General features: G+C 43.1%; 2 protein-coding genes and 1 non-coding gene across 6 annotated transcripts; 1 reads left to right on the forward strand and 2 right to left on the reverse strand.

Moving 5' to 3' along the window:
• Positions 1 to 8,282: 8,282 nt before the first annotated feature.
• RFTN1 (raftlin, lipid raft linker 1) lies at positions 8,283 to 152,623 on the reverse strand. The gene is made up of 9 exons (XM_060248729.1): positions 152,471 to 152,623; positions 120,179 to 120,365; positions 99,474 to 99,582; positions 63,307 to 63,637; positions 51,765 to 51,968; positions 38,687 to 38,802; positions 13,415 to 13,518; positions 12,543 to 12,624; positions 8,283 to 10,060 (listed from the first exon to the last, which is right to left on the reverse strand). The coding sequence occupies exons 1-9, from the start codon at positions 152,613 to 152,615 to the stop codon at positions 9,602 to 9,604; spliced, it is 1,737 nt and encodes a 578-aa protein (XP_060104712.1). The 5' UTR covers positions 152,616 to 152,623; the 3' UTR covers positions 8,283 to 9,601.
• Positions 152,624 to 190,432: 37,809 nt separating this feature from the next.
• DAZL (deleted in azoospermia like) lies at positions 190,433 to 228,530 on the reverse strand. Of its 4 annotated transcripts, none has more exons than XM_060248742.1 (11): positions 228,271 to 228,503; positions 226,816 to 226,956; positions 225,623 to 225,714; positions 223,207 to 223,258; positions 222,353 to 222,419; positions 221,966 to 222,096; positions 218,107 to 218,184; positions 216,988 to 217,038; positions 196,584 to 196,688; positions 194,021 to 194,119; positions 190,433 to 191,591 (listed from the first exon to the last, which is right to left on the reverse strand). In XM_060248742.1, the coding sequence occupies exons 1-11, from the start codon at positions 228,271 to 228,273 to the stop codon at positions 191,538 to 191,540; spliced, it is 873 nt and encodes a 290-aa protein (XP_060104725.1). In that variant the 5' UTR covers positions 228,274 to 228,503; the 3' UTR covers positions 190,433 to 191,537. The 4 variants fall into 4 exon arrangements, with proteins under 4 accessions (XP_060104725.1, XP_060104724.1, XP_060104727.1 ...); XM_060248741.1 differs by lacking the exon at positions 228,271 to 228,503 and adding an exon at positions 227,852 to 227,958; XM_060248744.1 differs by lacking the exon at positions 194,021 to 194,119 and having other exon boundaries at positions 228,271 to 228,530.
• On the forward strand, positions 197,280 to 197,350 carry TRNAI-GAU (transfer RNA isoleucine (anticodon GAU)). Its single transcript has one exon. It is a non-coding gene; the product is annotated as a tRNA-Ile (tRNA).
• Positions 228,531 to 288,358: the final 59,828 nt, after the last annotated feature.

Consider the following 288,358-nt stretch of genomic DNA (forward strand, 5'->3'; position numbering starts at 1 on the left):
GTCTGTTGTGGGAAGAGGAAGGGAAGGCGTTTGTAAGCCACTTTGAGACTCCTTTGAGTAGTGAAAGACAGAGTATAAAAACCAATTCTTGTTTTTTTTTTTTTTTTTTTTTTTAAAAGGTAGTCTCCTGTGCAAGCACCAGTCATTTCTGACTGGGGTAACGTCGCATCATGACGCTTTCATGGCAGACTTTTTATGGGGTGGTTTGTCATTGCGTTTCCCAGTCATCTACACTTTACCCCCAGCAAGCTGGGTACTCATTTTACCGACCTTGGAAGAATGGAAGGCTGAGCCAACCCTGAGCCAGCTACCTGAACCCAGCTTCCGTCGGGATCAAACTCAGGTCAGGAGCCACAGGGCTCATCTTCTTGTTACTCTGCTTTTAAACAAAGATATTTTCCACTAGGAATCAGTTTGTGTGGTTTCCTCATTGTTGTTGCAGCTGCCAATTCAGCACAGAAGCAATGGGGCTTCTACATAGTAGGTTTCCCACTTTTTCTGTGCTGCAGCCCTCCCCAACAGCAGTCTTTTTCCTACCTGCCACCTGTTTTTAAAATGGCAATTGACTGTGTTGTTGTTTGACTCTTTGTGACTCCATGGACCAAGTCACGCCAGGCCCTCCTGTCTTCCACCATCCTCCGAAGGCCGCTCAAATTCATGTTAGTTGCATCAGTAATGCTGTCCAGCCATCTCATCTTTTCCCCTCCCCTTCTTCTTTTGCCTTCTTTTCCCAGCATCAGGGTCTTCTCCAGTGAGTGCTCCCTTCTCATTTTGTGGCCAAAATATTTGAGCTTCAGCTTCAGCATCTGACCTTCCAGGGAACAGTCAGGGTTGATTTCCCTTAGGACTGACTGATTTGATCTTCTTGCAGTCCAAGGGACTCTCAGGAGTCTTCTCCAGCACCACAACTAGAAAGCATCTATTCTTCTGCACTCAGCCTTCCTTATGGTCCAACTCTCACAGCTATACATTACTACTGGGAATACCATCGCTTTGACTATATAGACTTTTGTTGGCAGGGTGATGACTCTGCTTTTTATTATATTGCCTAGGTTTGCCATAGCTGTCCTCCCAAGGAGAAAACGTCTTTTAATTTCATCTGCAGTGATCTTGGATCCCAGGAATGTGAAGTCTGTCACTATTTCCATGTCTTCCTCTTGCCAAGGAGTTATGGGACCGAATGTCATTATCTTAGTTTTTTTGATGTTGAGTTTCAAGCCTACTTTTACGCTCTCCTCTCCTCTTTCACCCTCAACAAGAGGTATGAGAGAGACACCCACACACTTTCTCTCTCTCTCTCCCTCCCCCCCCCCCCTATATATGTATATGAATGATAGGTCATTGCCATTTATGTGCATGTCAGTCTCTAGTGCCTTTCATTCTGAAGATGGAAGGGGAAACATCCCCACAATGAAAGGCTTTTGAGATTTATTTTTCAACCAAAAACTGGGAATTCAGAGAATAGGATCAACTGATCATTATACCATCATAATAAAGCAATTGCTGTTTTTTAAGAAAAAAGTATTCAGAGGGCAGGCAGGGAAATGGCTGTTGCAGGGTTTTAGTTGAGAAAATGGTGCAGTTCTGGACAGGTCCAGTAAGATCCAGGCTTTCCAAACCATGTGTGTGCCAACCTGAGTGTTTCTTGTGATCTTTCCCGAAACATTGTAGCAAAGCAGTTTTGGGAGGGTTTACAAAAAAGATGGGATGAACCCTGAAGATTTATAGAAGCAACCACAATACTGTGAGAAAGCAGGAAAAAACCTGTATCAAAGCCAGAGTAAACAGCCCCTGTGTAAGTGGCCAAAGAAATGAAGGCAACTGTGGTCTTGTTGAAGTTTTGTTGGAAAGGAAGATGGGAACACTTATAATAGGGAGATAAATCTGTTCACGGCAGTCCGATGCTTCAATTAACTTTTTAAAATGTATCTGGTGGTAAAATGTTACTGATTTTTTCCCTCTGGACCTGGCCTCTGTTAAGTTAGCTTAATACAAGGCAGCTAAAGGGCTTGCCACTGTATCAGATTGGAAGCTGTGTTCCTTGAGTGCTTCCCTTCCTGTGGTGGGCAGCAAGGTAGGAACAACAGCAAGCCTACCTTTCCCTGCCAATGGTGATAGTTGCCTGGGACAGATAAAATAGCTGGACTGGAGGCAGTGCCGAGACACTCTGATGGGTGAAAGCAGTTTATACAGTTTGGGTAACCTGGGTATGTAGTAGATACTTCTTCAAGAAAGGAGCAAACTGTTGAGACATCTGCTGGAGAAGTTTTGTACAGCATCTGTTTCATGCAAGAGAAATTTGTACATGTGCCTCACTACTCCCTTTTGCCCCAAATAAATAAGTTCATGTTTGCAAGGATACAGCGGTTGCAGACAGAGTATTGATTGTTCAAGGAGAAGAGTCCTGTTATGTAAAAAAAAAATTCAGTTGGCCTGACAACGTAGCAGGTATCTGACAGAATGGCACAACTGTATTGGGCCAAATTCCTATGGAAATGCTAGTGGGAAAAGGGAAACAAAGACTCTAGTGTGGTTATTCTAGTCACTCCAGGTCCATGCCCCACAGACTTATTAATGGATTTCTAATTAAACAGTTTTCTGATGGCTAAACAGGTGGAATTTGGTACGCCATAATTCAAGCATTAACATTTTATCAAACCCATCTATCAACCAAGTGCATATTTTTATCCTACCCTTCCTCCAAGGGCCTCTGGTAACCTTTGATGGTTCTTCCTTCCCATTTTGTCCTCATAATAACCCTGCAGGTTAAATAAGAACATGCTGGCCCAAGCTCACCCAGTGCAGTTCATGTTAGAATGAGGATCTGAAGGCAGATCTCCCAGATCCTTGTCTTGCACAACACCACACTGGCTGTCAAGTGCAACGTGGTCATAGTACCTAATACCAAGTGGCATGCCTCTGGTAGGCTGTACCTCACTTGGAGTTAAAAATAACAGCACAAAATGCATTCTATACAGCTAAAAGAATTTTGAAAGAACTCTTCATCCTCTGTTGCTGCTTGATCAACATGCTTCAGAGTCAAGTGTTTCTCATGGAGGCAGTGAAAGAGACGCACCCTTGCCTAAGAGAGAATGCTCAGATATTCCCAGGTATATATGAAAATGCTTTTTACAGTGGGAGTAAGCTTCCCTTCCCTACAGTGACCATTTTCATTGTTGAAGATAGCGGAGAATCATGAAACCAAAGACAAGCCCTGCCCTGGATAGCCCAGGAAAGCCTGATCTTGTTAGATCTTGGGAGCTAAGCAGGGTCGACTCTGACAAGTACTTGGATGGGAAACCTCCCTGAAATATCAGTAGTCAGGAGGCACCTCTTCGAATATCCTCCAGACCCCCAGTAGGGGTCAGTCACCGGAAGTTGCCATGACTTCCAGGTACACAAACACACACAAATGTACCAAAGAAAGAAACCAACGCAAAACTCTTATGTGTATGTTTGAACTCCTAAAATGTCCTTATCTTCTCCACTCCCTTCCTTCCCATGAATCCTCACAGAAACCCACCTTAATATTTCTCAGCTCATTTTTAACTCCCCTTAGTCACTGGCAGACTTGCATAGCAGTGTATGTTTTCAGCTCCTGAGATCTGCAAGGAGAATTTATTAGGAGAGCATTAATTCCCCTTGATTTCAGATGTGCCATGTCATTATTCTCATGGGTGGAAGGCAGGGGGGGGAGAGACTGGGTTGGTTCACTGCAGAGCACCCAGGGAGTGCAGCTGTTGTCAACTTGTATAAATACTGAGGATGCCTTTTCCTTTGAAATGCCAATTCTGAGCTTTTTAAATTCTCTGAGCCACCGGGAATTAATCTTCCTGAAAAGGGAGATTATATATGACAGTAGCTGTGTCAGGCCTAAAGTGGGACTATAAACCAGTGTTCTATAGCAGGCATTTAAAATAAAAATTCTTTCCTTTAAAAATCACAGGTATGCAATTGAAGAGGAGGTAGAATATGACGGATGGTACTTCTGGAGATGCAGCAGCATAAGCATGAATCAGTGTTTTATATGGCCCTGCTTCCTCGTGAAATGTTAACTATGCCAGGGTCTCAGTCATTTCCTGCTAGCTTGTCTCCCTCCCTCCCCCTCCCCTTTTCTCTATTCTTCTGTCATTGCCTTATACTGACTGATTACTGCAAGGACATGCCTCTCTAATTGCAGGCTGTCACACACACCTAGACATTTCAGCAAGGTGGTTGTCCTCCTGCAAGCCTTATTGTTACAGCAAGACTATCTTACCTACAGAAAAGGCTTTGTGATCTTGCTTCCACAGGGAATGGGGTTGCTGGTTAACCCAGTATGTTGATTAACAAAGCTTTTACCTAATGATAAGCAGGCAGTAGTATCGAGTGGGCTGTGGCCATGCCTTGGACGACCTTGAGACTGCCTCTCCATCATCTGCTTGGCACTGTTGCCCTCTCACCGGCACATAAGAGTGACTAGAGTGGATTCCACTTGAGTCACTTGGCTGGAATGCTGGGGAATCATTTCTGTAGTGCCCGCTCAGTTACCTTGGCTGGGCATGCACCCAAGTGTCTTACCTGCCGCCACCCTGGTAGAAGGCAACAGTGCCAGGCAGGCTTGGGAGAACCACTGGGTATACCAGTTAACCCAGGTGTAGCTTAATGAAGCTTTTACTGTACAGTATAGCAAATAGAACTTTTCTTTACTAACACAAAGACTTCAAAGATGGTGTGACAATCATTAAGTAGTCATTTTGCATGGATGCTTTATTTACAAGTCATCTGGGATTTCTCATGCATCTTAATGGTCTAATAGTGATACAGCAGCATTTTTTAAAAAATAACTACCTAGTAATTTAGAATTCCTTTGATGTGGAGCCTCCATAATTGAAGAGGGTACAAGATTATTCATGCAGACTAGTGTTGTGACAGCTCATTTATCCTACAGGAGAAACCTATGCAAGTTGCAGCAGAACTGCTTAGAGAAGATGACCATTGTCCTACGGTTGTTGGAAGTGGCTTTCTAAACCAAAGTTTCATTAACATAAAAGGAAAATAGGACAGTTCAAAAACTTCAGTATGTTCATAGAATCAAAGAGTTTGAAGGGACTTCCAGGGTCATCTAGTCTGACCCACTGCACAATGCAGGGCATTCACAAGTACCTCCCCCTGTCCTCCATCTCATGACCTGCCTAAGAATCAGCATTGCTGTCAGATGGCCACCTAGCCTCTATTTAAAAATCTCCAAAGAAGGAGAGCCCATGATCTCCCAAGGAAACCTGTTCCAGAAAGTTCTTCCTAACCAAACTTTAAAGTTAAAATAAAGTTTATGCTGTTGGGGAAAAAAAACCCCTCTTGATTTAATTTCATCCTGTTGGTTCTGGTCCAACCTTCTGGGGCAACAGAAAACAATACCACACCATCCTCTGTTTGTCAGCCCTTCAAGTACCTGAAGATGATTATCATATCATGTTCATTTTGCTTGTAAACAATAGTGGGAGGAATGGTGGGACTTTTTTCCCCTTAGGCACTCCCACTGTACCTTAAGCTTCTTTACATCTGAAAATATGGCTTGGGAGGTTAGTGTTAAAGGGCAGAAGGTGATGTAGACTCGAGTGTGGGTGTGTGAGAGAGATTGGTGAAATTTCATCCTTGCTTTTTGCAGTGGTCAATTTAATGAGGTATTTGTTCAAAAGGCAACTGTGTGATAGGACTGGTGGTGGATCTGTGGGTGCTTTCACACAGCAACTGTTTGCAAGTGGATTTTGCCATGTTTACACAGTAAAAATCCAGTTGCAGAGCACGTTATTTAGTTTGTGTGGACACATCCACTTTCTGCCTTGGAAAGACTGCTTTGTGTACCTTCCAGTCCTTTTTAGTGTGGGATGAAAAATCTGCATGCATTATTCTGGCTGAGCACCTAAGAGGTCCAAGATTGAAACTCAAGTTAATAGCTTAATCTTTGCCCGAGCCTCTGAAATGCTATTGCTGATCAGCTTACATAGGAGGCAATTCTAAGGCAGCTCTGTATATGTGGGTAGGGTATGTGTCTGCTTCGTCACCTTACCCAGGTTTCAATACAAATTTCAAGCAATGTCTATAAAATATGTAGACATCAACAGTCAACATGGATTCTGCTAAAAACAAAGGCTAATTTCAGTTACAGTTTCCACCATGCAAAGACCATCATAGCTACCCACCTGAGTCTAAGCCAAAATTAAATCACTGCAGACACAGCAATACCAGATATCAAGAGCTTAAGTCAAGTTGAAACCTTTGATTTCATCTGCAGTGTTCTCTTTGGTTGAAGTTTCAGTTCTGTGTCTTGACATCTTTGTACAGTTGGGACCACAGGAGGGAAATGTAGGCAGGGACTTTGCTGTGGTGCTGCCAAATCTTGTAGAAGTACCATTTGTATGAACTGTTGCTTTTATCTGCCATGCAGTTTAAATTTGGAGCCCTGAAAAGAGGTTGATGGAAATCACACCTATCATATTTTTATCGTTCCCTTCCTCTAAAGAGTTCAAGTTGGCATGTATGTATCCCCCTTCCATTTTAGTCTCATAATGGCTATGTGAGATAGTTTGCTGCAGGTACAGCCTTCTCAACTAGTGTCCATTCACACAAACGAGTCCTCTGTGCAGTGGCAGTGGGGTTATGAAACTGCCATCAGCACCCTGTTACTTCAAGGGGAAATGACATGGCTATAGGAGTCTGGCTGAGGCAAGTACTTCCTACATAACAGGGACAACAGTCATATAAATATTACTGATTTTGATGCTCCAACACAGGCTGCCTCACATCTAAATTAAGATGGTGGTAGTACAACAGAGAGTAAACTGCCTTTTTACCTCGCTCTGCTTGTTTTTTACTGCTCAGTTCTTTAATACATCAAAGCATTCTATTTGATTAATCGGGTTCATAAATTCAGGATCATGTCTGCACCTTCTGTACAATCTTTCCAAACTAGCAGTAAATTTATATGAGATATTACTACAATCCTTTTACATGAGGAAAGGTTGCCACTATGTCATTTGTAATGCATCGACCATTATTCCTTCTAGAAGATAGAGCTCTTTACAGCTGGTCACCCTACATTGCCCATTCTACAGATGTTTATTCCTGTTATCCTACATTGAGAATATAACTGCTGGAAGCATTTATTTTTTTTTGCCATGCTATCCCCCTAATTCCTAGCTAGAGTAGTAAAGTGGACTTTGCCCTAATAAATTGCACAACTAAATTGGTTTCTGAAAGTCTCATTGAGGTAGCTGTGACTCCCAGATAAAATATCCTGGCATAATTTATATGTGGGATGTTCAGCTGGGGTTCAGGAGCATGTGCATCTCTGATTGACAGCTACTGCCAATCATCTTTAAAGTGGAATCATTATTTTGATCTGACAGAGTTGTTACATCTGGGGGAAACTGATTTAAAACAATTCAGGGTAAATTTGGCCAAACTGAACCTTGGGGATTATGTGTAACACACCTGAAAAATTCAAACAATTTCTATCTTCCTATTGCCCTTTTTGACAATCACATGAGGGACCCCAGAAGTTTAGGAACCAAGTGACACTTATAATGCTACAAGATGGGGATTGCTTGGAAACTGGAACCCAGGTTGGTAAGGGAGAAGTAAGATTCCTGGAGGTTTGATAGGGAAGGAAGAGGAGCCTAAATTAATAGCAGGCAGGATGAGAAGTTGTAATGAATGTTACAGTGGAAGGCACCTATTGGAAATGAAGGAATTGCCTAGAGGAGAAACCTGGCATTGGACATAGCAGGAGCATTGTGCTCAGCGGCTTGGCTCAGCAACTCTATTGGACTGAATTCTGCAGAAATGGAAAGGTTCCCTGCATTTAATGATGCCTAAAGTTGGCTGTAGCATTTGTTGTATTTTTACTGAGTATCACCCTGATCATTTTAAAACACAGACTAAGATTGTTACTTGTATTCAAGTTGCAATTAAATAAAAGGTTATGGCATCGGCTTTACATAGTTGCTTGAGGGTGGACAGCTGCCTTCGTTGATTTCCACAAGTAATTAAAACTATTTACAATGCAATTTTCCTAATATTCAGTCGAGTTGCTGAAGCCAAAGTAAGCATTCTTCAATCACTGAAAAAAATATTTTAAATGGTTTTGTGTATTGTGTGAGATGAAGTGATTTAAACTATCCTTCTATTATCTTTTATGCGGCCATTTGAAGCAGTACAGTTTTGTTTTAAAACGTTCTGCAAATTGCAGTCTCTTGTAGATGAAGCTGACAGTTTAAAAAACAACTTAAGCATGCATGATGTGCACCTAGAGACCACATTTTATTGAGTCAAAATACTTTACAGAAAAACTAATGGGAACTATCAGACATACATCAGCCAGTAGGGAAAAGAAACTATATTGTTTATAGGCTCCAACTTCCAATTTGTGTAAGGACAAAAGGCATTTTCAAAACACTTTACAGATTCTACACATTGCCCAAATGCAGCTCTAAGTGGGATTGCCTAGTAATGAGAAAAACAACTATAGAAGTTAGTTATTAAGAATTCAAAGATGTTCCAGAGCTTTACACAAGTTTTATTGTAAAGATTAATATACTTTTAACTGAAGAACAATTACTTATTTGTACATCATGTACTGGTCAGCTAAAAGGGTGTGTGTCTGTGAATTTGCTTATTAATTGGTGTATTTTAGGACCGTAGTGAGAGGGAAGGTGGCATGGTATACCCAGTCTCTTTAGTTCTCAGAAGCAAAGCAGGGTCAGTACTTGGAAGGAAAACCACCAAGGAAGTCTGTACAAGAAGGCAATGGCAAACACCCTCTGCTTAATCACTTACCTAGAAAATCCTAAGGGATCACCATAAGTCGGCTGCAACTTAACAGGACTTTACACACACAGACCATAGTGCTTCCACTCACCTATTAAATGCTAACATTTTTCTTGTAGAAAATTTTCAGTAAGAACGCACATACTGGCAATCTGAGCTGGTGTCAAATATCCCAGTGTCTAACCATTCAGGAAATATATACAAACTAAAGAGTTATGCTTTATGCACACTTTGTACGACAGTCTCCCTTTGACCTCCAGAAAATATTGTGGCAAGTTGACTGGTAGTTTCAACATCCAGAACATAATCTTGATCAAATGATATCTATATGAAGAAAGTTCCTCAGCAAATAGACAATCATTGCCCTCTGCTACTCGTGGTTTCCCAGAAAAAGCACGTCATTATTGCTTTAAATATGTGTAAGAGCTAAGTAATTCCAAAGGCAATACAAATAGAAATATTTATGAGAAATACAACTATAGCCACTTCGTTAAAGCTTCTTACATCCTGAATTCCATTAGACAAAACAAAAATAAAAATATGACAAACACATCAATAATACTTTGATTTTAAAATGTGAACATAATTCAGAACATAATTTTGTTTGGCTTAAAAAGCAACCAATTTTCAATATTGATGGGCTTTCTTGAATAACAAAGACTGCATGTTTGCATGCAATTCAAAGTTCAAATGTGATACTATTTGTTTACGCCGTGTACTTATAAAAACCCAACAATACATTAATTTTCAAACAGTGATAATCAAAATGGTTTGCTTTGGCAAATAACTACCCTCAGATATCTGTACTGTCAAAACCAGCATCAAAACAACTTTCGGCTGAACAGTCCCAACCACTGTCATCTAGAGCACAGTGCTCTTGGAATGTTGGGTTCTCATAGTTATCACGTTTACCATTCTGATCCAAACACAAGTCTCCTATGTGTTGATCAGCTTTGTGACATGCATTTGATTGTTCTTCAGACATGACATTCTCATAGCTGGGCACATCTTTGTGCCCAGGAGCTTCAGTTCTTCCATCTTCAACACCATCAAGCTGTTGATCTGAGATTACTGGGAACTGCAAAATACCTTCAGTGGTAGAAAACCGCGACTCTGAATTCCTTGTGTTTTCTGTGAGCTCCAAGTCTTGCTTTTCTTCTGCTGTCTGCTGTTCTTTGGCACTTAGTTTTGCCTTCAGAGATTTCTTGGCTTGCTTGTGGTATCGTTCTTCTTTGGAGAATCTCCAATGAAACTACAAATAGACATAGTTGTAAAGAGTATGTTAGAGAAATACTGAGTAGGAAGGTGTTTAAAGTCATTGCTAAATATTAATTTAATCAAGTATGAGAGCTATTTTTTAAGAGTGGGACTTTTAGAGAAAGGTGCTAGCTTACATAGCTCTGCTGTCACTGTAAACTAAGCTTCTCAAAGAAAATGTAATCTTCCTAAGACTGCAGCTTTTGATCTGCTCAGGTTTTAAAATGTATGAGCTATGATTCACTAACTGCAATGTATGCACAGAGCTCAGTGTGCTGGTGTTCTTCCATTATGTTCTGTGAGCCAGAGAAAGTTTAGTGCACTAAAAACTGGATATGTACATGGACATATAGGTGAAAATTGGGAGTTCTTACATACACAGGTCTTTAGATCATGCCAAAAAAACAGGCAGATTCAGCATGGAACTTTTCTTTCCTGCATGCTACCTTTCTATAAACTCCAGTTTCAAATCCTGAGGCAATAATTCAGCATATCTTGATATCAGTTTCAAACTATGGTGTGTACAATAGGAGGAGGAAAAGATGAGAGTGGAAGATGATGTCCTATGGTACATATTTTCAGGAAGTCTGCCTACTAATGGATACACAGCCTACTTCATTAAGCTAATATTGCTTCCTGGAAAGATATTATGATGGAAGGAGTTCTTGCCAGTTATGCAGACAAGTACATGGAATAGAAGAATGTGTACAATTCCAAAACTAACAGGTGGGCACACCACACAGATTGTATGATGGAACTCCCCCAAATAATTCCTGGCTTTTGTTCTGTGTTTTAGAAGCATTCCAGATCATGAGACTTTAGCTGGTTTATAAAGGCTTAGTTAATCACATTTGCAATTGTTTGCTAAGAGAAGAAGAAGAATTGCAGATTTATACCTCACCCTTCTCTCTGAATCAGAGACTCAGAGCAGCTTACAATCTCTTATAATTTCTCCACCCACAACAGACATCCTGTGAGGTGACTGGGGTTGAGAGGGCCCTCCCAGCAGCTGCCTTTTCAAGGACAACTCCTGCGAGGGCTATGGCTGACCCAAAGCCATTCCAGCAGCTGTAAGTGGAGGAGTGGGGAATCAACTCCGGTTCTCCCAGATAAGAGTCCGCGCACTTAACCACTACACCAAACTGGCTCTCATTTAGAAGCTTTTCAAATTCATCTGGCCTTTTCCATCACTGATAATACAAGGATGTTTACAAATGAGATGCACTTCAGATAGGACATGTTGCAACATCAGCTCTTCAGTGTTGTGCACAGGCCCATAGCATGGGGAGCGGGCCTGGGGGACACGGCCCCCCACCCAACCCCTCCCTTGGACCTTTATAGCCCCTCTGTTCCCCGATCCTCCGCTCTCTCCATGCCGTTTTGGTGGCCCCCACCCCACTCTGTGAGCACCTGCCTCTCCCTCCCTCCCAACTCACCAATGCTGCAAAACAGGGAAGACCGGGCTTCAGGGGCTCTTTTAAGATGCCTCCCTACCCCTGCCGGTCATGTGACCAGCGGGAAAAGTCGCTCTGAGGCTGGCAGGTCTTATGCCCCAGCTGGCTGAATGTCAGCCCCCCCCAACCCTGCCGGTCATGTGACCAGCAGGAAAAGTCGCTCTGAGGCCAGCAGGTCTTATGCCCCAGCGCTGAATGTCCTGAGCACGCTGGAAAGCCGGCCTCGGAACCACCAGCCTCGGAGCGGCTTTTCTCGCCGGTCACGTCACCGGCGGGGGGTGGGTCTTGAAAGAACCCCTGAAGCCCACTCTTCCCTGTTTTGCCACGTTGGTGAGTTGGGAGGGAGGAGGTGGAGCCACCAGAGCGGGCGTGGAGATCGGGGCCAGAGCGGGGGCCCTCCATCCAAATTTTTTTCCCGCGGGCCCCCCCATCTGGAATTTTCTGGCTATGGGCCTGGTTGTGCACACTTTCAGAAAAATAGGTTTCATACTTTAGTTCGACCATGCTCATTTAATAAACGGAAACAAAGTTGTTTCATGCAAATTATTACATGACATATTTGATGTGGCTACATGTTACATTAACGTATGCATTTTTTATTTCTTTGTGCAGGCAGATAAGTGCAACAAATAACAAAACCTCTTATGAACAATGTAGATCAACTAGACAAGGCAGAGGGTGAGTGACAGCAATTGAAGTACCCTGAAGTTACACATAGAATCCAAAGGTGAATCCAGACCCTGTCCACTGCCAAGTCATGGTGTTATAGGTGTGTATTTGGAGAGAGGGGACATATAATATGGCACACAGAATGCCTCTTTCCACTGAAACTGGGAGAAGTTCTTTCCTGGGCATTTTACTATTTTGCTTTATATTAACAGCTCAAGTCATAGTTCAGAAGTGTTCGGCAAATCTTCTAAATCACAGCAATGTTAAACAAGCTGCTCCTACTGATGTGGAAAATCAATTAGAATATGAAAGCTTCGCCAAGACAAACACATAGAGCAATTCAAGGCCATATACCTTAGATTGTTTCTTCTTGATTTTCTGGGGCAGGAAGGGTCTCTGAAGAAAGACAATCTGCTTAGTGGCTAAGTTCCCATCCCTACAAGAAACCACAATCCTGAGAATAAAGTTCCATTCACCAGCACTAGACATTCAGATACATGGTACATTTTGCAATAATAGATCATTTAAATCAATTTCAGAGGGTCCTAAGTGTGTGGTGTCCTTCACCAGACTCAAGCATGGCAAGTTGAGAGTGAGTGGAAACATTCTGATCTCTTTTGCGCTCATGCCTGCTCTGATACAACTGAGGCAGCAGTACCAATCATCTGTCAAAATATTTTGGAACAGAAATATAAGCTCTGAAAAACATTACCAGAAAAGCCAACAAGAATGGCGCTTTTCCACAGTCACCCAAGTCCCGCAAATGTGAGATCCCACAATGCAAATTATTAGCTTAAAAGGAGGGTGGACAGGTTATATGCTAATAAATATTTTAAATAATAGTCTCTGCAGTGGGTAACAATCTAGTTAAGAGATGGAAACTGTATGGAGTTTTTCTGTGAGAAGAAAATGCCTGCTTTGTAGCTGAAAGGCATCTGAGAAGAGAAACGGGACATCTCTGCTTTGTCTACCACCTTCAAAAGAATAGGAGAGCTAAAGGATCAGTAATATAAAGGATCTGAGGCAGGATTTGTAACTTTAGCCTCGATATGCTACGTTGCCTGCCACAGGTCTCCATTTACTTTGTTGGCAAGACCAAAAAATGATAAAAGTTCAATATTACTGCTGCAAGTTAGACAAAAAGAGGAACCCAATGTGGTAAGCAAGGATGGCTCTCTGACTGACTTCTGTACTTGGGGGTGGGAAAGGCCATCTCTTCACAGTACCTGTTTGTCTTTACAACCGGTGTGGGAAGCACACATGTCAGCTGCCAGCCATATATGGCAAGAGAATTCAACAGGGGAATGTAATCTGCCTGCACACGAGCCCCCTGGGGAAGAGAAATTAAACCATTAGAGTTAACATGAAAAGTGAAACCATTTTGTAAAATGTTGTTTATTAATGGGTTAGATCATTTCTGCAATCTCAGCAAAACAGGAAAAGAAATTAATATTGTAAAACAAAAGGAATGAAGGGTCATTTTTCAGTTCTTGCTGAAGGGTTAAATAATTTTGTCTAAACAGTAGAACACATTTCTTTCCAGGCTCCAAAACCTTCCATGTGGCAGCTGATGAATCAGATCAACAGGGCTAATTCATTTTGTTTTGCGGGAGATCCCCTGGATGAATGGCCTTCTGGAATATTAGCTGAAAGAGAACAATTACCTCCTTCCAGACAAAAGGGTATTCAAGCAGTACAAAATGCAGCTATGCTAACATTGGCCCAATTCTGCTCTTGACTTTACAAGGAGGAGCTGCTGGGTAATTCTGTTAAAATGAGGCTTGCAGCTCAGTTTACACCAGTTCAGCCCAGAGAAAAATTGCTCCTCTGATTTCCAAAGTAGCTCATGGTGTGTTAAACAACATTATGTCGGTAATGAGCCCATGTTATTTGCATCTAGCAACAATGCTAAGGAAATACGAACACAAGCCATTTTATTCTTTGTGTTAGCCACAGGCATGAGAGCGGCTTGTTTGTTATTCTTCATCAGCCAATATGTGGTTAAGACCAAAATGGTACCTTTAAGAATCTGGCTCAGTAAATGTACAAGCTTGCCAATTCTCTGTTGCTCTACAAAACCAAATGATGCTCACAGAAGAGTAAATTGTGGTTGTGACAGATTGTCAGGCAGCACTAAGTTTTTCTGGAAAATACATACCAAATATATTTATTTATCTTTTACACTGTACCTATTTACTAGTACTGCTGTGGCTGCCTTTTAACTTTTTGATAAATCCTTTAAAGGCTCAGTAGTGAAGCCTTGCAACAACCTTGTGAGGTTCGCTGCTGGTTCTCACATTTCACGGATGGGAAATTATGAATTAGTAGCTTGTCTTGGGCCACATGAGTCTTCTGTAATTGTTTTGGTTGTTTGTTAATTTATATTTAATATTAAATAAATTCTACATTGCTACAATCATTTCTAAATTAAGTTCAGCATACTACACACAAATCCTTCCAGAATTCCCTCCTCTATACTTTCTGCTTCCCAGAAACTCCTTTTGCCTGTTATTGCCCTTGTTGTTCCCTCTGATACCACTGGAATTAGAATGACCTGTTGAAGAAGCCTTGTTGTCCAAAGACAAGACAATCCTGGAACTACTCCAAACCATTTTTTCCTGTGGTGATTTAATACAAAAGCACAAAACACTTACCAGAAACAAGGCAGGAATTTCCACAATCACCATGTAAAGAAAGATATGTGATGAGGGACTTGTCAAGAAATGACCAGTATCAACACAGCTATGAACCATTTCCTCTACTGCACAGAATATCTCTTGACAGATGTTATAGGGGAACCCTGCTTCATACAGCAAGAGACCCTATTACCAACTTGTTGTCAGATATATTTCTTTCCCCTTCCTCGTTCTTCCAATGGCCCAGAGCCGGAACATTCTTGTTACCGGAGAGCACCACTCACTTCTATCACAGCAGGCAACCAGATGTCAAAGCCAGAGAATAATTTGTTCTGGCAACTGTGGAAGGCACAGGAACCATCGGCTTCTGCAGAAGCCAAATAATTTTTCTGCTGTACTGTCATAGCTGGTTTTCTCTTCAGGTTTTCATTGCACTGCTTCTGATAATACAGCAAAAATTATGGGGAAGGGCTGGGGCTCAGTAATAAGAGTATCTGTGCCTCATACAGAAGGTCCCAGAACCTCATCATCTCCAGTTAAAACAATCAGGTGGTAGTAGGTGATGTGAAAGACCACCACCAAGACCTTGGAGAGTAACTGTCGGTCTGAATAGACACTACTGATCTTGATAGACCAATGGTTTGATTTAGTATAGAGCCGCTTCATTGTATTCATTAGAGCCAGATATACTACTGAGGAAGTAAACGTTGGCTACATCCACAAATTGTGTATTTATTCACTATATTTTATTTGTAAAATTTATACCACATTTTTCTGTCCTCATCATGGTCACCAAGGTGGTTAACAGGCTACAAACAAGCGTAATAAAAACACAACTTAAAAACCAGACAATCCAACCCTGAAAGCTTGGCATTGTGGCAACAAAATCGCCTTTTTACCTACAAGCGATGTTCTGAACTGTATAATAATTAAAAGGCATTACAGCCCAAGCATTTAAATGTATTTTACAGAGTTTACATAAAAATGGTAATTTCTCGTAAAAACATACATAAATTGAATCTATAGTGGCAGCCTGATTTTTTCAAAGCTCAGTATAAATGAAGAGCAAATGCAAAGACAAAAGCTTGAATTTTAAAGAAAAAAACAGTGTCAGGAAGGAGAGAAAGACAGTGTGGCTGATCTACAAATCAAAGGGAGAGACATTTTCTTCTGAGAGAAAGCAAAATTTTAATGAACTCATTCCCCCTTTCTCCTGCAGTTGATAAGTAATCTCTGATCACACCTTGAGTGTCAAAAACCAGAGCCTGTTGAGAAGGCTGTTTTCCTGTCTTGCAGCAGATAAAAAGAACTCAATTTTACTTATGATTTTGCTGTTTGTTCCCCACCCCTCTCTCATTCTGCAATAGTCTAGCTCATTAGAAAAACTAGAAAGCTTTGCAATTTGAGAAATAAGTGGGAAGAAATATCTAGGCCAAGCTAGCATAAAGAAAACAACCTGTATTAGCAATTTTCTCTCTTTTTTCTCTGATTGTAGACTTTAAAAAACCCTAAACAAAACAAGGTCCACAGTTGCTCTAAGAATGAGAAAAGCTCATTTAAAGCATTTTTACCCATCTATGGATGAATTACATAGCAGCTGCAGAATTTATATAATTTTAAAGTCTGAAAGGATGCCACATCATCTAGTCCAGACTTCTTGATGTTGAAATAAAATAACCTGTATTTGAAATTTTTTTTAAAAGTCCAAATAAAGTGCTTGTCAAGTTTCCTCTTGAAAACCATTAATATACAGGAAGCGGAGCACGTGGACACTGCGGATTGTGATTATAAATCTTACTAAAGGAAGAAACCCAATGAGGTTAGAATTCTTACCTGATTTGTACCATTTTCCAGACCTAGATTCTAATATGCAGTAGTTTATAGCACAGGAATGCCTGTGTTGTGTGTATCTGTTCTCTTTAATAAAGCCAAATAGAAGGCTTTTAAAACAAGATTTATACACCAGAACTCTATGAGGAAAGCTGCCTATCAGGAAAATATATGAATATATTTCATATATAGTCCCCAAGCCTGATTTGATACCAGATTAATCCCAGTACAAGATTGGTCTTTTAAAATTTAAAAGTAATATTTCTAGAAAAAGGCTTCTGCTTCCCCTGTCCACCCACCGAAAGTTTTATCCATTATGAACACTGGTACTGGAAGAAAACCACAGATTCATTTAATGCTGTTCATAATGAACCCAATGCTTCAAATACTGCAGTTGTACTACAGGAAGGTTGAAAATGGCTGGCCTTCACATAGGCTTCCCAACCCTCCCGCCCTGGCGGGGGCCCCCCGAATTTTCACCCTCTTCTCCCGCTCCCCAAAAATCCAGAAGCGGGGGGAGGGGGAAAACGGCGCGGTGAATGCAGCCCCTGCCTGCCGGGATGAAGAGCGCAGCAGCAGGGCCGGTTCTCCTGGGGCGGCCAACGAGGAGGCCGGGGAGCGGGGGGAGGTGTTCCGCTGCTCAGGCAGCAGCTGCGGCCCAGCCCTCTCCAAGCCACACTGCCTGGGTCCCACAGTTGCCAGCCTCCCGGCCATCCCTTTAAATGTATTGGCGGTTTGCGGGGGCGGAGGGATACGCACGCGAGGGCGTGAGGTCGACAAACATTCCCGTCCTGCTGCTGGGCGTGAGAAGAGCGGGGAAGGGGCGGCGACTTAGCCCGAGGCGGAAGGAGACGGACACTGGCCAAGAGCTGAAAGGTCGCAACGCCTCCATGGTGTCTTTACAGGTTAGAGATGGCTGCAGGGGGGGAAGGATGGGAACGGCTATATCAGCGCTGCTGAGCTGCGTCACGTCATGACCAACCTGGGTGAGAAGCTGACGGACAAGGAAGTCTGTGGCACTCATGCTCCGTCGACGCTTTAGTGGTTTGTGGCCATTCTTCGCCATTTCTCTCTCTCCCCCCACCTTTCATGCAGGACTATGTGAACCCTTCTGCCCCCCCCCGCCATGTTTACATGCTAGCACCCATGGTGGGTGCAGCTGGGACAGGGGGAGATCCAGGTGAGAAGGGGTGAAGCGGTGCTAAGATCCTAGCGAGTGGGAAGCCTGGAGGGCGGGAGCGGTGGGGGAGCCCTCTCTCCTCATTGGCTCCGTCCCTGGCTTGCACCTGCCTGTTTGCTCCTCAAAGGCCATGTCCAAGCCAGCGCGTAATCTTTGCATCCCATGGACTGTCATGTGCAGCTGACTGCAGTTGTCTTCCTGGGAGTATCTGCATATCTTGGGTATATTGAAACTGTTAACTTCCTAATTAATGGCCATGCCCCCCTTCCCTTCCTTCCCAGTGGCTTCAGGGAATGCTTCTGTTCCATTCCAGGTGGTGTAAGGTTTCTTTCTCTCTCTCTTTTTTTCCAATAAAGTCTGTGTGTTTCAAATGTGATGGCCAGAACTCCCTTTGGAGTTCAATTATGCTTGTCACAGTCTTGATCTTGGCTCGACCCCCAATGTCTCCTGGCTCCACCCCCAAAGTCCCCAGATATTTCTTGAATTGGACTTGGCAACCCTACCTTCACAACACAATGAAATGTAATTTTGCAATGCCCCCTCCCTCTCAATAGCAGCAATTTTGCTGCTGGGCACAAATACCTGCAATTTTCAGTTGAGGGGAAAACTTGTGGTTACATTTGAGCTTCAAAGAGAATATCTAAATCACATTATGGTACAAGGAGTCAGAAAAAGAGGATCTTTTCACATATACACAGGAGCTTTTTCTCACTTGGTGCAATGCCATGCTGAATGGAGTCAGAGACCTGATTACATGGGCAAGGCCAACGGCATGAGTTTTTCCAACCTGATGGTGGCCCTTCTCATTGTGGGTTGTACATTGTACAGCTTTCGCCATGCAATACTGGGCCCCACTGTTCAGTTGCGTGCCTCTATACCATGGGACTACCGCATGGAAACAGCTCCCACATGAACAGGGAAATTTTGAGAAAGATGTGCTAGCAGAAGCATTGCTTTACTTCTCCTGGCACACAGCTGTAACATGCGAGTCTTATTATCTGTTTTCTCCTATGACTTGTTTTCTAGGTATGTGGCAAAGGCCTTCTGATCTCCTTTCTTCAGACCTGGGTAATGAAACTGACAATATAGGCAACACTAAAACTAAATGCCTTTATACTCAGATTTAAATTAAACCCATTTTCTATGCTTTCCATTTCCAAACTCAGCTACCAAAATAATTTCAGTTTGTTAATGAATTTTTTTCAGCAAATCCTCATTTTCTAATTTCACACAGATAAGAACACTGTAAAGTTTTCAGTAGTGAAGATAGGATAGCTGCCGCATGGATGGGAAGATTTTGAAGTCCCAAGCCCCATCCACACAGCAGACATGTTTCCTGTGGTGGACACCCTCCCAAAAAAACCAGATTTTTAGAATTAGTAACTGAATGTTGTTATTTCAGCTTAATGCTATAACAATCTCTCTATCAGGTTCTCTGAATGATCAGCTTTCATTTTTTAAAAATAGAGTTTCTAGCTTCTTGCACTGTAAAGATATACAGTGAGGTGAATTTCAGCAACAAAAGGTGATAAAGACTTCCTTTTTTGAAAAAAAGTTTTAAAAAATCACAAGATCTGACAGACCAATTGTTGTAGTGTTATATTAATATGACGATAGTCAGTTGCCTAATCTGAAAAGCACTGGTGGTGTAGCAGGATGGATAGATGGCTGCTGCCAGGGGACTGGGGCACAGAACTAGGAGGAAACCTGACATGTAGAAGTCTTGGTGTTGCTCTTGAGATAAAAAGTTTTATTGATTTTTTCTACATACTACATACAATAAGGGAAAGGGTTGTGGGATACAGGATAGGACAAGAGCATTGTAAGTTCTACATATAATTATCTTTTCTCTCAAATCATCACCAGTAAGTCTTAATCATGTCATTATAAATTTTGCACACATTTTCAATATTTGATAAAACATTTCTATCTCAAGTTCTAATATTTCTTCTGGACCTCCAACACTTTTACAGACAATATATATTTTATTTTTGTTACAAACTTTATATTTATAAAATCTAGGCAAACTGGTCCTTAAAAATAATTCAATAATAAAATATTACTTCTTTTCTCTAAGTCTAATAAATCATATTCTTATCTTGATCTTATTAACTCAATATATTTCTCATTTTAAACTATTTACTAAATGTATTCAAAAGTTATGCACATTCTAAAAATCACCTCAGAAGTATCTCAAAGTTATGTTCCCCCCCGCCAATAAATCTATTACATATCTATCTTCCAATAAGTTCCTCCACATTTAATTTTAGTACCTCTTATCCCCAAGATTTTAATTCAACATTTATTTCTTAACCCTACAATTTTAATCTGAGCCTCTTCCCAATAATACCTCTAAGAATTCCAAATTCTTCCTTTCTACCATTCCAACAATTCTTTCCCAACAATATCTTTGTGATTCATTCCTTTCTTATTTTTAACCACCCTTTTATATATTTTCCCTTCACCACCAGCTAAATAATCTAGATAAATTCCTCCCAATATCACAGTCTTTTCTTTCTCTCCCCAAACTGTCCAATTTTTAACCAATGCTTACAAATTTTTAATTACATCTCTAATAATCCATTTCTCACAAAGTTCAAGGCAATATTAATTTCTTCTCCATTTCTGACAATTCAAAATTTATTTGTCTCTTTTTTTTCTTTTTAATAAGAACATAAGAGAAGCCATGTTGGATCAGGCCAATGGCCCATCCACTCCAACAATCTGTGTCACACAGTGGCCAAAAAAATTATACACACAGACACACACACATATACACACTGTGGCTAATAGCCACTGATGGACCTCTGCTCCATATTTTTATCTAATCCCCTCTAGAAGCTGTATATGCTTGTAGCCGCCACCACCTCCTGTGGCAGTGAATTCCATATGGGTGAAGTACTTCCTTTTATCCGTTTTAACCTGACTGCTCAGCAATTTCATCGAATGCCCACGAGTTCTTGTATTGTGAGAAAGGGAGAAAAGTACTTCTTTCTCTACTTTCTCCATCCCATGCATTATCTTGTAAACCTCTATCATGTCATCCCGCAGTCGACATTTCTCCAAGCTAAAGAGCCCCAAGCGTTTTAACCTTTCTTCATAGGGAAAGTGTTTTTGAAGATCTTCCAATTTTTGGCCAATCCTAATAACATACGTCTGTCAAAATTTTCTGGGCTGTTGTATTTCTTTTTCTCTTCTACAGTTGTAGTGCACTTCTGTGTTTGTTTCACTACTGTGTTTGTTTCACTACTGCTACAGACAGTTGGGCTTTCATTTCCTTTCTCTCATCATCGTTTAATGTGCTGGCATCATCTTCTCCTTTCTGTTTTGTTTTTGGGATCTTTAAGAGACGCTCTTCCTCTTCCTTTCTGATAAGGTGTTCTTTCTTCTTCACCACTGACTCCATTTTAAAATAATTCTCATATTGCTGGGCCTCTTCTTCTTTCCTCATCATCTCTGATGGCGGCGTCGGCGTTTGACGAAGCTGCGGGAGAGGGACGGGGCAAAGTACCAAGGTAGCTGGACTACCAGTGGGACGACGGCCCCTCCTCTCCTCTTCTCCGCTCCTCCCCCCAGACATTGTAGTTAGGGGTTGTGGATAAAGAACAGGGGGGGAGCTGGAACAGGCTGGGGAACATCAACAGTGGTGAGGTGACCAGAGGATGTTGGCGGAGACGGTGATATCAGCAGGCTACTAGGCAATTCTGGGTCCCTAGGGGTGTAACCGCGCAGCTGGAGGGACACAGAGGGGCTAGCACCTCCCTGGGCCCCCGGTGTTGAGTGGAGGGCTGCCCCAGGTTGCCAGATAGCACAATAGTACACTGCACCTCTGAGTAAGACCTTGCCCCCTCCCCAATGAGAACACGCGCACTTACACGGACATTGCCCAAGAATAAGAACAAGTTCATCTGCACTCTATGGACACTGACACACTTTAATAACAACAAGAAGAAGAACATTGCACTTTATGGCTATCGTCACTTTGGAAACAACAGCACTTTACCTAGTTTTTAAGTCTCCTACCTTTTATTCCAACGGATTTTAACTACCAAATTTTTAAATAGAATTGGATAATTATTTATTGGTTATTTAAATGATATTTATTGATTAGCTAATTGGAGATTTATTTATGGCAAACTAATTAGAGATCGGTTATTGGTTGGGGGAGGTTTTTATTTATGGAGCCAACTGAAGTATTAATTTAATTATTGTTAGCTAATGAATTAGAGATTGATTGGGGGAGGGATTAAATTAAATAACTATTAGTTACTGGTAGTTGGCAGTTTATTGGTTGGAGGTGGGAGAGTGAAGAGGGAATAGGTATAACTATTCTGCCAGTTGAGGGGCTGGTGGCCACCAGTAGGAAATGATGGGCCTGGGGATTCCTGTACTCCTGGGGAGGGGAAGGTATGATGATGGGAACAAGCAGAATTATAAGGGAAGGAGGCTGAGACATGACAGTGCTCGGCCACCTTCCAGCCTGCGTCCCATCCCGACGGTGACAGGTAGTGGGGCCAGGCGAAATTACTCGCCTCTGTCACTGGTGTTATGTAATGTCAGGTCCATCAATAATAAGACCACTACCCTTCAGGAATTCCTGCTAGAGCAGGACGTGGACCTGGCATGCGTGACCGAGACCTGGGTGCGCGATGGGGAGACTGTAGCTCTCACCCAGATGGCCCCCCCCAGGATACTCGATCTTTCACCAGCAGGCTGGTGCGTTGCCCAAGGCTTCTGGTCTTGGGTGACTTCAATGTTCATGCCAATGACGTGGCCTCCAATCGGGCGATGGACCTGGTGTCATCCATGGTGACACTGGGACTCTCCCAAATTGTTACAACGCCCACCCATTAGGCAGGGCACATGTTAGACTTGGTCTTCGCGGCGGGAGTTTTAATGAACGATATTACTGCTAAAGCAGTGCCATGGTCGGACCACTACGCCCTCAAGGCTCGTGTGGATGTGCCACCCCAAACCTGTTTAGGCGGAGAGTATATTTTAGCTTGCCCGTGGAGCCTGATGGACCCAGAATGGTTCCTGACGGCTCTACAGGATCCCTGGCCCCCTGGCAACTCCTTGAATGATCTAGTGGAGTCTTGGAATGATAGGCTCTCCAGCGCCATCGATGAGATCGCACCTAGGCATCCTCTGCGCCCACGTTTAAAGCCAACACTTTGGTATAATCAAGAGTTGCGGCAATTAAAACAGGGACTCAGAAGACTAGAGAGGCAATGGCAGCGTACTCGAGATGAAGCGACTCGAACATCTTATAGAGAGATTATGAAGTCCTATGAGATGGCAGTCAAAACTGCAAAGAAAACATACTTTGCGGCTAAGATTGCATCCGCAATTTTGCGCCCGGCACAACTATTCAATATAATTCGGAATCTTACAACGCTGCCACAAGGCAGACCAAATTCTAACGAATTGGAGATTGGCTGTGAGGCTTTTGCGAATTTTTTTGCGGATAAGATCGCGTCACTCCACCGCGACCTCCCTGTCATATTAGAGACAGTTTGTGAACCCGAGGCACCGTGCCTGTTTTCGGATCATGTTCTGGATGGTTTCAGTGCTCTCAGCCTGGAGGAAATTGACAGGATCCTCTTATCTGCACGCCCAACAACTTGCAATTTGGACCCATGCCCTTCCTGGCTGATTAAATCTTGCCAGAGGGAGCTTAGATATCCTGTACGGGATATCATAAATGGATCCCTGAGGGAGGGGCACTTTCCAACACTGCTTAAAGAGGCGGTGGTCCGCCCCCTTTTGAAAAAACAACATTAGACCTGGCCGAATTGGCACACTACCGGCCGGTCTCGAACTTGCCCTTTTTGGGCAAACGTATCGAGAGGGCAGTGGCGATGCAGCTACAGAGTTTCCTGGAGGATGCTTCCGTCCTTGATCCCCTTCAGTCCGGCTTTCGCCCGGGCCATGGGATGGAGACGGTGTTGGTTGCCCTGGTAGATAACCTTCAATGGCATCTGGACCGGGGCAGCTCGGCAGTTCTGATGTTGTTGGACCTGTCGGCAGTGTTCGACACGGTCAACCATCGGCTACTGACCTGCCGCCTTGCCGATGCGGGGATTCAGGGGTTGGCCTTACAATGGCTTTCCTCTTTCCTTGAGGGTCGGGGACAAAGGGTCGTGATTGGGGGTGAGCTGTCCCGGAGACACACGCTTGATTGCGGAGTGCCTCGGGGAGCGGTTCTCTCCCCGATGTTATTTAACATCTCTATGCACCCCCTTGCCCAGATTGCTCGAAGGTATGGGCTGGGTTGTCACCAGTACACTGATGACACTCAGCTCTATCTGCTTATGGACGGCCAGCCTGCATCCTAGAAAACTTGGACAGGGCGTTACAAGCCGTGGCCAGGTGGCTCAGGCTGAGTGGGCTGAGGCTAAATCCGGCGAAGACAGAGGTCCTTTGCTTGGGTCGTCGTGGTCCGGGAGGGGAAATCCCCCTGCCAGTTTTTGACGGTGCGCCACTGACAGCGGCGCACAAGGTCAGGAGTTTGGGGGTACCATTGGAGCCTTCCTTAACAATGGAGGCTCAGATAGCAGCCACTGCTAAATCCGCATTTTTTCATCTTAGGCGGGCGAGGCAACTGGCTCCTTTCCTGGAGCGCGACGACCTAGCAATGGTGATCCATGCAACGGTCACCTCGAGGTTGGGCTACTGTAATGCCCTCTACATGGGGCTGCCCTTGTGCGGAACCTGGAAGTTGCAGTTAGTGCAGAATGCCGCGGCCCGGTTGTTATTGGGGCTCCCAAGATGGGAGCACATTCAGCAAGGGCTCCGAACTCTGCACTGGCTGCCAATAATATACCGAGTTCGGTACAATGTGCTGGTTATTACCTTTAAAGCCCTATATGGTCTAGGACCTGCCTACCTTAGGGACCGTCTCTCCCAATATGTTCCCCAGAGAGTATGTTTTATATGTTTTATTATTCTACTGTTTTAACTGTGTAAGATGTTTTAAATTCAAATTATGTTAGATTTTTATGTGTTGTGAGCCGCCCTGAGCCACTTCGGTGGGAAGGGCGGGATAGAAATAAACTTGAACTTGAACTCTGTCTTCTGATATTATCTGGTTTGTTACATCCTGTGGCTCACTTATACTTTCAGTAATATCGCTAGCTGTCGGGTCACGTATCAGATTGAGGCACTCATGCAAAGACTTTTGCAGAGCTTGCGTCCCATTCATGAAACTGTCCCGAAAAATTTCTACAAGCACATTTATGTCCCAATCTGAGTCTACCTTCGACCCCATCATGTCCATTCAATTAGGAAAAAGAGCTGTGAGCGCTTATACCAATCAAAGGACCTTCTGCCAATTCTTCTCTTTTACAATATTTCCACTTTTTCACTTTTATTTCCGTTTAAGCCTTTAAATCAGTCCATTTTATATTCTCCAATCAAAATCCAATGTTCCACTTTATTTTTCCTCCAGCCATCAATTTTTTTTATTTTTCTTTAATCTCAAGCCCTGTTTTTAGACTTTTAAGTCTTTAACACTGAAAAGGGGGGGAGGTTGAGGGGAGTTAATGACGTCACTCCTCCCCTCTTTTTCTTTACTTTTCTCTCGATTCAAAACAGCTAATGGAGTTTTCTTTCTTGCAAAAAGACAAATACTTCAGTGACTTACTTGTAAATGTTTCATTCAGTGTAGAATATCACTATTTATTCTTCATTGCTCTTGGACTAACGAGTGGTTCACTTCTAGTGCCATTACGAAAATGGCAACTGTGTGGTGGAGCCGGAGGTAAAGGTGCTACAAATCCCGCACCTGTCATAATTCTACACCATCATCGCGCCTCTTGGTGCCAGAGATCCTTACCGGGTCTCCAGTAGAGCCCCCCTTGAAGGGGCCCCTCCATTCACGCGGCTCAGAAGAGCTTCCGGGAGACGTTCAGCAAGCTGCTTCTGACCCTGAAGCTCATGTGACCCGGAAGCCCCCCTTGGTGTTGCTCAACAGGGAAATGACCCAAATCTGTCCCCATGTGGAAAATACCTGTGTCATCAAGTGATGAGCATGTACATGTGAACCAGTCCTAAGTGGACTTCAGTTACATAATATGGAACAATGTAGCTGAAGAGAGCCCTTCATGCTGGATTCCATTTTTCTGCTCAAGACCTTTGTAAGCAGATATTAATCTCGAATTGTAATACGTTTTTAAACTGAAAATGTAAATTATGGTTTTATATATTTTATTTGTTTAATTGTCTAGATACTGTGAGCCGCTGAGTCCACTTGCGGAGAGGGCGGGATATAAATCAAATGTAATAAATAATAAATAAATAAATTACACAAACATTCAAACTCACCACATAGTGGATGACTCAGGATTGTGTTAACCCACATCACCCTCCTGGCACACCTACTGTAATGCGTAGCACATTAGAGCCATTTTGCACAGGGGTCTACGTGCTTACAATCTGATGTGTACACATAACTTGTGCACTCTTTTTAATGAAAACTAAGGTGTTCACTCACACAATTCTATGTATGCCGGGCTCCATGTATGTAGACTCCTATGCAAATCTTTGCTTTGATGTTGCAAATGGTAAGTAGGGCCAGATATATCAATGAGACAGGCTGAAAAAAATGCAATCCTGGCTTCCCACCATGTGGTGAGTGACTGTGCAGCTTCTTACAATGTGCAAGATGCTAATAAACTGACCAAGTCACTTTATTTGGGACAGTCCCCTATGTGATAGGCACTTGGAAAAGTCTGTGGAGCAGCATTCAAAACAGATGATGTTCGAAAATGGTGTGGTTGCTGTAACATCAGTTACCCTTGGCAAAGAATCTCTTCCCTTGAATGTTTCAAAATGTAAAAGGCCTAGCAAGCAAGCATACATGTTTGATAGAGAAAAGAAAAATAATAATAAGTCTAGCCTGCCAAAACTAACTTGGTGAAAAATCTGCTCAGAATTGTATTTACATCATTTGTGTATTCCAATGAATGAAAAGATGATTGAGTAGTTGATTATTTTTCCATCCCATTCGTTCATTATTTCCATAAGCATTTGTGGGCTTAAAAAAAAAGCTTACTACAGAATGAGAAAGTTGCATCTGTGAGTCTTCTAGCAGCATAATTCCAAACCTCATATGTATTTTTAACATTATACATCAATATATTTAGAAAAGTTAAAGATGAAAAACATTATGTATAGAATCTGGCTATAAAAACTAAGCTGGGGAGGCTGGCAAAGTAATATGCATCTTAAAGTAAATTTCAGGATTTTCAGACTGTTTGTTAAATCACACATGCTTTTCTTGCAAATGCTTAGCCCCCACTCTTCTCCATTGTGCACATGGAAAGTTGCATATTAATAAATTAGCTGAATTTTGAAACTGCAAAAGCCAACTTTGGCAGGCTAAGATTGCTCAAATGCATCTGGAGAAGCCACAGGCATAACCGAACACAGACTGTGGTTCAGTACAACTTTAGCTTTATGTATAACTCAGCATGAACTAATGATTTCTGCACTTTGAATAATTTGTGTCAACTGTAATTCATTATTACTTCTAAAACAGAACAAAAATCTTACTACGAAAACTTTAGCTAGTTTTTCAGTCAACTAAATTCTGAGAGCTAAAAATTGCTTTTACAACTCTACGCACACAAACAAAATATAACTTTGTAAAACCTCAACTGAACAAATCTCAGCTAAAAAACACAGTTCCAAAATAACTCCAAAGTGCTCATCCCATTTCAGATTACTTTGGGAGTAAATATACATTACATTTTCTCTGGAGACTTCCCCAAATAAGGGGCGGAAAGATGGGTTGTGATGTTCCACACTTTCCCTGTGTGTGGGCTTGATTTGGATCAGGAGAGTGATGCATGGAGAGAGAGAGGGAGAGAGAGAGAGAGAGAGAGAGAGCGCTTAGACCTTTTCCCATGCACTGTTTTTCCAACTTGAAATGATTCTGGGGTTTCAGTTTGCCTCAGCAAGAAAACTCGACAATACATGTGAAGCCCCCCAACAGGGCAAATAGCACCCTGGAGAATTTCAGGTTGGGAAAACAATGCAGGGGAAAGGTATAAACCCACTCTCTTCATCATTGTGGTTCCAATCTGAATCAGACCTGCTGACAGATCCCCCAGAATAGTGGGAGTCCTCCTGTCCCCCACTGCTGTTGCCCATCACTGCTCCCTAGCAAAATGGCAGGAGGAAATTCTCCAGCAAAATAGGGGATGGGGGTGATCAGTGTGCCTGGCATAATGATGTCATTTCTGCCATGACCCAGAAATGATGTCCTCACATTGGACAGTACTCTTCTAGCATCTGGTCCAACCATAGTGTTTTGGGTAAATGTTAGACTGTCACCCTCAGGCACAATGACATCCAGAAGTGACATCATTGCTCTGGGGATGCCAACACCCCCCTCCTCCAGAAGTTCTCGCTTTTCCTGGTTGCCATGCCATGCCTTACAACCCTACTTGGGAAGCATGTACTTTACAGTGCATCTCTTCATCAGACCCAGAGAAATCAGGGAAAGTATAACAAGGAATTAGGCCCTTCTAGCTAGTCCAAAGAGAAATGTTTGTTTGTTTGTTTAGAACAGTTCTATGCTGTCTCTCTGGGGAACCCTTCTAAGTACTTTCACAATGTTTCTATATAAGATATTTCGACACTGAGTTTCCTCCCTACTCAGTGTCTCCAAGGCAGCAAATGTTAAAACATTTCAAACATTAAAATAGTTTTGAAATTCGCACACACACACACAAAACAATTAAGCAAAACATATAAATACACAAACAGGGAGGAGGGCTAATAAGGGGTATTGAGAGAATTTCAAACAAGACAAAAAAGCCTTCACGTGCTGATGATACAGGGAGACAAACTTTGTAGGTTTCTGCTTTGATGTGACACCAGGAAAAAAGAGTTCCACAAATCTGAGGCCATCACCCAAGAAAACTGTTATAACATTATTGGCCATGGCCTGAACAAGCAATATGTGCATGTAAGGAAGACCTACTTATGCAGACAGGGATTAGCTTGAGGTTTTCAAACAGACATTCATACTACTGAAGTGGGGTTGCTAGGTCTTACCATGGTGCCATAAAGTTTTTACCTGAACACTATAGCATCCCACACACGACATGCCCAGTGTATTGATGTCACTTCTGGGTGATGTCATTGCACTGAGCATCAAAAGAGATTTTGTAGGCCAGCTCCATACAAGGGGGTTGGAGGCCCCCAAACTGGGAGAACCCCTGCCCCTAGCGGAAGGCTGGGAACCCTGTGCTGAAGAGACCAACTACTAATTGTTAAATGGCTTTTTTTTTTAACTAGTGGAGATAACAATGGTAAAAATATTGAAACCTGGGCTATATACACATGGCTCTTTATTACACATGCTCAGCATTTCTTCAGGATCGTGGCTGTTGACATCTATCACATTCAAAAGGAAGCTTTCTGGGGTCAATTACAGTCAGTTTACATCAATGTATTGCTTCTTAACTTCTAGCACCACACAGATTAAAATAGCAACAACTCTACAAGGTGCACACATTGTGATGGTTCACAGTAGGTGGAGCCAGCACTGTATAGGATACAGATGTGGCACATTCAGGGAGCAAAAAATAAGTGGGGTCTGGAGCCACTACACCCTCCAGGAGAGGGTTAACCACACCCCAAGACCCTCTGTTTCCAACCAGCCTCCTCTCCTCAGGCCACACAACAGAGGTCAGGCTTGCCTCCCAGACACTTACCAGAGCTGCCTAATAAAGGACCTCCTGGGGGTAGGCTTACCCCATAGGCTCTCCCAGTGCCCTCCATGCCAAGATGGGACTCTGCAGAGCTGTCAGGGCTTCCTGTAATGGCCATTCTCCTAGGGCCTTCCCTCCCCTAGCCCCAACTTCCCCCATCCTCCTAGACCAGCCTTCCCAGCCTCATTGGCTCCTGGGAGGCCAGGGCCTCCTGTGTCACTGGTGTAGATGGTCCAGCCAATCCTGGGCAGGGCAAGGCAAGGCCATTCCAAAGTTTTGCTGATGCTGATTATGCAGCTGTTTGGCCCAATTGGGGCTAAGGTGTCTGAGGCTGCTGTCAGAATTCTGCCCTCTGCAGTGAGCACAGAGGCTGCAACGCCTCCCCAACTCATGAGAAAGCTGGCACGGGCAGCTTGTTGTCAAGGCCAGCCATGCGAAGAATAGTGGTGGGGCTGCCACCCTCAAAGATGTACACAACACAGACAATTCCAGATAACAAAACCAGGAAAACCAAATAAAAGCCAACACATTGCAAGACATATATCTGCAGTGTGTAAAATTAAGTACTAGAACCATTTACAGAATATTCTAGAAGATACTTGTCTAATTTACATCTCTATTGAGGATCACAGAGGCTGAGATTTGTGCCACAGGCATTCAAATAATCTTGACAGAAAATTGGTTGGTGGAAGTAAGACACACTTTTAATCAAAATTACTCTTATTTTATAGGAGGAAAAAATTGAGGCTGACATAAAGTCATTTACCAAGGTCCGATTGTAAGTCCATGGCAAAAAATTCTCAATACAATGAGTACATAATTTAATGTGAATTCCCATTTACAATAGTCACACCTCATTAGAGATAGACATTTCATTGATATACATCCACTATGAAGCAAAATTCTCTACACAAAGCTTCTCACAAAGAGCTCTCCCATTCTTCTATCACAAGTCTCTACCATTACTGTCTAAAAAACCTCGCAATCCTTAAAAAAAGGTACATATTTGGAAGCCTTTTATTCATTGCTGTTTCACAGTGAGGCTATAGATGGAAGGCACATGAGAGAGCAGCCTTTCTGAAGTTAAGCAGCGCTCAGTCTCTAGACAATGCCTGAAATGAAAGACCTCTTGGGAATTTTTTTTGCCACCTTGAATTCCACAATGGAAAAAAATGCAGAATATGCTTTAAAAAATTAAAATATTTAAAGGCCAGTCAAGAGCAATCTTCCTCATTCCCATTACTTATAGTCTCATTCCCCCATTCTGGAAATGACTGTCTAATGGCACGGTATTTACAGCACTGGCTTCTGGGATCTGTACTGAGCAAAAACAGCAGTGAGAAAGGATACACTAGGGGTCAATATCTGGGCAAAGAAACAGTAAATGACACTTTCATGCATACACCCAGCCTAGGGGGACATACTTGAGACAGGACAGCTAAAGAATATTGATATCTAGTCATACTGGTAGTGTACCATTCCCCCAATGGGGGCAGGGAATCCCCTACCTCCTACTCCCATTGCCCACTACTGAACAACAACAAAAAACCAAAAAACAACAACAACAAAACAAAACAAAAAGCCAACAATGAAGTGACAAGTGACATATGATGGCTCTCGGAATCACCAGAAATTCTATGTAGTTTTATAGAAGAAGAAGAAGAAGATATTGGATTTATATCCTGCCCTCCACTCCGAAAAGTCTCAGAGCGGCTCACAATCTCTTTTACCCTCCTCCCCCACAACAGACACCCTGTGAGGTGGGTGAGGGCTCTCACAGCAGCTGCCCTTTCAAGGACAACCTCTGCCAGAGCTATGGCTGACCCAAGGCCATTCTAGCAGGTGTATGTGGAGGAGTGGGGAATCAAACCCAGTTCTCCCAGATAAGAGTCTGCACACTTAACCACTACTCCAAACTGGCTCTCCCATATCCCATCCTACAACTCTCCCACTGGCAACTGTGATAACTGGGGAGGAAAAATGGAAGATCTTTTTTTTTACCCTTTCAATATATCCTTATGGCCAAAGCTGGGATGATTTCAATATACCTCAGTAAATTTGTGAATAGAAGGCGAGAGCAGGGATGCTTGAACACCTCCCTACTCATGTTCTGCACACTGGCTGTGAATAGGAAGCCTGTTTTTGATAGGCTGTTTATAGGGTTGCAAAGCCCCCCGCAGCCTCTGGTGATGTTGTGCGCCGGCTACTCTAGGAGCTTCCAGGAATAGGTACCATACAGTTTTCCCTCCCAAATTGCTAGAGCATCTGGGAAAAACCATAGTTTTCCCGGAAGCTCCTAGAGCAGCTGGCACATGACGTCAACAGCGCAATGACATCACTGTGAGTTATGTCATCGCACCGGTGATGTCAGGGGAAGGATCCCCCCCGCCCAGCCCAAGAACTTGGCAGCCCTAGCTGTTTATAAGTAACTGGAGCCTCTCCAGCATATTATTTTTTTAACATATTCAAACCAACAAATATTCTGCAATTGGCACTATTTTGTACATGCCTGTTTTTGCAAAGCCTGATGACAATCTCCCCACCACCACCATAAACCTGTGGTCCTTGGTCCACAGCCAACTGTGTGAATGAAAAGTGAGAAAAGGAATTATTGCAACAATAAACAAACTATGTGTGGCTTTGGAAATATTCTTTTTGTTTGGTGTGCTTCTTAGTCTGTATATAGCAACTTTAATGGTTGCCAGCCTGTTTGGATCAGCAGTGTTTAAGCTATGTAAAATTTGGAAAAGTTCAGTGGGAGTTGCAGTTTTCACACACTCTGCATGCATCTTTTAATTTTTTTAATTAGTTGCTTGCTATTAATTGCATGGTAGGAACTCCCCCAAACAAATAAAGGTATACACTCAAATCAAGTGTGCTGATAAAGGGACAAAACCAACCGTGAAATCAAATAATAAAGAAACTCAAGTTCCTCCTTTTTAGTTAGACTGAAAGTATGTGACTGGTCCAGAATCACCCTGTGAGTTTTCACAGCAATAAACCTGGGTTCCCCAAACCCTACTCAGAAGATCTAACTGCTACACCACACTGACTTTCATAGAGTAGTTGCTATTAAAGATTAGCAGACAGCCTGATATAGTTGAGTCATGCAAGTTGGATGGTATCAAGTCACCCATAGGTTGCTTCCAGGCCTAGAGTTGCCAGAATTATAACTGAACTCCAGACATCAGAGATCCATCCCCCTGGAGAAAATGACTGCTCTAGAGAGTGGACTCTGTGGCATCATTTGGTTGAAATCTGTCCCCTCCCCAAAGCCTGCCCTCCTCAGACTCCACCACAAAATCTTGGGAGTTTTCCAACTTGGATCTGGCAATCCCAGCCAGGCCTGGCCCCAATGAATTCTCCTTCTAAGGCTAAAATATGCCTGGAAAGGGCCTTGTCCCCTTCTCTGCCCTCGACTGACAGAACCAAGCCCAGAGTCTGTGGTTGCTTAGCAACAGCCACAGAGGGAATCTGTTGCTTAAAAGTACCAACACTTCTTTTTATCATTTTCAGTTTTTTAAAAGCCATTTTTAAAAAAAAAAAAATATTTCACTTTTTTCTGCACCCCTGGGCCTCTTTTTCAGCTTTGTGGAAAGATTGGTCTTGTCCATTCACAGTCCAGTTACCAGATTTAAGTATCCTCAAATCTGGCCAACCACTATTAAAAGGAGAAGACTGCAGATTTATACCCCGCCCTTCTCTCTGAATCAGAGACTCAGAGCAGCTTACAGTCTCCTATATCTTCTCCCCCCAAACAAAAGACACCCTGCGAGGTGGGTGGGGCTGAGAGGGCTCTCACAGCAGCTGGCCTTTCAAGGACAACTCCTGCAATAGTTATGGCTGACCCAAGGCCATTCCAGCAGCTGTAAGTGGAGGAGTGGGGAATCAAACCCAGTTCTCCCAGATAAGAGTCCGCACACTTAATCACTACACCAAACTGGCTCTTTATTTTAGTATATTGATCATACAGTTCTGCTATGCTGCTTTCAAGGACCCAAACTTTACTTACTTCAGTGTTTTGCTGAAAGACAAAACAATCTCTGCCTGCTTTTTTTCTTTTGAATTATGTAGAAGGGATAGTCTCAAAGTAAAGATTTGCAGTTTCATCACCACCCAATAGTGGGAACTTGGTGTGGTTTCACCATTTTCTGACTTGCATGCACAGTCCATAAATAACTATGTTAAGCATTCATTATCAAGTAGTTGCAGGAAGATTAAACGGGTGTGTATCCCAGGATTAAAATGGAGATGCATAAAAATCTTTCATAATCAGAAATGTCTGCACATTTCTGTAGACCTGGATATAAAGAACTTAGCCAGTGTTGTTTTTTTAATTATTCCTGATTACCCTTATACTAGTAATCTAAATTCTACCATGTCTTGCATTTTCTGTAAGGTGAGAGAAAGAACCTTTAAAATGTATGCTGAATCCATAGAGACTATGGTGGAAATTGTAAGAAAGCGGAAATTATTTTTACTCAGACTGCTGTTTAGTTTTGTTCCAACTATTTAGCACAAACACCATACATAACAGGTACCTTTCCTTTTATTTGTTAGCTTCTTTGACCAATTGTCTTAAGCTCAAGATAAAATAAGACAATAAATAGAAAACAAATTACAAATAATTTAAAAACAGAATAGACTAACAACTAGAGGGGAAACCAATAATCATAATCACAAAACGTAATTAAATAATCTGAAAGACTACCTAATATTAATAACATAACAGGTACAAAAAATATTTCCCTGCATTCAAAGTGCAGCACTTCTAATGATAACTCAGGAAATGGCTGCCGAACTACATTGTTACATTTCCTAACAAGGATCTCTGCAAAAACTGACATTTGGCACTCTGGATATTCCCCAGGTGGAAAGGCAATCACAAAGAACACACAAGCCTTTTAAGACACAAACCCAGAGCAGATACAGCTCAACTATCTTCAGTTTTTCCTTCTAGCTAAAAAGGGATGCCCTAAAGGGTGCAAACCCAGTTTGCTCCCAGAGGCTTTCTAGGTCACCTTTGAGCAACACACAGAGCCTTTCAAGGGGCTGAATTTCATGCTCATCACCTTTAGCTCCCTGCCAGTCTATATCTCAAGTACTTGAAGATGGTGATATGATCACCATCTTTTCAAGTACTTGAAGGGCTGTCATATAGAGGATGGTGTGGAATTGTTTTCTGTGGCCCCAGAAGGTAGGACCAGAACCAATGGGTTGAAATTCAATCAAAAGAGTTTCCGGCTCAACATAAGGAAGAATTTCCTGACAGTTAGAGCAATTCCTCAGTGGAACAGGCTTCCTCGGGAGGTGGTGAGCTCTCCTTCCTTGGAGGTTTTTAAACAGAGGCTAGATGGCCATCTGACAGCAATGAAGATCCTGTGCATTTAGGGGAGGTGTTTGTGAGTTTCCTGCATTGTGCAGGGGGTTGGACTAGATGACCTTAGAGTTCCCTTCCAACTCTACGATCCTATGAACATGTGTTGTGTGATGTGCTTACAGACATCAAACTGAGTTGATCAAACTCAAACTCACTGCACATTTAACATATCAAGACTGAAGGCCAAATTGAAGCTGCCTCTTCAGAGACACTTCCAGAAAGAACAGCAAATTACCATACCCATTCAAATTTTCCTCTCCCTGTCAATCACAGGCACTACTTTATGAATGCCATGCAGCAAACACAATTACACAGTGGTTTCATTTCCACTGTTGATCTGCCATATCAACAGTTTTTGGGGATGCGTATTCCTAACCTGTTTCAGAGAACTGGAAATGTACAGCAGATACACAAAAATAAAATAAGGTACACACAATAAGGACTAAACAGAGTAAACCATTACTGTCACAACTGCCAGAATTCCTTAAGTTATGAGAAATATTTTAAGAATAAAATGTCAGCTCAGTAAGTAGTGCTTTGACAATGTACCTCAGTGCCTAGGTTTAGCAGAATACCTATCACCTTGCAAAAATAATGATCTTCCTCACTGGGATAATAAACCATGATGACATTAGAAATGAAGGAGGAAAGGGAAGTCATACAAGCTATAATTAATCAGAGAACTGCCCGATACACCTGCATAAGGCATGTTAAAACCAACAAAGCAAATTCAAGGCTGGATCACATGAAGTCTAGCGGAAATAATGTGGTCCAATATGTAGGGTTAAGATAATAGGGCAGCAGAAGACCAGCAGACACTAAAAGCCCCTGCTCAGGAGACAAGCATGCCATGGCTTGTTCTGAGTTTAAACAGTTAAATAACTCAGGGCTACTGCATCCTGTCTATTGGTTGGCAGGGACCACATACTGTGACAGTTGGAAGGTTTACATCCTCTAAATATTGACGTTTTACGCACATATTGAGTGCACCAGAGTGTTCCCTTACTTACACATGGGAAGCTGCTCTGTTATTGGAAATTAAGCATGCTGAGTTCTTTGTTCAAATGAAGATACCAATTTCTACTCAAAAGACTGTACACAGTAAACATTCTAAGTGAGTATAGCAGTCCTGGTGACACACAAGGAGAACAGGTTTACTTTGGTTATGGTTGGATATTAAAAACAGCTTTTCAAAAATAAAAATGTAGGGAGTTGCAAGAGAAGCCCATGAGTTTCATTTACAGAATAAGAACACGGGAAAGAAGACAGAATAAATTCTTTGTCATATTTAGTCAAGGATCCATCATGAAATCAGATCCTACAAAGAATTAAAATACCACTGAAATAGGTGAAGTTAGCTAGTATGGGATGTATTTATAACAGGGGAAAACTGATCCACCAAGTGAGTTTAGACAAATGCAAACCAGATAGGTGTTAGGTTCTGATTTCTAGATTCTGCAGATAAAACCAGAAAAGCATCTTACATAACCAAACACTGATTATTTTGTGTTTATTGTTTACTGGCAATTTGACTTTTGTTGTTATTAGGTTAATTACATCTCTTCAATTTCCCTCTGTATAAAATAGGGTTGCCAGTCCCCAGGTGGGGGCAGGGGATCCCCCAGGGGGACTGTTTTTTGAGATAGATGAATCAAATTTTCAGCATAGCATTCAGTGCCTCTCCTCAAAGCACACCCCCCCCCAAATTTCAAAAAGATTGGACCAGTTGGTCCAGCTCTATAAACCCAAAAGAAGGTGCCCCTATCCTTCAGTATTTCCAAATGGAGGGAAGGCATTTAAAAGGTGCGCAGTCCCTTTAAATGTGATTGTCAGAACTCCTTTTGGAGTTCAGTTGTGCTTGTCACACCCTTGTTTCTGGCTCCACCCCAAAAGTCCCCAGATATTTCTTGAATCAGACCTGGCAACCCTAAGTATAATAGCTTTTATTATTTCAATTGGATTAATATGTTTTCTCTTTTATTACTTGTTATTTCTTACAGTTGTTGCTTTCTTGCAATGAGTAACCTTCACCTTTTATTCTGTGTTGCTGTTCTTTAAACTATGATAAAGGATTGGGAATAAAACTCTACATAGGATTATGCAGTGTTAGTATTTCTGAAACTATACAGGGAGAAGTGAGTCTTACCCCATTCAAAAACAAAAAAGGGAATGTTTGATGTAAAACTATGCACTTAAGTATTAATAATGCTAATTAAAATAAGCAGTGAGAGTCAAATGACCTGCAGAGTGCAAAGCAACATTCATGACATTGTTTGATTCTCAGTACTTTTAGAGCATTGAAATACACAAAGATAACTTGACTGGCACAACAAAGACCTGATTTTTTTTTTAAAGTTTGAGCATTTCTGTGTGTGTTACCTTCCCCCTTACTAAGACATAATATTCATGTAGAAAAATGCATCATCATTAGAAAGACTTCATCATTAGAAAGTTCACTGACACAACATGAAGCTTTGGAGTTTTACCCAGTCCTAAGAACGTTCTGTTCAAGATGGTGGTTTGTTCTTATTTTGTTTTCTGTTGAACTTAGGGCAGCTGCAGAAAGCTACACTTAGAACTGGAAGTTTGCACGGGGGACGTTTTGATATACACGGGCATACACAAACACACAAAAGTACCTGAATCTTTTCCCCTGTGGGGTGAAAAGCAGCTCGGAGAGCTTGATAAAGAAAACTGCCTGCAGGGAAAGAGATAAGCATTGCTCCCCCCTCACCTTGCCCATGAGTTTCCAATCCAAAATGAAGCTTTTCCCAGCTGCTTGGGAAAATGAAACCTTGGGGGAAACATTCATACAACTGAGTATCACCTGTAATTTAATCCTTTAAAATGGCATGAGAAAACTAACTAGATGGAAAACTAACATCTTCAAGCCACTTGAATGGTTTCAGAAAGGGATTAATGAGACGCGACGACAGGAAGATCAATGAATGGATGCCCCACTGTTTTTAAATTGCACATAGCAGCAATAGGGGACACCAGATTCAGATTGGGCTGTGGCATGAGGCAATGAGGGGGGAGAAGAGAGGTTTCTTTAATCATTTATTCTTGTGCCATTTTTGCAATCTCAACCTCTCTCCACTGTTACACTTTGCCCCAAAGAAGAAAGTGTACAGGTGTCTGTTTGGTAACTGTATATTTTTCAACAGGGCAAAAAAGCAGCTGGGGGGGGCGGGGGAGAGAAGACTGAGGAAAAAAGATCCATGGAAAACAAACTCCTCTTCTGTGCTGTGGTCCTGATCCAAGCTAAAAGCATCTGAAATGGCTGTTGTTTAAAAAAAAAACCCAGCAAAACCATTAACAGATCTCCTACCAGCACATTTAATTAAGCCCTATATTGCTCTTCTAGACACAAACCTTTGGGGCTGTTGAGAAAATAAATAAGAAAATATTAAAAATAAAGAATCTCAAGGCATATTAAAAAACTAATGTGTTTGTTGTGGCATAAACTTTCATGAGCCAGAGCTCACTTTGTCTTACATGCATCTGAGACAGTGGACAATAGCTCACATAAGCTTACATGACAATAAATTTGCTAATGCCAAAATTATCTGTTTTTCTGGATGCAGTAAAGGCTACCATTTCTGGGGAAAGTACTGTAAAGCATTTAATACACTGGAAAAATGCAGAAATGATTGCTCATGGAGACAGCAAGCAGGATAACACAAATACTCATTTCTCGTTTGCTTGTGATTCAAGAAACAAGCAAAAAAAGCAAATGGTACACTTACATCCAAGACAGTCCACTGTTCTACAACAATAGCATCATAGCCCTGTACACTTTTGCTATCTTCCAGAGAAAGATCTTCAAAGATGAACATTCCATCTGTCATACCCTGGAAGGAATCTGTACAAACACAAAATATTCTTGTAAGCTGCATATGTTTACCATTACAGTACACATTTCTTCCAAGCATGTTATTAGAAGAACAATAGACACACAAAAATATGCACAGTCCCACTTCATTAAAATGAATGAGAGTAATAGAGCAAAAAGATTTAAAGAATACATGACTTTCTAATATTAAGTTATCCTTCTAGCAACCATTTTGAAATTAGAGCTGCACAGATTTGTAACTGGTATTCAAGTGTTTTTCTATGTAGGCCCACATAATGTAGACGCCAAGCAGACTGGAAAGCAAAAATGATCTTAGAGAAGGGCTCCCACTGCTTGCCCCCCCCCATGCATGGAAGAAAGGAAGGGTTGCAAGCTCTTGTGTTAACTCTTGCACATCTTGTGTGAAACAAGGCTGCTGCCTTGCAGGCACAGCAACTGCTCCTGCCCACCTATATCATGTAAACCAAGGCTTCCTGGCTTTTTCCTGCCTTGCATAAAGTGAGGGTCAGAGGTGGCTCTCACATTCAGAGCTCCCAGCAGGGGAGTAATCTCCTAGTGCATCCACTCACGGGGAGTGTCCCGGTAGCCTTAATGGCCAACCCACCCCAGGACATATATGTATGTATGCTTAATTGGGAAAACTTTTAGAACTTGGAGCATGAGGTGTTCCTTCCCTCTCCTTTCATATTTCTGACACTAAATACCACAGAGGACAGTAAAGACTATATATACCACACTGAATTTTATTTTCCTTAGTGACCTCGGTGCTTCTCTCTCCTAGAGAAGCAAATGGATGTTGTATCATGCAATACTATTAATTCCACAACACTGCTCTGTCTACATTACCTTCTTCCAATAGCATCAGTGTTTGTAGCCTACTACTTTATGGACAACAGAAGGAAGACCAGGCTCCTGTTTTGCAAATATCTTCACAGGAGATGTGTCTCCTCCAGGAATGGTCTTAGCCAATGGGCAACAGAGTCAGCTGCACTGGGCCCTGGACTGCAACCATTCTCTAATGGAGGAGGGCAAAGAAAAACAGCAGGCTTTCATCATTTGCACCCATCCCATCAAGGGTTGCTCGCAGCAACAGCTACTCATGCTCATCACATCAAGAGCTTGGCCAGCTGGCTTGGCAGTGGTCACTCGTGCTTCCTGTGTCCAAGGCTTAGGCAGTCAGCTTCTGACTATGATTCCCACCTTCCTCATATAGAATAAGGGCTGTCCTTTGTTTGGGTATGGTGGGTGCCCCATTGGGAGGTGAAGTGATTTTGAGGTCCCATCCTGGATTTTTGCCCAGGGCCCCAGAATCACTAAGTCTGTCCTTGAACTCCTAAGTGCCATGGATTTTTCTTTGTGATTAAGCACAGACCTTCTAGTGGCACCATTGCTTCATATTGCTATAGAAGATATTAATTACAGATAGCTAAGGGAAGGGAAGAAGCCACAAAACTTCCTGCCTGTACAACAGATGAAGAAAACATCTAGCAATTACAACTGATTTTTAATAAAATCTGATGGTTGCAAAAAAAAAAAACCTGGTAAGAAAATATCTTGGTTACCAACTGGGTCCTAAACTATTTTATTGGGTGTTTAGGAAAGCCAGATTAACATTTAAGTGCAGACAATTCACTAAGCCTTTTCAAGAATGCTAAAAAAATCCCAAACCTATGCACATTTAAAAAGAAAGCAAATTCCAAAAAAAACCAAATGAAAGCTCCATTAAGGCAAGAGTTTGAACTTTTGAATCAAGTCTTTAAGACATTGTTTCGTTAGAACCAGGGCTTTTTTGTAGAAAAAGCCCAGCAGGAACTCATTTGCATATTAGGCCACACACCCTGATGTCACCACTGTTTCACATAGAGTTTTTTTGTATAAAAAGCCCAACAGGACTTATTTGCATATTAGTCCACACACCCTGATGCCAAGCCAGCTGGAACTGCATTCCTGTGTATTCCTGCTCAAAAAAAGCCCTGGTTAGAACAGAAAACACAAGTAATAATCTACTGAATATGCTAAGTTGAAACAGCAGCCCAACAGAACAGACTGCTCTGTAACTGAAACATATAAATCAAAATGAAAAATTGCAACCCACAAAAAGATCAACCTGATGAAAATGTGATCAAGTTAGAAAATCTTTTGATTTGACTGCCTCCTCCTGCAACACTTTTACCAAAAGAGACATTAGGGTAGCCCTATGAACCAGGATCTATGATTTAGATGGAAAAAATTCTGAAATAAAACCATCTGTTTCTGCAACAGTATATGCCTGACATCAACAGTAGGCTCAACATTTGGTCCTATTCCAAAGTTCTGGAAAATAAAAACCATAGTTCTCAAGTATGCTTCAGCGGTATGTATGATCAGTTTGCCACTGCCCAAAGTTACCAGTTTTAGTTGTAAACAGAAAATGTATATATGAGATAATTTGATTATTGAAGACATCTTCCAAGAATTCTCCTACTCTGCTGCAGAATGGAAAGCACTTTTTGTTCACTTCTGTGATAAAATCTGCACTTTGAAAAACACCAAGTAAAACAGCCATTATACTACCAAATCTCTAGCCCACATGAAGGTCAACCCACCATCTCTGCTTGGAAAGGCCATCAAAAGGTTGCAGGCAGTGGTCACGCTGTAGAAAAAGAGCTCATTAGCACAATTCATTTGGATATGCCACACACCCCTGAAATCACTGGAAGGTGTACTAAACTATATCAGTTCAGCATCTACCTTAAAATGTTTATTGAATTATAATTGTTATAATAAAATCTTACTCCCATCATACTTTTAAAATAGCTTTCTTCTGTGTGGCCACAGTGGTGTGATGAAAATTTTCATCTGTCTGTTTTATATGTTTTGGTTATTTTCCCATTTTTTGTGGGGGGGAAATGAGAAAGTTTGTCAAATCTTAAGAGTTCAGCAAAACTCTCACAGAGGGCTGGAGCCCAGAAGCAAGTTTTTGGGGTGGGAGGGTAAGAAAGAAGGAGCACAATAAAAATTTAGAGGTTCCTGAGCTCTGCTCCTATGAGTTCCTGCCCAAAATGAGGCCTGGTTGCAGGCAAGAACAGTATACATGGTTTCTGGAAAAATATGATTGTGGCACCAGAACCCTTGCCCAAGTGGTTCCTCAGAGCATACCTATGCCTTCCTGTTTGTAGCTGTTTTATCTGTGATACCTTGGACCACTAAGCAGCCCTTCCCAAGAGTCCAGGTAAACTAAGTTGTGCTACATACGATAAAAGGCTGTGTGTTTACCACGAGGAAAATTATTGTAGTGTTTTTCATGGCAGGACAGAAAGGTGAAGGGAATCTCTCTGATAAACTTAATGATACTGTATTCAGAGAAGGACTAATGGATTAGAGTGTGTCTGAACCTTCAGACATAAGATAAGTTTTGTTGGAGGAAGGTTATGGAGTCTCAGATCTCATAGGTATGAGCTGCTTGAAGAGGCTCATGATGGAACTTTGTTGCTAGACAGGCTACTACAGTAGCTATGTCTGCAGGCAGACAATCTGTGGTGACTGCAGAATACAGGATGGTTCTAAGTTTTATATGTTTTGGTTAAACATTAATCTGGATTTTTAAATCAAATTCAATAACAGGGAAACTGGTATGGTATGGTGGTCCCATTAACAAATATCTAGATGTGGGAAGATAATAGGGGAGGGACGGTGGCTCAGTGGTAGAGCATCTGCTTGGTAAGCAGAAGGTCCCAGGTTCAATCCCTGGCATCTCCAAAAAAGGGTCCAGGCAAATAGGTGTGAAAAACCTCAGTTTGAGATCCTGGAGAGCCGCTGCCAGTCTGAGTAGACAATACTGGCTTTGATGGACCAAGGGTCTGATTCAGTATAAGGCAGCTTCATATGTCCAATATGACATAACTTGGCCATGAGACCCACAGCTATCACTGTACAATTCAAAATGACCCACAGAACATAAGTAGCCTAAAGAGGAGGACCTTGAATGAGGAATGTCTGACTCTAGATGGGAGAAAGGCACCGTGCTTGAACTGGATACTGAAGTTTCCAACAAGTATTGCCTTCAAATATCTTCAGAACTTGTGGTAGGATAGATTCAGGTGGGGAAACCATGTTTGTCTGAAGCAGCAGAACAAAGCTCGAGTCCAGTGGCACCTTTAAGACCAAGGAAGTTTTAGTCACAGTAAAAGCTTTTGTGTGCACACACATCTTCAGATACAGATATCTGAATGTATTTGAAGAGGTGTGCATGCACACAAAAGCTTATACTGTGAATAAAACTTCCTTGGTCTTAAAGGTGCCACTGGACTCAAACTTTGTTCTTGTGGTAGGATAGTAAGGGTTTTCCTTGGTATTTTGATTTAGTAGGTCCTTGGGATGGTGGAAAGAGTCCCAAAGAATGAGTTAAGGCAGGGGTGTCGAACTCATTTGTTATGAGGGCCAGATCTGACATAAATGAGACCTTGTTGGGCTGGGTCATGTCAGGTTGGGCTGGGCTGGGCCATGTCAAGCTAGGCCATGTGTGTACCTATTAAGATTAGGTAGCAGAGATATAAACTTTATAAAGGGCACAAACAAATGCAATTAAAGCTTTTTTTTTAAAAAAAAACTTAAAACGTGCTTAAAATGTTAGCACTCATTGGTCTTAAAGGTGCTTTCTTTTTATTTCTCCCATGGGATCAAAGGAATTGGGCAAAGAAGCGGTGGCTATTTCCTTCCTTCCCCAGGGAACCAGGGGGAAGGAGCCTTAGGTAACAGAAGGGAGAGAGGCTTGGCTCAGTAGCTCTGCTGTGCAATTGAGAGAGCCTGGAAAAACAAGCTCTGCCTTCCTCCCTTCCTCCCCAAGGGAGGAGCCTCAGCCAATGGAGAAAATAGAGACTTTGCTCTGTAGCTTGAGCAAGCCTTGCAAAGCAAGCTGTTATGCAGAAGGAAGCAAGAGAGAGGGAGAAGGAAGGAGATGACAGCCAGTTGCTTAGGGGCCTGATAGAAGCCCTCTGGGGGGCCTGATTTGGCCCCCAAGCCGCATGTTTGACACCCCTGAGTTAAGGTTTTTAACTGTTTGATATGCCACAGGGAAAAATCTTCTTTCTTTGCAAAGAGCCCTTCTCTTCATATGTCCTTGGGTTTTGTACTCATTTTGTTAGAAAGGTAACAAATGGCCAGCAACTCTTTGGGACAGCTGCAGAAGGTTCCTTCTGTCCATTACAATAGACTGTTTTGTCATATCAGTCTGCTGACATAACTGTTCAACAGTCTCAACCTGTATTTGTTTCTTATCGTACAGTATATCCACAAAAGTAATAATCTGTTCTCACAAAAATACTGATAATAACCATAGCAACTGCTTGGTAATTTATCATCTTGGAATATCAAAGCTCAGCAAGACTCAACTTTGCTTTCTGCCTTCACTGTCTATTGGTACGCTTGTGAATTTTGTCTTTTCTTTGCATCAAAATAATCAAATATATACAAATTAGGCGTTGGGCATGGACACATGTGCATTAAGGGCCATTCTTTTGCCTATACTTTGTACATTTTCCAGTCTACTGGTTCATAGTTCTTAGCAAGCTTGACTAAACCTTTAACACTAGTTTGCCTTCTGTGCTTTGTTCTGCACCCATGACAACTATGTCCAATCATTTCACAGAGATAACATAACCCTGGATGCCCAGAAATGTAGTCATTTAAATATCTACTTGCTAAAGAGTTAAAGCTTGATTTGGGGATATGTTACCAATTCTCCAGAGATGTTTCCTGTGCTACTTCTATTTCTGAATTCTGGGACTCTATTTTAGCCATTTATTCCAAATAAACTTACTGAAGATTGTTTATTACTTTCATGCAGCAAAAACTGACTGGGCAAATAAAAAGCAAGGCAGGGGTAATAGAAACTATCCTATCAGAGACAGAGTTTTGCATTTGGGATACAGTCTGCCATACAACTCACAAAGGTTAAGGGTCACCTTCCACAAGGGCAACTGAACAGTGAATAAAGATGAAGTTGCCTACAACTCCAAAAGAGAATTTAAAAGTGCACGAGGTTATCCTCTTTTAAACTCCTGTGTGATGAATTTTACTGCATGTACAAATCCCAGTATCCCCAAGTATGAATGCCAAGGTAACTTAATTTATTTTATGAAAGCATATGCAGTACTATGCTCCTGAATGAGCCAGAATCATGTCAATTATTAACAGCCATCCAAAAATATCAAAGCTCTAACAGGGTCTTTTGCAGTATTAGTTTCCAGGAGCTGGGTATTAACTGTGTCATCCATTTAACCCCCTCTCCTTTCCATTCCTGAGTGGTTAACTTGTTTTCAATTATCACATAATTTGTGCAATTAATCCTGAGGATTCCAGCATATTACATCTACTTAGTTAAATCTCAAAAGCTAAATGATCAAACGATGACTCATTTGTACTAAAAATCAGATCATATAGCTAGCCCTACTGTTCAACTACAAACCACTTCTGTTCTGTCCAAGCTTTAGTGCCATTTTATATTCTCTACCTTCACTAAGCTCACGTAAAAAGGTTAATCCACCCTCCTTCAACAGAAAAGGTTCCATTATCGCTGCATTTTTTATTAAGGCAAGAAGCTCCCCCACTGTGCTCAAAAGGCTATTTTCACGTGGATGTATAAATATTTGATGCTGTTCTGCTGGGCAAAATGTCATTTTAATGTTCCTGCACATGATTTACAAGATGACTATGGGAAAAGATTCTTTATTTTATTATGACAGCTATACTAGTGGGAAGCAACATCTCCCTATGTTGTCTGTTGTCTCTGAACTATTGAAGCTCATGCACAAATCCTAACCTTTGCATTATTGTTATTAAAATGAAAAGTCATCAACACAGGTACAGGGGGAAAAGTGGCCTTTTGCATGTTTGCCTTTGACTGGCATTCACCAGCAATTCCGGACTGCTTCCCATAAAATGAGTTTCTCACTCTGGTACCACTTACATCTAATTTTCCACATGTGCCTTCAGTTGGGAAATCTGTTTCCAGAACCTATACACTGGGTACAAATATTTTCATCAGAAATGACAGCATGCATACACAGTATACAAAATCTCCTATATTTGCACAGATGTTTAACTATATGGCAACTTTTTCTCTCCATTACAAAATGTCACTTGGATCAAGGAAGAGGCATTAGAAATAGGCTACTCTCCTGCAATGTATTCTACCAATACATTCTACCATTTAAGAACATTTTTTCTAAGTCTGCTTTTATTATACAAGTCTCAACTCACTCCATTACCTTGTTTCTTCACAAAGTAATACTGCAAGTGTACAGTAATCTTGTTGTACACGCCCTCCTCAACTGCAAAATCTGTCATCAGGAAACTCCTCCAAACCCAGTTATGTAAATGCACATTTAATGTTTATACAACAGACTGATACTTTTCATATGCTGCTTTGGGATATTAAGCAATACACTGATAAGGAGCCAGAAATAAAACGCTCTCTTTAAAAGGAAGGCCTAATTGGTCTGTATTGGTCCAGTGACTCATATTTGAAAGTGCTGTTTATACATTTAAAATAAATGGCCTTTTCCAAGCAAGTTAGCTAGCAATTTGCATGGCTTGCCAGAAAGCAAAAAGAAAGCATTCCATCATCTGAACTTTAGAACTTCCTTTGCTGCAGGATAGGAAAAAAATAAAGACTGGTTGTTAATTTCCCAATTTAATTTTACAAAGATAAACCAATTTCATAAACTATTATTATTGGCTGTAGGATCTCTAGCAGCAGCATAAAAGAAGAAACAATATCCTGGTGGCTGCCTCTATTTTAACTCTGGTTAGTATGCAAAGACTCTGCTGAGCAGGTAAAAGGCATAATACTAGGGAGTGCAGGTCATCTGCCCCCCAATTTCCAGTTCACCATCCCCAAGAAACTGCTCCCCTAACAACTGGAACCCATTTGTAGGGGGCATGAGGGGCTGCTGGTATACACATGAGTGTACGTATGCCTCCCACTATAATGGAAGACGTTCCAGTATCTTGGTCCTTTGTCTGAGGTACCAGCAGGAGGAAATAGGGGCTAAAATACAGTGTATGCTACCATTGCACCAGAAGTGATGTAGTAGGTGCTGTAGAATTTATAGAAACTCTGTGGTAAACTGTAGAGCTTTTATAAATTCTAGAGTGTTGTCATTACAGGTTCTTACCAGAAGATGTCAACACACTGACACAATGTCAGTGCACTAGGCCCCACTCCCCAATTTCTCCCAGAGTTTCAGGTTATGTTATGGTCTGGCCACCCTACACACCACACACAGAGTGGAATAGTCACTTATCTCTTCCTGCATTAACTGAAGTGCAATTTACTGCTGCAATTGTGTCTAGGGTTCCCACATCTTACCTGGCTTCCAGCAGGGGGCTCCCAAGTCCATTCTTGGATGCTCTATCACACGTGGTGCAGTGACATTATCACACCAAACATATTGAAACTCTAGCATTTTGGTCAAAAACTCTATGGCAGCCTTCATGCTGGCATGATGATGTCACTTCCAGGTGATGTTACACTGACACAGGAGGGGGTTGTTCGGGGGTGGGGCTTCCCCTGCCAGCCAGCTGATTGGTAGCGGGATTGGAGCCCCTGAAAACCCCGCCCTGACTGGGGGAATGGCAACCCTAGTGGTGTCATTAGATCCAAGCACTATGCTTCATTAAATCAACATTCAAAGTTAAAAATCTCAGACCATATAAACCACCCAAAAAAATTTCAAAACCTTAACCAAAATTCTTTGCCCAAAAGTTCATCTATTTAATATTTGGATTTAAAAAAACCCCTGTTGTTAATATTAGCATTAATTTTCAAAATAGTATAGAACTATGACAAATTGGGATTTCATGGCCTTATGATCTCAGTGTTTATAATTTTTCTCCTGTGTGGCCTGGCCATTTAGGTATTTGCCAGCTGAGAAGAAATATTTAATGGATTTGACAAAATGCACCCTAGTCCATGAAAACTTATGCAGCAATAAATCTATTTACCTTTAAAGGTCCTACAAGACCCCCTTTTTTTGCTGAAACAAACCAAATGGTTCTCTCTCCATCTCTCTCTGGGACAGATCAACAACATTACTTATCATTTCAACAAGAACACAACTGGATATGAGCAATAATCTTGGGCCCAGGATATAGCCTGAAGGCCTCTCCATACAGCCATCTTGTGGAAGTTAAGCAAGTCTGCATTTAATCAGTGGCTGAATGGGCTGAATCCCTACATACCCTTGCCATGAGTCTCTTAAGAGGAAAGACAGGATATAAACAATAGAGCCTTTTGATTCTAAAAGAGAGAGTTAATGTGTTTTATATCTCTTGTGCCAAAATCTGCCCTCATATCTTTAACCTTCTGACCAAATTCTAAAAAATAACATTTTTGTTTCTCACAATAGTTCCAACAGCAGTATCTTCAGCACAAACACACAGACTTTTATGTTTACATACTGCTGTTTGCAAAAATTAGGGCTGTGTACACAATTATTTCTGAGGAGTTACAAGTACAAGCATGCCTGAGGTATATATTTCAGCAAGAACAAATGACAGATTTGTGTGAAGTGCAATCCTCAGCATCACATGTGTTGTAAATGAAGATTCCTATGTGCAAAATGGGAAAAAATCCAATATTTTTCACCTTTACCAAGCACATGGTAGAACAATTAGCAGAGAAAGGACAACTAGCAATCAAATTAACTAGAGTTTGTAGATTTGCACTCAAAAGCCTATTATAAAGGAAGTATGAAACAAGAGAAGACAGTTTCTCATCTTAATTGTTATATATTTCCATTTTTGCTGTTTAATACTCCATTTCCATATTACAATAAAATTTTCAAATGTACATTTTATTATATTCAAATTATATTTAAGTTTAACAACACAAATATAGATTCAAGTGGGTTGCCATGTTGGTTTGAAGTAGCAGAACAAAATTTGAGTTCAGGGTAACCTTTAAGACCAAAGAGGTTTTATTCAAGGCATAAGTTTTTGTGTGCATACATAGCTTTTTTCCAAAGGTAAAGGTGATTTAAAGACCAATCTACTTGAAAATTCAAAAACCAGAAAGCAAGTTACTTTGTGAGTTGGCTGTACATTTACAGATCAGGCAACAAGCATCTGAAAACAGCAGTGCTCCCCAAGGCTTTTTTTTTTGTAGAAAAAGCCCAGGAGGAACTCATTTGCATATTAGGCCGTACCCCTGATGCCAAGCCAGCCGGAATTGTGTTCCTGTGTGTTCCTGCTCGGAGAAAAACCCCTCGTGCTCCCAAATTAACAATTATTTCAAGGAGTCCAAATTCAGGTGGGTAACTGTGTTGGTCTGAAGCAACAGAACAAAGTTTGAGTCCAGTGGCACCTTTAAGACCAACAAAGTTTTATTCAAGGTATAGGCTTTCATGAATACCTTGAATAAAACTTTGTTAGTCTTAAAGGTGCCACTGAACTCAAACTTTGTTCAAGGAGTCCAGTTCTGGAAGAAACGTACCTGAAGTCCTCAAGCCACATGAGAATTTACCATGCTACTTTAAAAACCACATCTCACTCTACTTTAAACTTCACGTAACATGACTGACAATATGTGATCCTACAAATTAACTTTCTCAAAAACATCCCATCTTTAACCACCTTGCTCAGGTCTTGCAAACTGAGGGCTGTGGATTTCTTGATTGAGTCAATCCATACTATGTTGAGTTCTCTTTTCCTGCTACCTGCAACTTCTCCTAACATTACTATCTTTTCCAGTGACTCTTGACTTCTCACTATGTGACCAAAGTGACTCAGTTTAGTCATTTTAGCTTCTAGAGAGAGGTCAGGCTTGATTTGATCTAGAGCCCACTTATTTGTCTTTTTGGCATTCTGCAGTATCTGTAAATCTCTCCTCCAACACCACATTTCAAATGAATCAGCTTTCTTCCTGTTAACTTTTTTCACTGTCCAACACTCATACATAGTACTGGAGAATACTATGACATGAATTAACTTAATCTTGGTTGGCAGCAACACATCCTTACACTTAAGAATCTTTTCTATCTCCTTCAGGGCTGCCCTTCCCAGTTGCAAACACCTTCTGGTTTCTTGGCTGCAGTCTCCCTTTTGGTTGATGATGGAACCAAGAAACAGAAAATCTTGAACAATTTCAGTGTCTTCATTGTCAGACTTAAAATTGTTCAGTTTCCCAACAGTCATTACTTTTGTCTTCTTGACAGTAGAAAACAATAATTAAGAGGGGGCAGGCGGATAAAGGTTTCTCCTGAATAAAGTGCAAATATAACCTCAGATATGCAGCCTAGGGTTGCCAACCTGCAGATGGAGCCTGGAGTTCTCCTGGGATGACACTGAACTCCAGACTACAGCTATCATCTCATCTGAAGAGAATGGCTGTTTTAGAGAGTGTACTTTATGGTATACCATAGATTCTAGGTGAAATCCCTTCTGAATCCTTCCCTCCATAGGCACAGTCTCCCAAACCCCAAGGAATTTCCCAGGCTATAGTTGGCAGCCTTAGTCATCTTAAACGCACTTAATTCTAAAGCAATAGCTGCTTGTAATACATGGCAGCAGGGGAGACAAGTAGCTCAATAATGCAGCAAGAAGACTGCTGAAATGATGTGGCCTTATCCAGTCTGTGGAATTTAAAGGAAACTGTTCTTCATGTCCCCTCTGTGGGTATCACTACCAAAAGCATTGGAGATCTGGTGGAAATGAAATGTATCTCTTGAGAAGTAGTTACCTTTAACGATGGTAAAGATGGTGAGCAGGTCTATACAGGGATAGGCAGCTTCTCCAGGGATCCCTGTGGACGGCAGCTACAACATTAATCCCCACTAGGGATGGATGCAGAACACAGAAATGGTGGTTCATTTTGTGGTTCACTGGTTTGCCCAATTTGGTGGTTCAGTTTTTATTTTCTAGTGGTTCATTTGGTTCAGAAGGGCTAGAAAGATGCAAATGTACCTGGCATGATGACGTCACCTGGAAGTGATGCTATCACACTGGGCTCATTTGCCAGGGTGATGTGCCTGGAGTGATAGTGAGATGTCATCATGCTGGGCATTTTGCAGCATGTGAGGAGGATCACCCACTGACAACGACACAAACGAACCAAAGAACAAGCCACTTCATTTTGCAAGTTGTGATAGCATAAGTACCCAAACCAATTCAGAACAAACCACAAATCGGCCATTTTAGGCACAAATTGTAAATCGTGCTTCTAGTCGTGCCCATCCCTAATCCCCACTACATAGAAATAGCTTTGTTCCATTTCCTGTTATGATGAGCGGGAAAAGGAAAACCAGATTGCACAGAGGCACTTGCAACTGCACACAAATCATCCCAATTCAACTAGTACAAGAGATCCAGTGATTCAGGTTACCATCCTCCAGAAGGGACCTGGCATTCCCCTGGAATTAGAACTGATCTCTAGACTACAGAGATCAGTTCTCTGCCCCCAGTTTGCAGCATTACCAGTGATCATATCAAGCTGCATTTTCTACAGAAGCCTCCTGACTTGAAAGCAATATGCATACACAACACAGCTCTGGGTTCAGGCCTGCCTCATATCAAAGGGAATCAATCCTATGTGAGCAATGATCTGAAAAATAAGGGAGAAAAACTTTTACAGGAATTAAATTCAGCATCTTGAAAATCTGTAAAGACATTTCTTCAAAGAATGGTGCCAACAAATAATTCGCACTCAGTATGGCATGTAATTTCAAGGTGTAATTAGCATTAAGACAGAATATTTCTTTTGCTAAGAAAGCAGCTGAAAAATAGAAGATTGAAGGGAACTGCTGCTTAGACCCAGTCTCAAACACATGCTCCTGTTACTTGAAAAATAACAAATAACAGTTTTCACATTCAGTTCTAAATGTACTTTTGTCCCTTGTGACCAAGACCAAAAGAAAACAACTGATAATCATTTAAAAGAGATGAAGAAGATAAAAAGGATAGCAATCTTGCTGGGAGGGGGGGGGGATCCATACCATTTATCATCCCAAGACTGAAGATGGCATTCACCAATGTGCTCCCTTTCCGGAAGTGATCCGTCATGTGCTCCAGCCAATTAGCTTCTAAGCTGCAAATGTTCTGGCCATTGTTGAATACTCTCATAGGAATTGTTACAGTGTAATATTGGCTGGATCTCTGTGAAGTCTTTGGTTTGTTGAAGACAGCAAAGATTTCAGTTTCTGAAGAAAGCACAAAATGCTGAAATAGCAATACCATAAAGCAGGAAATACAGTGCATTCTTGTTCTCTGGGGTACAGTGCGCAAGCATAAATAAGTAACATATTAATAAGCCCTATTAGTTGAGCTTTCTCCATGTATAATTAAAACATTACAGGGTCATTAGAGAAAAAAATGTGCTTTTCCACCAAGCTTCAGAACAAACACATGTAAAACGAACCACAAGGCTTTACTGCCATCTAAGTTTTCATGGCCATAAAATAAAGCAGAACACACATTTTCATAGATTGGATCCTATGGATCTGTTGTGTTACTAGTGCTCTCCTAAGGTTGCCAACTTCCAGGTGGGCCCTAGGAACACAAGTTCCTGGAAATATAAGTTCCAAATTAAACCCTCCAAAGAAGACATTTTCTCCAAGGAATTTATCTCTGTAGTTAGGAGATCAAGTTGTAATTCAAGGAGACCTCCAATTCCCACCTGGAGGCTGGCAATCCTAATCCATCTACATGGTGGCTCCAAAATAACGTATTCAATTCTTTGAAATTGTACTTCATTAAATAAAAACAGCACAGTTCTCCATGCTAGTTTGCAACTCCCAGTTCTTTTCTCTTCTGTGCCTCACTTTCTGTGTGAAAGAGTGCTTCTTTCTGTTAAAGTAACAATCACATGTTTTAGAACATTTCTTTATACAGGGCACTATGTTCTTCCTTCCCTAAATCAACTTTTTTTTTCTGCCTAGCACAAAACATTAACAGTCTTACTAGCAAAGTGTTCTTATTATACCAGTGTCCGAAGAGAAAATATTCTGGCATAACACATCAGCAAGGAAATTTTAAAACAGTGATTAACTGTCCAATTTTCACCTGTGTTTAGTCGAGTTTGGGGGGGAGAAATGTGTGTGCAGCCTCATTTGGAGTGCTGTGTACAATTCTGGTCACCGCACCTCAAAAAAGATATTATAGCATTGGAAAAAGTGCAGAAAAGGGCAACTAGAATTATTAAAGGGTTGGAACACTTTCCCTATGAAGAAAGGTTAAAACGCTTGGGACTCTTGAGCTTGGAGAAACGTCTACTGAGGGGTGACATGAAAGAGGTTTACAAGATTATGCATGGGATAGAGAAGACAGAGAAAGAAGTACTTTTCTCCCTTTCTCACAATATAGGAACTCGTGGGCATTCAATGAAATTGCTGAACAGTCGGGTTAGAACTGATAAAAGGAAGTACTTCTTCACCCAAAGAGTGATTAACACGTGGAATTCACTGCCACAGGAGGTAGTGGCGGCTACAAGCATAGACAGCTGCAAGAGGGGACTGGATAAGCATATGGAGCAGTGGTCCATCAGTGGCTATTAGCCACAGCGTATTGTTGGAACTCTCAGTTTGGGGCAGCGATGCTCTGTATTCTTGGTGCTTTGGAGGAGGGGCACAGTGGGAGGGCTTCTACCCCACTGATGGACCTTCTGATGGCACTTGGGTTTTTTGGCCACTATGTGACACATAGTGTTGGACTGGATGGGCCACTGGCCTGATCCAACATGGCTTCTCTTATGCTCTTGTTCTTATCTGTGTTCTCATTTGGCTTGCAGAAGCAATAGTGATTCAGTTAAACCACAAATCTGTGTTAAGAGGTAATAATTTATAATTTTACAATAAAACCCTGAGTTCTACATGAGAATGCAGTGTTCTTATTTCTTCTAAATTGTTTTTCAAAACCTTTTACATGGATCACAGCAGTATAATTAACTTTCATGAATTCATCCAGCAGTACAGCTTCTGGTCAGAACCAAATGGTGATTTCAATGTGTGTAGAGACTTGAGAAGAGCAGATGGTCTAATTTGATCTTCCTAAGTAAATTAAAAAACAAAACAGCCCCTCTACTAGAATTCAGAGGCCAATAAATGAAAAAAAAACCTAGTGGGACCAATGTTTTAGAATTGATACATTCTGATACATTCAAACAGGGATCATTTTGTAGAAAAATAGATGGCAGAGCTCATTAGCATATGTCATCCTCTCCCAGCCAAAAGCAACCCAATGCAAGAAAGAAGAGCCCTGGGCGAGCAAGGCCTGCTTGGGCTAGCTAGAGATCCAACCAGCCCAAGCAGGCCTTACTCGCCTGGGGCTCTCCTGGGCCGCCCCACCCCCTAGTCAAAAGGCCACCAAGCCACCCGCTGCCCCAAATCACATAAGAAGTAGATAAAAGGTGGCATGGGCTTCTCCAGGGGTTAATGAGGGCTGCTGGAGGTGTGGCAAAGCCCCTGGTAACTGTCTGGCTGCCTGCTCTCCTAAGCCTGGGATTGTTATGCAGCTGCACCTACTATTCAATGGACAAGGTAGGTGGGGAAGAAGAGAGGGAACCCTCAGAAAGGTTCAGGAGCTGTGCTCCTGTGAGCTCCTGCTGAATCTGAGGCCTGCATTCAAATACCACTCTACAACATTATCGTTCAAAATGTATCATCTTCCACAACAGGTAATCAAGGCTAGAAACCATAATAATGGCTTGTTCAAATAACTGACAAACACAAATCCAAATACAATAATATTACAAGTGAACTTGGTATCCATTGTTAAAGTTACAGTGACATTTTAAATGTGGATTCTTTTATTTTATCATTATAACAACCTTGTGAAGAGGCCATTTTTCTCAAATAAAGAACTGCCATTGAAAGCTGAGGGCTAGACCCTGGCCATCCAATTAATCCATGATTAAAAATTTTATTCTTGTCCCTCACAGTTCACAGATCCAACACTCTTCATCGATCACAGTGGGTAGTCACTTGGCCTTCAAAGATCAATCCAATAAACTGAGAGGTATACATAAGATCTAAACACATATTTGAGTTAATCAGGAAACCTTAGGCTTCCCAAATCCCCCGCCTGGGCTGGGGACCCCCGATTTGGAGCCTTCTCCCCCCGCTCGCCAAAAATCCAGAAAGCGGGGAGAATGGCGGCCCTTCCCACCCAGCCCTGATCCCAGCAGCTTCTCCTTGCCCCTTCCCTTCCCACCCTTGAGGGCAGCCCAGCCAGCGGCTCCAGAGGCGCTGCCCTCAAGGGTGGGAAGGTGCTGCTTCCGAAAGCGTGGCCAGAGCTAGAGGCGAGCTGCAGCGCTTCCCTGGGGCCCTGCCTCCTGCCTTGCCCTCGCCTTCAGTGGCTGGAGGAGCGCCAGCGCTGTCGGGGAAGGTGTGCGGGGACCAAGCGGCGGCCTCCCTGCAGCCTTCGCCGCTCAGCCAGGCCGGGGGCGGGGGGACGCGAACTGGAGAGAACCAAGGTGCCAGGAGCGGAGTCCGTCTGGGAAGGCGGTGTGCAGCCGGGCTGGCCCTGCAGCCGGAAGGCTCTTGTGGCGCTGCAGAGGGAAGGCGCGGTGCATGGCCAGCCCATTTGGAGAGCCTCGGTAAAGGGCGGCAGGGGGGTGGGGAGGTCAGCTCCAGCCAGGATGGGAAATGCCTAGAAGCGCACGGGGGGGCGGGGGTTGCTTTGGGTGGAGAACAAAAGACCTCCTCAGCCAGACCTAAGCCCCCCCCCTCTGGGAATCTGGACTTTGGGAATTCATTGTAGTTCTAGGGAACTGCCTGCATGCCCTCACTGGCTGGCCTGCGAGACACGACGAAGATTTCTACAGTTGGGCGGGGGGGGGAAGGGCTCGGAGGAGAATATTCCCTCTTGGGGGGGAGGGGGTTGCCAGCTGGGCGGGGGGAATTCCTGGAGATGTGGGGGGAGGCTATTTTTTGAGGTAGAGGCACCAAATTTTCAGTATAGCATCTAGTGCCTCTCCCCAAAATACCCCCCAAGTTTCATAAAGATTGGACCAGGGGTCCAATTCTATGAGCCCCAAAAGAAGGTGCCCCTAATTCTTCATTATTTCCTATGGAAGGAAGGAATTGAATAGGTGCGCTGTCCCTTTAAATGTGATGGCCAGAACTCCCTTTGGAGTTCAATTATGCTTGTCACAGCCTTGATCTTGGCTCCACCCCCAAAGTCTCCTGGCTCCACCCCCAAAGTCCCCAGATATTTCTTGAATTGGACTTGGCAACCCTAGGAAACCTACCCCCTAAAAAAAGCCCTTCCCCCATATAACTGTTTAAAAGTCCCTGAACAAAAACAAAAAGGTTATGAACCTGACCCAACATCCAGGAATTGGGAAGGGGAGGGTAAATTAGGTAAAAACCACCTGCAGCAACATTTATGTTTTTTAAATGTTCCTCTGCCAAAAATCTCAAATACTTTATGGATTCAGTGGCATTTAGAGAGCACACAACTAATGCAGGAAAGTCTTAAATAAACACAAATGCAGGATCAGACAGTATACACAAGGCCCTCTAGAAATCTTAAAAATCATCAGATTCTTCATATTCAGATGCTATGAATTTAAAGAAGTAGTGGAAAAATACATTTTACATAAATGAAGGATGGATGCTAATACACGTATTTGGCAAAACAATCCAAATACTGAGCCAGGATTTATACAGATCAAGGAGGACTATTTTATCATTTTCCTGTAATAAGAAACAGGATAAAGGATCTCTCAGCCAGAGACTTTACAGTGCAACAAGCACTTGTTAAAATAAGAGCCCCAAATTATTTCAATACCAATGGTTATGTTCTAAAATTTTGTGGGAAATGAACAGCCATTTCTGTAAATTAAGAAGTTCAGAATATGTTTGTGGACTTCTAAGAATAACAAAGTTGGTAAATAAAATTCTAAAGATGTCTAATTCTAGAAGAACTCTGAAAAGCTAATCAAGCAATATCTGCACTAAACAAATATATTCCTCCCTGCTGATCAAAAATGCATACATTTCTGAAACATGAAATTCCAGACTAAAACAGGGATCTCTTGTAAAAGATATGGCAAACAATGTGAAGAATAGAAGTATTTACCTCTGTGATCACAAGAGGAAAAGGAAGATTAATGCCAAGACTGGAATACTTTTTCCAGGTTAGAAAAAGGAAGTTCTGAAGAAAATTAGGGCCACAAAAGGGCAATAAAGAAATCAGATGTACTATGGGGGAAAATCAGTAAGATATTTCATTCTCCTCCACCCCCTTTCCTCTCACACACCCACAAACACACAAAAACAACAGAAAATTCCCTCATATTTGAAAACAGTTACTAGAAAATAATATCAAGCAATCTGAGGAGAGGCCATGGCTCAGCAATCCTCTTTTTTACATGCAGAAAGTCTTAATGTCTCCAATTTAAAAAGGTAGTAGGTGATGTTAAGGACCCTCCACCTGAGACTCTGAAGAATTACTGCCAGTCAGAATAGGCAATATCAAACAAACATTCCTAAATAAATTTTAAAAACTAGAAAATATGCAAAAAGGAGAAACATGGCCTAAAACAGGCCAAATAAAAATGAGAAATAATAAGGTTTTCCTGGATTCTTTCAAGAAACATTATCCCCTTTCATTCCATTGATGTCATGTGTCATTTTGGGGACCAATTATTTAAGAGACTTTGGTCCGTTACATTGTATGTCATGACATTTTCAACACGAGACCAGAGCAGAATCACAAGCTTTCTCCCAGTGACTCTATGTGCAATTTTCTCCCAGTCTCTGTTTTCCTAGCAATGTCAATCTTAGCCCTGCCCTGCTCAAGGAAAACCAGAAAGAACAGCAGTAGCTTAATCCCTACCTAGAAAGTTTTGCAAATGTACATTTGGCTCCACCAGCCACTTAAGAACCTCCTTCCATCATGATTACTGCTGAGGCTGAAGAATTGCCAGCTCTGGGTTGGAAGGAACATTAGATTTGAAGGTGGAACATGAGGAAGGCATAGTTTGGGGAAGGGAGAACCTACACCTCAGTGGGGTATAAGGTCACAGAATCTCCCCTCCAAAGCAGCCATTTTCTCCAGGGGAACTGGTCCCTAAAGACAGAAGATCAGTCGTAATTCCCACCTGGAGGTTTGGCAACTAAACAAGGGGAACACAGCCAAGGTTGAGAAAAATGTAGGCAGCTGTGAAAAATTACTGTACAAAGAACAATTACAACTGGTGTAACACAGCTTAATACAAAAATTACACAATTTCCACAAACATAATATCAATGCTTAACCGCACTCTGCAATATATTGAATATTTATGAACTCCATTTAAAGGGGAAACACCACAATCAACTTTTTAACAACAATACTTCTAAGAAAAACATGCAAGGTTTGTCAGATTTAAACAGCAATTACTTCTGTATGAAACATGCAAAGTTTGCAGTATACTCGACCAACAAAGACAATAGTCCTTGAATTAAGTGTAGGCTTAGAAGAATGAATCAAAGGTTGTTTTTCTGTTGATTGTCCACAGGTATAGATTCAACACGCTTCCTAGGTTTTCTTATCTTTGTGTGTTTCGAACGTCGTCTTCTTTGACCACATGATTATGTTTCTGGAACCAAGGCTCATAGCATTATAAGGAAATCAATTCCAACATTTACACAGGCAAAGTGGAACCATTTGCCACATTAAAAAAGAACAATTTTCCCCTTTAAACGCTGTTAACATAAATACTCAATATATTGCAGAGTGCAATTAAGCACTGATATAATGTTTGTGGAGAGTGTGTAATTTTTGTATTAAGCTGTATTACACTAGTTGTAATTGTTCGTTCTACAGTAATTTTTCACAGACTCCTACGTTTTTCTCCACCTGGAGGTTGGCAACTCTAGGCAGAATAGGGAAAGGCAAGGAAGTACATGCATGGGCACAATATACTATTATGTATACAAGAGTTATTACCATGTAAAAGCCCCTTGTTATATCTATCTTGAAGCAGTAGACAAACTAGAAGTATAATACAAAAAAACCCCCTTCAGAGTAGTTATCTCTTTTGCAGGATAGAATGAACCATTGAAGGGGGACCCCTGAATAATTAATGAAGACCCCTATAATAATAAATGGAAATATGCTTTTGCCTTCAAAAAGAGTATGTCTGATGCAATGTTTGATGCAACTGTCCTTTAGAGGCTAGATAGTCTCAGTGGGTGAGGATTCAAGGTTGTAAAGTAGATAACAGAGGCCTCAGAGAAGCTTCTTGCAAGAGCTGATAACGCATGGAGACAGAAGGTAGAAGGAGAGCAAGGGGGTGGGGAATGTTTAGTTAGATAAGCCTGGAGGCCTGCCTGCTTGTTTTGGGGTGTGAATAAAAATGGTCTGAGTGAGAATAACTTTAACTTAGTCAGTTTGGAGGCTTATGGCCGGCTAAGTTCTGCTTTGGTGCCAAGTAAACTCGTTTTCAACACAGTAAGAGTGCGGACCTCGTTATTTCTCTGCTTCACCATCTGTAGACTATAGAACTTGGTAAAGGTCTGTAAAGCTTAGAACCTGTATGACTTCCACACAAATCCAATGAAAAGCAATGGCATGGCAGGCAGTTATAAAGAGAGAATAGCTGAAAACATTAAAAAGTCTGTTAGAGGTGGTTAAATGTAAAATATTAATTTTAACTCAGTAAAAAAATTAATCTACTGATGTATTGTGAACATCTATTCTCTTGGGTTACAAGATCACATGGGACCACAACATCTTCTAAAAGGGAAGAACATGATAAAAGTTTTGAACCCCTATATGGCAGACCTCACAACAATTATGCTGCTTTTTTATGTGGCAATATTTTATGCTGAACAATGAGAATCTCATGAGACACTTGCATGTAAAAGTTCATTCATACAACACAAAGATGTGCAGATGATTATAGAATATCATGCTGAAATTCAGAACAGAATAATGAAAAGAACTCTGACCTAAGACTAGTAAAGGATTGCCTGCTCTCTCTCCCTCCATACATCTTGCTCACAGCTATATTATGCTATCAGAACAAATTAAACCAGTGGAAAAGACGCAAGAAATATTGGTCAGGATCCAGGCCTGGGGAGATTTCTGACTTGTTTTTTCTTTTTTTTAATTTAGAAAAATTGTATGCTCAGAATGGCTCACAACTTAGACAGTAAAACAGAAATAAGCAATAACAGCAAGTACAAAATCCCATACTTCCTATAAGGAAGCCCAAGGTAGCTATTCCTTCTACATTTTATCCTTATATCCACCTTGGAGATCTCTTGAGATTACAATTTATCTCCAGGCAATAGAGATCAATTAACTTGGAGAAAATTGCCCCTTTGAAAGGATCTAATACCCCACTGAAGTCCATCCGTTGCTCCCTAAACTCTGCCCTACTTAGGCTTTACCCCCCAAAATCTCTAGGTATTTCAGTTAAACCCACAGCTGGTAACACTACCTAGGAGAGAAGCTGTCTGAGAAAGAGTGACTAGCCCAATTTTTTACAGCAAACTTCATTGCAGAATGGAAATCTAAATCTGACATTAGTTCAAAACTGTAACCAATATATCGTACTGGCTCTTTGTTCTCACACCTTGCTGCACTCCCATACCATTTCACAGTCAGTTTTTTGGAAGTTCTCTCATGATCTAAAGCAGTTTAACATATGGTATGTTGGGCTACTGTTTAAGAAACACCAGCCAAAAGTCCCCTTGGCCATGCAGAACTAGTCATGTGGTCCTTCAAAAGCTGGTGGTTGACTATATCTTATAACTGCTTTTTTGTAGCAAGAGCTCCTTTGCATATTAAGCTACACCCCCCCGATGTAGCCAATCCTCCAAGAGCTTACAGTAGGCCCTGTATTAAGAGCCCTGTAAGCTCTTGGAGGACTGGTTACATCACAGGGGTGTAGCCTAATATGCAAAGGAGTTCCTGCTACAAAAAAGCTCTGCCTTATAATAAAATGTATGAAGTGAATTATTTGGTGAACTAGTTGGTGTCCTTGCCAATAATGATCTGAGGATTATTTTTCCCTGCTGTATACCTATTTTTTATTTTATAACTAGATATATGCTGCCTGTCTTTTAATGCTATTGATCCAGTGATTTAAAAGATGTTTTTTTTAATGCTGTTGATTTGCTGGCTTCAATGTGTTTTATTTCCTGTTTTCATTATGTAGCTGATTCTGTCAGATTTGCTGAATTTTAAGATTTTTTAGAAACATTTTAATTTTTTCTGGTTAATTTTTAATATGTTCTTGTTTATTGTTATTTTTAAACACTGACTTTACTGTAAGCTGCTTAGAGAGCCAATTTGGCTGAGATAGTGAAGTACAAATGCCAAAAGTTAATTAAATAAATAATCAAACATCCATAAACACTTTTCAAACAAGTGTTCTAGCGCAGGTCTAAAATTAAAGTGTGCATGAACCTGCACTGCATCTCCCAAAGCTGAGAACTGTGTTTCTTCTGTCTGGGAGCTGCAATATCCTTTGGGACCTAACACCACTTTCTATCAGCAAGTGGTTAATGGAAGTAAAGTACAATCTGAAGCCTGGAGATGATCAGGCTCTGTAGGGAGGAGGCAGAAGCAGCATGGAAATGCAGCAGGGTGAAAAAAGGAAGCAGATCAATTTTAACCCTCCTTTGCTATGTACCTTTCCCATTAATTTAAAATAATTCCTGTCAGCATTCTATGAAAGGCTGCCTAGGCCAACAGATTAAAAATTCAGGATCATAAATCCAGAAAAATGTGGCTAAGAGTTGCCACTGCTGAATCAGGAAATTTCTGGAGATCTGGGGGTGGATTCTAGTGGTAGCAAGGTTCGGGGAGGGGAGGAAGCTTAGCGAGATATAGTTAAGGCTGCCAAACTTCAGGTGAGGCCTTGAGATCTTCCAGCATTACAACTAATTTCAAGACAAAAGAGATCAGTTCCCCAAAAGAAAGTGGCTGCTTTGGAGGATGGTGTCTATGAGAATATATCCTACTGAGCTCCCATACCTTCCCAAGCTCCATCCCTAAAATCTCAAGGAATTTCCCAATCAAAAGTTTGCAACCCTACAATACCATGTAGTCCACTCTCTGAGACTGCCATTTTCTCCAGAAGAATTTATCTCTGTTCTTTGAAGATGAGTTATAATTCTGGGACAACTTCAGACCCCACCTGGAGGCTGGCAATCCTGTGGGTGGAGGACCCACAAAGATTTGCAGGAGGCATCTTATTTTCCCCTCCCCCACCATTTATTTTTTCCTTTCCCTGAAAGCCCCATAAGCTCTCTCCTTTTCTTGCTTCATTCTTTTCTTTCCATCCACAAGTCAACCTACCTTTATCTCCCCCTTCCATCTTCAGCTTTCCCTCCTAGGTCTCTATTCAGGAAAACTATGGCCTGAGTATATAGCACTGGCTGCCAGACTGGACTCATTTGAGCAGTGGGGAACCTGCAAGAACATGTGGGAGGTACCTCATTTTCCCATCCATCACCTTCCCCACACTCTTTCCCCATGGGAACTCCCATATCGTCATCTTTCTCTGCTTCCTTCTTTCCCACCAACCAATCTATCTTTTATCTGCCCCCCACCCACTCAGCTTCAGTTATATTTATTATACCACACTGACTTTCCTGGGGAGGCTGCTGTTGAACAGTAGCAAACAGCCACTCCTGGGTGAATCATACAAGTCCTGTGGTATCAAGTCATCCATGGTCACTGCTAGGCCTAGCCCCAGTGGATCCTCCCTCAAGGACCAAAACAGGCCTGGAAAGTGGTCCCTGCCCTCTCCCCCTGCTTTTTAGTGAAAGGAACCCAAGGCTCAGAGGTTGGAAATACTTTTGTGATTGCCTAGCAACCCCACTAGGATGTGCACCAAAAAACCCCCAGTATTTAAGGGGTTAAGGTATATTGAACCCAGAAAATATTGGTATTTCCTAATATTCCTGAATCCCAGTACTGGTATGGTATTTGGGAAATATTCGGGACTGTCGAATTTTTTTTGTTCCATTATTTCCTATGGGGACCAATACACCCAATAGGCTATAATGGAGAATATATTCAGGGTCTCTACAGATGCTGCTTCTATTATTTGGGGAAGTTAACTCCCCAATGTATATTTTATGTCAGTTTTTTTCTGCAAACCTGGGGTTATTTTCAGGCTTGTAGAAAGGTCTGTTGTTTGTTGATAGCTTCATTCTCTGGATATAAGTATTCCCATTCAAACCTGCATGGCTGATACAAGTAAAAAATCATAAAGCTTTCTACATATTATAGTCAGCAGGAGCTCACAGGAGCACAGCTCCTGAACCTTTCTGGTTGCCCCCCCTCCTCTTATCTACGTTGTCCATTGAATAGTAGGTGCAGCTGCATAACAATCCCTGGATGAGCTCCACCACCTATTTTTCTACAAAACAATCTGATTATAGTGATAATATAAATGGCAAATAATTCAGGAGTTCATTCTTATTAGGTGTCAGTGCAGTACATTTAAGGCAGCAAGTAGCATAGCAATCAGGTCCCAATGCAGCACTGTAATAACTTACATGCTATAGCCTTGGAGAACCATTTGCTTCTCACCTTGTAGTTGCCCTCCCTTTTCTTCAGCAGAGCTTAAACTGAGCTGTTCAGTAACCTGCCCTTCACCTCTCAGATCTTCACTAGGATTTATACACTGGTCAACATTTTCCTCACTTGCCGCTGTGGGGATTTTGCTTCCATTAGTGCGATCTTTTTCATAATCCAACAATGCACAGTCCTCAGGAAAGTCTAATGGAGTTTTGTCACCTCTTAGTTCTCTCGAGCTGTTACTGCTGGATATTACAGCACTACTGCTCTTGGAGTTCATTTGGGAAGTATACTGAGGTATTATTCCAACAAACCTCATGCCCCGACTTGCCGCATCTTGAATCTATAAATCAAAAGAGATTACAAATTAATTTACAAGTTCTCCTTCAGAAACTGAAGTGTTTCAAATTCACCACATCAGGTAGACTAGTGTTACTGGGATGCGGTTTGGGTATGTTACAATCCACAATAGTATATACTTTTTTTAGTGAATATGTATATAAAAGGTGAAAATACAAGGGACTACAATTTGAATAGTTATATACAGGGCTTTTTTGTAGGAAAAATCCCAGCAGGAACTCATTTGCATATTAGGCTGCACCCCTGATGTCACCATTGTTTCACATAAGACTTTCTCTACAAAAAGCCCATCAGGAACTAATTTGCATATTAGGCCACACCCACAGCCAAAACTGCATTCCTGTGCATTCCTGCTCAAAAAAATCCCTGGTTATATATAGTTCTATGGATATTGTTACTGGAAATAGAATATATTTTCTATATTTGTCTATATATATTTTATATGTAAGTTACGTAAGTAATATGCCAGCTATATAGTATCTCATAGAAATTTTTATTCACATGAATGGCATATCAAGTTGCCTTTTAATATAGAAGAACCTTTAATGAAAATGTAACCAACTTTGCTAATTTTTGTTCTAAACAAATTCATTTATGTTCAAGTTTTCCAAATGTTGCAGTAGATCATGCTATCCCGTTTTTAATGCTTTATGTCACGAGTCAGAAGTGTGAACAGTAAAATATGTACAAGACTAGTTTCATGCAGAGAGAACTAGGTAGAAAAAAGAAGAGTAATTTGAACTCCACCCCCACCCCCCACTTTACGGCACTGTTCATGTTACAATGAAACTGTTTTTCTCTGTCTGCTAAATGCCATAAAGAAGATGCCATATTTTCACTGCACTGTGATGCATGCAAAATACATATTGGGTTATGTTTAGGGTTTTCAGGTCTGACTCAAGAGATATCTGGGGACTCTGGGGATGGAGCCAGAATAGGGTTCCCAAGTCCAACCCCCCAAATATCTGGGGACTTTGGGGGTGGAGCCAGGAGACTTTGGGGGTGGAGCCAGGAGACAATGGGGTGGAGCTAGGGGGGAGGGGGGAAACGGCGAGCCGCCCCTGCGCAGCTGACGCTTCTTCTCTGCTCGCTGTGATTGCTCCTCCGAGATGGGCTCAGCCTGAGCCCATCTCGGAGGAGCAGCCATGGCGAGCGGAGAAGAGGCCGCCGCGCCGCTGCCGCCTTGCCCACTCCGCCTCTGGGGTGGAAGCGGAGAGGGGGGGTGGAGGCGGGCCGGGGGCGTGGCGAGCCACGAGTCCGGGTCCTAAAAGGGCCCAGATTCGCGGCTCGCCATGCTCCTGGCCTGCCTCACCCTCCCCTGCGCTGCTGCCGCCTCTTGGCTGCTCCTCTGAGATGGGCTCAGCCTGGGCTCATCTCGGAGGAGCAGCTGCGGTGGGAGGGGAGGGGGTAGCAGCAGCGCGGCGGCCTCGCCGGCTCCGGGACGCGGTGGCTGGCCATGCTCCCCGGCGCCGTTTCCACCCCCTCCCCCCGCTTCCGTTTTTTGGGGGAGCGGGGGAAGAGGGTGGAAATCCTGGGGTCCCCCGCCAGGGCGGGAGGGTTGGGAAGCCTAAGCCAGAAGCAAGGGTGTGACAACCACGATTGAACTCCAAGGGGAGTTTTGGCCTCCATTTGGAAATAATGAAGGACAGAGGCACCTTCTTTTGGGGCTCATTAAATTGGATTCCCTGGCCCAATCTCTTTGAAACTTGGGTGGGTTTGTTTGTTTTTTTGGAGGAGAGGCACCAGTTGCCATGCTAAAATTTTGGTGCCTCTACCTTAAAAAAACAAAAACAAACCCAGAGCCCCAGATACCCACAGATCGATTCTCCATTATACCCTGAGAACTAGTCTTCATAGGGTATAATGAAGTGCCCAGCAGACATCCCCTCCCCCCAAGTTCTGATAACCTTGAAGCAGGGGAGGGCCTCCAAAATGGGAGATCCTCTGTCCCTAACTGGCGATTGGTAACTTTAGGTTATATCCATGTACATAAAATGAGGTGTGTGTGTGTTAAATTACTGCTTCTCTGGAAGCATGCTGCTCCTAGGGGACAGGGGACCAGAAATCCTTCTGTTACTGAGATTTTCAGCAGGATCCAAACCATGGGCTTCTAACTTTGAATGAAATAATTATTTAATAATCTTTACCCCAAGCCTCACTTGGGAGCCTCACTTCCATCACCAACAGGCACTGCCTTCTCCAAGTAGCTATTGTTTCTCCCCCACCCCGCTGGTTTCCCAGGCATATTTAAAGAAAGTCCTTGTCCAGTAAGGCCCCCTGAACTCTCATAAGAACCAAGGAGTCCAGGAAACCCCATTGGACATGCATGACAAAGATTCTCAGGAACCAGGAAAAAAGAAGCAGCAGCCGCTCCAGCTTCTGGGCAGAAGCACTGAAAGACTGGTGGATGGCAATTGGCATATGAACATATGAAGCTGCCGTATACTGAATCAGACCCTTGGTCCATCAAAGTCAGTATTGTCTTCTCAGACTGGCAGCGGCTCTCCAGGGTCTCAAGCTGAGGTTTTTCATACCTACTTGCCTGGACCCTTTTTTAGTTGGAGATGCCGGGGATTGAACCTGGGACCTTCTGCTTCCCAAGCAGATGCTCTACCCACTGAGCCACCATCCCTCCAAGAGGTGATGGTAGCAAGGGGTGGCAAATCAGGATAGTTATGTCAGAAAGCACCCCTTGTTGAACCATCACTTGAACTGTCTTCCAGGTTCTGGGAAAGTTTGTTAGTGAAAGTCAAGTCCTCCAGCAGTCTCTTCCACGCAACTGGAACTCCAACAGAACAGGGATGGGTTGAATAGGTATGAATTGGCACCACTAAGATGGAGAGTTATGAAGCTGAAGCCTGGCATGTAGGTTTACACAATATGAATTATAACTGCCCCCCACCCTCAAAAGACTGAATCACCAAATGTACTGGGAACCAATGGTTGCCATAAGATTTTGGCAGCAATATACTGAAGAACACTGAGACAACTCACATATAGAATGATAAATAAGCAAAAACATGTTGGTTCAATAACTTGTATTACATTGCAGTGTACATATTACAAAACACTAGAAATAGGATACAAATTGCAGCAAGCACAAGTATGAACATCTCATTATAGTATCAAAGTGCAACTTTACTTTTGTTAAAACAACAGCCCAAGACAGCCATCATTACATACAAATGATGGAACTTCCATACCTTACAACTAACTCAATACATAAAGCCATAGCATAAATCACACACCCTAAAAAATGCAGATCAGTAAACTGGAATTCCTTTTAAAAGATGCAGGAAGCATATAACAAAAGGAGATTGAGAGCCGCTCTGAGACCCCGAGTGGAGGGTGGGATACAAATCCAATATCATCATCATCATTAAAATACAGGTTGTCAAACCCCACTCTTTATAAAAGTATGCCAAATCAAAGAAAACTCATATAAAGAAGAACAGAGTTTAAAGTTTTGGTAGTCATGTATGTGAAAAACTGCACCACTCACTGTAGTGAACAACGGTTATTGCTTCTGTTATAAGGTCAGGCACAGCAGAGGGAAGAAGCCACAACTGTATAAACAATCTATTTGTCTAAAAATACATACTTAAACCAAAGTCCAGAATAAAAGCCATGCCTACACATGTATTTGGATTATGAGAAGATGGAAAGAGAAAGTCCCATGAGGTCACATAGGTCTCCAAATCAGACAGCAGATAGAAGAAGCATCCTTTGAGAACCTAATGCAAGTGAAAAGTCACTAGCTGGTAATAATAGAAAGCACTGTCCATCCTCCTGCCCTTGGATGAATAGCTTGAGAAAAAAGCAAGGCGTGACTTTTGGAAACAACTATGCAGAAAAAGAATGTAAAGAATCACAAAAAACAGATGTGATTACATGGGGTTATTTAAAAAAAACCCTAAAAACAAGAAAAGACAGAAACCAGCAGGAAGTGGAAGGAAGGCTTAGAAACATAACAGAGATACGGCAGCAGTTCGTCAGAAACAGCAGAATTTTTGCAAGAAGTTGAAAGCTAATTTATTAAATGAAGACACAAGGGTTTGACTAAGGAAACACTAGCAGAGTTCCACTAATGGAAACAGGTTTCCCTTTTTTCTATCCCACTGCAGATCTATGGCCCCTTAAAAGTTGCTTCTGGGGTCTGGGGACCCTTCCAAATGGCATACATAAAGATGGAAAGTAGTCAAAGATTCCCACCAAACACAAGAGGAATCTTACTCAACTGCCAAAAACTCTTTGGATATGAGCCTATGTTAACTTGATTTCCTCACTTCTTTGCACCCACATTCTCTTAATAGGGCAAAACAAGGATCAGAAGGGTTGATCATACAGTAACTAAATAAATATTAAATTGTGTAGTTATTGTGACATAAAAAAGAAGAGGAGGAGTAGATTGGATTTATACCCCTCACTTCACTACCTGAAGGAGTCTCAGAGTGGTTTAAAATCTCCTTTCCCTTCCCCTCCCTGCAACAGACACTCTGTGAGGTAGGTGGGGTTGAGAGAGCTCTTTCAAGAACTGCTCTTGAGAAAACAGCTTTTTCAAGAACTATGACTGACCCAAGGTCACTCACCAGGTGAATGTGAAGGAGTGGGGAAATAAACCCAATTCTCCCATATAAGAGTCTGCACACTTAACCACTACACTAAACTGAATGTCACAATAACTAAAGGGTATATCGAGGGTCTTATTAAGTAAGCAAAATATAACTGTATTCTGAACAAAGAAAGAAAGGAACGTAAGGACTAACAGAGTCCATAGCAACTCACCCAACTAGTTTACCCAAAGCCATATGTAAAAGCTAGTTAGGAACTGCTCCAGACTCTGGTACCCTGCCAGCTATATTAAAACATGAAACGAACTTCTAGATATTAGACACACATGTGGATGTATAACAGAGTTGCCAGGTCCTTCCTGCCCATTGATGGGAGACAGGGAGGTAGGGTTGACAGATCTAGGTTGGGAAACCCCCAGAAATTTGGGGATGGAGCCTGGGGAGGACAGGGACCTCAGGGGGTACAATGCCATAGAGTCCACCTTCCAAAGTTTCCATTTTCTCCAAAAGAACTGAGCTCTGTAGTCTGGAAATGAGCTTAAGATCCCCCAGCCTGTTGGCTGGCATCCCTAGTATATAGCCTCCCTAGTATATAACTTGTTATACAAAACTGCTTTTCTGCCCCCAATCGCCATTTATTCCAATTGGAGTTCACACCAGTCAGGCCCAAAGTCCGAACTTCAATGAGGGTTGCCAAGTCCCTCGTGGCCTCTGGTGGGGGACTTTTTCGCATGTGCATTGCACGTGCGGCATGATAACGTCACCCGGAAATGACGTCATCATGCTGCTATGCTGCGTACCAGCTGCTCTAGGCATTTCTGGGGAAACTCTATGGTTTTCCTGGACACTCTAGCAATTTGGGAGGTAAAAACTCTATGGTGCCTATTGTTGGGAATCTTCAGGGCAGGGGAATCCCCACCCGGACCAGGAGCTTGGCAGCCCTAACTTTGATAGTATAAATTACAAGATATAGGGTTGCCAATCCCCAGGAGGGGGCGGGTGATTCCCTATTTTGGAGGCACTCCCCCGGCTTCAGAAAGTGGGGGGGGAGGAAATGTCTGTTGGGCACTCTATTATTCCCTATGGAGATTGATTCCCATAGGGTATAATGGAGAATTGATCCACTGGTAACTGGGGCTCTGGAGCGGCTGTTTTTTTGGGTAGAGGCACCAAATCTTCAGCATAGCATCTGATGCATTCCTCAAAACACCCTACAAGGAGGTCAAATTCTATGAGCCCCCCAAAAAGCCCTAATCCTTCATTATTTCCAGTGGAGGGAAGGCATTTAAAAGGTGTGCTGTCCCTTTAAATGTGATGGCCAGAACTCCCTTTGGAGTTCAATTATGCACGTCACAACCTTGCGTCTGGTTCCATCCCCAAAGTCCCCAGATATTTCTTGAATTGGACTTGGCAACCCTAACAAGATGATTGGTTGGTTGCTTCTTTCTGCATTAGTTTAGATTCACTGATGAGAGAAAAAGTGACACAGTTACTCATGATTGCAAATTTAAACACTTTTTTGTTATTAAAAAATAGCAACAGAATGAATCTGGCCTTCTCTACTAAGATATGCAACGGCAGCAGCTCTTTCTAGCACCAACCAAAATAAAGATAATTCAGGCTTTTTGTATTGGAGTCCAGATGGCAACAGTTCTCCACGCTAGCTGCATGCTGACAGACAGGGCAGGATAGAGAAGCAGTAATTTTTTAAAAAAGGAAACTTCATTTTCTGATGCATCTTCCCAAAAACGTTACAAATCACCCAGCTTCCTGACAATCACACCACTGTGCTGCACGCATACATGGCACCTGGATGACAGAAACAACTTCCTCTTTTTCACTGTTGCTGAGTTTCATTGCTGAGCTCTATCATGGCAGGAACTGGAGCTGGTTTCCCCAGGAAGCCAAGAGAAAGCCAAAAGGTCACAGCTGCAGGATTTTAGACTAAGAGAGACAGTTTGCTGACACATTGCCAAGGTGAAATGATTGCAATCATAGAGTCTCTCACCAGTTAATAACCTAGTGCAAGTCATATTTCAGCTGCCCAGTTTAAGATGGATCTCTGTGCCACAAAAATGGCAGACATCCCTTCTAAAGGGCAAAATTGGAAATCTCTTAGTGACTAGCATAACACATTAATAAGCCATCTGCTGAGTTGAGTTTTTGGACAGACAGGTTGTGTGAAATGGTTGTTTTATGGGATCAGCCAGCTGGATTACCCTATTATATTGCTCAAGACAATTTAAACATAGGATATGTAGGAGATGGAATGTGGAAAATTGCTTCTTGTCAACCCTCAGTTCATGACAAAGGAAGCATTTGGACCAGGAAAATAAATGTCCTAGATTTTGCAGGCCAGTGTGAATCTACATGTCCAGCAATTGTTTCTCTTTTGCACAGTCTAAACTGCTAGTGCACTGGGGACTAAACTGTTACTGATTGGTTGGGTGTATCCGACTGCACATACAAAGATGAAATCACTTTACACCTGAAGATGCTGCTTTAAGTAAACTACTGCTGTTTTTAGGAACAAACTCACTTGGTATCCCAGGATTAACAAGAAGGTAATACTAGTAGCTGGGTTCTGAGTTAGAATTTCAGACAGGCTACCCCAAACCCAGGCTTCTTTTGTAGAAAAAACCCAGCAGGAACTCATTTGCATATTAGGCCACACCCGACAGCACCATTGTTTCACACAGAGCTTTAAAAAGAAAATGCCCAGCTGGAACTCATTTGCATATTAGGCCACTCCCCCCTGATGCCAAGCCAGCCGGACTGCATTCCTGTGTATTCCTGCTAAAAAAAAAGCCCTGCCCAAACCCATTTGATTCTACTGCCATGGCAGCATGGCAATTTCTGATATTCAGCTCACCCCACCCCATTGAATTATCTAAATAATTGCAATATATTCTTTTATTAGTTGATAATAAAATCCTGTTCATGTCTTACTGATAATCTAAACTGCATTTTTATAGGAGATTGTCAGTGTCATTTGTTTTAATGTTAATGTATTTGGAACTATTTTCATTTTTATATTAAGAGAGCACTGGTGAAAGAACTTTGGTATTCAATCTGTAGCCATAGGGAACAAGATTATACCACAAGGTTTATATTACACTGAATGTTTTAAAGAAGCTTTGTGTAAATAAATCAACTAGAAATAAAGCTACAAGGAAATTATACAACTTTACAACTTACATTATGTGTAGGTTCAGTGACAGTAATCTCAAGTGCACAGAGCTACATCCATCCCATGTTACAATGATACTGGTATGACTTATACCATTATAAAGCACATTTATTGAAGTGGATTGTTCATGGCACTATGTCATCAAAATAGTTTTTTAAAAAAGCTTTCAGACTGTTGTCATAAAGTATCATAAACTTTGGAATTCATTTCTTTTTTTAACCATAACAAGTACGCGGTTGTTAGTGACTAGAAACAGAGTTTCTAAATTAACGGTAGATTTTACAAGCACCACACCATGCTTGGCCAAATTCTTCTTTAAAAGGAGATTAGACACATTTATAGAAGATAGTGTATTAATAACTATATGAGCCATAATAACTAAATGTAACCTCCAGGTACAGTTCCAGTATGCCACTGAATTCCTGTTACCCCAAGGCAAAAAGTAGGGGAGAGCCATTGGCTTCCTTTCTGCTTCCTAATCTGGTTGACCACTATAAGAAACAAGATGCTGGAGCAGATGGACTTTATGCTTGATACAGCCAAGTTCTTATGTTCTTAAAATCATTAACTTGGAGGACTGGTTTTATGTGTAGGAAAATCAGGAAGCTATGGCGACTAGAGTTGGGTTGCCAGGTCTAACTCAAGAAATACCTGGGAACTTTGGGGGTGGAGCCAGGAGACTTTAGGGGTAGAGCCAGGAGCACGGTTGTGACAAGCACAACTGAACGCTGAAGGGAGTTCTGGCAATCACAGCCTCCCCTCCATTTGGAAATGGAGGATAGGGTCACCTTTTGGGGAGCTCATAGAATTGGACCCCCTCATCCAATCTTTTTGAAACTTTGGGAGGTTGTTTTGAGCAGAGGCACCATATGCTATGCTGAAAATCTGGTGCCTCTACCTCAAAAAAACAGCCACCCCAGAGCCCTAGATACCCACAGATCAGATCTTCATTATACCCTATGGGAATCAGTCTCCATATGGTATAATGGAGTGGCCAGCAGACTCCCCCCTCTATTTTCTGATAACTCAGTTTGAGGGGAAGGCCCCACCTGGGGATTGGCAACCCTAGACTAGAACAAGTCAAGGAGTACCTTCAATACCAGAAAGTAAGACATGCTACTCAATATAGCCAGGGCCCATCAATGTTACAGTCCATGTGGCAGCCGCATGGACTTACGTTAAGACATTAAACTAGAATTTTATGCTTGAACTCTAATCACCCTATCCCCACATTTGGTCCTGATCCAAATGGGGCCCGTGCTCCATGTGAAACTTAAACCCATTGAATCATCCCCCTCCCCGTGCCTAGAAACACAGAAATTACCACAGAACTCCAGGATGGCTTCTAACTCAATATATGGGAGACATTAGGACTTTATAATGTGAATTGGCTCTCAGTTGCCTGGTGTCATAAGGAGCAATCATATTCCATAACTGGCACTCCCAACATTTTTTTTTGTTATATTTTAATGAAGCGAGGAAGAGAGCTCCAATATTGATTGGAGCTGTGGTGCTGGAGGAAGTGAAGGTGCTGAATCATTGCCTCCTGCACTCTTATGCTGGTCTAAATAATACCCCCAAGTTGCTGTTAGCCACGAAGGGGGAAATAAACATGGAATTTGTTTGTATTTTGCCTGAAGTGGCAAAAATTGTTGACCTGCACAAATCAAAAGGCAGATGAGACAAGCTCATAGGGGATGGAATATTATTTTACATACATTCTATATTCCACTACTACACTGGTTTGATTTTTAGGCACAATTCTCAGTGCTTTTGATCTATAAAGTGCTTGGTGGTTTGAGACCAGAATGCACAAAGGACTGCAAACTGAGATGTGAAGCTTTACTAGGCCCAAAAAAGAAGAGTCAAAAAACCTAAAAATGATTATGAGGGGAAGCAGAACCTACACAGGTAAGGAACCAAGTCAGGGAAAGCTGTTCTGTTTGCATGTTCACAATAAATAGTTATTTAAAAGTCATATAGTCTGGTGTTAATCTGACATGGTGTCAGAAGCCAGAACTTTCTTTAGAAAGTCTAGTGTGGCTGGGATTGCCAGGTTCAGCTCAGGAAATACTTGGGGACTTTGGGAGTGGAGCTGGGAGACTTTGGAGGTGGAGCCTGTCCTATTCCACAAGATAAATAGCAGTAGAGTTCCCTTGAATACAGTCTTCATTTCCTCCTCTTCTTTTCTGCCTTCAAAGGGTTCCCCAAGCAGCTGAACTTCCATTAAATGAAAGTGAACACACACACTCACAAAGCAGCCAAAACAAGCTCACACTTTTGTGATTTCACTCTGGCAATTTACTCATGGGAGTTGCTGGATGTTGCAGTCTGCTGTATTTCAAAAAACTTCTTCAGACTAACACAGGAAAATGAAAGTACTGAGCAGAGCAGTCTAGGGGTTGGAGTTTTCCTCCATCCCAAAATCAGGTTCTAGATAACTCTTCTCTATCCCTTTTACTATACAAATGACTCCTGAAAGGAACTTAAGAACATAAGAGAAGCCATGTTAGATCAGGCCAATGGCCCATCCAGTCCAACACTCTGGTCGTTTTCGCACTCACCTAAATCAGCAGTGACGACCCTCTTCACCGCGCAGGATCTGCGCAGATTTCGCACTAATTGCCGCAGAGCACCCAGAAGAGCCAGAAAGTCCCAGCGCTTTTGCGGCGCAAACGGAAACTGGTTTTTGGCGGTTTCCGTTTGCGCCGCAAAAGCGCCGGGACTTTCCAGCTCTTCTGGGTGCTCCGCGGCAATTAGTGCGAAATCCGCGCAGATCCTGCGCGGTGAAGAGGGTCGTCGCTGCTGATTAAGGTGAGTGCGAAAACGACCTCTGTGTCACACAGTGGCAAAAAAATTATATATATATATATACACACACACACACACTGTGGCTAATAGCCACTGATGGACCTCTGCTCCATATTTTTATCTAAACCTCTCTTGAAGGTGGCTATGCTTGTGGCCGCCACAACCTCCTGTGGCAGTGAATTCCACATATTAATCACCCTTTGGGTGAAGAAGTACTTCCTTTTATCCGTTTTAACCTGTCTGCTCAGCAATTTCATCGAATGCCCACGAGTTCTTGTATTGTGAGAAAGGGAGAAAAGTACTTCTTTATCTACTTTCTCCATCCCATGCATTATCTTGTAAACCTCTATCATGTCACCCCGCAGTCGACGTTTCTCCAAGCTAAAGAGTCCCAAGCGTTTCAACCTTTCTTCATAGGGAAAGTGTTCCAGCCCTTTAATCATTCTAGTTGCCCTTTTCTGGACTTTCTCCAATGCTATAATATCCTTTTTGAGGTGCGGGATCAGAACTGCACACAGTACTCCAAATGAGACCGCAGCATTGATTTATACAGGGGCATTATGATACTGGCTGATTTGTTTTCAATTCCCTTCCTAATAATTCCCAGCATGGCGTTGGCCTTTTTTATTGCAAACACACACTGTATTGACATTTTCAGTGAGTTATCCACCACGACCCCAAGATCTTTCTCTTGGTCAGTCTCTGCCAGTTCACATCCCATCAACTTGTATTTGTAGCTGGGATTCTTGGCCCCAATGTGCATTACTTTGCACTTGGCCACATTGAACCGCATCTGCCACGCTGATGCCCACTCACCCAGCCTCAACAGATCCCTTTGGAGCTCCTCACAATCCTCTCTGGTTCTCACCACCCTGAACAATTTAGTGTCATCCGCAAACTTGGCCACTTCACCGCTCACTCCCAACTCTAAATCATTTATGAACAAGTTAAAGAGCATGGGACCCAGTACCGAGCCCTGTGGCACCCCACTGCTTACCGTCCTCCACTGCGAAGACTGCCCATTTATACTCACTCTCTGCTTCCTATTACTCAGCCAGTTTTTGATCCACAAGAGGACCTGCCCTTTTACTCCATGACTCTCAAGCTTTCTAAGGAGCCTTTAATGAGGAACTTTATCAAAAGCTTTCTGGAAGTCAAGGTGAACAACATCTATCGGGCCTCCTTTGTCCACATGTTTGTTCACCCCCTCAAAGAAATGTAGCAGGTTAGTGAGGCAAGATCTTCCCTTACAGAACCCATGCTGAGTCTTCCTCAGTAACCTGTGTCCATCAATGTGTCTACTCATTCTGTCCTTGATAATACTTTCTATCAACTTTCCCGGTATTGAAGTCAGACTGACTGGCCTGTAATTTCCCGGATCTCCTCTGGAACCCTTTTTAAAGATGGGGGTGACATTTGCTACCTTCCAGTCCTCAGGAACAGAGGCAGATTTCAATTAAAGATTACAGATTTTTGTTAGAAGATCCAGAAGTTCAACTTTGAGTTCTTTCAGAACTCTCGGATGTATGCCATCCGGACCCGGTGACTTATTAGTTTTTAATTTGTCTATCAGTTGTAGGACCTCCTCTTTTGTCACCTCAATCTGACTCAGGTCTTGGAATGTAAAACGGAGGGACTGGCCTCTCTCTCTTCCACTCTCACACTCTCACTGGGAAGAGCGATGTGGCTCTGCCTGCTTACCCCCCAAATCTTTAGTCTAGCTGAGATTTAAAAGTGCACACACGCCTTCCAAAACACAAGCAGTGTGCAAATTTATAAACCTGCTGAGATGGAAAGGTACATCATGGCTGTTGGGGCAAGGCTTCCCTCCACCGGCCAGCTGGCTGGTGGAGGGGAGGAGCCTGTAAAACCAAGGGATTTCCTGCTAGAACCTGGGGGCTGGCAAGCCTATGACATTCCATCTGCTCTGCTGCTTTAACAGTTCTGAGCATTTTATAATATCACTAAATCAAATAATTTCTACGTCAGCAAGAAGACCCAAGGTTAAAAGAAGGTTAAAAGGAAGAATACAAATCTTTACGTAAGAAAAATGAAAATTTATCTTGTTGATTCTGAATACTGTGAGGCCATCGAGCGTTCTGAGAAGACCTTTTGGGGGCTGGTTTGGGAATATGCCAAGGGGTTGCTGTACCCGTGAGACTTCCAAATAAACACCAGGTGCTGCAAACAACCCAAGCACACCTGATTTGTCACACTAACAAATCACAAACTGGTTTGGCAAACTGAAAAAGTTTATGGAGGTTCACAAATCACCATTTTTCTGGCTTGTGCCCATCCCTACTCTGCACCACTATCTCCTTCGCCAACAAAAGCAGAAATCTTACATCAGTTAACACTAACAACTTTATATTTTCTTTTTAATGTTTTGTACTTGCATTATCTGAAATGTAGCATTCCTGATAAACTATATTTCATTGCCATTTCCCCCACTATATAGAGGCAAACTCAAATTTGCTCTTAAATCTCTTTTCCAAGTTCACCCTGTTCCTCCTCTTCCTTCCTGTCTTGCATTCTACCTATAAGAGAGCTGCGACCCACATTTGGATCCCAATTTTTGAGAACCAGTGTGCTACATGTACACTTTTGTTATTTCATTTCCTTACAATTGCAACTATAAGCAATCATTTTATTTTCAATTAAAACTTCATAGAGCCACTGAGGATCAGATCAAGTAGTTTTAGATCTAACCTGATCACTTGAACACCTTCAAGTTTGAAAAGCAGATTGACAAAGCTGATCTTGGATAAAGATGTTAAATGTCTCTTTGGCACCATTCCCCCGACCCCCAACATTCTGAAAGTCTCCTGCCGTCTTTTTTCTAAACTCAAAATGAAGGTCAGCATTGCTGTTTTAGTATGTGCCATTCTAATAAGTACAGAGAATAGACAGCATTTGAAAGCGTTTACCATTTTTGCACACAGCTTACCTCGCAGTCACAATCCTGTTCCCTCCGCGGCGTCTGTCGGATTTCCCACCATCTACGCCAGAGTTACAGGAAGTGCCGTGGTTTTTGCGTAGCAAACGTAAACTGGGTTTTAGCGGTTTACATTTGCTATGCAAAAGCTGCGGCACTTCCTGTAACTTCTGCGCAGATGGTGCGAAATCCGACCGGACGCTGCGGAGGGAACAGGATTGTGGCTGCGAGGTAAGCTGTGTGCGAAAACAGTCAAAGATATTCTTGATTTTAAAATCAATAGCTGAAATTTACTTTTTTGCTACTTTAGAAAATACCTTGTCTGGAAAAGTATGAAGAAAATAATCTTCACACAGTTCTCTATTAACAGTCACGTTAATTGACATAAAACTGGCACACCAGCAAAAAATCTTCAAGTAAAAATTGTATTTGAGATACTAAAAGTATACAAATACATCAAGTCAACAATTGCAGTGAGCATGTGATCCATTTGCTTCCAGCACCATCATTCTTCATCAGTACTTATTTGTGGCCATTTTGTCAGAAACACAGAACCATCCCATTGTCTTACTTCATTTATAGAACTTATTTGCAAAGATATGAGTTTAAATTTGAAAGCAACTTTTGAGTTGTCCTTGACATTTTTCATAAATCTCATTCAATTCTCAGCTTCAAAATATTTGATGCAAATTATTCTGTATGCTGAAAGGCAACAATCAGGCAGAAGGATAACATTTTGTGGGCATAGGATTATGCAAATGTTTGTACAAAATGAAAATGAAGTCTCTTCTCAGGCTGGAGTCCCTCAGAAATGATTAAAATATTTTCATTTGTATCAGATCTTGAGAATAAACTGTGTCTTGTCAGATTAAAACAGCTGCATAGCTTTAATTTATTCCTGCTATATCAGCACACAGTTGCTCCAATAAAACTTTTCTTAAAAAGAGATGCTGTGATGTCAGCTACAAAACTGCAAGGCCTAAATGCCTACCTATGGCTGCTACTCTGCACCTCAGGAAGGGCTTGAATTGCTGAATGTAACAAGAAATGAAGATCCCAGAAGGAGGTGATTCCGGCGGATTAGCGTTTGGTCTTTTAAACATTATGACAAATCCAAAAATTAATTTAAAGCAAATCCAAACACACTAGAGGTCTCCTCTCTATGCTTCTTTGGGAGACTACCATATGCCACTCACCCACACCATGTATTGAACACACATAACTCTAGCCAGGCAAAAGATCCATTAGCAATTAGAACACTGAATTCCTGAGTCACAGTACTAATGGATGTATGGGAGGAAGCACACACTCTTAAGCAATGATGGACCAACAATGCCTGCATTCTGAGATGAACACATCCTGAGGCCCATGCTAGTTGCTTTGGGGGCCCTTCCCAACAAACAGCTCACACATAGATTCTAAAGAACTGTGGGTCATTCATAGCCATCCATTGAGCCTATACCTTAATCAACACCACCCACACTCCAACACCAATGTAGGCGGCTTGGAAATTCCCAACTTCCAGACCCACTCCCTGTCTCAACCCCAAAAAGCACTGCAGCGCCACATTTCTTAGTCCCAGGAAGTCTCTACCTGCAGTCCTGTTACTCCACTTTTATCACTAAATCTCAGGTACAAAATTGCACCTGTGGCACCATTTCATACTACCACAGAACTGATCAGACCCTAGAGCCAGGCTGGGGGTCTGTGGGCCTTTTATTCAGCAATAAACAGAAAGAAAACCCCAGGCAAGGATACTTTAAAATGAAACAAAGATGGTTATGCATCCTAGGCTAACTTCATTCATGCTCTCACACTAAGTCAAATTTATTTATGTGCATAGGCTGCTTCATGGAGAGCTCTGATGCTGATGGTAGAACTCTTCTCTAGCCTGTGCTGGCCCTTTCATTTGTAGTATCTTGGGCTCTTCTTTGCTCTTACTTCAGCTCTTTAATTCTTCTCCCTTAACCTCCAGATTGTGGGTATGACCAGTTCTTGCTCAGTATCAGGTGTTGCCTGTTTACCAGGCTTATTGGCTCCAAGTATCTTTGGCTATATCAGGGTTGCTGCTTCTCCTTATCTTGTCATGCTGGGGGCAGGGAGGGGTGGAAGGCTTGGTCACATAGAGAGGTTCAAGCACATCACTTGTGTCATACTGGCATAGAACAAGCTGCTCTATGCCACAATGCCACTTCTTTAATCTTCAGCCTACTTCTACTTTTCCCACATTCCTGCAAGCATTCACTATTACTCAACGTATCTAAGGAAATTTCAGGCCAAATCTGCTGAATATGGAGCATAGTGAAGGGACAGCTGCAGTTTTAAATTAGCTATTTTCTTGGCCCTGCAGACTTAAAAGCATTAAATGAAACATTATTAACAACCAGTGTTAGAACCAGTCTGTACACCAGTCTATTTAGATTTATAATCCATATATACTTACAGCTGAAAAAATTAGTTTCCATATGACAGCTAGTTACCATTGCCAAAGCTGTCAGCATTTAAAGATCTGCAAAGCTGCTGTTCCAAGATAGCCAAGCAGATAAACCAAAGGCACAACTAGGAATCTGAATACCACATGGCACTTTAACTGAACAATGACTGCAATAGTTGCAAGTACTTAAACCTGTTATAGAAGCTCCTGGCCAGTAGGACATCCTGAGTTATTGTGAATACTACTACCAATCATAGTAGCATCAGTAGTTATTGCATAGTCAATGGACCATGCACGTAAAGATTCCTAGTATTTTTTCCTATAAGAAGGCTGCTAGTACACTCTCAAGATTGGTACATGCAAGTACTATTTATATGAGTGGTGTATGATATTTTGTTACTAGCAGAGGCACTGGAGAAGTAATATTTTCATTCCATGAACAAAATTTATTTGGGGAGGGATGGTGGCTCAGTGGTAGAAGGTCCCAGGTTCAATCCCCGGCATCTCCAACTAAAAAGGGTCCAGGCAAGTAGGCATGAAAAACCTTAGCTTGAGACCCTGAAGAGCCGCTGCCAGTCTGAGTAGACAATACTGACTTTGATGGACAGAAGGTCTGATTCGGTATATGGCAGCTTCATATGTTCATATGTTCTACAACACAGGAGCTAGTCAACATTACATCTAAACAGCATCCTCTACTAAGTTTACTTCATTGCTGACTGAAAAGAAATGTTACACCCAAAAATCTATATGAGACTGGGAAGTTCATCTTTTATTTCACCTTTCCCCCCCTCATTCATTACTGCTTAATTTTTTTATCATAGATATCATTATTCAGAACAATGCAAAGCTCTAAACTGAATTATGCTAATTACAGATGATGGTCAGTACAAAGTGTTTGCAACAGTATAAGACAAAAATGTGACCTACTCTTTTAACAACATCACCTTCAAGTTCATAAACTGACAGTGACCCTGTAATTCTATGGATTTCACATTAAAATCCAAAACCAGAGTTCTTTATGTAATGAACTGAATATGATGATCTCATCTTCTAGCTAGAATTCTCTCAGATACATGCATGCAACAGCTCCTTTTATGGCCACAAGTTTTCCCAAGTGCTTGTATTTTTTTTTATTGCATTTTGTGAAACACCAGACAATTTAATAAAACTAGAAACATTTATTTAGAGAACAGGTCTGAAGCTGCACAACATGATTAACTCTTCTTTCCCTACATAAGGGAGGAGTATGGGGAAAGCGACTGAACAAATGACTATACACATGATTAGGCTTATCCAAGGTGAAAATTATTTAACAACCAACAAAATCTTTCTCCACTTCATTGCTTCCACTCTCAACTTCTTCTCCCAGTACTCTAATATTAAACAGATTAAAGTTGTAAAAAAATTGAGTTGCCAGATCCAACTCAGAAAATACCGGGGGACTTTCGGGGTGGAGCCAGGAAAATACAGCAGTGTAGTTCCCCTGAATACAGTCTTCCATTCCTCATCCCCCAGCAGCTGGCTGCACTTCCACTAAATGAAAGTGAACATACCCCCACACACTCACAAAGCAGCCAAAATAAATGCATTTTGTAAGCACACGTTTGTGATCTCAGTGGGGCAATTTACTCACTGGAACTGCTGAATGTAACTATCTGCTGTATTTAAATCAACTTCTTCATCCTAACAGGAAAATGAAAGCAGAGCAGCCTAGGGGATGGAGCTTTCCTCCAAACAAACAGAGGGGCTCTGCTCACTTCTCTTCCTTTCACACACTCACCAGGAAGACCCATGTGGCTCTGTCTACTCACTCTGCCCATTCAGCTTTCCTCTTGGTCTCCTATTAAGCTTCCCAATCCCCAGGTCCCAGTGGGGGATCCCCCGTTTTTACAGGCTTCTCCCCGCCCCTAGCCAGCTGGCTGGCGGGGAAGCCCCACCCCCCACAATCACCATGTAGTTTCAGAGCTCCTGCAGGTCCGTTTTTAAAATATGTGCCTTTAAGGCTGAGCAAGAAACAGGAATGGCTTAGGAGAACGGCCCCTCCCTTTGTTTTGCTTTCGTTTTCAGATGAAGTAAAGTTCTGCAGGAACAAGACCCAGTAAGTATTTGTGTGAGAGAGAGAGGGAGGGGCAGGGGATTCCCTGGTTTGGAGGCCCTCCCCCCACTTTAGAAAGCGTGGGGGGGAATGTCTACTGTGCACTCTATTATTCCCTATGGAGAACGATTCCCATAGGGAATAATAGGGAATTGATACGTGGGTATTAGGGGCTCGGGGGGGGGCTATGTTTTGAGGTAGAGGCACCAAAGTTTTAGTATAGCATTTAGTGCCTCTCCCCAAAATACCCCCAAGTCTCCTGGCTCCGCCCCCAAAGTCCCCAGATATTTCCTGAATTGGACTTGGCAACCTTATCTCCTATCCAAGTATTAACCACAAGATTTAAAGACACACACGCTGTCCAAAACACAGGCAGTTTGCAGGATTCTTCTAAGCTTCCCAGATATTAAGGCACATGGTAGCTGTTGGGGCAGGGGAGAAGCCTGAAAAACCAGGGGATCCCCCACCCGGACCAGCAGACTGGCAAGCCTATATAAAATGATAGCCTTGCTTTGTTCATACTTGAGTTGCTGTAGTACAAGTAAAAGTTTTTTTCCACAGGGTCCAAAAATTGTATTGTAACTCTATGCAGATTCATCTCCTTGCTCTAATAAACACGATCCTCCATTGTGGCACTTCAGAAGAGCAAAATTACCCCAGCACAAGGGGAAAGAACCACTGTAATATCACTTCAGAGGACAGTATCTTGCTGGCCTTCTTTGTCCTCATTCCACAAAAGTCCTTTCAGCAGCACAATACGGCATCAAATGGCTAATAATTCAATAATTTGCCAACTACTCTATTGTTTGAAGTATTTGATTCAAGGCATCAGCCAAAACAAGGATTATGATAAATGAAATACACAGATGTATTGTACCTGTCTGAGTCATACCTCAGTGGCAGAATTCATACTTCAACCCCTAGTTGAATCCTAACATGCTATAGTTAAATTTCAAGTAACTGTGCACTGAGAAAACAAGATTTAAAATGTACTGCAAGTCCCCCAGATGAAGCACTGGCCTGGATCAATGTAATAGTGCTCCTTCTATCTTTCCCATATCAGCATTAACAAACAAGACTGCATAATGGAAGAGCTGTTAGGGCTACATATATAGGATTACATTCCATATGGGATACACTAGATCAGAAGATTAAAGACACAAACTAGGTTTGACTGGTAAGGTGCTTTTGACCTAGAAGCATCTCCCTAAATCCATCACTGCTTTTAAAAATTATAGACATCCATGCAAAACCTGGATTAAAAAGAAACAGGCTGAACATATGACATACACACATATTAATAAAATATAAGCAGATGTTTGTTTTAAATATTTCCTCTAGTTTTTAGATGACTTGTGGAATGCTGAGGCCATGCACTGTGTATATTTACACCAACTATTTTTACATCAGTCAGGAAGATGAAACTAAAAAAAGGCATTGAGATAAAGGATTACAAAAGCAAATCAAGTCTGTTGAGCATGCTGGGGGAATATTTTTGCTACAAAACTGCTATCTCAACACCAAAGTTATACTGCAAAATTAAAATGCATGTAAGCTTTTTTTTTTAAGTTTAACTGAGAACATCTGTTTCTCTTCTCACCATGATACCCAATATATTTTATATGTAATTTATCACAATTCTTTGTTTTATACATGCTTTCAAAATGTTAATAGAATCTATATTAGAACTGTTACTGCCGAAGACAGCACACAGTAGGGGCATTCCTGTTCAATACTATTGTTTTGTTCCAGATCTTATCTATATTGAGATCCTTAAATAAAAAGGTGAGTTCTGTTGGCTTTATAAATGTACAGTAAACAAAGGCCTGAGTTAGATTTGACAGAAGCCTTTATTAAAAAGTGTATAAGAAATAAACATTGAACTATTCTTTTGTAAAGACCTTTGAACTCTTTACAAGAATTTTCCTGAAGGATGGAAACAATTTTGGAGAGTTTCAGATCACTTAGATAAGCAAGTCATTTTGGCAATAAATAGGTTTACAGCAGGGTCATTTCAATCTTGTTCATCCAAGCTTTGAGCCTTGAGCCAGTTTTAGTTCAATTTTTAAAATCAATCTGCTTTAAGCCAAATTAGGGAAAAAACCCAACAAAATCCAGATGCCTTGGTAATCTTGGCCAAAATTAAGCACTAAAAACAGAAAGAGTTTAGCAACTAAAATAAGATATATTAAGTGCTTCTCATATTAATCAATGGAAAAGAAACATAGCAAGTATTAGATAAAATATCTGATATAACTACTTTTAATTTTCTATAATAAAATTCAAAATAGAAAGCTAACCAAGATTGATCAGAACTTTAGCACAGATTTCCAAAGCTACTGAAATATACTTAGCAGCAGCTTCCATGACCCTTTGGTTGTTGTTACTTGTAAGAATATTTAAAAGGAGACAATTTGTGTAACAAATAGGGAAGGTAGCCAGGGCAAGAGCTACAAGAGAGGCTCTTGGCTTGGTGTAAACCTTGCAGAAAAACAAAAAAATTGGAGATAGATATTTAAGTCTGGGCTCCAAATAAGCACTGTCTTTGATTTCAAATAATCCCCACAAAGTTCCACCACAGCAACCTATGGTAGTTTGGAACTATTGCAAACGGAAAAGGAATGAAAGCAAAAAAGCCTCCAAACAGCAGACACAACTGGCATCAGCTGATAATCTTCAAGTTTCCCAGTCAAAGAGGATGAATTGCCCTCTCATGCCTTGCCTTGGGGTGAATTGGGGTGAATTCCCACAAGTTCACAAGCCACAGAGTTGTGTGACTCTCCCAAGCAGAATAAACTAGAAGGATGTTCATTTTAGTGCCACAGCCCATGTATTTTTAAAATAAAGCCATCTTCCCTACACTAAAGGGCAGAGAAGCAGTGGGCTTGCAAGAAAACTCATGAAGAAAGTCAGCTCTATATGAACAATTCTCTCCTTGTGGAGGCGAAAAGAAGACTGAGGGAAGACGGCTCCCCCTTTCCCGGTCATATACCAGTTTTGGCGGGAAATGCTAGCTTTTGGTGGGAGGAGGGAATGCTCTCTACAGCTCAGGAAGTTCTAGAATCTTTTAGAATTTGTCTTTGCAGCCAGCCTGCACACACAGAGACCCATGTGGGACTGCATAGAATCCACTAAAGAAGTGCATGACCCACTAAGGGTGACACTAACAATAAAATACAAAACAGTAACAGTTAGTTGCACATTTATTCAAAATCCAATTAAAACTTTTAAATTTAATTTATTCAAAAAAACTGAAAGCAGGTTTCTCTTCTCACCATGATATACAATACGTTTTATATGTAATCTATCACATATAAATTATCACATATGTAATTTATCACATATAAATTAAATTTGATCCAGTGATATCAGTTTTTCAAAGTCTGATTGTCATTTAGCAAGAATCTTCGAAACAACATTTAGTGGCTACTTCATGGTGCAGTTAATTCTTAATGCAGTGGATGGGCTTGATGAAGTGATAGCAGTTCCCCAAGGTCTGATCAAAAGTAACTCAGCAGGGGTGTGGTCACACGTCACATTAAAAGCGGATGTGCAGCACTCCAATTTGAACTGCTGAATATTGATTTGATGCAGGGCCAATCAGACGAGCATCTAAGAATGCAGCTCGTCCTGGTATTGTCCTGTTGTTGAACGATCAGACATATTGAATGCTATCACGCTCTTTTCTTGCAGCGTGTGCACAACTTGTGAGCAAAAAGCCCCAACTGCAGAACATTGTAGTCTCCCATTTGGTTGCCAGATCGCCTGGAGATTTAACACACACACATCTGCCAGAAACTGGGTTTTTGTCTACCAGAATGTAAGGGACTTATGTGAGTACTAACAGCCATAACGTTGCAGCAGCACTCAGCGTCTTGGGAAGAGTGCTAACCAGGAGGAAAAGATGGGTTTCCAGTCACTCCGCGTGATCACCAGTGCAGCAGAAGAAGTTATGCCGCCAGGAGCTGTCCAAGCCTATGGTTTTCAGGCTTGACCACAGAATCTCTCGGGAAGGATAACAGCACCAGCAACTATCTTTTCGCAGTACCAGACTCCATTACAGCAAAGTGGGAGGCTCACGTACTCAACAGATGTCACCCGTGCATAAGGCAATTGAGCTCACCCCAGGAGGAGACCCTGTCAGACTACATAAACTTTGTCCCACGAAAACCAAAACAAAGGATGGTGCCAGCAGAGGAGTAATGTCTTCACCTAGAGCCAAGTATCTTTGTGTAGATCGGGTGTCACCTTAAGTAGCAATTTGGCCATCCATTGTCACCTTTCAGATATGTTTAACAGCTTTCAATCACCCTCACCCCAGGAGTGTCCCCCATTCTTCCCCTTAATGGTCATCCTGGAGCTTTCCCCTTGGCCCATTGTTACCTGGAGGTCCAATCAGGTAACCAGGGCCAAGTCCTCTCATTGGCCAGGAACGGGCATCCAATCAGGTGCCCCCTCCAAGCTGGCCATTGGCTACCGCAGAAGTCCAGCCTTTATGGTGACTGTGGAGCCTCCCCTTTTTCTGAGGTCATGCACCAGCTGACCACCTGTCATCTGCCCCTGTACCTCCCATCCCCTAAGAACCCAGAGGAAGCCTTATAACCTCTGACCCAACTTTTTACACGTGTGCATCTAGCAGTACCCCACTTCTACTGTTTAGATCCACTCCCGATTCCTGATCAGTTGAGGGTCCCCTCCCCCTAGTCCTCATTTTCCGCCATTGGAGCCTTCCTTGGAGACTACGATTGGTAATTATCACCCTGTTTGTACATCCCTATGTTACCTCTATATTTTTCTCTCTGTTTTTATTGGGATTGTATGTGTGTTGTATAAATCCATGACCTTGTATGGGTGTGTGTTCTACATTTTTCTGTAATAAAGTTTTGATGGTTTCTCTTAATTAGTGTCCTTGGTAAATTTAAGCAATAATTTCTGGAGATGGAATCCTGTATACATAGATTCTAGATCCTTTTAAGCCAAGTGCCCACCTATCAATTCCCCAACCTCTTTTGAGGGCATTTTGGCTTACAAACTGATCAAGCAAATTCAAAGTCGTCTCACTCTCATTCAGTTGCTGAGCAATCATATGGTGATTCCTGCCATGGTGTTTTCATTAAACATGCACTCAAATGTTGGGAGGTGGGAAATTAAATGTTGCTTCAAAGGGGGGGGGGGAGTTCCGGGAATTAACATTGCCGATTCAAACTAGGGGACTGCTAGGAACTACTTTTTTGAAAATGGGCAATGACAATGATAGCTGGAAATTCTCCACACTGAAAAAAAAAATTCCCCTGTTCTTCCACTCACATGGATTCTGTGTTGATCGGAGAAGCAGAAGCCTCACCTCAGATTCCTGATGATCTGGGTGTGCACATTTCTCCTGGGGCTTTTTTTTTTTTTTAAAGGTGGGAGGGATGGAAGGCAGATGCCAAAAATCCCAAGGGGCAGCATCCCACATGAGCTGTCCAAAAAGGAATAACCCAAATGTGTGCTGCTTCTTGAGAAAAGGACCAGACTTCCTACGGTGTCTAATAACAGTGACATCAAACCGGGGCAAGTTGGGATGCTGACGAGTTGCATTCGAGGGACAGATGTGGTTGTCTGTACATGCTAATAAAATCCGAATAGGAACCATTGGTAAGACAGAGCTAAAGGCGCGTGTGAATGCACTCCAGGAGTCTTAAATTATCATGTCCAGTAATCTAGAGTTGAATTCTTTGCTTAGAGAGAAGTCGGATGACCACTCTAAAACCACCTTCTACCAAATATGACATTGGAAATGTAACAAGGAGCTTCTTAGTCACTGGCTGTAGTGCTGGATATTGATCAGAAATTTCCTTCCATATCCAAAACTCTTGGTGTGATTTCTTAAACTTTGGCTTCAACTCAATGTCATATTGTAGCTCAGTTAGTTTTTCCTCCACTACCCCAACATCCTCAAGTAAATGAACATGGGTTTATCACCCAATCTGGAATTTCCATCAAAAGAAGATCCTCAAATCAACTGGCGTCATTTCGTAGAAAAAGAGGTGCCAGAGCTCATTTCATTTGCATATCCCATACACCCCTGACATTGCCGGGAGGTGTACTAAGCTATATCAGCTCAGCATCTACCTTAAAATGCTTCTTGAATTATAATCATCATAATAAAACCTTACTCCCATTGTACTTTTTAAATTACTTTATCCTATGTGGCCGCAGTGGTATGACGAAGATTTCCATCTGCTTTATATGTTTTGGTTATTTTCCCATTTTTTCTGTGGGGAAAATATTAAAAGGTTTGACAAATCTTAGAGTTCAGCAAAATTCTCACAGGGGGTTTGAACAATGGAGCCCAGAAGCAAGTATTTGGTGGGTGTGGGGGTTAAGAAAGAAAGAGCACAATAAAATCTAGAGGTTCCAGAACTCCACTCCTGTGAGCTCCTGCCCAAAATGAGGCTTGACTCAAACATATCCAAATGATCACAAAAATCCTGCAAATCATCTTGTATTCCACCTTTCTGTTCTAGTTCAGACAGGCTTGGAAATCTGCATAGCTTGCAATGGCCTATATTGCATTTGAATAGAGTTAACTTTGAAATAAATGTAGAGCTGACACATTTGACCTCATTTCTTTGCAAATGCAAATTCATTTCATTTAACTTTGCAAATAGTTCTGATAAATAAGCAATGTCATGCCTGATCTCTCTGAGTTCATCATTGAACAATGCATTCATGTCTTCAAAAATACTTCGCAATGGTGTCAAAAGGGTCTTAAAACCATCTCACATACTTGCATTTTGATAGTCAATGAACATCAGTATCAGTCACTCTCCTGCATCAGGGTCTGAGGTCCTTGGGGCTTTGCAGGCCCACCCCTCCTCTATTTAGACTCGCCTCTAGTGCCTCTTCTCGTTTGTAGCTTTCATGGCATTTCCCTTCCCTGGGACGTAGCGCCAAACTCTTCCCATCCATGAGGTCGGCAGGCTAAACAAATTTTTAAGAGGCTGGTTTCCATCCATGGCACAGAGTGTTAAAGCTGCACTACTGCAGTCCTAAGCTCTGCTCACGACCTGAATTCAATCCCCGGCAGAAGCTGGGCTCAAGGTTGACTCTGCCTTCCATCCTTCCGAGGTCGGTAAAATGAGTACCCAGCTTGCTGGGGGGGAAGTGTAGATGACTGGGGAAGGCAATGGCAAACCACTCCGTAAAAAGTCTGCCGTGAAAACGTTGTGAAGGCAATGTCACCCCAGAGTCAGAAATGACTGGTGCTTGCACAGGTGTCCTTTCCTTTTTTCCCTTTGCTGACTCTGCTGCAGGCAGGTTATCAGCCTTCTTGAAGTGAGCCTTGTGTTTTATGAGTGGCCCGCAATTTAAAGACGGCAGGCAACAGGCAGCAGTCAGGAGTGGCAGCAGCAATGATCTATAGAGCCAGGGCCTGGCATCAGCTGGGCTCCTACAGTACCTTGGGGTCTAGTTTTATAAGGCCAATCAGCTCGCTGCTCCATCGGCAGTAAGGCCATGCTTTCGGGGGGGAGGTGCTCAGTTGAATCCCGGTTTAGCAGGGAAGGAAACTTTGGCTTCAGACTCTGTATATACATTCCCCCCTCCCCCAGGGTACTTCAGCCACAGCAGGGCCTTTGTTCAAATTCAGCAAAACATGCATCCCCATACTTGGAAGTGGCAGGCCCTTTATAGTACAAGGGGCCTCCTCCCATTTGTTTTATGTCTCCCCCCCCCCCATCCCCCGTATTTCAGTTGTTAATTGGTTGCGTTACAGTTTGTTTTTAAGTTTGTCATAGCTTTGGGTGGTTTGGATATTGGGTCACATCCTTTCAGTTGGAGATGGTATGCCTGCATGCCCACACACCATGTTTCAGGGGGGCTTAATGAGTCTTGGGGTTGGAGTCTTGTTAGAAAAATTCATGTGGCAGTTCCCGCAGATATGTTTCTTGGCTGAGGTTACTCTTTTTCAAGCAGTCCTTTCCTAAGCCTTTTCCTTCACATTTTTGGGGGCTTTAGGGGGCGTGTCATGCAGTGATATTAATGGAAGGGCTCTTGCCCTTTCGGATATTTCTTTGTAGGGCTCAGAATTGTATATTCTATTGGCGCTTCATTCTGCTCCTAGTGGCCAGCCCTGTCCTGCTTGCTAGTAGCTACCACTCAAAATTCCTCTCTATCCAGCCTGCCATCTTTGGAACTTTTCTTGTGTATGCTAATAGCTCCTGCTTGTCATGTTTTCAGTTTGTCAGTGTCTTGCATGCATGGACTGAAGAACAAGGCCTCCCCACCAGGTGATTTTGAAGAAGAAGAATAAGACTGCAGATTTATACCCCGCCCTTCTCTCTGAATCAGAGACTCAGAGCAGCTTACAATCTCCCATATCTTCTCCCCCCACAACAGACACCCTGTGAGGTGGATGGGGCTGAGAGGGCTCTCACAGCAGCTGCCCTTTCAAGGACAACTCCTGCGATAGCTATGGCTAACCCAAGGCCATTCCAGCAGCTGTAAGTGGAGGAGTGGGGAATCAAACCCAGTTCTCCCAGATAAGCGTCAACGTACTTAACCACTACACCAAACTGGCTCTTGATATGCATCAAGCTCTGGGCAGGCAATTATACAGCATTTTCTGTGGGGGAAACTCATGTTGGGCCTTGGTATCCATCTTCACATCTCCTGGTTGGTACACAGAGGGATGAGGTGGCTGATGCTACTTTCTACCATATAGAGTGATATTTTCTGCCACAGCCCACCAGACGTTGTCATAATTCGGCTTGGAGAGAATTATCTCCCTGCCCAAAAAGGACTCGTCTTATCTCAGATAATCGTTGCTGACCTCCAAATGCTGCATCACAGACTCCCCAGAACTATGATGCTATGATCATGTTTGCTGGAGTGCTGAGAGTGGTGTGAGCACTTCACTGGATAAGGTGAACTCTGCCAGAAGGAAAGTCTGGAAGGCTGCATTACATGTTGTTAAGACTCTCAGGGGGTTAGTGATAGGGCACCCAAACATTTCCTTTAGGCAATCCACTCTTTTTAGGTCTGATGGTATGCACCTCTCAGGCATGAATATGTGACTGCATGGAACTTGTGATGCTTTCTTGGGTTGGCTGCAAGCGTAAGAGTGTTGGCAGGACCCGGGGCATGAGGATCCCCTGTTCTTAGATGGTTTGGTGTAGTGGTTAAGAGTGCAGACTCTAATCTGGAAGAACTGGGTTTGATTCCCTGCACATCCACATACAACTGCTGGTGTGATTTTGGGTCTATCACAAGTTCTCTCAGAGCTGTTCTCAAAAGAGCTCTCTCAGCCTCACCTACCTCACAGGGTGTCTGTTGTGGGGAGGGAGAGAGGGAGGGGGAGGGGAAGAATGAAGGGTGGGGTATAAATCCAATATCTTCTTCTCTGTGGTAGTTTGGGCATTCGGATGGATCCTTTAGAGGGGGAGATTATGCCTGCCTGCCCACCTCTCTCATTTGGGGGGCTCACTTATGGGTTCTTGGGGGTGGAGCCATTCAGCTACATGCCCAGGTGGTAGCTGCTGTCTGGCTTCCACTACCACATGGCAAGGAGGCCATACAGCAGCCATCCCAGATGGATCCTGGTCCTTGCTACTCCACAGTTTTATCCCTGAGTAGGTGAGTGGGGGGAGGGGGTGTTTATTGGACAGCAGAAGGGTCACCCAATGTTATGGATCTCACCCCATGCTGTGCCTATTCTCCTTTTAACTGTATGAAAATAAGCTGTGGCCGTGTTTCACCAAATGATTGTTGTTTGGTGTGTTATTCCTTCCACTGCCTCATCCCTTTATTCCTCCTTGAACCCCAAACCCCTCATTTCCTTCAGAACTCCCCTATGGCTCTCTCTAAGGAATGAAATACCTTTTCTCTGCAAGCTCCAATAGAGGGCCAAACACAAAGGGTTATAGTTATATAACCTAGAAATATTAATATTGGGGAGGCCGCAACAAAAATAACAGCTAAAATCAACAGGTTCAGTAACCAAGAACATAGGAAAATAAATACCAAGATCAATACTATCATGCTAAGGACTTACCAGCAAAAAAAATTGAGAAATGGCAAAAATACAAAAGCAAACAAGATTGGTCTGACTAGAGCTCAAGTAGCATATTTACTAAAAATTGTAATAGTTTCCACCAGATTTCAGCACTATGGAAATTTGGAGTGCCATTTGCAAGCATTTAGGCTGTAGCCTCGTCAATCGTAAATAAGTTAACAATGCAGGGCCCCACATCCAGTGCGCCCAGCCACCTCTTTGCCTTTTAGTGGCCCCCCCAGATAATCCCACTGCCAACTTTGGGAACAACTGGACCCAGAGCTGCTAAATCAATAGGATGAAACCCATTTCAGTAATCCTCCTGTCCACACTTTCAAACACTGCTGAAAGTATCAGAGTGCAGCCACAGCAGTGAAGTTGGGAGGGAGTCTGCAAGAAGAAGGATTAACCTAAATGTCATTGCTTCAGCAGTACATATACTAACACTTGGATACAGGGATTTTTTTTTTACTAGCTGAACTGTAATATACTTCTAGTACTGTGTGAGTGGATCCAAAGGTCCAATTATGCTAACTGTTAAGCATTCCTTCAGTTCAAAAAGTGTACCTCTGGCTCAAAGAGTTTCCCGTTCAGTGCAACACACCTCTTCCACTGGAGGAATGCTCTATCATTAGTTTAATGAAATATGGGTTCCAATCCATAGTTTCTTCCTGGATCAAAAAAAATAATAATTGGGTATTGGTGTTTGGAACAGGCAATGCTCTGTTTTCATTTAGGTGAAAAGTCACTGTGGATCAGTTTTCACATATGGTGTGCTGCAACAACATCTTACCCTATAGGTAGCTTATGGAAAGGCCAGAGTTCTCAGGGAATTGAGAAACTGTAATTTGCACACTCAGGGGCAAGCAGAAATTTGCAGTTAAGAGCAGGATTTACCTTTATATGTTAACAAATGGTTGGGGTAAAACAAAAGGATCTTCATCAAAGCTTAAGGTTGAATATCATTTTGTGTGTTCCCTAATCTGAAAGTTGCTCTTCCAAGAATTCACAGAGTCATAACATATTTAAGACGTCAAGTAATTTATCTTTGTTACACTTAACAGGTGATCAAAAGCAGAACTAAAGTTGTTCGTCTAAACCATTAGAGGGTTTTCTATGCTTTAAAATATATTGAACTGGGAAAGGAAATATACCTTGCCCCAAGCAAACCTCCAGCAACACTCATTTCAAAACCCCTTGATCTCCAACCTCTAAACCTGACATTTGTTTAGGAGTAGCTAGGGCCTTTTCAATCCTCGTTTCTATTTAATATAGGTCGCTAACCAAAAAGCCATTCACAAAACCACACATGCACCCACACACAAATCTATACTATATCAAATGTACAGTTACACTTAAAGGTCAATTTTCCTCAAAGACATCAGCTAAAGGATTATGATTCTAGTAATTCCCCAAGCTTCTGTTAAAAAAAAAAAAGCAACGGATTAATTCAAGAAAGAAGGCAAAATCTTTGAAAGCTGCACACACATAAAATACAAGGCTGCACAGAAAACGAGAAGAGATTTGCTAAGTACACCAGTAGTTATGTATGGAATAAAGTAGTTTGCATCCCTGAACCCATTTCAGAAGTCAGGTACAGAAGATGAAGAGGCATGTTATGTGTAAGTACTATGTGTCATATTTCAGCAACACAGATGGAAAATTTCAAAGTGTATTTTAAAAACTTGCCAGATACTATAGTCATTAATTTGTTGCACATAACTGACACACACAACATTCTAGTTTTTTCATCTGAAATACCTGTTTTTAAAAATGCTACAGTAAATATCAATTATGAAGCTAAGAATGACACTTGATAATTACTGCATTTCTTCACTGTCGTTGATCTTTACTACATTGGATAGACAGCGTAACAGATGCAGAGGGCAAGCTAGGGGTTGCTGTTGCTGTAGTGCAGCTATGTCAGCAATCACTTGAATCACTTGAGCCCAAAGGATTTGATTCTCTGCTGCAAGATCATCCTCCTGCACAAAGGGTGGGATCAAACTGTCTCACTGACCAGGCTGGAGGCAAGGCCCTGGGCAACTAGGGTATGCAGGCATCCCTCCAGAAGACGAGTCACTAGCTACAGTTCTCTAGCCAGAGAACTTTGCAGGCATTCATCAGGGCCTTTCCAAGACAGCCTGTCTGTAGGACTAGCCAGCAGCAAGATAAAGTTGCCCAAGCATACCTCCAGACACTCCAAGACCTACCAAGAACCACCTTCTGGCTTTTCAAAGAACCCAGGACTTCTTGCTCATGTGAGTAGGCTCTGTGTGCTTCCTGGGCCCCTGCAAACTGAACTTCTGCAACTGCGATAATTCCAAGCAGACACCTTTTATGGCCAACTACAGGTACCATCCTTGGTTCTTTTGAACCAGGCAAATCAAGCCTATAACGAAGCAGCTGGCAGAAAGTGGCAACCAGACATGCACCGAAGGAGGGAATCTGATCTGGTTGTCTACAAGGGAACTGCCAGCCATGCCAGGTGGACATCTGCTTCATAGGCCCCTATTCTGTTCTCTAGGCCCTGTTCCACTGCTTCCCATCCTCATGGATGGAGAGCTGGAATATGAGGTGGCCCAGATCCTGGATTCTTTTCTCCATCGTAGCTGCCTGTGGTACCTTGTTGACTGAAAGAGTGTTCCTGCAGAGCAGCTGCTGATGTCCTTGCTCTGGCCTTGCTCCTGCAGTTCCATTACTGGTACCCTCAGACACCTAGCCCACCTATAGAAGAGGACTCTGGGGATCTGCAGAGTGTTTGAGGTTGAAGGAGGTATCAGGAGTTATGCTTTGGATGGGTTTAAATAATTCCTTATCAGAAACATGATGGTTCTCATCAGAAACCACTTGTCACCATTGTAAAACTGGTGGGGTTTCATAGGGCTTCATTTTATCTTGATGTAAGGCCTTTGGGAGAAATGATTTGGAGTTAAATGTCACTAGTATGCTGATGATGCTCAGATGTGCATTTCTTTTTCTAGCCTTCCTGATGTTGCTGTGGAAGTAGTGCCTAGCTAATATCATTAGTGCCTCAAGGATCTGTCCTGGGACCTGTTTTGTTCAACATCTTTATCAATGATTTGGATGAAGGAATAGAGGGAATGCTTAGTAAATTTGCAGATGATACTAAATTGGGAGGGGTTGCAAACACAGAAGAAGACAGAAACAGGATACAGGATGATCCTGACAGGCTGGAAAACTGGACTAAACTCAATAAAATGAATTTTAACAGGGATAAATGTAAAGTTCTGCATTTAGGTAGGAAAAATCCAATGAATGATTGTAGGATGGGAGAGACTTGTCTTAGCAGTAGTATGTGCGAAAAGGATCTAGGTGTCTTAGTGGATAATACGCTGAACATGAGTCAACAGTGTGATGTGGTGGCTAAAAAGGCAAATGCAATTTTGGGCTGTATCAACAGAAGTATAGTGTCCAGATCACGTGATGTGATGATATCGCTTTACTCTGCTCTGGTAAGACTTCACCTGGAGTATTGTGTTCAGTTTTGGGCACCACATTTTAAGAAGGATACAGACAAACGGGAATGGGTCCAGAGGAGGACAACAAAGATGGTGAGGGGTCTGGAGACAAAGTCCTATGAGGAAAAGTTGAAGGAGCTGGGGATGTTTAGCCTGGAGAGCAGGCATCTGAGAGGTGATATGATCACCATCTTCAAATACTTGGGGCTGTCATATAGAGGATGGCGTGGAATTGTTTTCTGTGGCCCCGGAAGGTAGGACCAGAACCAATGGGTTGAAATTAAATCAAAAGAGTTTCCGGCTCAACATTAGGAAGAACTTCCTGACCGTTAGAACAATTCCTCAGTGGAGCAGGCTTCCTCGGGAGGTGGTGGGCTCTCCTTCCTTGGAGGTTTTTAAACAGAGGCTAGATGGCCATCTGACAGCAATGAAGATACTGTGAATTTAGGGTGAGGTGTTTGTGAGTTTCCTGCGTTGTGCAGGGGGTTGAACTAGATGACCCTGGAGGTCCCTTCCAACTCTATGATTCTATGATTAAATGACTAGGATACTAACAAGCTGATATTGAATCTTGGTAAGAGAGAGGTGATGCTGATTATTTTAGTACACTGGCATAAATCTACACATAGGGCATTTTCCCACATAGCTTACCTCGGAGCGACGTCCCTCTTCACCGCGCAGCGTCTGCGCGGATTTCGCACCAACTGCTCCGCATAACCAGGAAAAGCCACGGCTTTTGCGTCGCAGATGTAAACTGGTTTTTAGCGGTTTACATCTGCGACGCAAAAGCCGCGACTCTTCCTGGTTATGCGGAGCAGTTGGTGCGAAATCCGCGCAGACGCTGCGCAGTGAAGAGGGACGTCGCTCCGAGGTAAGCTATGTGGGAAAACACTCATAGTTTGCACTTGGATTACTGACAACTGTTTACTTCTCTCTGTAAACATCTCTAAGAATCTTTTAGTCCAATAAAAATCTTTTATTACCATTTCCTTCACATAATAGTCATTCTACTGTAACACCTACCCATCTAGTATTCCATAACTTAAAGATTTAATTTTCTTTTTTAAAAAGTCATATTTGGTTCTTCACTGAATTCCTTTTGGTTCTAGATGCATAGGTTCTTGGTCCACGATTATACTGTACCCAGCATTGTTGCTAGAGAAGCTACTTAATTCACCTGCAGCAAATGCATTGTAATAGGAAGCAGAGAGTGAGTATAAATGGGCAGTGGAGGACGGTAAGCAGTGGGGTGCCGCAGGGCTCGGTACTGGGTCCCATGCTCTTTAACTTGTTCATAAATGATTTAGAGTTGGGAGTGAGCAGTGAACTGGCCAAGTTTGCGGATGACACTAAATTGTTCAGGGTGGTGAGAACCAGAGAGGATTGTGAGGAGCTCCAAAGGGATCTGTTGAGGCTGGGTGAGTGGGCGTCAACGTGGCAGATGCGGTTCAATGTGGCCAAGTGCAAAGTAATGCACATTAGGGCCAAGAATCCCAGCTACAAATACAAGTTGATGGGGTGTGAACTGGCAGAGACTGACCAAGAGAGAGATCTTGGGGTCGTGGTAGATAACTCACTGAAAATGTCAAGACAGTGTGCGTTTGCAATAAAAAAGGCCAACGCCATGCTGGGAATTATTAGGAAGGGAATTGAAAACAAATCAGCCAGTATCATAATGCCCCTGTATAAATCAATGCTGCGGTCTCATTTGGAGTACTGTGTGCAGTTCGCACCTCAAAAAGGATACATAACATTGGAGAAAGTCCAGAAAAGGGCAACTAGAATGATTAAAGGGCTGGAACACTTTCCCTATGAAGAAAGGTTGAAACGCTTGGGACTCTTTAGCTTGGAGAAACGTCGACTGAGGGGTGACATGATAGAGGTTTACAAGATAATGCATGGGATGGAGAAAGTAGATAAAGAAGTACTTTTCTCCCTTTCTCACAATACAAGAACTCGTGGGCATTCGATGAAATTGCTGAGCAGACAGGTTAAAACGGATAAAAGGAAGTACTTCTTCACCCAAAGGGTGATTAACATGTGGAATTCACTGCCACAGGAGGTCGTGGCGGCCACAAGCATAGCCACCTTCAAGAGAGGTTTAGATAAAAATATGGAGCAGAGGTCCATCAGTGGCTATTAGCCACAGTGTGTATATGTGTCTGTGTGTGTGTCTGTGTGTGTGTCTGTGTGTGTCTGTGTGTGTATATATATTTGACACTGTGTGACACAGTGTTGGACTGGATGGGCCATTGGCCTGATCTAACATGGCTTCTCTTATGTTCTTATGCTTTCTTCCATCTTTACGTCATCCAGAAATCAGCTCTGTAGTTTAATCCCCCCAGCTTGGCCATGTGGATCCATACCATGGTAATCTTGAGGCTAGACTTTAATAATGCACTCTATATGAACCTGCATGTTAATACAATTCAGACTCCAGCTAGTGTAGAAATTTCTTGCTTCTTGGTTTATATTATACTGCACTTCCGTCACTGTTGTCTAATTCTGTAATCTGCCTTGATTCTCAATTAGAAAGGTGGACTATAAAAGTAGTACATAAAAATCAAAGAACAGTCTACTTGCTATGAACCTACCCACAAGTTATGCTCATCCGTGGAGACACTGCTGTACACCACCTCACCTCTCATGTGATAAGCAGTAGATGGCTAAAAGATAAACCAACGTGAACTTAATATTCTCTCATTCTACAGTGCCATATAGAACTTTTTTCAGTCTGGATCCAGATCCAGTTAAAGCAGAGAAACCTGCCTTGTTAGATGATCAAAATTAGTCAACCAATGAGTGGGGTAGTATGTCTCTATTAGTCCTCCTTGACTTGTCAACAGCTTTCAGTACTATTGACTATGATGTCCTTTTGGATAGAGACAAACACCACCCATTTCTGACTCTGGGGTGATGTCACATCATGATGTTTTTACGGCAGACTTTTTATGGGGTAGTTTGCCATTGCCTTCCCCAGTCATTTACATCCCCCCCCCCCCCCAGCAAGCTGGGTACTCATTTTACTGACCTCAGAAGGCTGGAAGGCTACCTGAACCCAGCTTCCACCAGGACTGAACTCAGGTCATGAGCAGAGAGCTCAGACTGCAGCTTTACCACTCTGTACCATGAGGTTCCTTCTTAGCAAGCAGTTAACAAGAATCTCTTTTCAGCCCCATGCTCCCTGGGTAATGGGGTATTACTGTCAGTTTTGATCGTCTTCCAATGTATCTTTCTATTTTCATATAAGTATAATTTGCATTTTAGATTTTAATGACTTTTGTTGGTCACATTGATTACTTGTAGTCACAATGATTTGTACATAAGAGGTAGGATATCAATATCACAATTAACAGATCAATTTTAAAACTGGAGATTTTTGGTTTTTATCTCCAACTAGCGTTTTGTAACTAGCGTTTTGCCTCTGAGCAGGAACTATGAATTGAGAGCATGTGGGCATGGGCTACTAGCAAACCTCTACTTTTGGGGAACCTTAAGGGCAAGAGCTGATCCACTGTGATAAACTGGGTTGTAGGATCAACTAAAGTTGTCCAGATTAGTGTGCCACTTCCACCTTCTTCGGCTACCAACCAGTCATACTAGATGGCCTTGCCATCTCTGCCTTCTTTCCACCAAATTTAGACTCTCCAGTGCAATAAAGCAGAAGCTAGATGGCCATCTGATAGCAACGCTGATTCTGTGAACTTAGGCAGTTCATGAGAGGGAGGACAGGAAGGGCTGCATCAGTGCTTAGTTCTCATGGTCCTTTTCTACATGCCTAGAAAAATGCTGATCACCAGTTTGGGGTCAGGAAGCAATCTTCTCTGGGCCAGTTTGGCCAGGGATACTGGAGGTTGGGTTTTTTTGGGGGTGGGTGGGTGGGGGGGGGGTTGGACTATGGAGATACCTTTCAACTCAATGATTCTAAGTTCTGGCTCATTTTCATTCTCATTCAGTGTACCCATTTCCATTCTTCTTCTCCTGACTATCTTCTGCAGTAATCAGGGTTGGCTGGTATTGACTAAACAGGACCTCTATATAAAGGTAAAATTTCGTTAGATCAAGGGCAGATCTCGGCAGAAGTAACAGATAAATAGTAGCAGATTAAAGAATTATATTTTTCAGAATTTACTTAAACACAGCAGAAAAGATTTTAGTGAAAAGTTTCATAGATTTTTACAAATGCCAGTAGTCTATTATTCATAGATCCAAAAGTAACCATTTATCCAATTCTATTTTGCAAAAGTTTTGCTTTTACTTACTTTCTTAATGAGATCTGGCATCTTTGATTTGTCTGGAAGATGGTCAGAGGAGAAACAGCTTTCTATCTCCAAGGTATTCCCTTCACTAACAGCACCATTTTTCAATGATCTGAGAGGAAGAAAAAGAAATGTACACACTTTTAAGTCCTCAAAAGCAATGGCAATCCTCCCAATATGTAGTTCTATGTAAAATCACTCAGACTGATCTTATTACCTGGACTAGTAATGGCAAAGACCATAAGACATATCTACAAGAAAAGTAAAATAATAAATATGGAGTGTCGGTATCTTCTGAAATGGAGTGCTAAAGCTGATTTTTTAAAAAATTAACAGCCCAGAGTACACATGCACACAACCAACATCTCAAATGAAAATCACTTAAATCCTTTTCCCATATGATGGCTCAGTGTGCCCTCAATAAATGTTAATAATCCTATTAAAACCATATATAAGCATCAACAGGGATATCCGTTTTGAAAGACAAGCTTAATGAAAATACTACTCCATTTTCACATGCTGTCTTAGCCTTACAGTTCTCTGGTGCAGCATCCAAATTTTTATGAAGAGAAGAAAATGAGAAGAAGCAACCAAAAAACATCACTGCTATGGTTTTGAAGGAATTGCAAAGCAGTTTGCTAGCTGAGTCAAAACTGTAGCTTCATATTAGTTAAATAGGGAGGGAAAAAACACAAGCTTTATGTGAGTCTTCCAAACCAATCAGTACTAGCTTTCAGATACTCAAGTGCCTGCTCTCCACAGATGAAGGAGGTCCCTGGGTATTTCCTAAGCTTCTAACACATTTAGAACCATGAAACTAGGGAGACTGAAGAGTGCAAATGACTGTTAAGGCAGTCCAAGATTGCTGTATTTCCTGTGGGACAGCATGGGAAGTTTCAAAAGAGATCCCTTTTTTCATTTTACACTACATGCACTTTTCCGTTTGCTTAAACTTTGGGGTTGCAGACTATCTGGGATAGCTCATGGTCAGTACTGGAGTTTTAAAAAAATTGGTTCTTTTTCAGCTTTTAAAGGATCCATTAATTTCGTTCTCTCTCATGTTACTGGAGAAAAGGATACAGAAGATTGTTACCATTGTTAATAGATCATTTAATACAACAAATGAAATCATTGCTAGAAAAATGCTCTAAAATAATATAGACAAGATGACTAGGGAAATAACAGATTTCCCTACCACAGTTATTTTTCTTGATGTCACACTTTGGACTAAAACATTTCCATTGATACAACAGGTTTGCACAACTATATCCGAAATACCTTTTTAGCTATGGATGTTCCAAGTTAGTATTTTAATCACTTTTCTAGTAAAGAGAAGGCAGTTTTTTGCCTATTGAATGATCCAAAGACTACAATTGCAAACCAACTTTTGCTAAGTTAAAGGCAAAACAGCAGGATTGCATCCTAATTTAAGTATAAGTAAATATAAACTATGCCATTCCTAGCTCCAGTTTGGATGCTACACTGAATCATGATTTTTCAGATATAGTCACCCACCTTCATTCATATGAGAAATGCACCATGTATTTATAGTAGGGCTGCCAAGTGTCCACTGGGGGCAGGTGATCCCACAGTTTGGGGGGCCCCAACCTGCTGGCATGGAGCAGGCTGCTGGGGGGATCTCCGCCTCCAAAGATCCCCATCATCATGCAACATGCCCTGTGTGATGACATCATCCAGAAGAGACATCATTGCGCCAGGCACATCGTGTTGGGGATGCTCTAGGATCTGCTGAGGCAGTGCCATGGTCTGACCACCAGGTCCTGAAGGCCCGTGTGGATATACCACCCCTGTCCCGTTTAGGCGGTGAGCAGATTTTGGCTCGCCCGCGTAGTCAGATGGACCCATTGCGGCTTCAGATGGCTATGCGGGACCCTTGGCCTACCGGCGACTCGTTGGATGGACTGGTGGAGACCTGGAACAACCGGCTCTCCGAGGCCATCGACGAAATCGCCCCCAGACGTCCTCTTCATCCTCGATCACGATCCGCTCCGTGGTATACCCCGGAGCTGCGATCGATGAAACGACGATTAAGACGACTAGAGAGACAATGGCGTCGCGCTCGTGACGAAGCTACGAGAACATCATATAGGTCATTTATGAGGGCCTATGAGATGGCTATTCAGACTGCAAAGAAGGAACACTTTGCATCCAGAATGGCATCTGCAACCTCGCGCCCAGCACAATTGTTTAGTATAATTCGGTCATTAACAGAATTGCCACAGGGCAAACAAAATAGTAGAGAATTGGAAATAGGCTGTGAGGCTTTTGCGAGCTATTTCGCAGATAAGGTCTCGTCACTCCGACACGACCTACCCGCCATAATTCATACAGTAGATGAACTTGGGGCACCGAGCACGTCTTCTGGTTCAATTCTGGATTCCTTCAGTCCACTCAGTCTGGAGGAAGTCGACAGGATCCTTGCAGCCGTACGCCCTACGACCTGTAGGTTAGATCCGTGCCCGTCTTGGCTTATAAAGGCTAGCCAAACGTGGCTACGTGAACCACTACAGGATATCATCAATAGGTCCCTGATTGAAGGGATCTTTCCCACACCTCTTAAAGAGGCAGTGGTCCGTCCCCTCTTAAAAAAACCATCAGCAGACCCGGCCACATTGGCGAACTATCGGCCGGTGTCAAACCTTCCCTTTTTGGGTAAGGTCATAGAGCGGGCGGTGGCGACTCAGCTGCAGGGATTCCTGGAGGACACTTCCGCACTGGATCCATTCCAGTCCGGCTTCCGGCCAGGTCACGGGACGGAGACAGTTCTGGTCGCCCTCATGGATGATCTTATGCGACATCTGGATCAGGGCGGTTCTGCAGTGCTGCTGTTATTAGATCTGTCAGCCGCTTTTGACACGGTTGACCACCAGCTACTGATTGACCGCCTCACCGATGTGGGGATACAGGGATCTGCCTTGCAGTGGCTGACTTCCTTTCTCCAAGATCGGGGACAAAGGGTGGTGATAGGGGAGGAAGCATCCCAGAGGCACTCCCTTAGTTGTGGGGTGCCGCAGGGAGCGGTCCTATCCCCGATGCTATTTAATATCTATATGCGCCCCCTTGCCCAGATTGTCAGGAGGTATAGACTGGGTTGCCATCAATATGCGGATGACACCCAGCTCTACCTATTGATGGGTGGCCAGTCTGACTGTACCCTGGAAAACCTAGACCTGGCATTACAAGCCATGGCCTCTTGGCTAAGACTGAGTCGGCTGAAATTGAATCCGACGAAGACGGAGGTTCTCTACCTGGGTCGGGGCGGTCCAGGGAGAGAGATCCAGCTGCCGGCCCTTGACGGGGTGCCACTGATACCGGTCCCCAAAGTCAAGAGCTTAGGCGTGCTCCTTGAGTCCTCCCTTACAATGGAGGCTCAGGTAGCAGCCACTGTTAGATCTGCCTTTTTCCATCTTCGGCAAGCACGGCAGCTGGCCCCTTACCTGGAGCGCAGCGACCTAGCGACGGTAATCCATGCTACGGTCACCTCAAGAATAGATCACTGTAATGCTCTCTACATGGGGCTACCCCTGACGCTAACCCGGAGACTACAACTAGTGCAGAACGCTGCGGCACGGCTGTTAATGGGGCTACCACGACGGGAGCACATTCGGCCAGTGCTGAGAGAGCTGCACTGGTTGCCTGTTGTGTTCCGAGTTCGCTTCAAGGTGTTGGTACTAACCTTTAAAGCCCTTTATGGTCAGGGACCTGCCTATCTACGGGACCGCCTTTCCCCATATATCCCCCAGAGAGCACTGCGATCAGGGACAAAAAATCTGCTGTCTGCCCCTGGCCCAAAAGAAGCCAGGCTATGCGTAACAAGATCCAGGGCTTTCTCGGTGGCAGCACCAGAACTTTGGAACACCCTCCCAGAAGCTATAAGGGCCCTGCGGGATTTGTCGGCGTTCCGCAGGGCCTGTAAGACCGAACTGTTTAGACAAGCTTTTCTGGTTGACTGAAAATGGGCTGCCACCGGACATCCTACAGAAGCTGGCGATCATAGGCAGAACCCAATACCGCCAGACTGGATTGAGACAGCGCAAATAGTTTTAAATTGATAAGTGAACTATATGTTTATATGTTTTATGGAATTGATTGTTTTTATGATATTGTAAGCCGCCCTGAGTCCGCTTGCGGAGAGGGCGGGATATAAATGTAAAGTAATAAATAAATAAATAAAATAAATCTGCAGTAAAACTCTGTGGTACCACAGAGTTTTTACCATGAATCCTAGAGCATCCTCAGCATGATGTGCCTGGCATAACGACATCACATCCGCATGATGTCATCTGCCGCTGCAGAAGGATTTGGCAACCCTAATTCATAGGTTATGCCAATGCACACTTGGGATCATTAAAGACCACAGTACAGCACTCACATCTGTGAAAGCTTTCCCAAATTAGCATTAGAACAAGCCTTTACGTTACCATGAATAACATCCACTAGTAACAATCTTTGAGAGTTTATAGAAGTTGAGTGTAGACCCATAATACCAAAACACACACAATGTATGCCTAGAAAAGATGGAAACTATGACTCAGAGCTTATATATCACTTTGCCAGAAAATAATACTTGGAAACTTATCAGACCATATTTAGTTAGCAAAAAGATGGAGAAAATTCTTTGAAGAGTGATACAATCCATGAAATGTGTTACACCACAATTAAATATGATGCTTAGTTTCAGGGGCTGCATTAGAAATGTATCTTAAGCTAGATAACAGCTTTTTACTAGAGGCATCATTAAGGAGTGAGAAAAACCAAAGCAGGAGAATGATTTAAGCTGCTTTGAGGAAGGTGGGGTTCAGATGAATTAAATAAAGGTTGTTTTTTCATTTGCCATTTTTTTAAAGTTAAGTCTTTTTTTTAAAAAAAAAACTTCCCTAACATCAGAAATATAGCTAGTGAATATTTGCATATGCACATATTTGCAAATCTATCCATTCAATAAGTTTTCTACAACTGAATTCATTGGAAATAACTTCCAGGTGCACCTTGACCCTTCCCTTTCAACCAAAAAGGCTATTAAATTTCTCATTTGCATAGTGAGCATAAGGAGATATGAGAGTAATATTTCTCCCTCCTTTTCTATGAATCTCAAGTGGTGATCACAGATCATGAACTAGTGGTTCTTCCTGATGTACAGAGCTGATCTGATACTTTGTGATCACTGATTTCCCTTGTATCTACTAAGTGTGCTCTTTAGTACTGCAGGAGAAGGAAGCCTCAAGTTTTCTCCTCTATCACTTCACCATCTCCCCCTTCTTTAAAGCCCTGTTTGCCTGCCTGCATGTGCAAGCAAACATTTCATGTCTTTCTGATGCAGCAGGCTACTTCCTATTACTGGGCAGCAAACTGAGACTGATCCTCTGTCTTCCCCCTGCCCAATTCTCTTCCTCACCTTGTATCATTTTAAAATTCCCTACCATACTGCTTTGTTCTCTGTATATCTTACACTGTATGTTCACATTGTAGCTCACATTGACATTCAATTCTGTACTCATTTGATTTCTATACTGTATGATTTACATGGGCGGGGGGCTGTTCCTGTACTCCATTATCTGCCTTGAGCCTCAAGTGAGAAAGGTCAGCTACAAATAAGCTAAATAAATAAATCATGTACTAAGCATTTGCTCCAGAGGATGAACTAACTCACACAAATAAGACCCCTACTTATATAGAATAAAAAAGTCTAGCCAAAGTCAGTGGGAACAATAATAGAACTGATACAAAGCAGAAACAAGGTGCATATAAATGCTCATTGTGGGATGCAATTATTTAGAAAGATAGGCTGTTCTAGTTGGATGGTATCCCTGTAAGTCATGTAGATGCTGAATCACATTCTCCCCATCCCCTCGCTCCCTCTTCCTGTTGCCTGGGGAAATGAAATCAGGCACCAGAATAAAGGTCAGGTCAGAAGACTCTCAGCTTCTCCTGAATGTCAAAAATAATTGATCAAATGCCCATCCAGTTTAAGATGTATTCTGAAGCATGTACGAATGCACAGTATTTGGGTTAGATTTTGATTTGTAAACTTCTGATTGCATATCTGCAGTTCGTACTCCCCCCCCTCTCCCTCGCTCTCTCCCCCCTTCTCTCCCCCATCTCTCTCTATACACACACACACACAGAGTGAATATCTTCATATATTATATATAATGACAGATATATAAATGTGATGACAGATAACCACTGTTTTTGTCAAATTTTGAACCCCTGAACAGAATCCATAATAAAGTGTGGATTACTTGAGCCTCTCTGGGAACCTGCCCTATCATAGGTTTAGTTGGCAAAGCCCTGAGGGATGGCTTTTTCAGCATTTGTGCCCAGATTGTATAATTCCATCCATCAAGAATTGAGGCCAAATCTGAAATATTTACCATTTTTAATATCCTTCCTTTTTTTCTTAAGTGACAATAGTAATTACAAAAATGTTGTAAAAAGATAAAATACTCTATCTTAGATTCAATATCTTACCTATTATGCACCTTTTTGTATTAATCTTTAAGACATGTATGTATTTGATGTACACTCGTTATTATATATATTAAATTTTTCCCTCTGCTCCCTTTTTTATCTTCTGTATATATTATTTTTTTAAAACACACACACACACACACACACACACACACACATATATATATATATATATATATATATATATATATATATATATATATATATATATATATATATATATATATATATATATATATAAAGAGCTGAGACAAGAACTGAGCCCTCTCAGCCCCACCACCTCACAAGGTGTCTGTTGTGGGGTGAGAATGCATAGGAGATTGTAAGCCGCACTGAGTCTCTGATTCCGAGAGAAGGGCAGGGTATAAATCTGTGGTCTTCTTCTTCACTTCAGTCCTTCCTGATTAAATAGGTTTCTATTCTGGAAGGCCTATGAAAATAATCATATATAGCAACATCTATTAATATGGTATAAACATTACAGATGCTATAGCAATCCACCTATTTCAGTGTCCACTGTGAAAACTGTCAGTCTATTGAGGCAGACAAGCATCATGAATCTTATGTTTGATTCCAGCCAATTCAATTGTCAGTGGGAAAGAAAATTCTGTCAACATTTGGATATTCAAACACTTGCACATACTGCTCAGATGGAAAAAAATTAGATGTAGTTGGATGTGTAACATCTTGTAAAAGATCTGAAAATTGCACACAAAAGCCGTGAAGAGCTGCAATGAAACTGACAACTTGTTCTTCACCTTTGGAGACAGTAGGAGAATTGTCTCCCCAGTAGAGGCAAAAATGGCTGTGGGTTTAAACCCCATTATCTATTCACCTTCACAAAACCAAAGGGCAGTGATGAAAATTAAGAAGGCTTGGATCCTTAGAAGCCTCTTTGCTTCAGAGGTGAAACTGAGTAGAGATTTCAAGTGTCCTGTCAATTTCCTCTCTGCAACAAAAGTACTCCTCAGGACTAGCTGTAGAGCTTGTTAGTTACATAGCTGCTCTTTGCAGACTTTGTGTAGGGACTACATAGTGCAACATTTATGTAATTAATGTATTTTTATTATTGTATTATTGTAATGTCTGCATTTTATGTCATGTAAGCTGCCCTGAGCCTGCTTCAGTAGGGAGGGCGGGATATAAATTAAATAATATTATTATTATTATTATCATCATCATCATCATCATCATCATCATTATTATAACAATATATGAGGGACTTTCCATTTTATCTGCATAATAAACTTGTGAAGTAAGTTAGGGATAAACACAGGAGCTAGTTCAAAGCCATTCAAACAAACTTAACAGCTGGGAGACGGGGAATTGGAATCCTGTCGTCTTTAGGCCATCTCTAATGTGAAATATTGGTGGCCCATATCTTTTATCACTAAGCTTAGAGATGGTGGTGGCTAAGAGAATGAGCTGCAGTCACTGGGTCAAAGTTCAAACACATTCACTAGGTGACCTTAGCGAAGCCTCATAACAGAAAAACATTGTTGTGATGCATATAAGGTTTACAATCACCAGGCTGACTTGTACATATGGGTGGGAGTTCCAGTGGAGATGATAATTAGACTAGATCAAGCAAAAAATCTGGCAGGATCAAAACCATGGCACATATCAATTACTTCTGAAATTTCAGCTGAGAAATAGAACAGTTTCTTGAAACTGAGTAAGAGGAACTGTGAAATACACCGGTTGAGTTGTATAACTATTATAGAACTATAAGGGGGAGAGGGTGTGTATACACACACACATTCACACACAAATATTAATATATAAAAAAACTGTAAGGAAAATTAGAACTTCCGTTATTTTGATTAAAATTCTTCTTGCTTAGATAAGTTTCTTACAATACCAAGCTATGTCCAACAGCTGCACAAAACAAGAAAATGACCCAGAAAGATAGCTACTATGCCTTTCTGAACCTCTAAATGACCTGTTACTAAGCTTATTTCCATCTCTGTGATGTATAATGCACCCTAGTTTTCTTATTCTGGTTAGCTTTCTGGAATGGAATCAGCTTGTAAGACGACAGGCGCTATAATAAGCTGTCGCCTGCTAGCAATTCCTCTTCTGTGAGAGACTTTCCTGAAAGTGTAAATCAGTGCGAATCAGTTCTGTCATGTGAGAATCACTGTGAACAAGCACTCTCTGGATTAAAACCTCACATTTGCAGCTTCTGCATACCTGCCATGAACATTCCCTCTTCGAATAATTTTGAATTTTCTAATCAGCCTTGCAATATTTATTTTGTAATTAAAATATTTCTTAGAAGTCAATCCTACCTGAGATCAAGACCTTGTCTACACATTATATTCCTTATGTGTTACTTCTGGATATAGGGGAATCCAGCTGAAGCACAAGGTGATAATGAGCAAGTGCTGGCATAACCCTTTGTAGCAGGATGTTATAAGAAGCCCTGACAATGTAAAAGCATATATAGCTGGACTCTGCTGTAAAGCTTCTGTTCACTGCCAGATTTGTAGTCACTCCTGGGAACTATCTAGACAAGGGTCATTTTGCATTGCTCAAGGACTGTTGTTCCACAATCACTATCAAGGTTCCATAATACACTATTTATGTGGATCCCTGCATCCCCCATTCTAATCCCACAATTGCGCATTAATGCCTCATGGTAAGATCTTAAGTATGTCCATTCAAATTAAGCACTGTTTTGTAGCACTGTGAAGAATGTTTCCTTTCAGCCAAAGCAGAACTGAAATTCGTTCTTTAATTCATACTCTTCTGATCCCCCACCAAAGAAAGGTTCTCACACATCTGGCCCACAGCTATCTACTCGCAGCAGGGCAAGCTGATGAAAGTAACAGTTCCTTTTTTCAAAGTAAGAGGTTTTTTTAAACATATTGAAAAATAAATGCAAAGAAAAAAATAAAAATTGAAGAAACATACCAATAACATTTCAAAAAATTCTCAGTGACAAATACTTATTACTAAATCCAAACATATAACATGATAACTTACTCTAAAGACATAACTGAGTCACACGCATAAATCTCCTTTCTTTTCTATTTAAAATTTTCTTTGATCATCAAATCCACTAATCATTAAATCATTTTTCCCCTTCCATGCAAAAAGTTGATAAGGGGTTCCCAGTCTAGAAAAAATGTAGACAATGGCTTTTCTCTAATCAAAGAAGTTTAGCCATCTCTGCATATTCCAATGTCTTTAAAAACCATTCTTCTACTGTGGGTATTTTCTCAGCCTTCCAGTTCTGTGCATATAAAGTAGCCTTGCTGCCATTGTCATATATAAAAACAAAGTTCCATGACCATTTTCAAGCTATCTGTTCATCAGTCCCAAAAGGAACGCTTCTAGTTTAATTTGTATGTTGATTTTTAACATCTTCTACATTAGTAAATGTATTTGTATCCAAAAATTTTTGGCTTTATTACAAGCCCACCACATATGGTAAAAAATCCGTTCAAGCTGCTCACATTTCCAACTTTTATTTGAAGTATTTTTATACATTTTAGCCAATTTATCTAGAGTCAAGTACCAGCAAAATATCATTTTGTAAAAACGCTCTTTAAGATTAAGACATACTGTAATTTTCAAATCCTTCAACCAAATTCTTTCCCATTGTTCCATCTGTTATCATATCCAAAGTTCTTAGCTCATTTTACCATACAGTCTTTCACCTATTATTCTTTTTTGTATTTCAACAATTTGTACATTTTAACAGTAACATAAGCATCATCTTTTAGTAATAAAACCCATGGCATGGTGGCAAATCCCAACTCTCTCATTGGTTGGATGTGGGCTATCAACTATTGGCTAATGAAAAATCTGTCACTGTCTCTGACCTTCCATTAGCTGACTTCTCTGCCCCCACCTACTGCAGGCCCAGGAACATTGAACAAACTGCCAAAACTGTCTTACCTCAGAGACAGACACATCTCTGATGCTTCTCTCTGTCTTCTCGGTCAACCAGCCTCAGAAAGGCCTGCTGCTCTACTGAGGCCTCACAAAAGTCATGACAGCCGCCACTGGCAACAGACTTCTGCAGCCCTATCAATGGCTGACACAGACAGGCTCCCAGCATAGGCAGCCTCCAAAGGCCGCTGAAATAGGCCTCCCCCCCCCACCCTGGCGGGGGACCCTCAAATATGCAGTCTCCTTCCCCGCTCTCCAAAAATCCGGAAGCAGGGAGGGGGGGAGAAACAACACAAATTTTGGTGCCACTTGCTCTGGGCCAGTGAGAGAAAAGAACATGCATGTAGGCTTCCCAATCCCCAGGTCCCAGCTGGGGATCCCCCATTTTTACAGGCTTCTCCCCGCCCCCAGCCAGCTGGCCAGTGGGGGAAGCCCCACCCCCACAGTCATCATGTAGTTGTAGAGCTCCTGCAGGTTTAGAAATCTGCAAACTGCTCCATTTGTAAAATGTGTGCCTTTAAGGCTGTGCAGGAAACAGGAAGGACTTCATTGGAAAGGGTCAGTAATAGTTTCCATGGAGAACGGCCCCTTCCTTTCTTTTGCTTTCGTTTTCACAGCAAGTAGAGTTCTGCAGGAAGAAGATCTAGTAAGTATTTGTGTGTGTGTGAGAGAGGGAGGGGGCAGGGGATTCCCTGGTTTGGAGGCCCTCCCCCCCCCCTTTAGAAAGCGTGAAGGGAGGGAAATGTCTACTGGGCACTCTATTATTCCCTATGGAGAATGATTCCCATAGGGAATAATAGGGAATTGATCCGTGGGTATTGGGGGCTCTGGGGGGGGGGGTTGTTTGAGGTAGAGGCACCTAGTTTTTAGTATAGCATCTAGTGCCTCTCCCTAAAATACCCCCCAAGTTTCAAAATGATTGGACCAGAGGGTCCAATTCTATGAGCCCCAAAAGATGGTGCCTATCCTTAATTATTTCCTATGGAAGAAAGGCATTTAAAAAGGTGTGCTGTCCCTTTAAATGTGATAGCCAGAACTCCCTTGGAGTTCAATTATGCTTGTCACACCCTTGTTCCTGGCTCCACCCCCAATGTCTCCTGGCTCTACCCCCAAAGTCTCTTGGCTCCACCCCCCAAAGTCCCCAGATTTTTCTTTAATTGGACTTGGCAACCCTACGCTGAAATAGTCAGGTAGCCTGGCATCACCAGGAACATTTCCTCAGAGGGCATGGCTGCCCCTCCTTTACTGTCTTTTCTGCTTCTTTCCTGTCACTCCCTCTCTCCCTCCTCCCCTCAGCCTCACCCCAGGATGGTTGCCTGAGAAGGAAATCAGGAAGCCTCACAGGGTTGTTCAGATCAAAGGGGGGAAAGGAATGAGGAGAATGCTGTAAGCTGCTTTGGTCCCCCCCACTGTGAAGAAAAACTGTTCTTTTCCTATGTAGAGGCTGCAGGGTTGCCAACTCCAGTTTAGGAAATTCCTGGAGATTTAAGGAGTGGTTCATGGAGAGGGTGGGGTTTGCGGAGGGGTGTGACCTCAGACAGGTATGCCATTTCCTCCTGGTGAATCACTGTTGCCAATCTCCAGGTGAAGGCTGGAGATCACTCAGAATTACAATTGCTCTCCAGAAGGCACAGATCAGCTCCCTTTGAGGTGGAGGGGAAGTTATGCCTTCACTTGGGTGGGTGGGAAGGCACTTACCCAGAGGCCTTTAGTGATACTTTTTCCAGTTGGTGGGAAATTCCTGGAGATTATGTGGTGGTTTGAGAAGGGTATAGAAGTTAGGGCTTCAGAGTGGGGTCTGCCAGACCCAAGTTCTTGCTGTGGAAGCTGACTTGGTGATTTCAGACCAGTCAAAGCCTTCCAGCCTAACTCACCTTCCAACCCTAACCCACTATCTTTAGGGAGCAGCATGGCATAATTAATTATGTTTTGTTAGAGTAAAATGATGCTAGTGACAAATTCTTTTATGAGAGTTAAAAATAAGATCATAAAAATGTTTGTTCTAATCCTGACCTCTATGGCTAGAAAGGGAAGGGGGGAACATGGGCAGCTCATCAGTATGTATTTAAATGCCCCCCTTCTAGTACATATGGGGCAAATGAGTGGAGGAAGTGATTAGAAATTGTTACTTTCATCAACTTGCTTTGCTACCAGTAGATAGCAGTAGTTCAGATGTAAATGCCCCCCTTCTAGTACATATGGGGCAAATGAGTGGAGGAAGTGATTAGAAATTGTTACTTTCATCAACTTGCTTTGCTACCAGTAGATAGCAGTAGTTCAGATGTGTGAGAATCTCTCTTTGGTGGAGGAGCAAGTTGTTTACAATGATTTTAGCAGAAAGATTTAAAATAATTCTGAACAAATTTATACATGAAAATCAATGTGGTTTCATACCCAAAAGACAGCAAAAAGACAATGTTAGAATGGTCTTGGATGTTGGAGTACTTAGAGAAACATAATGAGAAGCAAGGAGTGTTGATATTTTTAGACACAGAGGAAGTCCCCAGATATTTCTTGAATAGGACCTCGCAACCCTATCCTCTATGCTGTACTTTAACATTTACTGCTTTTTATTTTATCTTGTATTCATATTGACAGCTCCAGTCCAAACTTTCAGTCAGAGGAGCATAAATAATAAAGGAAAGGTGTTGCTGCTCCCTTTTCCCCCCAAATTGTAAATGGGTGTTTTGAGAAGGGACTCTGTTTAAGGACTTTTTAATAGCATGCAATCTGAAAATAACAGAGTCCTACCAGTACCATTCCATACTATACAAACTAATTTCATTCAAAGACAAAAACAGTTGCAACAAGCCAGCTTTGGGGAAAAGATGAGATGCCTCTGCCCAAATAGAAACTAGACTACAGCAGTTTTTTAGCAGCAACATTTGAATTCTCCCAAGGGTAGTCAGTATAGGAAAGATTGCTGTAATGGATACTTTTGTAATCCTATAACACTAGAATGTTGTCAACCTGGCACAAATTTTGCAATCCAGTATGAAAATTAAATGCACAGTCTAAAGTGCATTTGGTGTAGCTTTTCTTTTTTTAAAAAAAGCATGGCATGAACATGGGGCCTAAGGCGCTGAAAAGGGAAAATTTTGGAAAACATGTGATTACTTCTTGTTTGGTTGATAAGCAAAGACACATTTTTAAAACCTACCATTTCCTTTATGGGTTTTTGGAGGGTTTTTTTCTTCCTTGTCTGACAACAGTTACAAGATTTGCATATGCTGATGTGCACGGTTGAACTGGAATGGAAACTGAATGAATTCATTTGTAAAGATGAAGTTTAAGTGTATTTTTCTACCTATTAGAGATGCTCTTAAGTTCACTGAAGTGAAACCCTTAATGTTTCAGGTTAACAGCTTCAATTATGGCACTCTGTTTTACTCTGTGGACATTTGAATCATGTGACTCAGATGGCAGTCCACAAGCCAAGTCTGTCAAGCCACTCAACCAGTCTGTCAAGCCCCTACATTTGCATCATTCCCTCTCATCATTTATGTGTCTTTCTCTAGTAGCTACAACAGACCTAACCTTTTTTTCCTTATTTTTTGCAAATATGCAAAGAAACAAATACGTGCAAACAAACTAACATGCTTAGGACACATGGGCTCTTTTAGAACACATGGCCCCATGGTCTTTTTCTTTTGAAATGCACCTCTTAGCTGTATCATAAGAACAAAAAATAGCCACGGTTATGGAGCCAACAGGAAGTGAAAGTATTAGATATGCAAGACAGATTATTGCTCTTGGTTGGCAGGTGAAACTGGCTTATTCACCAATTTCAGTGACAAAAAAGGGAAGGTTCTTTACTCACCATAGCATGGATGCCTTGGAACAGCCACACTCTAAGTCATTATGCCTACTGTTTCTAATTATGTTCTAATTAATGTCTAGATGATAACACACACGAAGCTAAAACAAGCCTCTGTGCATCTACATGATTTCCATTCACCAAAGGCTGATGAAGTAAGAACAGTTACTAACACTGTACAAGATCTCATGTGACTATATCATCATAGATTTAATAAAATGGCTTGCTCATTTAAAAGCACACCCTGTAAAAAAAAAAGATTATATGCAACAGAGAACCCTTCTCTCTGATGTATTAATTTCCCACATAGGGCATGAATTTGATGAAGAGATGCTTTCAAACAAGTAATTCCCTGCTGTGAAATATATATCAGAAAACTGTACCATGTCAGTTATAACACCGTTGAGCTAGTACTTGTCTGAGTTACACTTCTCTGAGACATAAAACTACAGCAGTGGAAATGTCCATCTATCTGGTTAAAAATAATCTGGAGCAGGAATCACAATGCCAATGATAGCACATATTAATTCAAGTGTTAAATTATTTCATATGCACACAACACATCAGTTGTGAATAAAAAATATCTAATACCACCTTAATTTTGGTGCTGCAGAAAATGTGATGAGTGTAAAACTAAGCACATACACAATTAGCACTACATTCAAGAGACCAAAGTTAAATCAAAGCAGTTTGAGGTGAAGGATCAAAAGTATATTACACAGTACGAGGGGACTGGAACAGAAGCTGTAACATGCCTTACACCACAAATAAACACTAAAAGTTTTTTATAACATCGTGCTGTTCTTGCCAGAATCCTTAATCAGGACATTATTGAAAATAGCAGGCTGCCTTAACTGAATTCATATGGCAGGTTTCTGCTAATGAATTTGCACTTACAACTGCCCCTGCAGTAATATTAAGGTTTCACATGGACCAGATGAAAATTCTCACTTGCAGTCTCTTCAACAAAATGACATAATGAGACATGATTTTTCACCCTTTTGTTTAGTTACAAGCAATACAATCTCTGACAAAATGCTTTGATTAAAGACTCCTTAATATAGGTGATTTATGCATCATAGCAATATATTTTATATATCATGTACATGTAAATGTCTAACAGTTGCCAAATTGTATTACTTCTAACAGTTAACAGAAAGATGGTTGATGAGCCTGCAGCCACAGATTTGTAAAATCAGTCACCGATTTCTCATTAAACTGCTTCCATTTCCCAACAGCTTCCTTCACATCTTTATAGTGATTCATATGGGTTTTGAAGTTTCTGTACCATACCCTTAATTTACTGAAACCAACTTTCAATATACAGTTGCTGCTTTTTTCATTCCTACATTAGAAATACAACATCTCTACATTAGAAAGACAACATCTAAAGTCTATCACCCTCATGGAAGTTAACACCACACTGGTGTTAAACTACAGCAGTGGAAATGCTAACTATATGTTAACATGTAGTTAACACCACACTGAAGGTGTTAAATAGCCAGGCAAGCAATGCACCACTAGGGATCAGGACACAGTTGTTGAGTGTGTTGTCCCAGCAACCCACATGTAAAATAACATTGGTAACATCTCAAGGGTAGCCTCAACAACTATAATTTGTTCAGGTGTGACATAGTCTTCTATCAAAAATTCCACAAACACAGTCACAAGAGTCTTCTCAGCATGCCAGCAACCATAAATCCCTTCCAACCAACCACACCTGCAGATAAGCACAATGGAAGATTCATTCTCCTTTCTCAACTTCTATTCATCTAGCAACCCTCCTTTCTCCAAAGTGATCATGGTCACTTTAATGGTTCTCCCTCCTCCCATTTTACCTTTATAGCAACACAGTAAGATAGGTTAGGCTGAGAGACAATAATAATAATAATAATAATAATAATAATAATAATAATAATAATAATAATAATAATAATATATTTTATTTGTATCTCGCCCTCCCCGCCGAAGCAGGTTCAGGTCACCCAATAAGCTTTATGGCTGAGTAGGGATTTCCCATTGGCTCATCCCAGTCCTAGTTTTACATTTCAATCGCTACAGCATATTGGCTCTCATTCTGGTTTCTCCATCTAGTTGCAGAGAGCTAGGAACTAACCCACTCTCCCCTTTCATACTGGGAAAGAAACTAGATTCCATTCCATCCTTGAGTCTTCTAGCTTGTGCACAGCATTTAGAACTGGGGTGAGTAGGGGTGGATTAACCTTTCATTTTGCACTGGGCTAGGAGAAATTCAAGTAGCAACAACATCTCTTACCACGTTTAAAGTGTCTCTGAAGAGGGACCCCTGAATAATTAATGAATACCTCAATAATAATAATAATAATAGAAAATATGATTGTGCCTTCAAAAGAGAATGTCTGATGCAACATTTAGAGTGACTGTTAAGAGGCCCCTCAGAGGAGCTTCTGCTAAACTGTTAAAACCAGACAGGCTAAGCATGTGAATCCAAGATAACAGGGGCCCCGCAGGGAAAGAGCTTCTTGCTGATAACACAGAGGGACAGAGCAGGGGAAAACTACAAGAAATTACTGGAAGGAAAGCAGGAGGTGGAGCATTTGAATTAGATAAGAGGGGGCTTGTCTGCTTGTTTTGGGGATGAATAAAAATGGTCAGAAGGCTGATGATTTTAACTTAGTCATTTTGAGCTTATGCTGACAAGTTCTACTTTGATGTCAAAGTAAAATACCTCACTTCAAACCAAGCAATGTGTGGGGCTTCGTTATTTACCTGCTACATAAAATGGTTGCTATTGGCTGGAGAATGATGAGGTAAGGATTTTTCCTTTTCTTGGATGACTGCATAACCGTCTGCCCTCTACCCTCATGGCAGAAAGAACGGACTAGGCATTTTTTACTGAGCCCAGCTCTCTCTGCCTTGGTGGTGGGGGGGGGTGCCCAGTCAGTCAATCAAGAACCCGAGTCTGGTTGAACCGATGTGTGTATGGAATTGGAAGATCTTCAGGATTGTGAGTATGAATTGTTTGGGAAATTGGATTACCTCTCCTTAGGAGGGAAGAAGGGCCTGATCATCCCTTAAGCCTTGTTCAGTAGGCTCCATTCTGGCGCTGAAGCACAAAGGCTAGGAACTGGGAGGATTTCTGTGGTGTGTGTGTGAATAAGAAACGAAGCCTCTAAGTGAGAGGGATTTTCTCTTGTGTAGTTCCCAGTAGGGAGATCTTGCTGGGTCACGAGAGAAAGGGAGTGTAAAGCCTTAGGGCTCCCTGGCTGCCAGACCCCTTACTGGCAGCACCTGTTTTCTGTTTGAGAGCCAGTTTGGTGTAGTGGTTAAGTGTGCAGACTCTTATCCGGGAGAACCGGGTTTGATTCCCCACTCCTGCACTTGCTCCTGCTGGAATGGCTATGAATCAGTCATAGTTATCACAGAGCTTGTCCTTGAAAGGGCAGCTTCTGGGAGAGCCCTCTTAGCCCCACCCACCTCACAGGGTGTTTATTGTGGGGGAGGGAGATAAAGGAGATTGTGAGCTGCTCTGAGACTCTTGAATGGAGAGTGGAATATAAATCCAATATCTTCTTTTTCTTCTGTTTTCCCTAGAATTGTCTCGTCTAAATGTTTGGTGCCATGGGGAATTTAGAAGCCAGAATTCTGGAAAATGTTAGAGAATGGTAGTTCCACATGGGCAGGCAAGGCTCCTTTGTCCCTAAACCTTCCCTTCAAGAAAAATCTAACTTTTGGATTTGAATGTCTTTTAGAATGGAGAGACCTGGCTTTGTAAGGTAGCAAGGACCTCTCTCCCCTTAATAAAAAAAAGAACAGAAGAGCAATGATTTGGATTAAAATTAGAAAACTCCATATTAAAATTAGAAAACTCCATATTGGAAGGCTGGGCTGCATAGCCAAGGCATGCCTCTGAGTGACCTTCTTCCTCACACAGACACCTTCTCAAGATGGAAAATACTGGGATGTGCCAGTGTGAATGGATAATCCCATCACTGTCTCTCCTCCCGTGACCCATCTATACCCCATATCTGTTAATATACTATTGCATTACCCCATTGTAGTGTCATTTCAGTCTTTCTTGGGAATGTTGAAAACCAAATTGTCACCTAGCTGCCCTTTTTGAGTGGGCATACAGAATTGATTTGTTTAATAATGATGATGGTCAGTCTCCTTCAGATTTAAAAAAAAAAAAAAAACTTTCAGAGACTGAAAGGGGGGAATGAAGAGGGATCCCTGAATAATTAATGAATACCTCAATAATAATAATAATGGAAAATATGGTTATGCCTTCAAAAGAAAATGTCTGATGCAACATTTAGAGTGACTGTTAAGAGGCCCCTCAGAGGAGCTTCTGCTAAACTGTTAAAACCAGACAGGCTAAGCATGTGAATCCAAGATAACAGGAGCCCCGCAGGGAACGAGCTTCTTGCTGATAACATAGAGGGACAGAGCAGGGGAAAACTACAAGAAATTACTGGAAGGAAAGCAGGAGGTGGAGCATTTGAATTAGATAAGAGGGGGCTTGTCTGCTTGTTTTGGGGATGAATAAAAATGGTCAGAAGCCTGATGATTTTAACTTAGTCATTTTGAGCTTATGCTGACAAGTTCTACTTTGATGTCAAAGTAAAATACCTCGCTTCAAACCAAGCAATGTGTGGGGCTTCGTTATTTACCTGCTACATCTCCATGGTCACTGCAAATGACTGAGTCCCGTTCCTCCTTGATTCAGTCCTTTCCTTACATTAACTTATGGCTATACTTAGAAACTGCTAGAAACTCTCTTGCAGCTTTAAATAGACCCATAAGTTAACATCATTTCTATGTCTCTCCCTGTTGGTGTTAAGAGGCTGACCACTGCACTAACCTGAATCCTCTGTACACTTAAAAGGACTCAGGAAAGGAGCAGCCACAAATAGCTGATGGTTTTTAACACAAACCAAAATGTGTGGACCCATGCTTTTACCCATCATAAATACATGGTGCACATTCCTGCCACCTGTTGATGTTATGTCTGAGATTTACTACATTCTAGAGATCCAGTGAAGCTTCACAACTGTAATTTGGTAAATGGCAAAACTTGCCTTTTAATCAATTGTTCTAAATAGGCTTACTTTTCTTGAGTGCACAAATGCCTTCCTGCACTGCCACTTAGAAACAGTGGTTCCATCAGGACTGGAATTCAGAATAGACGTCTAGCCGCTTTCCTCCATTTACAAACTCAAAAGGTAGGCCACAAAAGCATGCTGCAGCTTTACATTTGAAGTATACATTAGCAACTAAAGCCCCCATTCCCGACTACTATGCCCAGAGTCCGAAACTACCTAGCTGCAGTATTGCTAGGGTTGCGAACCTGCAGGTGGTAACTGCAGATTTCCCAGTATTACAACTAATCTCTAGGTGACAGAGAGCAGTTCACCTGGAGAAAAAGGTTCCTTTAGAAGGTGGACTTTATGATGTTGCACCTCACTGAAGCTCCTTCCCTACCCAAACCCTGTCCTCCTCAGTCTCCAACCCCCAAATCTCCAGGTATTTTCCAATCTCAAACTGGCAGCCCTAAGTACTGTTTAGGAATTATAATGTGGGTGGTGGGGGAATCTATATCCCACCCCCATTCCTCCTGCAAGAATTTCTGAGAGAAAGATGACACATGTACAATATAAGCTTACCGTCGAAGAGTGTGTGATTTTCCTAGCATGAGTAATTACTTGATTTCTGGTATTCTGTAAATTACATTGCCATTTATAAAAAGTTCAAATTAATTTCAGTAAAAAGGGCAGTTTCACTGAGACCATCTACAAAGGGTTAGAATAATAACCTTTGGAGCACATACGCACTAACAAGGCTATTGGCCACACCTACTTACCTTGATAAATGCTGAGCACACAGAAATACGAGCGGCACACAAACTGGAAAGGCATTGAGTTTTTAATTACAAATGGATAGCAGTTTGAGGCCAAGGGAACTAGTCTTGTAATAAAAACTAGTATTATAACCTGAGGAAATTCATATTATGAACCTATCACATTCAAATGTTGACAGTACCTTTATTAAACTGTGCAATTTATCTATACAGATTAAAGTAATTATCTATACTATTGATAAGAGTGTTAACATTCTTTAAAAAAATGAAATATAACTACTTTTTAGTGCTGCTCTTTGGCCATATAAGTAATGGTAATAGGGCTATTGAAAAGGAAGTAGCTTCCTTGGCTGCATTTAATAAAATAGATAATTGCACTAAGGAACACAAGTACGAATATCCTCCCAAACTTCTGTTCAAGGGTGGTTGTTTCCTGGTGACAGTGCATTCCAAAATACGAAACAGTTTGTTATCTTCAAACACAGCTGCCAAACTGCAGATGGACCCTAAATACACAAAGCATGCCAAGCCTACAAAATACCCAAGACTTGCCCAGCAAATATTATAGTATGACACTGCTATGATGTCCTGAACTAGGTCAAATCTCAGCAGGAAATCTCATTGACTATTCTTATCCCCAGTTCACTTGAAAAGCTTTACCTTTCTGTTTTCTTAATCAGCACAGCCCTGAAGATTTGTTCCTGGAGAGTCCTTTCATTCTCGTTAGTTGGCTGCACAAAGGGATGGACAGCAGCCAAGATGAAACCCTGCTGGTACAATTCTTGCAACTGAGCTGGAAGATCACGCAAGGAAGAAAGCCTGATTGCAGATGATCCTGGTAGCTCAGCTGGAACAACAAAAAAAAAAGGCTGATCAATAATCATAAATTGGATTATGCAACAAAATATTACATCTTTCATTACTATATAATTTTACAGCTACATCCTCTTCAATAACAAAGGGCTTTACTCAAATCTATACCATTATTTACCTTATTTATAGTCTCTCACAGAATCAAGAATTAGTAATTACAGAGATTTTACTTGGGATTCCATATTTCTCAAAGAAATTGTTAACATCACCCTACCCACTCAAGTTACCATGCAGTAGTTCCACATAAGCCTAACTTAATATACAAAAGGGAAAAAAACCACAACGAAAAAGTAGTACTGATGAACAGTTTCAGAGGATAACAGTTATTATTTGGGCAAACCAAGTTATCAATGACTAACAGCACAATCCAAAGTGAGGGCACTATCAGTACAAGGAGCCAGCATAATTTGGAGTTATTCCAGTATAAAAGGCATCAACACCAGTGCAAGGCATAAGTGATGCTGCATCACACAATTACACCAGGGCAGCTGCACCACAGCCACATGCCAGCAGAGTGATGGCATGAACCCTGGCATCCTGTGGGGCATGACATCAGTCAGGCAGCTCCCAAAACATTATCAGTGAAGGAACACTCCCTAGAACAGGTGCAAAATTGTGCTGGCAAAAATGCTGGTGTACCCCCCCATCCATGGTTACTACAAATTCACTCCCCCCCCCACACACACACAGCTGCAGCCATACCATGGGAACCCAAGTAGCTCAGGATACCAACCAAGTGTGCACCCAATCAGCACACACATCCTGTTGGTACCCAATCACAGCCCCCCACCCTACAAAGGGTTCCAGGAGGTTGCCCCATAACTCCAGAGGTGGGACACCTGGCATTAAATGCTGTTTGACAGCTCCCTGCCATGTGGCCTTAGAGCGAGCACACATGCACCTCGGTGGCAGGTAAAACACAGACCGGGCACCTAGCACTGCTGGGTGAGCACATGGGGAAGTACCCTGCAGGGAAAGTGAAGTCCAGACTTTGTGGCTGTCCTCTCCCAGATTTCAGCATGAACAGATACACCAGGCCCTCCACTGGAATCTCAAGAGGAAGCCATGTATGAACAGGTAAGCAAGGCTCCCATCCTCCAATCCACTTACCTCCCCTGGGTCCACAACAGTGGCAATAAGCCTCAGTGCACACAGCATCTCTCCCTCCCAAACCTGGCAGCTGAGGGGGAAAGCTATGGGATCCTCCCCAAAGATCCCATGCAGCATGTGAGTAGGTGTGTCAGGGCCTGCCTAAGACAGCAACATGGAGAGGGAGGTGACAGTGACTCCCATGCACAAGGCTGCTCATCTTGCCAGTTGGCAACACACACATCTCACAAAATCCAGTGGTGGGTGGTGAGCCCCACCAACCTATGTGCTATGCAATTCCACATGATGCTCAAACCCTTTCCCTTCCAGGATGAGAATGCCCTGAAGGTGCTGACAAATTGCATCTCCTGGTATAAGAAAGTTCCAACAGGACACTGACTCAAGTGAGGAGAGTGTGGAAACTGCCACATGGCTTGTGGCATCTGAGTGACAGATTGGGTGCCCCTATTGCCCCATGGAAGCTCCTGCAGAACTGGAGATGGTTCTTTGAGCTGCCATGACAGAGGCATTGGCAGGCAGAGGCTCCGAGGGCATTGGCAAATGGGGCCCTATACACAACCAGCTGCAGCCAGTGGCAGCACTGTGTTTGCTGTGTCCTTGCAAGCAGCCCTACCTGGCAGTTTCTGACTCATCCAAATGGGAGCATGTGATGGGAGGGGTGGGTCTGGTTATTTGGGGAAAGGCCTTGCAGTGTTGGAGCTGACCCCACTGACAAGGGGGAGGGCTGGCATCATCTGCCAGTTCTGTGCCCAGGCTGACTAGTGGGGAGCCTTCCAACATTTGGCACAGGCATCTGGAGGGGATTCTCACCATTTTGAGAAATATAGGTGAGACAAAGGGGCACACTGGGGGGACACTGGGAGACCTCTTAGAATCTCTCTGTGCTGCTCAATACCTCCACACTGCTAGCCCCACCACCACCACTTGTACTCCAGCAAGGGTTGCACAGGGGTTGGCACAGGAATGCCATTGACAGCATGAGCACCTTGCCGGCTGGCATAATTGCTGGTGAGTGGAGGACATCTGCACATCCCTGTTATAACAGCGCACCACACAGTCTCACTGAATCGCTTCTATATGCGACTTATGGCTACCCTAGCCCCTCTTCCGCCTCAGTTCTTCCTTTTGAATTTTACCTTACGACTATGAAACTCAAGGGGTGGGTGTAATATGGATTTCTCAATACTAGTCTCTTCGGGGTTCTTGTTTTGCTTTCAGATGGATATAAACTCAGTGTTTGGGGACCACAGCAGCTTTGATAGCTTTCCCAATATACCGGCACCAGAGAACTTTAAAGTAAACCACAGAAATTTATTAACGTACACACACTGTCTTCAACTGGGGAATGGGAAATATATACATGGGCTATATTGTATCTCAAGCAGTTAACAGTTTCTTCGTAGTTCAGGCTTTATAATATCTAGTTCACTTAGGTCTCTCAGGTTTCACAGATCATATAGTTTTTACTCTCCAACACTATTCTAGGTTGGCCTCTTGGGTATAATGTGCCAAGTCCCTTAAGTCGACTGGTGTCTCTTCTCCCAGCCCTTCAGACTTCTAGACCCACATCTTTCCCTCAACCACCTCTTTAGCTCTTAAGAGAAGTGTCTCTGTGTCTGTGACCTCTCAGGTCTTTTACTGTGACTCTTCTTTAGTCATACACAGCCCCTTGGCTGTCTTTATAGAGTGAACAGTGAGCTTTGCTTCTCTAGAAGACTCTCCTCAGCTCCTGTCTCAGCTCCTTCTCATACCAACTGCTCTCTTCAGCAGTCTCCCTCAGACTCCGTCTGTCACTAACTGCCCTCAGCCATTAGCTGCCAATCACCTCTGAGAGTTCTGAGCACTCTGGCCCCCACCCTCAGGTCACCTGACGCAGGCTCTATGAGTCCTTAGTTTTCTCGTTAACCCATTCATTACTGTCACACCTGCTTGTGTTAGTCGTGTCCCGGGGGAACCTGTGCACTCTGTGTGCAGAGCAACAGCTTGGGGTGTCTGTAGGGTGCACAGAGGATGGCCCCCTCCCCACTGAGAAATGACCAGGGTTTTTGATGGAAGCTGGTCTCTTTAAGGAGGGGTGTGCTGCATGGGAGGAGTGTCGCTCCTTTGGCCCACACCTTGGCGGCCCCTGCCTGTTATGGACACTTGGCTTGGCCCCCTCAACTCATTACTCCCATTGGTCCTGCATGTCCTGTCTATCATGCCACTCCCACCTAGCCACTACACTGGGGATGGTATGCTGCAGAGGAAACACCACAGACACCACAATGGCAGCCCCTGGCAACATGCCAGGGCACCTTTTTTCCCTCTCCAGCTGCCACATAATCTTCCCCTTAGGGAGCCAACTAGCAGTGCCACAGTTGCAAAGTGGCTGGCCACTGCAGCACAGGCACAGCACAAAACTGCTCTGCCCCTGCTGGATATACATGTAAAAAAGAAAATACCCCCTTCCTGAAACAATGCATGAGTCAAAGTGATTAAATGAATACTCTGAGTATACCACAGTCGTTCACCATCTCTCCATCTATGAAAGTATTAACTCAATTTCTCAGTATCTGCTTCGTTAAATTTCTTTCCTGTTTGAGAGAAATTCATGCTCCTTTATATCCCAGTATTCTGAGATTCAGTATGCCTGGGTCCCGTTAATCATCAATTGGAATAACAGTTTACTGAAGATAATCTGATCCTTGAAACAAGCCTCTTCTGTGGAAAAATCTTGTGGGATACATGCTGTATGAAAGACATTGGACTCTACAGACATTCTTGTTTCTGCTGCATTTTCTATAAGAATGCATAGCTACTGCTTTTTGAATAATGAAAAAAGTTGTCATAGCAGCTAATAAATATTCAAAACTAATAATAAAAGGCATAATTTAAATAATAATAGCTGTTGCCCTGTACTTTTTCTATAGTTTCTCTTAACCTACAAGAACCAAGTTCCAGGAATATACAATGGATCTTGTGATTGAGGAACCCAGACATGATATTATTATATCTTTAAACAGAGAGGGAAAACTCAAGAAATGCATATACTGACAGATAATATGCCACAGAGTTCTCTCTCAGCATACAAATTAAGGAAAATGCATAACAAAATCTAATAAGTAATGTAATGCAAATGCATAAGATAAACATAAATAACCAAGCAATCTGTCAATCAGAATGATCTTGTACCAAGCACACAGAATTTTTTAAAAGTGTACTTCACTTTAAAAGTAACAACAACAGCAACAACACAAAAACTCTTCATTTCAAGTACTGTTCCCAATTAGCCATTTTGGACCTGATTTTTGATGGCATATCAGGCCCACCGAAATTATTTAATGCTTAAATACAAAGCCCCTTCAAATTCTACCAATTCCAGTTCTTATCTAATGGAACATAGCCTTTTTTCATCACTGCCACGTACTGAGCTGATGTCTTCATTAAGCTACCAAACCCCAAGATCTTTTGATCACCACTAGTTCAAACCCTATGAGCAATTATTTAAAATTGGAATTCCCCCCTGTTCCACTTACATTGAACCTCACTCGTCACATTGTTGTCCCACTCACCCAGTTTGGACAGTTCCTTTCAGAGCTTGTCAAAAATCTGATTTGGTTCTCATCGTGATGAAGAATTTGTAATTAAATATTGGCAACATCACTGCTTGCTCTCTCAATTCAGATCATTTATTAACGAACTACACAGCACCAACCCAGCTGCTTGATTGTTTTCTTCCTTCCTTCCACTGTGAGAAATGTCCATTTAACTCCTACTCTGCTTCCGGTTGTTTAATTGATTTCTGATCCATAAGTGAACCCATTATAAGATAGGGTTGCCAGGTCTGTGTTGGAAAATAACTGGAGACTTTGGGGGTGGAGCCAGGAGAGGGCAGGGTATGAGGAGGGGAGGGAGGGCCTCAACATGGTACAATGCCATAGAGTCAATCCTTCAAAGCAGCCATTTTCTCCAAGGGAACTGATCTCTGCCAGCTGGAGATCGGTTGTAAAAGCAGGAGATCTCCAGGTCCTATCTGAAGGCTAGCAACCCTATGATAAGTTTCTTTAGGAGCCTAGAGTAGCAATCTTTGTCAAAAAATTGTTGGAAATCAAAGTAGATAATGTGTAACAGATCACACTTCTCCTTTTGGGGTTAAGAAGCACATGCTGTCATCACAACAGACTCATGGTGACCCCACTCACAGAGTGTTCTAGGCAAGAGATAAGCAGATGTGGTTTGCCATTGCCTTCCTCTGCATAGCAACCCCAATCTTACTTCGTAGTCACTCATCCACAGCTTAACTCCCAAGTTCTCATGAGTCTATGCTACGCTGAGCTAAAGGCACCAGTTAATCACTAGGAGGGCCTGATGGCCAGCTAGTAGGCAAAATTTATCCCATGTATATTTTATTGTACTCTAGTTAGTGTGATGAGTTTGGGTATGGTCTTCCTTACTGGCTCTCTGCCCTTCATCTTGATGTGACATACAGCTGTTGGACCTGGCATGGGGTGGGAAAAGGAAATACTAACAAAAGTGAGGCATCTTGGCAACAGAATTACATATATATTTGGACTAGGGAATGATCTAATTATCAAGTTGGTCAGTTAAGTGATGAGTGGGCTTTGGGGAAAGCATTTTGCTTGATCCTAATACATTCTACCAGTCAGCTTGGATTAATCTTTCATTTCTCCTTGAGCCTGCAAGAAACCAAGCCCTTTTAATACCAAATACCTGTATTTTCTAGTGGACATTCCAGAGACCATCTCCTTCTCACCAGTTCACAAACCATTAGGAATAAAAGGAAGGACAGGGCCAGATATTCTCATTAACTCTCCTCAAAAGATTGGGTAAGTGGAAAAGACAAAAGAGAGAAGCAAGCAGAAGAAGAAACTCTCCTTTCTTCCACTCTGCCGTGCAGGAGGGATAGCAGTGTTCTGTGGGTTTGTACTCATATGTATAATTATGCCTGTGCATATGATTAGCAGCCCAATTAATTGTGATTTTCTTCAGATGCCATCTGACTGTAACTGTTCATGTTTGTTTGCTTACAAATTTCAGTTCACATTTCCTTATTTGTATTACACCTTACATTCCTGCTTTCCACATTTTAAAAACCTATTTAGTGTTTATTTAGAAGCAAAAAAGTCTACACATGATATATTTAGTGGATTTCAATTGTGCTACAATTTCAAGTAGCCTGAATAGATGGATACTACATATACTTGCAAAATACAAGGTACTTTGAAGTTTTATAATGAACAATTTATTTTAAGTATCATGTAACATCTCATAGCCATTCAGTTCTATTAATGGTAAAGTAAGGCAGAATTCAAAATACAAATTCTAAATGAGCCATCAGGTAGAAAGCATCCACAACTTAAAATGTGATTTCATGCATTTGTTTTAATTACACTGTAATCCATCTTGAATTCTGTAATATAGAAAGCCTGTTAATATTTTACCTCAATCAATCAATAACCATTCAGTAATTATGTCTGTGCTAAATTTGTATCACCAGCCCTTTTTTTACAAGGATCTTGGAGTTGCTTTAAATCTCACAACCACACAATGAGGTAGTTAGGTGGTAGGACACTGTGACTTCCACAGGGCCACATGAAGATTTCATTCTTAAATCTGGTCCTGAAGGGAAAAAATTAGGATTCTAGGCAAGGTTAAAGGCCAGCACCTCAAAAATAGCATTCAGAAGTGCAAACAGCCAGACAGACATGCACGGATTAGGGGTCTCAAAGAATGGATAAGAAAGTGGTGCTTGGAGGGAAGGTATAGATTTGTTAGGCACTAGGATTGCCAATCCACAGGTGGAGGCAGTAGATCCCCCCAGTTTGGAGGCCCTCCCCCTGCTTCAGGGTCATCAGAAAGCGGGGTGGGGGGGAATGTCTACTGGGTACTCTATTATTCCCTATTGAGACAGATTCCCATAGGATATAATGGAGAATTAATCCACAGGGTATCTGGAGCTCTGGTGGGGGGGCTGTTTTTTGAGATAGAGGCACCAGATTTTCAGCACAGCATCCAGAACATCTCCCTAAAATACCCTCCAGGTTTCAAAAGGATTGTACCAGGGGGTCCAATTCTATGAGCCCCAAAATAAAGAGCCCTATCCTTCATTATTTCCAATGGAGGGAAGGCATTTAAAAGGAGTGCAGTCCCTTTAAATGTGATGGCCAGAACTCCCTTTGGAGTTCAATTATGCTAGTCATGCCCTTGCCCCTGGCTGCATCCCCAATGTCTCCTGGCTCCACCCCCAAAGTCCCCAGATATTTCTTGAATTGGACTTGCTAACACGATTAGGTACTAAGGAACTTTATAGGACAAGCCAAACCTGTACAAAAGAGATGGGCTTCAGTTGAACAAAAGGGAACAAGGCTGCTGGTGATTAATATCAAAAAGATGGCAGAGAAGCTTTTCAACTAATCCCAGGGGGAAAGCTGGTAGGAACCAGTTTGGGACAAGCAAGTACAAATGGGTGACATTTGAGGAAAACTGACTTTATTTATTCAACAGCAGTAAAAGCCTGTCATTGCAGACCACTTGAAGTTTCTGCACAACTAGATGCACAGAATGCTTTTATGAAGTTATATTATAAAATAGTACATTAAAGATTTGAGAATATCTGGAAAGCAAAAAAATATAAAAACATATAAACTAGTGGACAGTCTTTACTAAATCACTGTATTGTAGCATATCCTTAAAATTGCAGCAGTCTTCTCTCATGCACATTATGAGACAGCAGTGTACATTCTGTATAATCTGAATATTAACAATAGAGCTTTCCACTATAAAGGAAAGCGATGACCATTAAACAGTTGGGGAAACTCTCTCCTTGAGAATTCAACTGCTGTTCAACAGAATTTCTTACCTAACTTTGAAGCCAGAATTAAATTTCAAGCTGACAGAATACAACATTAACACTTAAATTAATATATGCTGTGATCACACACACTAATAATGCACTTTCCAACTGGATTTTACTGTGTGAACTTGCGAAACCCAGTTGGAAAGTGGATTGAAAGTGCATTATATAGTGTGCATGATCATAGACATAGTCTAATTCTTGGACATCCTAAGAGCCACTTAAATTCTATTGGGAGGAAGTGGATGGCTCTTGAGTAAATAAGTTATGTTCAACAAGGCAGACAGATTGCAAAGCACAATGAATTAGGACTCTCCATCCATAGGTTTTCCGAATCTAAGGGCCTAAAATGAACAAGTTTTACAACTAGACTTCCCAACCCTCCCGCCCTGGCGGGGGACCCCAGGATTTCCACCCTCTTCCCCCGCTCCCCCAAAAAACGGAAGCGGGGGAGGGGGGAAACGGCGCTGGGGAGCATAGTGAGCCACCCCATCCCGGAGCGGGCGAGGCCACCACGCCGCCCCCTCCCCGCCCACCGCAGCTGCTCCTCCGAGATGGGCCCAGGCTGAGCGCAGGCAAAACCAGGGAAGGGCGGAGGCAGGCCAGGAGCATGGCGAGCCCCGAATCCGGGCCCTTCTAGGACCCGGACTCGCGGCTCGCCACACCCCCGGCCCGCCGCCACCCCCCCTCCGATTCCACCCCAGAGGCGGAGTGGGCGAGGCTGCCGCACCGCTGTCGCCTCTTCTCCGCTTGCCGTGGCTGCTCCTCCGAGATGGGCTCAGCCTGAGCCCATCTTGGAGGAGCAGCCACGGCGAGCGGAGAAGAGGCGGCAGCAGCGCGGCGGCCTCACCTGCTCTGAGACAGGGCGGCTCGCCATGCTCCCCGGCGCCGTTTCCCCCTCCCCCCTAGCTCCACCCCAGTGTCTCCTGGCTCCACCCCCAAAGTCTCCTGGCTCCACCCCCAAAGTCCCCAGATATTTCTGGGGTTGGACTTGGCAACCCTATTTACAATTTGCATTTGTCTCCTAGTCTTGCATTTCTTGCCTTTGTCTCCTTGTCTCTCTTGCAGATGGATTATGTAACTTTGCATTAAAGTATGAACACACCTTGAAGCACAAAAATAGTGCCATGAAATATCTTTGCTCTAAGTAACACTGAATCAGCAAACAAAAAAAGGGAGCACAGTAATAGCTCCAGGAGACCAGAAAGATCATCACTAAACCCAAAACTAGGATAACTAGCAGGAGCCCAGAGAATGGCTGAGACCAGTAAAATGCAGGGCAACGCAAGAGGTATTGCTGCAAAGGCCCAGATTAATCCATACTAGGCAGAGAAGCAGTCAATACATTGTTCTAGTATTAGTCAGATCCAGATAGAACTATTATAGATCTCCCTCCTAGATGCAGACATGCTATGGCGGGTGGGTGGGAAAAGTCTTCAGTGTCAAGTATTTCTTCTGTTCCAGACTGAGATTCTGCAGGAATACTAATTTGATAGGGTTGCCAAGTGAGGTTGCCAGCCCTCCAAGTGGGGGCTGGAGATCTCATGGAATTAGAACTGATCGCCAGGTGACAAAGACCAGCCAGGCACTCTCTCCTGCCTCTCTCTGATGTTCGGAAACATCAGAAAAGGGCGGGGAAAGCTCCTGGCCAGCACGCAATCTCAGTATTGCTTCCTAAGTGTCCTCCACACAGAGGATGCTTAGGGCTTGATACTGAGACTGCGCACCAGCCAGGCATGCTCCCCCACCCCTCTCTGATGTTCAGAAACATCAAGAGGGGCGGGGAAAGCTCCTGGCCAGCGTTTCCTGTCTCCTGGCTCCACCCCCAAATTATAGTGGGCCACGAAGGAGTCATATAAAAATAACCAGACCATGGGGGGGGGGGGGAGTTTGGGAAACTCTGCTTTAAGCAATCCGTGCATCTGCCTTGTCAGCTGAGAACTAGACAATGGAAGGTTAAAATGTAACACACACACACACAAGATTGGTTCCTATACTGGAATAATAATGCAAAGGTAGCATTATTTCCAACGTTTTAGAATGCTCGGTAAAAGTTAGTTTCTTTTGTCCAGTTTTACAAATACATTTTCAGCGAATACAAGGATCATTGAAAAAAAATACATTACAAATTTCTGAAACAACCACCACTAAATTGATTGACATACGAAATTAATGAAACTGGATCTACAAAAAAATACAGTATCTGCTATGTTGCATCAAGGAAGCTATCCAAAACATAAATACTGTTAAATAACCATATATTATTTATTTTAAAAATTGAGATAGGACCTGCAAATAGAGAAGTTTAAAGAACCCATGTACAAACAAAATGTCAAAGAGATAGCAATGGAGCTAAGAGCCAGTAAGGGGGGGAGGATAGGAGAGACTAGAAAAAATGTTGTTTTCTTGATATATCATGTTAAGCTTCTCTTTCAACTGAATAAATAATAATCCTATTTTTAAAAAGTTATAAATATGCAGAGGATATCAATAGTAGATAAGGGTACCCTATCATCATCAAGCCGCATTCCAAAGTGACAGCTGCCCCGCCCACACATGTGCACGCACACACAAAAACAAACGCGGTATGTTTCCTCATGGGGGAGTGACGCAAAACAGTCCCCGAGGGGGCGGCTAGGGATCCGCCCCCCCAAGGAATGCCGGCTGTTTCCTAAGGGGGAAAGGAGGGTCAGCCACTAGTGTAGCAGGCTTCATATTGTTTTGGGGAAAAGCGTTATTTGGAGAATTGTGGAGATGCAACGGTTTTCAAAAACAGACGCTTTGCTTTAGGACCCCCTAAGTCAATAGTTTGCAGGTGGGAAGTGCAGGTGCCAGAAATGTCGTTGTACAATATATCTGAAATGTTGCCTGCCGGCCGCCCCTGATTGTCACAGGGCGTGTCCCCTGCAACATTTAAACACACCAATGAGTGTCGGTGATGCTTTCCCACGGAACTCTTTAAAATAGGGCTTTGGACCAGGCTGTTCATGATGATATGAACCCAGTGGAGACCGATGGGGGGAAAGCCGATGCTGGTGAGGAACCTGTCTACGAGGAGTTGATGCATCTTTCACCCAAAAGCGATGGCAAGGAGTCAGAACATGGAGGGAAGGCACAAGAAAATATGGAGATTGTGGAGGAAACGCTCTATCTAGATGTAAGGCCGAAAAATGAGGTGTGTGGAATTGGGGGGGGGGGGCACGCTCATGAGGCAGGATACTAATTTTTTTTGCTTCTTCAAACTTCTAGATAGAGAATGTGGCAGCAGTCAACTCAGAGAGGCCTGACTCCTGTCACTGCCCATACTGTGGGGGTCTAGCCCACTTTCAAGATTCAGGCGATGAAAGGGATGATGAGGAAAATTCCCTAGCAGATGCTGAGCACGGTACCACCGGTGATTCTGGAGCGAACATGGAGGATACCTCTGGAGATTCTGGAGCAGACATGGAGCATGAAGCCGTGGAAAAGGCGAGGGAACCCCCAGTTTATGAAGCGCAAACACCTGAGCCACCAATGGAGGATGATTCCATCAAGAGAGAAGAAGAGGTGTTGGAAGAACCAGTGTGTGCCAAATATCACCTCGAGATGGTAAGTAGCAGGGGATGTGAGAAAGATCACGGTGATGTGAGGGAGCAGAAAACACAAAGCTGTTTTATCTCTTGCAGCTAGATTGTGATTTGGATTGGAGGGTATTTTCAAAAGCAGTGCAATTGGCGCATCAGAGGGTTATTTCCAGCTGCTGTTCATATTGTGAAGAAATAGCTTGGTATCAGGAGGACAGTTGGGTGAGAACAGACGTGAAACGTCAGCATCCCCCCGCGAGCGAGGCAAACCAAATGTTAAGGAATTAGAGATAGGCTGTGAGGCATTCGCGAAATTCTTTGCAGACAAAGTCCAATCGCTCCGCTGTGACTGCCCTGCCATATTAGATACAGTATGTGAACTTGAGGCCCCGTGCCTGTCTTCTGGTTTGATCCTGGACCGTTTCAACCCGCTTGACCTAGAGGAGGTTGACAGGATCCTCTCTACTGCATGCCCAACAACTTGTGATCTGGACCCGTGCCCCTCCTGGCTAATTAAAGCTTGCCAGGAGGAGCTGAGATGTCCTATACGGGACATCATAAATAGATCTCTTTTGGAGGGTTCTTTTCCAAACCCTCTGAAAGAGGCAGTGGTCCGCCCCCTCCTGAAAAAAGCTACATCAGACCCGGCCGATTTGGATCACTACCGGCCAGTCTCAAACTTGCCCTTTTTGGGCAAGGTTATAGAGAGGGCTGTGGCGTTGCAGTTACAGAGCTTCCTGGATGACGCTTCCACTTTGGATCCATTCCAGTCCGGCTTCCGCCCGGGCCATGGGACAGAGACGGTTCTGGTCACCCTCATGGATGATCTCCGGCGACACCTGGACCGAGGCGGTATGGCAGTATTGCTGTTGTTAGACCTTTCGGCCGCGTTCGATATGGTCAACCACCGGCTGCTGGCCTGCTGCCTCACCGACGCAGGGATTCAGGGGCTAGCCTTGCAATGGCTTTCCTCTTTCCTGAAGGGTCGGGGACAAAGGGTGGCAATTGGGGGGGAGCTGTCCCAGAGACACTCACTCAACTGTGGGGTGCCTCAGGGAGCAGTTCTCTCCCCGATGTTATTTAACATCTACATGCGCCCCCTTGCCCAGATTGCCCGGAGATATGGGCTGGGTTGTCACCAGTACGCGGATGACACCCAGCTCTATCTATTGATGGACGGCCGGGCTGCCGATGTTCCTATAAACCTGGACCGGGCGCTGCAAGCCGTGGCAGACTGGATCAGGTCGAGTGGGCTGAAACTGAATCCAGCAAAGACAGAGGTCCTTTGTCTAGGGCGTGGTGGTCCGGAGGGAGGGATCTCCCTTCCAGCTTTTGACGGTGCGTCACTGATACCAGTGCGCAGGGTCAGAGCTTGGGAGTGCTACTGGAGTCTTCCTTGACAATGGAGGCCCATATAGCAGCCACTGCCAAATCCGCCTTTTTCCACCTTAGGCGGGCGAGACAGTTGGCTCCCTTCCTGGAGCGCAATGACCTGGCAACAGTGATCCATGCAACGGTCACCTCGAGGCTAGACTACTGTAATGCCCTCTACATGGGGCTGCCCCTGTGCCGAACCCGGAAGCTGCAGCTAGTGCAGAATGCAGCAGCCAAACTGCTATTGGGCCTACCTTGGTGGGAACATGTGCGGGCTGGGCTGCGGGAACTGCATTGGCTGCCAGTTATTTACCGAGTTCGTTACAAGGTGCTGGTTATTACCTTTATAATAATAATAATAATAATATTTTATTTTTATATCCCGCCCTCCCCGCCAGGCGGGCTCAGGGCGGCTAACAGACATGGGAGTCCCATGATTCACATAAAACAGCATAACAGACATGGGAGTCCCATGATTCACATAAAACAACATAACAGTTTAAATATCAGTTACAAATAAGTTATTTAAAATAGATAAAACATATAAAGTAGGTGCTAAAATGTTGTAATCCTGATGTACACAAGATGGCTAAGTGTGTGCTCGTTAGTTAATCAGGTTCTGTCTCGAATGCCAACTGAAAAAGAAATGTTTTGCAAGCCCTGCGGAATTGGTTCAGGTCCCGCAGGGCTCGCAGCATCTCTGGAAGGTCGTTCCACCAACGAGGGGCTATCACCGAGAAGGCCTGCTCCCTAGTAGCCTTCAACCTAACTTCTCTTGGCCCAGGGATTGTTAATAGGTTCTGGGAACCAGACCTCAGTGCTCTCCGGGGTAAAGCCCTATATGGCCGAGGACCTGTTTACCTTAGGGACCGCCTCTCTCCATATGTTCCCCAGAGAGCACTGCGATCCAGCTCACAAAACCTTCTGGAAGTACCTGGGCCAAAGGAGGCCAAACTAAAAATAACCAGAGAACAGGCCTTCTCTATAAAAGCACCCCAATGGTGGAACCAGCTGCCGGAAGAGGTGCGGGCCCTACGGGACATTAGCCAATTCCGTAGGGCGTGCAAAACCGCCCTCTTCCAGCTAGCCTTCCAAGATGAAACCTGAAATGAACACCCTCTCTCTCTCTCGGCTTGGCTTCGCGAGCGAAGATTTAAGAAGGGTGCAATAGTCCACGTTTGCTGCAGGCTCGCTGGTGGCTGACAAGACCAATGTGGGACAGGCAGGTCCGGCCACAGCGGCTGCAGGGAAAAGTCTGATTTAGGGTTGGTCCTGTAGCAGTGCGATTCTTCCTCAATCTCCTTTTGTCCTCAAGACCAGCTATGCGTGTGTTCTCAAAGGAAGAGACAGCCTGGTGGATGGTGTGCCTCCATGCTTTGCGATCTGAGGCTAGGTCAGGTGATGGTTGATGTGACAGGTGCTAAGGGATTTCTTCAAGGAGTCCTTGTACCTCTTCTTTGGTGCCCCTCTATTTCGATGGCCGGTGGAGAGTTCGCCATACAGGGCAATCTTGGGAAGGCGGTGGTTTTCCATCCTAGAAATATGCCCTGCCCAGCGCAGCTGCGTCTTCAACAGCAGTGCCTCGATGCTGGTAACCTCTGCCCGCTTGAGGACTTCAGTGTTGGTCACAAAGTCACTCCAGTGGATGTTGAGGATGGTGCGAAGGCAGCGCTGATGAAAGCGCTCAAGGAGTCGCAGGTGATGACGGTATAAAACCCACGATTCGGAGCCATAGATGAGGGTTGTCATCACAACCGCTTTGTAAACATTGATCTTTGTGCCTTTCTTCAGATGCTTGTTGCTCCACACTCTTTTGTGCAGTCGGCCAAATGCACGGTTTGCCTTTGCCAGCCTGTTGTCAATCTCCTTGTCGATCTTGGCATCTGAGGAGATGATGCACCCCAGGTAGCTGAACTGCTGGACTGTCTTCAGAACTGATTCACCCACAGTGATGCAGGGAGGGTGATAATCTTCCTGGGGTGCAGGCTGGTGGAGAACTTCTGTCTTCTTCAGACTAACTTCTAGGCCGAATAGCTTGGCAGCCTCTGCAAAGCAGGACGTCATATGCTGCAGAGCTGATACCGAGTGGGAGACAAGTGCAGCATCGTCAGCAAACAGTAGCTCTCGGATGAGTTTTTCCATTGTCTTGGAGTGTGCCTTTAGTCGCCTCAGGTTGAACAGGCTGCCATCGGTGCGATAGCGGATGTAGACACCATCGTCCTCATCTAGATCTACTGCAGCTTTTTGAAGCATCATGCTAAAGAAGATCGTAAAGAGAGTTGGCGCGAGAACGCAGCCTTGCTTTACACCTGTGCCTATTGGGAAGGGCTCCGAGAGGTCGTTACAGTGTCTGACTTGGCCTCGCTGGTCTTCGTGTAGCTGGATGATCATGCTGAGGAACCTTGGGGGACATCCTAAACGTTCCAAGATTTGCCACAGGCCTTTCCTGCTAACGGTATTGAAAGCTTTGGTAAGGTCGACAAAAGTCACATACAGACCCTTGTTCTGTTCCCTGCATTTCTCTTGGAGCTGCCTGAGAACAAATACCATGTCGGTGGTGCTCCTGTTAGCTCTGAAGCCGCACTGGCTCTCTGGGAGGAGTTCTTCTGCAATGAACACCATGCCATCATTAACATCAACAATTGAGTTAGCAATAAGATAAGATTATTTTAGATTGATTTTAGATTTTTATATTATGTAAATTTAATGGTAATTTTAAATGGTACTGAATGTATAATTGTTTTATTGTTTAACATGGCTTTTGCCACACTCTGTAAGCCGCCCTGAGCCTGCCTCGGTGGGGAGGGCGGGGTATAAATAAAAATTTATTATTATTATTTATATCCGGATGTAAGGTTTTTTTTATTTTAAAGGGTGGGATGCGGATGTCTAGAAGGGAAATAGAAAGACTTGGATACTTTTTTTTCCCCTGACAAGATAGGGAAAACTCTCTCGTATTCGGAGGTGGCGGATGTCTTCCCTGTGAAGGCGGAACCAAGTTGCTGCTGGGGATGCAGGACCGTATATAACGTTCAAAATGAAAAGGAGGATCATGAGAAAGGAGGAGTAAAGGAGCCATCATCTTCTGAAGCGCAAACACCAGAGTCTCCAAAGGAGGTTGATTCCCTCATGGGGGAAGAAGAGGTTGCAAAGAAGGAAAAACATGCAGATTAGAATTGAGAATGTCCCAACCACCTGTAGATGAAAAAACACATATGTCTGTTTGTATATATAAGACACGTATCCTGAAATAGATAGTAAGAACTGTATTTTTTTCAGTATGGTGGGGAAAATAGCACACTTGTTTTTGTTTTCTCACATTGATAAAGAGGATGTATTGGTGTGATATTGATCAAACGGCAAATGCCATCTGTGGGAAGGAAACAGATTATTTCTGCTACACATTCTGTACATACATACGTGTCTAATCCTTGTGAATCACAATACGACAAAGATGTATGCCGTGTATTTCTTACACTGCCCCAGCAGGATTTCCTGGCAATCCTCCTTCCCACCTATTCAACACCAAAGTGGAAGGCATTCGTGGGTCGGGATGCAAATTGCTGTTAATTTAAAAAGCTATGCTTTGTATATTCTCGCTTTAATAAAATACTTTTCTATTAGATATGATGGCGTATAGAACCATTTTTTGGATCCGGTATGAAACACATGGCGTACTCGACTGAAATAAGATTGGAATTCCCTGCATAAAAATCCAAACACACATCATTACATGGGTTGCATCGCACGGTCATCTAACATATTTAGCATAATGTCTCAGTTCTCTACAATGGAACTAACAAAACATACAAACCTAGGATATTGAACAATCTTTGTTCCCGTTTGTTTTGATGCCAAGGTGGGTTGTGCTTCATTTTAAGCATTCTGGCCTAGACACCAGTTTAAGCAACATTTTTAAAATTGTAAAAATATAGAACGGACTCATCATGGGTACTTGTTCATAGTTTCATCGAGATGGTTCATAGTTTCAAGTTCACAATGTACGTTTAGCACACAGCCAAGAGGAAAGCTAATCCTGCTAGGACAAATCTGGCAGTCGCTATGATAGTGTTGCTTTTGGTATCATACCGGTTGATTGAATCAGAACCGTGTTTGTTGAAGTAGCGGTAGAACCTGTCCCAGCCACCGTGCACCTCCAGTCACTCACGCTTCTCCACAGACAGATAGATGACCAAGGCCTCTGTCAGGCTGCTGATCTCTTCATGGGCCCTCCGCTCAGCTCAGCTAGCGCTGTTGCCAAGGTGCTGGTGGACACAAACAGCGCCACTACTCGGCCCCAGTTAAGCCCGCCATCAGATTCCAGCTGCGCCGCCACACGGCTCAAGTGGGCGGCTGCCCTACCGGGCTCTGGCAAGATTGCTGTATAGCAAATCCAGTGAAAGAATGTCTACTCACGGCTCTCCAGCTTGTCAGCCACTCTCCACAGGGTCTTGGTCGTGTGGCTGTGAGACAGTAACGAACCACTCAATATGAAGCCTGCTACACCAGTGGCTGACCCTCCTTTCCCCCTTAGGAAACAGCCGGCATTCCTTGGGGGGGGCAGATCCCTAGCCGCCCCCTCAGGGACTGTTGCGTCACTCCCTCATGAGGAAATATACCGCGTTCGTTTTTGTGTGTGCGCGGGGCAGCTGTCACTTTGGAATGCGGCTTGATGATGATAGGGTACCCTTATCTACTACTGATATCTAAAAATTCCATAAAGATGGATGTTTAACTTAATTAAAGGTTACTAGAAAAAACATGAATTCTAAGGTTGCCAACTTCCGGGTGGCATCTGGAGCTCTCCCACTACTACAGCTAATCTCCAGATGACAAAGATCGATCTCCCTGCAGAAAATGGCTGCTTTGGAGGGTGGGCTCTATGCTATCATACCCTGCTGAGGTCCCTCTCCTCCCCAAACTCCACTGTCCCCAAACTCCACCTCCAAAATATCCAGGTATTTCCCCAACCTTGAGCTGGCAACCCTAACAAATTGTAAATAATAACACATTCAGCTTTCTGCCCTCTCTTTATTTCTTGAATGTATTATAAGAGTTATCGTTATCAGTACTTAGGACCATTACTACCTGAAACACATAAATATTATAAATTAGGGAGAAAACCGCATCTCAGTAATACAGGATCCGTCTTACAAAAATATGTAGTTTTAGTGTAATTTCGTTTCTTTGCCTTCATTCTCATGTTCAGCTCGTTGCTAGCTGAGTAGCTGTACTGGAAACACAGATATTTCCCTGAAGTACATTTAAATTGTACGAGCACATACTGGCTGAAAGGGTTTATCACTTTTCTCATGAGGGGAAGTGATCAACCAAAGCCTCTAAACTGCACTATGCCCTGCTTACAGGCCAGCTTTTTTCAGTTTATTACACACTTCAGTAAATAGCACAGCACATTAGCTAATGGAGCAAGTATGACCAATAGTTTCAGCTATTCCTGGCAAATGTCTAACAAAAGTTATCTAGAGATTAGTAGAATAAAAATTCTAAAGTCAGAAACAAATGCTGACAAACCATGATAGGATTTAGGTCAAGAAACAGCAACGTTGAATCTCTTTCTATAGAAATAATTCATCTATGTACTGATGCTTCTTTAGTATTAATAAATTAAAGACACATTTTGAAAGAACAAATGAAAAGAAAAAATAACAGCCACCTTTTCCTGGCCATTGGAGAAAATATTCCCTAAAGAATAGGAGCAGACAAAGTGAGATGCTATGGGATAGAGATCCTTGATGTACTGAGAAACCCTATTTCTTGAAGTATCCAGGGACAGCTTTTGCAGTACCTAGAAATTGTGGGGGATGAGTACTTAGGGGTTGCCAGGTCCCCCTTGGCCACCAGAAGCAGAGGGGGTGGGGTAGCCAGATCCTGTTTGGGAAACTCCAGAAGATTTGAAGATGGAGCCTGGGGAGGACAGAGACCTCCATAGGGTACAATGCCATAGAGTCCATCCTCCAAAGCATCCATTTTCTCCAGGGGAACTCTGTTGTCTGGAGATGGGCTGTAATTCCAGGGAATTGCAGGTCTCACCTGAAGTCTGGCACCCTCAATAAAGCAGTCCACTACAGGCCATAGAGAAAGCAGACAAAAGTAAAAAATTAGTGAGCACCACAAGAGTTAAGGTGGATAGTGTAACAGTCAGAGCTCTGTGTCCCTGCTCCTTAGAGTTGCCCAATTCAAGAAATATTTGGGGACTTTGGGGGTGGACCCCGGAAATTATGGGGGTGGAGCCAGGAGCTAGGATGTGGCAAGCATAATTGAACTTCAAAGGGAATTCTGGCCATCACATTTAAAGGGACAGCACACCTTTAGAATGCCTTCCCTCCATTGGAAATAATGAGGGATAAGGGCACCTTCTTTTGGGGCTCAAAGAATTGGACCCCCTGGTCCAATCCTTTTGTAACTTGGAGGATATTTTGGGAAGAGGCACTGGATGCTATGCTACAAATTTAATGTCTCTACCTCAAAAAACAGTCCCCCACAGAACGCCATATACCCGCAGATCAATTCTCCATTATACCCTATGGGAATCTGTCTCAATAGGGAATAATGAAGTGTCAGCAGACATTTCCCTCCCCCCCCCTTTCTGATGACCATGAAGTGGGGGGAGGGCCTTCAAATCGGGGGATCCCCTGCCCCCACCTGGAGACTGGCAACCCTAGTGAAGGGCATTCTGGACTACGGAGAAGAGGACAGGTGGGAAAGTAATACTCCATGTTGTTAGTGTTTAAGGTGTGACAACTGTCCCAGAATTACAAATATTCTCCAGACTATGGAGAGAAGTTCCCCTAAAAAAAAAGTCTGCTTTGGAGTGTGGACTCTATGGCATTATGCCCTACTGAGGTACTTCCCCTCCCCAAATCCTTTCCCCCAGGCTACCCCCTCAGATCTCCAGGAAGTTTCCAGCCCAAAGATGGCAACCTGCTAATGTGCCACTAGAATTCTGTTTTGTAAATTTTGACAGGAGGTAACCAGAGGGTTGAATCTGATGGCTCCACTTGTCTGATGGCAGTTTTTTACCAGTGGATGAGGCGCTACTATTGGGGGGAAGGGGAAGAGTTGTTTGAGTATTTCCAATGATCTGTTGTAGCTTTGACAGAAGAAATGTCTTTAAAATAGAGGGGGAAAGCTCTAATTAGCTTCTGATTTAAGCCTCTACACTTGATCAATGTGCAGTCGTTTGACAGATGTGCTAAGCAACAAACAGTCCTTCTGCCTTCTCATAAACATTCATTGTGTAAAGACTTTCATATCAGGTATGAAAAAAGAGCCTTCGTACTTTGGAAGGTACATAAAAAATTAAAGACCTCCAGGCTTTGAGGAGGCCTACAGATGCCACATATTTCCAAATAAAATGATAAAAAGAATTAATCTAAAAGAGAATGAGCTATGAGGATTAGAAATTAAGTTGATAAGAGTTTTGAGAAAGTAAAGAGATGAAGTGAGATGGTTACTAATGAAATATAAATAAGCATCTGTCTGCCAGTGTTATGCTTTGCTAGCTAAGCTCTGCAACAATGTTCTTTCTTTAAAATTGTTTCCTGACACTTAGAACTGACAAAGGGTGCTAAATTGTATGAATTAATTTGCTACTATCCATTGTACCATTTATTAAAATGCAAAACAAAATTAACATCCACTTGCATCCTATATGTCAAAACCAGAAAGAGAGAGAAGAGAATGGCGGAGTAAGCGGGCTCTTGTTAAGTCGTTGTTGTGAGAAGTTTGGAACTGTGTCAGAGTAATTTTTTTTGTTTGGATTTTGCATTGTGTTGTTTATTTAGGAAACCTCAGTTCAGAAACAGCATCTGTTTTTCCATGCAGTCTTGTCTCTTTTTTAGCCAGCTGGGTTGACTGCCTTGATGAAGCTTTTCAAATGATCAAATGGCTAAAATTAAAACATATTCTGCAAGATTATTTTCCATTGTTCTTCACCACATGTTCACTGAATAAAATACTTCATAATTGTGTGACTTTCTGTTATCAAGCTGCAGTTCCTGTCAATTTTGTTATCGCAAATTTAGTGAGCACCAAGGAAAAGAGTGGGTGGATAAGCAAGAATTTAGTCCCAGACCCAGACAGTCTCAAGAAGCATTTATTCACTCTTCTACACATTTGCTTATCACTCAAAATGTTAGCCTTTTATACTTTTTTAAAAACTCCCATCATAACATTTATTCAAGCTTCTACTTTCAACATTACAGGATATTTAAAAATGTCAAATAAATTCTAACTAAAATATAATAAGAACAGGATAAGAACTGATCCCATTAGGATAGATTAATGGTAGTTATTTGGGAATGGCTTAATATCCTAGGGCCTTTTAAACTTTTAAAAAATTGTTTGCCCATTATATAAGAAAAACATCCAGAAGTTTTTTGGGAAGAGAAAGATGGTTCCTTTTTTAATTGTCCTATTTTACATTATTAAACATATAATTAGGGACTCTCAGCCACTTGTTGCATGCCATTAGGTTTTCATATATGTTACAGAGAACAATTCACAACCCACATGAGCAGTCAGTCATATTTTGTGTTCTTTGGGCAAAACCAAAGAAAAAGTCTACAGCTACAAAAGGATTTGTCAAGGATTTTGTTAATGTCAAGCATTAACAAAATCTCCCAAATGATCACACCATGATGTAGTTATTTTGTTACTGGAAGCCCTATCCTAAGGGAAACCCCAAATTTCTGTCTCCAGTTGCTATGTCCAATATTTTTAAAAAGAGGTTGACACCAGATGAGAATCAAATTGTATGAGCTTACTAGACAATACTTGCTGAAACAGCTGTTTTTTCTACAAGATCACCTCATAAAACTGTGAGTGTCCCTTATAGAAATTACTTTAAAACAGCAACATTAACATTCCTTCTCTCTGCACCGGCATTTCATTCAGCCAGGGCAATACCGTCAAATATTAAGTACTTAGCCTTGCATTGCCAATGTTACTTGCTAAAAACAGAAATCTTTGCAAGCAAAAAAAAATGAAACATGCAAGACTGAAGGGAACTTACAAGTTGATAAAGCAGAAGTAAAACAAAATAAAATGGGGGCACAGTTTCAGCTCCTAAGATATAGGAAGGCTACAATTGTATACACACTTACCTACAAATAAACCCACTGAATAAAATAAAGTGCACATGCATGGCAAAATCATCTATTTTAAAAATGTACAAAAAGACATATATAAATTGTATACACCTTAACAGGATGAGGGGATTTCCTACAAAACAGCATTTTCTACAAAGCATTCAGGTACATATAAACTAGTTTCCATGTCTCAGTGCAGTCCTTAATGTTTTGTTCCTAATGATGCTGGGTCTCTTTTTCTCAAACTGTCTTCTGGGACAAGCATTTATGTGGAAAGGTAAACCTGTTTTGAAGGTGACTAGAAACTAGGATATGAAGTCTTTCTCCATGAACAGACTTAATGATATCACTGGGGCTACTTGTGAATAAATTATACAAGGCTATAACCCTAGACACTGCCTGGATTAATTTCAGTACAAACTGTCATGTACCCTCAACAACTGTACTCTCCAAGATAAAAGTTTATTCCCATTTTTTCCTTGTCCCATTAGAGTTTGTTGATTCCTGTCTCACCCTTTCTACAGTCTCTCCATTAATAATTTGAAATCCTCTTGTCACTCTTCAGTTAGAAATCGTTACACTTCAAATAGAATTAGCAATATGCATAGTAAACACATTTAAAGTCTTTGAAATTATAGATTTACAGTTCAGTTCTAAGCTTCAAAACTTTAAGCGACTAACAAGAGAAAGAAGTGAGCTCTTCATAACCCTTCATCAATGTGGTAGATGGATATCCTAGCAAATATATTTATCAACTAGATCTCTCTGGAGATTTCCCCCCCGAATGACTGGAGAATGTGTTATAAATTCATCATACACAGCTTGCTCTCCATCCAAAGAGTAAGGGAAGTATTGAGTCAATTTGTTTGTACATATCTTCAAAAGTGTAATTGTGTCTACGTAGGTAGTATAAACCAGAATTCAGTTACTATTATAGTTAAATTTATTAGGCCAGGAGTCAGCATAGGAACCATCTAAACCATAGTCTATTGGCTTATAACAGATTTACAATTTTCCTTGGTAGATCTGTAATTGACAGCCATAAAGGGGTCATGTTCTACTTTTTCCCTTTATGAAAACAATTTATTTGCATTTGGTGGCTTACACTAAATCTTAGTAAAAAGACAAGATTTCCCATTTGCTCTCAGCAGGGGAGCTATTGCTATTCAGTGTAAAAGATTTTAGCCATCTGCCTATCAAGCAACAATTACGTGAGTGTTCAACTAAATCCCCACCATTACAAGGTATTCTTTTTAAAGGATATGTTGGGCACCAAGTCCATCCCATAACTGACAATTTAACTAAATGTATGCTAATATCAATTTGGTTAAAAAAAAGTTAAAATAGATTTGGACATTCCTTCAACAATGTGGACTTGGACACTTGGACAGACAGAACGTCTAACCTGAGATAAACTGTTCAATACAGGCTAAGGCAAAGAAGTCACAAGCTGTAGTTTGCTTAAACCAAGATTTGTGTCACAGTGCCCGGCTCCTGGGGGTCGGCTTGGGAGGGAGACAAGGGCTCCAGCTTCAGGGTGTGATTTCTCTGCTACCTGGTCTGCTCTGCCTCAGAATAAGGCCGAGAGGTGGACGTTTGCAACACCTTAGCCCCCCCCCCCCTCCAGTCCTCCTGTGTTTAGCCATCTTTTATCTCTCGGGGTAAGACACGAGCTGTTCCTCCACATCAGACTTTCTCCAGTAGAGTTAAATCCCCCACCCCTCTCCCTCCACCCTTGCCTTCCTCCAATCCCAGCAGGAAATTTGGGTGTGTTGGGGTTGAGTCCAGTGGTGAAATGGGGGGGAATGGATGTGGACTTGTTGGAGGTAATGCCCTGAGTGGAGAGGCACTACTCCCACGGAAGCCAGATGGGGGGTGCCTGCACTTTAAAGTTGAAGTGGGACAGTTGTTGCCTTCTCCTGAACTGTCGGCCTCTCTGTGCTTGATAGTGGGAGGGTTGCCAGGTGAGTCTGCGAGGCGGGGCGGGAGCTCCGCCACTGGAAACACAGCCTTTGTTTACTTTGCTTGATACAGCTAATCCCAGTTTTGTGTGAAAGATCCTGGTTTGTTTGCTTTTTACCTCTTCTCACTTCCCAACAGGGAGGGCATTTCCCTTATACCACTGTCCTTATAACCACATTGGCCACAACCACACAATTATCATAACCACCACAATTAGTACCAACTGTAGTTAACTAGCTAAAACTAGCTGGAACCCTGGATTGGTGCCAACCAGTAAACCCTGCTTTACTGTACTACCTGTATTCAAACACTAAATAATTCAAATAGTTTGCAAACAATGTCCTTCAGTCCCATACTGAGCTCACAACACTCACAGAAACATAACATTTTAAAATATTTAAATTACTGCATAAAATTATCCAGCAGAAACTCATTTGCATATTAGGCCACTCCCCTGATGTCAAGCCAGCTGGAACTGCATTCCTGTGCGTTCCTGCTAAAAAAAAAAACGCCCTGAAATTATCCATGGTGCTGTTAAACTGTCAGTTAACTCAAAGGCCTTCTCAAAAGTCTTTGACTTTCATATGGACATATGATGTTGCCTTATACTGAATCAGACCCTGGTCCATCAAAGTCAGTATTGTCTTCTCAGACTGGCAGCAGCTCTCCAAGGTCTCAAGCTGAGGATTTTCACACCTATTTGCCTGGACCCTTTTTAGTTGGAGATGCCAGGGACTGAACCTGGGACCTTCTGCTTCCCAAGCAGATGCTCTACCACTGAGCCACCATCCCTCCTCCAGACCTGCGAAGATGGTGCCACAGCCTCACTTCTTTAGGCAAAGAAGTCCATAACCTGCGGAAAGCAGCTGAAAAGGCTGTCCCAAAAGTCTCCTCCAATATACTAGGACAGATAAGAGTATGCCTTTCCACTTCCTGAAGCAAATACATATTTGCTGCAACAGCAATGTATGTGTTTTTCCCTGGTTGCTGTTAGGGGCAAGTGATAGAGTTGCCAGATCCCAGGTGGGAGTGAAGGATCACCTGATTTTGAGGGTTTCTGTTTGCTGCCAGTCAGCTGGCTGGTGGGGAAAGCCCCACCACCAACAGCCACAAGCCCATGGAGTTTCGCCCAAAAAACCAGAGTGTTGCCACTCAACATACCCAATGAACATATATGGACATATGAAGCTGCCTTATACCGAATCAGACCTTTGGTCCATCAAAGTCAGTATTGTCTTCTCAGACTGGCAGCGGCTCTCCAGGGTCTCAAGCTGAGGTTTTTCACACCTATTTGCCTGGACCCTTTTTTGGAGATGCCAGGGATTGAACCTGGGACCTTCTGCTTCCCAAGCAGATGCTCTACCACTGAGCCACCGTCCCTCCCCATTGTCCAGTGTGAGGACATTGCTTCTGCATGACATCATCACATTGGGGACATCAAATGTGGTGACATCACCCCACCCTGCACACTCCTGGAGAACTCCTGCCCCACCCCCTTCCAGCACCAGGTAAGGAACTGGCAACCCTAGCAAGTGAACTTCTACATTCTGTGGAACCAATTTCACATCCTCGTTGCTATTCTGAACCCATTTGGCTTTTTGCCCATGTATACTCTACAGCTCCACAGATCATTTCCCCAGTAGTCAAACAAAAGGGGAACAAAGGGAAAAATCTGTATCTGTTGCACTGGTGGACAGCTTGCTACAAATCTATGTTTCCAAATCCCAGTTTATGTTTTACAGTTACAACTGATCACCAGACTACAGAGACTACAGAGATCAGTTCTTCTGGAGCAAATGGCAGCTTTGGATGCTGGCATCATGCCTCTGAGGGTCTTCCCTTCCCTAAACCCTGGCCACTTCAGGCTTCACCCACCAAATCTCCAGGAATTTCCCAACCTAGATTTGGCAGCCCTAGTGCAGGATAGGGCTGTCACGTTCCTGCTGAGGATAGAGCATTCCTAGCCCTCTGCCACTCCTACAGCCAGCAGGAGAAAAATATTGTGTTAAAAAAAAAAACCTATTGTCAACAGTGTGATATCACTTCTGGAGACAACCCAGTAGTGATATCTGTTTACTCTAGGAATAATCAGAAATTCTATGGTTTTCTACAGAATTTCTGGGGAAACTTCAGAGTTTCTTCAGAGTTTTGGGGGAAAGCCGACAGGAGATGAAATGTCTCTGGTTCGGGAGGACTCGTCTCAAAGAGATGAAGGGTTAGCTGCTATTTTTCTACCGGGTAACGGATCAGAGTTGTCCACTGTGATGGTGACAAGCAGTATGGACTGTCTGCCAGAGTCTCGAGGCGGCAGGAGGAAGGTGGCGGGCCTAGCTTGCCTGGGAAATTATAGATGTTTGTATGCAAATGCTAGAAGTGTTCGAAGTAAAATTGGTGAATTGGAATGCTTAGTGTTGGGAGAAAACATAGACATTGTGGGAATTTCAGAAACTTGGTGGAATGAGGAGAATCAGTGGGACACGGTGATTCCTGGATATAAGTTATATCGGAAGGATAGGGAGGGAAGGGTTGGAGGTGGGGTGGCTCTGTATGTCAGAGAGGATATACAATCCAGTAAGACTGAGGTCAGAGAATTAGATTCCCTTTTAGAAATGCTTTGGGTTGAAATAGAGGGCCCAAAAGGAAATTTAACTATGGGAGTTTGTTATCGCCCACCAAATCAAAAGAGAGAGGACGATTATAATATGATGGAAGGCTTAAAGATAGTGGCTAAACGTAAAAACTGTGTCATAATAGGTGATTTTAACTACCCGCAGATTGATTGGGTCAATATGTGTTCTGGTCGAGAGAAAGCGATTGAGTTTCTTGATGCTCTCAATGACTGTGCTATGGAGCAGATGGTCTCAGAACTTACCAGGGGTGGAGCGATCCTGGATTTGGTCCTAAGTAATGCCCAAGACTTGGTGAGAGATGTAAAAGTGATTGCGCCGCTTGAGAGCAGTGACCATAATGTTATTGATTTCGTTTGTATAAATAGGGAGTTGCCCAAAAAGACTGCCACGACCATGTTTAACTTTAAAAGGGGTAAATTCTCTGAGATGAGGAGGCATGTGAGGAGGAAACTGAAAGGAAAGGTAAATACGGTCAAAACCCTTGGGGAAGCTTGGAGACTATTTAAAACTATAATCCTAGAAGCTCAGATAAAATACATACCACAAGTTAGGAAAGGCACAAACAGGCATAAGAAAAGGCCTGCATGGTTAACAAACGAAGTAATGGAAGCTGTAAAAGGTAAGAAGGACTCCTTTAAGCGGTGGAAAACCAGTTCAAGTGAGATTAGTAAAAGGGAACACAGGTTCTGGCAAATCAAATGCAAGACTGTGATCAGGCAGGCAAAAAGGGACTATGAGGAGCATATTGCAAAAAACATAAAGACAAACAATAAAAATTTCTTCAAATATATTAGAAGTAGGAAACCAGCCAGGGAGGCAGTGGGGCCCTTGGATGACCATGGGGTAAAAGGATTACTGAAGGGGGATAGGGAAATGGCTGAGAAGCTGAATGCATTTTTTGCCTCCATCTTCACTGCGGAAGATGAGAACTTTTTGCCCTCCCCAGAACCACTAATTTTGGAAGGGGTGTTAAAAGACCTGAGTCAGATTGAGGTTACAAAAGAGGAGGTCCTACAACTGATAGACAAATTAAAAAATTAATAAGTCACCGGGTCCGGATGGCATACATCCGAGAGTTCTGAAAGAACTCAAAGTTGAACTTGTGGATCTTTTGACAAAAATCTGTAATCTTTCATTGAGATCTGCCTCCGTTCCTGAGGACTGGAAGGTAGCAAATGTCACCCCCCCCTCTTTATAAAGGGTTCCAGAGGAGATCCGGGAAATTACAGGCCAGTCAGTCTGACTTCAATACCGGGAAAGTTGGTAGAAAGCATTATCAAGGAAAGAATGAGTAGGCACATTGATGAACACAGGTTATTGAGGAAGACTCAGCATGGGTTCTGTAAGGGAAGATCTTGCCTCACTAACCTGTTACATTTCTTTGAGGGGGTGAACAAACATGTGGACAAAGGAGGCCCGATAGATGTTGTTTACCTTGACTTCCAGAAAGCTTTTGCTAAAGTTCCTCATCAAAGGCTCCTTAGAAAGCTTGAGAGTCATAGAGTAAAAGGACAGGTCCTCTTGTGGATCAAAAACTGGCTGAGTAATAGGAAGCAGAGAGTGAGTATAAATGGGCAGTCTTTGCAATGGAGGACGGTAAGCAGTGGGGTGCCGCAGGGCTCGGTACTGGGTCCCATGCTCTTTAACTTGTTCATAAATGATTTAGAGTTGGGAGTGAGCAGTGAAGTGGCCAAGTTTGCGGATGACACTAAATTGTTCAGGGTAGTGAGAACCAGAGGATTGTGAGGAACTCCAAAGGGATCTGTTGAAGCTGGGTGAGTGGGCATCAACGTGACAGATGCGGTTTAATGTGGCCAAGTAATGCACATTGGGGCCAAGAATCCCAGCTACAAATACAAGTTGATGGGGTGTGAACTGGCAGAGACTGACCAAGAAAGAGATCTTGGGGTCGTGGTAGATAACTCACTGAAAATGTCAAGACAGGGTGCGTTTGCAATAAAAAAGGCTAACGCCATGCTGGGAATTATTAGGAAGGAAATTGAAAACAAATCAGCCAGTATCATAATGCCCCTGTATAAATCGATGGTGCGGTCTCATTTGGAGTACTGTGTGCAGTTCTGGTCGCCGCACCTCAAAAAGGATATTATAGCATTGGAGAAAGTCCAGAAAAGGGCAACTAGAATGATTAAAGGGCTGGAACACTTTCCCTATGAAGAAAGGTTGAAACGCTTGGGACTCTTTAGCTTGGAGAAACGTCGACTGCAGGGTGACATGATAGAGGTTTACAAGATAATGCATGGGATGGAGAAAGTAGAGAAAGAGGTACTTTTCTCCCTTTCTCACAATACAAGAACTCGTGGGCATTCGATGAAATTGCTGAGCAGACAGGTTAAAACGGATAAAAGGAAGTACTTCTTCGCCCAAAGGGTGATTAACATGTGAAATTCACTGCCACAGGAGGTGGTGGCAGCCACAAGCATGGCCACCTTCAAGAGGGGTTTAGATAAAAATATGGAGCAGAGGTCCATCAGTGGCTATTAGCCACAGTGTGTGTGTGTGTATATATATATATATATATATAAGTTTTTGGCCACTGTGTGACACAGAGTGTAGGACTGGATGGGCCATTGGCCTGATCCAACATGGCTTCTCTTATGTTCTTATGGTAATTCCTAGAGAGGTGTGACATGACATCACTTCTGGGTTTTCCGCAGAAGTGACAACACACTATTACCCACTGGCAGAGATGCAAACACTCAACTCCCACCAGTTGTTCAGCTATGCCTGGCAACCCTACTGTAGGAAGTCTACTTGAAGAATGGTTTGATTCACACCACTAAGTCTTGCCTTTTCACTTAAGATGCCTTAGCCATATTTTGCTTGCTGCACAATTTAAATCCAAAGTATACTCTCACTGATTTTTTTAAAAGGTACAGAACACGTTGAGAACCAGTGTCATGCAGTGGTTAGAATGCTGGACTAGGATTAGGGAGACACAGGTTCAACTCCCCACTGTCACTGAAACTTTCTGGTGACGAGTTACTGACACACTCTCATCCTAACCTACCACATAGTGTTTTTCTGAAGGTAACATAGATGAAAAGTTAATATAAGCCACTTGGAGTTTTCATTGGGGAGAAAGATGGGGTGTAAAAGAAATAAATAAAATAATAAATCATCATGTGTGTCACAGAGAGAGGAGATGAAGATTTTTTACATAGTTTTAACTGTAGTCCTTTGGTAATCTAATTAGGATATATGTGCTAAAAATTGTTTTGAGATTCATAGCTCAATATTAAGTAAGGCCCACCTAGGGTTGCCAAGTCCAATTCAAAAAACATCTGGGGACTTTGGGGGTAGAGCCAGGAGACTTTGGGGGTGGAGCCAGGAACAAGGGTGTGACAAGCATAATTGAACTCCAAGGGAGTTCTGGCCATCACATTTAAAGGGACAGCACACCTTTTTAAATGCCTTTCTTCCATAGGAAATAATTAAGGATAGGGGCACCATCTTTTGGGGCTCATAGAATTGGACCCCCTGGTCCAATCGTTTTGAAACTTGGGGGGTATTTTGGGGAGAGGCACTAGATTCTATACTAAAAATTTGGTGTCTCTACCTCAAAACATAGCCCCCCCAGAGCCCCCAATACCCATGGATCAATTCCTCATTATTCCCTATGGGAATCGTTCTCCATAGGGAAAAACAGAGTGCCCAGTAGACATTTCCTCCCCCCCCCCACGCTTCCTAAAGTGGGGGGAGGGCCTCCAAACCAGGGAATCCCCTGCCTCCTCCCTCTCTCACACACACAAATACTTACTGGGTCTTGTTCTTGCAGAACTTTACTTCATCTGAAAACGAAAGGGGCCGTTCTCCAAAGCCCTTCCTGTTTCCTGCTCAGCCTTAAAGGCACATATTTTAAAAACGGACCTGCTGGAGATCTCAAACTACATGGTGATTGTGGGGGGTAGGGCTTCCCCTGCCGGCCAGCTGGTGGGGTGGGGAGAAGCCTGTGAAAACGGGGGATCCCCCGCTGGGACCTGGGGATTGGGAAGCCTAGGCCCACCCTACTTTTGAGGAAAGTAGAAAATGCATGGTAAGTAGGGTTGCCAAATCCAATTCCAGAAATATCTGGGGACTTTGGGGGTGGAGCCAGGAGACTTTGGGGGTGAAGTCAGGAGACACTGGGGTGGAGCTAGGAGCAAGGGTGTGACAAGCACAATTGAACTCCAAAGGGAGTTCTGTCCATCACAATTAAAGGGACCTCACAACTTTTTAAATGCCTTCCTTCCACCCTCTTCTTCTCTGATTTCACCTCAGAGGCGGAGCGGGCAACGCTGCTGTGCTGCTGCCGCCTCTTCTCCGCTTCACCGTAGCTGCTCCTCCGAGATGGGCTCAGCCTGAGCTCATCTCGGAGGAGCAGCTAGAAGCAGAGAAAAGGCGGCAGCGCAGCAGCATCTCCCGCTCCGCCTCTGAGGTAAAATCAGAGAAGGGGAGGGTGGAGGTAGGCCAAGAGCACGGCGAGCCGCGAGTCCGGGTCCTAGAAGGACCCAGATTCATGGCTCGCCATGCTCCTGGCCTGCCTCCACCCTCCCCTTCTCTGATTTTACCTCAGAGGCGGAGCGGAGCGGGCCTGAGCCCATCTTGGAGGAGCAGCTACTGTGAAGCGGAGAAGAGGCGGCAGCTGCGCAGTGGCGGCGTCCGCTCCGAAATGGGGCGGCTCGCCACGCTCCTTGGCGCCGTTTCCCCCCTCCCCCCGCTTCCGTTTTTTTGGGGAGTGGGGGAAGAGGCTGGAAATCCTGGGGTCCCCCGCCAGGGCGGGAGGGTCGGGAAGCCTAATAGTAAGTAATGCCAAGTCATGAACCCCATATTTCTTTCTTGCTTGTGTGTGTTCTACCCCTTTCCCAATCATCATCACAAAAAGAAGAAGCCTTTAGAAAAAGATCTCCATGCCTTTGATAAGTATGCACACAGTGTGTGTGTTAGTGTTTACTATATACAGAGCCCAGTTCTTCTCAAGGCCTTTTGCAGAAGACATTTTTCTGAGGCAGTGTAAGTCCATTTTATGTATGCAAGTATTATACTAAGCGAAGTTGTTTTGGATCTGTGTGAACACTTGCTTTTATTATGAGCAGTCTTGTCCAAGGTAAGTGAACAGGAAGTCCTCAAAATACCATTTTATAATCATTTTTTCAGTTATCAGCTATCCTGATCCTTTTACATTGTTTATTTGTCCTATTCTGTCCCATTGCAACAAATTATACTGTGTAATCTACCATGAGTCTGTATAAGAAAGGTGGAATATAAATAACAAACAAAAATAAAATGCATAAATAAGTGGAAGTGGAAAATGCATAACTGTTAGAATCACAGGTCAGACCAAAGCTACTTTAGTCTGTTGCTTTACTTGCTAAGATCCTATATGCTGCGGCTGTTTATTACTATTTCTTATCAACATGAAATATGACAAGTATGCTAGATAGCTTTTAAAAACATCCTAAAATAGAAAACAGACCTACCATCGCTTAAAGTTGTAAATTCCAGGAAATGATACTCATAGAAAACATCTATTTTGGTTTCTACTTGGGGCCTCTTCAGTGTTGAATAGATGTTACCAGGCCGTTTTTCATCTTGTTTTTCCAACTTGTTGAGTCCACAACCCATTGCAGAAGCTGATGAAAAAATGGGAATAAAGAAAATACTGATTAGACTGAAGTGTCTTGTTTGATTCAGATCTTCACAAAAAGTTTTTAATTTTTTTGTAAGTGAACAGCATGATTAAATGGTTCAGACATTGAATAGGCTATATTTTATTTCACTTGTCAAACATAACTTTCAACTAGGATTGAATTGCAATTAATTGTAATAGTTACAGTTCCCACTCACCCAAGTGAAAGCATTCACTCCCCCCTCACCTCCAGGGCAGCTGATCTCTGCCATTTGGAGAGCAGTTGCAATTCTGAGTGATCTCCAGCCCTCACCTGGAGATTGGCAACAGTGGTTCCCCAGGAGGAAATAGCTGGTTTGGAGGGAGGAGTCTATGACATTGTACCTGTCTGAGGTACCACTGCTCCTCAAGCCCTACCATCTCCAGGCTCCATCCCTCAAATCTCCAGGAATTTCCCAACCTGGAGGTGGCAACTGCTAAGTCACACCAGCTGTCATGGGGGGCTGCTGCTGAACAGGAGCAAGCAGCCAAGCTTAGTTAAGTAATGCCAGTCAGGTAGCATCAAGTCATCCAGAGTGTGCTGCCAGGCCTAGGGTAGCCAATCTGCAGGGTGAAGCCTGAATAGCTCCTGGGATCATAACTGAACTCCAGACAACAGATCTCTCTCCCCCTGCAGAAAATAATTGCTTTGCAGGGAGGACTCTATGACACTATATTCAGCTGTGGGCTCTCAATTTACTGACAGAAGCAAATTTGGTTGCATAGCCTCTGACTAGCAGCTTCCCCAGGTTGAGGGAGGGAGGGAGAAAGGGAATGACAGGAAAGAGGTGGCTGCTATGGCCTCTGAGGAACTGCTTAGTGAATTTCCCACCAACCTGGAACTGGCAGCCCTAGTCAGGACTGGCCCAATTAGTTCTCAATGAGTCTGTTTCCCTTCCAGAGGAGAAAGGGGAGGAGCCCTCAGCCAATTGAGAGAAGGCTTTCTCTGGCTTTCCCTCCTTCTCCCTCTCTCAGCCAATTGAGGGAAGGTGTGCTTTCTCTGCTCTGCAAAGCAGTGCGACAGGTGGCTCAGCAAGTGGGAAAGTAGGAAGAGCCAGAAGCTGCCAGAACCAAGGTTGGCTGCCTTTTACTGACAGAATCATCCTGGCTGGCTACCAACAGCCACTTGGGCAGGAGAGAGTACTTTTTTTTAGGTGTGAAACAATTTTTATTAGTAACATATGGTAATAAATCTATATCTATATCTTACATTTTTAAAAATTTCTTTTATCCACCCCATATATTACTTTCCACCCCCCCTCCCCTCGTTACTTGACCCCCGCCAGTGTTATTTACTTAAAAAAAAAGAAATATTAAAGGTACCCTTAACTATTAAAACAAAAATTTATATTCTGCTTCTTTTTAAAACTTAATTATTATCAAAAATTGTTCAATGTCCTTTTATTTTCCACTCTTTTTCTATATATCTTCTAAACTTTTTCCACTCCATCTTAAAAACTTCTAAGTCATAGTCTCTTAATATTCTTGTTAGTTTGTCCATTTCACTCCATGTCATAACTTTTATAATCCAATCCCATTTCTCTGGTATTTTTTCTTGCTTCCACAACTGCGCATACAATGTCCTAGCAGCTGAAAGCAAGTACCAGATTAAAGTTCTATCTTCTTTTGGAAATTTTTCCATTTGTAATCCCAATAAGAAAGTCTTTGCAACTTTCATTACTTCATATCCCAATATCCTAGAAATTTCTTGTTGAATCATTTGCCAATACTGTTTTGCTCTTTCACAAGTCCACAACATATGGTAGAAAGAACCTTCATGCTTTTTAGATTTCCAACATCTGTCTGGCATCTTGTTATTCATCTTTGCTAATTTTTAAGAGTCATATACCATCTATACATCATCTTAAAACAGTTTTCTTTAATACTTTGACATGTTGAAAGTTTCATAGAGTTCATCCACAAATATTCCCAAGTTTCCATCTGTATTTCTTTATTTACATTAATTTCCCATTTGATCATTTGAGATTTCACTACTTCATCTTCTGTAGACCATTGTAGAAGTAATGTATATACTTTTGAAATTAATTTATCATTGTCTCCAAGCAGAATTTTTTCCATTTCTGTTTGCTCTTTCCTTATTCCTTCAGTTTTAATATCATTCTCCACCAAGCTCTTTATTTGTTGCATTTGGAACCAATCATATTTATGATTCAACCCTTCAGCAGTTTTTAGTTCTATTTTGCCACTTTGTATTTTTAATAATTGATTATATGACAACCACGTTTCTTCACCTATCTCAGCCGTTATTTTTATTACTTCAGCTGGCACTTGCATGCAAGTACTTTTGATTGATGGTTTGATGGGTCAAAGGTTGATGGAGTGCACCCCCCCAACCAATGGTAGAGCTCCGTTTTGCCAAGATGAAAGGGCTTTTATATATATAGGATACACTTGCACAAAAATGGTTAAAATTAACCAGAGTTATCCTTGTAACCATGACTTGAAGTTCACAGGGTTAACTTAATCAACATTCATGCCAATCCTGACATAACAGCAAACAACATTTGAAACAAACTATGGAACGAAAGAAGCTGCATGCAAAAGAGGCAGGAGCAGGGCATTCAAGAGCCCACAGCTTTGCCCCAAAGAGGAAATTCCTCTGTTATATCTGTGCTAGGCATATCTAGGAGGAAAAGGTTAGGATAATCAGGGTAAGCAGCAGGAAAGCAGTTATTTAGATCAGAACAAAACTAGTAACAAAATCAGGGAACACTCATAACGTGCTAAATATTTTCAGCATCAATAATCTGTATAAATATTGCATAGTATACAATTCAACATTTTGAATCTTATGGATTTTTTTAAACTTAAAGAACACAGAATGTTTTGTTACAGTCTTATTTATATAATTAAAAACAAATACAGCATCAGCCCCAGAACATTATTGGGGCACTTGTGCACTGTACAAGTTGTCCACAGTACACTAAAACAGACATATAAGGATGTACAGCAGCACAGAACCTTTCTCAGATAAAAACAATGTATATGCTAGTAACAAAAACTTGAACAGCTAGCACAAAGGAAGGAATCAGAATTATGCCAGATCCTCTGAAATATTTTTTCTTGAAACAGTAATACAAGAGATTGGCTTGTGATAGGAAGAACATGCACTTCTTAAACCAATGGCCAAGTATTCAATGGATGCTGCTGCTCTACAAGCCACCTGTATTAATTTGCTAATTTGCATAGACATAAAACATAAAAAGCACATTACTAAATTCCAATTACCTGTTCACCTTTGTTTTGTTTTAAAGTAAATTCCAAACTATTTATGTTCTACTAAAACAGAGATATTCACTCAATGGCTCTTCTGAGCTAGGGTTGCCAAGTCCAGTTCAAGAAATATCTGGGGACTTTGGGGGCGGAGTCAGGAGACTTTGGGGGTGGAGCCAGGAGACATTGGGGTGGAGCCAGGAACAAGGGTGTGACAAGCATAATTGAACTCCAAGGGAGTTCTGGCCATCACATTTAAAGGTGATAGCACACCTTTTTAAATGTCTTTCTTCCATAGGAAATAATGAAGGATAGGGGCACCATTTGGGGGGGGCTTATAGAATTGGACCCCCTGGTCCAATCGTTTTGAAACTTGGGGGGTATTTTGGGGAGAGGGACTAGATGCTATACTAAAAATTAGGCATCTCTACCTCAAAACATAACCCCCCCCAGAGCCCCAAAACCCGCGGATCAATTCCCCATTATTCTCTATGGGAATCGTTCTCCATAGGGAATAATACAGTGCCCAGTAGACATTTCCTCCCCCCCATAAGCTATTAAATGAGTATCACTACACTAAGCTCAAGGGTTTTGTGGTAGAAAAAGCTCAGCAGGAATTCATTTGCATATTAAGTCACACACCTGATGCCAAGCCAGCCGGAACTGTGTTCCTGCGTGTTCCTGCTCAAAAAAAGCCTTAAGCTAATAATCCCATTCAAGATACGTGTAAAAATTGAGATGCGTACATTAAACATGGAGTAACAGAAGTTACATGCTAGAAATAAAAACATTTTTAAACAGCAAATATTGTAGCATATTAATACCAAGCACACCAACAGTGGGATAATTAAGTTTTTAATTTAGATTAACAAATCATTCCTCCACAAAAGTGATGAACTCGAGACTCTTAAACCATTCATATGTTCAGCTGTATGGATAATCCAATGATACAAAATCGATCTCTGACTGTATAACTGTTAGCAAAATAAAAATAAGAAATACCAACCAAGCACAAATACAGAAGGAAAAAAGCAACATTAAGATCTACAATTGAATTCTTAACATTGCCTCCTGAATGATGAAAGAGGATCACAGCAGGAACAGAAGACTGTCTTTTCCTCTTTGAGACTTCAAAATAAGATCATTCGTTTCAGTCATCAGCCATCTCTGAAATCCTCAATTTACCACCATCACCAAGACGTTTTTAAACTTAGTTTGAAGTTTTGCTAACAAAATGAGACAATTTAGAAACGGTGGTAGAATTATATATAGCTGCTGCAAACTTTCATCTTACCAAACAGCAGTAAAGAAATGCAGTGGGGCAACTGCAATAAGATGATATCCTCTCTCTGCCCATCCCTCTCCCCCTCAGTAATCTTCATTCATTTTTCCCCCAGCAGACTTAAAGTAAGGAAATGAATTTAGAGGGAAAGAAATGACCAGGGAGTACAGCAGCAGAGGGGTTGCCAAGTCCAACTCAGAAAATATCTGGGGACTTTGGGGGGTGGATGTTCCCATTTCCTAAAATAAACAAAAATGCAGTAATGCAGTTCCCTTGAATAGAATCTTCATTTTCTCATCTTCTTTTTTGCTTTCAAAGGGTTCCCCAGCAGCTGTACTTCTAATAAATGAAAGTGAACACATACACCCAAGCACACTCACAAAGCAGCCAAAATAAACACAGTTTGCATACGCACACTTCTGTGCTCTCACTGGGGCAATTTACTTATGGTTTGGGCTGATAACTATTAACCAGATACATATTCCTTCATGCTTCAGTGAGACCATGCAGTTTAATGCCTATAGGTTCCTTCTAACCACCAATATAGTGGTTCCAAGGAACCTATGGCTAAATCATTGGAATGTAGGCCCCTGTCTATTTCTGATTTATCCACATTTTTAACCCCCCCCCCCAAAAAAAAAATAACAAAAGGATTTTAGGAGTCCCTGAACCTTTGACTACAAGTCCAGATTGCAGCAGAGATAGCTCCCTCCTAACAAACATGATAGGAACCAACACAACAAAGATCAACCACCTGACTACATGGTTGGAGGTCAACTCCATTTCCCCACATCTGGAAAGAGTCTATGAACAACCAGTGGGTGCTCTCCACCATCTGGAAGGGACACAGGATAGAATTTCCCTCCTTCCCATAATACTTCTGTGCTTCCCCCACTTCCTAAGATGGAACAAAGAAATCTTTCCTCTGTTGTGACTTATGCAACATTTACCACATATAAGGGCAGCAGAATTAGTGCCCTTAGAACAGCATTTCCATGGGATTTATTAAATTCTGTTTGTACTTCCAAAATATCTGGGGACTAAAGAGCAATTCTAAATCAAAGAGCATTGAAGCTATGTGTAAAGAAGCACAAGTTCCAGTTTGAATCACTTCACTGCATTCTACAAAGTATTCAGCAGAATGATCACATCACATTCTTAGACTTTCGAGATGCTTACCTGCATATTCCACCTTCCAGGAGAGCCAGTGTGGTGTAGTGATTAAGAGCAATGAACTCTAATCTGAAGAATGGGGTTCGATTCCCCACTCCTCCACATGAAGACAGCTGAGTGACCTTGGGTCAGTCACAGCTCTTTCAGAGCTCTCTCGGCCCAAAAATAAGTCTAGTTTGCCACTTAGTGGTGCATGATGCTAAAAGAGCTATCGTTGACCACCCCTGCACTATGCTATCTCAGTATGTTTCTTTTTAAAAGTCATCTCATACCCTCTGGAGACATAGTCCATTTAGGGGCCAGAATTCAGGTGAGGATTGCCAAAGTGTTTGTACTGGCAAAGAAGCAGGTAAATTGTTGGAAGGGGAGAAAGAAACCCAGCAGAGGTTGGTAGATCCCATGTGCCAGTTGACAGTTCTAGGGCTGATTATGTAGTCCATAGAGCTGATTGCTTGGGCCCACTTCCATGGCAGACCTTTACAATGGACTCTTCTCCCTTATCAGGACACACACACACAAACACAAAGGGAGCACAAATAAGTCAAAATGCTGCCCCCCCCCTCAGAAAGTCACTAAACTAGCGATCTTTGCAACCAAATCTGACAAGGGGAGTCATTTTCCTATAGGCTCCTTACCTGGTGGCAATTATGGACACCAGCAGAAAAGGCTAGGAAACACACTGCAAGGATCAGATTGTCCAAGGCAAATGGAACCCATTGGAAGAAAGGAACGTGAACTAACTTGAACTTGAGGCAATCAGACTAGCACTGATTGCCTTCCAGAACCTATCAAGGAACATGTCCTAGTGTACAGTCAATACTACAGCCAAGAGGCTGGGCGAGTGGCTGTCAGCATGGCAAATGAGGCTCAACATGGCCAAGTGTAAAGTGCACATTGGGGCCAAAAATCCTAACTATAAGTAGATGGGGTGTGAACTGACAGAGACTGACAAAGAGAGAGATCTTGGGGTTGTGGTAGATAACTAACTGAAAATATTGAGACAGTATGTGACTGCAATAAAAAAAAAAGCCAACGCTATGCTAGCAATTATTAGGAAGGGAAATGAAAACAAATCAGCCAGTATCATAATGCCCCTGAATAAATCGATAGTGCAGCCTCATTTGGAATACTGTGTACAATTCTGGTCACCACACCTCAAAAAAGATATTATAGCATTGGAAAAAGTCCAGAAAAAGGCAACTAGAATGATTAAAGGCTTGGAACACTTTCTCTATGAAGAAAGGTTAAAACACTTGGGGCTCTTTAGCTTGGAGAAACATCGACTGAAGGGTGACATGATAGAGAGTTAAAAGATTATGCATGGGACAGAGGAAGTAGAGAAAGTAGTACTTTTCTCCCTTTCTCACAACATGAGAACTCATGGACATTCAATGAAATTGCTGAGCAGTTGGGTTAGAACTGATAAAAGGAAGCACTTCTTCACCCCAAGGGTGATTAACACATGGAATGCACTGCCACATGAGGTGGTGACAGCTGCCAGCATAGACCACTTCAAGAGGGGATTGGATAAACATATGGAGCAGAGGTCCATCAGTGGCTATTACCCACAGTGTATTGTTGGAACTCTCTGTCTGGGGCAGTGATGCTCTGTATTCTTGGTGTTGGGGGGTCAACAGTGGAAGGGCTTCTAGTCTCCTGGCCCCACAGATGGACCTCCTTATGGCACCTGGTTTTTTGGCCACTGTGTGACACAGAGTGTTGGACTGGATGGGCCATTGGCCTGATCCAACATGGCTTCTCTTATGTTCTTAAGATGCACATCAGTCAGCAAGGATGCACCAGGTTGATTATTACTCCTCTAGGAGTCAAAAATTCTGTTTGATTAGGCAGAGAAAAATTTGATAGCTCTGAAAATGGAACACTTATACAGTCTTACAAAGCTCCAAGTCAACTGGCTGAGCAGGAAGGATAGATCCAGGAAAATGGAGTCTAAACTAGGGTTGCCAAATCCCAATATGGCCAGGGGATCCCCGGTTTTCAGGGCTCCAAACTGCCATTGGACAGCTGGCCAGTGGGAGAAGCCCAGCCCCCAAAGAGACCTGTTGCACATTGATGTGTTTGGCATGATGTCACATGGGAGTGGTGCTATTCCCTGTAGCTGCTGTGTGTCTTTGGGAAACCCAGACCCACCTTGTTAAAAACTCAAACATGTAGCTTGGGCCTGTGAGGTAGTTAATACATTCTTTTGTCCAACTGTCCTGTACATTAACATATCACACTTGACTACTGATATTGACAGTGGTATAATGTTAAATGAAGAAACTCACAGATCAGCTTAATCGCATTCCTGTTCATAAAAGCTGATTTGTGATCTAATACTAACTTCATCTTCCAAGGTTACATAATCATCTTCAAACATGAAATTGGCACAAGCAGTTAAATGCAAAAGAGAGCTGGGTGACATAACAGAAAAGTGCTCTAACACAATTAATCAAAACCAGCAATGAACCTTATACAACTGTTTTCCTAAAGCTTGCATCATCTATGACTTTCTAAACTCTGATCCAGATTTGATTTAATTTCTCTTATTTGGTACTTTACAGGCGTTTTCGCACTGACCTTAATCAGCAGCGACGCCCCTCTTCACCGCGCAGGATCGGCGCGGATTTCGCACTAATTGCCGCGGAGCACCCGGAAGAGCCGGAAAGTCCCGCGGCTTTTGCGGCGCAAATGGAAACTGGTTTTTGGCGGTTTCCGTTTGCGCCGCAAAAGCCGCGGGACTTTCCGGCTCTTCCGGGTGCTCCGCGGCAATTAGTGCAAAATCCGCGCCGATCCTGCGCGGTGAAGAGGGGCGTCGCTGCTGATTAAGGTCAGTGCGAAAACGCCCTACAAGAAAGCAGGTCTTTGGCAGTGTCGGATCCATGCTTTTACTCCAGCTCTGAGCAATTAATGTTAGAGACTTTCTTTCCTCAGGAGCAAGGAACAACAACAACAAAAATGTACAGGTACCCAACTTCTGGAGAACTGTAAAATTACAGCTACCATATGTGACAGCACATCTATACTGACACTCAATTTACATGTGATGCTGGAAATTCCATGTCTGAATTAGTCTCACGTGTGCCTTTGACTCAAAGGAGCATACAGTCCCATGGATCTGAATCAGAAAAAAAACAGAACTGTTGGAAAAGGCTGACCCCCACGGGGTCTTGTGTGCCTGTTAATTAAAGTAAGAATACATACAGGCTGTGGTCAAATAGCTCCTAGCATTATGTGTAGTTTGGGCCTGAGCCTGACATATTTACAGGCATACAAGAAGGCACATGTGTGGCAAAGTGGATGCAGAAAGAATAGACAGATCGCAGGAAATCTTTAGTGAGATGTTCAAACTGTTATAGGCAACCTGAGAATATAACCCTGATGTGCAGCCAATGTTTCACAACCCATGTCTAGCGAAAAGTGGCACAAAGTTAAATGGAAATAGCATGGGACAGTGCCATTGCAATTTTGTGACCCTTCACAAATTAAGCACTAGAAACATTTGCAAAATGCTACATTACTGAATTTAACCCAATGTCTCTCCTAGAAAAATCCCACAGAACTGCACGTATGCATACAATGATGGTGATGCGTAATTTATGTTATGTATCACATAGATTAATTAGTGTTTCTGACATGATTGAGAATCACTGAGCGACAAAGAATTACACAACTGTTTCCTAACAGTAGAGCTGCTTTACAGTATTACCATCTGGTATCCTTGAAACAAGAGAGAGAGAGAGAGATCCAAGAGGGCAGCCGTGTTGGTCACGCTGCACCTTTAACACCAACAAAGTTTTATTCAGAACGTAAGCTTTCATGTGCTCTCTAAGGACACAAAAGAGAGAGAGAGATTTTACAGACAGGAAGTACATTGTCTTTCCCTACCTTTTGTCTTACCTCCACGTTAGATGGCTGGTGGGCGGGAAGTGGAAAAACCTTTCCTCAAATTTTTAAATGTTTGAGGTCAAGTTGGATGCCCACAAAATAACCGTAGTGAAAGAGGTTAACATAACTCTTGGAGATACTAAAAAATGTAGTCACAGCTGTGACCAATGGTACTGTGAATCATTAATACACAGATGTAAAATTGTGATACTTATTAAAGTAATATATGGGAAAAGGAAAACAAGAGCAACACATCTCTAAAGAAAACCAGGCACTACTTTCCATATATATATATGTGTGTGTGTGTGTGTGTGTGTGTATATATGTATATGTATATGTGTGTGTATATATATATATATATATATATACATACACACCAACAACACTACAATTGTGTACTTAAAAGGAACACAAATGGGATAGCTATTTAGATTAAATGACTGTTAGGTTTTTCAACTAAAGACTTCAAGTGGCAAAATAATTAAATCCTACCAGAAATTTCTTTTAGACCTTATTTCTTTAATCAGTTCACTCAGCTGGTCTGATTGTTTAGTGCTGCCTTGCAGAAAGATCTAGCCCAATTGTTCAGCACTCCTTTGCAGAAAGAGTTCGTTCAATTTACTATTGTCCCAGACAGGATTGGAAAGTACTGTCAAGTTTCCATGCTGACTCCCAGGAAGGAATCAATGTTGCCTAACACCACTTAACAGCAACCCTCTGACCAATCTAAGAGGATCATACATGCGCTCAAAGGGGAGTCCTATTCAGTTTCCACTTCCCAAATGAATATGATGCTGCTGAAAGCATCAAGAGCCTGACCACCTCCTGGTTCTGGGAGGGAGGGAGTGTAGTGCCTCCGGAGAGAAAACCTATCATTTCTACTTTCCAGACAAACATTCACATTAACCCAAAAGCATTCCTATTCACGCATTTAATGTCATAGTACATGGACAAATACCACGCACTCCCATTAATGAATTGCCTCCTACTACCTGAGAAACAGAAATGTACAAAATGATAAAGATTTTACTTCAGAAAAATAGAAACACCATTTGGAAACAATGTGATCCTTATTAGTGTCATCAATTCAACAGAGAAACCCTAAAAAATATCAACCCTTATTAGCTCACATGAAATATGCAACATCAGGCATATTTGGTGCTTGGGGGAGGGCTTCTAGCATCCTGGCTCCAGTGCTGGACCTCCTGATGGTGCCTGGTTTTTTTGGGCCACTTGTGACACAGAGTGTTGGACTAGATGAGCCATTGGCCTGATCCAACATGGCTTCTCTTATGTTCTTATGTCAGGCAGCACTGCTGGAATGCTTGAGTAGACAAATTATCCCTTACCAGTTGCCAGCCATCTTGTCTGCATCCTGGACACGGCAAGTAATACAAGCTGTTGACGCCTTTCTGCATATCAGCCCAGAACTTTCTGTCCTGCATCCTCATTGTCTGAACGCCTTCTACCATCTCAACAATGCTAATCATGCCTGGAACTACCCCCCCCCCGGCACATCTGCACGATACACGTTTCCCAATTCATTCAAATCCCTCTTCAAAACTCACCTTCAGCATAAAACCTTTAGAACTATCATTCTTTCATCTTATCCTGTATCAAAACTGAGGTTAAGTAAATTAAAATGATCTCATATTCTATTCTACCTTTTTCACCTGACTTTTTTTTCTTTGTAATTTTCTTTTTTTCTTTTTTATTGATTTGATTTATTTCCTCCCCCCACCTCCCGCTGAAGCAAGCTCAGGGCAGCTTTTACATTATAAGGTCTTCAGTCTGCCTTCTTGTACACTGGAACACACCTTGCACAGAGATTATATGATGATTGTTATTTAACTTATAAGTGAGGGACCTGTGAGACTTGTGGGAAGGGGAGATTCCCATAGTTGAGCTGGTGAGGCTCTAAGTCCCATGACCTAAAACTGAGCCCAGCAGCTGCCCCATCCCCCAAGCCCACAGTGTCATCCTGCACCTGCTGCTGCCACACTCAGACCTAGAGTGACTGCCAGCATCCTCTTCTCCTGAGCCCGGACCCACAGTGACTTCTGGTATCCTCTGCTGCAGCTGTGCTCATGGGAATTGGGGCAGGGGGAGCAGGAATTCCATCACCTCCACTTCCTTGCTGGGCCAGGTTCCTGGGCTGTGCAACTGCCAGGACCAGGAGAGCTCCCAGGCTGTGCCACCAGCAGCAGGCCAAATCTGATTCCAAGGCTGCACCACTGTTAGCCCCAGTGCAACTCCCAGTCTCCTCTAACAAACACCAGAGGTAGGTGTGTTCTGAGACTGCACTGAGAATGCTTTTTTTCACTGTGGGAGGAATTAACCTCCCCGTGTATTTTTTAAAAGATGTCAGATTTTTCTGCAAACTTGGGGTAAGTGTGGCCCCAATCTGCAAATTCAGGTATCTGCAGATGAGGGCTACATTTGAGAAATAGATATATAAAAGTGCGGCCCACAATATTTGCAAGCAGTATTCCCTCGGAGTTAGTGTGAGCTAGCTCACAGTTTTTTAGCCTCCAGCTCACACATTTTTGCTTTGTTCAGCAAAAATGGCCCCAGAGCAAAGTAATTTATTCAGTAGCTCACAACTTTAATGCCAGTTGCTCACAAAGTAGGATTTTTGCTCACACGACTCCACAACTTAGAGGGAGTATTGCTTGCAAGGAGAAATCTCATCTCCCAGACACAGTTTCTCCACAGCAGCTGCCAGACTCACTGCCTTCTCCCACCCCCACTCTTGGTAGCTCATTTGGCACTGCTCCAGGCAGGCTCACTTTCTCCCACCCTTCCCTCTTTTGGTGGCTTACCCAGAGCTGCTCTGAGTAGGCTCACTGAGACTTCCTTCCCCCCCCCCTCCACAGGCTGTCTAGAGCTGCTCTGGGTGGGCTCATGGAGGCTTCCTTCCTCCCTTCTCTTGGTGGCTCATCTGGAACTGCTCTGAGAGAGCTGATCAAGGTGTCCTTCCTCCCCTTCTCTTCAGACCAAATCCACGCCAGGAGGAAGAGCTGGCATCCTCTGCACACTGGCTGTGTCTAAGCAGCTGTTGGCAGGGCTCCTGGATGGATAGACAGACTGACTGACCAACCCACAACAACAATGTCACCCAACAGAAGCTACAGCGATTTCTCAGCCATTCCCTCATAAGAAGCAATCTATAGGCTCCTCCACCGAAGGATTCCAATGTCTGGAACCAGAAATGCAGTAAACTCTATTATATAATAAATTGCTAGACTTGCTGGATAAACAAGAAGGGAACATCATGTTCTAAAACCAACGTTACCCCCACACACACACACACACACGCACACTTAACAATTGAAAAACACTATCCAAGCAGAAGTTTCTTTCACCTCTTCCTCAATTCAGGCCTTCCTATATATTTCACAGAACAACATACACACATAGTCCTTCTAAGAACACTTTGGCTCAGTGGTAGAGCATCTAAAACAGATGGTCCTCTCAAATTCAAACCTCAGCATCTCCAGTTAAAAGGATTAGACGGTAGTTAACGTGAAAGACCTCCATTTGAAACTCCAAACAACTTCTGACCATCAGAGTAGATAGTACTGACCTTGACAGGCCAACAGTCTAAATCAAATCAGTATATGACAGCTTTCATGTTTTCCTCTTGTGTAGGATCCTCAGGAATAGTTGACAACAAAACTACTAAACATCTACTAAAAGTACTACACTGTGCAAACACTATAAACCAGGGGTGGTCATGCTGGCTGGGGCTGATGGGAGTTGTAGGCAAAAAACATCTGGAGAGCTACCGTTGGCCACCCCTGCTATAAACAATAGAAAAGTAACATCAGTAAAAAACAACAACTAACAAAACAAAAAGTAGGGATAAAATCCACCTCAAAGTTGTCAAGATAAAAGCAACTTTTCAATAAAGAACAAAACCCAGGAAGTATAAGCAGTTCTCAGACAGAAAAAGTCTGACTGCATAGGCTCAAACAACACTTAGAAAAGATTGCTTTGACACTGAAAATTTAACTAGGATTATACAAATCTCCTTCAGGAGTACACTATAATCTTGACTTTGCTACTGAGAAAGATCCAGTCTTCTGTGGTTATCCACCAGAATTCTTATGGAAGGGGCACCTAGAGGAGAACCTCAAATTGTGATCATGGTGTCCAAGCAGGTCTACAAAGGAAAGGCCAATCCTGATCCCAAACCAAGAGTATAGCCAATATTTTTTTTTAGGTTGAGGGGGCTTTTTAAAAATTTGGGGGGCACTCAATTTTTTTAAAAGCCCCCCAATCTATAAGGACAGGGCCAGCAGGCTGGGTCTTCCTGCTTCCAGCTGCGAGAAGCAAGTAGATCCGCTTCCTTTTGCTCTCCCTTCCAGGCCCACCAAGCAGGAGGGGAGAGAGGCAGGGCCAGCATGCCGGGTCTCCCTGCTTCTTGCAGCAGGCCACTGTGAGAAACACATAGATCCACTGCCTCTCACTCCCCTGTCCTGCTCAGCCAAGCAGGAAGGGAGAGAGAGGCAGGCCCAGCAGGCCAGGGTGGCCTCCACAGGAAGCTGCGGGGGGGGGGGGGGAGGGGGCAGAGACACCCTGTAGCTATGGGCCTATCCCAGACCATTCATGGGTTTAATGACCAACACCAGCACTTTAAACTTCGTCTGGAAATTAACTACTAAAGTACCAAGTGTGATCAGTAACGTACTCTAAAAAGGTCTGTTCATTCTCATAAACGACAGGCAGCTACTCACAGGAAACTACTTGTAGCAGGTAAATGAGTACGAATAACAACATGCCTATTGAAGACTGAATGCACTGTATTCTGAAAGCATAAACAGTTCAAAGCCATATTAGCTTGAAACTGTAAGATGTCAAGAACTGCTATCACCCAGCGTCATTATCGGGTGTGTTGAGATTCAGAGACACACAGTACATCACCACAAGATCATTGTCTTTGGGTAATGTTGGATTTGAGATTCAATAGACAATTTTTGCTCCCCCCCCCCAACACAGGTCTGATCTATAACCTTTCAGAAGTCTTTCCCACACACAAGCTCTATGACCATGTGTCATTAAAAACAAATTAGTACAAAATCCACCAACCCCCTACAGGAGTGCCAGCAAGAAAGATACTTCCTGTCTAACCTATTTTTAGATATCACTCAAAACAAAATTGGTTAAGAACAATTAAAGAGATCAGTTTTCAATTTTTAAAACTGTACATGAAAGCTGGTGCCTGTTTTATAGCACTGAAACAAAAACCATCAGACTTTAGAACTGAGAGGTATCCATCTTTGACCGACATAATTTAGATTATTTTTCTTGCAGGTGAAACCTATGTAATCTAATAACACAGGTACATCTAGCACACTTTGGATTAGGTACTTGCTGGAAAACATCACTGAACATGAACCTTCCTGACTTGCACAGAAGCAGCATGAAAAGATATTAAGCGAGTATCAGGGTGACCTTAAACAGAGTTGACCTGTCAAAACCCACTGACTTTAATAGGTTTGGGTGTAACTCTGCTGAGGAATGCACTCTTCATTTCCAACCGGTGTTTCTAGCCATCCATTTTACTTATTTTACTTCATTTAACCCTGCCCTGCCCCCCCCCCCCAAAAAAAGAGCCCAAACCGCTCTTTTCCTCCGCTTTTGTCTTCAAAACAACCCTGAGAGGAAGTTAGGCTGAGACTGCGTGACTGGCTCAGAGGTCACTCAGCAACTTCGCTTTCCCGGCAGAAGGGAGCTGTGAGCCCGAGTCTCCCTCTAACCCCGACGCCACACTTGTCCCTTCCATTCAAGAGGTACTCAATCTTCGCAACAGCCAATGGATTAAGGTCAACATTGATAAATAAAAAAATTTAAGTCCTCGCGGTGACAGTACCAGTGTAAATTTGTCCAGCTGTTACAAATATAGCAAACGGCATCATCCCCCTCCATTTGTTTGAGCACAGAGGCTTTCTTTACGCACTAGTGCGGATTCCGGACGCATTGACAACAGCGAGGAGCTTCTCTCGAGAGATCCTCTTGCTGCCTTTAAATTCATACTTACAGGAGGGCGATGCTGCTGCAACGGCAAAGGCTCCTTCCCAGAAACTTCCGCGGGCAAGAGAGAGGCAGAAGCGCAGCCGAGCATCCTCTCCCCTCCCCTCCCCTCCCCTCGCCCTCCCTCGGGAGCAGCCTCCAGCAGCAGCAGGCGACGCATCGCCCCTCGAGCGAGCGAAGCAGCCCTCTGCCGAGACGCCAATAACGCGCATCTCCCCACCGACACCCACCCGCAGCCCAGCCTCGTTTCTCCCGGCACCGCACGCCAGCGGGACGCCGAGGGGTGGACTTCGGAAGGGTGGGGATCCCTGGCTCCGCCGAAAGCCTTGGCGACGCTGCCCAGAGGGCTTCAGCGGAGCCCGAGTTTCGTCCGCCGCGCCGCCACGACGAGCGTCCACCGTCCCCATCTCTCCACACCTGGCCTGGGCAGAAGACGCGAGGCAAAGGCGCCCGGCAGCCACAAATACCGCGCACACACTCTCCTCTGCCGCCTGACGGGAAAGTTTGGCGAGGCGCCTAAACACCACCGGCCGAAGCGCCGGCTGCACGCGAGGCGAGGCGAGGCGAGGGAGAAGAAGCGAAGCGCCGCCCAGCCGCGCCTAGCGGATCCCTTACCTGACAAGATTGCCTCAAATAGCGGTTCAGACTTTGGCACCGGCTTCTCTTCCCCCTTCTCAGTGGCCGAGCAAAGAGACAGCCGGGCGGCCGCTCCCGATGCGACTCATGGCAGCTCCGAGAAAGTTTGAGCCTCGAGGAAAGACGGAGGAAAAAATCTCCTTTGGGAAATGAGCGGCGGACTTGGCGGCGCTTCAGCGATTGCTGGAGGAGGCAACGCGAGCGGGACTGGGAGGCGCCTCGCCTCGCCTCGCCTCGGTGGGGAGCGGCCGGCGCAGCTCCTCGCACTTCCTCTTCCTCCTCTCTCGGCCGCTCTGCTGCCGTTCGAGGCGCCCCACATGCGGGGGAGAGCCCGCTCGCCGCCGGAGAACTAGCCCGGGAGTGGCTGGCGTACCCTGAGGCGCACCAGCCGTAGGCCGGCCCCGCCCTTGGCCCAAGCTGGGACTTGCCCTCTGCTCAGGGCGCCTCGCCTAGCAGGTGAAGCCCACCAAGTGCACTTGGGCAGACTTCGGGTGCACAAGTTTGGCCATTATCAAGATCAGCAAGGGAGCGAGGGGGGTGTTTGCGTGTTTGGGCACAAATCTCTTTCACTTCAGGATTCTCTGAACTTTCAGGGAATTGCCCAGGTGCATTTCTATACCTCACCCATGCTTGTTCCTTTTAACCGACGGTCCGCTATTCTCCACATTCTGTCCCTGCTGAAATATATTCAGCTGCCACCATTCAACCTAGGATTTTCTATCTAATTACTTCAAACATGCATATTTTGTGCCTGCTTTCCAGATTCCTCCAGAGAATCTGAGCGCAGTTGCCTGTGGTTGGTCCAGGCTTGCTGCAATTATAGCCCATTTGCTTTTCAGTCAGTAAAGGTTTTGGTGCTCATTTCAGTCATTAATGTTTTGAACTTCACATAGTTGCAGTGTGTGCTTTGCATAATCAACACTTTGAGCGAACAGGGCAAGGTATTCTTTATTCTTAATTAAATTTCTAGATGGCCCAGCTCTGTAAACAGGGCTCAGGGTGGTGTAAAGGCAAAAAAAAAAGCAAAAGTAGTCCCCTGTGCAAGCCCCAGTCATTTCTGACTCTGGGGTGACATCACATTATGATGTTTTCATGTCAGACTTTTTACAGGGTGGTTTGCCATTGCCTTCCCCAGTCATCTACACTTTCCCCCCAGCAAGCTGGATACTCATTTTACCAACCTTGGAAAGATGGAAGGTTGAATCAACCTTGAGCCAGCTGCCTGAACCCAGCTTCCACTGATCAAACTCAAGACCGTGGGCAGAGAGCTTGGACTGCAGTACTGCAGCTTTAGCACTCTGTTCCATGGGGTTGCTATACAAGGTGGTTTACAACAGATAAAATACTATCATAGAATAAGGAAAGGAAAGGAAAGGTCCCCTGGGCAAGCACCAGTCGTTTCTGACTCTGGGGTTACATTGCTTTCACAGCGTTTTCACGGCAGACTTTTTGCAGGGTGGTTTACCATTGCCTTCCCCAGTTATCTACACTTTCCCCCCAGCAAGCTAAGTACTCCTTTTACCAACCTCAGAAGGATGGAAGGCTGAGTCAACCTCGAGCTGGCTACCTGAAAACTCAGCTTCCACTGGGGATCGAACTCAGGTCTGGGGTGATGTTGCATCATGATGTTTTCACAGCAGACTTTTTTATGGGGTGGTTTGCCATTGCCTTCCACAGTCATCTACACTCCCCCCCCCCCAGCAAGCTGGGCACTTGTTTTACCAACCTTGGAAGATGGAAGACTGAGTCAACCTTGAGCCAGTTATCTGAACCCAGCTTCCGCCAGGCTCAAACTCAGGTCATGAGCAGAGAGCTCAGACTACAGTACTGCAGCTTTGCCATGGGGCTTCCATTTAATTAGATGGCACTGGGCAACTTCAAATTGTGCTGTTGCTCCACAGGAAGGGTGGAGGGGGGGGAACCAGGAGTTTCAGATGTACCAGAACAGATGGAAGCCCGGTTGCTGTCCTCAACCAAACACATGTATTTCCCAGCTTCAGTATGTGCTATTGGAGACCTATGCTTGCTACAGGTATGCATTTGTATAAAATACTGAATATACATATGCTGTCTTAGTTACACAAAATAGGATTGAGTAGTGTACTCTCAACACACAAAGTAGGTGCTCTAAAAAAGTAACAACTTGAAAGGGCTTCAGTAATTTGTATAGCAAATTTTTCATCCATGAGACTGCCTTACAATGTTTATCACCTATTCTCATTCTGGGCTTCTTCACACAACATGCATATTGGTAATAGAATAATTATCAATAGCATACAAATGAGTGTTTACCAGCGAGAGATGAACACAGACCTGGTCTGGCAGACCCTTGCAATTTTCCAGAGTTTATGAGAAATGGAGGGATACATCTGCAGATGTATGCTGTCAGCATCTAAATGTACTTCCAAAGCCATTTGCTAGAGGGATTAAACTCCAAGGAACTTTAATATCACCCAATTAACTCTGAATACTCAAACAAAACCTAGAGTATAAGATCAGTGGGAGAGGAAGAGCCTTGCTCAGGCTTCTTGCATTGATAACTACTATATGTCTACCACCACCACCTTTACCATCAAGTGGAGGCACATGGTTTTTTGTTTTGTTTTTTGTCTTGGCCTAAAAATGGAAATAATCTATTATCATTTGACCATCTATACAATTTGATTTGAGTAGAGGTTTTCATGAGCCTTCTCCCCCACCGTACTTGCTAGTTCCTGACAAACTGAAATACTAAAGTGAAGGGATCAAGTTTATTTCATCTATGGCTGCATGTACATAGCAAGAATTCTCCATTGTGCATTATATTCTTCTCCAAAAGCAAAGGCATTTGAATTGGCAGTGGAGCATCCAGGGTTTTTTTTTTTAACACTTCCTTCCATGAGCCACTATTTCTGCTGCATTTCCCCCCTGTCGCAGCACTGGAGGGGAAGAACCCCACTCAGACTTTTTGCAGTGAGGTTATTTTAAAAGGGGGGGGGTTAAAAAGGGGAAATAGCTACAAGGAGATGACTGAAGGAAAGTGCACATAGGCACAGTGTATTCAGTGTATTCATGTGCTTGGACTAAATGCTTTCAAATAGTAAATCAGGTTTGAGAAAGTGCATGTGGAGAACAGGAAAACTCTAGAAAATAGATGATTATAGGATGATTCTCCCCAAAACTGCTCCCATTGGGAAGCAAAGGCAAAGAAACACACTTGAATGTAACCTGATCATGTCTATGCTCAGGTGGCAGATTTTAAGGTAAAGTTCTGTAAATCATAAATTTAATGTGTTGTTATTACTACCACCACCAGGGTAGCACTATTTGGATTTCTGCTTTGGGCGCCAAAATGTCTTAGACTATCTCTGATTTGGAAAATATACACAACTATTAAAAAGAAATAGGTCCAGTTTTCACTCAGTCTCATCTGATTCACCCCCTTACTAAAGCTTACACATCTCTTTTGACCATGCAGATCCCAGTGTAGTCTTTTCAGTGCTCTTCCTTTTTCTACAATGGAAAAGCTGGTTGGATCTAATCTGAAGCATGATTATTCAGCCACAATTTTCAGTAAAATATGTGGCACTATGAGATAAGTTCAGTCAGTTTTGGGGTAAGGGTAATGTTATGACAAAGACAATACTTTCACTTTATATATTACTTAGAACATAATTAACCTTCCTACCCTTGCTCTCATGTGTTATAAAAGACCAATCATTTAGGATTCAGGTTCTCCTAAGGTTTTCTCTTGATACCTCATAGACTATAAAGGAAACCACACTGAAGGCTTAATTAAAGAGTAACAGGTCTGATTTGCAAATAACTGATAATCTAAACTATTCTACAGTTTGTACAAAATAAAGGGAGTAATAAAGAATTGCATGTAGGTGAAACATTGTGGGGGGGGCACAGAGAAGGCTCCTGTCCTTGGTTGTGAAAACATTACTGGTGCAATCTAAATCATTTTTCTTTTTGACATGTAACATCCTTTTCTTCTTTCTCCCCTTTCTTTTAGGTTTGCACTGTTTCCCTCTCTCACACTCTACTTTTACCTCATCATTTTCCCCCCACTCATTGACTAGTCTGGCTTTCTGACTATGCGAGAAAGCAGCATGCACTCCCATCAGGGGGGCTATATAATTGCAGTTTTTTGATAGTGGTGTTAAAGCATATGGGGAAGAGTGAAAGTGCAGCATTTCTAGTATATTATTACAAAAAGTCAGGTCAGCAGTAGTTCCAGATCCAATCTCTTGGGCACTACACCAATGGCTTCTGATATCACGGCAGTGAATCTGAACATCAAGGGTGCAACTTGAGGAATATCATGCCTCAGAGCAGATAAAAGTTAGTTACCAGATGTGTTGTCTAAAAATAAGGAGTGAAGTCTTAAGTGTCTCTCCAATATAAAGCTGTGCATATTGCACTTTGTTCAGTTGCTGTCATGATGTGTATTCTTGATCATGTTTTTTTTTTAAATTCTCAGTTTGTAACTTCCACTAGCCCCTGAGCTGTAAATTCTGGCAACAACTATATAAGGAGTATCACACACAACAGTTGTTGAGCAAACTGTTTCTGAAACTGCATATTTTCATAAACCAGACTTGCATTGCCTGGCCCCAACACAATATTAACCTTTGTTCAATATAAAAATGCCCAAATTGCCAGAAGCAGCGGCGGAGAGAGGGAGGGCCAGGGAAAGGAGGGGCCATAAAGGTCTGGAGGGGCAGGGGCCCCAGTGGCTACAGGATGCCAGACAGTCAAGGGCCAGCCCTGCTAGCAACATGCTCTTCCAAGAACAGCAAAAAGTGACAGCTCTAGAGAGCATCATGAACCAGCAGATAGGATTCTGTGATCCGCATGAAGATCTCAACCAATGCACTGAAGACACTGCCTTAGATTATTTTATTTATACAAGTGGGAATATGCAAGGACTTGTTGGAGGCATCTTATTTTCCCCTCATCTATTTCATCTTTCCCTTTATTGAAAGCCCCAATAAATTCCTGTTCTTGCTTCCTACTCCCCTTTTAGGGTTGCCAGCTTCAAATTGGGAAATTCCTAGAGATTTAGGGGTGGAAATTTGGGATGGTGAGGGTTGGGGAGTGCAGTGATCTCAGTGGGGTATAATACCATATAGTAAAGCCCAGCGGGAAGTATTTGCATATTAGGCCACTGGTGTCAAACCAGTCAGAACTGCATTCCTGCTCAAAAAAAGTCCTGTAGTTCACCCTCCAAAGCTCCAGTTTTCTCCAGGGGAGCTGACCTCTATCATCTAGAGAGCAATTGTGATAGCCAGCCCCCAACTGGAGGTTGGCAACCCTAATTCCCCTGGAGGAAATTACTCCTTTGAAGGGTGGAATCTATTATACTGCTGTGAGGTCCTTTCCCTCCCCAAACCCCATCCTCCCCAGACTTCCCCCCCCCCAAAAAAAACCCCGGAATCCCTGAGACTTAACCACAAAATATCCAGGAATTTCCCAGCCTGGAGCTGGCAACCTTAGTCAGGTCTGGCTCCAATGTGTCCTCCTTGACAGACCACAATAAGCTTGGAAAGGGCCTCCCTGTACCTTGGAACCAAACCTGGAATACTGTGGTTGCCTAGCAACAGCCACTGAGGGAAGCCATTGCTTAAAGCTACAGGCACTCCCTTTATCATTTTGGATTTTTTTTAAAAAATGTTTTTTTAGATTTCACAAAATTCAGGTTCAAAGAACGATCTATGTTGCCCATTCACAGATCCATTCACTGGATTTAAATAGCCTCAGATTTAGCCATTTGGGCTACTAATATATAGATTTTCATGCTTATATTCTGTGCCACTTAGACCCATTTACCACTTTGCACTCCACAACCAGTTACTTAAGTTAGTAATCAACATGGCTTTCACAAGTTTTTTTTTAAATGGATACATTCTGTTTGGGATAGGACCTTGTACAACAAAACCTAAACTTAACTAAGATATTTTATTCAAGATGTACAAGATCCTCCACAGAAATCTTTGTGATTCCCCCCCACACACTGTTTAACATACAATTCAATAACTTGCTTGCCCAGTCTTGCAGAACTTGAGTGGCAATTCTCATTCTTGTAATCTTCATGACGTTGGCTTGTGTTAATAATCCACAAAAATGTACAGAATTTATTCAAATACAGATTAGGTTTTTCCTGGGTATGTCATCAAAAAAAGAGGGGTTCATCTTATGCCTAATAATAATATTTTTTGTGCATGTATAACACTTTCTTAACAGAGTCATCTTACATTTAGGGGCATCCTCCTTTTGAGTAAATACAGTATAGAGGCCTGTATTTAAAATCCCTAATGCAGTTTAGGATCTTCGCATCTGTAAGTATGCCATGAAATGTAAAAATATCTATTCTTTTACAATGAAAAGGAGTTAAATGGGGATTTAGGGACAGGAAATATGCATTGTTCTTTATTATCTGAAGTAAGGGAAGGTTTATTACAGTACAGAACAATTCTTAGCAAAGAGAACAAGCTGAGATCTTTTTTAAAACATATTTTTGCATTTCTGGGTGCGTATTTGTGTGCCCTTCTGCCAGGAAGCCATGGTGATCTCTGGTGACTCTTGCTGGGGCATGGAGAACATTCAGAGAAGTATAGCCTGCCTCCACCTCCTGACTGCTGGTATTCCAAGGAGGTTTCCCATCCAAATACTTGCCAGGGTTGGCCTTGCTTAGGTTCCAAGATCTGATGAGGCAAGTTTGCCTGAACTATCCAGGTCAGGGCAAGCTGAGATCTATTTTTGATAAAGCATTAATGCTCATTGGAGTGTTCCTTTGAAAAGTAGTTGCAATTTGTACTGCTAATGTTGCTGTTGCAGAGTTCCAGATATGTGTGTGTTTCATCTCTCAGTAATTCATATATGTTAAACATTGTGTATATATGTATGAGTTCATATATACATACACATGCATATGTGTATACATATTTGATTTTATACATAATCACTACACTGGTAGCCTATATGATGAGTAAGAATCACCTCCAGTGAAGAAATATGTTTGTGATTTGAAAGATAATTCCTTTTCTCCCCCTACCCTTCTTTCTGGCCATCATTTCATATCCATTATTAATATGGATATATATGCTTCTTTTTAAGATTATGTATGTGTTATAAGAAATGGACATACACCCGGTCCAAACACATACCATGTTTGATATGCACTAGTAAGTAAAGCTTGTAGTCTGCAAGCAAATTTCTCTACCCCCATCCAAATCTCATGCAAGTTGGTAAAATAAGAATTTCCAGAACCCAACACTCCATCTTATATGCTTTTAAACATACTGTCTAGTATAAGGTACATTTTAGTCACTTTACAATAACATGAGATAGAATAAAACAAATTAAGTAGCAGGATCATGGCAGCAGACTCTGGTCTCTACCTGCACACATTCATTCAAAGGTTCTTGTTGAACAGTTGTGCATGCAACTACTCATGCACATAGGGTGCTTTTTTTAGGATACCACATATATGTGTAGGATCTTCAAATGAATGTCCACAGGATCCAAACAGACCTTCCAATGTCACTAGTAAAATGTAACTAATCATACAGCTAGATAGTTAAGGCTTCTGGTTAGTCAGTGTAGTATTTTTGGTAAGAATTCTGCTACTGTCTTCCCCCTACTTTGGATACATTTCAGTCTATGTCCCCATATCTAAAGCTGCATTCAAGACACTGAGACGGATAGACAGATAGGACATAGGGAGCAGAAAGTCAAAGCTGATTCACTGTTATGTTGATATTGTAGGTTGATCATTTCTGTTCAAATAAAAAATAAAAAAGTGAAAAGGACAGAAACTAAACTCAAATGATCAAAAGAAACATTAGTAATTTCAAACAATGGATGGTGGCTATGTTTGAGACAACAAAATAAACAAGGAGGAAGACAGCGTAATAGAAGCCGGGAGAAGCAAACGATAACACATTTATAAACTATGCAGGGATGGACCAAGGAAAGAGTAGTTAATTGTAAGCATGCAAGGTAGCAAGATTGTGGGAGGAATAACTATTAAAAAGGCAAAGTGAAGGGGCATAGGTGGAAGTCTTTGTGGAGATTGCCTCAAGGAAAGCATGGCTGATTTTTAAAAAGTGGGTTGCCACTGGAAATAGATGGTGGAAGAAGAGGGTTAAGAAAAGATGGCTGAGGTTAATGATTCATTTTTTGCTTTTCATGAGATGGTGGAATAAAGCAAGGAGTTTTAAAAAAAGGTTTTAGATGTAAAGGTAGCTTGGATTTTAGTACTGACAACAGATAAACAGGTCAAATTGGAATCCCACCTCCCCTCCCACACACAAACACATACACATAACATTTGATCTTTTCAGAGTTTTAACATATCTTTTACAGCCAGCTGTAATTTTATATAAATATATTCTGGAAGATCTCAAATCTGATATGGATTACTTGAAAGTAAAATGGATTCAAGACTTAAGACAAGATCCTAACACATCATTGGAGGAAATTCTAATTGCTTTCCCTGCACCCACCCATATTAAAAAATATTGACATTACAGAATGATAGGTGGTATAAATGTGGTGACCTATAAGTAATTCTGAGTCACTAGTTTTTGAGATACCCTATTCTGACCTTTTGAAACCATGTTCTTTATAGAATTAATTTGGTTGTCTCTTTAAAGTCATCATCTAATTCCAGGATACATCCTAGTACGTGGGATACTTCCAAAAACAACTTTGTCTTGGACTACTATAGGATCATTAGTGACCAAACAAATTGTGATGACTGTTTGGAAAGTCAAGATCTTCATCAACCAAAGAATACTATTTGTTTTCTGTTAAAATCATACAGTGGAGGGGGTAAGAATGATGTTGTAAGTCACTTTGGGTCACTACCAATACTCCCTCTAAGCTGTGGAGTCTTGTGAGCAAAAATTCTAATTTTGTGAGCTACTGTCATTAAAGTGGTGAGCTACTGCATAGAACAGTTTGCCCTGGGGACATTTTCCTAAGCTAAGGCAAAAATGTGTGAATTGGAGGCTAAAAAACTGTGAGATAGATCACACTTGTTCAGTTTTGATGGAACACTGGTCACTACCATTAAGTAATCAAAATCCAATTATTTCTATTTGCTTTTTTGTGTAGGAAAGTAATCTACTACTAAGGTCAGCTTCAGATGCATAGTAAATCTAATCCTTCACCATAGTTCAGAGTAAAACAGTATGATGCCCATCTGGGTTGTAGGTAGACAAAATTTTCTGCTAATAAATGGGATGGGATTATTTCTACCAGTGTCTTCTTTCTGCTGCAGATCCTTGATTTGGCTTTCATGCTGTTCCTGAGGGTGCTCTGTTCTCCAAGAGCCACGTTTCAGGGAGATCAGAAGAATGGAGGGAGTGAGGAAAAACAGGTTGCTTACCTGTAACTGACGATCTTTGAGTGGTCATCTGTGCAGTCCCACACATGGATTTTCCGCCTGGAACGAACCTGACCTCGGAGAATTCAAAGCTAGCCTAGGCGTTTATTTTGGTGTGCATTCCCTCTCAGTCTGGAGAGCAGGCATCCACTGTGCATGCCTGGAGCGAGGGGAAGGTGCTCCACCCACCCAGTTTCTTCTAGCCGCTGTATAGAGAAAAATGTTAATGGAGTAGAGCATAAACCAGCAGTAGGGAAGGCTGGGCGAGCATGTGTGACTGCACAGATGACCACTCAAAGATCCTCATTTACAGGTAAGCAACCTGTTTATCTTCATCGTGTTCTCTGTGCAGTTCCACACATGGGTGACTGGTGAGCTGGAGTGCACGAAGGTGGGTGCTGGTTCTGTAATAGAAGAACATATGTTAACCATGCATATAGGAAATAAGAAGTATTGTACTTACAGGGCAAAAGACTGGAGGCGTCAGTCAAAACTGGAATGAAGTACAGCCTGCCTGAAGGATACGTCACACCAAACACGAACGTCTAAGGCGTAGTGCGTGGCAAATGTAGATGGAGAAGACCAGACCACAGCGGCACAGATGTCCTCCATTGGTATGCCTCGACAAAAGGCTGATGACGTGGAGATGGCTCAAGTGGAATGAGCTCACAAGTGTTCAGGTACAGGCTGTTTAGCTAATTGGTAGCATAAGGTAATGGCAGCCACAATCCACTTTGAGAACCTCTGGGTTGAGATTTTGTGTCCCTGCTTATGTGTTCCATATGCCACAAAAAGTCTAGGGTCCTTATGGAAGGGACGTGTCCTTTCAATGTAGAAAGCAAGGGCCCTACGTACGTCAAGATTGTGTAGGGTCCACTGACCAGCTTCACTCGGTTTTGGAAAGAAGGAAGGAAGAGTGGTTGACTTCCCCAGGTGATACGGTGAGATGACTTTTGGCAGAAAAGCAGGGTCAGGGCATAGAATCACTCTGTCATGGTGGAAGACAGTGTATGGAGGATCTGTCCGAAAAGCACAAACGTCACTGACTCTCCTGCCAGACGTGAGTGCCACCAGCAATGCCGTCTTCCATGACAAGAGATGCAGTGGAATGGACGCCATTGGCTCGAAGGGAGGTTTCATTAGTTGGCTCAGTACAAGAGATAAGCTCCATGTGGGATGCAGTTGCTGAATTGGAGGTTGAAGATGTAAAATGCCCTTTAGGAAGGCTTTTGTTGTGGAGTGGGAGAAGACAGTGCATCCTTCAATGTGTGGATGAAAGGCTGAGATAGCAGCCAAGTGAACCTTTAGAGAAGAGTAGGTCAGACCTGAGTTCGATAGAGACAAGGTGTAGGTCAGTATCTGAGCTATAGAGGATAATTCAGGAAGAAAGTTGTGTAGAACAGCGTACGCTAAGAAGCGCTTCCACTTTTGAGAGTACGATTTTCTAGTGGAAGGTTTCCTGGCATTAAGCAGAACATGTCTGACCTCTGAGGGGAAATTCAGAAACTGATTCTCCAGGCAGTCAGTCGCAGAAGTCCCAGGTTGTGATGTAGGACTTTGCCATCCTGTTGAGAGATCAGATCTCGAACTTGGGGAAAGCAATGAAACACACTGTTTGAGAGAAGGAGGAGGGTGGTGAACCATGGTTGACAAGGCCACCAAGGAGTGATAAGGATACAGTTGGTCTGATCCAGTCGGATTTTCTGCAATGTTCTCGTTATCAGTGGGATAGGAGGGAACAGGTAGTGTAATGGTCCCGACCACAAGTGGAGGAAGGCATCTCCCACGGATTGCGTGGATAGAGGGCCCCGAGTGTAGAAACGTGGGCATTGAGTGTTGTCCGGAGAGGCAAAGACATCTACGTCCGGAACCCCGAACGTCCTGAAGACTGCCCAAAGATAATGACGGTTGAGGGTCCATTCGTAGTCGTTCACGAGGTGATGACTTAGTGTGTCTGCTTAAACATTTTGGATTCCCGGCAAATGTACAGCTGTTAGGAATATGTTGTGAGTAATGCTCCAATACCATAGGGATAAGGCTTGCCTGCAGAGGCTGACAGAAGCAGTGCCTCCCTGACGGTTGATATAAAATATGGTTGCCACGTTGTCCGAGGTGACCTGGATGTGGTGACCATGAAGGGATGGTAGGAATGACTTGAGTGCTCTGTGGACCGCCAAGAGTTCCAGACAGTTGATATGAAGAGATTTCTCGTAGGCTGTCCACTGTCCTTGTACCATTAGTGTCCCGAAGTGAGCTCCCCAACCCCACCTTGAGGCATCGGTCATGACAACGGCTGACAGGGGCGACCGTATGAATGGCATTCCAGTCAGAAGATGACGTTCCACCTTCCACCATTCCAGAGTTGGAAGAATGTGGTGTGGAACGGTGAATAGGGTCATTTGGTGTTGTTGATGCAGACGGAACGTCCGGACAAACCATAATTGCAGAGGACGCATGTGGAGTCTCTCAAAGCACAGGACAGAGGTTGTGGCTGCCATAAGACCCAGCATACGTTGGAAAATGAAGGCTGTTTGGGTGGGGTGCAGTATGATGGCAGCAGCCAGAGAATGAATGTGGTGGACCCTGTCTGCAGGGAGGTAGGCCTTGTGAGATAGTGTCGATAGGCGTGCACCTATGAACTGAATGTCCTGTGTAGGGATCAGATTGGACTTTGTCAGGTTGACCTGAAGACCCAGTGAAGACAGGAGAGACAGAGTGGTAGAGATGACTTTTTGGAGTTGCCCTTTGGACTGGGCCACAACGAGCCAGTCGTCTATGTAAGGGTATATGGAAATTTTCTGTTGATGGAGCATCGCTGCCACCACTGCCATGCATTTTGTGAAGACTCTTGGTGCAGTTGACAGACCAAAGGGGAGGGAACGGAACTGGTAGTGTTGGTCCCTGATGGCGAACCTCAAGAATGTTCTGTGGTGATGGTTGATGGTAAGGTGGAAGTAGGCGTCTTGAAGGTCTATCAACGCCATCCAAGCATCTTTTGGGATCAGTGGTAGGATAGACTGCAGGGTTATCATGTGGAATTTCTTGTACAGGATATGCTGATTGAGCTTGCGAAGTTCTAGTATTGGACGTTGTCCCCCATCTCTCTTTGGAACCGGAAGTATCGAGAATAGAACCCTGTGCGATGGAACTGCGGTGAAACTGGTTCTATGGCTGCCTTGTCCAGCAAGGTGGAGATCTCTTCCTGAAGAGGGGGGGAAGGGGGGAGTACGTATGAATTGATGGAGCCTCGGGGGCAAATCGAACTCTATGGTGTACCCCTGTGGATAATCGCCAGGACCCAGGAATCCGATGTTATGGATTCCCACATGGGATAAAATGGACGCAGTCTTGTGCTGTTGGTGGGGTGTTGTGGTTGTTGTGGACTGGATGACGTGTTTGCTTGGACTTAGATGAGGAATGTACGATCATGGAGTTGGGTGCAGGGTGATTAAATAGAAATTTAGAATCTGAAGCATGGATTTTATATAAGGATTCGATCCTTTTTGATGTAGGTGGAACTGATGCGGGCTTATCCCAAGCCTCCTTTAAGCCTTCTAGGTGAACAGGGAGCATAGAGAGGAAGGAGCCTGCAGGCAGGTCTGCATGGACTAAATCATGGACTACATCCGATACTCTTGGCAGGTCAGTGGTGAGCTTTATGTTAAGAGTATTAGTCATGTTGGTAAGCAGGTCTAAGTAAGCCTTGGATCCTTCAGATGGTGAGAGATCGGCTGGTTTGGTAATGTCTGAAACAGGTGATGCTGGAGTGGATGCCGTAGAGTGAGAAGAGTCCGAGTGTTCCGCTTCGGAATCCTCCGGAACATCCATAAGAGTTGTGTATGTGGGCTTGGTCGGTAGCAATATAGTCTTACTTGGAAGCGTAGGTTGTTGAGTTATCTGCTGTTTCAATGGAGCCGAGCAGGCAGATTTTGAACGAACTGGTGATAATGGTTTTGACTCCTGACTGTAATGTCAGGGTCAATGAGGAGATGGACTTTCGTGGTATTGAGAGTAAAGGAAATCCTCACGGTACCGGGGTCGATAGGTGTCCTCATGGTACCGAAGCTTACGGTATCTGGGTTGGTAAACTTCATCATGGTACTGAGGCTAGTAGGGTTCTTCATGGTACTGGGGTCAATGGATTTCACGAGATGGTGATCTATAGTATTGCCGATATCTTCGTGGAGACGGTGACCTGGAGTGTGATGGGCTGTAGTAATAATAATGATCCCTACGTTGGCCTGGGGACCATTCAGCATAGATTTGAGAGGCCATATCCTTGGGCGTTGAAGGCTCTCGATGTAATGGAGAGGTAGCTGGGTCCTTGAAGGTGAGAGGCATCAAGACTTCCCAGAATGAGTGTGCCCCAAGGAGATTAGCTCGCTGACCTCGAAGTCGCAAGGATTCCAAGCATTCGGTGTCAAGGATGTTTTCCGGTAGGGATTCATGGACCGATGGAGATTTAGATTGGATGTGGACGACCTTGTCAGTTATGACCTCGATGGGAGTCGAGAGCTCCGCCGGAACAGTCGGTGCCATCGACATCGAAGTCGAGGTGGATGCCACCGGATGCGAGGTCAAGGTCACGGTCTGGTCGGAGGGCCTTGAGTCCGAGGACTGATGATGAATCTTCGGCTTCGGTTTAGAGGGTGTCAAATCCAAGTGGTGTTTGGAGAATTGATGTTTTTTCTTGGAATCGTCAGACTTCTTGGAGTGCTTTCTGGACTTATTACTGGGAGCCGATGCCACGGAAGCTGCCGGTTGAGCCATGTCTCTTTGCAGAGTTAGGGAAGGTGGCAAAGTCTGGGATCCAGAAGCGTGGGACAGTACAGGTGGCTTTTAAGTCTGGCCGCACAATTTTTTCTGGCCTGTTTCCCAAACTGGCTACAATGAACACAGATATTGGGGTTCTGTGTGTCTCCCCTAGACAAAATAGGCACAAGAAGTGTCCGTTGGTCAAGGGAATTTTGGTCTTACACAGGGTACACTTTTTGAAAGTTGTTTTAGAATCCTTCCCTTCCAAACACTTGGGGGGGAGGAAATAGTAAAGAAGATAAAGTCTTTTTTTTTAACGATACTAGTTGGTGAGGTAGAAGAACAGTCAAAAAATGGAGAAAATCGCAATGAAGTTGAGGAGACGCAACGAGGTAGGTATATCCCGAACGGTGGTGGGTGGAGCGCCTTCCCCTCACTCCAGGCATGTGCAGTGGATGCCTGTTCCCTAGATTGAGAGGGAATGAGCACCAAAATAAATGCCTAGGCTAGCTTTGAATTCTCCGAGGTCAGGTTCGTTCCAGGGGAAAACCCATGTGTGGGACTACACAGAGACCACGATGAAGATCATTCTGTTCCATGGACAAAAAGTTCCTTGTGTGAGTGGAAAACTTAGTTGGGATCCTGCCCTCTCACACTACCAACCACACAATCCATTGTCTATAGAGAAGCTTCCAGATACATATAGTATTTCCACCAATACTTTGTACAAGAACACACACCTAGAAGACTTAACATAGACATTGCTGAATCTGCAAGTGGTAAAAGGATTGCTTCACAAGGTGACTAAAAACACCATTTTCACTCCTAACAGCAAACCTGAGTGCTTATTTGTGGGGTTTGCCCCAGGGATGTGCCATTTTAAAAAGCAAGTTCTCAGTCAGCAGCTCTTTTAAACTGTGCCAAGGGAGTCAGATTTTGTTTGGGGCCACTATTGTGTAGGCAGGAGGGGATGCTGTCTCCCCATTCTGATTTTCCTCCCTGAAACAGTGCCACAATTCATTTGCCCATATGTCCCTGGGATGCCATTTCAGGAAGGGAAAAAAAGGGGGAGGAAGGATCCCCTCCTCCCCCACACCACAGTCATACCACCCAGAACTGGAGCCCTCTGCTACAGTTTAAAGGAGTTCCCAGTTGGGAACTCACTTTTTAGAATGATGGTGCATTACTGGGGAAAACTGTTGTGTCTAGTCAATTTCATAAGGATGAAAGAGCCCTGATGGATCAGACCAATGCTCCATCTAGTTCAGCATCCTGTTTCACAGTGGCCAACCAGTTCCTATGGGCATAGAGGCCAACACTTGATGTTACCTCCTACCTCTGGGATTCATAAGTTTAGTGCCTCTGAATATGGATGTTCCTCACAGTCACCAAGGCTAGTAGCCACTGATAGACCTATCCTCCGCGAATCTATCTAATCCCCTTTTAAAGCTGTTTATTCCTGTGGCCATCACTACATCCTCAGGCAGCAAACTCCACACTTTAGTCACTTGCTGAGTAAAGAAGTATTTTTTTGTCTACCGTGAATCATACAGGTAGTATCTCTCTTTCAGGGACTTGAAGCAGAAGATCAGAGCATACTTCAGCCACTTTACTAATACTCCAGGCCAGCCAATACAGTATACTTTCACTCCTGCTAAAGTATCACTGGAAGTCAGCTCAGCAGTCTCATACTGTTGTGGTACTGGAGGGAGAGATTTCCAGTTGCTTAGTTTCCTTATGGGACCTAACTTATGTACTGTAATAAGACCCAACATAATAGTATGCCTCCAATGTTTCTTGGTTACTTCACACCTAAAATTATTAAAGTGCATTTCCACTGTCCTCAGTTACTCTTTGAAAATGTCCGTTCTGTGATAAGACACTAGCAGAAGAAACCTCAGGTTTACAGCCTAACTGTGGAACACTCAGTGGAGATGTTTATAAAAGACCGAACTTGTAAATCATGATAGTGCAAGCCCTGGGCCCTTCACTTATATGTACTGCAGGGCCATATCTGCACTTGTCAGCAAGTACTTCAGCAGTTTACATCAGATAAATAGCCTGTCTCTCAGTAAGACAATGGGCACACTTCAGCTATTGAAATGAAAACATTGGAAAATCAGCAGAATACCTCGTTTCTCTATATGCTATATTCTAATCTTAAAATTTTTCTATTGCTTTGACCAATGTAACTAACAAATGCTAGCTCATACATCTTTAATGACTGCATAGCTGTGGGACTGCTGATAGGCCAGTTTTTTTTTTAATTGAAACAACTTTTGCCTTTTATTCAGTTCTGAAGATTTCCTGTTACAAGTAGCAATTCTAAGTAGAGTTACACCCTTCTAATTCTATTGCCACCAACTTAGAAGGCTGTAACTCTGCACAGAATTGTATTGCCAGAGGTTTTTTTAAACTGACTCCTTTGAAGGCTGGGGAGAAATCATATTTGTTAGGCATATATTTTGAATTTTGTTGCTGCATCTCATCACTGCACCTGCTGAAGCTGTTTCTTTGGCACAATTAGAAGTCTACCAGCCTTGTCTTCTTGTATATCTTGTGAACATGTTGATGAAGAGGATGCAGAATTACTAGGCTGACTCAGACTTTTTTAAAATAAGGATCTGCTAGCTGTCTCTTGTTTCTGTCATTTGGTATTGAAGAAAGCGCTTCAGTAATCAGGATGTGGTTTCTTTGTTTCTGTGCAGTCACGCATGGGTTTGGCACCTGTGCAAAGCATCCTTTGAAACCTTCTAGAACCTTAACATTAGTGTTGAAGTCCCCTTAAACTTCATTTCAGTTCTACTCAGTTCAGTTCTACTCAACTTTGTACTTCGTATATATACAATTTTATATATATGTCCCACTTTCTTTGAATTTTGTCCATCTGAAAATAACTACAGATGATGGGGAAAAACACACGTCTCTAATGTGGTGGTCTCATTGTTGCTAGACCAACCAAAGTGCTCTCCCAGAATGTGCAGCGATTCTTAGCCTAAAGTGCCACCTGCTGGCCAACTGTTAAGTTACAGCATTTTTGACCACTTCCAGATAGAACATGGGAAACATCACCTAAGTGATTATAAATATTTTACCACTATTCATTTGTATCCAATCCCTGCTAATAAGTGAATGTGTAATTATTGGTATCTTTCTTTTAAACATTTCTGTATCACCTTTTCCCCATAATGTGACATTCAAGGTTATACACATTTATAGACGCCAACTAGATGCAACATAATGCTCCTAACCCTTCTGTCATGGCCTCTGCCTCAAAGGATGATTTTTTCATGTGACCAGGCAGGCTCCCATATTTTTCATTTACTTTACACTCTGCTTTGCTTTCCAACAGGACCCAAAGCAGCTTATATAATTCTCCTGCCGTCTTATTTTACTCTCAACACCGCTGTGAGATAACTTAGGCTGAGAGTGTGGGAGTAGCCCAAGGTCACTCAGCAAGCCTCCATGGCAGGGTGAGGATATGAACCTGATTCTCTCTAGTCTGACACACTAATCATTGTATCACATTGGCCATTCACAAGGGTCTTTTCATGAAGGGAACAGAGATCCATTAAAATTCCACAGAATTGTGCAGGAAGGTATTTTCTAAAAGTAAAGAAACTGAGATTTTAATTGTGAAAATTTCAGGCGGTTTTCTTTTTCCTCCACCTTCATACTGCAGTACCAATTTGAACTGCATCATAATTGTCTTTTTTTTCCTAATCTAAAATCCAGTTTATTAGGTCCAGTAATTAGAGAAAGGCAGACTACTGCTGCTTTTGTTTTCATTGCTTTCATTGAATAATCCAGGTTGATTGCATTATTTCACTGCTCTTTATTGCATTGTTCTTCATTCTAGTCTGCCTTGACTCTTGACAAAAAAGGTAAATGATAAGTATACTTAAAACATGCAGTCCCCATACCAAGAAAGACATCTCAGACTAGCAAATCTGGCATGCATAAAAGCCCAGGAGTCCTCAATACTAGTTCCAATATCATCTAAAAAGGTTTGAACAACTTGGTGAATGGAGAATGAACAGATTAGCACTTCAGAGCTCTTTCCCATATGCGATAGTGCTCCAATTCCTGCAGCTGTTAAAACCTGTTTTAATGTTTGAATTAAGAACATTTATTTCCTTGAGAACTCCATCCGAATGTGAGATGATTAGCCCTGCTGGGGCACAAGCTCTGCAGAATACAGTAACCTTTCTGTGATCCTAGGGGACAATAAACTGGAAAGCTTGATCAGTTTGATTCCCCAGCCCACAGAAGTGTCATGTGAATATGAAATCTCCCATTAACTATAATGCAGGCTATTTAGGGATGATGTATTGTTACACAACTTCGTCACAGATGAACTGGAACAAAAACAGAACATGAAATCAGAATCCACTGTAGATTTAGAATATAATATCACATTAACATGTTAATTGTTTTACGTGACAAGGCATTACAATTTATTCATGTAGTCATTCACCTGTATATCTTCCCAAGTCATACATGCTATCATATGCTGGCTCTCATCTGCCCAACCCAACCATCTTGACGCAGAATAATGAATGAATATAAACCAGACAACAGAAATGGGAACCTACACAAACCAGTCAGTTCCCTGGCACAATATCAGACATGAGTTTCAAAGGAAAAGCCCAATGAGAAGCTACAGAATTACAGCTGTCTCACTGCCAGACTTGAACTCTGTAGGGAATTGCAAGTCAGCGGACTATGGAATAACCCCTTGCCCAGGTTTATGTACACTATTCAAATTCATTCTACTTTGTTAATTTATCACTAGTGTTCTGAGTTTACTCTTCAGACTAGGGTTTTGCTTTCACACGCCATGTATTAACATATTCATTCTGGAACACTGGAATGCCTGATCTTTGTGCTAACTGTCCTTCCTCCTCTGACATTTGTAATTGGCATATATATATTAACTGAGACAAAGTGGGCTGTGCATCACAAACTCACACTGCAATAAATGAATGCTTTCAGGTGCTGTGAAACATTTTATGTTTCAAAAGCAAAAAAAAAAGGTCTTTCTGTACCATAAATGCAGAGATACATGAAGGACTTTAAGGTATGAAGGGGTAAACGATCCAGGACAGCATTATTAACAGTCCACTTCTGAGAAGCCTGTTTAATAAAAGCTTAGATACATCCAGTAGCTATTCTATTTTTTAAAAGACACACTATGTAGTTTCAAATACCAACCAAACACAGTTAAGTGCACTGGAGCTATTCAGAATCAAATACTGCTGCCTATTAAAGCTATATTCACTAAAGAGAAAGGCTACTAAACTGCAAATCACAATTCACTGGACTAATCAGAATATTAGTTTAGACCAGACCCATAATATATTTAGAATGACACGGAGCTAGATATGTGGAAACTCAGGCACACAACCCTGCATTAGATTTTTGTGCATGAAAAGATGGTAGAAGCTTTTCCTATACATAAAGCATCGAGTTAATAGCTTTGGGCAAATTACCTAAGGCACACTAGCCAATTCTGTTTTTAAAAGACTTCGGCAGATTTCAATACAAATGTGTCAGCTTACATAAACTATCTTCCAGTTGCTTTTTAGTCTGCCATAATAAACAGGCAGTTACAGGTTTGGGTAAAGTGGCAGATGTCATAGAATCAGAGTTGGAATGTCCCCTGGTATCACAGCTGCCCTTGACCTATTTCACTTTTGCTTAAGGCTTGACTTTGAAATAGACAGCATTAGTCACTGTGGTGGATAATCACCACCCAGAAAAGAGTACTTACAGATGAACAGCCATGTTAGTCCATAGCAAAGTAAAACAGGAGCCAATAGCACCTTAAAAACTGGATTTAAACATCTGTCAGTCTTTTCTCCCTAGTTTTTTTGCTAGTCTAAGGTGCCAAAGGCCTCCTGTTTTAGTTACCCAAAATATATTAGTATTCATTCTACTGATGAGTCAGTGAATTTATGCTGACAACACCCCATTCTAAATTTCATCAAGTAAAACCCTCAGAAACCATGGTCTCTATCCTTATAGCTAGAGCTTGCATTCTGTGGTCAAGCAGCCAAGGGATAGCAAGCTGAAACTTAATGCAGAAAGTCTGACTGACTGCAGATGTACCAGAACAGGAGTGGCCAAACTTGCTTAACGTAAGAGCCACATAGAATAAATGTCAGATGTTTGATAGCCGGGAGGGAGTGAGGAAGGAAAATAAATTGGGGGGAGAAGGGGGGAGAGGTAGAAAGAAAGCAACTTTAAATGCATTCTCCAAGTCACGAGCTGGCTTGGCTTGCAGAAGTGATATAGAGAGAAATGCCTTCTCCAAGTCAGCCAACGAGGCAATGGGGGCTGCTTCAAGAGCCACACAATATGTGTGAAAAAGCCACATGTGGCTTGTGAGTCACAGTTTGGCCACCCCTGTACTACCTAATCTGGAGAATTTCTCTCTGACAAACCATGTGAAAAGTCTGGAAATACCAGAAAAGCTGATTGGTGGTTCAAAGCGAATGTGCAAACATGCTAAATGGGGAGCACACAAGTACATACACTTGTTCAAAAGCAGCTGTATTAGTTGTTTATTGGCTCAATTTAAGGTGCTGATTCTTAACTTTGAAGTCTTTCACAATCTAAGACCCACATATTTGAGGGTCTCCCACTAATGAACTGTTGTACCATGTTACTCTTACTGGCTCTTACTTGCCCTACCTCCTTACAAGACTGTTTGCCTCCTTCTCAGCTCAAATGCAGGCTTTTAAATTCTGCCACCAACTCTTCAGAAAAGTTGTCAATACTGCTAGTTGATGTCTGAGAAAGTCCAGAAAGACTTGGATGCAGCCAAGCAACCATGGCCTCCAGAACCATTTTCTGGAGTCAGGCTATCAGCAGATACAGCTGGGTGCTTTCTGCAAGCTGATGGCAACCCAGTCCAAACCCATGGATTAACTGGGTGAGGGAGCACATAGATGTTAAATGACAAGGAGAGGATCACTCCTTATGGGATGCTGCATACCAGACGGTAACACAGAGATACCCTCTCCCCAAGTGCCACTCTCTGTCCCCGACAGAGGACAGCCACTGCAAAACAGTCCCCCATATTTCCACACTGGTGAGGCAGTAGGTCAAAAGATCATAATCAACCATACTGGAGGCTACTGTTAGATCAAGTAGCAACAGCAGCACCAACACATCTTGATCCAGAGGTAATCCATGCAACCAGGACTTCTGATTCCACTCTGCAAAATGAGTAAAATTAATATAGCTACATATCACAGGCCATTCATTCCAACACTTTAGCCATACACAATGAACTCCTGAAATGTAAGCAATATTACACTTGTCTACTTTTCTATATGTTGTATCTAGTACTGGACAACCAGAAACACTAATTAATAGTCTGGAAAAAAACCAGTGCAAAATAAGTTTATTTTTTTGGAATTCTACTGATACAAAACTAAAGTCTACATAATTAAACTGTTCCTTCTAAGTTCTTTGATTTAAAGTTGACCAATTTAAAGAAAAAACAAACACATGAGAGATCACACGTAATACTCCACAATTAAGACACGGGTATCAGTTAAGTTGGTTCAATATAAAAAAGTGTAATTCACCAAGTATAATTAATACTGCTAGTTACATTCTTGAGTACACTTTTAATCATCAGATCTCAAAAAGGGATAGTGTACATTTAAACTAAGGGTTCAATCAAGTCATCCATCAGTGGAAGGTACTGCTGCCCCCAGCTTTTTCCTGTGCCTCCTCCCCACTATAAGAAAGTTGATTCATGGGACACATGTGGAGCAGAGGCTCAGAGGCTGCAGTAGGAGAAAAAAGGTATCAAGGCCATTTACTTATAATAGAAAAAAGGATCGTTTCACCCCTTCCCCCTCATCACTGCAGCCTCTACCCATATAGCTATCATCTACCTGTGTCTTGCCTTGGCATCAACTGTCCATCAAAGTACTTGGGGAAAGGAAGGGAAACACAGGATAGATTCACAGTTTTTGCACAACAGATCACTGGATCCAACTCTACCAAGTTACTGAACAAAGTCCCCACTGATTGAACTGGCAAATGTACCAAGTATGTAGTCAAGGCACTAATTGAGATGCAACTGAGGTCTATTCCACTGATTCAAGTAGTGTTAAAACAACCACCTTCGGCAAGAACTCTTAGCAGCTGGTAGTAGTCAGATTAGTAAAAAGTTAAAATGTAAAAAATAGCTAAGTGCCAACATGCAGTAAAATATTACATTTAAATATAAACACAAAATCAACAGTATGAATTCCAACTATTAGAATTTTTTTAGAAACAGAACACAAAACTCTCAACTAGATAAAACACTCATCTAGAAATAGGTAACACACAACTTCAAACAAACATCTTGAAGCAACTTTTGCTAATAACTGTCAAGCATTTTCTGTCAAGCATATGACTTCCAGGTTGTTGTAATCACAACAGATGACAGGTACCACAGCAATACTTCAGGTCTTCTGTGAAAGTATCATTAGGTCAAACACTTTTAAGTACAGCTCGACTTCTTCTGAAATGATGTGCCCTCTTCTCCTAGAGAAAAACATTAAAATGTATCAAAAATTAATTCCTGCCCCCAAAATCAATGCCTAGAAGCTGATTCCTTGCTTCAGAGCAATCCAATTCAAGACAACATTGCATGCTTATATGGGTTATAAAGGCTGCATAGGTAACTTGCACAAAGAAAGAAATTATATAATGGTGACTATCAATACTCCCTCTAAGCTGCGACAGGAATGGCCAAACTTGCTTAATGTAAGAGCCACATAGAGTAAATGTCAGATATTTGAGAGCCGCAAGACAGGAAAAGGGGCAGGCAGGCAAATAGATGGGGGAGGGAGGAGGGAAGAGAGAGGTGGAAAGGAAGCAACTTTAACTTTAAATGCATTTTCCAAGCCACCTTCTGGCTTGGGAAAGTGATTTAAAGGGATGCTTTCTCTAAGCCAACTGACAGAGGTGGTGGGAGCTTTGAGAGCCACACAGTATGTGTGAAAGAGCCACACATAGCTTCCGAGCCACAGTTTGGCCACCCCTGCTGTGAAGTCTTGTGAGCACAAATTCTACTTCATGAGCTACTGGCATAAAGTTGTGAGCTACTGCATAAATTAGTTTGCTCTGGAGTCATTCTTCTTGAGCTAAGACAAAAATGTGTGAGCTGGAAGCTAAAAAACTGTTGAGCTAGCTCACACTAACTCAGCTTAAGAGGGAACACTGGACACTATGAATGACAAAAGTTGCTCCTTCACACAATGGTTTGAGAAGTGTTAAAGTAGATTTGTAATTCACTGGTGCAATCTCTGGTGTTGTTTGATATGACACATGAACCTGATCATAGCCATCATCAAAACAGCTGCCCTCAACCCTGACCTGGATAGTCCAAGGAAGTCCGATCTCGGAAGCTAAGCAGGGCCGACCCTGGCAAGTACTTGGAAGGGAGGCCTTCTTGGAATATCAGGATCTCTCTAAGCTGTATCAACCTACAGGTGTTTTTACATTCAGTTCGATCCAGAGTTTTAGTGTCTTCAAATCGCCTGCCACCGTTCCGCTTCAATTACTTTCCTTTTACATTTGTGGACCTTCTGCGATCATTTTGCATAGCCAAATTTCTATATTTCCTGCTAAAAGCGTTTCAACTGGGGGGGTGTCTCTGATCAGAGGGCATACGGAATACCAGTGCTTAATTAAATGTATATGATTGCTTGGAAATGGTGTCAACACTGCAAAAACAATGCAAATTTAAATTACAAGATGAGGCAAGCAATGATATGTAAAAATTTCAAGTGCCGTCAGTTCTCATGAAGAAGATATTGGATTTATATCCCACCCTCCACTCCGAAGAGTCTCAGAGCGGCTCACAATCTCCTTTACCTTCCTCCCCCACAACAGACACCCTGTGAGGTGGGTGGGGCTGGAGAGGGCTCTCACAGCAGCTGCCCTTTCAAGGACAACCTCTTCCAGAGCTATGGCTGATCCGAGACCATGCTAGCAGGTGCAAGTGGAGGAGTGGGGAATCAAACCTGGTTCTCCCAGATAAGAGTCCACACGCTTAACCGCTACACCAAACTGGCAAATTATTGCACCTTGTAGCTGTTGGAGGAGTCTTTTAAAACGCATGAAAACTTCTACAAGTTTGAAACGCTTGTAGAGAAATGACTGGATCAAAACTAGTTTTGAGAAAAACGTAGCAGCAGCGCCAGAACTCATCCCACCTAAACCAATGTAGATGCTTCAGGCAGCAATTATGCAAAACAGTTGTGAGAACGTTAGGTAATGTAAAAGGTGAGTTTCCAATGTGGTGATAGTCACAAACTCAGTGTAAAAACACCCTACGTCTCCGAACGCCCTCCATGCCCTAGTAGAGGTCGCCAAAGTTGCCATGACTTCCAGGCATGCGCACACACACAAAATACAAAATATTTTTTTAAACCCAGCTGCCCTCTGTGCAATCAGATTTAAATTACCAAATTATAGTGCAACCAATGTTCCCTCTAAACTGCAGACTCTTGTGAGCAAAAATTCCACTTTGTGAGCTACTGGCATTTAAGTTGTGAGCTACTGCATACATTACTGTGCTCTGGGGTCATCCTTCCTAAGCTAAGACAAAATTGTGTGAGCTGGAGGCTAAAAATCTGTGAGCTAGTTTACGCTAACTCAGCTTAGAGGGAACAGTGAGTGCAACCATTAAGGATTAAAAGGAGTTCTGCATCATGTGTATTGTTACCATCTCTAATGTGCTGCCTTTATTATACTCATTACTGACTTTGGAATTGAGATACTAGTAACATTTAATACCATAGCAAGTACTCTTGCTGATAATACTCTGTATTGGACAATAGTTTTATCTAGAAAATTTGCACCACCTCTTCAGACCTGCTTGAAGTGGGTTAGTTAGAAACTAAAGTGGTCTCAAATTGTGCTGTGACTATTATCTAGGTCCTAAGAACTTGCAGTCTTATTCATACCTTAAGGTAGTCTTCCTGTGTTACAATATTGTTCCTCAAGCGGTTGTCTGGATTACACAGACAAGACACCACTGTCTGTATGCTTCGGTCCACAGATCTCTAAAATATTTAAGTTTTGTTAGCTTATAATCAATAACCTAGACTGCATGTGCTTCAAAAGACCTTTACTGCAAGAGTTTGGTATATACAGAATTTTTTAAAAAAGTAATTATTCTTCAGTTATTGTGAAGAAATACATTTTTTCATTTGGAAGGTTGAAATAAACAAAACCTTCACAGAATTTTAAAGGTTTCCCCCCTCCCCACACCCCCTTTGGGCAGAGAACAGGTAGGAAGAGGGAAAGTCAGTTCAACTGCTTTCCAAACCTACCTCAGCCCACCTTCATAAAAGTGCTAATAGGTCTAAACAGTAGGATAGTCAAGCTCCTCCCCCACTTCAAGCAGGGAACAGAGATTTGGAGGTGTTAAATACTAGAGAGACTTCAAGTAAAGTATCTCTAACCTCACCAGGCTGTGGAAAAGAGAGGTGATAAAACTCAGGGGAGTAAGGAGGAAGCTCTTGGGTGCAGAGTTCATCAAAGTAGGCAGAACTCTTAACTGAGGTCTGGAGGAGTTAGCCATTAACCGTGTGCTGGCCGTAAGAGCTGGATGAAATGTCAAGATAATAGCAACTGTGTAGGGATCTGTAACTTCCGAAGTTAAGGAGTGTGTCCTGTATTTTAAACTCTTATAGGACACGTATAGAGGGACAGATGAATTGAATTGAGTGCATTTCTTTTGAATCCCTTTCCTCAGTCTTGTGAATATTATTTTTAATACTTCATAACTTTTGATGCTGGTAGTGGTTCTCTGTACTACATAGACCTCCCACCATCTTGGACATGGTATTTTAAAAGGAATGAGAGGGGGAAGGCAGGCAGTTGGCAAGCGGCTATTCCTTCAGGGGCACACAAGGTAGTAAACAGTCCTCGTGGTGACCAGGTGCTGGGCAGGAGACACAGAGGCAAGGACTCAGAATTTGGAAGGGAAGCTGAAAGTTCTAACCCTCCCAATGGGTAATTCCTGCAAAGGTCAGGTGGTGGTAGCAGGTTACCAGAGAGAGGGAAAAAACCTCTACAGGTGCTGGAGAAACTTTGGAGGGCAGGGTTATGAAAACCAATAGCCATTTTGGCATTAAACCAACATTCAGTAATACTGTTGTAGACATTTCTTCCAAAAAAGTTCTTCACTCAAAGTATGTTTTATTATACTAGCTCAAAGGTGTCAAACATGTGGCCCAGGGGTTGGATCAGGCCCCTGGAGGGCTCCTATCAGGCCCGCGAGCAACTCTGCTTCCCTCTCCCTCTCCCTTCTTTGTGTCACAGCTTGCTTTGCCAGGATTTCTCAATTGCACAGAAGCTACAGAACAAAACCCGTATTTTCTTCATTGGCTGAGGCGCCTTTCTTGGGGAAGAAATGAGGGGGGAGGGAGAGCTTGCTTTGATACTGACCACAATATTGCAAGAGTGCTAATACTTTAAGTATGTTTTATTTTAATTTTTTTTTTAAAAAAAATCTTTAATTGTGTTTGTCTGTGTCCTTTGTAACATTTATATCTCCATTATCTGGCATTATATTTTATGATACACATGGCCTGGCCCAACAAGGTCTCATTTATGTCAAATCTGGCCCTCATAACAAATGAGTTTGACACCCCTGCCTCTGAAGTTTTCTTCTATGAATTCATGAGCCATATTAACCTTCAATATCACTTTGCCTTCTAATAAATATAGAATTCTCATGAAAATCCATGTGTTTCCCTAGTTGCTGCATCCATCATGCAGAAACAAAAAACGGCTTACAACAGCAACAAACCAGTTTACTTAATCTGTATAAGCTGGGCCTCAAAGAATGCAGCTTCTTCCATGATTAAATTAATTTGAGATACAAATGATCTGTAATGCCAGAGTCCTCAGGTAAATATATGGCAATATGAAGAGACAATATAACCTATCTTCTGCAAATACCCAGAAACTAAATGTATGCAGCCTGCAATTTCAGAGTCATAGGAAAACAGATCTTCCTGACAGACACATGAAGGATTTGTTCCCAGGGTCTGAGACTTCCTGGTTTCGTCTTTAGTTTTATGGTCTTATAATTAATTCTATATCACCTGATTTGTTATTTGATCCAGAGTTACCTTGCATGCTGTAACGAGCTCAAGTAGGAACTTCAAAAAACCTTCCCCAAACATTCCTGCCATAGTTCACAGAAGCCTAGTTTTCTGTGCAACCAGATTCTTTGGTAGAATACTATAGCAACTTCTCATCCACTTAAAGACACAGTTTCCTTGCATAACAGGAAGTCAGTAACAGTATTGCAGAGTTCTCCCCTAACATGAGGCATAAGGCTTCCAACATTAGAAACAGACATTCAGAACTGACCTGAATACACAATACAGAGCAGTACATATGTCACTTCTTCCACACTCTCATCTTCCTTCCCATCCTGTTTTTCCCCTTGTACCAGAAAGCAGGTTTCTTATGTAGTTTCAATATGAAGAGAATCTCAGTAGTTATGTGTACCTTTTGTGGACTGTTGGCGCACGATTGGGTTGTATCAGCCATAGAATATTCTGCTTGGTCTGTTCCAGGATCCATTTCACCACCATAATTAACTGTAGTATAAGTCTGGGCAAAGGAAATAAGCGTGAACAGATCTGTCAGATCTTGCGGAGAGAGCGGGATACAAACAGAAATAAATTATCTATCCCAGAAACAGAACACAGCATCCTGAAGATTGCCCCCCAATTTCAAAAGTCTTGTAAAGCCTAAAAGCCAAAAAAGTCTATAAATTAAGAAGAAAAAAACCCAGGTTGCTTACCTGTAACTGATGATCTTCAAATGGTCATCTGTGCATTCACACCGATGGGAACAGGGCGCCTGCGCCAATCCTGATCAGTACGTTAAAAAGCCTAGGATTTTAGTGCTCTGCAGCCAGTGGGGATGCACAGAGCCCCTACCATGCATGCCTGCTGGGCGGGGAACGGATATCCCTCTGTTGTTCTGAGATCTCACCACTGACCACTTATGGCTTTTGATGTTTCATTTACTCCTGTTATCAGGCAAGCTAACCCATTTATGTTTATCCCATTCACCACTGCCAAGCCTGACAGCCCAAACAAAGAGACAGCTAAGGCCATATATTTGGTACCTGCAAGTACACCAACTCCTGGTAAACAGCTCTCATCCAGGATTAGGCTCCTCTGAGTCCTAGGGGAGGGACAGTGGCTCAGTGGTAGAGCATCTGCTTGATAAGCAGAAGGTCCCAGGTTCAATCCCTGGCATCTCCAAAAAGGGTCCAGGTAAGTAGGTGTGAAAAACCTCAGTTTGAGACCCTGGAGAGCCGCTGCCAGTCTGAGAAGACAATACTAACTTTGATGGACCAAGTGTCTGATTCAGTATAAGGCAGCTTCATATGTTCATATCCCCTTTGCATGTTTTTTTCCTGTGCGTGTTATTCCAGGGAATAATCAGTCTAGGAAGCTTGCCAAATAGACAAGTCTATAAAAAACAGGTTGCTTACCTGTAACTGATGATCTTCGAGTGGTCATCTGTGCAGTCACACACATGGGTCTTGCCGCAGGCAACGGATCCATACCTCGGAGCTCCAATAGCTCGCCTATTGCGCTTTTTGGCGCGCTTTCCTCCCGCCCTGGGGAGCAGGCAGCGACTGCGCATGCCTGGAGCGGGGGGGAAGCGCCCATTCCACTCAGTTTCTTCCAGCCACCAGTGGCACTGACAGTATGCAAGGTTGAGGAACAATCACAAGAGGCCAGCAGCGGGGAAGGCTGGGTGGGCGTGTGTGACTGCACAGATGACCACTCGAAGATCATCAGTTACAGGTAAGCAACCTGTTTATCTTCTTCGTGGTCTCTGTGCAGTCCCACACATGGGTGACTAGCCAGCTGAATGTCTTGGAGGAGGGTGCTGGTAAAAGAAAAAGGTTAGTCACATAAGCATTGCACAGTAGTGAATAATGGAAGCGGATGCATTCACCCCTGGCTTTAATGGAAGATGGATCTGAGGACCGCTTGGCCGAAGGAGGCGTCTCGTCTTGCACAAATGTCTAGGGCATAATGGGAGACGAACGTGGATGGAGAGGACCACGATGCAGCAGCACAGATGTCCTCTAGGGAGACGCCCTGTAGAAAAGCCGAAGACGTCGAGACCGCTCTGGTAGAGTGAGCCTTAAGGCCTTCGGGTAGAGGCTGCTTAGCCAGTTCGTAGCACAACCTGATGGCACTAACTACCCATTTAGATAGTCTCTGGGTAGAAATTTTGTGTCCTTTATGAGGTTTCCCGTAGGCCACAAACAGATTAGGGTCCTTACGGAAAGGTTGTGTACGAGCAAGATAGAAAGATAAAGCCCTTCTGACATCCAAGGAATGCAGTGCTCTTTGTCCTGAGTCAGTTGGGTTGGAGAAAAGAGTAGGCAATGAAGTCAAAGTCGATAGGTGGAACTGGGAGACAACCTTAGGGAGGAATGCGGGGTCTGGTCGCAGAACAACCTTGTCCTTATGGAAGATGGTGTAGGGGGAGTCATGGCGGAAGGCACATAAGTCACTCGCGCGCTTTCCTGAGGTAAGGGCGACTAACAGTGCTGTCTTCCAAGATAACAGGCTGAGATCTACAGTAGCCATGGGTTCAAAGGGAGTGTTCATTAAGGAGGAAAGAACTAAGGATAAACTCCAAGCCGGAATGAACGGTTTAATAGGTGGGTGGAGGTGCAGCATGCCCTTGAGAAAGGATTTGGAGAGGCCATGGGAGAACACCGTCTTGCCGTCAACGGGGTCATGAAACGCAGAAATGGCAGAGAGGTGGACTTTCAAGGAGGAATAACAGAGTCCTGATCTCTGTAGTGAGAGCAGATAATCAAGGATCAGATTTAGAGGCGCTGATTCTGCTCGCAGTTGATAGGATGTCGCAAATGAACAGAAGCGCTTCCATTTGTGTTGGTACGAAAGTCTGGTGGAAGGCTTTCGCGCGTTAAGGATGATGTTGGCTACGTCTGTAGAGAGAAAGGAGGGCGGATTCTCCAGGCTGTCAGGGCCAGAACCTGAGGGTTGTGATGCAGTATCTGTCCGTTGGCTTGAGATAAAAGATCGCCCATTAGAGGAAGGCGACGGTAAGTATGGCAGGAAATCTGTAGTAGCCTCGTGAACCACGGTTGCCGTGGCCACCATGGAGCAATGAGGATGCAGTCCATGCCGTCTCGCGTGATCTTCATCAGCACACGTGTCAGCAGGGGGGTTGGAGGGAAGAGGTAGTGAAGAGAGCCCTTCCAAACCTGTAGAAAGGCGTCGTTGCCCCTCCTGGTATAGAATCGGGGACATTTGGCATTGTCCATGGAGGCAAAGACGTCCACCTTGGGTGTCCCGAAGCACCGAAAGATGCGATGAAGGTAGGTCAGATTGATGGACCATTCGTGGTCGTCTATCCAAACCCTGCTGAGAGAGTTGGCCAGAACATTCTCCACACCTGGGAGGTGGATGGCAGTCATATAGATGTTGTGTTTGATGCACCATTCCCAAAGCAGTATGGCTATACGGCACAGTCGGAGGGATTTGGTGCCCCCCTGCTTGTTTATGTAGAACACTGTTGCCATATTGTCTGTGGAGATCTGAACGTGCCGACCCTTGATCAGTGGGAGGAAGGATTGGAGGGCCCTGTGCACAGCAATCAGTTCTAGGCAGTTTATGTGCATGGCCCTCTCTGAGGGAGTCCAAAGCCCTCTGACAGTCTTGCCGTCTAAGTGGGCTCCCCATCCCCACTTGGAGGCATCTGATGTTACAATCGCCGTCGGAGGAGTCGGTAGGAACGGCATGCCTGCGAGAAGGTTCTCGGGTACAGTCCACCAGGTAAGAGAAAGAAGTGCTCTCTGGGGAACGGTGAGTAAGATGCTCTGCGGTTGCACGTGGGGATGGTAAGCACGTACAAAGCAGAGTTGTAGTTGTCTCATCCGTAGCCTGGCGAAGTAAAGGACTGCTGTAGTGGCGGCCATAAGGCCCAAGAGGCGTTAGATGGTGAAAGCAGATTGAAGGGGTTGCTGTTGAATCGATTTGGCAAGGTTGATGATTGTCAATGCTCGGTCTTCCGAGAGAAAGGCACGGTGGAGAGAGGTACATAGACGGGCCCCTATAAATTTGAGATCCTGGGTTGGGGTGAGGTGTGATTTGATGATATTCACACGTAGACCCAGGGAATTTAGAAGGAGAAGAGCTGTATGGAGATTCATCTCTAGTTGATGCTGAGTTGGTGCTATGAGGAGCCAGTCGTCGATATATGGGAAGACAGGGATGTTCCGGATGCGTAGGGCAGCTGCCACTACTGCCATGCACTTGGTGAAAACCCTGGGTGCAGTGGAGAGACCGAATGGGAGGGATATGTATTGGAAATGATCGTGGCCCATGGCAAAACGAAGGTACTTCCGATGTTGAGGTCGGATTGTTACATGGAAGTAAGTGTCCTGAAGATCTAGGGAAGCCATCCAGGAGTCCTTGGGGATCAACGGCAGGATGGACTGCAGAGAGATCATTCTGAACTTCCTGTATTCGATGTGAGCGTTCAGCTTCCGAAGGTCTAGAATAGGGCGCTTGCCTCCATCCCTCTTGGGAACTAGGAAGTATCTTGAGTAGAATCCTGTCCCTTGATGTTGAGGAGGAACAGGTTCTATGGCATTTTTCTGGAGCAAGTCCAGAATTTCCTGATGGAGGAGTGAAGAAGGGGGGGTAGCTGTGAAGTAGTGGTGGCGAGGTGGAGAAATGAACTCGATTGCGTAACCTAGACGCACGATGGTTAGCACCCAGGAGTCGGTTGTGATCGAATTCCAAACCGGAAGGAAGGGGGAAAGTCGGGTGTGGTAGGTCGGTGGAGTCTGAAGGGAGTCAAAGAGACTGTTTAGTAGGAAGGGAAGCTTTCTTGGTTTGTTGAGACCGAGACCGCTGTTGGAACTGAGGTTTTTGTTGTGCAGGCCTTCTCTTCCAGTATTCGTTCTGTTTAGGGGACCGTTGGCGTTTCTGGAACGATGGTCTCCAGGGTTTTCCGCGGTTAAATTGTTGGGAGGAAGGTTGAGAAACTCCCAGGCGCTTGGCGCGTTTGCGGCCATCATCAACAGAGGTTAAAACCTCATCAGTTGATGCGTGGAAGAGGCCTAGGCCATCAAAAGGGAGGTCTTCGATTTTTTGCTTTATGTCCGGTTGTAAGTTGGTAGACCTCAGCCAAGCGTGCCTACGTAAGGCAACAGAGGAGGCAAAAACTCTAGATGAGCATGAAACAGCATGGCGTACAGAATTTATTTGTTGTTTTGACACTCTAGAGAGTTCTGCTACTAGTTCAGAAGCCACTTTTTGGGAAGCATCAGGAAGGGATGGGATGAGAGGCGTAAACTGATTTGCCAGATTGAAGACGTAGGCGGAAAAGTAGGCCAAGTAGTTGTTGAGTTTGGAGTTGGAAGATGCCAAGATAAATATTTTCCTTGCCAAGGTGTCCAGTTTTCTACCCTCTCGATCCAGTGGTGTAGGGCGTCTGGACGGTTTAGCTTTAATGGCAGAGTGCACGATGATGGAGTTGGGTGCAGGGTGTGAAGCCAGGAACTTAGCCTCAGGAGCATGAACTCGATAGAGAGTGTCAAACCGTTTAGAAGTGGGAGGGACAGAGGCTGGTTTGTCCCATGCCTCTCGCAATCCCTCAAGATGCACAGGTAGCATCGGAAGGAGTGACCCAGGTGGGAAGTCTGCTAGTACTAGATCGTGTACGATGTCAGAGACTTTAGGCGAGTCGGAAGGCAAGGCAATGTTTAGAGTCTGAGCCATGGTAGTGATAAGGTTTAAGTAGGCTTTAGAGGCATCCGACGGTGAAAGGCGTAGTTGAGGCGTCGATTCTGAAGCTAGAGAGGCAGGGTGGTCCTCCGAATCAGACGATGCTGAGGTTTCCCTGTCGGAATGTGAGTCGTCCCTGGAAGGAGAGTGAGGTGGTACAACTGGTTCCGAGATGGGAGTGTGATGCTTTGAGGTTTGAGCATCCTTGCCCCTAGACGGTCTGGGTGGAGTAGCAATGACTGCAGGGGCAGTCGATACCGTTGCGGAGACAGAATGGGGTTGTTCCACATCCCGATATTGAGGGTGTTCTTGAAACCGAAGGGACTCCATGTGCCGAGGTGGAGACATTTCGGGCTCTCGAAGTCTGTCATAGTCACGAGGTCGAGGAGAGTCGATGCAGTGTATACGAGAAGTGAGTACGTCACGGCCTGAATGTGGTGCAGAGCCCTGGTACCGAGAACGGTATGATCGCTCTTCAGAGGGCGAACGGGAGAGACGGTGGTAGCGGCGGTGTCTCGGTGAAGGAGACCGAGAGAGGGATGAATGTTCATGGTGTTGACGAGCATAGTCATCCTGGGGCTCATAATAGGCAGAAGATCCGGAATCGTAGCGCCTACGTGGAGATCAAGAGTGCAGCGGTGAACGGGATCAGATCCGATGCGAAGTTTTAGGAGGCGAACGTGAACGAACTTGATGTGAAGGCACCTGAGTTGCTGACTCGCTGAACAAAGGGGAAATAGCAACGTCACGGAAGGATGCGGGTTGCAGTGAGGACTTTGACTTTGAATATAGTTGAGTAGGGTCCGTAGATATCTCGGGTTCGAGAAATTCGGAAGGGACTACGCTACGGACCGAAGGTGAACGAGATCGAATTGGAATGACTTCCACAGCTGTGGATGGGTTCGGCGTTAGCTGAGGCATGTAGGCGATCACGTCAGACGGCGCCGACAGTTCAGGCGGGACAAGCAGGGCTGAAGAAGTAGCTTTGGCATCCATTGTTTTTAAAGTCAAGGCGGAGTCTCGAGTCTTCTTGGAACCCGAGTGCAAGTCGAGGGATTTCCTCGGGGCCGAATCAGTCGATTCGGAATGGTAAGATGTTTTCGGCGCCGAATCCGTGGAGTTGGAATGACGCGATTTCTTAGGCGCCGGATCAGACGATTCGGGATGACGCGTTTTCTTTGAAGACTTATGGCCGGTTTCGGCGTGCTTCGAGGGTTTCTTAGCGGACTTGTGATGCTTCTGTTTTAGAGCAAGAAGCGCGTCCGAAGAAGCCGAATCTCCCGCTCGTGGTGGGGGAGGCGGCGAGCCCGACGTGGGCATAGCCCTCAAGGACCGCTCTAGGAGAAAGCTCTGAAGCCTTGCTGCGCGGTTTTTACGGGCTTGCTTGCCAAAGTTAGCACAGTGAGGGCAGGAGTCCACTCGATGGGCTTCGCCAAGAAAAATAAGCAGTAGCTGTGGCCGTCAGAAGTGGGGATTTTCGCCCCACAACTTCTGCACTTCTTGAAGGTAACCTTCCCTTCCATGCGCTCCGGACAAGGGAGGGAGGGGAGGGAAAGAAGCGGGAAAGATAGCGCAGAGACGGGTTTTGTTTTTGTTTTTTAAATTTTTAGGGACGAAATATAGTTGAAAGTAGGATGAAAGAAGAAGAAATATGAGGTAAAAGACAAGGGATACGATACCAGATGAAGAGAGAAGAGAACGAGCTAAGGAGGAAACGCAGCGAGGTAGGTGTTGTCCGGGCGGCGGTAGGGAAGAAACTGAGTGGAATGGGCGCTTCCCCCCCGCTCCAGGCATGCACAGTCGCTGCCTGCTCCCCAGGGCGGGAGGAAAGCGCGCCAAAAAGCGCTATAGGCGAGCTATTGGAGCTCCGAGGTATGGATCCGTTGCCTGCGGCAAGATCCATGTGTAGGACTGCACAGAGACCACGAAGAAGATCTTGATAAACCCTTGGTAAACCCTTCCAGGAATGTACCAGTCCATGTAACAGAAACTGACCTATAGGCAGGTTTCTGTTTGACTCTGGGGAATAATATACCTTTTATTTTTCCATTTCAAATGTCTGTGCTTCCAAACTCAAACACTTCCCTTCTTGGTCTCGTGTTATACCTAATAAAAGCAATAATTTTGGAAAGCCCAATTGAAAGACTAGCTGCCAGTTCTTGTGAGGGAGGTCCCATCCACTGATAAACGAATTCTGGGCTAAATACCTCTACAATCTGTTTTGACGGTTCTCTTTTGACCATTTTGGCTCCCCCCAGACAGGATGAGAATGACTCATCTCATAATAACACATGGTACATACAAAAGTTAGTGAGATTCAGACCTTTTGCTAGTCCCACCTCATTTGTTCTCATTCCTCAATCTGTTTTTTTTCTCCAAATACAAATTCCCAAGTGCAAATATATTTGCTAAGAATCACAAGGCAACTTACAGTTGCTGCAAAACTCAAGTTTCTGAAGGAATACCTCATTTTCCTTTTCCTTCTTTTCAACCTTTTCAGGTCCCAGTTTTGACCAATCCAAGTGGGCCAGGCTGGTCTGCTTCTCCAGTTAACAATCCCTCCTAACTACTTCATGCGGGGTCCCGTTGCTACTTCCTGTAATGATAGCACTTAAACCCTCTCCCACTTCACCAGCCTCTCCCTTGTTCAAATGATGGAACCCAATCCCAAGGCGGTGAGATGGGTTCTGGCTCAGTTCATGTTTCCCAAAATTCACCTTCCATGACCTTTTCAAACCTTCCCCAATCACTCTGACTCTCCACAAGGACCATGTACGTAACCCGCAACTTTCACCCTTCCCACATTGTTCTGCGATATAGCCTCTCACACAGCTGCACAGTCCTGTGAATGTTGTGTCTTCTGGACCATTCGCACTTGGCAGGTGGGCAAGGAGTCTTTATCTGGATCAGTTCTTCCTAACTGATCTGGTTTTGCCAAAATGTTCTTCTGGCCAAAATCAAGCTGCAAAATACTGGTAGATACATCCAGCTGGTGGCTGCGGGCAGTCACAGTCGGTAGCGAATGACACTTCTGAGTCTAAGTCCTCTGCATACCTCATTCGTCTAGTGTTTCAGGCTGGACCTTGGCGGGTGTTGGAGATTGGCACAGTCTAAGGGGCAGGCTTGGCAACAACACACCTTTCCTGCTCTCCCCTCTTCCAGAGCTTGACTGTGTAGCTACATCTCTTTTTCTGGTGTGCAGGAGACAATTACCAGTTCATCTCCTTTTAACAGTCACTTGCTTCAGAGGTAGGATAACCACTCCCTGCCTGAGAGTTCATGCAAACTGCACATTTTCAGATCAACAGTGAAACAGTAGACAACCCAAATTGACAATAGGAAGTCTTAGAGACTAGTAGTCTTTATACTTCTAAACTTTATAGTCCTTTCCCCAGAATGGGATGAAAACTCTTATTTCTAGGACAGGAGTGTACAGGATTTACTCCTCTTGGTCACTGCAGTTGCTTGTTGGCTTCCCCCCCCCCTTTTGATACCACTGCTGCTTCTTCTGCTGATGTCAAAACCTTAAGTTGTAGCGAGGCTTTACCTCTTTCTGCTGGTCTTCTTCAGCATGCAGACTTGCTTCCTGGCTCATCTGCTTTGTCCCCCTTGTCTGCTGATAGAAGCACAGGATCTCTGATGTCTGCCGTCTGCTTCTCGTCCTCACTCCATGGCCCGTCTGCTTGTCCTGGCTTGATATACACCGGTCTCACATCTTAGGGGTCGTCTTCTGGAGCTGCGATTCTTCTAACCCCAGTGCGATGAATCCACCCATCAGCTGTTGTCATCTGGAATCACAGGCATTTTGGATGTCGTCCTCCTCCAGGTGACAACCCCAGCTTGCCCCAGGCTGCTACCCTTCTATATGTGAGTGCAATCAACAGCTTTGTCCATTTCATGCTAATCTTCCTTAACACAGTCTTTAATGTCCTGTTCAGATGTCCCACTTGGTTCTTAGTGCTTCTGGATAACCCCTGGAAGTCGGGTGTGTCCTGTGATCTGAAATCACAGTCCTGGTCACTTAAGCAGCACATATTCCTTGCAGTTGGGATTATGCACAGGGAACCTTGCACAGGAGTTCCTCTACCCAACCTGTGAGTCAGTCCACAGATACTATCAGATATTCATACTTTCCAGCCCTTGGTAACTGTGTCATTAACCTATAGAGTCTTTAAAAAAAACAACTTAGTCCATAGTCTCTGCTTCTGGTACCACTCCAACCTTCTTCATCAATTGTCATGTTAGACAAGCTATTTCTGCTTTCTGGTTTAGCCGTGTGTGTAAATGTCCAAAATAGTGTCTCTTCCATATTAGTTCCCCCAGGTGTAGAAATGCATAAAATATGTATTACTTTTCTCAGGAGAGAACATGTACCTCATCTCATGAACTATCCTGTTTGATTTTCCTCTGCACCTTCTCTCTGTGCAGCCTTCTTTTTTCGGGTATGTACCCGTCATGCAGTTCTAGTGCCACTTGTTTTGGAAGGGGTGGGGTGCCAATTTTACTGCTCCTCTTTGCTACTTTATCTGCTCAGTGCATTCTTTGTTCCTCAGGTGTCGTCAGGCACTCTTGTTCTTTCACATGGACCACCTTTGGCAACATCATTCTCTAAAAAGTTAGAATCTGTCTCTCATGAGCTATTGGTTTCCCTTTTGCATTTAGAAGGCCTAATGTGTCTATAGAAGGTCTAGAGTGTCAGTCTCATAATATGAAGGTCGTGAGTGTCCCATAAGCCATGAACCACCCCAAAGGCATACTTAGAATCTGCCCTTTAGCTCTTTGAAGGGCCTAGGTTAGAACAAAAAAAATCTCCTTTGCCCCTGCTGAAACTGTCTTTCCTGTCCCTACTATGTAACAATGTACCTTTAATGAAATTGCTTCCATCAATATAGGGTTCCAAGTTTGCATTCTGGATGGGGATTTCTCTTGGGTCATGTTACCTCCCATTGTGCGATAGGTCTCCCTCTGGCAACAAGGTTCTGTCGGTTGCGGCCTCAAAAGTGATGTCATGAGTCAGCCATAGAATGCAGATAATAAACATTGCAGGCCATGATTTCTCTGCTTGTAGGACCTGGTTTCTGTGTTGGAATCCTCTTGGGTCTTTCTCTCATGTACAAATAGCTGGTTTCCCGCTTGTCTTTATTCAGATGTTGGCAATCATGTTTCTTTGTGTTATGCCTCTCCCATCCATTTTCCCCCCCTCTCAGTCACCAGCATTTCTCCATATCAGTGGTAAGTCTGAGGATATTTGTCTGATAAAAGTCCTATCTGCCTCATGTTGGGGTAAGGGTTCTTAGGTAATGTCATCTGGGCTTAAGATGAGTTGTTTTTATTTCTGGAAATGTATGGATGTCTAAGTACTTAACAGTTTGTAGAGCGCTTATTTCTCTAATTAAGCTCCGATCCAGGTCTAAAAATCACTTTCAGGCTAGCCCTGTAGCCAAGCTGTTTCCAAAGGTGTGCTATTTACATGAAACTTTAATTAGGGATGACGTGGAGGTCTGTATGTACTAGAGGCTGCAACTTGAACTGTGAACCATCTATAATTCCCAAATCTAGCAGAATGCCCCTTTTCTGATTTGATTCTAATTCTCAGGGGTTCCCTCTCTGCATCCAGATATTAGGGCGTTCCCCCTTCCCTTTGTCAATCCTTTTCAATGCTAACTGAATTGTTATTTAGGCTGGAAAACAAGGCCTGCTAGGATGCCTATGGCCTTTTTCCCTCTAGTGACTTCCTTTCACTGAACTGCAAATCTGCCTTCAAAGGTGTTATAGGGCGGTCAGAAGTTAAATCTCATGGTCGCTGCCGACAGGTATTCCTGAGAGGACTCCTGTATATTTGGACACCCACCCCTCTCCCCTCAAGCTTTCTCTATTTGAGTCTTTTTTTTGGGGGGGGGGGGGAGATGCATTTCTTTACTGCTGGCAAAACTAGCTGCATCTGCTGTGTCTACTCTAAGCCTTTTCTGTCAGGGGAAGGGAGAGGGAGGGGGTTTTGTCTTTCCCTTTACTATACAAACACTGGTTTGGGGTCTGCTTGAGATATCCTGGGACTCTCTAAGTTGCATCTCTGAATTGGCCCTTCTTCCCCATCTTCTTGGTCCTGCCAAATCCCCTTTTCTACCCATTCTGAGGGTTTTCTTCTCTTGTATTTGCCCTCCCACTGCCTTTCCACCTTAAGCATGTGAGGTGTGCTGGAAAGTCAATGTTTTCTCCCTTTCCTCTTTGGAATTCCTAAAAGCTTTTCTGCTGGGGGGGGCCCTCTGGCTGGATTTGCTATCAAGTGTTCCCCTTAACCCTCAAGACTGGTTCAGTGAGCATGCCTCTGTGTTTACTTGACTGCAGCTGTCCCTAAATGCCTCGGTGTGCGTGATTGAGTTAATGTCAGGTATGTCTTTTCCCCAGCTTCTTAGGCGAGAAAGGCTAGCTTTGGCAGTGCTCCCTCTCACCAGTCTTAGAAGTCCAGGTGCCTACCGTTTTCTTCTCCAGTGTGTCTTGCTTCTTTTCCCATAACCACTCTTGAACCTTGATGGGTGGTTGAAATTAACAAATTCCCCAGCAGTCTCACTAATGTCCACTTTTCCTTTTTCTGTCTCCAGACAGCTAGGGTGCTCATAAAGGCATTATTTCTTTGTCTCTTGACGAGGTGGGGGGGGGAGGACAGTGAGTGATGCTATTCCCACTTCTTCTCTGCTGGCCTCTGCTCTGTTTCTTTCTCGCTTGTTTTTATTTCTGGCAGGATCTGAGCTAAGCCTTTTGCACTAGATGGGGTAGCAGCCTTCCCCTCCCTGGAAGGGGGTCTAGCATAACTTTCCCCCAATCACTTCCCCTATTTCTCAGAGTCTGCCAACTCTCTCAGCTCTGATTTGTTTGTTTTCTTCAGCTTTGCTTTCTTATTATGCCACATTGTACCATTACTCTGTTTTGGCAACACTCTCTTAATTTTGGTTATCCCATTGAGAATCTCTTCCTCTGGGCCAAATCACTCCTGCCGGCAAGGAGCAAAAAGGCACATGGCAACAAGTGGAATATGTTCTCCTCAATGGAATAAATTCCACGGCTCATGCTCCCATTGCTCAGATACATCCCAGTTAGTCTCAACCGTCACCACCGCCCTTTCTTTTCTGGTTTCTCATCTGTCCTTTAATTACAGCTATCTTCCCTGACAGAAACTTGCAAACACTCAGATTTCTTACACCCATGGTACCAAATAGCAATTGCTCTTGTGCGTACATTAACCATGTATTCTTTTATTGCTCGACTGGGAGAACCCAAATAATGCTTTTTCCCTCTGCCGTGGCAGAGACAGGAATTTCACAGAATCTCTCAGTGAAGCAATTTTATCTCCCTTGAGCTCAAGTTACCCTTTTAACCATTTAATTACTTTACTGACCCCCAGGAGAATTCACAGCTTTCCAACAGTGCCAAAAATACAGACAAGGAAGGGTAGGGTGCGTACTATCGGTTCTCTGCCAGGGGCAATTATGCTTCTGTGGAACTGGCTTCGCTGCACAGCCCAATTTCTCTCTCTCTGCTTCACAGAACAAAGCGAGAATCCACAGATTAGGATAAGAAAAATAGGTCCTGCCTACCAGGGTGCTAAATCCCTCCTAATGAGGAGACGTTGCAGCCCTGGGATCCAGTTCTAAACATCTGGCACACAAACACATTCAACAATTCTCAACCTTCTCTTTCCCATTCTCTTGGGTCCCATTTTCCGGGACTTCTCTTGTCCCTTCTCAGGGCTTTCTCTGGCAACCCTCTCGCCATCTTTTCTGAAGGAGCGCTGCCCTGGGCTCCTGCAAATTCAAAAGGGCTTATTAGGGACTTAGGCACTCCCCTTTCCCCAGGAAAGTTACCTATTGGCCGACTCTTCTTTAATTTCTGGACCCACTCCTCGGGACCTCTGGCCTGCTTCTGCTGATCCATGGAGCCACTGCATGCTGGTGATGAACCAAAGAAGGAAGCTGAACTCAGCCTCTTGGCGCCTCTGGGTTCCCGAAGTTTGATTTTCTCCCATCCTGATAGAGCCTCCTTGGACAGCAGAAGTCTATCTGTCCCACCTGGCTCGCCAATTGTTGCACACAACATCTGTGCCAAGAGTTGAGTCCCTCCAGCCCAAATTAAGAGACTCAACAGCCAGAGTTCCAAGTGACTTGATCCAGAGATTCCTTTATTACCACTAGTGGCAGGAGGAAAACCCGTCTCTCTCTCTCTATACCACCATTCCTCCTGTGCTTTCCTCAAACCCATCTTTACAAACATAGTATATTTATACAATTTCTGATAACAAAGCAGATCTCGTTGATTGGTTACAAATCCTTGCTCTTAGCCTTTTGTGATGTCTCATTGGCTTAAAAACCCCCATCTCCTTCCAGGGTGAGGTAATTCCTTAGGGAGTTCTTTGTTCTCTACTCCGAATCTCCCGTCTTCCTGGCATCCCGGTTTCTGGTTTCGTTACAGAGGATGTGTCAGTAAGTACAATCTCTACTGCGTGGGCGAGATGGTTCCTTTCAGACTAGGAGGTCCTTCCTTGAGGCAGGGAGGAATGCTTTCCTCATCAAAGGGTGCTAACAGACCTCTGATAACGTTCTCTTGCTAGGGAAATGTGTTTCCTTTCACACATATATTATTTATATATATATATATATATATATATATATATATATATATATATATAATGCTTAGTAAAGACTCTTAATAGAGGCCTATTGTCCTTTGTTCCAGACCACTTCAGGCCTGGGATAGAGAAATAAAGCACTGCGTACTTTTAAAGCAAGCCCTGCAAATATAACACTTTGAAGGTAACAGCTCAAATAGTTCAACGGAAGTGCAAGGTAGGTTAGAGCAAATGAGTTCTTTGATCTGGAGTAGTGCAATTCTATTTGGCACTCTGTCCATGCTTTAATGCAAATCTGAATCTGCATCCTACAGCTCCTTCTGACCACTGTCGAAAGTTGTTTTTTTAACTAAGATCAGCAAAGAACTGACAGCAGTGGGGAAGGAGCGCAGGTGGTGTGAATGCACAGATGACCACTCAAAGATCATCAGTTACAGGTAACCAACTTGTTTATCTTCTTCGTGGTCTCTGTGCTTCACACCCATGGAGACTAGCAAGCAAACCTACCTGGAGGAGGGTGATGGAGGTCAGATCTAGGTAGCTGCCTGCAACACTAGACGTCCCAACTGAGCCTTCTGATGGCAGCGGATGTCCACAGCATAGTGCTTCATGAAAGTATGCAGCAAGACTCAGGTCGCTGCTTTACATATGTCAGACATATGTAAAGAAATGCTGTTGATGTAGTCAACTCCCTTGTGGAATGTCCTCGTATAGGGCCCCATAGGGGTCTCTTAGCTAGCAAGTAGCACAGCTTGATGGTCTCTGTCAGCCACTTGGACAACCGTTGAACAGAGATCTTAGTACCCTGCCTGGGTGTAGCATAGGAAATGAACAAATGAGGGTCTTTCCTATAGGGTCTTATTCGACTTAAGAACAGCAAGGCTCGCTTTATATCTAGAGAGTGCAACCTCCTCTCCTCTGGAGAAGAAGGGTTAGGGAAGAACGTCGGGAGTGTGATTTCCGAGTTCAGATGAAATTCAGCGACTACCTTGGGAAGTAAGGTGATGTCAGGTGCAAGAGACACTCTGTCATCGTGGAAGCATAAGTATAGAGAATCAGAACTGAATGCCCCGAGATCTCCCACACTCTTCACTGAAGTGATGGCAACAAGAAAGGCTGTTCTCCAGGACAGGAGATTCAATGGACAAGTCGCCATGGGCTCAAAGGGTCTCCCTGAAAGCTTATCCAAGACTAAGGGCAAGTCCCAAGGAGCTGAGATCCGCTTGGTTCTGTGGACTTAACCACAGTAAGTCCTTCAGAAAGCGTTTAGCCAATGGATGGGCAGGCAAACACAGAGCAATTGTCTATAGTCTCATGGTTGGCAGACACAGCTGCCAAGTAGACACGGATCGAAGAGTGATTAAGTCCAGAATCCACTAAGGACAGCAAGAAATCAAATATCACAGGAAGTCCCACCTTCACTGGATTGGTACTGTTCTAGGGCTTATGCCAAGGTTTTGTTTTGGGTGTTCTAGAAGTAGCAGGAACACAGAGATTGCGTGATGTCTTGATGCTCTTATCCATCTCTTATCCTCTTGGAGGATGGAGTCAGTAGTTGAGCTAAATAACCCCTCACCTTTGAAAGGGAGATCCTCAATATAGGCCCTGGTGTCAGATTGCAGGACTGTAGCCCTAAGCCAGGAATAAGCAATGTAGTGTGACAGCTGAAGTAAAAGTCTTGGAGGCAGTATCAACCTTGTGCTTTGATGCTGCTAGTTGCTATTTTGCAAGCAGCACACCTTCCTTTTGAAGTTTCTTGCCAAGGGTACATTTGTCCTCAGGTAGAGTGGCAAGGCACCCCAAGGAGTGATAGTGGGCCATACAGGCTGAATAGAGATTTTAACGCCCAGGGCTCCTGATGAGTAAAACTTCCTTCCAATATTATTGATCTTTCTACCCTCTTTACCTGGGAGGATAGAATGCACTCTCCTAGTCTTAGATGAGGATACCACGACAGTGTTTGGTCAAGGATGAGTGAATAAGAACTCTACTCCAGGTTCTTGCACATCATACATATGGTCCAGCCTGCGGGAGGAGACAAGTGTGGAAGCCAGTTTCTTCCAAGGTTCCTTGATGGCCTGCAAAATCACTTTAGTGATTGGAAGGGCTATAGAAGTGTCCCTTTGCATTATACTGAAAACTGTGTCATCGAATGTGGGTTGAGGCTGGATGATTGGTAGAGAAAGAACCTGAGCCATTCGCTTAATGAGGTTGCCATAGGACTTGAGGTCCTCCAACAGGGAGATAGGCAGATCCTCGGTGATTTGAGGATTAGGAGAGGGTTCCGCAGGCCATTTGTCAATGGAACCTTCAGCGTCGGAATCGGAGGGTGCTCCACCAACATCAGAGTGTTCAGACATGTGCAGTGAAGAGGGTGCATCAACAACATGAGTCTCCTGAGGCGTTTCAACAGGCTTAGATGCATGTGCTTTTTCCGGCTTGCTAGACTCCAGTTGAATAGGAGCCGGAGTAGTGATCGGTGCCAAGCGTCGGGTTGGAGATCTATAAGACTCGGGAGTGAAAGGATGCTTCCGAGCGTTGATCCCAATCAGGTAAGTCATGTGGAGGGTACCACGGGTATTGTGGGTTAAACAGGTAGTCCCTGTACAAATACGACCATTGGCACTGGTCCCAGGTAGGTGGTGGCGGTGGCTGGAGAAAGCCAGACTGTTGGCCTAAGTCAGAGTCGGCTAGATGTCTCTTCCATGGTTTATCAGGCATAGGATCAGGTTGAGTACCTTCCGGATCGAAAGAGGAGTCTGTTGCTGTTTCTCTGGGAACCGGCGTGAGAGGATGATGTCAGCTGAGTCAGTTTGATCTCGGGCTTGGAGTTCGAGACTGGCTGAGTCAGCAGTTGCTTCAGTACCAAGGGGCTTCTTCGATGGACATGGGAGGCGAGATTTTGCCTTTGCGGGGTAGATAAAGTTGCCGTCGAAGCAGATACCGGATCTCTCGGAGCCGGAGAGGGAGTGCGGCTGACGCAGTCTTGCTTTCTCTGCTTTTCCTTATCTTCCTTATACTTTTTCCCTTTCTCCATTCCAGACCCTGTGTCCTACCTGCACTTCTTCGCAGGTGTTGAGGACTTCAATTTCGAGACCAAGCTCATACATTTAGGCTGGCGACCGGTATTGGAGAGCAACTGGCTCTGCGAGTTAATCTCAGCTACAGGGGTCAATGTCCATGGCGTGGTCATCGAGTCGGTGCTGATGAGGTGGAAGTCATTCTGCTCGGTGTAAGAGCTGACTCCAGGAGCGCAGCTGAGAGGCTGCTCGATTTTTTCTGATCTGTTTGGAGAACCTGGCACAATGAGCAAAGGAGTCGACTTGATAGCTCTCTCCTAGGCACAGGAGCCAGAGCTTGTGGCGTCTGGAGGGGTGATTTTACTTCCACAACGCTTGTCCATAGACTGTAGAGGGTAGCAGGAACCAAGGAATGGGGGGGGGTATACCCTAGAGTGTCAAAAAGGTCACTAACTACAGGGTGTTTTTTTATATTCAAACAGGAACCAAAGACGAGAAACGATGAAGAGAAGACGTAGAAATGGGCAGAAAAAGAATTTACTAAGGTAAGTACCAACTGGAGCTGCAGAAGAACAGACTGTTCAGCACGACTATCAGAAGAGAACTGGCGGGATATCCGTGCCCCGCCCAGCAGGCATGCGTGGTAGGGGCTCTGCGCATGCCCACTGGCTGCGGAGCACTAAAATCCCGGGCTTCTTAACGTAGCAATGCAGGGACTCTGTTCCCTTGGGTATGAAGCACAGAGACTATGAAGATCCGTTTTTACTGTTTGCACCACCTTTCTATATAAAATAAAGAGCCCCATGGCAGAGTGTTAAAGCTGCAGTACTGCAGTTCAAAGCTCTGCTCACGACCTGTTTGATCCCCGGTGGAAGCTGAGTTTTCAGGTAGCCGGCTCGAGGTTGACTCAGTCTTCCATCCTTCCAAGGTCGGTAAAATGAGTACCCAGCTTGCTGTGGGGAAAGTGTAAATGACTGGGAAAGGCAATGGCAAACCACCCTGTAAAAAGTCTGCCATGAAAACATTGTGAAGCAATGTCACCCCAGAGTCGGAAACGACTGGTGCTTGCACAGGGGACCTTTCCTTTTCTATATAAAATAGAGATAATAGGTATTGGTCCATCCATTTAAACATGAAAACAGTGCTAAAATCAACCCCAAATTACGATTATACATATTGCTTTCATTTTCAAGTCAAGCCTATTGGAGGCCAGACTGACCCCATTTTCCATTTGATGAAACTCAAAATTAAAAAAGAAAGGCAGCGGGGAGGGGAGAGAGGGCTTCAGGGTACTGCAGTTCACTGAGGAGAAAGCATAACAGGAGGTTGGTGCCTGTAGAAAACTTTAAATAGGTAGATCAATTTCTTCCCCATGACTCGGGTCAAAAATACCCCCAATTCCTTGGGAGGGTTAACAATTAAAATCCGTGTTTTGGAAGAAATAAGACTACATACATGACATTTACACTACTTATGAAGATATGGATGGTATTCTCAGTTCTCTTAAATGACAGTTATCAGTGCTAGCTGGGGAACTACAGGGGGTGAATGAAGTGGAATTTCCATTAAGGTAGACAACTCACAGCAAGTTCAGATGGAACAACGATACAGAACAAAAAGCAGCAAATGCCTTTTCCTTCCCATTTATGTAAAGTTTCATTCTAAATAAGCTTTCTCATCTCAACTAAATAGGTCCTTGGCACTGGAAGTATATTTGTTCAAGACAGAACCCCAATGTACCAAGTTCACTGGACCCCAAACAAGATCCATGCCAGTGAAAAAAGGCAATGAGGGCTGGAGGATGGCTCAGGTGAAATAAAGAGGGAACAGGAGCCTAATGGTGAAGTGGGAAGAAACCATGCGTTTCGAATATCTGACCAAGGCCAAAGCACCACCTAGTAAGGACCAGCAACCTTCTTTTGGGGAGAAAAGTGGGGAGAAATTAGTCAGTATGGCTCAGGGAAGAGCGAGCAGAACGAGGATGCAAGGCCTCACAACTACTTGTGCCTTGCACATTAATGCAACTTAAATGCAGTATCCAATAGTTAAGGCAGGGGTGCTGAATTCATTTGTTATAAGGGCCAGATCAAGCATAAATGGGACTGTGTTGGACCAGGTCATGTGTTTCATAAAATGTAATGCCAGGTAATATAAACAAACTTTATAAAAGACATAAACACAGTTAAAGATTATTTTTAACTTAAAATACAAACATGCTTAAAACAATAACACTCTTGCTATATTTTGTTTATTTAATAGTCTTTTGACACTGGAGCCCCATATTAGAAGGATGTGTGTGTTAAAACTAATATTTCTCTGCAACACTGAAGTTTGAGTTTATAGAACTCTATATTTTAAACTGTGGTTGATCCCAATCCTCCCCACCTTTAAAAGATGCCTGCCTAAAATGGAGAGGTGGGGAAATAGTTGGATTTGTCAATACAATTTTTAAAAATAAAACATCATGAAAAAGCACAAAGACCACAGAAGAAACTAAAAAATGCTCTAAGCCTAGAAAGACATGAAATGGCTGGGCACTGCAAGCTTCTCTCCCCATACCGCGCCCTGTCTACTGAGTTCCTGTAGTTCTCAAAGTGTACTGTTCCCTTTTGGTCTTGGCTGTGGGTTCCCAGGTCAGAACACTCCACTGAGGCACCCATTCTCAGGTATAATCAGCAGAGACAAGCTGGTTCAAAACATCCACCATTTGCAAGGAGGCAGCTGAAACGGTTAGTTTTTGGAGTTAACACAGAAAACTGGGAACAGAAAAAACCCTACACCCAAAAGGAAAAAACTAAATCATATAGATATTAGGGGGGTGGGGAGGGACGACAGACTGTTCCATTACATTTAAAAGTTGCAAAGAAAATGCAGAATGGATTTTTCATTAAAGTCTATGGGCACAGACAGACTACTCTGGGAATAGAAAATTCACTTGCATTTTTTTCGCAAGTTTTTCTGTGTTTCAGTGGAGGCCCGAGGAAGCCAGTGACAATGAAGGCAGCCCTGTCCTCTTCTTCCTGTAAATTGATCTTGAAAGGGTGAGGACAGTCAGTGGAGGGAGTGGGGGAAAGAGAGCTGTGGGCCCGATTAAAGCCCTTGGTGGGACAGATTCTGGTCCATAGGCTGTGAGTTTGACACCTCTGAATTATGGTCTGTTTACTTTCTAGTTCACCAAGGTGTGCATTTCTACCTTTTAAAAGTTTCTCAGGTTTTTCCCAAGCAGATTCCTAGCCATTTTTTCTGAACCAGCTTATCTTTCTAAATTTCCAGGTTGTGTTGGGCACCTGCTGCTGAAATGGAGTAGCATTCATTTTTTTCACTGTCATTTTCCAGTACTTAGTTCCACATCCAGACAGAACATATTTTACTTTACAAATTCACTTTTTGGGCAGTTCTTTAGTATAGGAACTCTTAAAGTCAGTTTAGATCGGAAATTAAGCTTATATATGTAAATACTGTCCTCTTACCGGAGGCACAATGTAATTTCTTGGCTCTCCAGGAGGCCACTGGGGTGGAACCTTAAAAATCAAAGTTGCAAATTAGCATATAGAAATTTAAGGGAAAAATTCAAATAACTTAAAATTCTAATCAGATTCAAAATAATACACATATAAAAAAGTGTTTTTCCCCATGAAGTCTGACTGTACCCAATTTAATAAATGCCACTAATATAACAAAGATCATCATTAATAGAATTTATTCCCATACATGGCTGCATTCCTCTTAAATGAAAAGGGAAACAAGCAACAGATTGAGTACTGTAATCAAAATAGCATCATGAAAGTTGGATTTAGGCATTGCTGCATTTAGCATGTCCCATAGATAAACCTCAACAGCAGTGAACTACTAGTTCAATCACATTTATAAAGCCGTAACAAAGCACTGGGACCATTTTCTTCATACTCATTATACCCCATCAGCCAAATATGTATGTCTAAATCTTTGTTAAAAAAAAATTTTACCGGCACAACCAGACAATATATATGAGTTTAATACATAAAAATCAACACGCTAGCCCATCCAAGTACAACATTAAACCAAAACATTCAACCTTCAACAAGGAAGGGAAAAAAAGATAGGTGGCCAAAGAAGAACCAGATGCATTGTGTACTTGTATCTTGTTGAGACAGAAATTGCATTAATGGGAACCAAAGTGCCACAAAATTATTGTGAGCTTTCCCAGAGAATGATTGCATATGGCCAACAGTAATCTTCACCATAACAAAGTAAGACCGAATATGTATGTATGTCTAAATCTATTAACAAGTTCTGACAGCTACAAAGTAAATTTTTGCACTGCTGTTACAGAGAGTCTGCAATTCTAAGTTTAGCTTCTACATTTAGAAGCCAGTGTGATGCAGCAGCTGTAGCGTCAGATTCAGATCTAGGTTATCTGGAGTTAATCTCCTTCTGCCATGATGCCTGCTTAGTGACTCCAGGTCAATCACTTTCTACTAGCATAAACCTTCCTTATGTAGTTGCTATTATAAAACAGGGAAGCAGAAAACATGTGTACCCCATCTTCAACTCCTTGGAGAAAGAATGGGATAAAATGTACTACAGAACTGACATATCTTTACACAAACCTGGTAGTTGTAAGTTGGCGGGTATCCTACAGGAACTTGCTGCTGAATCAGTAAAGTTGGCGAGCCATAAGGATATGCCTGAAAATTTAAAAAAAAGCTGTTTGACAAGCTTCACCCCCAAATTTAACAAAACTTCTTTAATACTGCCTCGTTTGAATACTAGTTGCAGCCTGTGAAATGCTGGGCTCACAGGCCAATATCTACAAGTATGTATCTAACATCCACATAAATCAGATTTGGCATGGAAATAAGATGAAAAGCAGAATACCCACAACTGTCAATGAAAAGCATACTGAACAACATACCAAAATAATGCTTGTATCAAGTCAATTCATGAGCTTAAAGGATAAGGAATTTCTTATAGCAGATTCATAGCAATATGCTTATATCAACCATCTCTGGAGAGAGGCAGGCTACACTTTAAATACACAAATATCTACAATATTTATATTGAATACGACAATATCAGATCACTTCCATTATTTCAGACTTTGTTCTTTATACAAATAGCAAACTGTTATTTACTGCTCACTTCCAAATCCAAATGTTTCATATTGTATAAACTGTGGTATTCCTACTATTATGCATCCCAACAGATTTCAAGACATAGGATTGAAATGTTAGTGGTAAATTTCTAACGCATGAAGGAGTCTGATACCCTACTAGATTTCACTTCCATCTTGCAAACAAAAAAGGTCTGATGTATTTTAACTCACCCAGCCCCGTTCTGTCACTACACTGCAGCATGAACAGTACTCAGAGCAGTACATATAGCAAGATACTTATCCAGAAGAAATCATTACTCGCTCTGGAAAAGCAGCTAATTGAAAAAAAGCAGCTGAATAAGGAGCAGCCTTATTCATACATATGACATATACCTACGTCTACTGAATATTACTTCCCTTTCCCTACTGCTAGCTGCTTAATTAAGTTTATCATCTAAGTAATGAAGACTTTAGGTACTAAGAAACAAGGCAAATAAGGTAAGCAGCAGCAAATGATTAAGCTTGCAGTGTTCATAAATTATCTGGGACCAGGGGCAAGCAATGCAGTGGTCAAGACTGCAGATGACACTAAATTATTCAGAAAACCAAGGCTGACTGTGAATAGCTCCAGGAGGATCTCTAGAAATTGGGTGAGTGGGCATCAACGTGCCAAATAAAATTCAGTACAAGTGTTAGGTGATGAACAATGGAACAACCCCCCTACCTTTAAAGTATATGCTGGTAGGTGCATTTAAACTGGTAGAGAAGGTTCTTAGGGCTGTAATGGATAGCTTGATAAAAATGTTACAGATTGCCAATAGTTACAAATCTCCAATATAGATAGATCCAAATAGGCAGCCGTGTTGGTCTGAATTAGTAGAACAAAATAGGAGTCAATTGCACCTTTAAGACCAACTTAGTTTTATTCAGAACGTAAGCTTTCGTGTGCATGCACACTTCTTCAGACGAGGAATGAGGTACAGTAAGCAGAGCCACATATAGCTGGTGGGGTTTGGAATGCCAAGTGGTACAAAGTTAAAAATAGCAGAACAGTAAAATTAACAAATTCAGAAAACCTTTGATCTGGTTTGAATTTCCCACGCTAATTCAACCCAGATCAAAGGTTTTCTGAATTTGTTAATTTTACTATTCTGCTATTGGTTTTTAAGTTTGTACCACTTGGCATTCCAAACCCCACCAGCTATATATGGCTCTGCTTATTGTACCTCATTCTGAGTCTGAAGTGTGCATGCACATGAAAGCTTACGTTCTGAATAAAACTAAGTTGGTCTTAAAGGTGCAATTGACGCCTAAATCTCCAATATGATGTTGCAGAGCTGGAAAAGTTCAGAAGACAACAAAGATGATTCCTATAAGGAAAGGCTAGAGTGTGAGTTTTTGGTTTAGAAAAGACACTACTAAGCTTATGAATTTATGCATGATGACATAACTTTTTCTCTCTTGCATAATATAAGAACTTGGGAACACCCAATGACATTGACAGGCAGATTAGGACAAAAAAAGAAATTCTTCTTCACTCATTAAGTGAAGTGTGCAACTAGTGATGCCCATGAGCATGAAAGATTTGAAGGGATTTAAAACAAACCTCTTTCTGCTAGCAACTCTTCCCTTCTCCCCTCCCTTTCTTTATAAATGCATTCAAAATTATTTCCTTTCAATATGCATTTGAAAAACTGATGCTGAAATAAACAGTCTTTCAAAATGCCACTAAGCTTATCTTCTATTTGTTTCAACATTCATTGGATGCAATAATTTACATATGGCTGTTACAAAGAAGTATCCCAGAGATCCAGATAGTAATTATTAGCCTGTTCCCATGTCAGAAAGACTCATCAAGAGCATGCTGTGTCTGTGTCTCAATTTTCATTACATGCAGAAATGCCTAAAATATACAGCAGCATACACAAAGGTACAGAGGATCCTGCTTGGAGACTTACAGTTGAACTAGCAAGACTATAAACAGACAAAAAAGGGAACTTAGGAGGGAGATGGGAAACTAAGCTTCCCAAGGCGAATGAGAATGTAGAAAGGAATTACAACCAAAAAGAACCTTATACAAACCATCATTCAAGTCTGGTTTTTATCCATAAAAATCAATATTCCTAACAGATTACTCTTGTATCTTCTCTCTTTACTACTAAAGTCTATCTTGGACTCTATGAAGTGACAAAGGTGTTATTGGTGACTGGTATACAGTTATATTATAGGCTCATACACTCAGAGCCTATGTGTATTTGAAATAGAACAAGCACTTTTGGGGCTGTTTTTTTAGTAATTGATATTAAATTAGTACAATGTGGGGAAATGGGAGAGAGTAGTAAGTACTTCTGTAGACTCCACTACAGTTCTTATCATCAAACCTGAAATGTACAACTATTTGTACCACTTGGAACACCTTCCCTATGAAGAAAGGTTGAAACGCTTAGGGCTCTTTAGCTTGGAGAAACGTTGACTGAGGGGTGACATGATAGAAGTTTACAAGATAATGCATGGGATGGAGAAAGTAGAGAAAGAAGTACTTTTCTCCCTTTCTCACAATACAAGAACTCGTGGGCATTCGATGAAATTGCTGAGCAGACAGGTTAAAACGGATAAAAGGAAGTACTTCTTCACCCAAAGGGTGATTAACATGTGGAATTCACTGCCACAGGAGGTGGTGGCGTCCACAAGCATAGCCACCTTCAAGAAGGGGTTAGATAAAAATATGGAGCAGAGGTCCATCAGTGGCTATTAGCCACAGTGTGTGTGTGTGTGTGTGTGTGTATATATATATATATATATATATATTTGGCCGCTGTGTGACACAGAATGTTGGACTGGATGGGCCATTGGCCTGATCTAACATGGCTTCTCTTATGTTCTTATTGTGTAATCCTGAACTGAAAAACATTCTGAGCATTTAGAGTAAGCCAGGACAAAATAAATCACATTATATAAGTATCCCATATTTCTGCATAACAGTGCTTGTTAGAGCTGCTTATGTCCTTTTATTTAGGGGACAAAGCAATAAAAGGCATCACAGGTTACACAGCTTCAGCCAGGTGATATAAGCAACTGAAACTTCTTATCTACCTGATTGTAATTTAATGTAAGCTTCTGCAGTAACCCAGCTTGCTGAGTACCCAGCTTGCTGGGAGGAAAGTGCAGATGACTGGGGAAGGCAATGTCAAACCATCCCGTAAAAAAGTCTGCCGTTAAAACATCGTGACATCACCCCAAAGTCGGAAACGACTGGTGCTTGCACAGGGGACCTTTCCTTCCTTTTCTTTTCCTCTGCAGTAACAAAGACGTCAACATTTATCCAGAGTCCTGTTTACTGAGAAGAGTAAGCCTCTTCCAACAGGTAAGCTTACCTGCACATATTGTGTTACAGGGCTCATCACAGCTGGATGCTGCATATATGTCTCTTGGTTACTCCAGACACTGTGGAACTGAGGTGTGGGTGAATTAATAAGTACTGGTCTAGACTGCACATGATAGGCACCTTGGGGGATAAAAAGGTTGACAAGGTCTTTGTATATTTTCAAAATACAATCTTTAAGCTATTTTACTCTAAATCATTAGTGCAAGCACCAAAAAAATATTCCCACTTCTATAGAAGCTACAGCTAGCACTAATAGATATGCCACCAAACTATACACCATTTTCAACATTTAAAATATCTCGTTTTAAAGACATTAGAGTACAAAACTTTATGTGAAAACATTTTCATAGAGGCTATAAAAAGTAACAGTACGTACATAAATTTGGATGCTTTCTTATTGCAGGTCCTAGCTTGAGTTTCTTCCCATGGAAATTTATTTGTGACTGGAAAAGAAGTATGCGTGAGCAAGTCTGTTTTATATGACTAATATTTAAACCAATGGGGTTTAAAGCACTGGCAAGTTACAGCATTTTACTATTATCTGCCATAGCTGAATTTGCCTTTTTAACTCCTGTTAACATGGTACATTACCCATTAGTATTTTCTGTTAAGACCTGGAATCTTCAGCAGTATTAATAACGGTTACAGAATTAAGCCATTACCAATACAGGGGGGGGGGGGGGGAATTAAAAGCCAACTCAAATGGGAAGTCTTAAAATGATAGTGTAAATGACCCAAACGAAAAAAAATTCTTCATCAGGAAACAAGCCTAGACAAAACAGAGAAGCTTATTCAGGCTTCTTTCCCCCAGGAAAGTTATATTTCCAAATGTATTCACAAGCCTTTTTTCAAGGGTGATCAGCATGCATCAATAAATCATGTTTTGAAATGTACTGGTTTGAGGTTTCATTCCTCAATATTTGGTAACAACTTCTACACAGCCAGACAAGCTATGAGTGATCACTTCACCAGATAGCAGGCTAAACACAAGCTGAGAAGACACAAGAATCTGACAACTTAAGACTTGTTTTGGTAAACAAAACAATTAAGCACTTGTTTCAGGAAAGCAGGCAACCTGTTGTACCCATTAACTATCCACTCAAGAAGCTCTTACTCTAATGCAAAGCTTTATCCAAGGCTTATGCAGCTGAACTCTTATCATACGTTTTCCATATAAGACAACAACTGAATTTAGAACTAGTGTAGTCATTACACATAAAATTAACTTACTTCGACAATTTTTTGTACATCAACGTTGTCCAAAAAAGATACAAATCCATACCTGCAAAGGCAACCCAAGATTAGGTTTAACTTTTAAAAGAATGAGTTCCACTAATTAAGGTTTGCTTTACATATTACAAGTATCTATACAAGTAGGAACATATTAACATGCACAGATCAAATGTTTTATCCAAATGATACTGAAATGCTGTTGACTGATGTGGTTGATCAGAGATAAATGACTATTGGATAAGACTTTACTTCCTTAAAAATGAACAGATCTGCATCTTGGATGTGATTTCAGATTTATGCCTACATATGAAGATGCAACACACTGAATTTTTAGCCAGGTTCAGTGTGCCACCGTCCTGATGAAAAGTATGCTGGCCATAAGTTATCCATGCAGTGATCACGTGCAGCCTATATTCCGGCAATGTGACCTGTATGGAACTTTGAAGACTGTTCCAACGTTTTGATTGGTATGCTGCAGCAAGACTGCTTACTGATGAAGGTACAAAAAAGAGGCTAATCTTGATTGGAAGAATCTTCACTACTTGATGCTAGGCAGAACAGAGACTGCCAGTTAAGTTATTAATTTGCCTGAAACCAATAAATTGGAAGGACCATCTACTCCCATATGAGCCTGTCCATTTGATAAGATCTGTTTCAAGGGGAGGTGAGCACATCTTCATTATGCAATTCCTTCTCAGAGCAGTTGTTCTAGATTACCTGGTGCATACCTAAGCTTTTGGCATGTTGTGTGTATACATACAAGTGCGCCATGTTGAGGTGTTTTTTTTTTAATAACAGAACGATTCTGTTTCTGAAATACCCTCCCAATTACAAGCCTCAATCTTTTTCACCTGTAATTTTCCCTTTTCGCCTTTTTATGTATTGGAATGGACGTTGCCTTAACTATTATATTTATATCCTGCCTTTCCTCATGATCTAAGGTGCTCATAAATTCCAAGTTAAATACAGAATAAATAGAAACTTCCAGTAGCTCCTCTCATTTCTCCTTCAAGTCTTTCAGAATGGATATTTATTTTATCCCACCCTTTTGGCCACACTGGTCCCTCAGGGAAGTTCACACAACAGCAAACAGTTACACTTAAAACAGAGGTTCAGCAATGTGATACATTTTTAGTATGAACTCTGAAATTTCACTTTCAGCCATTAGTTAATAAACTTCACTGTATCTTCTTTCATAAAAGCTGGCAATAAAAGCATGATGTTATTGAATGAAGATCAGTTTTGTATTAAAGAAAATCAGTCAGTAATAACAGCACTACATTTCCTTTATCAATGAACACCAAGTTTAAATTTCTACAGATAGAGGATGTGTGCCCATGTGTTTCAAGCCTACCCTAAATTAGTGTGTACCCATGAGTTTTAGATTTACCCAAAACTAGAAAAGCCAGATTAGTAAAAACCTACAAATGAACAGGTACTTCGGACCAGCGTTAACACAATCTTGTACCTACCAAGATCTGTTAGAAGAGCAATCAAGAAAAAACTCAGAAATTACACTTATCTAGATCTAGTCACATCTAATAAGGAAGCCATTCTACTGTAAAACACTAATAGTATTGTCACAGTTCCAACTTTAGCACCAAGATACCATGTCCTCACAGGTGACATTTTAAGTCTCACACTTCTGAATGTTCAAGCTCACCAGTGTTTGAGCAATACAAAAGAACTGGATTAAACATGATCCTTTAACCATAAACTGGCAGCCCGTTATGTGTTAAGGAATATGTTAAGAAAAAGTAAATGCAGCATCTGACTGGTGTGTAGCCTATATTAAAAAGCAACAGAGAAGTCAAGGATAAGAAGAAATTAAGAACATTAACTTGAATGTGCTGATAGTCAACTGGGCTACAAAATCAAGTTTTCAGACTAAAAATGAAATGTGTGCTTATGACTATATGTCACATCTAATTTTGTTTTAGCTCTTAATACTATATAACTGTTCTATACTTTCATTGTTGCAAGCCACTTCAGTAATTTTAAAACGAAGTGAAGACCTTTAAGTACATAAAATCTCTTATCCTTGTATTGCATATAGGCAATACCTTTCAGACCTTAAGTCTGAAAGACAACATTTTGATTTCCTGGTTCAATAACAGTTGGCCGAAATCACTACTATATCCCTAGAAAACAGTTACTACTGTTTTCTAAAGTGGTGTCTTCCAACCACTGTAAATGAAAACATTTAATTGCTAACATATTACGTTGGCATCTTAATCAACTCCTTGCATGAAATCACATTTCATTTTAAAAAAACATCAAGTAATAATAATCTCCACAGGCTTTTTAACATCCAGCCTATTAAAGAGTTCTGGAGAAATCAAAAGCCTACATAGTGCATTATGCTATTTGGTTGGCCTTTTAAAAATATAGATTAAACCAATATTCTCCTCACCCCTTTGACACACCAGTTCTATCCGTGATTATTTTCACTTCTTTAACAGTGCCATATCTTGCAAAGAAGCTCCGAATTTCTGTCTCATCCATCTAGGGTAAGATCAATACAATACAAAAGTACACTCTATTAAAATATCATTAATCCAACAACTATTGCTCTCCAAGCAAAATAAACTCCCAATTCATCTTCCCCTAGCACAGATAAATTCTGGTTACTTACCAAAGCAACAATAATAAGTTCTTCAACATGTATTATTACAGAGTTAAAATAAATCAAGTTCAACAATTGGTTTATTTATTTAATTAATTCAATTTTTATCCCACCCTTCCTGCAAAGCAAGCTCAGGGCGGGTTCCAACAAAAGCAAACAATTAAAACAATTAGAACTGATTAAAATTACAATAAAAGGTTAATAATAGTCAAGATAAAAGGTTGGCTATCTCCTGCACATATGCTAGACAATGGGACATCACAGGGATAACCCATCCAGGGGACCAAGATGGGACCAGGACCTCAAATGCTGGAAGCATCGCTGGGGATAAGCTCTCCCTCCTTTTTGTTTTCTGGCACATCAGCACCTCCAGAAAGCTCCCTACCCTTGTTTAATAAAATCAATTAACTGACATTGCAAGCTTCCCCCCCCCCCCCCGGGTCTACTCAGATTGGCAATGGTTTTCCAATGTAATATCCCCCTTTGGTCGTGGGTTCCCAGGTTAGAGTACTCACTAGGTGAGGTTCATTCAGCAGACACAAGCTGGCTCAAAGCATCAACCCTTTATTTGTAAGGACGCAGCTCCAGGAAGCATGAACTTCAGCTGGTTATAGAAAGGCTGAAAAGTGAACCTGATCTCCACTCCACTGAAACCCCTTGCAGCAGGGACCGAGTTGGAAGGAAAACGTGGAATATATTTTCCATTAAAGTTTCTGTGCCCTATCTATCTGGGCACAGAGACCTTAATGGAAAATCTATTCCACATTTTCCTTGCAGCTTTGCTTCCTATTGCAGCTGGCAAAGACAAGACAGAAAGAGCAAGGGATATTGGCAGCCTCAGAGCTTCAAAAGGTGAGAACAAGAAGGGGAGAAAGGAGCCCGCGGGCCTGATTAAAGCCCTGGGCAGGCTACTTCTGGCCTGCAGGATGGATGCTTGACACCCCTGCTATAAATGCACAACACTTTGAACAAGTACATACCCGTATATCTATTCCTCCTACAAAAATGGAATTTGGCATGATTTTCCCTTCAGGTAAAACATAACCTTGGCTTGTTGCAGGCAACTGAACATTTTCATCTCTGGAAATGCTTCCACTCTGTGTGTCTTGATTTGCAACAGACTGCAAAACATTAGTTATAAAAAGTCAAAGTCTTCCTCCAAAACCATTCCCATACTTCTAGCACAAGTAGTACAAAGATTCAAATGGTATTTTCATCTCATGGACACGCTATTAATTTTTCTATGGCAATACTCACAGTAATCTTGTCTGTAATACGAAGGTCCACACTGATGACCATTGCAAGCTTTTTAATTTTAAGCTATACAGGTTGCATCAGAGATAAAAAAGCATTTTCCCCTTAGCATAGTGCAATTTAAAAACATAACCAAAAAACACCCAATATCCTCAGTGGCCATCTTTTTAACCACATTCCAAAATCTAGACTTTAAATTAACATAATGACTAAGAGTAATTGCTATAAAATCTTGAAACTTTAAGACCCTGATCTTCAAGAGTCTGAATAGATAGTACATAGATTCTTAGTTGATCCATATGGCTTTTACAGTGGCGAGTTTATACTTCCCACCCCACTTGTGCATCTCTTTTCACAAGAGAAATGTTCTCTTTACCCCCAAAGAGTAAAAACACTTCAGAGCGCGGCCTGAGGGGAGAGGAAGAATTGAGTTATTTTCTGCACGTCCATCTTTAACGTCGAAGTGGAAAAACAGCGGTGGCAGTTTAGAGAGAGAATGGACGTTCCAAAGAAAAAAGCCACCATCAAGTAAACAGGGCTTTTAAATCTGTACCTCCAAGCCACACCCGCAAGCTACGAAGGTCCCTGGTAAACCTAACAGAAAATACACAGGGGTCGCGGGAGAAGCTGGCCCCAAGTCTCTCGCGGCCGCACGGCGCCCCGGCAAGGAGGCTTCTCCTGCCCGACCGTTTAAACCGCTGGTCAGAATTAGTTGCCCCCAGGATCTGCATGCGGCGGGGGAATCTGGACAGAGGAGCTCACCAGCCGAAGCGGCGCCAACCCCTCAACTCCCGCCACCCCAGCTGATCTTCTCATTCTTCATCGGAGCACAGGCGTAGTAGCTACTTCCCGCCTTTTCCCCACCGTCTACTGCGTCGTCGTCGGATCACAACGAGGCTTTTATGACCGATTAACCGCCTGCTCCGGTGTGCCTTAACTTCTTTTTCTAGCCAACATTTATTCCTACGAAGCTTCGTCTGCGCCTACAAATCAATTTATAACAAACTCCCGTTTCATTTCAACGAAGCACTTGCACCGCCCCTCACCTGCCTTTCAAAAGAAAACCCAAATCTCATCGTCCCCTCATTCTTCTTTCACCCCCCCCCAAAAAATCCTTCCCCAGAATTAACCTACACCCCCCACACCTTTAAAAAAAATAGTTTTCCATGTTGACAACTTACCATATTTCCAGATTTTAAGCAGAGTCTAAAAACTGTTAGACTCGCGTGGTTTTTTTTTTTTAATAAAATAACAAATTTCCCACCCCTCCCCAAAAAACACCCCCAACGCGCCCAACAAACAACCTCAACCACAGCCTTAATAAATAACTGGATGGTGAGACCCCGCCCATAGGCTATTATCAGCAGAGGGTTTGCCACACCCAGCTCTTGTTGCGTGTGAGGCCTCAAGACTGTGTTTCTGTCTTTTAAAGGAGAGGCAAGGCGGCTACAGGCTTTAGAGGGGTGGCTTTTTAAACGGGAAAGAGAAGGGCAGAACAATTTTTAAAATGTATTTGTATGCTGAAATTAAGTAATTGGCTGGAAATTAGTTGAAGAAATCGCTAGCTGGTTTTTAGCAAAGGTTTTGTTGGTGGTGGTGTAGAGATGAACTGTATTTGTTGTCCCTAATTTTATTTTTTATATTCTGTGAATGTGCAGTCCAGAGTATCCAAATTAACCATCTTATTCTCACAAAAATGTCTGTAATGTGGTAAAAGGTAGTAATAAATACCCTGCTATGAATCTGGCTATAAAAAGGATATGGTAGCTTATGTACTCTTTGTGGTGCAAAATAAGGCATTGTAATTTTTAAAAAAGAATCTTCAAAACTTTTTTAGGGAGGGCCTCAGTCACAACAATAGCAAAATGAAGTGGCAACAGCAAGAACATGTGCCCCTTCTGGAGATGTAGTAAAAAGAATGACATGATTGCCCATTGGAAACTATGGGAGAGCCTTGAAGACCCATTGGAAATAATGGGAATCAGGAATGTCAATTGACTTGCATGGGCTTCATTTAAATACATTACAGCACCTGAAGTGCAAAAAAATAATAATAATGGATTTTTCCATTAAATCCTCTGGACCCAGATAGACTACTCTTGGATTGGAATTACAGGCCCAAGAGTAGAAAGACAGTTCCTGGGAGTAGAAAATGTGTTCTGGAACTAGAATAACAGCCCCCAGTGTAAAATGACAGCCTCTGGGAGTAGCAGAAGTCTTCTGCAACTAGAACAACAGCCTAGAATGAAATAAGAGCCCCTGTGGATTACAGGAGTATTCTGGGACTGGAATGACCGTTCTTGGGGTTAGGAGATGTGCTCTGGGACTGAAATGACAGCCTTCAAAGTGGAATGAAGTCCCTGGAAGTGGCAGAAGAAGAAGGGATTGGATTTATACTCCAAAGGAGTTTCAGAGCAGCATAGGATTGCCAGCCTCCAGGTGGGGTCTGGAGATCTCCAACTTTTACATATGATCTCTGGCTAGCAGTGATCAGCTCCCCTGGAGAAAATTGTTGCAAAGGGAAGAGGAGGAGGAGATTGGCTTTTTATCCCACCCTTCACTATCCAGAGAAGTCTCAGAGCGGTTTGCAATCTCCTTTGCCTTCCCCTCGCCACAACAGACACCCTATGAGGTAGGTAGAACTGAGAGAGCTCTAACAGAAACTGCTCTTGAACAGAACAGCTCTGCAAGAACTGACTCAAGGTCACATCAGCAGGTGCATGTGTAGGAGTGGGAAATCATACCCAGTTCTCCCAGAAAAGAGTCTGCGCACGTAACCACTACACCAAACTGGCTCTATGGGTGGAATGACAGGCCCCAGAGTGCAGTTGACAGGTCCTGGAAGTAGCAGAAGCATTCTGGGACTGAAATGAGAGATCCTGAGGGTAGGACATCTGTTCTGGGACTGGAATGACAGGCCCTGGAGTGGAATGACAGACCAAGCAGGAGAAATTATTTGTGACTGGAATGACAGGCCCTAGAGAGTGAAATGACAGCCCCTGAAAGTAGCAGAATCATTCTGGGAGTGGAATGACAGGCCCTGGAAGCAACAGAAACATTCTGGGGCTGGAATGACAGGCCTCAGAGTAGAATGACAAGCCTTGAAAGCAGCAGAAGCATTCTGGGGCTTGAATGATAGGACCCAGGGTGAAATCCCAGTTCCTGAGGGTAGGAGATGTGTTCTGGGACTGGAATGACAGGGTGCAGAGCGGGATGGTGGCCCCTGAAAATAGCAGGAGTGTTCTGGGACTGGAATGGTAGCCACCCATGGTGGAATGACAGTTCCTGGGAATTGCAGAAGAATTTTGGGACTGAACTGACACCACCTAGAGTGGAATGACAGTCCCCAGGAAGAGAATCAGTGTTCTGGAACGATAGCTCCCAGAATGAAATGATGGTCCCTAGGAACAAAATTAGTGCTCTGAGAGTGGAATGACTGCCTCCAGAGTGGAATAGGGTTCCCAGCCTCCCACTGGGGGCAGGGGTTCCCCTGGTTTGCCTCCCCCAAAAATTGCTGCCATGAAGCTTGCCAGTGAGGTATCCCCACACCCAAAGAGCTCTGTTGTGCCCAATGTGTATGGTGCAATGATGTCACCCAGAAATGACATCATCCTGTCAGGCATGTCGTGCAGGGGAATGCTTTAGCAATTTGGGTAAAAACTCTATGGCACCATAGAGATTTTACCCAAATTGCTGAATCATTCCCTTAGTGACATGGCTGACACGATGATGTCACTTCTGGGTGACATCATTGTGCCGTGAATGCAAGACTTCACCGCACTGGGAGTCAGATAAGACTTGGCAACCCTAGAGTGGAATGATGGATCCTGTTATTCCAGTCCCAGAACACTCCTGCTACCCGGCACTGTAGCTAGGGGCTGCAGGGAGAGGGGGCCGTTGGGGGCCATGGGGGAAGGGGCCCTTTAAATTGTGCAGGAGGCTGGTGACTGCCACCCCTCCTGCATAATTTAGACCCCACCGATCAGCTGATACCATACTGTTGTTTTCCTCCAGAGGAGAAAAGGAAGCGGGAGGGAGTTGCAAGACACATCACCTCCTCCTCCTCTTCCTCCTCATTCCAGCCTGTTGCTCTTGTGGCACTCATGGGGGGGGGGGTGTGGAGAGGAATGTGTGACAACCTCCTGAAATGATCACGCTCTAGGCGTGGTGCCCCTGCCAGCACTCTGTTCCCCTGCCTGCCCGCCTCCCCCCTCTCTCCCTGCGAAGAGCAAGGAAGCTACTCTGCTTGCAAGGTGACACAGAGAAGGCATCCCTCCCCTCAGGCTCCCTCCTCCTGGGAGCAAGCGGGAAGGCGGCTCGTGCACCAAATAAGTGCACACTCAGCCTTCTCATTGGCAGCAGCTGCAGCAGCCAGGGCCTTGGGGGGTGGCAGTGGCTGCTCTTTCCTCCCCTGAAGACAGATAGGAGGATGAGCGTGGGCAGCACTACGCCCCGCGGATGTCTCGCTCCTTCTGTAGCTGGCAAGTTTTTTCCCCTCCCTCCCACCACACCTTCCTCTGTAGCAAAGGTTCCTGTTGCCTCCACTTTCCCGCCCTCCCCTCACAGAGCCAGCTGTGCAGTGCGCCCTTATCTGAAGGTTGCCTGCCTGTATAGAGCCACCAGTTTGCCTTTACTCCGCCCATGCTAGGCAGACTAATCTGCCCATATGATTTAAATCACGCAGGAGGGAGGCAGCCGTCTGAAGGTGAGGGGCCAACCAAAACTCAGGGGGCCAGGCCCCGTGAGCCCCTGGTTAGCTATTGGCCTGCTACTACCCCCAGGGGCTGTAATTCCAATCCCAGAATACATCTGCTACCCCTAGGAACTGTCATTCCAGTCCCAGAACACTCCTGCTGCCCCCAGGGGCTGTCATTCCAGTCCCAGAATGCTTCTGCTACTCCTTGGGGCTGTCATTCCAATCCCAGAACACATCTGCTATGCCCAGGGAATATTGTTCCACTCTGGACCCGTGATTCCAGTCCCAGGCCCAGAGAGCTTAATGAAAACTCCATTCCACTTTTTGTTTGTTTGTTTTTTACAAGTCTTCGAGTGCTGTAATGTATTTCAGTGGAGTCCATGTAAGTCAACTGACATTCCTGGCTGACATTCCTGGCTGACATTCCTGGCTCCCATTATTTCCAAAGGGATTTCAAGCCTCTCCCATTGTTTTCAGTGGGGATTCTGTCATTTCTTTAAGTACATCCCCCAGTTCTGGGCTGCCCAATGAAGGCGTGACTATGGTAATGCCTCCTGGCCTCCCTTGTTTGATTCCAAAGGTTGACTGAGACTGCAATCTTGCACACAGTTACCTGTAAGTACAGCAGTCAGGGCTTTTTTTTTTTTGCTGCAGCAGAGACTCCTTTGCATATTAGGCCATACATCCCTGATGTAGTCAATCCTCCAAAAGCTTACAGTAGGCCCTGTAAGAAGAGCCCTGTAAGCTCTTGGAGGATTGGCTACATCGGGTATGTGGCCTAATATGCAAAGGAGTTTCTGCTACAAAAAGAGCGCTGAGTACAATACAGTCAATGTGATGGTATTAGCTTTTAAATAAACAATCACAGTCTTGTATTGCCAGTAGATTAAAGAGCATGCTAAGTCACGAATGTTGTCGTAACATCTTTTTATCATCTTTGGCTGGTCAGGCAACTGGTCCTCTGTCTCTCTCCTTGTGACTTAGCCGTGGTGATCCATGCAACAGTCACCTCTAGACTGGACCACTGTAACTAGCTCTACACACGGTTACCCTTAAGGTTGACCCAGAAGCTTCAGCTGGTCCAAAATGCACTAGCACCAGGGTTGACAACTGCCTCCAGGGGGGCCTGGAAATCTGCTTTTACAACTGATCTCCAGCTGGCAGAGATCAGCTCTCCTGGAGAAAACTGTTGCTTTGAATGGTGGACTCTATAGCACTGTACCATGCTGTGGTGTCTCCTTTCCCCAAATCCTACCATCTCCCGGATCCACCCCACAAAGTCTTCAGGTATTTTCCAACCCAGACCTGGCAACCCTAAGCAGCATGTGTCCTTACTGGGGCACTTTTAAGTGCTCATGGCTCCCAGTTGAATACCATATCAAGTTCAAGGTTGTGGTATTAACCTTTAAAGCTCTGTGTGGTACTGTTTCTCCCAATACATCTCCAAGAACTTTATGCTTGTCAGATCAACATCTGCTGGTGGGCCTCGGCCCAAAAGACATTTGCATAGCCTCAGATCTGGCTCTGGCCTGGTGAAACACTCTCCCAAGTTAGATCAGGGCCCTGTAGGACCTGGTACAGTTCTGCAGGGCCTGTAAACTGGAGATGTTCCTCCAGACCTTTGGTTGAGGCAGTGGATGTCTAATTACATTGGCCTCCCTTGCTTGTGCTATTTTATCTTGAGCTATTGGTGGTATTTCCTCCCACTTGTCCACTATCCAGTTCATCTTGGGTGCAAATACAATGCAGAAATTTTGGGAGCCCTTGTTAATTTGTGCCAGATTGCCATCTTCTTAGTTCTGCCATCTGTTTGTAAAGGTTTTCATATTCTGGAACTATGTTTTAACTGTTTTCATTGTTCTGGTTATCTCTTGTAACCTGCCCTGATCCCTTCTGCACAGGGGAGGGAGGGCTAGAAATTTAATTAAATAAATGTATTTATTGAACCTTATTTATAGCACATTTAGAATGGTTACCTCTATTCTAGGTTAAGTGATTTACTGGCTAGAGCTCCTGGCTTTATAGTTAGGATGCTATGATATAATTATTCCCTAACGCCTATAATCAGGGCTTTTTTGTTTAAAAAAAGAAGCCCAGCAGGAACTCATTTGCATATTAGGCCACACCCCATGACATTAACATTGTTTCATGCAGGGCTTTTTGCAGAAAAAGTCCACCAGGGACTCATTTGCATATTAGGTTGTACCCCCCTGACACCAATCCTGCCGGAACTCCGTTCCTGTGCGTTCTTGCTAAAAAAAGTCCTGCCTATAATTAATTTACTCTCATAGTCAGTGGGGGGATTTGTTGAAAAAGCCCAGCAGGAGCTCATATGCATATTAGGCCACACTGCCTGGCCTAGGAGTATGTGGCTGCCGCATGGCAGGTAGGCCCAGCCGGAGCCTTGGCCATCTGAGGCAGAGTTCCGCTCCTCTGGGCTCTGGCAAATGTCTGGGGGGAGGGGGCTCTGGGGATATTCTACATGCCTGAATGTTCAGTTTTCCTGGAAAATAAGTTTCTAGCTCTTGTGGAGATGTACGGGGAAATGTGCAGACAACATTCTCACTAAAAATATTCATACCCTTGTCTGTCAGTTTGTGATAAGGCAGTGAGGTAACTGAAAAGCACTAAATACCGCTGTTCTACTGCTGCAGGATATATTAAATTCATATAATTAAAAAAATTAAACACACTAAGCTATGCGTATTTACATTCTAGATGTTGCGCGTTGAGTTGCCCACTATCTCCTTAGGCCTCTTGATACCAAGTTTCAGGCACTGATAGGCCTTTCCTTTCAGGTGGTGAAAGTTCTAATCACAGTGATCATGAATCTGGAGTCAGAACATGGTTTATGGCAGATTAATCAGTGTGAAGTACAGGCATATGAGGATACCCATGCTGGGAAAGTCTCTGATGCTATCTACACAGGAAAGCAATTTGCTAAAAACTAGCATGCTTGAAGACAGGCTTTGTAATTGATCCTATTTTTATTCTCCACAGCAACATACCTAGGGTTATCCCATTGTGTCCTCAAAACAACCTTGCAAGGTATTCTGAAAAATCATGACATACTCTGTAAGTCCACCCAGTAAACTTCATACTGGAGCAGAGATTTGTACATTTTAGGTTATATAAAATATATAACAAGTGCACCACTATCATTTGTACATAATTATAACGTTGAGTCTTAAATAAGCATTTTCTTTTCACTAAGAAAGAAATCTTTTTTTTCCTTGTGTGGTATGGTCTATATACCAAAAATATTTTAAAATATCGTCTATATACCAAAAATATTTTAAAATATCCAGGTGCAGTAGTTATTACCAGGTGGGTGCCTTTATATAACCTTTATCATTTTACAGCCAGATCCTAAGTATTTACATTTCAGTAAAATTCATTTATTTTAATTGGTTTAGATATGCCTGAGTAGACAATACTGAACCAGACTGACAAATGGTATGATTCAGAGTAAAAGAGGTTCATGTGTACTGATATCTAATATTTCTACTTGTAAGAAATTATTGGGATACCTCATTTCACCACAAGATGGTGTGTGACATCAGTATTGCTAAGATATTAATAAAAGTATGCTACTTGGTCAACTGAATAATGAAGACTTTTCAACTGAATTATGAAGACTGAATTATGGAGACTATAATTAACATTATAGCCTGCCTTTCTCACTGAGATTCAAGGAGGATTACACAGTGTAAAACGGTACAGTCACATAGGGTGGTTTCAGACTGGGAAATTGACGTGCCAGTATCCGGACTCAGGCAGGTCCATGTTAGAGAGATCAGACAGCCGCTGCTGAAGCGGCAGGATCCCAGCAGCAGTCCGTGCTTGCATCTTCAGACCGCTAGCGCGACTCAAGTACCCACCACTGTTGAAAGGTAGGTTTTTCTACAACCAGTCCCCCATGTGTGCACTCACCCAGGGAATTGCACAAGCACACCTCAGAGAGAGCTTCCTGTGGGGGGGGGGAGCCCAGAGGTGCTGCAAACGGCTTAGCGCAATCACACAGCTCTTCTGCTCATAAGTCGCGCTGGGGCCTTCAGACAGCAGGGGATTATGCAACCTGCAGCCGATTCAAGGGGAAGCTACCAGGAAGATCCAGGTAGCTTTTTAAGGCAAATAGGAGGCGTCTGGGGATGGGGTGAGAATGGGTTGGGCTCGGAGGGCAGATGTGGTTGTGTGAACGTGGTTGTTTAAATCGAGTGGGAAGCGTTCCTGGGTTGGGCCAAATCTCTAGTCTGAAAGCACCCATAGTGTGAAACATCCAATAAAGTAATACAGCCAAGATTACAAAAATTAGAAACAATGCAAAAATACATCAGATATGATATGTCAAACAATGAAAAAAATGGAATTACAAAATTAGAAAATACAGCAAGGGCAAGATAATACATATAATAAACAGGAGTGTTTCCTCTTATAAAAACCCACGTCTGAACAATTGTATTTTACACAGTTTACAGAATAACAGAAGTGTGGGGGCCTTCCTGGCCACTACAGCAGGCCATTTCACAAGGGGGGGGGTCATATAACAGAACACATGTGTACAAGCAGCTTACCCATTTGCAGAATGACATCAGTACAGTGTCATCCTTGGTTGTTCTATAATGTGTTCTCTCTCCTCTCTCATTTTTCTAAGAGCAGGTTCTAACAACATGTTGGTGTCCAGAAAGTAATCTGTAAACAGAGCAGGGCACCACCTGGGTGTGCTTAAAGAAACAGCAAACTGTAGTCTATATCCTAAACCTCCTCAGCCCACAGATTGGCCCCAATGTAGCATTAAACAAGCAACAACACTGACATAAGTTTCAAGTCGAAAGGAAGTGAAAAACAGGGCGTTTTCACACTGACCTTACTCGGGAGCGACGTCCCTCTTCACCGCACAGCGTCTGTGTGGATTTCACACTAATTGCTCCGCAGAACCCGGAAGAGCCGCAAAGTCCTGCGACTTTTGCGTCGCAGATGTAAACTGGTTTTGCCGAGTAAGGTCAGTGCGAAAACGCTCAAAGTTTTCCTACCATGCCTACACAGCTAGGGTGCACCTTAGGATACTGACTGCAGCCAGTCACAGCTCTCTGAAGGACTATATAATCCTAGCTAGGACATCATAGCTGAAGACAATAGAACAGGAGACATGGGGCTTTGTCTTTCTGGCCTGCTGTGTGCAGCTGGAATACCTAAGTGGCTTTCAGTGATGAGAACTCTACAGATTAAAGTGCACATTGCACAAATAGCCAAGAATGAGACCAACTACAGTTAGTCTTTCTAACACTGCTCTGATCAGAACACTTAAAGGGTACTGCACCTCAAGATACACACTGAATTAGATCCTTCACTCCTCTAATTAGGGATGTAAGGACAGTGCCCTCACATAGGCAAACAAGCTGATTCCATCCTGCCCCCCATATATTGACTTAACAACTAATTTGTTCACTAGTTGATAGCATGTCCCAGGTATGGGAGATGCTACTAAGTGTGTAGAAATAGGAGATAAGGTGTTATAACTTTGCTGCAATGTCATCCTGGTGTAATTTCACATGTAAGGGGGGAAACCATAGTACAACCACATTTCTGGATGACTGGTAGCCATTTCAACCGTTATCTTTGTACTGTTTCTTGTCCTGGCCCATGGGTGTGGAGTGGTATGGTGATATCAGGGAGACATGCCAATGTTAGCATGCAGCAGTTAGCTGTTTCCATATATGGTATGGTTACACAATGATTTTGTTGATATGTGTTCTATTAAATACTGGGTTCAAGACGCATTGCAGTGAAACAGCTCTGCTTTATTTAGTGAAATCAGCAACAAGACTGAGAACCCAGGGCCAAGGGCCCTGCTTATATGCATGCAAATGACCCCACACAAACCCCATAAACTCTTAACTATAGGTACAAGTACTGGCCATTGACTCCTGGCTATTGTTCTGGAGCCTCAAGCTCAGCAAAGTTTCTGGTAGCACACCCATGAATGTTCCATTGTCAATACATAACATGTTCCATGATTAGTGATTGTTAGCAGAATCACTGTGGACTCTAGTACAGTTGCTGTACATGGAACTGGATCTTTTTTGCCATTTTTCCCCTCTGCTGAGAACACATAGGATATTGACTAGATATGCTTGAACCACACAGCTGCCTGCAGAACCTCAGTATCCATGGTTTAGAACTGGACTGTTAGTAAAAAAACTTTTGATCAACTAAGAGTGCCGCTGATTAAATGGACAGTACATTTTAAATGATTTTTTTTTTAAAGTGCAAGTACTTAAGCAGTCTGCAGGTGTAATCTTTGAAAATACTTTCCAGCCACCTTTCTCCCCCTATCTAGAGATGGTGATTCCAGTATAAGATGGTGTTTCTTTTGACATCTAAAAAACAAAATGCCTGATGCCTTCTTCAAAACGATTGTACTAACAGGGACATTTATACAGATTTGCTAGATCAGTTCACTAAATTGTTCAGGCATGTGTCTTAAAATTTACTCTCATGCTTCAGCTGGAGTTCTGTTTTGACAGATGTCCTGATCCAGCCTGGGGTATTGTATACATATAAAACAGATTTAAATCACTAGTCAGTAAGACTCAATTTAAATCATGGTTTTCTACAAAAAGGCTAATTCTTGCAGGCCTTTATATTTACTACCCAGATGAAGGTTTCATTTTAGTATAATAACTTTTGAAGTTAGTTTTAGTTATATAGATAATTAAGAAATCACTGCAAGGTGGACTTTCTCCATTTTAATAGATTAAATATTCATATTTGGACAACTTTTCTGCTGTACTTTATTGGAGGTATAAACCATTTAAATTAACAATAGCATATAGCCAGGGCTTTTTTTCTGCCAGAGCCCACAGGAGCAGAGCTCAACCTGGGCTGGCCAGGGTTCCAGTTGGCCCGACCTGCCATGTGGCAGCCATGTGCTCCCGGGCCAGGTGGTGTGGCCTAATATGCAAATGAGTTCCTGCTGAGCTTTTTCTACAAAAAAGTACTGTATATAGCATATATATTCTTGTATTTGCTTATACTTCTATAAGGATACACTTGTATTGTGAGAAAGGGAGGAAAGCATTTCTTTCTCTTCCTTCTCTATCCCATGAAAAATCTTGTAAACCTCTATCATGTCACCACTCAGTTGACGTTTCTCCAAGCTAAAGAGCCCCAAGTGTTTTAATCTTTCTTCATAGGGAAAGTGTTCCAACCTTTAATCATTCTAGTTACCCTTTTCTGCACTTTTCCAATGCTATAATATATTTTTTGAGGTGTGGTGACCAGAATTGTACACAGTATTCCAAATCAGGCAGCACCATTGATTTATGCAGGGACATTATGAGACTGGCTGATTTGTTTTCAATTTCCTTCCTAATAATTCCCAGCATAGCGTTGGCCTTTTTTATTGCAGTCGTACACTGTCTTGACATTTTCAGTGAGTTATCTACCATTACTCCAAGATTTCTCTCTTGGACAGTCTCCGCCAGTTTGGACATCATCACCATCAACATGTATTTATAGTTAAGATTTTTTGCCCCAATGTGCATTACTTTGCACTTGGCCACGCTGAACATCATTTGCCACATTGATGCCCATTCACCCATCCTCAACAGATCCCTTTGGAGTGCCTCACAATCCTCCTTGGTTCTCATCACCCTGAACAATTTGGTGTCATCACAAACTTAGCCACTTCACTGCTTACTCCCAACTCCAAATCATTAATGAACAATTTAAAAAACATCGGACTCAGTACTTAGCCCTGCGGCACACCACTACTTACCACCCTCCACTGTGAAAATTGATCGTTTATACTCACTCACTGTTTACTATTAATTAGCCAGTTTTTGATCCACAAGAGAACTTGTCCTTTTACCCCATGACTATTGAGCTTACTTAGGAGCTTTTGATGAGAAACTTTATCAAAAGCTTTGTGAAAGTCAAGATAAACAACATGTCCACATGTTTGTTCACTCCCTCAAGGAACACTAACAGGTTAGTGAGATAAATCTTCTCTTACAGAATCCATGCTGAATCTTCCTCTATAGCTTTTATTCAACAATGTGCCTACTAATTCTCTCTTTAATACCAGTTTCCATCAACTTACCCAGTATTGACATCAGAATGACTGGCCTGTAATTTTCTGGATTTCCTCTGCAACCCTTGTTAAAGATGGCGGTGTTATTGGCTACCTTTCAGTTCTCAGGAGTTGAGGCAGATTTTAAGGAAAGATTACATATTTTTGTCAGGAGATCCACAAGTTCACATTTGAGTTCTTTCAGAACCCTTTGATGTATGCCATCCGGGCCTGGTAATTTATCAGTTTTTAAAATTGTCCATCAGTCATAGGACCTCCTCTCTTGTCACTTCAATCTGACTCAGGTTTTCCAATACCCATCCCAAAATCAGCAGTTCTGGAGTTGGCAAGCACTTCTCATCTTCCATAGTGAAGACAGAGGCAAAAAAATGCATTCAGCTTCTCAGTCATTTCCCTACCCTCCTTCAGTAATCACCCAAGGGCCCCACAGCCTCCCTGGCTAGTTTTCTGCTTTTAATGTATTTGAAGGAATTTTTATTGTTGATCTTTATGTTTTTTGCAATATGTTCCTCATATTCCCTTTTGCCTGCCTGATCACAGACTTGCATTTCATTTGCCATAGCCTGTGCTCCTTTTTATTAACCTCACCAAGACTAGCTTTCCACCACTTAAAGGATTCCTTACTTTTTACAGCTTCCATTACTTTGTTAGCCAGGCAGGCCTCTTTCTATACCTATTTGCGCCTTTCCCTACCTAATCTGTGTCTTTCCTAATCTGAGATTTCAGGATTGTAGTTTTAAATAGTCTCCAAACTTCTCCAAGGGTTTTGACCCGTTTTACCTTGCCTTTCAGTTTCCCTTTCACATGCCCCCTCATCTCAGAGAAGTTACCCCCTTTTAAAGTTAAAAGTGGTTGTTTTGGTCTTTTGGGGCAAATCTCTATTTTACAAATGTTGAACTCAATAACATTATGGTCACTGTTCCCAAGCAGTGCAATCACTTTTACATCTCTCACCAGGTCTTGGGCATAATTTAGGACCAAGTTCAGAATTGCCTCTCCCCTGGTAGCTTCTATGACCATCTTCTCCATACCACAGTCATTGAGAGTGTCTGAAACTCAGTCTCTTTCTCCCAACTTGAACACATATTGACCCAATAAAAGTATGGGTAGTTAAAATCACCTTTTACGACACAGTTATTTCATCTAGCTGCTGTCTTTAATTCTTTTGTCATTTTATAATCACCTTCTATCTTTTATTTAAAAATTCAATTTAAATTTAAAAATCTGGGTTTTTAAAAAAAATCATGGATTTTTATCCACTGTGCATTTGAACAGTTTACATGTGTATATTCCTAACTGGATACGGAATTGCATGCTTAGCAATGAATTTCTTACTGAACAGTGGCCGAGAGCGTGAACATGAAACTCTTTTTTAAGAAGCCAAAATATTGGCAGTCAATTTTTTCTTTTTTTTGCAGAGGTTGGAGTTTTGTTCAGCCCTGATTTCATATACGCTATGTGTACTACACTGGATTGGGACAAAGTATTTTAATAGAGTGATTTAGAGAGCAATCCTAAACAGATCTACTGATGTCTGTTTAATGGGACTTGTTCCCAGGAGAATGTTCTTAGGATTGCACTGCAAGAATTGGTTTGTGGTTAGGAATATTGCTCAGCAGTTCTTACATGAGATGGCCTGTTATTCTTTCTCACAAACTGAGAAACAGAAGATTATGGATCCTACAAAATTCAGTTGTACTTAAAGGGAATCTTGTATTAAGTGGGAAAAGAAGAATTTAATCTTGAATACTTGAAAATGTATGTTAGATTATTAGGGGAATCTTCCCCCCTCCCCTTGGAAGGATGGGCAGTGCAGAAGCAATTGCAAAGGCAAAGTGAAACAAGTCCTTAAAGACTAACAATATAATCCCAGCATGAGCTTTCATGAATCACAAAGCTCACTTCCTCAGATGTAGTGAAAAGAAAACCATTTTCCTAATATTTATCAGAAAAATAGAAGAGTGGTATGGAGAAAGGGGGTTGGGGGCAGACAGAGGCTTAGTGTCACAAATAAAGTGTGATTCTCACTTTAGGAGAATTGCTATTGGGGCTTCCCAGGTGGGAGCATACAGCCGAGGCTGAGGGAACTGCACTAGCCACCAGTAGTATTCCAGATTCACTACAAAGTGCTGGTCATTACCTTTAAAGCCCTATATGGCCAAGGACCTGCTTACCTTAGGGACAGTCTCTCCCCACATGTTCCCCAGAGAGCACTTAGATCTGGATCTCAAAACCTACTAGTGATCCCGAGGGAGGCTAGACTACAATCTACCAGAGAAAGGGCCTTCTCGGTAGTAGCCCCCTACTGGTGGAACCTAGTTCCACAAGGCCTGTAAAACCACACTCTTCTGGCTAGCCTTTAACTGATTTAGAGTTATCCTATTGTGGGAGCAAATGTAAGAATACTGAAGCAATTGGAAGCGAAACAACTACAAATGATATCAGCACCAGATTGTTTTAATGATTGTTTTAATGATTGATTTTTAAATTGTCCTATTAATGCCATGCTATTTTTAAATTGATTGTTTTATTTTGTTGTTGTGAGCCGCCCTAAGCCTGCTTCAGCGGGGAGGGCGGGATATAAATCAAAACAAATAAAATACAAATTAAAAAAGAAGAGATGAGAATAGAGTAGGTTGTTATACATAATGGATAATGAGAGATATCAGAAGCAGCCAAGGATACATGTATGTTAATAATGAGAATCAGATTTAATGTTTGATCCCCTCTCCAACTTCATCCTGACAGGAAAAGAGAGAGTGAAAGGGGCAAGCATTGTTTCTGTCAGGAGCCGTGTTATGTCCTCTGCCATGATTTCCTGTAACTAAGTTGTATGAACTGTTGGGGGTGGGTTGGGTTGTATTGTGTTGTGTTGTATGCAGGGTTAGGGTTAGAAAAAGCCCACCATGAACTCATTTGCATATTAGGCCACACACCCTGACACAAAGCCAGCCGGAATTGCATTCCTGTGTGTTCCTGCTCAAAAAAAGCCCTGGTTGTATGCAGTGTTTCCTTTAAGTTGAGTTAGCGTGAGCTAGCTCACAGATTTTAAGCCTCTAGCTCACACATTTTTTGTCTTAGCTCAGGAAAGATTGCCGCAGAGCACAATAATTTATGCAGTAGCTCACAACTTTAATGCCAGTAGCTCACAAAGCAGAGTTTTTGCTCACAAGACTCTGCAGCTTACAGGCAACATTGGTTGTATGTAATATCCTTGGGATGATTGGTGAGAGGCCTGTGAATACTCTTCTGTAAATGTTCTTCTCCCTCTCCTAGCACCATCTGGACCTGAAGGAGGAGAATGGCCTCAAAGATAAGACTTTGTGATCTCCCTGACCTGTCTCTTGGAATCTTTATCTTAACTGGGAACTGTATCTTTGAGTGTTTGTTTTAGAGGGATCTGGGAGGGGGGGAAGCCCATGCTTTTGGCTATTTAGAGGTGCTTGTTATATGTGTCTTTATTCCTAGCAGTGCCTCTAGGAGGGCCAGTTTGGTGTAGTGGTTAAGTGTGCGGACTCTTATCTGGGAGAACCGGGTTTGATTCCCCACTCCTCCAGTTACAGCTGCTGGAATGGCCTTGGGTTAGCCATAGCTATTGCAGGAGTTGTCCTTGAAAGGGCAGCTGCTGTGAGAGCCCTCTTAGCCCCACCCACCCCACAGGTTGTGGGGGGAGAAGATATAGGAGATTGTAAACCGCTTTGTGATTCAGAGAGAAGGTAGGGGTATAAATCTGTAGTCTTCTTCTTCTTACTTTCTCACTTCTACTTTCTTCTACTTTCTCACAATACAAGAACTCGTGGGCATTCGATGAAATTGCTGAGCAGACAGGTTAAAACGGATAAAAGGAAGTACTTCTTCACCCAAAGGGTGATTAACATGTGGAATTCACTGCCACAGGCAGTGGTGGCAGCCACAAGCATAGCCACCTTCAAGAGGGGTTTAGATAAAAATATGGAGCAGAGGTCCATCAGTGGCTATTAGCCACAATGTGTGTGTATATATAAAATTTTTTGCCACTGTGTGACACAGAGTGTTGGACTGGATGGGCCATTGGCCTGATCCAACATGGCTTCTCTTATGTTCTTATGTTCTTACTTGTCAAACCTCCCAGTTACATGCAGATTCAAATAAGATTTATCCTAAGTAAAATAGCAGCTCTGATTTGAGAACAAGATATGGAACAGTTTAATGTAGGGAGATAGTTGAGGTCAGTGACATGAAGCTTTAAATGTACCATCATGCCGAAGCCCTTGCACAGCATTTATGCCCTTGCCAGATGCAACAGTGAATTTATCTTGATGTTCTTTCATGCCCCAAATCAAAGCATTTTATCCATGTAAAAATGTTCACCGTAGCATTGTTGTATGTGATCATGTGGGATTAGTGGAAATCGCTGTCACCTCTTCCACATATGGAAATGCCATTCCATTAGAGCAACTTTGTGGCTGGATGCAAGCCAGTGGGGGAAGGATAGATTTGCTTTGGAACCTGAGCTTTCAATAACTGGGCTCAGGGCTCTTTTTCTAGCAGGAGCTCATCTGCATATTAGGCCACATACCCCTGATGTAACCAATCCTCCAAAAGCTTAGAGGGCTCTTAGTACAGGGCCTCCTGTAAGCTCCAGGAAGATTGGCTACATCAGGGGGCGTGGCCTAATATGCAGAGGAGCTCCTGCTAGAAAAAGAGCCCTGACTGGCCTCATCTCCCTACAATACAGAACTGGTCTGGTTCTTCATTTGAGCAAGCTAGTCTAGTGTAGTGGTTAGAGTGTTAGACAAGGATCCTGGAGATCCAGGTCTGAATCTCCATTCTGTCATGGAAGTTTGTTAGGTGATCCTTTTTTAAAATAGTCAGTTCATGTTGTGTGCATAAGGAGATCTCCATCTCAGAGTTCATGTTGATGTGGAACAATGTTTTGTTTAGATTAGGAACCTCGGGGGGGGGGGGCTGGGCAACAAATTAACCAAAAAGTCCCCCCTTTTGCTGTTTCTTGGAAATAGTCCTATCTTTCCTCATGCCATGTCACAGGTTTTCTCTGGTGGGAAAGTATCAAAATGGCTGGTGTTTGTTGTGTGTCATGGTGGCAGGAGGAGACTCAAGATTCAAAGATGAGCAGGAAAGGGAGTTAGATCAGTTGGGAAAGGGAGTGATTTCTGGCGGAGAAATACATTTGTGTAAGAATCAGTGCGATCACAGTACTTGGCGGAGGGATTGCAGAACTGTCAAAAAGGGTGTAATTGCTGTGGTTTAGGTAAGCATTTCTCTTCATGCACAAGGAACAACTAATTTAAAAAATTCTGCCCCGTGCTTCGAATATGCAATGTAAAATGAGTACCCAGCTTGCTGGGGTGTTACTGAAAGGTGCTGCCTGATAAAAATGGAGTACCCCAGTGCAAATAAAGAGAGAGGGTCTCCTACTTTTGTTGAACAAAATGGAGTCCAACCAAAAACAGGCCAAGAAAACACTCCATCTAAACAGGTGGAGTGGACCCAGTAGAGAGCTTGTTTTGGTTGGGGCCTGAAGTCTGCCTCTCAGCGTAATCTCACCCATTCCCCCTCCAGTTCCTCCGCCCAAATGGGATACATAAGAACATGAGAACTGCGGGTAAGTACTACTCTCACTCTGATCTTCTGCTACTTGCCAATTGTCTCTTTCTCTAGCCTATCGCCTCTACTTTGCTAACTTCAATCGAATGCATAATTTGATTGATCCTACCCTTAAAGGTCTTTGATCCCTTTCCGAGTGTCAACCAAAAAAAAACGGTAACAAATTATTCAATTGCTCTGAGCTTATCATCCTAGCAAAATGTGCAAAGTTTCCCAACATAGCGATTCAAGATAGCCATCAATGGAACATCAAAGCCCCTTGGTAACTAACGACCCCCATCTGCCGAACCCCTATATAGTGTGGGTCAAAAACCCACCTTGATGTGCATTCTATAGGGCACCATTTGCAGTCTGTACCACCCATTATTCCTGTAATTGGGTCTATAGGGCAAGTTACACTGGTCGTTTGCATTCCTCTCCGTGTACTTCCCATTGAACAGACATCCCCTCTTCTGGATCAGATGAATATTACCCGCTTCAACAACCCTTGAATTCCTCTATCGATAACCTCTATTTTCTTAGTCTCTCGATTGCTTGTACATAGATCTCTCTCTGTGTGTATAAATCCTTTTGCTACATATCCTAAGTAAACACTATAAAAATATAATTGCGTGGACTATTCTTGGCTAAAAACCTGAACTCCGTATCTTTGAAAGAAAAGATCCTCGCTCCTAAATTCGCTCTATCTAGTCTCTTAGCTAATTTCCCCATTAAAAATTAAGAAGATGATGAAGAAGAAGATATTGGATTTATATCCTGCCCTCCACTCCGAAGAGTCTCAGAGCGGCTCACAATCTCCTTTACCTTCCTCCCCCACAACAGACACCCTGTGAGGTGGGTGGGGCTGGAAAGGGCTCTCACAGCAGCTGCCCTTTCAAGGACAACCTCTGGCAGAGCTGTGGCTGACCCAAGGCCATTCCAGCAGGTACAAGCAGAGGAGTGGGGAATCAAACCCGGTTCTCCCAGATAAGAGTCTGCACACTTAACCACTACACCAAACTGGCTCTTAAAGCATTGCCTGTAACAGGGTGGATAGTGTAGACGACTGGGGAAGGCAATGGCAAACCATTCTGTAAAAAGTCTGCCATGAAAACGTTGTGAAAGCAACATCACCCCAGAGTCGAAAATGACTGGTGTTTGCACAGGGGACTACCTTTACCTTTTTACATGTGCAAACAGCCAATTAAAAAAAGAGGCACCTAACCAATAGCTCCATTGTTGCCATGCAGCAATAATATGGATGGTCACAGGGTGAGCATGCAGTAAAGCAGATTGGGGGTACATGTTTGATCAAAATTCTCCAGCACAAAATAAAGATGGATTGAATTAGAGGTGCAGTCAAAACTCAGAAAGTACACTATCTGATCACAGCCTAAGATCATAATAAATAGCCTAAGATAATAATTAAAAATAGCCTGATATAATAAATAGAGTTGCCAGCTGTTAGCATTAGTATATATATATATGTTCCATCTGGGACTAGAAAAGGTCCAAGTGTCATTTTCACCTGAAGTGATGGCCATCTGAAACTTTTTTGAGGTGAGGGGCTGTCTGTGTAGTGGACACATTGGCTGAGAGCATTCTTTGTTGGTTACTATTGCCTTTGGGCATGATGCCATGTACTGGTTGTAAACCTAAATAAAATTTGGTCGTACCTGCCTAATTATTTGTATTTCTGTTGAATGCTGTTTGAGCCCTAAATTAAGAGACTTTTTTCTTCTACCGCTGTGGAAATACTGATGCGCATGCACTTGCTTCTCTGAATTGTGACTCAAACTAGAGACTGGCTGTGTGATTCAAGCATAGCCAGTAAATCCTTATTTTTACTACATAGTGCATACATGAATGATTTAACCTCAGAACCCTAATTAGTAGTGTGTGATAGCCCTTGTGTCTTTGGTGTCTTCACTGCTGTTGAAGCTTGAACACCACTGTTAATAAAAATCTGTATTCCTTAGTGGGTAATTAAGGGCAGATGCATTTAATTACAGTGCAGATACAGAACATTTCCTAGTCAACTTCATTCTTATGCCTAAAAATATACACTTTAAAGTACTACATAGCTTTCTCTGAAAAGAAGTTAGAAGGCATGAAGGTGGAAGGTCCCAATTACCTGTTTATTGAAACTGTTGTGTTGCCAAGATATTATTATATTCATTTTGTTCATTCCTCCTGCCCCATCTGCCATTGTGAGGTCAGGAGCCAAGCAAAATTGAAAATAATAACTATGTGACAAGCCAATGCTCAAACTCTAAATATAATAAATAAATAAACAAATGAACTTTTTGGTGATACTTTTCTTTTTCTATTTCTTATGTAGAGCTTTGGGGATATATGCTGTTAGGGAGAGCAATTAAAGTACTTAATTTGCATATTGGGAGGAGTGTATGTAGGAGCAACTAGAAGAAAAGCAAACTGGGTAGTGGGAGGAGCAGGGGCCTAGTCATTTTGGTCTCTCGAAGGACTGAGGTCTCAGCTGAAGAGATTTTTGTCTGGTGTGGGCCCTCTGTTTTTTGGAACTGTTTTTCTGGAGAAGGTTAGCCCCCAGACCACCTGCCTATGGACTGAAGCATACTCCTTCTGTTGGATGCAGGGAGAGAGGCCCTGAGGACTTTCCTTCCTACTGGGGGTCTGCTGCTTCTGAGGGACTGCGACTAGACCAGCTTCATCAAGAAGGCAGCATTTCTGGGACACTGACTGCTGGATTTCTGGTTTGGGAAGGGAAAGGAGTTTGGGGGTGGGGAGCACCATACCCTGTGTACATAGGCTTCCCAAACCTCCCGCCCTGGCTGGGGACTCCCGAATTTTCAGCCTCCTCCCCCGCTCTTAAAAAGTCTGGGGGCGGGGGAGAGAGAACATACCTGCAGGCATCATGTTTTACAGCTTGGGATCGGTTTTTAAGGCTGCACAGGAAACAGGAACGGCCCTTTAAGGCTGCACAGGAAACAGGAACAGCCCCTCCCTTTCTTTTCCTGTGCAGCCTTACTTTCGTTTTCACAGCCAGCAAATTCTGCTGGAAGAAGACCAAGTATGGTAAGTGTTTGTGTGTGTGTGAGAGAGAGAGAGAGGGAGGGGGCAGGGAGGGGGGATTCCCTGGTATGGAGGCCCCCCCTTTAGAAAGTGTGGGGGGGAAGGAAATGTTTACTAGGCACTCTATTATTCCCTATGGAGAACGATTCCCATAGAGAATAATAGGGAATTGATCCATGGGTATTGGGGGCTCTGGGGGGGGCTATTTTTTGAGGTAGAGGCACCAGATTTTTAATATAGCAGCTAGTGCCTCTCCCCAAAATACCCCCCAAGTTTCAAAAAGATTGAACCAGGGGGTCCAATTCTATGAGCCCCAAAAGATGGTGCCCCTATCCTTAATTATTTCCTATGGAAGAAAGGCATTTAAAAAGGCGTGCTGTCCCTTTAAATGTAATGGCCAGAACTCCCTTGTTCAATTATGCTTGTCACATCCTTGTTCCTGGCTCCACCCCCAATGTCTCCTGGCTCCACCCCCAAAGTCTCCTGGCTCCACCCCCAAATTCCCCAGATTTTTCTTTAATTGGACTTGGCAACCCTATGTGTACAAGACTGTTACTTCGCTTAAGTCAAGGTGTGTGTATGGGAGGGGGGATTTAAGAAAGGAGGCCTTAAGCCCTGTACTTGTCCTTACTTCCAGTGCCTGAGTTACACTTACATAAACCAAGCAACAATCCCAAACTTATATTGTAAAATTCAAAATCACAAATTAGTGGGAAAAATAATATAAAGAACCAATTGTAACATTTCAGTGGACCCTGGAAATCATATGTAATAGACTCAATGGTTGTAATTTCCTATATATACCATCAATTTCAAACTCTATATCCTTTTTTCAAGGGTTAACTCAATGAATTTCAAGTTCCAAATAAATTTCCAGTTTGTGAGGTCTCTTCAGTCAACCTGGCTCCAAAGAGCTGTGTTTTTGCACTGATTGGCTCTTTAAATTTCTGCCGCTGAGGATTCTTCAACACTTTAACCAAGAAGAAATTTTTTACATCCCATTACTAATGCCTGTAAGAACACTGTATCATTTTACTGTCAGTCTGCCACAAAGTGCATGGAACTTATAACTATTGGGTCTGTTATATATGATAGCTTTTGTGCACATTCACACTTCTTCAGGTACAGTGAAATGGAAGTTACTAGTCCATACATGTAGGTAAAGGGTGAGCAGCAAATTAGCATACAACATAATGAAGATGTTTAAGAGATGCAAAGACCAAAGAGGAATAACAAGCTTAGTTTATATGGTTACCAGTTGTTTGGATTTAATTTTTTGTGGGGCAGCATAGTGAGGCAAATAAATATCAGAATTGGAGACTGTCTGATGTGTAAATATACCCTTCTTAAATGTAGAATGCCAAGAGTAATTAACAGAGACCCTGTTGTTATGCTCCATCCATCTCCTCTCAAGCATGGAGATAATTAACAGCATCCTTTTCTTTAAGGTGGGGTGACCGATTGTGCAGTGTTATGTCTTCTCTGTCACCAGACCAGAGAAATACATTCCAATCTGCTGTTTCATTACATTACATTACATTCTGTTATTCATTACATTACATTATAATCACTATGGCAATCTAGTATTCCAAATAAGAAATACAATAAAATACTGAGGCTGTATAGCCCTTCTTAGAGGAGCCCTGTGGTGCAGAGTGGTGAACTGCGGTATTGCAATCCAAGCTCTGCTCACGACCTGAGTTCGATCCCGTCAGAAGCTGGGTTCCGGTAGCCAGTTCAAGGTTGACTCAGCCTTCCACCCTTCCAAGGTCAGTAAAATGAGTACCCAGCTTGCTGAGGGTAAAGTGTAGATGACTGGGGAAGGCAATGGCAAACCACCTTGTAAAAAGTCTGCCGTGAAAAGGTCGTGATGCGATGTCACCCCAGAGTCAGAAATGACAGGGGACTACCTTTACCTTTTTATAGACCTTCTTGATGAGAATACAGATGTAACAACTGAATGTAGTGAGATAAGAAACCAATATCCCTATTAAGTCCTGGGAGATTTATTGCTCCAAGTGTTGTAATAACTTGTAATTCAGCCATTTCCCTTTCTAGTCTGGTGCTCCTGTACAATAAAACAGCTACTTTGAGGTCACTGATTGAATGTCCTGGAAGGCTGAAGTGTTCTTCTATAGGTTTCTCAGGTTTGTGATTCTTCATGTCAAATTTGTATCCATTTATCCTTTGGTATAGAGTATGACCTATGTAGAGAACAGAAGGGCATTGTTGGCTTTGGCATTTAATAGCATATAGAATGTTGGAAGATGAGCAAAAGAATGGGACTGAGATGTAGTTGATTTTATTAGGTCCCATCATCACGTTGTCTGGGTGTATGTGACGCCAAAGTTGGCATCTGGGTTTATTGCAAGCTCTGTCCATGTTCAAGTTAGATGTTGTATTACTGTGGATGAGGAGCTGTTTAAGATTGGGGGGCTGACTGTGCAAAATAAAAGGTTACCCCCCAGTACTTGTGAAAGAGAACTGTCATTATTCAGTAGAGGCTGTAAGTCACTGATGATGTGTTGAACTGTTTTGAGTTGAGTTGTATGTTACTACTAGTGGTGTTCTGTTATTGTCTCTTGTGGAACTGTTTTGCAACAGGCTTTCTCTGGGTATTGTTCTGGCTTTGTTAATCTATTTCTGGACTTCATTAGGTGGATATTTTAGTCCCAAAATGGTTTGTTGTGGTAGATCCCTCAGGCGAGAATCTCTGTAGGATTGGAACAGATGCAGTTGTAGTGTAGAGCCTGGCTATAGACAGTAGATTGTTGTGTATGTTTAGGATGGTAGCTGGATGCTTGTAGTAGTTTCTGGTATAATAACAATAACAGAATAACACAATTTACATGCCCACAGAATATATTAACGCTACCTTTGCCTTATGTTTTGCTGGCACCTTGTCTACACTGTGACTAAAACACTCTGTGATTGGTAGGTGGTGTTGAGGTTGCTGAGGTCTCTGGCATGCTCACTATGGGTCTGTACCTGGTAGAGAAACCTGTGTTGCCCCCCCCCCCCAGTATTTCCATAGGGAACTTACCAGGGGCACTGTTATTACACTGGTGGCCAGCCACCACTGCCACCACAGCTCTCAAAGCTGGACTGTCTAATCAGGGGTGTCAAACATGTGGCTCAGGGGTCAAATCAGGCCCCCAGGCAACTGACTGTCCTCTGCTTCCTTCTCCCTCTCTCTTGCTTCCTTCTTCATCACAGCTTACTTTGACAGGCTTGCTCAATCACACAGAAGCTACAAAGCAAAGCCTCTGTTTTCTCCATTGACTGAGGCTCCTCCCTTGGGGAAGAGGGGGAAGCAGAGCTACTGAGCCAAGCCTCTTTCCTTCTATTGACTGAGGCTCCTCCCCCTCCTGGTCCCCTGAGGAAGGAAGGAAAGAGCCAGAGCTTCCTTTGCCCAGTTCCCTGGATCCCATGGGAGAAATACAAAGAAAGCATTTTAAGACCAACAAGTGCTAATGTTTTAAGTTTTAAAAAAAATCTTTGTGTTTCTCTGTGTAATTTATAAAGTTTATATCTCTGTTGTGTAATCTTAATTAATCTTAATCTTAGCCCGGCCCAACATGGCCCAGATCGACAAGGTCTCATTTATGTCAGATCTGTCCCTCATAACAAATGAGTTCAACACCCCCGGTCTAAATTATATGCCATAACCTTAACTTTATTGTCCATAACATTTAAACATCTTTAGCGATCCAATTAGAGCTGTAAACTGCAACAATTCCATCTTTAGACCAGAATCTGGAAGAGCTAGGTTCAAATCCCCACTCTGCCATGGAAGCTTGCTGGGTGACTGAGCCAGTTGCATACGCTCAGCCTATCCTACCTTGCAGTACTGTTGTAAGGATTTAATGGAAAAAAGGAGCACCATGTATGCTGCTCTGAGTTTCTCGGAGGAAGGGTGGAGGACAAATGTAAGAAGCAAAAAACATTTTCTTTATAACGGAGAAGAGAATGATGTGAGCCACTCTAGGCCCCAATTGGAGAGAAAGGCAGGATGTAAAGTAAAATAAATAAATACTTAGGAGACATGACATTTTTCTACAGGTTTGTTGGCAATCATAGATCACACACCTTCTCAATTTGCTGATATTTTTATTAGGATCAGATTTAAAAAGGTTGAGCAGGGGAAGATGTAAATCAGTTGGATTTCACTGTTGTCCCAGCTGCTGGTGGTGGAAAGTGCTGTCAAGTCACTGCCAACTTCTTGTGACTCTGTACGGTTTTCAAGGCAAGAGACATTCAGAGCTGGTTGCTTCCTTCGGTACAGAGATACTGGACTTCCTTGGTGGTCTCCCATCCAATTACTAAACAGGGCTGACCCTGCTTAGTTTCCAAGATCTGACAAATCAGGGCCTGTCCCAGGTAAGTGCTGCAATATAGTAAAGATCTCTTTTTTCCCTTAGCTGTTGCATTTCCCACTTGCAGCCACAGCAGCATCCAGAGCAAATATAGTAATATAAATTGGAATCACTTGTGACATATTGAACTTCTGAAATTACCAAAGCAATACTGGAAACATGAACACTATAGCATGCTAAAGCAAGTACCTGTCTTATTAAGCCTGTGGTCACTTTTGGAATGGTCACTTTTGAGATGGTGGGTGCTACCAGTGAATGGCTCCCATATGGGCATAGTCACTCAAAATGACTACCACAGAGGCAGAGCCAGTATCAAAATATGGCGAGGTTCCAAGCTAGCACCCTACTACAGTGGCGCAGTGGTGAAGCTGCAGTACTGCAGTTGGGTTGATGCTTTGAGCCAGCTTTTCTCTACTGAATGGACCTGAGAACTGGTGCCTAGTGAGTACCCTAACCTGGGATCCCACAGCCAAAGAGGAATATTACACTGGAGAACCATTGCCAATCTGAGTAGACCTGGGTGGGGGAGGGGGGGAGCTTGCAATGTCATTTCATTGTTTTCTCAGGCTCAGAGCATTTGTAATGTAAAAATTTTATATGTTTATGTTTCTGCTGTGATCCTTGTGCTTTTTCTTGATGTTTTACATTAAAAATTGCATTGCCAAATCCCACTATTCCCCCACCTTTCCATTTTAAACAAAATCCTGCAAGATTCTTAAGCAGGTTTGTATTTTAAGTTAAAAATAATCTTTGTTTGTGTCCTTTATAAAGTTTATATCTCATATTCCTCACATTACATTTTAAGATACACATGACCAAGCCCCACAAAGTCCCATTTGTGTCAGATCCAGCCATCCTAATGGATGAGTTTGACACCCCTGAATAGTAGAGGGTGACTTGGACTTCCCCTTTTGTTCCATTCAAGAAACCTTGGATATTATGTGCAAGATTCAAGCAAGTGGGTTTCAGGAAACATATCAATGGCCACTATGGTGCATCCAGGCGTTGCATTAGCTATGCAAATATAACATCAGAAGAGGCCCTTAGGTTTCTTTTGGAAAATTCACAACCTGAAAACAGTAGAATGTATGCTTGGGATACCTGAATGACTTGCACATCGTCTTTTCATGTGTATGTATGAGTCATGTCTTAAATTGTAACTCAGATATCTCTTGTACAGAGGACTGCATGATTTCTAGATGTACACTTGCCTCATACGTGCCCTACAGAGGAGATGTGCAAGTTACAGCTTCAGATGTTATCACAAGGCATGAAAATATGCGGCATGCACTGTCCACAATACTTCCAGGTAGTATTTTGCCAGCTCACCCCTCACACAATTTGTCAAAAGTTTTGTATGGCAGTCAGCATTTAACAGAAGTGCTTTACTCTCTCTCTGTCTATCTCTGAGAGAGAGAGAGAGAGCAAACAGGTGGAGTACAGCTAAGCATCTATTTTGTGTGAAATATTAAAGATGTTTAAGCATCTATTTTGTGTGAAATATTAAAGATGTTTAATTACATAAATGGAGAAGAAACGAAATCCTCTTAGCACTCAGAGATACAAAGAAACCACTTAGCGTGTGGCAGAATTTCTGACAGCTGTTGTTAAGTTCTATGATAACTTTTGTAGTAATGTTTAGGCTTTCCTTTTGTGGAGAGAGGGTCTGATGTTTTTGACTCTGGTTGTGAAAACAATAATCAAGAAGTAAATAAGATATTGTTTAATTCCAGTAGCAGTCTACTTTTGAGAGCTTTTCCATAAAATTTTTCTGGCAGATTTTTCCAGAGTAGATTGCCAGGTCTTTCTCCAACCCTCTCCATTTATCTGGCCTTGGGACTGGCATGCACACAGGTGTACATGGCAGTCCAGAAATAAAATGTTGTATCATGCTGTGTTGCACAGCAATGATGAGCATGAATTGAACATGGAAGAGCAAGGACATCAGCCTAAAAACCAAATGAAGATTAGTTAGTGCTATTGTGTTCCCCATAGCAACCTATGGCTGCAAAAGCTGGACCATGAAGAAGCAAGACAGGAAGAAAATTGACTTATTTGAGATATGGTGCTGGAGAAGTCCTCCTGTGCATTCCTTGGACAGCAAAGGTGACAAACAAGTAAGTACTGGAGCACATAAAGCCAAACATGTCATTGGAAGGAAACATTTTAAAAACTGTGACTGACTTATTTCAGCCATTTTATGTGGAAGAACTCACTAGAAAAAGCAATTGTGCTTGGATTAGATAGCAGCAAAAGGAACCCAGGTTGCCAAGGAATATGGTGGCTAGACACCATAAAAGCTGACACAAGCCTGAGCATGGAACAGCTCAAAGAAACAGTACAAGATCAGAAAACATGGAGAGAGCTGGCCCATTGAATCGCCAACAGTCTGGCACGACTGAATGTTTAACAACAACAACAGTCCACTTAACTGACTTTATCTTATTCCTGTAAGTATAGTTTACATTACCAGCAGACTGCAGCACCACGTGGCAGGCAAAAATACAAGAAAAAAACAATTCCTGTGTCATGTATCTTAAATGCTGACAAATCCAAGGAAAAAAAGACTTCAAAGCTCACTGACAAGGCTCTGCAAAACATAATAAGCACTTGATTTGGAGTTGCATAGCTATGAATCAACATTAACAATATGTGCTTTCTTTTTAGATCAAGTAGGACTTGTAAGACACAAGAATCAGAGCCAATTGCTGTCAATCTAACATCAGCAATGCAAGCATTTTCTTTCATGATAGTTTGAAGAGATGCAACAGAAGTTGTTAGGATGTATCAGAAATACAGCACAAGATAGTCCAGTTTCTGAACCAAAGTCTGAACATATCTAGACTCTCTGGAAGGTAGTTTCCAGTTTAAGAAAGAATGAGCAGTATATTAAATGTAGATCTAACAGTGTATTCCTACAAAGTTAATGAGCTCAGAAAGGTGTTACTTTGCTTTAGTTAGTATTTTAAGTCTTACTGAAGAAATAGCTTTGATAGGAGATTCCAAAACTCTTCACAAGAGATCTCAGATTCCTGAGAATGGGTTTAACCAGTATCAGAGTAACATTGCTGAATAATGCAAACATGTACATATAAAAACCATCTATTTTTTATGCTGTGTTCATGAGATCATACCCTGATTTATATAGCCACATAGTATGAAAATTGTCTTTTATTGTTTAGCCCACATAAGTTTTTATAGGGATATAAAATAGCATGTGTGTGCTAAAACCATAAAAGGCAATTTTTATATAAAATATACAAGTCTGTGCCAATAGTTTATATAAAACACATGTTCTTTCCACACAGGCTGCTTATTTTGTGTTTACAGTTATGGCTTTAAGATGGTGCTCAGAAGACAGTTGTGTTGGTTACAAAAGCTATCTGTGTTAGAATTGCTAGAAATATTTCTGGGTTTTAGTGCATATAATCACAGCCTTAATTACTAACGTTGGAGAAAGGAGTGTACAGAAAAACTAGATCTAAGCATGATTTATGTACCATAGGTATTCTTTATGTACATTAGTACATTGTTGACATGAATTTCAAGAATTTAACAATTAGTGCATGAATTCCAAGAATTTAGCAATGGTGACATGGTATTATCAAAAAATAAGGACTGAACGTAGGTATCATTGCTTTTAGCTTTACATAAACAATAGCCATAATTTCAGAGATGGCCACAGTCTGCTTAAGAACTTTCAGGATAAATGTAGCCAAAGGCACTGCAGCTGGTACAATAAGATCCCATCTTAGCTATTTACTTACTTCATTTATACCCTGCTGTTCTTGTAGGTTTGCCTACCTCCAGGGGGTGGCTGGATGTCTCCTGCTGACAGAGATTGGTTCATCTTGAGAAAATGGCCACTTTGGAAGGTGGACTATATGGCATTATACTCCATTTCATTCCCTCCCAAACCCCACCCTCCTCAGGCTCCACCCCACTCCAGGTATTTCCAAACCCAGAGCTAGCAACTCTACTTTCTCCCCAGTGTAGACTCAAAATGACCTCATATTGTCATTAAAACTGAAACTGTTGTGTGGCTCTGTCTCCAGATGGCAAGATTTCAGTTTTGTACTTGTGCCCCTTCTCGCCTTGTTCCTTCTTATGCCTGGCAGAAACAGAACAGTGAAACAAAATAAGCAAAAGGAGGCAAATCTACTCATTTCATTTAATTTATTAAAGTCCCATAATTCATTTTTCCATAATGCAGGTAGCCTTCACACATTCTCTCTCTCTCTCGCTCTCTCTGTGTGTGTACGTGTGTGTTCATATATACACAGCCTTGAGGCCAAACTCTTACAACCATCAGGATAACTAGTAGGTTAAATATAATATTTGTCCCATACTACCAAATCCTGTTACATATATGTAACTAATTATGGAATTTGTGTTAAAGTCTTATCTTTTTATTCTCTTGACAATATAACAGAGCCATCCTCTGCTTAGATCAGTGCTGTTAATTTAATTCAGTGAGCTGATATATATTAGCATATGGCATAATGGTAACCTTAATCTTTATCAAGACAAAGAACATCTTTTTGTTCATGTATTAAATTGTGGTGTTATTTCTCTAACAAAAAAAGGAACCACAGAGAACAATGAATTTCAATGCACAGCAGCCAAGAAGGTCTGAGTGCCTGCTCCGGCTGCAACGCCACTGAGGATGCTCTCCGCAGCTGAGAACGAAACGTCTGGAAGGAAAACTTTCTCCAGTAGAACACGGCACTTGATCCCGAAAGATTCTACAAACCCTAACAATGAATTTATTCAGTTTCTGCTGCTGTTAAATGTATATCTTCAATAGGGGAGGGGTGGGGCTTACCACTTGAGGATATTGTCATGTATACGGAAAATTGTGTTGGCTGCTTGAATTTACAAGGAACACAATTCTCAGCTGTGTAAAGTGACTTGTATTGTCAATATAATGCTAAAATAGTCACTAAACTGTACTTTCATTGTGCTGACCTAGAGGTTATTATTTATAGTGTATATATTTAAGCATAGCTGTCACATGATAAAAATTGGATGTATTTCAACCCATGCAGCCTTTTCATTTTCTAGATAGTTAAAGTGTGTTTTTAGTGAGCTGCTGGGCAAACTGACAACCACTAGGGCAAAGAGGAATCTATACAACTTCCCCTAATCAACTGTGATCAAAGAGTGGCCAAGTTAAAAACTGTAGTATGGCAAACACACTTGAACTGATCCTGAGAAAAACAACAACGAAGACCTTTTCTCAGCTTTCCTGTGAAGTCTGTGATTTGTTGTTAACTGCTTGATGAGGTGGGGGGAATCATTTTGGTTGTGTATAAACTTGGGTTTTAAAAAATTCTTACTGTTTTTGCACACAGCTTACCTCGCAGTCACAATCCTGTTCCCTCCACAGCGTCCGGTCGGCTTTCCCACCATCTGCGCCGGAGTTACAGGAAGTGCCACAGCTTCTGCATAGCAAACGTAAACTGGTTTACGTTTACGTTTGCTACGCCAAACCTGCAGCACTTCTTGTAACTCCGGCGCAGATGGTGCGAAATCCGACCGGACGTTGCGAAGGGAACAGGATTGTGACCGCGAGGTTAGCTGTGTGCAAAAACGGTCTCTATTCAAACAGAAAAACTGGAAGAAAATAAACACAGATCTGATTAGGGTTCCCAACCTCCCACTGAGGAAAGGAGTTCCCCTGATCTTGGGGCCTCCAACCCCCCGGCACAGGATTGGCCAGTGGGGGATCCTTGCCCCTGAAGAACTCTGTCAGCGCCCGATGTCACCTGGAAGTGCCATAATCGCACCAGCACATATCAGGACACTCTATAGGCTTCCCAATCCCCAGGTCCCAGCAGGGGATCCCCCAGTTTTACAGGCTTCCCCCCGCCCCCAGCCAGTTGGCCAGCAGGGAGAAGCCCTGTCCCCCACAGTCACCATGTACCTCTAGAGCTCTGGCAGGTTTCGAAACCTGCAAACAGATCAGTTTTTAAAATGTGTGCCTTTAAAGTTGAGCAGGACACAGGAAGCGCTTCATGGGGAAGGCTCAGCAGCAGTTTCGTCAGAGCACAGACCCTCCGTTTCTTTTGCTTTCATTTTCAGAGCAAGTAAAGTTGTGGATGAACCAGACCCAGTAAGTGTATGTGTGTGAGAGAGGGAGGGGGCAGGGGATTCCCCAGTTTGGAGGCCCTCCCTGCTCTTTAAAAAGCTTTAAAGGGGGGGGGGGGATGTCTATTGGGCAGTCTATTATTCCCTATGGAGAACGATTCCCATAGGGAATAATGGGGAATTGATCCGCAGGTATCTGGGGCTCTAGGGGGGATGTTCTTTCAGGTATAGGCACCAAATTTGCAGCATAGCATCTGATGCCTTTCCTCAAAACACCCTCCAAGTTTCAAAAGGATTGGACTGGGGGGGGCAATTCTATGAGCTCCTAAAAAGGTGCCCCTATCCATTATTTCTAATGGAGGGAAGGAATTGAAAAGGTGTGCAGTCCCTTTCAATGTGATGGCCAGAACTACCTTTGGAGTTCAATTGTACTTGTTCCAATCTTGCTCATGACTCCATCTCCAATGTCTCCCAGCCCCACCCCCAAAGTCTCCTGGCTCCATCCCCAAAGTTCCCAGATATTTCTTGAATTGGACTTGGCAACCCTAACACTCTAGCATTTTGATATAAAACTCTATGATGGGGGATATAAAAATCCCACCCACCTCCCACCAGCAGCCAGGTAAGACCTGGCAACCCTAGATCTGATGCAGAGGGAGCCAACTTCAGAACGTACACATTAGCTTATGCCCTGCCACTCAGTTCCAAAGATGGAATAGTACTTCTGTCTTTAGAAAGGAGTGCTTGTGATTTTTACTGATTGATTGTGCCTGTGTCATGAACCCTCTGTGTAGGACTCAGGGAGCAGATTCCCCAGATCAGTGGCCCCCAACCTTTTTGGCCCCAGGGAACGGCCCCAGGGCCAGCCCGCCGTGGCCCCCGGGCCAGCAGGGTGGGAGCACCCAATCTGACCTCGCCCCCCCCCATGGCACCTCCTCTTCCCTGTTTTCCTCCCCCGTTTCCTCCTCCCTCCTCCCGCGCAGCCTCACCGCCCCCCCATTTTCATGATTTTAAGGCTGGGGAAGGGGCTGTGAAAGACCTCTCAGGCAGACCCCCCCACAGCCGATCAGGTGATCAGAGGGGAAAACGTGCCAGCAGCAGCGAGCTCTTTTGCTGTCGCTGCTGCATTTTCCCTGCCAATCACCTGATTGGCTGGGGGGGTCAGCCTGGGAGGCGCTTCATGGCCTCTTCCCTGGCCTTAAAATGGTGAGAACGCGGGGCATAGGAGGTGCCCGGGGGAGGGGGGCGGCAAGGCTGCGTGGCCCTTTGGAAACAGGCTGAGGCCCGGTACTGGTCCCCGGCCCAGGGGTTGGGGACCTCTGCCCCAGATGATGACCAGGAGGAGTCAGAGACCATTCTGAGGGAAGACCAGGAAGCTCAGGGAACACCCAACACCACTTGACCTCCTCCAGACCCCAAGTCTCTTTCAGACCCAGAATACCTGGATCCTGAGGCTTTAGTTGAAGGACCTACCTCTGAAGTGTAGCTCCTCCAGGCAATGCTGTCAACATGCCATAATCCAGGGCAACCAGTTCCCCACCTTGCAGGGCTCTCCCTCTACCCAGCAAAAGCAACAGAGACAGCAGGCCCATGGGAAAGCTGTTCGGTAATAAAGAAGTACCAGGCTGGCAGCCTGTGTTCCAGCTGAATTGCCTGCATTGTGCAGGGGACTGGGTAGATGACCCTGGAGGTCCCTTCCAACTCTATGATTCAATGATTCTACTGAGCCACATCACTGCCTAAGTGCACATAGTGCTTAACAGGATTGGGATCCATGAAGCCTTGGCCAGAGCAAGCCCAGGAACAAGTTGGCAATCAACAAACAAAGGCCTGGGGTAATTATATGACTAAAGAATGAAAGAAGAGTCCCAGGGTGACAACAGACTTAGGTACTTAACAAATCTCTAAAGTATTTAACATCTGTAATTAAGAACAATATGTAAAGTTACAAAGCTCACTTTGACAAGGAAATTTACAAACAGCAAAGTAATACAATATGTAGTATGACAGTGCAATAACTCAATGTGATTGCAGGTTGCCCTTAAATTATAGATGTCAAGCTAGTCCAGTAGTTATGGGACCCATGAGCCAGCTCAACTTTCTTAAGATGGTCAAGTCTGAAATGGCCCGAGAAGAATACTGTTTGCTGAGCCACATTTTTGGACAAGCTTGACATCTGTTTGTTAAGAGCAACCTGCAGTCACATTGACACTCTGCCCACTACATAGTACTGTCTTTCAGCTTTCCCTCCTCTCCCACTGGCAGCCTTTCCTTGGGGTGGGGGGGGGAGGAAACCATGTAAGTTGCCAAAGTTGTACAGTAGCGAATTGTTCAGGTGAGTTTGTGGTGACCTATACCTCTGAGTATGGTGAAGTCATGCAGGTTGTGTGGTAGTTGCCACTGACCCAGGCAAGTTGTGTGGTATTATGTTGTCACCATATCATCTCAGGGTAGTGAATCACTGGATGATTGCTACTGGACCTCACCCTAATGAGGCCTTCATCCAGGGCAGAAGGAAGGAGAGCATGGGTTGATGGGGAGGCCTAAAGAGCCCTGGACTAGGTCCTGCCCCATCTCTCCTGCTCTTTACTAATGGAAACCAAGGCTTGGCAATGTTTTTGTGGTTGCGCTCTTCTCCAAAAGATGCAACACTACTTCTGTTATTTTGGGGGTTTAATTTCAGATTTTTCTGCAAACTTGGGGCTCGTGTCATATTTGAAAAGGATTTGTCTTGCCTATTCCTGATACTGATCTGTGGATCAACATCTAGGGCTACGTTGAGATTAATGATGCTTGTTCACCTAGTATTCATGCAAGTTCTCTGTGGAATGGCTCTATTTTTTTTGTTGAGTCGTATCAGAATTGTACATAACAACTCTAGGCTAGCTAGCATTACCAAGCTTTTAAAATGATTAAGAGCAAGATCATCTTAATGAAGCACTTATCTCCTTGATGACATCTATAGGTCTTAAAATGGCAGAGATGGAAGAATGGACAAGGGTTTAATGGAGAAGCTGATCTAATTCCAGCTGGTATAATCCCACTAACTACGTACCATTTTGCATACAAATGTGAGCGTTAAGTGCCATCAAGTCACTTCCAACTTATAGCAACTCTATGAATTAATGACCTCCAAACTGCCCTATCCTTAACAGTCTTGCTCAGGCAAAATGGCAACCCTTTATATCACATGGCAACCATTTATATCCCTTATGCAAAGAGATGCACAATTATCTGAGACTTCTTTCACAGTATGGAGATTTTTTGGCTTCAAGTGAAATGGTCTTAAATTTCATTATTTTGTAGAGGGAATCTGCATTCTTATAGTTATGACAGCCAAAATATTGTTTTATAATTAATCTTTCTGGTTTTGTGCTATATTATGTTTTAAGTCTTTAAATGGAAAATAAAAGGTTTTTTAAAGGTACAAAAGTTTCATAACTATATTTTTTCAGGTATGAATGTTCAGAACCTCCCCCCCACACATAAAACTGGATATTGGCTTAGGGTTGCCAAGTCCAATTCAAGAAATATCTGGGGACTTTGGGGGTGGAGCCAGGAGACTTTGGGGGTGGAGCCAGGAGACATTAGGGGTGGAGCCAAGATCAAGGCTGTGACAAAGATAATTGAACTCCAAAGGGAGTTCTGGCCATCACATTTAAAGGGACAGCACACCTTTTCAATTCCTTCCTTCCATAGGAAATAATGAAGGATAGGGGCACCTTCTTTTGGGGCTCATAGAATTGGACCCCCTGGTCCAATCTTTTTTGAAACTTGGGGGGTATTTTGGGGATAGGCACTAGATGCTATATTGAAAATTTGGTGACTCTACCCCAAAAACAGCCCCCCCCAGAGCCCCAGATATCTGCAGATCAATTCTCCATAATTTTCTGTGGGAATAAATCTCCATAGGAAATAACAGAGTTCCCAGCAGACATTTCCCTCCCCTCCCCTCCGCTTTCTGACGACCCTGAAACGGGAGGAGGGCCTCCAAATCAGTGGATCCCCTGCCCCCACCTGGGGATTGGCAATCCTAGCACAGACACCAGCACAGCCCTACTGACCTGCCTCCTCTCGCCATGCATCTCTGACTGGTGCAAACAAACTGACCCAATTTTGAATTGCTTTGCCAGATCAGCCCTTCTCTTCTTCCTCCCAAAGGGAAGCGGCACTGAGAAGTGTGTCTGCAAGGCAGGGGGGAAGAGGGAGCATTTCCTTCCTTCCTTCTTAGGGAAAACCTCCACCCAACAGTTCTTTGGAAAGGGAAACGTGTGCTGGGACTGAATTCTAGGGAGACTGTTGAAATTCCTTTCCCAAAGCCTCGGACTGATGCAGCTCATGTGGGCAATTCCTTGAACGTTCTCCCCTCCTGTCTTTCATCTTTAGTTCACAAAATGTAGGGGGGGGGGAAGGGAGAGAAAACGGAGCTGACAGAAAGAGAGAGAAAGAGGGCAGGTGGAGAATCTCACCCAATGCGGTTTTGCAGAAAGGCCCGGGAATTATCTTGCGTGCATCCGCACTCGCACACACACAGACACCGGCTCCACCAAATGAAACCACTGACAGCCCTGAGCCCAGGTCCCTTTTGCCCTCAAATCTGCTGTTGCAAGACTGGGAGGGATTCATCTGCCGCTGCCCGCTGCCCGCTCTTACTGCCGTGAGTCCTGGCCTGCCCTTCCCCCTCACCTTAGAGGACTGGAGGGAAGCAACAGGCCCCGCCGCCGCTGCCCGCTCTTACTGCCTGACTCCTGGCCTGCCCCCTCCCCTTCTCTGATTGACCTCAGAGGGGAGGGGACAGGGGAGGGGAGCGAAGCAGGCTGACGCCGCCGCTGTGCGCCGCTGCCGCCTCTTCTAGCCAGGCCTTCAACTTGCTGCTGCTCTCAAGACGGGCTCAGCAGCCTCTGACCGACCCGGACTCACGGCCTTTGCGCCGTTCGCCCCCTTCCCTCCCTCGCTTTTGTTTTTTGGGACAGCGGGAGAAGGGGGTGCTAACCCGGGGCCCCCCCGCCAGGGCGGGAGGGTTGGGACCCCTATATTGGCTCTTGTTGCTTTTAGATGCCTAGTCAATTTGGAGGACTCTGCTGGCCTTTACAGCAGAGTAGATAGACAAACTGTTAATTAAACTAGCTATTATCCAAGCTCAGAAGTATCTGGTTTCATGCACCTTGTTCATCTTTAGGATTGGGTACCCTAAAACACTTAGAAGCAGGGGTGTGGGTTTTTTGTAGAAAAAGCCCAGCAGGAACTTATTTGCATATTAGGCCACCCCCCCCCCCAAACACCAAGAGCTGTGTTCCTTGTGTTCCTGCTCAAAAAAAGCCCTGCTTAGAAAGCAGACAGTAGTCAAGGGTCAGGATCCAAAGAAGACAATCAAGAATTTGGGCCTCCCCTATGGTTGCCAAGTCTGTGTTGGAAAATACCTGGAGACTTTGGGGGTGGATCTGGGAGAGGGTGGGGTTTGGGGAGAGGAGGAGCCTCAGTATGGTGCGATGCCATAGAGTCCACCCTTCAAAGCAGCCATTTTCTCCAGGGGAGCTGATCTCTGCCAGCTGGAGATCAGTTGTAAAAGTGGGAGATCTCCAGGCCTTACCTGGAGGCTGGCAACCCTAGCCTGTCCCCTGGAACTTTTTATTTTTGTTTTGCATGGCACTCTCTCAGCCATATCACAGTCTGCTTTAGAACAAAATTTGAGTCAGGTAGCTCCTCAACAAAGTTTTATTCAAGGTATAAGCTTTTGTGTGAGCAGATACTTCCTTAGATACAATAAAATGGAAATTACCAGTCCATACATATAGGTAGAGGGTGAACTACCCTTGGCACTTACTTTGAGGGGTCCTTCTCCTAAGAGGATAGGAGGACATCTTGGGTGTTTCCCACCCTCCAATCAGGGAGGCAGGAATTTCAAAGTCTTCCTATTCCTGTGGCTGTGGGAACCACCCCTTGCCCAGTTCGGGTGACTCCGAGAAGCAGTAAATGAACTGTCATATAGAACACTCAAAGAAAAGGACGATAAACCAACCAGCAAACAGATAAACCAGAAGAACTAACTACCAACGTTAGCGTTGGAAATAGGTAACAGTATCTGGCACGGTGGACATTAGAATCAGTGCAAAGAAAGAAAAGATATTGCAGTGAAGCTAGATCAAGATGAGATAGTTGACAGATAGGGCGATAGATGGGAGGGCAAGATGTCCTCCTATCCTCTTAGGAGAAGGACCCCTCATGGTAAGTGCCAAGGGTCGTTCTCCCTAAGAGGCAAGGACATCTTGGGTGCTCCCAGAGCAGTATGTTAGTCAGGGAGGGATCGCCCTATTCAGGCAGTAAGTGCTGCAAGATTCGTCTCCCAAATGCCGCATCTGCCAAGGTATATGCGTTCAATTTGTAGTGGTGTACAAATGTGGAAATGGAAGACCACGTAGCTGCCTTACACACTTCTTCGATCAAGGCATTCTTGTCAAACGCCGCATTGGTCATTTGAACATATGAAGCCTTATACTGAATCAGACCCTTGGTCCATTGAAGTCAGTATTGTCTTCTCAGACTGGCAGCGGCTCTCCCGGGTCTCAAGCTGAGGTTTTTCACACCTATTTGCCTGGACCCTTTTTAGTTGGAGATGCCGGGGATTGAACCTGGGACCTTCTGCTTCCCAAGCAGATGCTTTACCACTGAGCCACCGTTCCTCACTGCACTTCTAGCCGAATGAGCAGTAATCCCTGGAGGTACATCGAGATGAAGTGTCTTGTAGGCCTCTGCTATGCACTGTTTTATAGCGTAACTGATGGCTGATCTGGACATCTTCTGACCCAACCTGGGTGCTGCTATGTTGATAAACATAGAGTCGGTTTTGTGAATAGATTCTGTTCTGACCAGGTAAATCTTGATTGCCCTATGAACATCTAGAGTATGCCATGTATGCTCCTTGTGGTGTTTGGGATCCGGGCAAAATATGCAAATTGATCTCTTGGTTTCTGTGAAATTTAGAAGAAACCTTCAGCTGAAAGGTAGGATCCAGGTAAAGAACTACTTTGTCCTTGTGGAAGAGACACAGCTCCCGCTTAACGGACAGAGCTCCTAGCTCAGAAACCTTTCTGGCCGATGTTATCGCCACCAGAAAAATAGTCTTCATATGCATCAGCTTCAATGGAACTGACATAAGAGGTTCAAAGGGTGGCCTGGTTAATGCCGAGAGCACCGGATTAAGTCACCAGGTAGGAAAATGATGAACTTGTGAAGGAGAACTTAGAGAAGCCCCCCTAAGAAAACATCGTATATGAGGATGAGATGACAAATTAACCTCATCTACCGGCTGAAGCATGGACATCAAAGCTGCAACCTGTCGCTGAAGGGTAGCTGGTTTCAGATCGGAAAGAAGACCGTCCTGGAGAAATTGGAGAATCTTTGGAATTGTAGGATGTAAGGGATCCATGTCCTTTCTTCTACACCACCTGTGAAATGCTTTCTATGACGTGTTGTAAATCCACATAGTGGAATCTTTTCTGGAAGCTAGAATGGTGTCTGTCACTTCTCTTGTGTAGCCCAATTCTAGGAAAGATCTCTGCTCAACCTCCACACGGTCAATCGCAGCCAGTCGGGATATGGGTGCCAAACCGGGCCCTGTAACACCATGTCTGGCCAAACTGGGAGATGAAACAGTTCTTCTACTGACATGTGTTGGATTGATGAAAACCAAGGACGCCAAGGCCACCAAGGAGCAACTAACAGGACCTCGGCTCTCAACAGCCTGAGTCTTCTGATTAACTTCGGAATGACTGGAACTGGAGGGAAGGCATAAAGAAGACCTTGTGGCCAAGGAGATGTCAGAGTGTCCGTGGACTCTGTGGAAGTACCTCATGAAGAACTGGGGCAGATGGTGATTCCGATGAGAGGCAAAGAGGTCCAGAATAGGTAGATCGAAATACTCCACAATTCTCTGGAAGAGTGTTTTGTTGAGAGACCACTCTCCCGATTGAATGTTCTCCCGGCTCAGCCAGTCTGCCTTTATATTGCAGACCCCCTTGATGTGCTCTGCCCTGATGGACTTCAGGTGAACTTCTGCCCAGCTGAACAACTTCATGGCTTCTTTGTGGAGGGAACTGGACTTGGATCCCCCTTGGTTGTTCAGGTATCCCTTTGACACTATGTTGTCTGTCCGGACCAGAACATGTTGATTGGTCACCTCATCCTGGAAATGCAGCAATGCCAATCGAATGGCCTGAAGCTCTAGGAGGTTGATCAGTAGACTTGTCTGCTTGGGGGACCACTGACCTTGTGTGGGTTTCTCATTGAGGGTTGCTCCCCAACCCGAGAGACTGGCGTCGGAGAAGAGTTGTGGTTCTCTTTCTGCATAGTAGACTTTCCCTTGGCGTAGGTTGGTGTCCTTGGTCCACCAAAGCAGGCTCTCCTTGACCTCCGGAGGTACCGTAAGGAACATGACACGCTTCTCCATGATCGGGAACTGGCAAGGGCGGAGAAAAATCTGCAATGACCTGGTATGGAAGCACCCCCACTGAACCGCCTCGAGGTTCGAAATCAGCAGACCCATAAGTCTTGCCAGGGTCTGGAGAGATGATGATTGCTCCCGGATCACCTGTTGCACCAACGTCTTGGTCTTCTGCACCTTGACTTCTGGAAGAAAAAGGGAATCCAGATTTGTATCTATGACCATGCTCAGATGTTCCAACCTCTGGGTTGGCCGTAGGTGGCTCTTGGGAAGGTTGATCAGAAAACCATGCTGTTGAAGGCAACTGATGCACATGTATTCCTTTCTATCTGAGGTGTGCTATCAGACTCACCAGTACCTTGGTGAACACCCTCGGGGCTGTTGCCAGGCTGAATGGCAGGGCTCTGAATTGGAAGTGAGGACTGTCCATGCAAAATTGAAGGAATTTGCGATGTGCCAGCAGAATCGGGATGTGCAGATAGGCCTCTGTCAGATCCAGGGATTTCATGTAATCCTGATGTTGAAGGGCCTTTGGGATAGTCTTGATGGATTCCACTCTAAAATGATGGAGTTTGATGGCTCTGTTCAAAAATTTCAAGTCCAGAATTGCCATTTTTCTTGGGAACCATAAAGATAGAATAGACACCTTGACATCAATGTCTCTGCGGCACTGGCTCTATTGCTGCACATTCTAATAAATGATGCTTTGAAGGTGATGTCTCTCCAGGCCGCGTTTGACCATAGAGAGAAATCAGAAAACGGTTTGAAGGAGTTCTTTTGAACTCTATCGCATAGCCCCAAGTGACAATTTCTAGAGTCCAGGAATCGGCTTGTGAGGCCGCCCAAGCCCAGTGAAAATGTAGAGGGCAACTCCCTACTGGGAGGTAGTCCCAGTCACGCCTTATTGGGCTTGAGGTCCCTCTCAGATTTGTCTGATCTGTCGGGCTGCTGTCTCTGGAATTGTGAGTTGGAAAAATTCTTGCAGAAATTTTATCTGGATTGCCCCCAGGATGTTTTTCTAGAGTCCTGCTTGGATCTGGAGTTGCTGGTGGAGACGCGAAAGTTAGATCCAAAGCCCCTCCTATCTGAATGCCTAATGTACTTAGACATGGCCTTCTTTTTATCTCGCATCTCCACCAGAATCTTGTCCACGGTGTCTCCAAACAGCTTCTCACCTTGGAAAGGGTAGGAAGAAACAATAGTCTTAGAATGAATGTCCGCTGGCTAGGCACGTAGCCATAAACCCCTCCTTGCCACCGTGGCTGAGGCCATTGCTCTGACGAAGGTAAGCGTATCTAGGGAGGCATATGCAGAAAATTCAGCTGCCCTAAGGAGTCTGTTGGTGCCTTCTAGAATCTTCTTATTGGCATCAGGCAACAGTTGAGTCAGGCGCCGTATTCATACAATTGCTGCTCGAGATACTATAGCGTTTGTGGCTGTCGCCTTAATAGCCAAGGCTGTGGCCTCATGGCTCCTCTTCAGAGCCAGATCAATGTTTCTGTCCCAGTTGTCTCAGACCAAGCCATGCCCATCTTCAGCCAAAAGGCCATGTAATTGTAGAGCCAAGACTGAAGCGTCAACCAATGGGACCTGCAACATGTCGTTAGCAAAGAAGGTAAGGCATACAGCTTCTTAATGAAATTGGGGACTTGTCGGTTAGCACTTGGCTTAGCTCACTCAGATTTTAACTGGCGTTTGAAGAACTCAGGGAAAGGGAAAACTTTATCAGAAGATTGGTAACGGGGGAAGAACTCAGTGTTCCCCTTGGGCTTGTTTTTTGGATTAGTAAAAGGACTGGTAGTCTCCTGCTCTTCAGGAGATTCATAAAGATCTAACGTTGCCAGAACCTTAGCCAAGAGGGGTTGGTACTCTTCTGCCTTGAAAAAGCATAAGGAAGGTTCTGGGACTGTAATATCCTCAATCTCTTCATCAGATATAAACTTGCCTTCCTCCCGCCCCCCCTATCCAATTCCTCTGACTGATCCCCATCAGGAGATCTCTTCCCCCCCCCCCCCAAGCGGTCACTAGCCAATTGCTTCTTTTGTGCCTTGGTAAGCCAGGCGCGATTCTTGGGTCTCTTAAAGGAGGGTGACCTGGAAGAGGAATGAGAACTAGGGGCATAGGGTCTTCTGTGAGAAGCTGTCCTTACTGCTTCACCCACTGTCTGCTTAATAGACTCTAAAAAATCAGAGACAAAAGAAGGTCCCATCATGGATACATTACCTGGCCCCTTATAGGGCTGAAAGGGCTGTGCATCATCCTGACCGGGCTGGAAGACTCCACAGCCCAAGTCTCCCGATTCACAGCCAGCCTTGAGAAGCTACATACAGACAATGGCCGCCAGAGGCACAGCAAAACAGAATCCCTCTTCCCCCTCCCTCCTCTATCTTAGGCAAAAGCATGACTGTACAATACTCACAAAGAGCCGCGTGTTTTTGAAATTTCTATCTGCTTGTGTCTTCCACATGCAGCTCCATGCAAAAAAAAAAAAAATCCTTCTTTGTTTAAAAGGAAAAAGAAAAGCCCATGTGTTTGGCCAGGCAGGCTTTCAAAGGAAATAAAAGAAAAACAGAAAGACTGCTTTTTTTTCCAGGGTTTTTTTAGGGTTGCCAAGTCCAATTTAAGAAATATCTGGGGACTTTGGGGGTGGAGCCAGGAGACCCTGGGGGTGGAGCCAGGAGAAATTAGGAGTTGAGCCAAGATCAAGGCTGTGACAAGCATAATTGAACTCCAAAGGAAGTTCTGGCCATCACATTTAAAGGGACGGCACACCTTTTCAATGCCTTCCTTCCATAGGAAATAATGAAGGATAGGGGCACTTCCTTTTTGGGCTGATAGAATTGGACCCCCTGGTCCAATCGTTCTGAAACTTGGGGGATATTTTGGGGGGAGGCACTAGATGCTGTACTGAAAATCTGGTGCCTCTACCTCAAAAAAACAGCTTCCCCAGAGCCCCAGATACCCGCAGATCAATTCTCCATGATTTTCTATGGGAATAAATCTTCATAGAGAATAATACGAGTTCCCAGCAGACATTTCCCTCCCCTCCCCCCGCTTTCTGACGACCCTGAAGTGGGGGGAGGGCCTCCAAACCAGGGGATCCCCTGCCTCCACCTGGGGATTGGCAACCCTACAGGAGCACCAGAGAAAAAGGCAGAACCAAAAATATATCTTGCTCCATGTTAACACAAGCAATTTTTTTTTAAATGGCCTGGATATATGTAAGCCAATACGTCATTTGCAAAAGCCATCGCCTTTTTAAAAAAAATTAAGAAAGGAGAGGGGAAAAACGTTTTAAAAATAAACAGCAACAGCAAAAAACCCAGGAAAAGACAGCCTGCAAGCCACATTTTGAGTGTGAAAAGTAATTAACATTGGTTTACCAAGAGCGAGCTCTCTAGAAAGGAATGCAACCTCCTTTGTGTTACAGATTGCCCTGAGGAGCAGAGGGCAGCTTCATTTTAAACCCTAGCTTTTCTCTCCATGTATAACACTCAGCTTTTGTGGAGGGAAATTTTCCAAATCTTTTTTTTCCTTTCTCTAACTATCCTCTCTTTAAAAAATCTTGATCAGCCATGTGATATAGAATTAATTTTTTTCTCTTGATTTAGTCTCAAGGGTGTTCTAAAATTTTCCAGAATTAAGATATGGTCTCACATGCACACACGCCAGCAATAAAAATGGCCTGATAACTTACAATTGCCAATACAACGGTGCCACAGGAATTCTGGTCCCACTGGGAACAGCAGCAACCCACAATGGTTCCAGCTGCATCTCATTTCAACGCAAGAATACAAGTGGGGGGAGCCAACAATTTTTGTTTTTGTGCCTGGTTGTATCTGTTAATAATATTTTGTGTATGCTAGACAAAGCCTCTGTCTAGTAGTGGACTTGAACAATGTTGTATTGTTCCCTCCATCCATCCCTTCCTGCCTTCATCCCCCCCCCCTTCTCAAGAGAAATCTCTCTCCAGAGGTCTCGTGTTTCCTCTGACTGAGCCTACTCTGCAAGATCTAGGTATTGTATCACCTCTCCCCCATCCACACGTATTCAGCTAACCACTGTATTCCTCTTGTATGCTTGAAATTGTTTGATTGGGATGTAACTATTTGAAAACCAATACCTATAATAAAATCCATTATTTAACCAAAGGATTTTCAGTGGTCTATCTCCGTAAACATTGACAGAGTTCCTTGCTCACCTCACCTCTTGTAGACTTACCATTTTGAGCTAAGAAATATTAATATTCCCCAATAAAAGGTTAGTTGAGGTGTAACATAGCTTGCATAAGAATCTTTAGAAAATTGGCATGCTGTTAAATAGGACATGATGGAGAAACATTTCTGTCTCCACTTCCACAAAATCAGAAGTATAATTCATCTGAACATGGAAGTTACACTTGTTGCTTTCATGGCTAAAAGCTATGCACAGACCATGAATCTATTTAATCCTCTTTTAAAACCATCTAAGCTAGAGGTAATCACCCCACTTTGCAGCAATGAGTTCCATAAGTAAATTATATGTTGTATGAAGCATTTTCTTGTGGCTGCCCTGAACCTACTAGCAATCAGTTTAACTGTACAATCTGAATTTTAGGATTCTAAAAGTATGTTCCCTGTCTTCATTCTCTTCAGATGATTCATTATGTCATTCTCTTTCATCATGTCCCTGTTCAGATGCCTTTTTCTTAGGCCTTCTGTTGTAGGGAGGATGTTCCAACCCTATGATAATTTTAGTTGCTATTTGGAGGAAGACATCTAGGAAAATATTCTGCTGTCAAGAGAATATTATACAATTTGGCTCCATTACTTAGACCAGCAAATAAAATTAATCTCCAATACTGACCTTTCCCCTCCCATATCTCAGCTGTTCAAGGAACCCACATGTTTCATGTCAGAGAGATGTTGACAGTAGGACCCTACAGGCCTGTAGCCACAGTGGGGGTCTCTGTGGGCACTGCCCCCTGACTTCCAGGCAGGGCCCTCCGACTCCCATGGGGGCCTCCGGGGTGCAGTCTGCTTTTTTTCTTTTTGCCATAACTGAGCCAGCAAAGTGTCAGCACCAGCAGCTGGAGCCAGGAGAGCTGAGCAGGGCACAGTGCACTGCAGCAGCAAAACCAGCAGCTGGAGAGGAGGGAGGCAGAGGAAGCTGCATGGAATGGGTTGGGGAGGGATGGATGGATGGAGCCGCTGGCTGCAAAGTGCCTGGGGTGGGGGAGAGGGAGGTAGAAGGAAATACACACACACCACTTGCACTCAAGGTGCAATTCCTTCTTCACTCCAATGTTTTAAGGTTGGCTGCCTCCACTTGGCTACATTCAGAGTCTCCAGGTTTTACCCCCTACCCCTGAAAGCTTCTGAGAAGCGGCAAGCCCCACAGTGGATGGGATAGGGTGCTACCTGACTTTTAAAATCCTGGCTACGGCCCTGGAACCCTAAGAACATTTTCCTGGTATTAAACTCCACTGAATAGACCTGACTACTCTGTAGCCTAAATAAAACAGGGGTCTTGAAGCACCTGATAGACTAACACAATTTTATTCCAGCATTGTAGACTTTTGCTTGGTATAAAAAAACTGCTAAATAGCAGGGTAAAGGGGCCACAAATGCAGGAAGTAAAGGGTGAGATGTAATTATGCAAAGTTCTAATCCAGGAATAATACAAGGACTATCATGTTAATGAAGTTAACATCTGCAATGGCTGGAAAGCCCAGGTTATGCAAACACAGTTGATACCTTGAGAAGTCTCAAGTCTTTGTTCAGCTCAGCAGGGAGGTAGTTTGAAACCTGTCAATTAATCCCAATTTATCAGTTTCATGCTGAAGTCTCCCTTTGTATGTTCTTCAAGTTCTTCATCTGAAGAACCTGAGCTTTCCAGTGAGAAACAGTGTCCAGGGAGACTGAAATGTTTTCTTACTGAGTTTTGAACATTGCAATTTTTATTTCAGATTTTTGTTCATTTAGTATTTTGCACCTGTTTTTGTCCTATGTAAAGAGCAGAATGCAATGTTAACATAATGGCATACATCACATTGGAGGATGAGCAAGTACATGTGCGTGCCTATTAACACTTGCCTTCATACTATCTTCTGTGCACATGGAGAAGCGTGCCCCCCTTCTTTCACAGTTCTATTTTTAATAAAAGGCATTATGTGAATTATGGCCTGTTTATTTGTAAATTGTCAGCACACTTCCCCTTTATCTCCCCCCCCCCAAGACAAAATAAATTTTAAGCTACACATACAGCCTCTGCACTAATTGAAACCCACTATGATCCTAATATCTGCAGGAAGAGTGGGCAGATTCAGTCTCTTTAGATAGCGGAACTCCCACCCATGGTTATCAAGAGTGTAACTGCTGCAACTGCATGTATTTCTGAGTAACGCACTTAAACACAAACATAAGAGAGGCAATACAACAGATGCACATCAACATTAAAATAAACTCTTTATATAAACAAAAGCATGGAGACTTTCATAGGAATCCTCTTTCACTCCAGTCTAGGGTTGCCAAGTCCAATTCAAGAAATATCTGGGGACTTTGGGGGTGGAGCCAGGAGACTTTGGGGGTGGAGCCAGGAGACATTGGGGCGGAGCCAAGAACAAGGGTGTGACAAGCATAATTGAACTCCAAGAGAGTTTTGGCCATCACATTTAAAGGGACAGCACACTTTTTAAAATGTCTTCCTTCTATAGGAAATAACAAAGAATAGGGGCACCTTCTTTTGGGGCTCATAGAATTGGACCCCCTGGTCCAATCGTTTTGAAACTTGGAGGGTACTTTGGGGAGAGGCACTAGATACTATATTGAAAATTTGGTGCCTCTACCTCAAAAAACAGCTCCCCCAGAGCCCCCAAAACCTCCAGATTAATTCCCCATTATACCCTATGAGAATTGATCTCCACATAGGGAATAATGAAGACGTTTCCCTCTCCTCCTCTCTCCCCCCCCCCCCCCTTTCTGGCAACTGAAGCGAGGGACTGGCCTTTCTACTCACGAGTTGCTGCCAGCTTCTTTACAGCAGCAGTCACACCATCCCAAAGTGGAGCCTTGCAATCAAGCCTCCGGAGGTGCAAAGGCACATGGTCCTTTGCAGGCGGGGCTTCTCTCCTCCCCCCCCCCCCAGCCAGCTGACTGGGCGCGGGAAGCAGCTTGCGAAAAGGAAGAACGGCTGCTGCAACGGGGCTGGGTGGGAAGGGAAGGGAGGAGGAGAAGCATCGGGCATTGGAGTCCGTCAAGACCCGCCTGCGTTCGGCAGCCACCTCCACCCGCTCGCTGGCGAGCCAGCCTCCCTTCTCAAGATTCCCTTGCCAGGCTCAGCACCTCCTCCCCGGACGACGCAAATGCTCCTTGGCGCCATTCCCCCCTCCTCCCCCCGCTTCCAGAGTTATGGAAAGCGGGAAAAGAGGCTGAAAATCCAGTATTCTCCCGCCAGGGCGGGAGGCTTGGGAAGGCTACTCCAGTCTGGTTGCTATTACTTCAGAGCATGGGCTCTTTAAAATGTTACTGGTTACAGATATTTTCAGCATCCACAGAGATGCACAGAAAAGACTAAACATATATTGTAAGTCCAGGTTAAAGCTCACAGATACTGGAATAGCAGATGAGATTTCAAGTGTACTGGGGAGGCGACAGTTCTTACTTGGATGCTGAATACCACAATTACCTGCAATGATTCAAAGCAGACTTTGAAACAGCAAGATCTGTGCAGACCTTTCCCCTCCCTTCTCATGCTGTTGCCTCTTCCTAGGCAAGGCTGAACTAATAAGCTCCTGTCAAACTAAAGGATAGGAAGGGACCATCTTCCCCAGCATTTGGAAGCCTTTTCTAGATTGCTGGAACTAAATTTATCAGCCCTGAGTTGGGAGGTTTCTGGAGATGTGGGGGATGGATCTGAGAAAGTGGGGTTTATCTAGAGAAAACAAAAACTGAAAATGCTTTTTAAAAATATTGTAAAGTTCAGTGGTTCTGTAAGTCAATGTGTAGTCCATGATAAGTTTTGCGAACAGTTACCCCTCTTAAGTTTGGTTAGTGTAACCCTGCTAGCTCCTAGATGCCCTTCTTCCAAACAATGGTAGTGAATGTGCTCAAGTGATCTATGTTGAAAGCTCAGGTTGCTAAAACTTGCCACAATCAATAGGTTCTACTTTCAAGCCTAAACCTTGTAAGAAGTTCTCTCTTACCATCTCCTGCTGAGACAATATTGCACTACACTTTTATCAAGGGTGGTGAGATAACTTGGACCATTTGGTATTCTTGTACCTCATAAAGTAATTTAGATAGTAAATGACACTCATTCCAGAGCTGCAAGGTATTTGGTGTTGCTGCCACTTTCATAGTCTTATTTATTAACATCATTCTGCTCTCAATTTTACCCTCACAACAACCCTGTGAAGTAGGTCATTCTGAAAGTGTGTGATTACTCTAACCTCCAGGGTGGAGCGGGGATTCAAAACTGTGTCTTTCAAATCCTAGGCCAGCATTCTAACCACTATACTACATTGACTCGGATTCCAAACTGCTGTGAGGGGGGGGAGGGAGTATGAAAAGGAAGGCATATGTTTCTGACCAGTCTTGGTCACGAGCTGAAAGATGGACAGATCAGGGGTGTGTTTCTCTCACATTTTCATCTGGTCAGATATAAGCTACCATGTCATTTCAAATACTCTATGATCCAAAGTGGGTGTTATGTGTCCATGTTCAAAAGATCACAAAACTGCAAGAAGAGCATAAATTGTACTGCATTTGTTTATGAGCATTCCACTGCTAAACTCTTGTTTGGTGTTATGGTTAAGAGCTCGGACTCTAATCTGGGAGAACCGGTTTGATTCCTCATTTCTCCACATGCAGCAGCTGGGTGACCTTGGGCCAGCCACAGTGATCGCAGAGCTGTTCTTTCAAGAGCAGTTCTGGCAAGAGCTCTCCCAGCCCCACCTACCTCACAGGGTATTCGTTGTGAGGAAAAGAAGGAAAAGGAGATTGCAAACCACTCTGAGACTCTGAGTAAGGGCATAAATCCAATCTCCTGCTCCTCTTCCTCTTCTTTATCTTTATATATATACATATATTATTTTAAAACTGTAAACAACAAAATAACATTGGTTAACTAAATAGAACGTTAACTTTTTCAGGAGACAATCATATTACAACTTGATATTCAGATGTAAATTGTAACTGTAGCAAAAAGCAGTCTCAAAAATACAATTCCATAAGATAAAAGTATCATCAAATAATTAGAATTATCTAGTCGCATTCCATCAACCAACAAGATTTTAATAGCTTATAGATGATACTGAGAAGTTCTATTAATTTCAAGTATCCAGTCTAATTTTTCCAGTATTGGAAACTATTATTCAGTAAAATCTAAATAACCTAAAGAAGGGTCTAATTTGGAAATACTGTCTGATATTTTGTCCATTATAAGGAGATCCCATACTTTAGAATACCAAGTGTTGACAGTGGGGGGAATCACTGTTCCAGTTTAACACGATTTAGTTTTAGATGCCAACAGCAGTGGTATTATAAGATTTTTTCCTAGATATTGGAATATTAATACCTTGGAATACTAATTGAGCCAATGCCTCAATGACTTCTGGTTTATCTGGAATGACTTCTGGTTTATCTGGAATTGAATAGCCTGTTAAGTTCTCAATTTGAGTCAGAATTGTTTGCCAAAATTTACACACTCACCAGCAATGTATATATGATCCTGTTTCCCCACAGCATTTTCAATATAAGGGAGAGTTTTTTATTCATATAATGGAGCTGAAGTGGTATTAGATACCATCTTGTCATAATCTTATAATGTTGTTGTTGCATGTTGATAGGTTTGGTGGAGAGTGCATAAGAAGATCAGATGAATTCCCACTAAGATTTAGATAACCTTTTTTGCTATCCAGATGCCAGGGTTTTACATAAGAAGGCGAGTCAATATTTTACAAAGACCTACTACTTTGTTGGCCTTGCACTGCCTGATGTATCTTTGTATTAAGAGGCCACTGGGTAATCCACCTTTGTGAGAATATTAAATTCAACACAGCCTATGGAATGGCATACATAGAAGAATCTTACTCAAATCCTAAAAAGCATTATGAGATCATTTGGACAAATAAATCTGAATGTCCAAATCAGTTAAATGATAATATTGTTATACAAGCCTTATTAAAAGTATAGAAAACCAAAAGACACTTGGCTCTGGATATATCCCCAGTTTCTTCCTTTATAGGTCAACTTTGGTTTTACTGGCTGGACAAGTGAAAACATTCCAAGTTTGGAGATCAGCTTCTTTATTTAGACTCTCAAATGTAACTCACAAGGGCCAAATCTTATAAAAGTCTAAAATAGTGAAGACACCAATCTCATAGTTTAAGTATCTCTAATTACAACACCTTCTTAGGTCTCCTCCAATTAAGAATGCCCTTAATAGATCATACACTGACTTGGAAAAATATTTAACACGTGAAATGACAAATAAAGGTTTGATTACCAAGATGTATAAAACCTTGGTTAAATATGGAATCTATTATACCCAGAATTAAACTCTGTTGATCCAAAAGATGCTACTGGACTCAAACTTTGTTCTTATGTTCCCAGATGTTCTGGTGTCTTTATACGAGAGAGTAAATAATTGTTTTCTGCTGCTCTAGAGTCCTGTGGAAAATTGCAGGATTGGGAGATTTCAAGTTATTTATTTTCTTCATTTATATCCCACCTTTCTCCCCAAAGCAGTTTACATCACCCTCCTTGCCTTGATTTTCACCCAAGGAGCTTCTATGGCAGAGTAAGGATTCAAGCCTGAGTCATCCAGATGCTAATCTGACACTCTAACCCCAACGTTGGGCTGGTTCACAGCTGGATATTAGGAGAAGTTTTCAAATGATAAGAGCAATTCAACAAAAAAATAATTCCCTAGTGAGATGAACAGGCTCTCCCTCACTAGTAATTTTCAAGAGGAGGTTGGGCAGCCACCTGTTAGGGAAGCTCAACCTTTGAGGTTGGGCTCAGTGACCTAGAAAAGCCCTTCCAAGTCAATGACTCTATGTTTAGAAAGCTTGTGTGTTATATGCTGTCAAGTCTCTTCTGAGTTATGGTGACCTTATGAATTATTGACCTCCAGACCACCCTACCATCAACAACCTTGCACAGGTCTTGATCAGGCCTTCAAATGCTTAGGCATGGCTGTAAATCTTCAGATCATTAGAAACCTCGCTAAAGCTGCTTGCTGTGTATCAGTGGAACTGAATATGCATCTGCAGTACATCAGGAGAAGCTTGAGCTGGCTTTTTACATCACCTCAGACTCTTCTCTCATGCAAATGCATCACCCTCTCTAAATGTTTCAGCCAGCCATGGGAACAATGGCTCATTTACCTCCTTGAAGCCTTGAAGCAGAATTTTAAAAGGAAGTAAATAAAACCACCCTTTCGAAGTCAATAGAACAATATGCCTTCCATATTAAGTCAATTTTGCCCATGGGAAGGCCACTATTTTGCCTCTTATTCATTAGCCTCTGGGGAATCCACTCTCCCAGCTCAATACACCCCAAAACCTGTTAGCTAGTTGGGGGCACCGGTTCAGCTCCATTCTGCAGCACACTGTCATGGACAAGGAGGCTTTCCTAATTCCAGTTTTGAACTATTCCAATTAGCATTTATTAGCTGAATGTTTTTCTGACCCTGTGTAATGCAGCTGAGCCAGCAAACAGGCAGCTAACCCATCTTTTTCCATTGAAAGAAAGACGCACCAGGGGGAAACACACAATCAGCTTCAAATGAAGCAAATGAAGCAAAGGCAGCTGATAGCTTTATCTAAAACTTATTTAAGATACACAAAGCCCTGCCTAACAGCTTCTTTGTGCCTCTCAGGTCTCAGTTGTTGTATTCTTCCTCATGAAGTCTCAGATGACTGTGTTCCTCAAAATAGATTCATAAAAGGAAATAGTAACCAAAGAACTAGACACTCTCATTGAAATGGTTTCTATTTTAAGGAGTGTGTTAGAGACTCCTTTGCTCTATAAACACTCACACCATCAGCCAGTCTTGTTGATAAAATGCTTGATTTCCTGGAATTTAATTCTCTTCAGTTCCGCCCAGATTATTATTCAGCACATATTCTTTATACGTTGCCAAGAGCTTGCTAAGTGCTATTTGATAAGGGAATCAGCTCTTTGGGCAATTCAGTTTGCGGCTGGGTAGCTGGCATGACTTCTCTGATGACAGAACAATTGGCCCAGAGATGATCACTCCAGTATCAGAGTGACTCCATGGGCAGTGTTGGGTGTTTTCTGTTATGGGTTGTGTCAAGGGAAAAGATCATAGAGTGGGGACAAGGAAGCTTACCCAGGCTGATTTTGTGACAAATTTGTAATTTGTTTTTTTGCAGGGCTTTTTTTGAGCAGGAACTAACAGGAACGCAGTTCTGGTTGGCTTGGCACCAGAGAGTGTGGTCTAATATGCAAATGAGTTCCTGCTGGGCCTTTTCTACCAAAAAAGCCCTGAGTTTTCAGATGTTTTGAAACAAGAAGGAGGAGGAGGTTTTTTATACCTACTTTTCACTCCCCAAAGGAATCTCAAGAGTGGCTTACAATCACCTTCCCTTCCTCTCCCCAGAACAGACAGATGGGGCTGAGAGAACTGTGACTGTCCCAAGGTCACTGAGCTGGCTGCATGTGAAGGAGTGGGAAATCAAACCTGGTTCTCCAGATTAGAGTCTGTTGCTCATTAACCACTACACCACAGCTGGCTCTAAAGCTACCCTGCCTCAGGCTTGGCATCATTTATTTTCTCTAAACTTTTCAGACATTACATCAATGTATACCATGTGCAGATAGATTGTCTTGATACGTGTGGTTGTCCTGTTGTCTAAGTGGTAGCAGCATGCATATTTTGCATAAGTGTACAGCTCCAATACACATGAATTGACTGCTGGATTTTTCATTCATATCAAGGATGTATATGCATGCAAAATATGTACATTGCCCCTGTTAATTGTGCGAAAAATACCCCTATTTCCAGAACATTGTAGTCACCCGCTTGGTTGCCAGGGTGCCTGGAGACTCAACTCACACACATCTGCCACGAGAACGTGGGTTTTGTCTGCCAAACTGGAAGGAACTTATGAGTACTAACAGCCACAGCACTTGCAGCAGCACTCCGTGTCTCTTGAAGAGTGCTAACCAGGAGAACAGATGGGTTTCCAGTCGCTCCGTGCGATCCCCATCTCAGCCGTTGTCCAGGCCAGCGGTTTCCAGCCTTAACCACAGAATCCATCTTGGGAGGCTAACACCACCAAGAGCTATCTTCCTGCCGTGCCAGACTCCATAACAATGAAGCGGGAGGCTCACATACTCAACAGGTGTCACCTATGCATAAAGCCATCAAGCCAAGTTTCTTTGTATAAACTGAGTGTTACCTAGGTAGCAATTTGGCCATCTATTGTCACCTTTTTAGATAAGTTTGATAGACTTAAGTTCCCCCCCCCACCTTAATAATTTTTCCCATTTTTCCCTTAATGGTCACCCTGGAGCCTCCCCCTTGGCCCATTGTTACCTGGAAGTCCAATCAGGTAACTAAGGATTTCATTGGGTAAAATGCTGTCATATTGTCAGCATACAAAATCCCCAATACCTGTTATGGAGAAAGAGTTCTGATTTCAAGGAAAGGGAATGATGGCTTGTAAGGGGTGATAATTCCTGCTCATTTAAAAAAAAACAGCCTGTATGATCTACTCCCCCAGCTCTGCCCACAATAATATAAAGAACATGTCAGGGACAGTGTTGTTGTACAATAGCTAGAGTGCTGGATTTAGCCAGGTTCAGATTGCCATGACTCACTAGTTTAAGAAACTTAAGACCAACAGCCAGCATTTAAGCAATTGGGACTAATATTGGAAATTTCAGGGAAGGGAGATATAATCAGTGTTTATAATTAATTTGTAAGTGGATTTAAGCAGTGCAGAAAAGATATACAGAAATATATGAAATAACTACATCACAATCACTTAGCGTAACATGCCTCCAAGCTTTGGTGTGAGGCTAAGATGGAAGAGGAAAGAAGTCATCTATGCCATCCTGAACTTCTTGGAGGAAATATGGTTTTTAATAAATCAGCATTCATCAGGAAATTGGACTTGCCAATGACATGGAATGGGGATGATCTTGCCAGAACACTACATGAGCTTTGCTTTATTTTTTCATTTATTTATTTTCCTTACATATGTTTCACAAGCTGAAACTACCCAAACTGCCTCATCCATACATTTTTGAAAGTTGGTATTATTAAATATGTGCAGGAGCCCAGATATCAATTGGGCATCCCTGGGCATCAAATGACCCCAAATGAGAGCTGAGACAGGTCAAGCCTGTAGGGCTGGCAACATCTGAGAAATCCTTTATTTTTCCACCTGACACTGGTGGAAAGCCAAAGGCTTCTGTTCTTACAGTGCAATCCTCTTCAGAGTTATTCCAGTCTAAACCCACTGACATCAATGAACTGAAGTAACTGCATAGGATTGTGCAACAATTACAGTGTAATCTGAAGCAAGAGCAACTAAATGGAAAAGAAGACATTTAAAAAGAGGAAGGCATATTGGCTATGGATTCTACCACATTGCTCCAAAACGTAAGTGATCTGTGTTTGCAAGAAAAGTATGTGAAGTAACTGGGGAAGTGAAATTGGAAGCTTCTGTCTCTTCACCCAAACATACTTAGATTGTACACATTAAAGGCAAACTAGACGTTACAGCGGCTACAGGTTTGAAACATGGCTGTTAACATAATTTAAAAATGTCACAAAGATGTTTTGGTGGAAGGGAGGCACAGTTCTTCTCTAAAATGGTGTAGTGGCCAGGGCTTTTTTTGAGCAGGAATATACAGGAATGCAGTTCTGGCTGGCTTGGTGTTGGGGTGTCGCCTTATATGCAGCCTAAGTTCAGTTCCTGCTGAACTTTTTCTACAAAAAAAAGCCCTGATTGTGCTGTGGCTGCCATAACATCTAGTTTGGCCCTTAGAACCCTACTTATGTGCATAAACTAAGAAGACTGTTCCTACCACATTTAGTTTAGTGGAAAGGTACAAAAGCCCTGTTAAATTTAAGGGCAGACCTGGTACTGACCAACCAGTAGCCTTTGATTTGCAACAAACAAATGTTGCATTCAGGCAGAGCCTGATAGTTTTGCTTTACTCAGGAATTCCAGGAGGCACAAATGCAAACACAACAATTAAGAGATAAGAGCAAGGTCACAAACCAGTACCACATCTAGGATAAAACAAGGAAGGCAGGAATCCAGAAGGAAGGCAAAATCTGAAAAGCCAATACAAGTTAGTAAAACAGGATTTGAAAGCAGCAAGGTTAGACAAGGCAGGAATCTGCTCACTGAGAAATCAGTTTACAAGGGGGGGGGGGAGGAAATATCTGCTGGGTACTCCATTATTCCCTATGAAGAACTGTTCCCATAGGATATAATGGAGAATTAATCCACAGGTATCTGGGGCTCTAGGAGAGTTGTGAGGTAGAGGCACCAAATTGTCAGCCTAGCATCTGGTGACTCTCCTGAAAATATTCCCCAAGTTTCAAAAAGATTGGACTGAGGAGTGCAATTCTATGAGCCCCTAAGGAAGGTGGTCCTATCCTTCATTATTTCCAATGGAGGGAAAGCATTTAAAAAGAGTACAGTTCCTTGAAATGTGAGGGCCAGAATTCCCTTTGTAGTTCAATCATTCTTGCCATAGCCTTACTCCCGGCTCCACCCCTAAAGTCTCCTGGCTCCACCCCCAAGTCCCCCAGATATTTTTTCAGTCAGACTTGGCAACCCTAACTCATTGCCTGACATTTCTCTTGCTGGCTCTGGCTCTAAATCTTGCTGTTCAGATAGTAGGGTTGCCAGGTTTGACTCAAGAAATATCTGGATACTTTGGGGGTGGAGCCAGGAGCAAGGGCATGACAAGCACGATTGGACTCCGTAGGGAGTTCTGGCAATCATATTTAAAGGGACTGCATGCCTTTTAAAAGCCTTCCCTCCATTTGGAAATAATGAAGGATAGGGGCACCTTCTTTTGGGGTTCATAGAATTGAACCAATCTTATTTAATCATGGAGGGTGTTTTGAGGAGAGGCACTGGATGCTGTGCTGAAAATTTGGTGCCTCTGTCTAAAAAAACCCTGGGCCCCAGATACCCATGGATCAATTCTCCATTATACCTATGGGAATCAGTCTCCATAGAGTATAATGAAATGCCCAGCAGACATCCCCCCCCCTGCTTTCAGATAACCCTGAAGCGTGGGGAGGGCCTCCAAACCAGGGGGATCCCATAGCCCTCAACTGGGGATTGGCAACCCTATCAGGCAGGCATTCCACAGGTGCATTTTGTGATCTTCAAAGGAAAAGGTAGCTGACTGATCCATGACCCCCTGCCTGTGGTAGTAGGCAAGAGAGAAGGCCAGTGGAAGGGGATAGCAGGCAGGGAAGTGCAGAATCTTCATACTTAACGTGGCCTTAGATAATTTGAAGATCTAGGCTACTATTGCTGGTTTAAAAACTGGTGATTCTGACAACCTATGATCAATAGAAATGACATCACCACTCACACACTGTAGTATGCAGAAGTGATGAATGACATACCGTATATACTCGAGTATAAGCCGACCCGAATATAAGCCGAGGCTTCTAATTTTACCCCCAAAATCTGGGAAAACTTATTGACTCGAGTATAAGCCGAGGGTGGGAAGCGCAGCAGTTACTGGTAAATTACAAAATTAAAATACTGGTAGATACCAATAAAACGACATTAATTGAGGCAGTAAACTATTGTTCTGCAAGTAGAAAAGAGGGTCAACCTAAACAATATGGTATCAACAATAACTAAAAAGTACAAAACCTTAGCTCAGGTAAGGGGTCTGAGCCGGCGGATGGGGTGAGAAGCCTCGGGGCCAGCGTGGGCGAGACTGGGGGAGGCCTAGGCCCCAATCCGTGTGTCCGGGGAAGCCGCGGGAAACCAGCAGCTGCTTTGTAGGCGGGCGGGCAGGCAGGACGGCTTCCTTTCTGCTCCTCTCGGGCTTCCCAGGGTCTACAAGACGGCGCATGGAAAGGAGTCCCCCGCCCACTTGCAAGGAAGGAAGCAGGAGGGAAAGAGGGAGGAAGGAAGGGAGCCCCCGGGAGGGAGGGAGGGAGGCAGAACTCTTGGGGCGCGGAAACAAGAAGCCGGGGAGCGGTTTCCCGGCGAGGCCGGCGTGCTGTGGCTGCTTCACCCGGAGGCCTTCGGGGAATGGAGCAAGCGTACTGGCAGGCAGGCCTCCCCAGCCAAGGAGCTGCAGAGAGGGACAGACGGATTGCCAGCCATTGTCCCCCTCAAGCTCAGTCGGTGGAGAACCACCCACGGCCCCACGCCTGGGATCCCGCCAGCCACGCTTCTGGCCGGGCAGGCGGCTGATTAATCAATAAAATATGCAGGTGTATGGGCAGGCCGGATAGTGACTCGAGTATAAGCTGAGGAGGGGGTTTTTCTGCCCAAAATTTGGGCAGAAAAACTCGGCTTATACTCGAGTATATACGGTATCTTTTTAGTGACCGCAATAGGAAGTCACAGGCAGGCCTCTCCTTAGAATTAAACCTAGCTGACCCTCTTAACTAAGAGGGCCAGGCTGCCCAATATGGCAGGCAGTCTCCCACCCTCAAGCTCCTGTTCCCTGTCACTGCAGCCACTCAATGTGGTAGGTGTAATAATGGGGAGGAAGTCATCAGCATAGTGATGTCACATCCAGGTGAAGACCTAGAAGTGATGTTACCATGGCAAGTAATGCTCTAGGAATTCCTCCAGTCTGTATGACAGGAGACCCCCCAACCTTTTTGAATCTGTGGGCATTATGGAATTTTGAAAGGGGGTGGTGAGTACCACTCTAAAATGGATGCTGAAGAATGTAGAACCAAACCCCACATGGCTGCTGCAGAATGCAGAATAAGCCTCTTCTGGCTTTGCAAAAGAATTGCCACAGGGGAATAAACAGAAATTAAAGAAAGTCCAAATGGAAGGATGGAAGGAGAAAGAGGAGGAATAAAAAGAAGGAAAGCCTGAAGGGGAAATGGAACTACACAGTAACTAAAGAAAGCATAGGTGCTTACCACTCCTCCAGATGATCCAGTAATAGCTATGGTTGCTGTTGTAGCAGGGCCTTTGAAATTGGGTCCTACTACAGGTTCTAATTGGATATTCTAACCATTATACAACCCTGCCTCTCCAGGATATAAGTAGTAGAACCCCAATAGAAAAAAGATCTCCCACCCATAATTTAATGTATTAGGCTGCTTAGCACTCCTGCTGCTGCATATGTAGTCAACATATTTTAATACAATATATCTGCTTGTGGAGGTATTAACGCTCAGCACTGTAGATGGTGAACCAAAGGAGCTGCTTTTCTTCAAGTGACTCATCTAATTGACTTCAATTAAACTAATATGAATAAAATAACCCACACAGGGAACTCTTTTGCAAATTCATAGCTGGTGCTAAATTGTAAGCTGGTGCTGTTTCCTCCCCCCCCCCCATGTTCATTAAATGCATCATCTCCCACCTCTGCCGCCCCAACTCCAGTATCGTATTTCAACATTACTCAGAGGCTGAGTTACTTTTTTTCATGACCAGCGAAATTTTATTCATGGTATGAGCTTTTGTATGCATGCACACTTCTTCAGAGAGTTTAACATGGAAGTTACCATAGTTAAGGAAATAAATATTTCAGAATTGGAGATTGTTTTCCCCTAGAATTAAACCCAAACAAATGGTGACCATATATACTAAGCTTGTTATTCCAGTTTGGTCCTTGAATCTGTTAAACAGCGACCAAGATTGCATCTGCAAATTCGCGCCCAGCTCAATTGTTTAGAATAATTCGGAACCTTACTTCACTGCCACAGGGCAACCCAAAAGCTAAGGAATTGGAGATAGGCTGCGAGGCTTTTGCGAAGTTTTTTGCAGATAAGGTCCAATCGCTCCGCCACGACTGCCCCGCCAATTTAGACGCAGTAAGTGAACTTGAGGCCCAATGCGTGTCTTCGGATGTAACCTTGGACTGCTTCGACCCGCTCAGCTTGGAGGAAGTTGACAGAATTCTTGGCACTGCACGATCCACAACTTGTGATCTGGACCCATGTCCCTCCTGGTTAATTAAGGCCTGCCAGGAGGAATTGAAATGTCCTATACGGGACATTATAAATCGATCTCTTTCGGAGGGTGTTTTCCCAACATCTCTGAAAGAGGCAGTGGTCCGCCCTCTCTTGAAAAAAGCTACATCAGACCCGGCCGTATTGGCACATTATCGGCCGGTCTCAAATTTGCCCTTTTTGGGCAAAATTATAGAGAGGGCTGTGGCGTTGCAGTTACAGGATTTTCTGGAAGACGCTTCCACCTTGGACCCATGCCAGTCCGGCTTTCGCCCGGGCCATGGGACGGAAACAGTCTTGGTCGCCCTCATGGATGACCTCCGGCGGCAACTGGATCGGGGCGGCTCGGCGGTATTGCTGCTGCTCGACCTGTCGGCGGCGTTCGACATGGTCGACCACCGGCTGCTGACCCGCCGCCTCGCCGACGCAGGAATTCGGGGGCTAGCCTTACAATGGCTCTCCTCCTTCCTTGAAAATCGGGGACAAAGGGTGGCAATTGGGGGGAAGCTGTCTCAGAGACACCCGCTTCATTGTGGGGTGCCTCAGGGGGCAGTTCTCTCCCCGACATTGTTTAACATCTTTATGCGCCCCCTTGCCCAGCTTGCCCGGAGGTATGGGCTTGGTTGTCATCAGTACGCTGATGATACCCAGCTCTATCTATTGATGGAAGGCCGGACTGGTGATGTCCCTACAAATTTGGACCGGGCGTTACAGGCCGTGGCTGACTGGCTCAGGCTGAGCGGGCTGAAGTTGAATCCAACGAAGACTGAGGTCCTTTGCGTGGGTCGGGACGGACCGGGGGGGGAGATTACTCTGCCAGCTTTTGACGGTGCGCCACTGACACCAGTGCGCAGGGTCAAGAGCCTGGGGGTGCTACTGGAATCCTCGTTATCAATGGAGGCCCAGATAGCTACCACCGCAAGATCCGCCTTCTTCTATCTCAAGAGGGCGAGGCAGTTGGCTCCCTTCCTGGAACGCGACGACCTAGCAACTGTGATCCACGCAACGGTCACCTCAAGACTAGACTACTGCAATGCCCTCTACATGGGGCTGCCCTTGTGCCGAACGCGAAGACTTCAGGTAGTGCAGAACGCAGCGGCCAGGCTGTTGATGGGACTACCTAGGTGGGAACATGTGCGGCCGGTGCTGCGGGATCTGCATTGGCTACCGGTCGTCTACCGCGTTCGGTATAAGGTGCTGGTTATTACCTTTAAAGCCCTATATGGCCGAGGACCTGCCTACCTCAGGGACCGCCTCTCCCCATATATCCCCAGGAGAGCGTTAAGATCTAGCTCCCAAAACCTCCTACAAATCCCTGGGCCAAGAGAGGCTAGAATGAAGATAACTCGGGAGCAAGCCTTCTCATTAGTGGCCCCGCGCTGGTGGAATCAACTCCCAGAGGGGGTGCGAGCCCTGCGGGACCTGAACCAGTTCCGCAGGGCTTGCAAAACCTCTCTTTTCCAACTCGTATTTGAATTAGGACCAGACTAACTTGATAAAATCATTCTAACTCTAGCCATCTTATGTTGTAACTGAAGCTGATAATATGTAATTGTGACACCAGAAATTATAGCACCTATTTTTATGTATTTTAATCTATATATGTAATTGTATTGTATTCATAATGTTTATCTGCTTTTAATTGAATCATGACGTAGTCATGTCTGTGAGCCGCCCTGAGCCCGCCTTTTGGTGGGGGAGGGCGGGATATAAAAATAAAATTTATTTATTTATTTATTTATTTATTATGCTTATGGTAATTTACTGCTCACCCTCTACCTATATG

This window comes from Heteronotia binoei, chromosome 10 (assembly GCF_032191835.1).
Source record: "Heteronotia binoei isolate CCM8104 ecotype False Entrance Well chromosome 10, APGP_CSIRO_Hbin_v1, whole genome shotgun sequence".
Taxonomy (NCBI): domain Eukaryota; kingdom Metazoa; phylum Chordata; class Lepidosauria; order Squamata; family Gekkonidae; genus Heteronotia; species Heteronotia binoei.

Bases quoted from the DNA above. Each gene is read 5' to 3' on its own strand.
- RFTN1 (XM_060248729.1), bottom strand. From the start codon at position 152,615: ATGGGTTGTGGACTCAACAAGTTGGAAAAACAAGATGAAAAACGGCCT. The intron at 38,803-51,764 runs GTATGGATCCCC...GTGTTTGTACAG, and splicing joins CAGTCTTGGGATGATAAATG to ATTCCTTCCAGGGTATGACA. The intron at 10,061-12,542 runs GTATATGGCCTT...GTCTATTTGTAG, and splicing joins TCAAGAAGAAACAATCTAAG to TTTCATTGGAGATTCTCCAA.
- DAZL (XM_060248741.1), bottom strand. From the start codon at position 227,905: ATGAGAAGATCAGCTGGGGTGGCGGGAGTTGAGGGGTTGGCGCCGCTT. The intron at 222,097-222,352 runs GTACGTACTGTT...TTATCCCCCAAG, and splicing joins AAGAAAGCATCCAAATTTAT to GTGCCTATCATGTGCAGTCT. The intron at 194,120-196,583 runs GTACACATAACT...TAAATATTTTAG, and splicing joins GCGCCAACAGTCCACAAAAG to AGATCTGTGGACCGAAGCAT.